This window comes from Leptodactylus fuscus, chromosome 6 (assembly GCF_031893055.1).
Source record: "Leptodactylus fuscus isolate aLepFus1 chromosome 6, aLepFus1.hap2, whole genome shotgun sequence".
NCBI classification, from domain to species: Eukaryota; Metazoa; Chordata; class Amphibia; order Anura; family Leptodactylidae; genus Leptodactylus; species Leptodactylus fuscus.
Genome location: NC_134270.1, coordinates 147,560,704 through 147,849,061, shown reverse-complemented (window position 1 = coordinate 147,849,061; position 288,358 = coordinate 147,560,704).

The window sequence follows — 288,358 nt, the reverse complement described above, 5'->3', positions numbered from 1 at the left end:
CCTAATCACTATGTGACCGGACACCTTGCTCGACCTATAGAGTATTAATTTAACCCCTTCCTTATAGTTATTATGCACAGATACATGCACAGTCAACAATTTTTCATTCCTTGACAAGTTCTTCCAAACATGTAACTCAGTGCCTATGACTTGCACCAGTACTGACACTTCTATGATATTTTCCAGATAAAACTGGATAGATGAGATGAAATTTGCCTGTTTCTAAGCAAATAATACCGGTTATTAAGAGCAAGTTACTAAATATATCCATTGTCAGTAACACGTGTGCAAGCCAATAGTGTCTGACACACATCACACACTCTGTCCCTTATTCTGGCTTATTCTGGTTTCAGAGCATGGCCTCCGCACAGAGGGATCCAGATGTTTTGTAATAAGGACGTCACATAGTCACGCTGCTCGCTGTGTCCACCACAAAACCAGCCGGTCAGCAGTTATTTCCTCCTTTGCTGCCGACCCACCCTCCAGCCTGTGCATATTGGCCCGTTGCCCTGATTCACTCTTTATCTGCCTGTCCACATTCCACATAGGAAACACTTGCAATAATCTTGTAATAAACTGAGATTATTGGGTTGTACTGCTGGGGGAGACAGGATTTCCAGCTGCAAAGGTTGTAAGACTGGTTCCTTCCCAGGGCTACCTCTCCTTTAATGCACAGCGAGTCATTTCACGTCTTTTTTTTTAACCCATTGGAGGAAGAAAGGAGGAGAAGCGGTTGTCAGTTTTGTTTTTAGTCCTTTTGGTAATAGATTTTTCTCTTCTTGATGTTCTCCTTATTCATAGAAAATTTAACACCAAAGTTCCCGGTTTAGCGCTATACAAGTTAAATATAACATGTGATATGCTTTGACTTTAGACCTATGGAGCATAAAGCGGTAATCTTGACTGACCCCTTGACCTTGTCACATAGTTAATGGGTTAAAAGGTTGAATTAAGAAGCGGATCCATTCAGTTTTTTTTTTTTTTAATGTAGATCGTGAGCCCCACAATGTACATTTTTCCCTATCAGTATGTCTTTTTTGGAGTATGGGATGGAAATCCATGCAAACACGGGGAGAACATATAAACTCCTTGCAGATGGTTTTTTGCCCCTGGCGGGATTTGAACACCGGGGCTCCAGCGCTGCAGTGCTAACCACTGAGCCACCGTGTGGCCCCATATGGAGCCATGTAGTTGAACCTATTTCCCTACAGCGTTGATCCAGAAGAAGCCAAAAAGTCCTATAGGTTGATGCCAGTTACACCACATTGGGAGAGAAAAATACCTTAAAAATTATTCTAATATATTATTACAATAAATCCATGGATCAACCTTTTAAACATGTTCTATAATTTATTGTTACCTTCAGTTTTATTTTTTATTAGATAACCAACTTGACCTGACCATCTACAGTAATGTGTATGGGGTCACCCCAACTCTTTTCCATTGGCAAATATTGGAGGTGAGAAGGATTGTGCCATCAAAGGTGTCTGGCATTAGTTTCCTGTGCTATTCCTATACAGAACACTTGGTTCAGCTGAACCGAGCCGAGTGTGTATCTGTATGGATGGTTGGAAGGGGTAGCTGTCTGACGAACAAGTGTTTGACCAACAGCTATCCAAAGTGTATGGTCAGTCTAAAAGAGAACAAGATATCTGCTTGTTATATTTGATAATGTCCATGTTTTATATAGATAATATAACATATCGGATGTTGTAGTTTGCCCACAGGAGAAGAACCTCATGGAGGAGACCACTGCCCTATAGAAAAAAAGATACAGATGTTACCTCCGTTGACTCAAAAAAATACCTTGACCATACAGCAGGTGTGCTGACAACGGTACCAAGCCTGCCTAGGTTAGCTCTTCTTATTGGTTACATATAATTTGTGGTCTGATGATATCTGATTCCAGCCTTGTGTCCAGAGGCTCATTGTGAAGCTCCCGGGCCCCAATGCAACATGTATACCAGACCCACCAACTATAATGTATCATTTATAGTACTTATTTTCTCATATTACAGGGGAAACCTTATGGGTTTCCTAAGGCTCCTTGGGCTGGATGTTACTGTAGTCTCTGCAGTCCATCAAGTCAGGCTCCTGTTTGTGCTCTCGGTTGACTCTTTGGTCCATCCGTTACCGTTCTTGGCTCTTCGTGATCATCTCTATACTGTATTTCTTGGCTGTTCTTGTTCATGGATATGACCTCAAATAGACTAGGTTTTTTCCTTGTCTCTGAACATTCATGTTTTGCAGTGGACAGTATCCAGAAGGACCATTGACATAGAAGAAGAGTCTGGGGACTGTGAGGTAGTCATACCCCACAGTAAAGTGCAAACTTTCTGTAATCTCAAGGGTAAATACCAAATCCTCCATATACTTAACCAACTTTACAACTGTGTTTTTGGACTGTGCCAATTATATTTCTAAAGGAATTGGTAGAGGAACAATTTCCCAGTAGCTGCTGTTGAACTCTGAGGGGAGGGGCACAACAAGACAGTGAGCCCTAAGCTGAACCCCCTGTCCCTTCCTACTTGCCTGAACTGTCCTACATGACAGACGACAACTTGGCAGCAATCCCTTCTTATATAGGTGATGACACAGAACGCTGACAAGACAAACAACAACAAAGGGAGGTCAGCTAGCCAAGGGGTCGGTAACAGTCGAGCAATGCAGTACTGAATCGAAATCCAAGAGAATAGTCAAAGGGTATGCCAGAGGTCAGGAATAAGAATACAGGTAAGAAAACAGCAAGAGTAATAGTCAGCACTCACAAGGCAATAACAAGCACCAATGTGAATTTGAGCAAACAATAAATAAGAAGGAAGAACCTGCCACAGACCTGATAGGGGCATAGGCTGTCAAACACACAGGCAAGTGAATATTAACTATTAGAGGGACAGAGGGAAACCAAGGTGTAGTGGAAAATCAATTACAAAGGTGAGGAAATAGGACAGTGTTCAGACAGAGCAACAAGAACCCTAATCAAGGATTCAATATTGAAGACGCTTCCTGCGTCTCAGCGTGGTTCGACGTAACAGTATTATGGTACAGAGGATTTCCTTCAGGATCTCATTCAGCCTTTGGTTTTTAGTAGTGTGCAATCCAGACTACGATGTCGTCCTTTACTGGGTTATCAGAATTTTGCAATTATCAGTTGATGGGTAAAAGCGGTGATACAAAGGAGGATCATGGGATGGTAGCCATGATGAATCACAGAAAATCTATAATTAATTCTAATTAGTTATAATTAAATGTGAACTCCAAAGCTAAGACGCCAGTACTCACATAAACTCAGGTAGAGTCGTCGGCCAGATCCTCCAAAATTAGGTCTTGAAGTTGTGACACAAGGACCCTGCTCACAATAAGAAAAATGGCAATGATTACACAAAAACTCCTGAATAATGAATGGAGAAGATGGGAATGTTATAAGACCTCCATTCTTGACAAACAAAACTCCCTTGCCTACTTCCTACTCTGTTCCCCACTAGAGCAAATCCATCTCCAAGACTGATTCTTCTTCTTGACCTTACCACCTTCTCTATCCCAAGTTTTCATTTTTATCAAATTCATGTTTTTACATTCTAGTACACAATTCCTTATGACCTCCCAGTTAGGATACATTCGGCAGTAGTGACATTCAGCTCCATCTAGTCTTGTGGTTTCCATAGACATTAGTTGTACCAGAGGGGTAACTTGAAGCTTCTGAGCAATAGGACCCCTACCTACCTTGTCCCATTTAGGATAGTAGTATATTTCATGCAGTATATGACGTTTGGGGCCAACTCATTGTTCAGGGCTCCTGCCCCTGAATTGTGCCATGGACCCCCACCCTTTTTGGCAGCCACATAGTTCCCACTCCCACATTTAAAGTTTAAACCAAAGCCGACCTGCCCACGGTGCCCATGTTCTAGCATTACTGTGTTTCTTTAAGGCTTCTACCTGGAATAATACACATCCTCCCATCCCACATTAAAACGGATTACTCAGTTGCATTGGCACAACTACCTGGTACCTACAACATTACGTTATGGGTGACGCCCCAATTACTTTCTGTCTTAATTAAGCTGCTTATTCTTCCTCCTTACAATTAACTCTGATACAGTGTTCTCTAAGGCTTTGTTTCTAAGCTTTTCTCTTGATTTTTAGATCCTATCACTGGGCTACAAGTCTTGTGTAAGGTCTCTGCCCATAAGTGAAACTTTCCTTCCATGTCTCTGCTATCTGTCTCATTTCGCTTTAGATCAATTGTGGTCAGATTATGGGAACCTGGCTTGAGTCCAGATGGAGGACATGTGGTTTAGTCATGGATGAGACGAAAGGTGGGTGATTGAAGGTCATTCTATTCTTTAACCTGACCCTTGTGCTATGTTAAAAGCAGTCTATCATCGTAACCTAGCACATCAACCCAGCTCCACAGATAGACAAGGGTAGTGTCACCAGACCCCAGTATATCAACCCAACCCTACAGATAGATAGGTTATGGTCACCAGAACCAGCATATCACCTAGCACTGCAGATACATAGGTCAGGGTCAGCAGAACCAGCATATTACCTAGCACTGCAGATAGATAGGTTAGTATCACCAGAACCAGTATATCACCCCAGCCCTGCAGATAGATAGGTTAGGGTCACCAGACTCCAGCATATCACCCCAGCCCAGCAGATAGATAGGTTAGGGTCACCAGAACCCAGTATATCAACCTATCCCTGCGGATAGATAGGTTAGGGTCACCAGAACCAGCATATCACCCCAGCCCTGCAGATAGGTTAGTGTCATAAGAACCCAGTATATCAACCTAGCCCTGAAGATAGATGGGTTAAGGACACCAAAACCAGTATATCAAGCCCGCAGATAGACAGGTTAGGGTCACTTGAATCAAATACTGTTTTGCCCTTGTGAATCGCTGCTTCAGTTGTTGAAATATCATTGTTATTGTAATATGCAAATGAGCTCTTTTGACAAATGAGGTAAACGACCATGCTCCCATTGCCCTAAAGAGTGCTTTTTACTCTTGATAAAAAAAATTTTCGGCAACTGAAGCACTGAGTTATAAGGGACTCTGGGACTCCTTTTAACATGGAGAAGCAGGGTCATGTTAAAGTATTGAATACTCTTTGCATTTGGGGAGAATATGAGGCAGAAGTATAGCTCAAACCCCTCTCCGTGTTCTATTGTATATACCTAGCCTAAGCCACCGTGAAGACAAGTAAGATAATATTGTTGCAGTTCATTGTATTTATTGAATACAGCATAAATTTACAAGGCAGTCCTAAAACCAGGGTTGGGGATCTCAAACCTAGTAGTTTTCATCATGTCAGGCTGTGCCAAATAGACCAAAGCCTACAAAGCTTGTTCCTACTGTGTAGCGATGGGTCTCTGAAAGGTTACCCTGTATTCCCATTACACTACTCACCTCTCATCCACCATCAGAGTAATCTCCCTGGTCCTCCGTTCATTATGTTGGCAGCTACACCACTTCTTCTGATGGATCCTAACGTCTATTAACTGCTCAAGATAAGAATAACAGCCCCAGTCCAAGTTCTAGCAAATGAGGATGTCCATTCTGCTGCTCAACCATAAAAAAGCCATCGTGGCCTACCTGCCCATCTCATGTAAACTAAATCGGGCATCGTGGCAAGTCTCTATGACATTGCAGTCCATTTTGTTACCTCCTCCTCTATGGTTCTCCCATGGCAGCTCTTCATCAGTGCCACAGTGCTGCCCTGCATCAGTGCCACAATACTGCCCTGCATCAGTGTCGGTCTCTCGGTCTCTGCCTTCCCCAGCCAGAAGCCAGCAAACCCTATTGTTGGCAATCAGCAACGCCATGTGTTTGGCGGTTACCCTATTTACTTCAGTCCGCCAAACGGAGAACAATAGAGGGGAAACAGGCCAACACAAGGAGGGGTAGACAGAATCAAACACAAGTACTACCCCCTTACAGCTGCGCTATTGTTTTGTGCCTCTTTTTTGTGTAACTAAGCATCAACTTTTTTTTAGCATCAGGGTTAAAATCTCTGACCTGTTTAATGGCCGAGGCTTCCTTAATATCACCTAGGAAGGCTAAAGATAATGCGCTAATGTCCTTGCCTGCCCACTCCTCATCCACTTGTTATATGCAACAGCTAAGTGTGAAAGTCCTCACTTCTTCCAGCAGCCAAACCCTAATGTACTCCAGAAGCCTGGCAGCTGTGTATTGTGTTACTGACTCACAGCCTGTTTATGGCCTGTGAGGTTATCTGATCTGCCTGAATCAGGCTACTTAGCAAATGGGCTCTGGAAAGATACAGCTCACTAATACCTGTTGTATATTCCTCCGGCTGCCTGTGTTAACCCCTCCTTATATGGCAAATTTGTTACCGATCTCTCCAGCTTTTTCACTCTATTGCAAGAACTAACCCTTTGCCGTGCAACAATATGTAAAGAATTGCTCAACAGGGGATTGCAATGACCCCTAATCACCCTAAACTGGAGGAAATAGTAGGAATATGTGCCAAATACGGCCCCCTGCTACCTAAATAAGATGCATTATAGAAACTATAGCAAGTCCAAAAATATACTGATAGAGAATTTAGATTGGGACAGAGAGTGACAATGTCTCCAGAGCGCTGTGGAATATGTTGGAGCTATATAAGTAAGTAAATTAAATAATACTTACACTAAGTTCACATTAGCGTTGGTTGTCCGTTGTTCTAATAGACAGGCAGAACTTTGAGGATTAAGGCCCCACGTAGCCTTAAGTAGTACCCCACTTTCTCCTTCAATTATATAGATAGAATTGACATGCTGCGGTTTTCAAAACCGTGAATTGTAGCATGTTGCGCAGATTTTTCCGCAGTGTGTGGATGGGATTTGCTAGACTCTAATGCAATAGTGGACGTAGCCTCAGGGAATGTTGCACATTACACTCATCCCAGTGGCGTAACTAGGAATGGCGGGGCCCCAAGGCAAACATTTGACATGGCACCCCCTGACCCCAACCTCCCCCCATTCCCAAAGACCCCGACCAACCGACCTCACCCCCCGCATTCCTGTACACAGTATTGTGAACCATAGTGGCCCCTGCACACAGTATTATGCCCCATTGTGGACAACGATGAACAATTTTTATACTCTGGGGTCTTTTCAGTCCTCAGAGTATAAAGATCAGAGACCCAGGGGTGAATACAAACATAAAAACCACTGTTACTTACCTCTCCTGAGCTCTGGCGCACTCTCTGATGATGTCGGCCATCTTCAATGATGTAGGGTACGTCATGTGAGCCGGGGTAGTGTCATACGGACGCTACCAAGTAGACCCAAATCCTTCTGGAGCCCAGGAGAGGTAAGTAACAGTGTTTTTAATGTTCCCTCACCTCTCCTAGCCCTCTGATCATTATACTTGGGGGCCTCACTTATCAATCCTTTCTCCTGATCACAGCGACCTCAGCAGAAGGGGAAGTGAAGGCGGCCGTGAGCAGGAGCAAGGATCGATAAGTAATTAGGGCCCATTACCTGCTAGAGTTACTCACAGGCCCCCTAATTTCCCAGGCCCTGTGGCAATCGCTAGCTCTGCTTCCACGGTAGTCACGCCTTTGACTCCTTCATCATTGGATGAGAGCAACGGACATAAACAGCGAGTGACGAACACAGACAGAGCCCCCTCCACCTGTGTCCGTCCCCCTATGTACATTATGCTTGCTTACTTTTGTAACTAAATAAAAGTGAAAAAACATGATGGAAGAAAGATTCTGTGATGTTTCTTTAACATAAAAGTGAATGCAGACGGAGACCAGATGGAATGGGCTCCATCTGCATTTTATGGTTCATGTGACAGATGAGAGCAACGGACATTAAGGGGCACATTTATTAAGCTACTTCCACCTTTTTGCTGTAAATTGAGTCTTTTCCAAAACTATTTATTTATAAAGCATTTGCGCCTTTTTGCAAGATGTTATGCTGCCCTCACCTTTTTTGCTTTTGTCGGAGGAAGGGTGCATGGCTTAAATAGAGCTCCTTTTTACACCGAATTCATGACTTGCCCCTTTTTAAAAAGGGGTAAAAAAAGACACAAGTGCCCTCCAGGCTATGGGCAGTGCAAAGGAGCCCATTAGATTAGAAAGCATTAGAAAGGGGAGATTGCACCTTGTTTTTTAGCAAATGGATATGAGTGCATATAGATTATAAAGGTGCATCTAAACTAACACATGCACAATATTTAGTAAGCAGATGCGCCTACATCATAGAAAGGGGCAGATGATAAATAACCCCCAGTGATTCCCTGGATCCAGGTGTATATGTTTGTGTCCCCCATCCTGCAAATTACCCAATGTGGATCTTGTAGTCCCAGGTAGAGCGGGTATCTGGCCATAATAAAAAGTGTTCAAATCCTCAATAGTTGTCAGCCATAGACATCGATCCGGATAGATTCATAGATTCGCCAGATTTATTAAGAGGTTCTTGTACATTGCTTGCGCCTGTCGGGCCCTTTATTAAGACTGGCATACAAAACGCCAGTCTTTATAATCCTGTCTTTATACCATGTTTTTTATATAGCTGTATATTATATATAGATCCATATATTGAACAAAAAGTACCCAAAAATGGATTTTAACCCTTACAAGCAAATATTTACTTCCATGATGGATTGCGCAGCCCCCAAACCTGTATTAAAAAGCACAGCTAGCAGCGCTGAGGCTCCCGTGGAGAGGCGCGCACAGCTGGATCCCCGGAATAGACCCAGCAGATGTTACCAGCCACTCAATGGTAAGCGGCAGAGTCCCTGGTAGGTTTGTCAAGCACAGGCCGTGCTATCAGAAGAGTACTTTCTATTGCCTGGGGATCAGAGGGTGGAGGAGGTGTAGAATAGGTACAGGGTGTGAGGGGAGCATGCTCGCCCATTTTTGTAGCTTGTAACTCCTTCGCTGTATCTGTAGTAGAGAACAAAGCAGTACAGATATGAGATTACACATAGCGGGTTAACACAGGGCTTAAGGCTGCCATGCATGTTCTTTCGGTTTTATCTCGCCATGCAATGCACAGTGGGGTGTGTTTTAAGCTGCACAAATTTCTTTTCCCTGCCTTAAACAGAAACTGGGTCACAATCTTGTAGTGACACATTGCAGAATTCTTCTACCAAGATAACACCATGTTCTGCAAAGCTGGCACTTTAGCTTCGAGGTGGCCCTAGTGAACTTACAAAGCATGAGATCTTACGATGAGCTGATGACTACACTTATCGTCTGTCTTCACGTATGGCGTTCCGTGCCGGCCTTAATAATGTCCTTTGTCACTGTCCATATATCTCAGATGTTACAATTCACTGCCACATCACAATGGGATTGCAATTCAACAAAATCTATGCTTTCCAAAATATGGCGCTATTCCTGCTCATTCTTATATTTCCAGACCACAGTGTGAAATCTGTAGCACCATACCTTCACCAAGTGCCGCTTACTGAGGTCTTGTAATATGGTCGGGGGTCTTGACACCCCCTGACATACACAGGCACTCGTCCTTTGAAAAGGCAATGTAAAAAAATTCTGCGTTGGTCATACTTGCCAACAATTTTTAAAGACGGCCTCTGGAAGACCTGATCCACTCCGTCACCATGCGCCTTCTCGGGAGAGCCCCGTTTTCCTTTTTGTTGCATTCCAAACCCCTTATTCTCGATGTGGACACTAAGTGTCTTGGTCATGCTCCGTTTTGTCTCTGTCTTTTTTTGGACTGGCACATAAAGTATCTAAGGGCCCTTTCACACAGCGTAAGCGCTCGGCTCATTCCGAGCCGTACACGCGAGTGCTTCTAAGAACTTCCCATTCACTTCAATGGGAGCGCGCGTAAAGCTGGCTTTACGAGAGCTCCCATTGAAGTGAATGGGAAGTGTTTAGAAGCGCTCGCGTGTACGGCTCGGAATGAGCCGAGCGCTTACGCTGTGTGAAAGGGCCCTTAGATACTTTATGTGCCAGTGTATACATATAATATAACAGAGACTGGACGTGGAGATCTGCCAACTATCCAGAATGTCGGTATGTCTCCTCTCAAACATTTCAGGACAGTTGTCAAGTATGGTGTAGATATAAGGCTTGAGTTGAGGGTCTCTCTGCTGGTTTCAATATAAGGGTAAGTTCAGACAAGGTTTTTTGGACCGGATTTTGATACGGAGGCCATCTCAGAATCTGGTCCAAAAAACGGCTAGCCACGACTGTATGCTGGTGCACCTCCATCCAGTTGCGGCATTCCACTTCGGATTAGGCCTACATGAATGGGCCTAGTCGTGAGGGAGGTGTCACGCTGAGGATTGAAGTCAATGGGAGGCGTTTTTTGGAGATGGATTTTAAGTCGGATATCGCGTCAAAATCCGGTCCAAAAAAACCCATGTGAATTTATCTTAAAATTGGCAGAAAACAGGCGTAATCCTGATGGACCTCATTATAGTCTATGCCATTTGACCGATGCACTTGATGTCAATGTCTGAGAAGAGGAAATGAGTTCTTTCTGTAAGGAAGGAGCCATGTTTTCTGATCCTGGATAACCCCTTTAATGACATACTATATCCATTAGACAATGTGGTAATGGCGGTAGACAGAGCTTACTATACAAATAAATAGTGTCTTTATATGACATCATCATACAATGAGGCATGATGGTATTTGTGGTTAGGAAGTTGTCCAAGGTATAGCTTTCACAGGAAAGTTTCAGACTAGGCCTTTGATGAAGACAAACCCGTAAAGGCCAATTTCAGATGAGGGTAATACAGGTGCATGCGTCCTGGCTCCATGACCCCAATAACATTAGATGGATCTATGATATTATCAGTCTGGGAAATTATTGTTATGGTTGATCCAGGGGTGTAACTAGAAGCTCATGGGCTTCAATGCAAAATCTATAATAGGGGCCAAAATTACCATATGCTATGTATAATACTGATTCTAAAGAGGTCTCCCTCTGCCTCCAAGGTCTAGTAGCGACTGTTACCTCTATACCTCTGGGTTAAGCTGCGACTTGCGCTCAATTGCGTCCATATTATGTTCAACTGAACCTAGCATTTTAGGCAAAACTTTGTTCATGGACCCTTTCTTGGAGCAGTGTCATCTGCACTGTTAGGGAGTCTTCACACAATGTAACGCTGCGCTCATTCTGATCGTAAAAAGACGTTCAGAATGAGCGCGTAAAAAGCAGCTCCCATTGACTTGAATGGGAGCCGGCATACGTGCGCTCCCCATTGAAATCAATGGGAGGCTTTTTTCCCTATGCTTTCTACGAGATCCATGCTCAAACCATTTCCTCCATAGACATACACTCGCTACGACACTTGCTGCCCAATTTTACACCCCAACGAATTGCACACCAAACTTTTCTAAAGAAACCCAAAAGTACTCGATTTCTTTAAACTCGGGCCGACTATCAAAAGCTCAGAATGTGGTTCCCCTCTCCGCGCTCCGAACGCCTTGTTTGCTGCTGAGCAGTTTTTTTTCTCCGTCTCCCTTTGATTCTCACTTATCAAGTTTTGCAAGTTGTCTGCATTTTTTTTTTTTTTAGTGATATTGGGTATGTGTTTTTATGAAGAATTTTCCCAAAAGGCCCAATTCCAAGCACTCAAATCTTTTCAAAGTACACTTTAATTAATAGATTTATCTTTTGATATAGCCACGGGCAATTAGTTCCAACAAGAAAATGGATATATTGACATACCTTGTAGGCTCTAAACGTCTATGCACATGAATATTGATAGGCCTCTCATTAATTAGGCAGGACTTAGAAAAAAAATGAAGCCTTCTGATGTAATAAGTGCTTCAGAAGCTCGCGATCACCTGAGACTCTCTCAGTGCCTGGAGCAGAGATTCAAAGTTAACACCTTGGCTGCGGGAGGGGTTAGCAGTCAGTCAAGAAACCAGAATGACTAGCTGTGGGACAACGGCCTTGGCTTTGATCATGAATTAAGCTCTGAACTTGCAAGCCGCGCTGGCCCGCTCTCCGCACACTTAGCAGTCAACCTCTCCAGTGAATGGCGTCTGCCTTCCCATAAATCACCACTGCGGAGATGTATCTATTGATGCAAGTACTTGGGCTCAACTCTGCAAGAAACCGATTTACAAGCCATGGTTTCTTCTTCCACATTAAGGACGGGTGACATGGCTATAGTTAACTTGGTCATTTCCTTCTCGTCTGGGTCCTCCAGCTTTCCCAAGAAGTCCAAAGTTTTAGACTGAGACCCCGTGACCGCGTGAAATGTAGAAAATATCACTTTTTTTCCCGCAACGCTTTTCATTGCATTCTTCTGTGGAATTTCTGCCCCTATTATATCTATACAGAAAACCCCAACGTTTCTGTAGGAGACCCCAGAGTATAATGATTTCACTTTCGGTTCTATCTGAACATGGTCAACCCGAAACTAATTTTGGGAGGTTCTCCCATCTCTACTCAAAACCCTTTCTATTAGAAAGGATGAAATTATCAGCGATTCTGCACAGAATGCATGCAAATTTTGGCAATTTTCTTTCAAAAATTTTTGCTCACACAATACATAGTAATGGGTTCTCCTCTATTAGTAATAATAAGTTCTCCTCCTATTTCTTGGTTCCTGGAACTTTTCTCAGTCTTCTTCCAAATTGTAGAAATATACTGGTAGGTTAATAGGTTGTTGGATGTTTGTTGTAGACATTTCTACAAGACTGAAGTGTCTGCTCATGAAGTGACATTAAGCAGTAATGTGTCAGTTAAGAAGACTGAACGATGCGGTTAAATATGCATGTAACTTACGTGTGACGGCCAACATGGACACAACCAATAATAAAAGTATACATAGAAAAATATATACACAGTACAGACCAAAGTTTGGACACACCTTCAAAGAGTTTTCTGTATTTTCATGACTATGACAATTGTAGATTCACACTGAAGGCATCAGAACTATGAATTATCACATGTGGAATTATATACTTAACAAAAAGTGTGACACAATTGAAACTATGTCTTATATTCTCTATTCTTCAAAGTAGCCACCTTTTGCTTTGATTACTGCTTTGCACACTCTTGGCATTCTCTTGATGAGCTTCAAGAGGTAGTCACCGGAAATGGTCTTCCAACAGTCTTGAAGGAGTTCCCAGAGATGCTTAGCACTTGTTGGCCCTTTTGGCCGGGTTCACACGGAGTTACGTGCCGCGAGATTTGGCACGTAGACGCCGCGTGACCCTTTGCGTGCCGTACACGCTCCCATTCATTTCAATGGGAGCGGGGAGCGTATGCGCCGCGCTAGTTTGCGGCCGTAACTCCGTGTGAACCCGGCCTTTGCCTTCACTCTGCGGTTCAGCTCACCCCAAACCATCTCGATTGTGTTCAGGTCTGGTGACTGTGGTGGCTACTTTGAAGAACCTAGAATATACGACATATTTTCAGTTGTTTCACACTTTTTGTTATGTATATAATTCCACATGTGTTAATTCATCGTTTTGATGCCTTCAGTGTGAATCTACAATTTTCATAGTCTTGAAAATACAGAAAACTCATTGAAGGTGTGTCCAAACTTTTGGTCTGTACTGTATACATACAGTATATATATATATATATATATATATATATATATATATATATATAGCCTTATTGTAATATCTATTCTTAATCACGCATGTTTTTTCTCATATCAAACATTTACTTTCCCTGCACATGTATGATAGTACATTGTAAGCTTAGATAATATATTAAATATATTAAGCACACAATGTCCTGGCATATAGAGATCTATCTATATATAATACATTATGTAGGACAGAACAATACTATTGCAGTTGTGGATAGGTCATCAGCATCTAACTTTGCTAGGTCCTGGAAACCCTGACATTTTGCAACCTATTATGCAATAGATCTATGTGTCTCCATGGCAACAGACAGCAAACAAACCCCTTGTAGTCTGGCCCTGCACTTATGTATTTAGATGACTATGTTACATGTGCCAATGTCGTGGTGTTACCTCTGATGCAACAGAAGATGTCAGGGAAAGAAGGATAGAGCGTGTTAATACCCTTTGTTCTCCCCGGAGATAAGCTGCAGCAGAGGGGTCCTGCAGGGGCTCATTACATCCTCCCTATTGGGAACACAAGTATTGTAAGCTGTACCCAGTATAGGGGATTAGAAGCAGGGGTCTAACGTGAGATGACGCAGAGTGTGCAGTCATCTCTGGGGCGAGGAGTTTTAGGGGATGCATAAGATGTCACTTCCCAATATAAGGAGATTGGTACTATAAACAACACATTAGAGTTAGCGGGCCTACTAAAGGTTTTGTATTGAGGTACAGGAGCTTCATGTTACATTAGGGTTGAGCAATCGGGATCGGAAAAGATCGGATCCCGATCGGCGATCGAGCAAATTTCACGATCGGGATCAGCTGGAAAATGATCGGAAATTGGATTTTGAAATCTCAAGATCGGCTCAACCCTAAAAGTGACTTTTCCCATAGAGAAGTATTGACTAGGGATTAACGATCGGGATCGGAGAAGATCAGATTCCGATTGGCGATCGAGCAAATTTCACGATCGGGATCGGCTGGAAAATGATCGGAAATCGGATTTTAAAATCAATCCTGAAATCTCAAAATCGGCTCAACCCTATCTTACAACTTTGGTTGGAAAGAATACCCATCATCCAATATTTGTATGGGTTTCCTTCGATACTACAAAGACACACTGATAGGAAATTTGGATTATACATGGGACAGTTTTGGCTATATCTGTTAAGCTCTGCGAAATATGATGGCGCTATATAAGTAAGTTTGCAGACTGACTTGGGGCAGCCTCTAGTTGTGTAGGTAGACAAACTATTCATTAGTCTAGTAGTGTCCCCTGCCATCACTTCTACTCTTTGGGTAGAAGACACCTCCATAACTGGAACGTCTTTTAAATTGTTGGATATTTTCGAAACATAGAAACAGCATAAAAGGTTAAGTTGGTTCATTTAAGAAGCCATTGTCAATGATGTTTCACGTCGCGAGCGCATTTCATGCCTATACGCCCTGCATCCTCCACGGTCATTGAAAGGTCTCTTAGACATTGTTTGTCATATCGGCCTCATGGGAATCCTCACGAACAATGATCCAGCGTGTGTGTAAACTTGACATCACTTTTACTCATAGTCTGTGATTTATACAGCGTACACCCAGCCGTCTTATCTTCAGGTATGTACATTGCACAATTACTATTCCATCATCCCGGCTCCTGAGACATGTGTAACAAGAGTTGCTGTTTGTGTCTCTGCCAAAACCACCTGTAAGTGAGATATTTATCTCAAGGATTTGCCGGTAAAACACCCGGAATCAATTAAACTTGTGTTTTTACTTTCTACTGCCATCAATTTTGTTGTTTTTTCTTTGACAAAGATATATTATTCCAGGATTACGCATTTCTTGGCTTTCCATTTATCTATGAAAGTTGGACGACAAGTAAAATGACGGTCACCAGTCGCACAGTTACGGCTGTATTTTATCACTCGTAGACTCCTGTGTATGGGAATGGCGGTCAGATTCAGGAACCGATGGGTGGAAGGTGACAGACTCGTAACTTGGTTTTGCCCAGTGTGACGTTTTTGGAAGTCCTCTTATAAATCATGGAGGTGTTATGTCAGTCCTACTCAGCTTTCCTAGAAAGAGATAGAGTGGATCAGATTTACTAAGAATTAGTGTAAACTGAGGATAGGTTCACACTAGCGTTTGGGTGATTCCAAGATTCCGTTTAAATCAGCAGAGAGAAAAGACCTGAAAGCTGATTCAGTATAAAATCGGCAGAAACCGGGCGAACCCCATTATAGTCTATGGGGTCCCTGGGTTTTCATGTGTAACCACTTTTTTTTAGGCGGACAGGGTTGCTTTCCTTTGGGTCCCCATGTCAAACAACAAACTGTTATACTCATCTTTCCTCACCTCTCCTGGGCATACTTGCGGCATCTGATGAGCCCCCAGGATCCTCTTCCGGGCTCTACCTGACACCAGGATCCTCTTCCGGCCTCTGTGATTGGCAGTTGGTTGGCTTTTAGCAATAGGGTAAAATAAATGCATCAATATACAAAGAAATCCTTGGGGGAAACCTGCTACTGTCTGCAAGGGAACTGTGACTTGGGAGAAAATGTATTGGGCTTGGCCATATTTGTCAGCCCCATAGGCATTTAATGTAGTGTCATGGTGCCCATGTGACCAATGTTCCATTCAAACTGCTCCTTCTAGTCTTAATGGAGTGACAAGGAACTAGGGGCATGGGATCCCGGTTTTAGTCATTAATAGGGGTCTCAGCAGTATGGCCTCCATAACCTACCCTTTGGACTGGTGATATATGTATGTCCTTTGTGGGTCAACCCCTTTGTCTTGTCGTAGTCTACATACAATACTAAGGGTCTGACCACTAGGGGTCTGACCACTTTGTAGTCTACAATACAATACTAAAATATCCAGTGATGATAGTGAGTGTGGTGCAGAATTAGTTTTTCTAAATTAGTATTGTTTAGATGTTTTTTAGGATAGCAGAAAACCCCAGGGGTGGCTGGGGGAGAAGTAAGAAACACCAATACCAATGATGTCATCGGTACCACAAGTGTGACCACTGAGACCAGCGATCACGTCAGCTTCAGCACCTCTGGTAGCAGGGGGAATGGGAGATATGCCGTCAACGGGAATGGGAGATATGCCGACAGAGAAATGGGGGGTGGGGTGGGTGGGTGAGAGAGTATTACTTATCTTTTAATTTTCTCCACTTCTAGGAATTCTGGAAAACCCATTTAACAGTGAAATAGAAAACATGGGCAGCAATGGCCATATCCAGTCACAACTGGGCAGCCTTCCACCCAGGTCTGTTCAAAGATTAACAACTGTGCACATGAGCTGGGGATGATACTATGTACCATAACGTCTTCCAGGGAAGGAACAAGGGGCAATGATGCACATTTACATGGATAACAGATAGTAATGATCTTATCGGTAATCTATTCCTATTAACGTTTAACCTGTTTACTTGTTCTGTCCGTGCTTTCAGCTTCCAGTTCGTAGCAAAGTTTCCTCTAGAAACACTTATGTTAGGTAATATTATTCTAAGAAATTTCCTTGTGTAATGGGGGAATTCATCAATCCCTCTATAGCGGTTTTCTGGCGTAGAGGGATGATATTGCGGTGCACATTTGGCGCGAGGCTGTTTCTTGTGCCATATGTTGACCACAAGCTCCAATTTGTGCCTACATTGTACAAGTGTAGGAAGACAGGTCCAGGAACAGGGGACACCTTGGTGCAACAGGTCGGAAATGTACACTGCTACTCCATTCATTTTAATGGGAACCACCAGAGAGCCGAACCTCTATCTTGGTCATCATGTTTGGTTCCCATTACAATTCATGGAGTGGCCACATGCATTTCCAACCTGTTCATCTATTCAGATAGGTCAGATAGGCCCTGATGGTCAACAAGTTTCCCACTATCCTTAGGATGGATGTAACCTCTTGTACTCAGATACCCCTTTAAGTTCATTGGTAAGAAATGGCATCTGTTATGTGATAGGGTGGTTCAGCAATGAACAAAGGGAGCAGATCAGCACCGGAAGCTACTACAGTGTGTGGAGAATGGAAGCAGCTCTACTCCTATTCAAGTCATGTCCACTATATAACAGAGGTTGGGGATTATCCATATTACTGTGGTATCCATGCTGAATAATCTTATCTTATCTTAATGTGCTCTCTGTCCACTGCAGCAGCTTCCAATGCCTAGAGGCTGCCTGAACAACTCATCTGTGTGGATCCGAGTGTCGATCAGATATGGATGACCTATCCTGTGGGAGGGTTACTAGTATGAAACATGTATTTAGGGCCAGAAAATCCCTTTAATACTAAGAAATGTGTATAAAGTGTTCTTTTAGAGCTCAGCTATTTTCCTTCTCACTATCCTATGTCTGACTGTAAGACAACTGGCTGCAGCAGGAGCCTCCCCCCTTGCCCTATCTACAGTTGAACAAAATGAGTTCAACAATTAAGTCCCGCCCCCTCAACTATTCCACAGCCGAAAAAAGGAACAGATCAGCAGGGGACTGACCACTTTGTCCTCTACAGACTGCCAGGATCATGCAGTATATACTGCCGGCTATCAAACAGAGAGGACAGCTGTACTTTTAGGAGTGTTCCTTTAAGGGTGATTTGATGGCTGTCTATGCTTTTGTACATGAATACATGAACATAAGTAAGGAGCCTGCCTCCCTCTGCCTTAATGACAGTGTAGCTGTAGCCTCAGATCAGCTGAGGACAGGAGTGGTTGCGGAAACCTCCTCTCTGCATCTCACGCAGCCTCTGTCGGCATACTTGAGTTATTTCTCATCAGCTTGTGGTTAGTACTGGAAAAAATGCTCTCCAGACTTTAATCGTCCACATTTATACTTCTAATGACAGACACCAAAATCTTCTGCTCCAGCAACGTGAAATTATAGATGTTACAAGACATTACATTTCTCTTCCAAAATATTAGAGCGACGAGCCGTGGATTCCTAGAAGGGCGGGAGGCTTGGTGGCTGTCTGTTTGCCAGGGCTGTTCGACTGGTTTTTCTTTGCTTTGGATAATGGGGGGGATTACACAGATGACATGACCAGAGCTGTCACGACCAGATCTGAAGAAAGTTTAAAAGACCTTTTAGGATTGTGATCTCAACAGAGTCATTGAACTGTGCACATGGCTTAAAGGGGCAGTGGCTTTGTATAGCTTCATGCTGAGTGAAAGTAACTTGCAGAGATTATATTAAAGGGGTTTTCCAATGAACATTACCATGTCTACAATTATAGACAAAAGTTATACAAAGTTTGCAAATATAAATAATTCAAAATTTTGCAGAGTTTTAAAGATTTTCTCTGACTATCTCAGTGGTGACATCTGTTGTCTTGATCCAATGGACATGACCATGAATGCAGGGACTTTCACTGAACTGGGACTTGTCAGAAACCGAGCCATGATGTCCTTTTTGTGTCCAGGTTATCTTCTCATACATGTAGTGTCCTCCTGATAACCAGCCATGATGTCCTTATTGTGGTGGGATTATCTTCTCATACATGTAGTGTCCTCCTGATAACCAGCCATGATGTCCTTATTGTGGTGGGGTTATCTTCTCATACATGTAGTGTCCTTCTGATAACCAGCCATGATGTCCTTTTTGTGTCCAGGTTATCTTCTCATACATGTAGTGTCCTCTTGATAACCAGCCATGATGTCCTTATTGTGGTGGGGTTATCTTCTCATACATGTAGTGTCCTTCTGATAACCAGCCATGATGTCCTTTTTGTGTCCAGGTTATCTTCTCATACATGTAGTGTCCTCCTGATATCCAGCCATAATGTCCTTATTGTGTCCAGGTTATCTTCTCATACATGTAGTGTCCTCCTGATAACCAGCCATGATGTCCTTATTGTGGCTGGGTTATCTTCTCATACATGTAGTGTCCTCCTGATATCCAGCCATAATGTCCTTATTGTGTCCAGGTTATCTTCTCATACATGTAGTGTCCTCCTGATAACCAGCCATGATGTCCTTATTGTGTCCGGGTTATCTTCTCATACATGTAGTGTCCTCCTGATAACCAGCCATGATGTCCTTATTGTGGCTGGGTTATCTTCTCATACATGTAGTGTCCTCCTGATAACCAGCCATGATGTCCTTATTGTGTCCAGGTTATCTTCTCATACATGTAGTGTCCTCCTGATAACCAGCCATGATGTCCTTATTGTGTCCGGGTTATCTTCTCATACATGTAGTGTCCTCCTGATATCCAGCCATAATGTCCTTATTGTGTCCAGGTTATCTTCTCATACATGCAGTGTCCTCCTGATAACCAGCCATGATGTCCTTATTGTGTCCAGGTTATCTTCTCATACATGTAGTGTCCTCCTGATAACCAGCCATGATGTCCTTATTGTGTCCGGGTTATCTTCTCATACATGTAGTGTCCTCCTGATAACCAGCCATGATGTCCTTATTGTGTCCGGGTTATCTTCTCATACATGTAGTGTCCCTGCTTGATAACCAACAATAAGAACATCATGGCTGGGTTTCTGAAAAGTTGCAGACCATAGAAGTTCTTGCATTCATGGTAATATCCATTGGATCAAGACAACAGATGTCACCACTGAGATGGGTAGAGAAAATCTATAAAACTCTACAAAATTTTAAATCATTTGCACAAACGTTTACAAACTTACATGGGGTTATGTTTGTGGGCAACCCATTTAACCCCTTCCTGCCTCCCGCCATACTATTATGTTGCACTGAGCCTATAGTTAACACTCAGCACCGTCATAGTATGGCGCTCTACTGCTGTAATACACAAACGAGACTCGGGACTAGCCAGTCGCTTAACTCCTCGGATTAACCCTGATCAATAGCAATGAGATCCCAGGGTACTAGGGGTTGCCATGGAAGACTGACTGTTTTCCATAATACTCACAGGGAGTCTATGTGTGATCAGAGATCCCAGGTTCAAATCCACTTATGGGATAGGAAAAAATAGCAAAAAAATGATTGAAAAATTATACATATCAAACATTGGTACCAATAAAAAGTACAACTTATAAAGAACCCTGACATATCTGAGCAGTAAAAAAGTTATAGATGTCAGAATACGGAGACCCCTGGAAAATTGTTCATTTTTGATAAATTACATTTTACTAGAATATGCAGTAAAACATAATAAAACCAATATAAATCCGTTTATAAAAACATAGCAAAACGTTAGTAAATTGGTAATCAAAACATTATATATACCCCAAGATCATACCAAATGTAAGTACAACTCATCGCGTAAAGAATAAGCACTCACTTGGTTATGTCGACAGAAAAATAAAAAAAGTTATGAATTTTGGAAGTCGGGGATGGAAAATATGAAAAGTTGCCAAGCATTAACGTACAAACTACTCTGTGACCTTACAGGGTTAAGAAGGGGCCACTTATGGAGATATATCTCCCAGCAGAACTAAAGGACAATCATATTGAAATCCAACATGTCCGACCTTATGTCTTGCAGAATTTCTATCCCCAATTGGATCCACCAATATTGTCTAATGTGTATGAGCTCCCTTTGAGTCTTGGTGTATGAATTTTCTTGTAATATCCTTACTTTAATAAAAGTTCTGTAAGGCAATGATTCCCAACCGTATAACTGCAGGAGAATCCCTTTGCTCGCAGGGAAACCCCTACCCCCCATTCCATCCAAGAAGTTCGGTGTAGGGGGCGGGTAAAACATTCCAAAATTTTTGCCAACTCTGTAATACATTCAGGCTGAGATGTGTTGACTATTTTGTCATCTGCAAGCAGGTTAAAATCAATTTGCCATCCCTGACCAAGTTCCAGGGAACGCCGGTTGGGAAACCATACTGCAAGACATCATGTACATGTGTTTTATGGATTAAAACACATACGGGACCAATAGAAAGCTGTGGTTTATACTGTACGCCTTTCATTTAATACTGCCACGCCGTATTAGGTAGGTATTATTCCTGGAAACTTTGGTAACACAGAAGTGTATGTCCTACGATACGGGGTCTATGAATCCAACAATGTGACGTTGTCATATGCTTGTGGAATCACATAGCGTTTCTGCACATGCTGTGTTTCTCAAAAACACAAACATTTTTGAAGATTCAGCGTTTCCGCAGTGTTTTTCTCCCCAATGTATGGAAAATCTAATTAGTTTTTCTAGGGCTGAAAATGTATCGCAAAAAATGCTTTGTTTTACATTTCGCTAATCTCATCCACACATTGCAGAAAAAAAATCTTCAGCGCGACATGTTAATTATTCTTACGGAAACGCTGGTGTTTTTCTTATAGATATAGTAAGGGTATAAAGTCCGCAGAGGAAAACTCAGCAAAATCACAATGAAAAAGAAAAAAACAAGAGTATTTCTGCCGTGTTTTTTCTGCAACATCTTTTTTTTTTTTTGCTGTACTTCGCTATGTGACATAGTTCCAAGGCCGCAATTGCTTGCATGCGCAGTTGGCTCTACTAGTGTCTCACTGGCAGAGCCAACTGTGCAGGCGTTGGAGGTGACGCCGAAGAAAGACGACGAAAGAAGGGGAAGATCCATCCAAAGATAGAGGTGTCGCTGGAGCCCGTTCTCGAGCAGCAGTGGGGACGCCCCCATCGCATTTCCAGCGCTGGGGCCCGTCCCCATTGCTATGAGAGAACTAATTTGCATACCGGTAAAAAACAGTATTTCTAAGGAACAATGTGGCGGAGATCCCATCTAAAGGTAAGAGACGAATAGCCTTTCTAAAGGCTATTCCAACGTCTTATCCATAAAAAAAGGGTTTTAATGGTAGAATCCCTTTAAGGCTAAGACAGGGATGTGTTCATGTTATAGTACATGGTACTGTTATATTTATATGTAATGTGTATATAATATATTAGCATCAGCCATTGCATCTGTGCCAGCACTGGTAAGGTTAATGCACAACACCTCACACCACATGTGCCCAACACTTAGCCCTCATTGGACAAGGGGGTGGAGACACAGGGGTGTAGTTTAGGCACACTGGAGAAGTCTGGTTAGTTTGGCAGTAGTTAGATGGAGTGTAGTCTGAGGAAGGATGATAGTTGCCACGCTGTTGACCACTGCTGGACAAACAGGACCCTAACACAGAGTTCAGAGTGGAGTACCACAAGTCTCAGGAGTCCAGGTATAGTATGTTAAGGACTGAATGGACTTCCACACCCTTTAAAATTCTTGGTGACTTACATGTAGTTATGATTAAACCCCTTATATCACCATTTTATTAATAATAATGACAGAGACCTAAATGTGGATAAATGTGGGGTTGGCCACAGTTTATTGACCAACATAATTTAACAATTAACCAAAAACCATGAATCACCAAAACATAAATAACCAAAAACACACAAGGCCATGCCCAAATCTCTTCCCTGTAGATGTTCTTCCTCCTGCCAGAAAGCCCCACTGTGGGTCAGCAGGCATGAAGGACCTCGATTTCCTCCATCTTTGGGCATGGACTCCTGCCAACTGGGAAGGAACCTGAAAAAACAAAAGAAAAAAACGAGAAAAACGAAAAAACACCAGGGGAGATAAGACCTATAACAGGGCAGGGTGGGCGGGTGTTCCTCACATAGATGCTGAGGGTAAAGCACTGGCCTACGGCCCCTCACAGTATTTTATACTCCTCCTCCCCCTCCCTATTTTTTGTTTATAAAACGTCACCAATTTCAAATTAAAACTGCAACTCCCACGCCATTCAGTCCATGGCCCTTTCCTTAGGCAGTGCAGGGCCTTGCAGGAGCAGGAGGATTTAGACTGCTACAGAGCACAAGGCCACACTCCGGCCTACATAAGGAGGAATACCTATTGTTACTCCAAGATACGACATGCTCCTATATATGAGGAGATCTCTTATATCCTTCCCTACCTTACTGTGCACCTCCATATTGAGAGTTATCTGCTTGAACTGTGAACCTACTGCAGCTGTCTGGAAGCTATTTGCACTAAGTAGAGTCTGGCTAATACTTTCACCATCCGTCTGTGTGTGTGTGTCTGAAGCTAACATGCACAAACCACCATCTTGGGTACATCCTGTGCCAGTCCACACTACTACACCCATCATTCACCAGAGGGAGTACCCCAGGGAACCTGTCCAGTACAACAACCACCTTGATGTGTCCCCCCACCACTGTGCTGTACCCGAGGGAGCCTGGAGACATCTGCACCGTGACTGCAACTCCCAACGTCCACCACTCAGACATTGTTTACCCCTTGCAATCCGCTTTGGGGCACCACAAAAATGCAGCTTTTTTTTTTTGTTGCAGATTTTGCTGGGGTTCTTTGAGCCAAAGCCAGGAGTGGATTAAAGGGATTCAATCCTTAAATTTTTTTTTTTTTCTCCCTAACATGGGCAGACCCAGTGTCATGTCTCTTGGTGTGCCCACGTGACTGCTGGTGGCCGATCACAGGCCCCAGTGGTAAAAAACAAACACATTTCACCTTCTTTTTTATATATGGTCCTTTTCACCCAGAATATACACTTGGCTATGTATTAGTAGATGCCATAATAAACCTACAGTATAACCAATATACTTCCACCTGTATTTATTGCAGACTTATTGGAACATTTCAATTCAAGTGTGATGGCCATTTTTGAAATAAGATCAGCCATATTGGTTCTTCACTTTTGTGTCACTTTTTATTGAATGAACATGTTATTGAGAGTCTGGCCACCAACATGGCTGCCCATCCTGTCACAATATGGCCACCGCACCTAAATAGAGGAGTACACGTGGCACATTCGCCATACTTCGGTGGTCATTCTCACTTCTGATGATATAATATACGCTCAGATTAATTTTTTTGGCCGTATTTTTCTCGCATTGGAGCAAATTTATCCGATGATTTCATTTCTGACTGTAAGAAGACTATTACATAACCGCGCGGCTCCCACAACGGGGCTTTATGTTTATGTCTCTTTACGATGTACATTCTTCCAGTACTAAGCTCTTAATATATGTGCGAAAAGTTTGGCTCCCATCCCCCTTCACTGGGAATACGGTGTAAGCAGGCGTCGTAATACCGAGTGCATTGTGTCACACGTATACCGCACTCGTGTGCATGCTCCACAATAGTCTCGGCCTCCTGACTCTTTGTAAAATGAAATAAAGACTTGCACGGAGCCGAAAGCCAGAACCTCCTCATTGTGCCGCAGGGGGAACCCTGTCACTTCTCCGACTCCTCAGTAACTTGCAGGTGTTACAGCCGGCCCCGCTGAAAGGCATCCTGACACAGATAATTGATGGCAGAAGATTTTTTTTTTATTATTATTATTGTTATTATGCCCTTGGGTTTTTCTCTAGTTTTTTTTTTTTTTGTTCGGAACGACAAGTTTAAAGGTGAACTCTCCGCAGCCTGTTTAACCCCTTCCTTCCTTCCTAGACGTTGGTAAAGTCAGCTTAGTGTTACGTCTTCTCCTTTCCAATCTAGTCTACTAGTCAGTCTAGTCTTATGTATCCTGTGCATCCTGGGTATTCTCTGTATAATGTATTATAGTCTTTAGTAATATAGTATATATATATATGGTATATAGCCTGGTTACCAGGGGCAGAGTTATAGGGGGTGTAAAGGAGTAGTTACACTTGGGCTCCGATGCCTAATGGAGGCCAAATGTAGTAGTATATATAGCACATGATACGTGGCCCTATTACAGATTTTGCAGTAGGCCCGGGAACCACAATTATGACTTTGGCCTATATGCCACTATATACAAAGTCATTTCTTGGGAAGGAGGGGGGGACATGTAGTGTGTTGGCAGAGATTGGGTCGCCATTCAACTCAATCCCAATACCCAATAGCGTTGTATTGTCTTTGTTCCTAATGTGAAGCTCTGTCATTTGTAAATGCAAAGCAAACAAACCCAGGAGCTCCTTGTAGGGCCTCAAAGAGTCCAATCCTGAGACGTGGCTATAGGTGGTACAGCAGTGTCAGGCCCCAGACCCTGTGAGGGTTTTCAATGGTCCCATTGCCACATAGTATTCTAAAGGTATAGGCACAAGGTAGGTAGGGGCCCCATTACAGATTGTGCATTTGGTCCCAGGATCTTCAAGTTACACCTCTGGTCCAATCTGCGTATTTCAGCCTACATTACATAAGAAGTAGGTGGTGGGAATCTGTAGAAGGATCCTCTCTGCCAGGCCTGAAAACTAGTGTGAGGAACCAATGCAAAGGAGATGCAGCTAACAAGCACTTAGTTCTCATCTTGTAGGTTATTAGAGGTATGGTAGGATACGTCCCAAGTATTTGCAAATAGTTTTGGGGACACTTAAAGGGTTGTCCACTCTCAGACTATATTGAGAGAAGAATATTATTGTTTGTATAATAAAAAGTTGTCCAATCTTCCAATATACTTTCTGTATCGATTCCTCAGTTTTCTAGATCTCTGCTTGCTGTCGTTCATTCTGTTTCTTCTAGTGGATAAAATTCTGACCATGGTCATGTGATATATAGTCCATGGTCATGTGATATACAGTCCATGGTCATGTGATATACAGTCCATGGTCATGTGATATAGAGCCCATGGTCATCTGCTGAACACACTACTGCACATATTACTACAATATTGATGGCTTATCTTTAAGATTAGGCTATCAATATATCAGATAGGTGCTGTGTACTGATGGTGAACAGGTAAATGGACCAATGCAAACAATGCAGAGGTTGTGGCCCCACTACTAAAATTATTTGAAAGGATAGGTATGAATCGCAGAGAATGGCTATGGCTTTTCGTGAAAACCTGAATGTGTTATATGTGCCAGAATGCACAAGGATATATATATATATATATATATATATATATATATATATATATATATAGCGCCGCACCTATGCCAGGGCCTCAGGGAGGGCAGCATTTTTGGTTACCTAAGCCAGTCCAGGACAAGCTGTCCTGGACTGGCTTAGCACCGAGCGGTGGTTTGGGGAGGCCACTGGAGCAGCGCTGCTCCAGCAGCCTCCTCTCACACTCAGGCAGAGAGCAGGTCATCTCCGTGCCTGCTCTCTGCCGGCAAACGGCGCTAAGCCCCACCCCCTGCACTTTGCTCCGCCACGCCCCCTCCGCTCCGCCCCCTCCTCCCGGCGGGGGGGGGTGGGGGCGGCTTTCTGTAGTTCGCCTCGGGCGGCGAAAGGGGCAAGTTCGCCCATATATATATACATATATATATATATATATATATATATATATATATATATACAATTTTTTGCTCGAAGTAAGTCAACCAATAGGTGGTATAAACATAGACTAAACCGTGTAAAGTCCACCATACAGGAAACTCCAGCCAGTGATTGATTCCTATGAAAGTAAATATGTAACTAACAATTCATCTAAATGATACAATAATAATAATAATTATATAACAGAAATTAAAATAATGAATCATTTTATTTTCCAGCCTTATTCAGTAACTTTTTCTAACTCTCGATGGCGCCTACTCCGACTCCACAGACCCGGTTTCAGACATCTCTATAAAGACTGGCGTATTTTATACTGCTGATATGTTCTCGTAGGTTCCCCATAGGTAAATCTAGACGTTCAGTGCCCTCTGGAGCCATCTGATATACTGTATGTTGGGCACATGTTGTGGCTTCCTCTCTTGGCACCGTGTGGTGTGTCGGTGATGTCTCCTATAATGTACTGTGACAGCACTTACTGTAAGAGGAGCGATACTTCCCCCAGGTGTGTATTTAGTCAGAGGAGTTCAGTGAGGTGGAAAAGACCTGAACTTGTACCTCGCCTGGAGCAGACTTTCTTTTATTTCTCTCCTCCTCCAGCTAATAGGGAACTATTTGTAGCGGCCTAGATGTTGCCTACAGCACAGCAAGGGTTACTTCAGTAGCGCGTCAAGAAAGCCGGTCTGACAAGTTCTACGACAGCGAACAGACGAGAGTGCTGAATGATGAGATGGAGATGGGCCCCAACCTGTCAGACATAGCCTAGCTTGCCTAGGGCACAAAGTACTTTAGAGGCAGGACGCGTACCTAACCAGTTCAGTGCTGGAGACAGGAGCTCCTACCATGTGTGCTGCAATGCTCTGCAGAACCTGCCCTGAGATTAGCCAGAAAAAATAACCAAAATGACAGCGGTTTAACACATTCAGCGCCGGCATGCACAAATACTGTCGGTGCCTGAGCAAAAAATTAAACTGAAGTTGCTCTGAAATTGAATATGTCTTTGAAATTTTGCATATAGTATTGCATAAACTGAGTTCATTTTTCACTACCACTTTTTCAATTATAGGCGGCGCTAGAGAGACAATTTTTTTTCCCTTCTGGATGAGAACTAATTTGCATTTTCAATGGCATCTGCATGAGCCAATGCCAAGGTACGTAAATCCTTGTATGGTCTGAAGCAACTGGCCCTGTACTGACAAGGGGCAAGAACCCTAAGCTGGGTTCTATGGACCGCCTCAGAATCTGGTCCAAGAAATGGCTAACCATGACTGGATGCCGATGCAGAGCATACAGTGCACCGGCATCCAGTCGCAGCATTCCGCTCTGGATTAGGCTCAAATAAATGGGCCTAGTTGGGAGGGAGTGTCGTGAGGCGGACGTCCGTGTAGAATCAACTGCGGAATCCGCCTGTAGAAAGGGCATGACGTATGAACCCATTAAATACAATGGGAGGCGGTTTCTTGAGCTGGATTTTGACGTGGAGTCAAAATCCGGCCCAAAAAACCCTGTTTGAACCAGGCTTAAAGGATTGGTCATACACTGGAATTTGCCCCTGAATTTGAGGTTGATTCAATGGGAGACAGACGCTGATTTTTTCCTCTAGTTCATGCCTGATCTTCAGGCTAAGGCCCCATGTTTGTGGAAACCCAGAGTTTTTCCTGCTTCGGAAAAATGTGTTTTACAGTACTGGCAATGTGAATGAGATTCTGGCTAATCCCATCCACACGTTGTGGAAAAAAAAATGCTATGGAAAAGCTGTGTTTTAAAAAAAAACAACTCACGTTTTTGAAAAACGCAACATGTCAATCATACCTTTGGAACCCTTACAAAATTAGCAAGGGTCAGTCTATTGTTAGGCTTGGCGGCCAGAGTTAAAATTGCAGGATGTGGTAATTCTTTTTTAAATATAGATAGTGACATGGAAAATGAAAACTAAAATCATCAAACATTCTTAAAAAATAAAATAAATAAATAAAAATAGGTCATTTTCTGGTGACACATTTCCTTTAAACAGGCTATATCCTTAGTCATGTTTTAAGTTTTTTTTTTTTTTTTAAATTATACTTTAACTTACAGGATAAGATGGTTACCTATAGTTGGCTTGAACAGAGCACAAGGTAATGGTCTGCAATGTTGCATATGAACTTGGTGCAGAATGCTAAACAGAGCTGTTGTTTGTCCCGATGACATCCAAAGGTGAGTCCTCCAAAGTGCCGAGCACGAGACGTGATGGGCCGGGCCCTATTAATTGTAAGCTATTTCTCAGGCTGGCTAATTGCTGTGTGTGAAAGCCTTGTCTGAACCTTTGCTGATTCACTGTCTGTCTCACTATGTCACCCACACCTGTCTGGTGCAGGTACAGAGCTGTAGGGTGCGAGGGTTGGACTTGTGGTTCAACACAAATTGATTACCTACCAGTCTATCCCATATTTAACAACAGATAGGGGGGCCCTAACATGTAGCAACCTACTATACCCTTGGGCAACACTTGTTTTTACTCCAGTATATTGGTGTGCAATAAATCATACGTGACAAATATATAGTCAACTCCATAAATTACATAGCCGCCATCTTTATTGACATAAATAACAAAACTATGTAGGAAAACAGACGTCACCCCATGTGATGTCCCAATCACCATTATATACACAGTGAATAACATGTGGTATACATGACCTGAACATTATCAGAAATCACTGTGCAGTGGAGAGGAGGTCCTCAAGGGAAAGAACTGGTCCTCCATCTGCCCCATAGCCATCGTCCTTTTACCTTTATCTGATATGGTGTAAAGCACCAAATTATTGGTTTTGTCACTACCAAAAACCTCTCACCACCAACTGGCAAAACGGTTGGCTGGCTGCGGGGTCCCGGCCTTAACCAATAATTCGGGAGTCCAGGACCTTATCAAACTCCAAACTATTATATTTTGAAACCAATTTTAAGGACCTCCCCTTGGTCACAAGCTGCCATTATAAGTCTCAAAAACTCCACCCTATTGGGCAAAAACATCCAATTCTTGTAACCACTGCTAAGCCAAGCAAAAGAGAGGGGGTGGGTTTTGGGGATTGTGTCCTGTTTACTCCCGTAGACAAAATGGCCGTTTCTCCTCCCCAGACATAAACTCTTATGTTTCAAATCCCCTCCCATACCTAGCTCGGCCTCTCTCTTAAAGGAATCCTTGCACCTTTCCAGCTCCCCCAAACTTCATCATGAGGGTCTCTTCTTGGACTTTACCCTAAGTTTGGCCTTACCTGATGTTGGAGACCTCGGTATATCCTGAAAACTCTACTTTTGTAAATAAACTTATAAATACCTTGTGAATAATACTTCTGATAGTAAAAGCCATGGACAGGTCATCTCCAGCTTCATAGTGGGTGCAAGAATTGGCCGCCATGTTGTAGCTAGATTTACTCTAACCGGGGCAAAGATTACCTTGTATCTAAATACTCTGGCCAAGGCAGTCACTCATTCCCAATGTATGTGCCCACTAGACCTCCCCATTGCTATGTACCTGGGTTTAGGATACCATACACACAGCTTATCTTGAGGATGAGAAGCCTTGTTGTTATGCTAACGCTCTACTGATTTAGACCAGTTTCAGACAAACGTGAGACAGTTGCATTTTTGTAGAACTGTAGTGATTTATGTCCTCGTATTATCTGAAACCGGCTTGACAAAGCATGGACCAATATATCTTGTTTTAATAGCTCAGGTGTAGCAGGGAAATTCTAGAAGAAAGCAATGGTCTCACGTTGGTCCACCTGAACCACAGGAGGTCTAGGTCTGGACTTTGGACGTTAAAATGTGGCCTTACTATGGCCACGTGAACTGAATCTAAGGAATTGTCTAAAAATAGACAACCCATCTAAAGGATTAAAAGCGTATGGTGGTGGCCATACATATTCAATGCAAACTATTTCCCCATACACATAAAATCTTGGATTAGCTGAGCATGTATATATTCTGAATGGGAAGAGGAGACTAAGCCACCACCAGACACCTCTAGTAGATGGCGTATCCCCCTTGAAATTTATGACTCTTTTTTTTCATTCTCTGGCTATTACCACCAACATTGATGGGTTTAGTTAAATCTTGATCTAATGTGTATGGCCACCTTAATTTGGGCAGCAGTTCAGAAACATTGGGGGAAGGGGGATTTATTAAGAATGACAATTTCTACACCAGTCTTAATCTTAGGTGCACCTGATCTTAAGTAGAGATGAGCGAACAGTAAAATGTTCGAGGTTCGATATGCGTTTCGAGTAGCCCCTCAATATTCGACTACTCGAATCGAATATCGAACACTATTATAGTCTATGGGGGGAAAATGCTCGCTTCAGGGGTAGGCAACGTTCGATCAAATTATACTTACCAAGTCCACGAGTGAGGGTCGGGCTGGATCCTCTAAGAAGTCTTCTCCTTGCAGCGTCCCCACGGCATCTTCCGGCTCTTCATACACTCTGCCAGGCATCGGGCCTGCACAGAGCTGACTGCACATGCCTGCACTACAAGCAGACATGCGCAGTCGGCTCTGCCCAGGCCCAATGCCTGGCAGTGAATGAAGAGCCGGAAGACGCCGCGGGGAAGCTGCACGGAGAAGACTTCTAAAGGTAGGAGAAGAACCAGCGTTGATTGGCTGACTGTATAGCATTCGGCCAATCAATGCTGGTTCTGCATCGAACTTTTACATTCGAATAGCGAGTGGTACTCGATCGAGTACTAGTATTTCGAATACCGTAGTATTCGATCGAATACCTACTCGATCGAGTACTACTCGCTCATCTCTAATCTTAAGTAATTCTTGGGCATGTAGATGCTCCTTATCTTAAATAATTCTTGGGCATGTAGGTGCTCCGGATCCTACGTAATTCTTGGGCATGTAGGTACCCCCGATCTTAAGTAATTCTTGGGCATGTAGGTACCCCCGATCTTAAGTAATTCTTGGGCATGTAGGTGCTCCTTATCTTAAGTAATTCTTGGGCATGTAGGTGTTCCTGATCTTAAATAATTCTTGGGCATATAGGTACCCCGGATCTTAAGTAATTCTTGGGTATGTAGGTGTTCCTAATTCTTGGACATGTAGTTGTTCTAGATCTATAGTAATTCTTGAGCAGGTAGGTGCTCCTGATCTTAACAACCCCCCCCTTCCCAAATTCCGGGCCTTCTTAACCCACAGTCTAAAAAAGAGGCGATAGTAGCTAAAATGTGGTAAGGTGTACCAAAAATGCACCAAGCTGGCTGAAGGTAATTTTAGTCCATTTTCTTGGCACATCTCACGTTGCACGTCTAGGCCTCCTTTTCCCATCTTATCAGTACAAAACCATTTCCTTTACGGCAAAACTGAAAACCGAGTGAAAAGCCAAAAAGCAAGGAGGCTGCAAATTTTGTTGGTGGCTGTTGCCTCATTGTGGATGGTAGCACCGAAGCAATGAGGATATCATAAGTCAACCCTGACGTAGTGTTAATTATTCCATACTAATTATCATGGGCGTAGTTCCCCTTTAATGTGTTTTTTTTTATTTTATCAGCCCTTTCATCTCATGTTTCATCTGCCTGGAAAGTGAAAGGAAAATGAGAAGATTGCTTTAAATAAATTAATGTAAATCTCATTTTAATAAATCTCCGTATCGCCCTTCCTCAGAGCCTATTTGTACAGCTCCGCAATAAATAGAACATAACTTAGAAAAAAACCTTCTTCTTCTTCTTCTGTGCCAGCGAGCGAGCCAGTCAGTTAATTATGGCATTTGTTGCAGTAATGCTATCCCGGCATTAGGCTTTTTTAGCTCGGTAATGGAGTGTGATAAATATGCTTTATTACTTCTGTTTTGTTTCTTGTTTCAAACAGTTGTTTTTGGCAGACGGAAAAAAAAAAAAGCAACGTATTTCATCTTGTACAGTTCGGCGTGCCAGTATGTTTCTATCCAATAACAGCACGCTTCCCACACACTGCAAATACATTAATTCAATAAGGTACAGGTGGAGAGAACATTTGTAACTCCGGGGTCAGCTATGAATACTTGCGTGCTTTCATGTAGGATTTCTGTATAGGGATGATGGGACGGGGACTTAGTAGAGGAACGTCTACTCTAGAAAGATGGTAGCTGGATGCAGCGCCGCACCTCCCATCAGGCGACCTGAAGCGACTGCTTCAGGCGGCGCTATGCCAGCGCCCCGGGGAGGGCGGCATTTTTGCTTACCTAAGCCAGTCCAGGACAAGCTGTCCTGGACTGGCTTAGTGTCACCGTCACCGAGCGGTGGATTGGGGAGGCCCCGTGGATGCAGCGCTGCTCCAGCGGCCTCTCCTCACGCTCAGGCAGAGAGCAGGTCCTCTCCCTGCCTGCTCTCTGCCTGCTAACGCCGCTCCGCCACGCCCCCTTTGCTCTGCCCTGCCCCCCTTTGCTCCACTCCCTCCTCCCGGGGGGGGGGGCGGCTTTCTGTCGTCCGCCTCGGGCGGCAGAAAAGGTCGGTTCACCCCTGGCTGGATGGACCAGAACTGGGTAACAAGATTGGACACTTCATAAATGAGGCACTGTTTGCATCGTAGACATTATGGGGGGATCAGTGATGGAAGTCCCCAATGCTGCGAGAGAACTCTCTCCAGCGTTGCCTCCATCTTCATCAGCATCGTCCTCTTCAGCCTCTTCTTCTGGCGGTGGCTTGTAACTTCTAGGCACCGGGTCTTGGGCAGAGCAGACTGCGAATGCCCACAGGCCATGAGATAATGGCCGCTTGCACAGTATTGTAAGCGGCCATTTTCTCGTGGCCTGTGGGCATGCGCAGTCTGCTCTGCCCGAGGCCTAGAAGTTACAAGCCACCGCCGGAAGAAAAGGCTGAAGAGGACGCTGCTGACGAAGATGGAGGCGGCGCTGGAGAGAGTTCTCTCGCAGCATTGGGTGGAGCAGGACCCCATTCCAAGTCTTATGGTGTTCCAAAATTACTTGCTACAATCATACTTATGATACATAGTTACATAGTAGATGAGGTTGGATGAAAACATCGGTCCATCAAGTCCAACCTATAACACTTCAATCCCCTACAAGGTTGATCTAAGGAAGGCAAAAAAGCCCATGAGGCTCATGCCAATTGCCCCATTTTAGGGGAAAAAATGATAATACTTCAATAAACTATTATTGACTTGTCCCACAAACATTGGCCACCTAGAAGGTCTTGAATATCAAGCATGACTCAAATCTTTTTAAGAACATCGTAGAGTCTCGAGGCAGGTTGTTCGAAAAAGGAGACTAAGTGTGTCATAGATTTGAAGAATGTGGTCTAGGTCAACATTGCTTATGGCATTTTGTGTTTATATACATAGTTATAGAACAAACCTTTTATAGTATAACCAGGGAAGGGGAGGTTATAGGTGTCCATACACATTGGATTAATGGTGGTTGGACCTCTTGACTGGCACACCAATGTGTATGAGGGTGTCCTGACTGTCCCCGACACATGATATGGGAGAAAGAAGGATTTCATTATGCCCAATCGTTTGTTCTAAAGGGGTAGATATTACCACCAGATGTGTCTACCACTGGCTTACTTCCATCTCCACATTCAGAACTCATGTACACTTGGCCGAAACGCTACACTTTTGGAATGTTGATGTAGATGGGACTGGTCTGCAGCCTAATGTGTATGGGGTTATCCAGACTCTCCATGAAAAATTATATCGGGCATAGAAGGATTTCATTATGCCTGGCCTTTTGTTCTCAAGAGAAAGAAGCCACCACCAGATGTGTCTACTGCGGGCTTACTGCCATCTGCCAATTCAGAACTCATGCAAACTCGATTGAGAATAAGCATTTGGAACAGTTGTTGGCTAGAAGGGTTTGGCTGACAACTTGTGAAAGTGTACATGCCTTATCATATAGGGCGATATAGTGGCCAACACTCGCACAAGCTGTCATTCCCGATTGGCCTGTGCCGCATGTTTGCGTGTTTATTGGGTGATCGGCTGATTTTAAAAGGGCAAATAATAGTTGTCCATTAGTAGCACATCAGACAATGAATGTTTATGACTGGAGATCGATCGCATCAGCAATCCTCTTGAATGTCCTCTGCATTGGCAGGTTTTGTAAAAAATCTCTTCACCCTAAGTCTACCTACCTTAAGCGAGCTCTTATTCTATCCTTCAAATCCTCATGGTAGTAAGATCTTGATGCAGGATACTCCCTAGATTGAGGCGAGATAGCCTAAGAGTAGTGTCACCTACACTATTGACACAAGTGACCAAATGCGAGGTCAGTGCAAAGGCAGAGGTCAACACTAGACAACCTGAAGGTCAGAAGGTTTGGTTCTCTAAAGTAGCCAAGTTCAAGACTAGACGTTTTGTAGGTAAGCAAATGTCCACGAGCCACGAACCAGGTTCAACCCGAATTGTTTGATGTATAACGAAATCGAAATTTCGGGATTCGTCTTAGATGAACTAAAATGTGCATCTGTAACATAAATTGGCTTAAATTAATATACGCTAAGGGTCTCTTCAGACATCAGAGTATTGGGCTCTAGTGGACACTTGAGCCTAGTGAGTGCATGGCATCGCTGAGGAGAGCACCAGATGCTATTAGGAGCCCAAAAGAGGTGAGGGAAGGAGAGTATAAATGTTTTTTAGTTTTTACACCTCCCCTGGACCTCCACCTATTATACTCTGGGATCTGAAGAGTCTCCATGGTGTAATAACTTCACTTCCAGCTCTATCTGAACTTGTCTGATTCAAAATGAATCAAGGACCTGAACCACATGAACCCTGGGAGCTTCACCTATCTCTAGTAAGAACATAAAAATCAGTCCAATGGGATGAAACATAAATTGGTAGACAAGTCTAGAAATATACTTATTATGCCACCTTAGCCCAGAACATTAAGTTTTGATACTGTCGTCTAGCAAATACCAGAATAGCCACATTACCAGGACATGGCTTGGTTGGTATTTTCTGAAGGACGGCGTAGAAGTAGAGTATAGATGGTGACGTGAGGTCATCACAAGGGTCACACAGTAGCACTAGATGAAACAGTCTCTATGGAAAGGTGTAGAAGTGGCTGTCAGGAGATAACTTCAGAAGATTTACAAGACCAGGGGACAATCACTGAGATGTGAAAGCCAGCAAGTGGACGGAGATTAGCAGAACACGCCACCTCCTGTAGACTGCAGACACAAACATTTTGGTCCACTATCTATCAATGCTTTCTTTGATGGCCTTCGCCTATCAGCAGTGATAAGGAACCCTTGTTGGGTGTATTCAGAGATTGAAGACTACCCAAGACTTTTGGCTAGGAGTCTGAAGTTTTATCCAGTAGGCACATATGATATGGCAGCAGATGGTCATCACTGTCTGTATATACCTTCCTTTATATACTGGAGTCGGCCATCACTGCCATTCGGGAGAGATTAAAGCCACTTTGTATTACAGCAGGGAGATACAGAACTTCATGCGTAATCTAACTAACCCTGTGATGTCCAAGTGCCCTGCCTACCAATTATACTTGTGGCTGCTCTTCTATGCAATGAGAAATGCCAATGACCAGCCAAGACAAAACCTCTATATAAAACATTTATCTGCATATTGTCTTTATCAGTCATGTTCGGAGCGTGCAGATACTGAACATATACAGTCCTATGAAAAAGTTTGGGCACCCCTATTAATCTTAATCATTTTTTGTTCTAAATATTTTGGTATTTGCAACAGCCATTTCAGTTTGATATATCTAATAACTGATGGACACAGTAATATTTCAGGATTGAAATGAGGTTTATTGTACTAACAGAAAATGCGCAATATGCATTAAACCAAAATTTGACCGGTGCAAAAGTATGGGCACCTCAACAGAAAAGTGACATTAATATTTAGTAGATCCTCCTTTTGCAAAGATAACAGCCTCTAGTCGCTTCCTGTAGCTTTTAATCAGTTCCTGGATCCTGGATAAAGGTATTTTGGACAAACAATTCAAGTTCAGTTAAGTTAGATGGTCGCCGAGCATGGACAGCCCGCTTCAAATCATCCCACAGATGTTCAATGATATTCAGGTCTGGGGACTGGGATGGCCATTCCAGAACATTGTAATTGTTCCTCTGCATGAATGCCTGAGGATTTGGAGCGGTGTTTTGGATCATTGTCTTGCTGAAATATCCATCCCCGGCGTAACTTCAACTTCGTCACTGATTCTTGAACATTATTCTCAAGAATCTGCTGATACTGAGTGGAATCCATGCGACCCTCAACTTTACCAAGATTCCCGATGCCGGCATTGGCCACACAGCCCCAAAGCATGATGGAACCTCCACCAAATTTTACAGTGGGTAGCATGTGTTTTTCTTGGAATGCTGTTTCTTTTTGGACGCCATGCATAACGCCTTTTTTTTATAACCAAACAACTCAATTTTTGTTTCCAAAACGAAGCTGCCTTGTCCACATGTGCTTTTTCATACCTCAGGCAACTCTATTTGTGGCGTACGTGCAGAAATGGCTTCTTTCTCATCACTCTCCCATACAGCTTCTATTTGTGCAAAGTGCGCTGTATAGTTGACCGATGCACAGTGACACCATCTGCAGCAAGATGATGCTGCAGCTCTTTGGAGGTGGTCTGTGGATTGTCCTTGACTGTTCTCACCATTCTTCTTCTCTGCCTTTCTGATATTTTTCTTGGCCTGCCACTTCTGGGCTTAACAAGAACTGTCCCTGTGGTCTTCCATTTCCTTACTATGTTCCTCACAGTGGAAACTGACAGGTTAAATCTCTGAGACAACTTTTTGTATCCTTCCGCTGAACAACTATGTTGAACAATCTTTGTTTTCAGATCATTTGAGAGTTGTTTTGAGTAGCCCATGATGCCACTCTTCAGAGGAGATTCAAATAGTAGAACAACTTGCAATTGGCCACCTTAAATACCTTTTCTCATGATTGGATACACCTGGCTATGAAGTTCAAAGCTCACTGAGGTTACAAAACCAATTTTGTGCTTCAGTAAGTCAGTAAAAAGTAGTTAGGAGTATTCAAATCAATAAAATGATAAGGGTGCCCATACTTTTGCACCGGTCAAATTTTGGTTTAATGCATATTGCACATTTTCTGTTAGTACAATAAACCTCATTTCAATCCTGAAATATTACTGTGTCCATCAGTTATTAGATATATCAAACTGAAATGGCTGTTGCAAACACCAAAATATTTAGAACTAAAAATGATTAAGATTAATAGGGGTGCCCAAACTTTTTCATAGGACTGTACGCTTCGTTATATTGCCATACATGTAGGCGGTAGTTTTAATGGTGCCCATACACATTAGCCTAAAGCTCATGAAAATGCATGATTTCTATTATAGCACATGTTTATTGAGAAAAGTTTAAGGCTGAGGCCCCACGTTGCAGATTTTGCTGTATTTTTGAGCCAAAGTCAGGAGTGGATTAAGTAGACGGGAGAAGTATAAGTGTTCCCTTTATTTTTACAATTCCTTTTATATCCACTCCTGGGTTTGGCTCAAACAAACTCAACAAAATCTGCAGCAAAAAAGCTGCCCCAGCCTAAGCCTAAAGCCCCACGTTGCAGAAACGCAGCTTTTTTTTTTTATTGCAGATTTTGTTGCAGTTTTTTGAGCCAAAGTCAAGAATGGCTACAAAAGGAATGGGAAATATAGAGGAAGTTCTTATATTTTTCCTTTCTGCTCAATCCATTCCTGGATTTTCTTCAAAAAAGTGCAACAAAATCTGCAACAAAAAAAGCTGCGTTTTCACAATGTGGAACCCCAGCCTATGGCGATATACAGTACTTGCGAATCCCATCCCCACTTGGCAGAAAAAAATCGCAGTGCGGACATGCTGTGAATTCCAAAACTGTTGCAGTTTTGAAAATTGCAGCATGTCAATTATATCTACGGAAATACCAGCGGCTTTCCCGTAGATATAATGGTAAGAGAAGCGCTGCGTTTCCGGCCCGTGTAGCCTTAGCCTAAAGGAGTTTTTGGGACTTTTTAATTCATATCCTTAGGACAGGTGGTCAAATGAAGATCCAGGACCCTCACGGATCAGCTGTTTGAAGTGGCAGGAGCACTCCTGAGAGAGATTTGTACTCAGGTCTTGTTAATCGGTCAATTCCAATGAATGGGCTGAGATGCAATACCAAGCACAACCACTGTACAAATGTACAACGCTGTGCTTGGTAAGTTCTGAACACTCGAACATTGTAGCTTTTTCTAACAGCTGATCGGCCAGGGAACCATGCGTCAGACTCCTGACGATCTTTAATTGATGACCTAAGGATAGGTCATCAATTATGTAGCCTAGAGACCCCCTTTAACATGAATGATTTACCTCCGGACTAGGCTCACTCATTGGGCACGACTGGATGCCGATGCTCTGGCTTTCAGTCGCGGCTACCCGGTTTTTGGTCCAGAACTTGAGGCGGCCTCTGCCTCAGGTTCTGGACCAAAAAAAACCATCTGAACTTACCCTTAATCTTCTATTGGCTTCTTTGACTACCAAAATAATTTTTATTGGTTGGAAGAAATGTTTTTTTCACCATGGATACTCTATAAATGAATGAGCTGTTGCCTGATCTTAAAAAAGATCAGGCAACAGCCACATAGGGAGAAATCCAGCCAATGCCTGTGACCACCTCTATAACAAAAAGTTATGTTCTGTATACTTTTATCATATTTTTGGTCACCGTTACTTGGAAAGAATGTTTTATGTTTTAGAAACGCATTGAAAAAAGGGGGTGAAATTTTGGAGAAGGGCCGAGGCACTGAAGTGTCTTTCCCTTCTGTACAGTGAGCAGAACATGGCCAGGATGTAACGCTTGAACATAAGGCTTTATTATTCCGCGCAGAGAATCCCATTTGTTAATGTATTTTTCACCGTACAATCCAAGTTTTCTCATCAGAACCCCGTTCCAATTTATTTTTAACCCAAACCTGAAGGGATTTTGGTTCTAGGCTTTATGCTTAAGATATGTCACTTATAGGATTACCGGGAGATCTCCAGATAAGAGTTGACATAAACTTGGCAAATTTGTAAAGTGTTCCTAACACTGAGGGCTCAATTATCTCATTTTTAAAACATTACATTTTTTGATCTTTGCCAAATGGTTTTCCAAAATAGGTGCATAGAGCGGAGATCCTGGAACAGCTGGAAGACTGGATTTTCCCTAAGTATTATTTATATATTTCCCTGGCAGCTGCGCTATGGATAGATTATTTATGCATTTTGTTATTGCGGACGCTGGAAGCTACTTTCTGGAGCTATTGATGCTAGTTCACACACAGAAAACCTAAATGCTGAGGATTTGGTTCCATATGGAATTTTTAATGAGCTTAAAGGGAATGTGTTCCAAAAATTGACCGATTTTTTAAACCAGGGTTTTGGATGATACAAAGAATTTTTTAAGAATTTATTTTTAAGTTTAATTTGTAACAATTTTATTTTACATTTTATTATTATTATTTTTTTTAATATGAACATATATATATATATATATATATATATATATATATATATATATATAATATTTATAATAACTAATTATAATAGTTATTAACTTACAATAATAATTATTATAATAAATATATATATATATATATATATTTTTTTTTAATTTATTTATTTATTTTTTTTAAGTACCAAGCCCTGCAATTTTTACTCAACCACTAAGCCTAAAAATAGACTGACACTTGCCAATTCTGTCGGCCCCAGTCTATTGCTGCCTATAGTCATGCTATGCTGTAAAGCATATCACTAAATGTTGTTAACAGAGCAGAGGAGAAGTTCAGGCAAGATGGCCACCCCCATAATCTTGTACAGAAAATAGAATTAAAAAAATCTACAATCTGAAAATAAAAACATATTACAGTTATTCCTCTAGACCTCTTTAGAAACAGGCATGCTCAGCCTGGCCAAGCGTGTATGCGCCCTCAATAAGGGGGAGGTATTGGGTATATCTCTGCCAGACATCTCTTAAGGGGGCTTATCTTCCCTGAGAACACAAGGAATCAGCATGTTCTGGGTGATCTCAAAATGCCTTCTACATGTGACTCCACTGTCTTGACCTCTAATGTCCTCAAAGTCCCCTCGTGCTTCTCTTGTGTTTCTCTATCCGTGCCTAAATCTTTTGCACTATATATATATATATATATATATATATATATATATATATATACATACAGTCCTATGAAAAAGTTTGGGCACCCCTATTAATCTTAATCATTTTTAGTTGTAAATATTTTGGTGTTTGCAGCAGCCATTTCAGTTTGATATATCTAATAACTGATGGACACAGTAATATTTCAGGACTGAAATGAGGTTTATTGTACTAACAGAAAATGTGCAATATGCATTAAACCAAAATTTGACCGGTGCAAAAGTATGGGCACCTCAACAGAAAAGTGACATTAATATTTAGTAGATCCTCCTTTTGCCTCTAATCGCTTCCTGTAGCTTTTAATCAGTTCCTGGATCCTGGATGAAGGGATTTTGGACCATTCCTCTTTACAAAACAATTCAAGTTCGGTTAAGTTTGATATATATATATATTTTATATGTAACCCCACATGGAAATAGCAGCATCTTGTACAAGAACACGCCAAGTGAGACTCCAGAGTCTTGTCTCACCTGCAGAGATTCTACAAGACTCTCTCTGGATATTTCAATTCCTTCTATTGTCATCTCTTCACGAGGTCCTTCAATTAAATCAGCAGGTAATTGCTTGTCAAACTGACTGGCATTTAGGAGAGATGTCTCCTGCGTCTCCTCCGTGAAAATATTAACTTCCAAAAGAAAAGGACTTTTTGATTTGAAACTTTTGTTCCTTTTCATTAGACTTTCAGGTACATAAATACACTTGTTTAAAATGATTGGCGTTGTACAGAGAGCGAAAAAAACCACTCCTTCGATTTTTTTTCTCCATAAAATATAATAATGAACTAAAAGAACCAGAACAACAAAGGTGTCTTAAGGCACCATCAAGGAGAAGTGTCGTGATATATCCTTCACCCTGTATATGTATGAGAGCTGGTGACCTAGTCCTCAAAGCAGGACTATTCTTGCCGTACATCCTCTATTACACTTCTATATCCCATAAGACATAGTAAAAGAAATATTCCACTAAGACCTCCTTGGTAGAAAAAGAGAACTTGCTGTAGGACCACCTTTTGGAAAACCAGGCATTGATCCATAGGGAGCAACCTTCTAAAGGGTGGCGATAGAGCATGTTTTCCTTTCCCACCAAGGAAGACTTGGATTTGTATATTTCTTTCCCAGAATCCTTAGCAGGGCGTGTATGGTCTAATAAGTCCATACACACTTCATGGTGGCCTCTTAGAGGCAATGTCTCCTTAAAGGGGTTGTCTAGGAATTTCAGATACATACTCACCTGACCCCTGTCACTGTCCGGAAGCCCCTGGGGGCTTGTTTCGGCGAAGGCTTCTGCTCAAACCATGCCCCCGGGACCTGGAGTGTGTGTGTGTGTATATATATATATATATATATATATATATATATATATATATATATTTTAATTTTTCACCTTCCCTGGCCTCCTGCCACAGGTGTATAATTCCTGGACAACCCCTTTATTAAAACACCCTTCTGACCCATGGCAAAAGAAAAACTCATTGGAACAGTGTGCAGCCAACAGTCCGGGTTTAGGCAATATCAAGGTTAGGAAAATTTTAATGTATTGGTCTGAACAATTATAACCCATTTCCAGGGATAAAAAACCTATTTTCTGGATAAAAAAGACACAAAAGGGTACTTTTTGATTTTTTTTTTTTGTGTAAGTTTGTATGGAATGACATACATGAGGGGTCCCTATAGGCCTTTGATAATTGGCAGGAAATGTTTATTCTTGCCAACACCGTATCCTCTCCTGTGTAGCCAAGTGTGCATGTGTTCTCAATATGGGGACAGCAGTAAGTCACCATTGAATACTTTAGGCAGTGACTTATCTCCTGTTAATATAAGGGATTGGACATGTTGAAATCCAACAATACCTGATCATTTTTTTCATTTGACATATGATGTTAGGCGAGAGTTAGGGAAGATGATTGACCGGTTGTGCTGAAATTGGAAGGTACTTGTGATGGTCATCTTCTGTGTGTGGCCAATGTACCTATCTATCTATCTATCTATCTATCTATCTATCTATCTCCTATCTATCTATCTATCTATCTATCTATCTATCTATCTATCATCTATCTATCATCTATCTATCTATCTATCTATCTATCTATCTATCTATCTCCTATCTATCTATCTATCTATCTATCTATCTATCTATCTATCATCTATCTATCTATCTATCTATCTATCTATCTATCTATTATCTATCTATCTCTCTCTACCTATCATCTATCTATCTATCTATCTATCTATCTATCTATCTATCTATCTATCTATCTCCTATCTATCTATCTATCTATCTATCTATCTATCTCCTATCTATCTATCTCTTATCTATCTGTCTATCTATCTATCTATCTATCTATCTATCTATCTATCTATCTATCTATCTATCTTGGGCCTCTTTCCCAAGTTATGTTCCTGCAATGTGTAAGTGAAAATATCAAATGCCATAAAGCAACACAAAATTACAGCACCTGAACGGCAGAAGTTGTAGAAAGAGTTGGTTTATAGAAGATAACCTTTCACCACCTCTTTGTATTCTTTAATAGTTTCTGCTCCACTGTTTTCGATGTAGTTGGAATTTTTTCTCCAGCCCCCACCGTTCCTGAGCAATCATTTTTGTTCCTTTCTATCCAATGATGTTCTCTACTTTCAAGTGGGCAGTCCTTGTTTGTTTGTTCCCGCCTGGCACCACCCACCTGACAGTAGAGAACATAATTTTGCGGAAACTAACAACACCGATTGCTCCAGAATGGTGGGGTTAGAGAAAAAATTCCAACTGCATCAGAATCAGTAGAGCGGCGACTATTGAATGATGCAGAGAACTCTCCGGAAGTTGGTGGAGGAATTGAAAGGTCCTCTTTAATCGTCACATTGTGTACAACATTTTTTGTGCAATTTGGTGCATTTTGGGTGAATTTAGTTGGGTGAATTTAGTGAGTGTGGCTCCATGTGAAAGGGGCACAAATTGCACCAAGTGAAATTGTGGCCAAAACCAAATCAACCAATAGGTGGCGTAAACTTAGATGTACAGTGTTGGCCAAAAGTATTGGCACCCCTGCAATTCTGTCAAATAATACTCATTGTCTTCCAGAAAATGACTGCAAGCACAAACTCTTTGGTAATATCTTCATTTATTTTGCTTGCAATGAAAAAACACAAAAGAGAATGAAAAAAAAGTCAAATCATTGATCATTTTACACAAAACTCCAAAAATGGGCCAGAAAAAAGTATTGGCACCCTCCACCTAATGGTAGCACAACCTTTAGACACAATAACTGTGAACAACCGCTTCCGGTAACCAGCAATGAGTTTCTTACAATGCTCTGCTGGAATTTTAGACCATTCTTCTTTGGCAAACTGCTCCAGGTCCCTGAGATGTGAAGGGGGCCTTCTCCAAACTGCCATCAAGAGATCTCTCCACAGGTGTTCTATGGGATTCAGGTTAACTGGCTACAAGTGTGATTTAGTTATTGCCACCACCTGTTAGGTGCCTCAGGTAAGTAACAGGTGCTGTTAATTACACAAATTAGAGAAGCATCACATGATTTTTCAAACAGTGCCAATACTTTTGTCAACACTGTAATCTAAAGATACACCAGATTTATCTTCTGTTCTCTACCACTGCGATAAATCTGATTTATTTTTAGACTTAGCTAATAAGGTTACATGCCCACGTCCATACTGGTTTTTACTGTGCTCAAATACTGATCCGTAAACTACTTGCCACATTACATCAATCATAAATCCGCAAAAAGACTCATACGATCCCTTACACTTGTATCTGTAAGTCTGTGCCGCAGATATGGACAAGAATAGGACCTGCTCCATAATTTGTGGATGGTTTGTACGGCCCAGATATACGTGTGTACGAGGCTACAGAAATGAATGGGATCATTACTATTCAGATTTACAATGGCGGTAAATGTGGGCCAATATATGTGATCTGAATTAACTTTTTCATACAATTTCTATGTATTGCCTATATAATGTTGCACAAAGACGAATATAGGTGCATTAGTCCAGACCCCAGATCACAGTATAGTATTCTACTGGATACCAATGCACTGTCATATATAATAATTAACAATCTAATATTCATTTCCCCATTGAGTAAAAATGTGTCGGATGATCTCAGTAGTCACCGGTAAAAGACTCATCTTGCAGTGGTACAACAGAAAGCCAAGGTTCAAGATTCCTAGGTTAAAAGGATAAGGCTAAGTTGCAATTTGCGATATTCGGGTCAAATCTGGCTTGGTATGAGTTGGATCGCCCATCTCTACCCCTTCCACATGTCATGATTCACCCGAGGGAGAGAGGAAAGTAAGCTACTGCCAAACCCCTCTGGATTGGGCATAGTAAATGTCAACAGGTCTGATCCTATTTACCGCTGATATCTGTAGGGGCCTCTTCAGTTGAAATCCCTGGGCTTTGCTAACGTTGCTGTTATGTGTATGGCAGTGGTGTAACTAACGTCTTGTGGCCCCCGATGCAATCTTTTGTCCGGGGCCCCCTACCTCATCCCTGATAGTGATGGTTACGGTGCTAAGGATTAATTTAGTGTGGTTAGCGGGCTAGGGGTCTCCTTGGTTTATGGGCCAGATAGAAGCTGCAATCTCAATACAGATGCCACTGTTTATGGGCCCCCCCTAAGGCTTCTGGCTTGGTGCGACTTTGCCCCCTCAAATTACACGTCTGGTGATTGGGCACCTATAGATCCTTGTCTATTGCTACTATGGGGTGACCACTGATTTTTGGGGCTGTTTAATACTTCACCAATCCAAAAAGCAATTATGAAAAATCCATCTTATTCATATATTTTGATAATTTTATATGCTTTTAATACACGTATTGGATTTCATGATTTGCCATTTCTTGCTGCATAAATATACATACATCTCAGTTAAACCTTGCCCGGAATCACTTACATTTCTTTTTATATCTTATTGCTTGTGCTGGCGAGAGGATTGCAAACATGAATTTTACAAGACGAATGAATACATTTATATGAGGATTAAATGGATGAAACAATTTAGGAAACGAGAAAGGAATTTGGTAGGAATTAAGCTGAGGAACAATGGAGAAAGGAGGGCATCCGACGGACGTCCCAGCTGTATACAATAAGAAGAAGGGAAGATGGTGGAAATAGGCTCTAGAGATTACATCTTACAGCTGGCGAAGAGGCCAGAGCCCATGACCCTGGGATGAAGCTAATGCATTGACCAGCAGACCACAGGCCAGTCCGGTTTATCTCTCCTCTGCACATGTGCTTCTAAGTCTTTACTCATTCATCACCAGGACGTCTTGCAGGAAGCACTGGGGCTATGTCTTGCTTCTTACAGTTCAAAGGTGACTTACAAGAACCCTAGGACAAGTCAGGAAGCCAACTGCTCAGTGGCAGGATCGCTTTGGCAGGCCGATACCTCTGGAAGGGCAGAGGAAAGTGTGTTTATGTGAAAGCTTTGGCCTTGGAGAGAATTGTCTATGTTTATGTGTCTATGGCTCTATGGGGCTTCCTGTAGCTCGGCAATATATGGAGAGATGCACACGACAAGTCTTGAATGATCACAATCTGGAAACATCTGGAATTTTACATGTTTCGGTCTCCAGGGAGATTTCTTTTGTTTATCGACCTTGCCAATAAATCCAGTCCATCTTGGTGATATGTAGCGGGAGCAGGAAACATATCACAGAGGTTAAGTGTTCCCTTCATCCCAGCCCCCGATTATGAGCTGCCAGAAAGAAAACGAGAAACTAACAAACTCCAACCTTCTCTACGGCTTCTCCCGCAGTGCAAATCTCACTTTTATAGTAACCCGAGCGCTGCCAACCTTAATGTACAGCAGATCATCGGATATCAAAAACTCATTGTTCTTTCAAGCATAGAAATTGGGCAAAATTCCGGCCTTTTGTCAGAAGATTGCTATTCCTTCTTAGTTGATCCTTCTGCTAGATGAGGCATGATAATAAGCTCCATGGAGACAATGGTAGATCCAAAAATGAAAAATGGTAGATCAAAGTGACCAGTTGCTTGAGGATAATGGGATAGATGTAACTCAAGATTTTTTGGCGATACCAACCTTCCTACTGGATGGAGAGGACATGACCAGGATTGACATGGCCAGAATTCAAAGAAAAGGCCATCGGTAGGCACAAAGTTAGACTGGCCACTTCAGACTGTTTGGTCAACAAATATTCCTCCCTAGAGATGAGCGAACTGAATATTCAAAATTATTTGGTTTTTTTATGAAACCAAATATATGAAGATTCATCTCGGGCAAACTAAAATAGCTTCAGACTAGAACCAGGGGAGGTGAAAAAAATAAAAAAAAAACATTCATACTCACCTTCCTTTACCTCTTTTGGGCCTCCAGCGCTTTTCTGGTGACGTCATGCCCCCCATACTTGTGATTGGGCCTCATTGGTCACATGGACACACTGTGCATCATGGTGTCATGGAACGGAGCTACCCAACCCTGAGCGGTTTGTCCATCTCTATTCCTCCCAAACCTCTCATAGACATACACACGTGTGCATGTGTTCCTATTAGGAATGGGGTAAGTTGATGCCAAACACAACAGGAGATGGCTTTTTTCTTTAAAAATAAATAAAATAAAATGGAATCCAACACCCAGATACTTGTTTTCCACAACATTTGTCTTTGGGGTAAAGTCGAGACACTCCCTTGTAAAACAGATGGTTTGCCGATCCTGCCTAAAGTAGAGAGTTCAGCTTGTATTAATCTAATGTGTATGGCCAACTTATGGTACTACTGGCTAATATGAGGACATAAGAAGTTTGATGGTCAAGTGATGGGATCGGGCATGATGAGGTACCAATATTCGGGTCAAACCCAGCACTGTGGGAGTCCATTTGCCCATCTCTAATAGGTATTATGATGTCCCATTATGGTGTTCCCTTCCATCACCTATAGTTATCACTTGTTGCACCCTAGATTTCAGTGGAAATCGGCTACCTTAGTTGTTGTGCCCCATAGCAGTTGCTATGTCTGTTACCCTGGCATCTATGCCCATGCTCTTAAACTTCGACATCAGGACTGTCCATCTAGCAGCATGTGGGCCTATACAATCCACCGCCCATGTTTAGCATCTCCTGAGTTTTCTGAAGTCATTAAAGACTGTGTTGTTCTATTTTAGAAATCCTTAGAAAGCACTGATTGATATGCATGCATAAATCAATGGAATCCAGGCTAGTGCTGGCACTTGTAATAAGAGAGCCTCATTGTCCTCGTCCTCGCACATTAATTAGGCCACAAATGAGGCTTCAGCCTTCTATGGTCTATGAGAAAAAAAACTACTACTTCTACTAAAGCAGACTTGATGTTTGGGCAGGAATACTTCAATGATTTATTAGGAAATGTGATTTATTGCAACCCCCACCCCCCAAAAAAAACTAATAATGACCTTATGTCAAAAACAGGAGATCCAATGTCCATGAGTTCTTCTTGGTTTTTCTGAAGAAATGGTGCTCCAGAAGAAGTGTAACTGAAGGAATATGGTGACACATATACTGTATACCTCTGTGTGGGACTTGGTATGGCGCCGTACAATGGTGTCATGTATCATAGATATGAAGATTATCTGCACCAGAAGAATGTCTTCTAGAGGAGAACATCTCCATACATACAATGTAAATATATGAGATTATTGATGGATTTTTTTGCATTTACCTTCCTGTTTCAGCAAACTTTCTCTGGGGCTACTGACCAGACTTGCACTTCTTTGGTGAACAAAGGGGGTGAATTATTCTCTCTAAATATTGGCAAAGAGAGAACATAGATCCCCAACCCTTGCACATCGGCATAGGAATAGCCATTGGGGCCCTTCTATCTTTGGAGCTGGCTTTCGATAGACCACATTTTGTCTACTATTTTATTTCAGTTTGTGTGTTGGCTGGATTTACATTGTACAAGGACATGGCCGCCTAGCATTAAAGTTATCTATGATGTTAATAGCCGGTGCCTTCCTGTGACATACTGTCCTATACTGTAATCACTATGGGACAGTATTTAGCAGAGAAGCAAGGACTCCTAACATCAAAGATGACTATAATGATAGGAGTCCATCTCCCTGGACAGTGCTCAGACTGGTAAATCGGACACACACATGGACCCAGTTTCACCAAGACTTGGTCATGTGAAAAAATCCATATACCTGAATGTAATTGATATTAATGTCCTTTCCACAAGATAGGTCATCAGTATCAGATTGGTCGGGGTCCCACCCCTGGATCATATCCCGATCAGGTATCTTGGCTGCTAGAAGCCATATAACAGGTAATAGGTTTTCAAGGGAATGGAATTGGGGCTTCAGTTCTAGGCGGTACTGCTACGATTTACGAAACGGAAGCTGTAGAGAGTGTAGGGATGTATATACACTGTAGTGGCGATGCATGGATCTGCAACCTTGAATCGGAGCAGGGCTGCTTCTAATCGTAAACATATGGCGTTCGGCAGTCGGAACACTTCATTGGGACAATCTGATACTGATGACTAGAGATGAGCGAGTACTGTTCGGATCAGCCGATCCGAACAGCACGCTCCATAGAAATGAATGGATGCACCTGGTACTTCCACTTTGACGGCGGCCGGCCGCTTAACCCCCCGCATGCCGGCTACGTCGATTCATTTCTATGCGAGCGTGCTGTTCGGATCGGCTGATCCGAACAGTACTCGCTCATCTCTACTGATGACCTATTCTTTGGATAGCAATATCATTTATTTTCTGGTCCTGGACAATCCCTTTAAAGCAACCGCTCCTGGGTCCCCAAAGTTTATACTAAGCTGAATAGGGTTAAATATGATATAGTGATGTGTTTGCTTAGCCAGGGCTTCGGGAGCAGTTGCATGTCGCAGCGCCATCATTCATAATCCTTTCCTCACTCCCAGGAAAAGAAACAAGCAGACAATTAGTAGGGTCATAACAATGTCCCATAAAACCTAAACAGCAGCCTCTGCTGCCACTCTCCGACACTCTCCAGCTGGGCCCTGTCTAGGTGGAGCTGTCACAAAGTTGCTGCACCTCCACCGCTCGCTGCCAGAGTCATTAGTTAACAAGTCCTGTCGAAGACTCAATTCAGGAAGAAGGCTTACATCTGTTCCATGCTAAAGTAGTGGGAGGCTCGCAACGTTCATTAGTAATTATTTACACCAGCGGCTGAGAAATGAGCTGGAATGAATTCACCTGCCCACAGCGACACGTAGGAGAATGATACTGCCTGCTCCATTAAGATGTATAACTATATACAAAAGGCAGTTGTGGTTCTTTCCAAAATTGCAGCATTTTTGACACTGTCTTGGAAATTTAGGGTTAAACCATGACATGACCAGAAAGTGTGAACATGCGTAAACTAAAGGATTAGAATGATGGTGATCTAAAACCTTCTCAGTGACAGAGGCGCCATGGGATATCATGTTCATGACATGATCTCTATGCAGCTCAGTCCCTTTCATGCGAAGGGGTCTGAGCTGCAATACCAAGCACTGCCACTATACAATGTGCTTGGTCAGTAGTGCAGAGGCTGAACTCTGCGGTCTCTTCATATTCACACATCTGTATTATACGCACCATTTTAACCACGTCTTGGCCCCAAGTCTTATGACTAGAACTAGAACCATCAGAGGTCGGGACTGGATTTGCATTTGTAAAACGGTCCGTATAAGCCAGTATTGATAATAGTACAGGACAGTACATTGCTAGACTGCAGTAGATAACAGTATTGCTAGTAGTCCCTCTTCCGGCTGAAACTTGGTCATGTGAATGCGGCCTTAGTCAGGTTATTTGCTACAATGATGTCTGAAAGCGTCTCCCACTTGTAAGGTACCAGCATACCTAGATGTATACTTCAATATTACTAATCTAAAATGAATGTGTTAGACAGACAGATAGTTGGCCATTGTCTTACGTAGACGAGATGTTCCATAGAGGTAGCTGAAGATGGTCTCATTACTGGTAATCTTGGTGCAGGTATCCATTAGTGTAGAAAACAACAACAAAGTCTAGACAAGAGAAAGCCGAGATCACAGAAGAAGAAGAGTCCAGACACTGACAACATAATGAAGTAGTATTATCACATGGAAATCTTCCATTGTTTTATGAAAAATGTGGCCCTATCATGCTAGGAACGCTGACCGTATTATGGAGAGATGAGGGTAGCTGTCACTTTTTGGATGATGGTTACCTCTGTCTTAGTTCACACTGGTACAGAATAAGGCTCCTATAATATTGGTTAATCCTGGCCAGAATGAGCACCGATCAACAAGAATCTCGTGATGGGCGCTTCTTAGCATCAGACTATTATCTGCGCAAAGCTAATGGAAGACGATGACGGCCATGACCATTCCTCCTCCATTGGGTGGTATTATCAGCAATACATCCCCGATTTCACAGGGATAGTCTCCATCTTTTATCCTACATAAAAGACACAATCAGCAGGCCTACGACAGAGAAAACCCTTTGGCCTCCATATAAAATCGGAATAGTATGGAGGTCCAATGCAGGATCTCGGTGAAAACTCTGTTATGGCTCAACAGAAAAAGAGTGCATGAGGCCTAAAGATAGGACTGAGTGATATGATGTGACTCTTACCTTTAGTATTAGCTACGACTAAGGGGGTGTTCACACTTGTGCCCGGTGTCCACCCTGTGCCATTCCACTAGATTTCCGTCCTCAGCCCCGAGAACGTTGCTGAACAACATATGCCACCAGAACTCTGCTTTCTTGTGATGTGGGCATGAAATGCGTTGGTGTCACCCCATTTGGATGTGACCGTCACATAAAGTGCCCAAGTCACACATGAAATGCCAGGGGTGGGAGATTTGACACAGGCAGCTGAGGGTACCTATGGACTCTTTGTTTTCTAATGATAACCAGTCATTGATCTCTAAGGAGCTACCTTTCAAAAGGTGGCGCTAGAGCAAGTTGTCCTTTTCCAGCTAGGAGGACTTATTTGCATATTCCTATTGCTGATGAGCGATGAGTTCTGTAGTCATAGCCTCTTATTTATTGCACCCGTAGGCAACCCGAAATATTCAGGTATTGGACGAAGAGGGCATTTTTAACAAGCAGTTGTATCTATTTTTTGTTTTAATATTAATTATTACAGAGGGCAAAGTTCAGTGTTCCATAAAATGTTTTGCTACTTGACAGGTTGTTAAAGTGGCCCCCGGTATCATTGACCATAGAGATCCTTGTAACAGCGTACAACTCCTCCTATTGGCTGTCTGGTGGGACTATCTTCTCTCTGTATGACTGTCTTCCATGTAGCGTGTCCTTGTGATTGATTGTAGCCCGAAGCAAAGACAGGAATGTAAGCTGATACTATGTTGTAGGCTCAAGCGTCATATTCAAGGTCAACGTAATCGAACCAGGACACAACTTGTAAGTATTCTAAATGAGCCCAAGGGTAATGTGCAGCTAAATATTATGCATGTTTCTTTAAAGGCGACGCAGCTCCCTTAAAGCTCAAGTTCACATCGATTCAACACGTTAAGCCTTTGTTTTTGTGTTTTCTACAGTGAAAACTTTTTGGGACGCTTACCTAAAATTGCATTACAAAGTGTGGTATCGGAGGTGTAGTCTTCTCGAAGAAGATGGTGCCACTGAAAATTTGTCCAGTCTGGACAATTGGTTGTCCTTCTCAAAGCGTTGGTATTTTGGAGAGGTTTGACTCTATCTCTTGATGCAACTTTGATTATTTTTCTTCAAAGGGGTCAATATCAGATCCTGGCTGGGCCGGGATCGGTAAGTGACACCACAGGCCCCACAAAGACTATTATTATACTCGGGGGTCTTTGCAGACCCCCGAGTATAATAATCGGAGGCCCGGGAAACATAAGAAACATAAAAAACCATGTTACTTACCTCTTCAGGCTCCGGGCAGGCTTCGGCCTAGTTGTCTGACGTTTCTGACATTACATGAACCCGGCCTGCGTCCCGTGTCATGTGACGTCTGACGTCATTGAATAAGGACTGCAGTGGAGCCGGGGGACAGGTAAAAGTGGTTTTTTTAATGTTTTTATTCCCTTGGGTCTCCGATTATTATACTCTGGGGTCTGAAAAGACCTAAGAGTATAATAATTGTCTATGGGTGTCCACAGTGGGACATAATACTGTGTGCAGGGGTCACTATGGGGGATAATACTGTGTGCAGGGGTCACTATGGGTGATAATACTGTGTGCAGGGGCCACTATGGGGGATAATACTGTGTGCAGGGGCCACTATGGGGGATAATACTGTGTGCAGGGGCCACTATGGGGGATAATACTGTGTGCAGGGGCCACTATGGGGGATAATACTGTATGCAGAGGCCACTATGGGGGATAATACTGTGTGCAGGGGCCACTATGGGGGATAATACTGTGTGCAGGGGTCACTATGGGACATAATACTGTGTGCAGGGGCCACTATGGGGCATAATACTGTGTGCAGGGGCCACTATGGGGGATAATACTGTGTGCAGGGGCCACTATGGGGGATAATACTGTGTGCAGGGGCCACTATGGGGCATAATACTGTGTGCAGGGGCCACTATGGGGCATAATACTGTGTGCAGGGGCCACTATGGGGGATAATACTGTGTGCAGGGGCCACTATGGGGTACAATACTGTGTGCAGAGGCAACTATGGGGGATAATACTGTGTGCAGGGGCCACTATGGGGGATAATACTGTGTGCAGGGGCCACTATGGGGGATAATACTGTGTGCAGGTGCCACTATGGGGGATAATACTGTGTGCAGGGGCCACTATGGGGGATAATACTGTGTGCAGGGGCCACTATGGGGGATAATACTGTGTGCAGGGGCCACTATGGGGGATAATACTGTGTGCAGGAGCCACTATGGGGGATAATACTGTGTGCAGGGGCCACTATGGGGGATAATACTGTGTGCAGGGGCCACTATGGGGGATAATACTGTGTGCAGGGGCCACTATGGGGGATAATACTGTGTGCAGGGGCCACTAAGGGACATAATAGGAATGCGGAGGAGGGGGTCAGTTAAGGTCTTCAGCGTCGGTCAGGGGGGGGCCCATGTCAAAAGCTCGTCACGGGGCCCCGCCATTCCTAGTTATGCCACTGGTTATAACCATTGTGAACGAGCATAAATAGAACTATTGAATGCAACATCTTACTACCAGCGATATCCTTGTGGGACATTGCACTTTCCTTTGATCCTATTGAATGTGATTAAAAAACATGAATAAAAGTGGAAAATATATAACGAAATCCCAGGACGTTAGTAATATATTGCCTGCTCCTCCTTCTCTGTGCACTGCGGATGACTCTAAGGTGACTGGCTGCAGCATGAGCCTCCCCCCTTTTGGCAAAGCCCCTTAACCAGAGATGGAACAGATCTGCATGAGATTAGCATCTTTGTTCTGTATAGGATTATGCAGAAGGTGTAGCAGGCAAAAAGTAAGGCAAGATTATCTCTTGGCTTTTATTATAAGTTATTTGTTTATTGCAGGATATATGATGTGCATGGCAACCGTCTAAAGCTAATATACTGGAGGAGTCTTGTGTAGTATATTGAAAATATATGGGGGAGGAACCCTCACAAGTACCAGTTGTTCCTTCCCCTTGTAGGGATCTGTGAAAAGGACAAAATTTGGACATATCATATTTTTTGACTGTTAAAACGGACTGTTGAAGAAAATGGACATGTGAAATTGATGGGGTAGATCTATAAAGACTGTCGCATTCAAGCCAGTCCTCATATCCCCTGCACTGGTGGAGGGTGCGCCTCATGGAGGAGGAGAAGGAGCACTACTCTTTATAAATCAGGTCCACCCGCCATAATGCTATACGCTTACACTGAAATCTGGCCTAAATATCAGGGATCACTTGTACCCTGGTAAACTGGCATAAATGATAATATATTTAGTGAAGCTCCCATGCTATGCCCCCTTACATAGAGGGACCCAAAACACAAAAATTTTTGAGCACTTTTTCCAAAATTTTATCATTTTTTCATGCCTTGCCATAAATCTAGAAATCTGTTACACAAGGCATAATAAATCTCCCACAGTATGTTCTACAAAATACTCATTCACTTCAGCGTTCGAGTTTCCGTTCGGGGAGTCCACTTGGGGTCCCCCCTGAACGGAAATCTATATGCATTAAAAAGCAGTTACCTAAGGAAACATGTAGACCCCATAGACTATAATGGGGTTCATGTGGTTTCCGCTCGGTGTCTGCACAAAACATGCAGAGAGAAAAGTGCTGCAAGCGGCACTTTTCTCTCTGCATGTTTTGCGCGGAAACCACACGGACCCCAGTATAAACTACTTATAATCTATGGAGTCCACAGGATTCCTTAGGTAACTGCTTTTTAATGCATATGTAGAACACTTTGCAGGAGATTATTTTGCCTTTTGTACCAGATTTCTGGCACTTATTGCACAAATTGCTCAAAAAATTGCAACTTTTTGTGTTTTGAGTCACTTTTATGGAAGAGGGCATAGCATGGGAGCTTCACTAAATTTAATTTTTAGATGTCAGATACAATATACAGCTCATAAAAATTTGTGTTTGGCCAGGGCCCCACTTAGCACAAACACAGAGATTTGGCCGCAGTGTTTTGCAGTACCTGCAAAGTGGATCGGATTCTGGCTAATCCCATCCACACATTGCAGAAAAATATCTGCAACGGATATGCTGCGATTTCAAAAACTGTTGCGTTCCTGTAATTTGCATCCTGTCAATTATACCTATAGAAACGCTAGCGTTTTCCCTATAGTTGTAATTCTGACAGGTGCAGAATTTGGTCAAGCAAAAAAAAAAAAAAAAATTCAGCTTCAAATTCCCAAAGCTAAATTTTTCAGCTAGGAAAAAAATGCAGCAGTCTGAACAGATCCCAAAACTTTCTAAGATAGAAGGAATCAATAAAATGCACAAAGTGGAAAAAATACTTTCCATGTCACAGTCCTGTATAACCAAGGCCCTATGTGTAAAAGATGGTTAAACATCACATAAAACGTGTTTGTGATCTCTGTCACGAATGTTCACTAAGGGTTTATAGCCCATTTGACATCATCCGATGTATAACATGATCCCTAGTGTTGGCCGCATCACTTATATAGGTACACAGGATAACTCAGGACTTGGCGTAAGGTCTGCGTTCTTCACGACGGTGTCTCGTCCATTGTCTCGCAGATAGAATGTCTATGGGTGTGGTAACATTCGTTTACCCAGAAATATAGGGCTAATTACAGGACTTGGCTGCTCTTTGTAAGTCCACACCCTAAGGTGTGGTAAGGTGTAACACAAACACCACTCCTCTGAATATCACAGCCCAGCGCTCAGCCTAATGCCGGTTACATTGCCATAAGGGAGCCAGCCAAGAAAGACGGATCTCCAGACACTTGCAAGGACATGGAAGCCTGTGATAGGGCAGGGTGACTAAGTGGCATTATTTACATAGGTACTGATACAGAGTAAGTGATGACAGCCTGAACTTACTCTTTACCGCACGCTATTCATTGCAGGTTTACGTTGCCTTGTTTTTATATCATTTACTGTTATATCGTCTCTATTATGTTGTCAGGATCATTCCTGGAACCTTCTGTCCCATAAAACGCAGCGCTCGCTATTGTCTGCATGTCAGTTCCTGCTTACTATTCCCATGTCATAACCCTCAGCGTACCTCAACAAAAAAATTGATAACTCGATAGCTACAGAGATTCAGGCAGAAAGGCCTATTCTAAAAAACATAACAAAAAAAAAAACATGTATGGTCACTGGTTGGGGCAGGTCACTGCAGCGAGTGGGAATTTTTTGGAATTTTCTTAAGACAGGAATGAGTTCGGGGACTTGGTAAGTGTGAGAATGGGACAACCCCTTTAAGGGACACCAGTTTTAACTTGCTTCCCTAGACAAGTCCCAGCTATAGCCTGAACAATAGCTAGGCCATAGTGTGGGCTAAAACCAATATTTTTTGGGGAAACCTTCTCCATCAATTCTGAAACAGATATAATCAGATGATTTTAGTATTTGCTTTATTGTAGCCTTAGTATTGAGGTTATAAAGCAGGTTTGTCTATGGTATCCGCCATAAGCATGACTCTTGAGCCCTACTCCCCTGTAAAAATGACTCCAGTTTATCTATATTTTTTTGCATGGTTACGACCCAAAGCCATGCCATCCAATCTCAATAGCTGGGTCCAGTAGGTTTCTGCATAAGGCTAAGGCCGTGCGTTTTAAGGAAGTTGCATTTCTTTGTTGTAGATTTTGATGTGGTTTCCTTGAGCCAAGGCCAAAAGTGGCTTCAAAGAGAAGCACTTCTACTCAGCCCTTCTGCTAAATCCACTCCTGGCTTTGGTTGAAAAAAATCCAGTTTTTCTAAAACATGTGGCCTCAGCCAACCAGATTTGTTGCTATAGGCGTCACCCCCAAGCCCTAGTACTGCAACCCAGATGGAGGATGGTAGTATTTGTGGCTGTAGCAACTGGATAGGTCGAGTTCCCTCAACTGAACCCCTCCAGCACATCTCCTAGACATGACCCTGACAAGGTGGGCTTGCATGCTACCCGATTGGTGGTGATAGTAGTTCCCCTGTGGCGTTTCCAATTGAAGAGGGGTCCTCTCTTATCCTGAGCCATATGATGGTGTTTGGATGGGCTCTGATGGTGAATGCAGGAATGACTCAGGAGACAGTAATGCAATTGAAAACAAAGTAAACTTTACCGTGACAAACTGTGCAACTATGAACACATGCAACTTCCCAATGGGGTAGTAGTCTCCCAAATGTTGGGTACACCCAGGCTTGGGGATGAGGGATACCCAGACCATAGCAGTCATTAAGTGCCTTGTACTCCACTCCAACAAATCAGCAGCAAGCCTAGCCTCAGCCAGTAGATGGTTCTGAAAGCTGGCTGCAAGGAAGTCTTTTGAGCCCAGATACCTTATTAGATGGGTGTCTAAATACAGTTCCTGGAAGAAAGAACTCCATCTCTCCTCCTGGAACACTTTCTGTACAGAAGACAGGCTGATGTTCCCTGTCTCAGGGCTGTCTCTGGCAGAGCTGGGCAATAATCCTCTCCCTCAGGGGCTGTCTAGGGATAACTAAGGCTCTAATGGTTCTGCAGAGACTTTGTGTCTCCAAAACCCCTCACAATTGCCTGAACCAAGTGAAGGGATGACCAACAGAAGGGTAAAACTCATATAACATAACCAGAGGCACATAAAATAAAAACTGTATAAGCAGTGACACTCTGGGATGCTGCACTGGTAGCTAAGGATTCTCAATGACCCCTCTGAAACATAAGAAGATGTTATTGTTATAAATGCCACATAAAGGTGGTGGCCCAGTTACAAGCTTTGCATTGGGACCTAAACGTTTCAAGTTGGTGGGGCACCATGAATGGAAGACTTCAGTTCTAAGAATAAGACTTACAGAACACATATAACTGGTGATTTTCTTTACTTTCAAATATTTCTATAGTGACAACTTGTCAGGGAACTGTTAAGGCCGTCGTTGGGTACAGTAATAATGGCACAATGGACATAACATCAGAACACATGTTCAAACAAGAGTGGTGGGACACACACAAAACCAACAATGTTGAACCATCTGGATGTATACAGTATGTGGGATCAGTAACACAAGTATATTGTATAACTTTTTTTTCCATCTTCAGCCCATATGCAGAGATTTTGAGACTTTGGAGATCCATTTCCAGTGATTAGATTTGACATACCACAAAAATTAATATTAATTAGCTTAATTGGTCAATATGGAGAAATATAAAGTTTTGAAGGACAAGTGTTAAACTATGAAGATTATTTATGAAGATTACTAGTGAACATATTCCCTTCAAATTCCTAAAAAAACTCCTCAATACACATGGAGTTTAGCCAATTGTGCTTGGGCTTCCAATGGACAGAAGAGAATATCCCTATTTCACATATTCGAAGGTTGCCTTGTATTTAGAAGACCTACATACATATTAGGTGGTCGGCCAGGATTTAAGAGACACAGGGACATAACTTGAGGGGGTGCAGTTGCATCGGGGTCCAGGAGCCTTAGGGGGCCCATAAGCACTGGCATCAACATTGAGATTGCAACTTCCATTTGGCCCATAAACCAAGGAGACCCACAGATCCCCCTAACCACACTAAGGTTGATCAATCTCCTTGGTACGTGTGACCATCCCTATGACGGATTCACTGTAGGGTTGAGGTAGTGAGTCCTGGATAAAAGATTGCACCGGGGCCCACAACACTTTAGTTACACCACTGAGGAGACGTACATACTGGGTGGTTGGCTGGGATTTGAGAGATCTACATAAATATTAGGTGCTTGGTGGGATTTAGAAGACCTACATATTAGACATGCTACATATTAGATGGTCAGCTACAATTTAGAAGACCAATTTACATATTAGGGGCTCACCTGGTATTTTGGAAACCTCCATACATAATATGGCTGAAATTTAGGTGATCTACATGCATACTAGGTGGTCAGCCAGGATTTAGGAGACCTACAGTACATACATATTAGGTGCTTGGTTAGTTGCACCAAAATCTCACCGACATTGATCTAATTTTATGGCACCTTTTGGAAAGCTGGCCAAATGTCACATATGGATATAAGTATCATTTAATCTATTTAGCTGAGTACAGGTGCAAGCATTATGAATCACACTCGTACTACTTGGCGTTAACAGCATGGAAGACGTAGGTTCATGCCCTGGAATCCAAGATATCCAAAACTATGAAACCAGTAAGAGGGTGCTGCCATATAGGGTCCATGAGCAGATGTGCACACATATATCCAGGCTGGGAAGAGTGTCTAATGGATGGACCTAGTACCTCCATGGACGGACTGTGTGTATATCAGCATTGCACCCCCATCCCTTATAAAATCATTACTGCATCTATGAGACATCAGATCCAATGAAGAGCTGGTCTTGAAAATTGGCAGACGTCTTCTTTTATATCGAGAACAGAAAGTTAATCAGAAGTGCAATGAATATATATTTGCCAGTACGTAAAGTTTTTCTCATAAAGATCTGTGTAGAAGATGGCTAACCTCATGCAGACAAAGAAGGGAATTGATATCATATGGATAGAAAATAGTTACTGTATGTAATATATGTTCATTTATGATCTGCACAGAAATCTGCTTAATGTATAGCATGGTATCTGAGTCAGTTAAAGTCATCTTCAATAAATATTATACTGCACAGCGTAAAACACAGACGCATACGGGCCTGCGCTCATACAAAACAAGAACAGACCGCGCTGTGAAAATAAAGATGACCCTAAATAACCAAAAGTGGGTGCCAACGATAGACGGCCATGCATGTGCATGAATGAATTACGGAGCAGCAAAAATCGAAATAATAGATAAAGGGTTAATAATACATCTCCTTTCTCCTTACTCATGTAAGCTTCTGGTGACAGGTGGGACACAGGTCTATTCAAATAAAAAGGCAACCATGAAGTACATGGCCAAGTTGGTCACTTTGTTGTATAGAAGGGGTCTTGCATGATGTCTATGTCTAGCGCATCTAGACATAGACATCATGCAAGACCCCTTCTATACAACAAAGTGACCAACTTGGCCATGTACTTCATGGTTGCCTTTTTATTTGAATAGACCTGTGTCCCACCTGTCACCAGAAGCTTACATGAGTAAAAAAGTAGTGGACCACTACTGACCAATGAAGTCCAAAAAATGTGATGCCACCATCAGTGCCAACAATAAGACAAGGCTATATCTAAATAATGCCCATTCAGTTCTAGCATTCTACTCTCTATTTTATCAAAGGTTTCTCCCCATTTCTGTATACCAACGTTGGCTGATCACACCAAAATTCAAAAATTGGGTTTTTGGCCATTATAAGAGGGTATAAATTCATTGCCCTGGTGCTATAAAATGCATGGCATGGGATGAACACGGTGAAAAGGTCATAGCCCTCACCATGGGTCTTAGTACTCTCTGTGTGGCCTGACCTATTGACTTGGAATCTGGTCTTCCCTTCTACATAGCACTCACCATGGCCCCTTCACATAGTTGATCAGTGAGGGTCCTGGGCGTCAGATCCCCAATGATCTCATATGGATGACCTATCCTTAGGATAAGTCACCAATGAAAAGTACCCCTTTAAAGGAACCACAGCAGTTAAGTGATCACTGATGCAGGTAGAAGGTATTTACATATGGACACGAAGGATTAATACGTTTTTTCAGTGGATGTCTCAGTAGATCATCAGTGAGTGGACACTATCGTTTGAGGTCACCAGAGAGTGGACAATGTACATTATCATGCACATGTGTTTTTAATAGTTGTCGGCCAAGCACTATTTCGCCGGACCCAACGCATAAACTTGTTTGAGTGCTTTCGGCATATCTAGTAGTGGTTTCAAACATAAGCTTCAGAACAGCTGATCTTTCTCTGACTCAACATTTGCCATCATGGAAGAGTTGGGAGGTCCCGTATCGGTGGGTTCTTCCAAGTTGGCTGTAATGCATAAGGGGGTCTAAATAGCCAGTAGAGAGTGGTCATTGGGAAGTAGATGCTTTGCCATAAACCCAAGCTGATTACTAGGAATCACTTTTCCATGGGGTCACTCGGAAGTTCTTGCTATCCAAGTCCATGAGATAGGTAGACCAGACATTGTATCACCAGATCACCATAGAGTAGAAGACTAAAGTTGTGCAGCTACATATAATATGGCATCATTTGGGTATTCTGAAGTTGCATATTAGCCTCTGTAAAATGTGGGACCACTGGGAATTTGTATAAAGAAGATCAAGACAAGTCCTTCAAACCAAGATGCATACTTGACTCTGGCCAAGACGTGAGGACACCAAGTCCCACTTATATCCCTTCTGAGTCATGATATCAACTTAAGCATGAAGTTCATTCAGTAGTAAGTCACGATTTATCTTCACAGCTAAGAAAACCGGGTGCGTTCTATGAATCATAGCTACTATTGATATAACTCAACCAATGAAAGAAACACCATAGAGAAGCGAGCATGTAAGATGCCGCGTGCTATCCACATTTCTACTAGTCGAGCTATGATGATGAGTGGAAGACCCAGATGATGATTTATTTATTACTCTTCAGTCCGGCCCTGTGTTATCTATAATTGGGATACTTCCTCTTACCTAGTTGAAAGACATTGACTCTGGCGCCACATCCATCTATTGTAATAGTTTGTAAGTCAGTTCGGAAATAATATTTTCTAAAAATGAGAAAAATACCGGAGCAAAAAAAAAAAAAAATCTACTATAGAAGTTTAATCTGCTTGTATATGTGCCCAGTTACTTTAATGGAATAGATTTAGACTACTTGGCAAAAATAGCTGCTGAGAGATTTATGATCCACATATGCTGTGAAGAGATGTGATTCAAAAGAAAGTGAATTCACATGGGTACATGCAAGGAAACAGAAGATGGTGAAATAAAATGCACATTATTTCAGGGAAGGAACTGGAAATAACACTATATTATTCACTCATAGACTGCAGATGCTCATGCTGGAAATTTAAAGGGGTCATTCCATAAGCAAAACCTTTAAGTGATTGGTGGGGTCCAAAATGGAGCAGTTTTTGAGCATGTGCTGTGCTCCAGGCAAGTCCAATGGAACTGTTGGAGATAATCTAGGGCCATGCTCTCTTTGGTAGCTCCATAGACTTTTAATGAGAATGTTTGACCAAGCTGAGGTGTGAACAGGACCCACCGTCTGATGGTCAATGTGGTTTGTAGTGACTGGATCCCCATTGATCCAGCACTTATTAATTAGCTTGTGGATAGTTGACAAGTTTTCATTATAGGAGAACTCCTTCTAAAGTGGAGTCTCTCACCAGAACCCAACATATCAACTCAGCCCACAGACAGGTTGGGGTCACCAGGATCAAGTATTGTTCTCCCTTTCTGAATCAGTCCCTATTTTGCCATCACTGCTTTTGTCAAAGAGTATAAGCTTATTGATCCAAAGAGCTCATTTGCATATTGATATATACAAGAATATCTCAGGATGGAATCCAGTGATTCACAGTGGAAAAACAGCTTATGATTCAGGTGATCGTAACTAGAGATGAGCGAGTAGTGTCCGATCGAGTAGGTGTTCGATTGAATACTACGGTATTCGAAATACTCGTACTCGATCGAACACTACTAGCTGTTCGAAGTTTAAGGTTCGATGCAGAACCGGCGTTGATTGGCAGAATGCTATACATTCTGCCAATCAACGCTGGTTCTTCTCTTACCTTTAGAAGTCTTCTCCGTTCAGCGTCCCCGCGGCGTCTTCCGGCTGAAATTCACTCTGCCTAGGCATCCGGCCTAGGCAGAGCCGACCGCGCATGCGCAGTCGGCTCTGCCTAGGCCCTGATGCCTAGGCATAGTGAATTCCAGCCGGAAGACGCCGCGGGGGCGCTGCGCCGGGAGAAGACTTCAAGGGGAATCCAGCCCGACCGTCACTTGTGGACTTGGTAAGTATAATTGTATCAAATTTTGCGTACCCCTGAAACGAGCATTTCCCCCCATAGACTATAATGGGGTTCGAAATCCGTTCGAACAGCCGAACAGTGTGCGGCTGTTCGAATTGGATTTCGAACCTCGGACATTTTAGTGTTCGCTCATCTCTAATCGTAACCTATCTATCTGTGGGGCTGAGTTGATATTCTGGATTTTGGTGACAAAATCCTTACAATCCTTACAACCTTCAATGTCCAGGACCTTCACCACACAGTTTGGTCCCACCAGGTCTCCACTTCCACCAAAGATTAATGGCCAATTGCCATGGGTATGTGGAGCTTGTAAGGAATAGTTGGCAACTGTCCAAATTTTTATAAAAATTTTCTAATATTTATTGTCATAAATTTGGATCTTGGCAGCAGAAAATTCATAATGTTCAGTATCCATTTGCTGGCTGGAACTATTGAGTTGGCACTATCACCAAACAGAAGGGTAGCGATGACTGGAGGATTTCCACTTTTCTGCGCCCTACAAATTCAGCGTCTGTGGACCCAAATTGGTGCAAATTTTTCTTGCCAATCGGATCCATATTTATGACTAATAATAGCTATATTTAGTACAACATCAAGCTCCATAAAAGTAGAGTTTCACTTTAATATCAGATAACCGGCCCCTAAGATGCTTTCAATACGGGCCTGGACCCAACAGCTGGTGTTTCTCAATGCACTTTTGTTTGTTGTTGTTTGTAAGGACATGCCCTGTAACTACACGGTGATTCCATAGTTAGATAATGTGAAAAAATACCAGAAGATTTTATGTCCTTTAAATATTTCCTTATTGCCCAACCCCCGCCCCAGATCCTGATTTTAATGAACCCTGGAGATTGTTTACAGCAGAGTATTTCAGCAGTCCAGGATTAATGAGTCTGTCCTTGCATACTAATAAACATTCTAAAAAATGACATTAACTTCACATAATGTCCTGAAAAAAACTTAAAAAACAACTCGGTCCAACTGGCCGGCACGCAGCTTCCTCGCTAATAATTATCTTTGTTTTCGCCGTTTGTTTTAGTTCAGTCAAAGTGCTTTTCCAGAAGATGTTCTGTAAATGATTACCATATGTGTCCTTAATACAGAAATAGTGAGAGTAATTGGTCGAGAAACTCACAAAAGGCCAAACTGGGCCAGCTACGAAAAAAATGCAGGTTTTCTATATTAGGGAAACAGCTAATTATTTAACTATTTTACTGCCAGAAAGGGTACAAGAGCACGAAGGGGGAACTTGTCACATTGAACATGTTATGGGAGCAGTAGGGGGCATGTTATAGAGCAGGAGGAGCTGAGCAGATTGATATATAGCTTTGTGGGAAAAGATCAAGTAGAACGTGTAATCTGTTTACTAAAGCTCTGGCTCTGGTGGGGAGAATGCTGTCAATCAGTAGGTAGCACCGCCCACTGGACTCCTACATCTATAAAAAGCTGGAATTTGATACATATGTGTGTGTATGTATATATATATATATATATATATATATATATATATATATATACTGTATATATATATATGTATGTATATATATATATATATATATATATATATATATATATATATTTAATGTACTCCTATTTTGTATCATCCCCAAACAGAAATGGGTGAATGGGGTGAATGGCTCTTTAGGTATCGGGTTCTTGCTGAATATTCCATTTTTTTTTTTACAAAACAGATTTGTCTCGGGTTGTCAGGGTCGAATTCGACAGCACGGTTCAATCAGTCAGATCCAAATTAGTGAGAGCATGTGTGTGAACTGCCAGTGTTCTACACTATGTTTTATAGATATGGTTCCTAGGAGCCCTGACAGTGTTCTACACTATGTTTTATAGATAGGATGCTAGGAGTCCTGACAGTGTACTACACTATGTATTATAGATAGGTTCCTAGGAGCCCTGACAGTGTTCTACACTATGTTTTATAGATAGGTTCCCAGGAGCCCTGACAGTGTCGTACACTATGTATTATAGATAGGTTCCTAGGAGCCCTGTCAGTGTTCTACACTATGTATTATAGATAGGTTCCTAGGAGCCCTGTCAGTGTTCTACACTATGTTTTATAGATAGGATCCTAGGAGCCCTGACAGTGTTCTACACTATGTATTATAGATAGGTTCCTAGGAGCCCTGTCAGTGTTCTACACTATGTTTTATAGATAGGATCCTAGGAGCCCTGACAGTGTTCTACACTATGTATTATAGATAGGTTCCTAGGAGCCCTGACAGTGTCCTACACTATGTTTTATAGATAGGTTCCTAGGAGCCCTGTCAGTGTTCTACACTATGTTTTATAGATAGGTTCCTAGGAGCCCTGACAGTGTTCTACACTATGTTTTATAGATAGGAGCCTAGGAGCCCTGACAGTGTTCTGCACTATGTTTTAAGCCAATTTGTGTGGTTGGTACTAAAAGGAACCAGGCACCCAAGCTGTCGAACCCAAACACAAATTGAATCTTGAGAGGTTCACCCATTTCTAATCTCAAAGTTGTGTTGTGTTATTGAGACCAGGGTTGTCATAACATGAGAAAGTGTCCTGCATAGTACCTTCCAGAGTACTGCATACAGTGTACATATGATTATACCAATAATGCCTTTAATACAGTACTTAGTTATAAGTGCAATACAATAGTGTTCCCCAAATCATACAATCAAGCACTGCCATACAGTTGTCTAAATAATAATGCTATAGTGTAATGTCATCGTGATACATCGCTAACATAATATACTGTACCATGCCTCGTAGTAGTGCCACACAACGCACAAGTACATACCACCATGCAGTGATCCAATAATACCAACAGTCATTAAATAAGAGTTTCATATGTTATGTAATCTAATAACAGTGATATCCGATGTCTAAATACGTCCTTTATACAAGTCCTGATTGATTTATTATACATTCTGGATAGAAATCTTTAGTGCTTTTCCTAAGATTATTGTCAATGTCTCCAGGTCTCCTGCCACATCAATGTAGATATGGACTGATACGGACTATGTAACACTATAGAAGATAGCGCTTCCTGCATCTCACATTGTATCCATGTCCAGTTCTCAATCCTCGGTAATGTAACTAACTCCATGTAAACAGCATTTTTGTATATACATTTATTCCCTGTTTATTAGAGGATTAACCAAGGTCATGCTCTAACTAGTAAAGTTTGTGACAATCTCTAAGGAAATATTAAAGACAATGAATTCCCGCTCATAAACCTTCCTTATAAATATATCAATCCTGGTCCAACATTGTCTCTAAAAATCTGAATATTTTTGTTGTAGGAGTCGTGTTGTCTGGCCATAAACTGTGTGATCTATTTCTGCGTAGGCGGCCAGGTCCTGACTTTACGACCACTGTCTATTCATGTAGATTTGGAATGTGTTTCATATGAAAGTGATGAAACGGGGATAACTTTATTTAGGATATACAGAATAATACCCATCATAAGCCCATTTTCTAATGTTTCTAAAGTCTAGCTACCTAATAGGGTAAATACTGTCTGCCTTACACATTTTTCTGTAAACCATTGATAACTGGCTAGTGATGGGCGAACCTCTGAACATTCGTTTCAAATCGGGCTTGGGTGGTTTAGTCCAAAAATTTGCGGTAATAATGGGGGAAAAAGGGTATGGCAGTGACTTGTCTACTAAGAGAACGAAAGGATCGAATGTTGACATCCAATACACCTGATTCTTTTACCCCCCAGACATCATCTTTTGGTGACATGCGAGACACTCCCATTTATACGATAGACACCCCTCCTGCTGAAATCCGTGGGTTCAGGACACTCCGTTCCCATGGAGTAAAGCGCCGCTCTTTCTGCCATGTAAACACGTGTCAGAGTGAGCGCTTCAAAGCAGAATCCATTGATTTCTGGAAAGCCTACCATTGATTTCAATGTGTAGCGCGTCAGACGGCACCCATTGAAGTCAATAAGATTCTGTTTTGAAGCGCTCACTTTGACACGTGTTTATGTGTCAGAATGAGCGGCGCGTTACTCAGTGGGAATGGGGCCTAAAGTGTATGGGCACCTTAAAGTCAGGCAATGTCAAAATTCCTCTCTATAAACCACAGCTGAGAACTTCTAGCAATGTCGGCCTCCATTCCGGCTTATTTAGATGAGTCATAATGAGCAGTAATCGTACATTTCACCTATAGTATCCATATGTGGCTTTGGAGTCTTCCCCTCCCAATAACAGCTGATACTGTATCGCGGAATCAGCTGTTCGGTTTGTTTCTGAGAAAGGGTTGACCATTTGGGAGAAAAAATTTTGGTGGGATCTGCTGTAATGTGATATTTTTGACCTGACATGGACATTTAGATTGCTCAGATCCTGTGATTGGATCTACCACCAAACCTTATTGGCTCTGGCCACTCTCAAGGGAACCATGTATATTTCCACCGTCCCCATACACATTAAAGATTCACGTCATATAAAAAATAAATGGTGCGGCCAGCTTTAGAATATCTATGTAGTTATACAGTAAAAGATACTATAAACTGGTGGCAAGGCGGCTGAAGTTTAGATGTAACAGAAATGTGGTGGGAACCACAATAGTCCACAAATATAGGATTAGGAGACAAACCCGAATAGGAGACAAATTCAAAGGGAAATCAAAAGACAAAATGGGCAACTCGAAAAACTGTCTGGATGCTTGAAGAATATCAGAGATCAGGCATGACAAAAACAACAGGGCACCATACATAATGACAAAATAATTTTACTTCCATTGCTATGAGCAAGCAGACCACTGTTTAGGGGAAATGGTGATGTAGACCTTCACCAACATCCCATTATAGACCTTCACCAACATCCCATTATAGACCTTCACCAACATCCCATTATAGGCCTTCACCGATATCCCATTATAGACCTTCACCAACATCCCACTATAGACCTTCAGCAAAATCCCATTATAGACCTTCACGGAAATCCCATTATAGACCTTCACGGAAATCCCATTATAGACCTTCACCAACATCCCATTATAGGCCTTCAACGATATCCCATTATAGACCTTCACCAACATCCCACTATAGACCTTCAGCAAAATCCCATTATAGAGCTTCACCGAAATCCCATTATAGACCTTCACCAACATCCCATTATAGACCTTCACGGAAATCCCATTATAGACCTTCACGGAAATCCCATTATAGACCTTCACCAACATCCCATTATAGACCTTCACGGAAATCCCATTATAGACCTTCACCAACATCCCATTATAGGCCTTTACCAACATCCCATTATAGACCTTCACCAAAATCCCATTATAGACTTTCAACGATATCCCATTATAGACCTTCACCAAAATCCCATTGTAGGCCTTCACCAAAATCCCATTGTAGGCCTTCACCAACATCCCATTATAGACCTTCACCAAAATCCCATTGTAGGCCTTCACCAACATCCCATTATAGACCTTCACCAAAATCCCATTATAGACTTTCAACGATATCCCATTATAGACCTTCACCAAAATCCCATTGTAGGCCTTCACCAAAATCCCATTGTAGGCCTTCACCAACATCCCATTATAGACCTTCACCAACATCCCTTTACAAATTTCAGGTAGGACCCAGTTTATGTAGACTAGTGGTCTACGAGCCATTGATTCTTAGGACATGATGGATATGACAACAGCTTGTGGATCCCATGTTGGATATTTTATAAAGCAGGTGTTTTGAAGGAAATGACTTTACCTCCATCTATAATATAGGAAGCCACCATGTAAATGGAAGAATGGAGAGTTCCTAACGAAAATGAGGAGTAACCAGGCCATATGCTTATAACTGTTGGCTAAATATGGCATAAATATGGCCCTACCAAGCATGTGTGTGTTCTCAATAGCGGAGAAGGATAAGTCACTTTTGGTATAGGCTTATGTCCCCAAGAACTATCCAAGAACAAATATCTGGCATGTTGAAAATTAGCGGACTGCTCCTTATCTTCTGTAACATCTTCCATAAAGTTGGGAGGTCACTATAGACATTAGATGGTTGTCCAGTTGGGCCATAATGGATCCAATGTGTACGCAAAGCTTTAGTCCTCCGAATATTTTCCATCAGTCATTCCAAGACTTGTATTTGAAGAAAGCGCCATCCTGATGTTTGTGGACCTTGAGCCGTCCTGTTATGATGAGATCTAGAAGAACGACGAGGCAAAATCTCTGGAGAGGATTTTCTGCTACATCTCAGCAGTTTTCTATTTTTCCGTGAAAAACCTTTATTGTTTTGAGTACAAATCATTTTTATTAATATCCCTTCCTGTAATAGTCACATATTGGACTTGAAAGAAAACAGTTGAGCAATTACGAGGAAACACATCATTAATTCAGAATAATAATGTTACGTAGAAGGATTTCGTGTCTTGAACCTGTCTGCCAGACTTAATCTGGGTCAGTAATGAGATTTTCCATGTTTAGTCAACTTTAATTTATTGTTTTATACATGGCTACATGTATCGTTAAAGGATTGCTTTCCTTTCCGGCTCGCAGCTGTGTTTTCCGATTAGGTTACTACAGAACTACTATTAATGTTCTGCATGATAAAATTTTGTATCATGACCAAGGACAGCAAACAGGGGGCTGTCCAATGACAGAAGCAGTGAGTACAATGACAAGAGGTTCATAGATGGCAATGAATGAAAGGAGTTAGAAGGACAAGTCAATGTTCCTGTATCTGCATTAAAGAGAACCTCTCACCACCACCACCACCATCTCCAACTCTTTGCAGCCTTCAGTAGGTTGGTCCACTGATTCTGGCACAGTTGGAATTTCTTCTCTAGTTCCTACCATTCCCACGAACATTGATGTTCTCCACTATCAGGTGGACCGTCGCTGTCTTTCCGCTCCAGCTCAGAACCACCCACTTGAGAGTAGATTGTACAATTGTGTCAAAAGTAACAGCAGTGATGGGTTACAGAAAAAAGCTCAACTCTCCTGGAATCAATGGGGCAGCACCTTTTGAAGGGTGGAAAGAGTTGGAGTTGATGGTGGTGAAAGGTCCTCTTTAAAGGGGTTGTCCTGTCCTATAAAATGGCTTACAATCCTATAAAACATTAATAAGAGTAACACACACTCTACCAACCACCTGCTGCTGCCATGTTGAAGCTTCCTGGGTCAGCTGCCATTTTCTGTACTCCGGCCACTTTTGATGTGTCGATAAGACATGACCATTGCTTCCAGTGGCATAACTAAAGTCTTGTGCAATCTTTTGTCGGGGGCCCCTTACCTCATCCCTATAGAGAATTCTTGACAGTGATGGATACAGGTGCTAAGGACTTTAATTCACCTTAGTGTGGTTAGGGGGATCTGGGGGTCTCTTTGGCTTATGAGGCAGATGGAAGTTGCAATCTCAATACTGATGCCAGTGCTTGTGGCCCCCCCTAAAGCTCCTGGGCCCTGGTGCGACTGCACCCTCTGCACCCCCTCAAGTTACGCCCCTGATTGCTTCCATTCACAATTGACTTCTCTGAGGTCACCCGTGATGGACTGCAGTGGACAATTGTCTTGTTGAAGAGTCTTCACTAGAGCCAGGTGAGTGGAAATTGGCAAGGGGAAGGGGATTAATTTTTTCTTATTAAATGGTATTGCAGTGAAATCATGGGGTTAAAACCCAAAGAGGATAAGGTACAGTACCATAGAAGCAGCTTTGAAGGTGCTATGGGGTCCATGGAAATCTTAGGTTTAACCTACAGTAATGGCGTACATGGAGCTCCAAAACATAGATACTCTTTCAGACCACACTGCTAATAACCTTAGAAGGAGAAGGTCTTGGTGCCTCATCCCATTTTTTGACTCAAGTAAGTTTCCACTTCTTGTCCGTGACAACCACGTGTTTTGCAGGTGTTTACGTGTTTACCACCTGGTAAAATAAGGCCAAAAACAAGCTGAAATCTGCCTCCAGGGTCTTCACAATAAGCACATGGATTGTGGCTTGGGTTGACTCATTCTTGTTTCATCTTGACCATCCTGAATTTGTAGATGACCAACTATCCACACACACAATACAATAGTAGTGAGGGGGGAGAGGAACTGGCTTGAGTCATGAGGGTCATATTTATAATCCTCTAACCTGGAATGGGGTGAAACCAAAGCGGTCTGAGCCGACACCTGTAGGGTACAAAAGATACACGCGTTTCTGATATACTTTATGTAATGCCTCAGAGTTTTTGATGTTTGCTTTAGCCCCTTACGGTTAAGGTAATCCATTTCGAGAGTCTCTTACGATAACTTCTTACACTATCTTTCCATTTACCAATCTGAGGGCTTGTTGTTTGCAAAGTGTGTTATGTTTTTGTAATGGTACCATTGTGTCGTACACAAAGTATTGGAGAACTGTTAGGCAAAGTTCACATCTGCACCAGAGTCTCCGTTCGCAGTGATTTCGTTGGGAGAGTTTTGGTAGAAAATTTAGATATACCCTACAAATAGGTTGGTGCTACAAAGTAAGCAACGTTAAAAAAAATGACTCTATGGTAATTTACAAGCTAACTCTATTCTATGGGTTAGTATGAGTATGGTAATATCAAAGGGGAGGAGCTAATGGAAAAGACATAAAAATAATTGCTGCTGCTACCTTGTGAGTAGCTGTCTCTTAAAGATAAGGCTCTACCACTGCACATGCACAGAATGAGGGAGTAAATCAAACAACAGTCTCCTCCTCCCCCTCCCCTCTCCATAGACTTCTGTATGTGTGCTCGATATAGAAAGTTTCCACAGATTTTTTTGTTGCGGTTTTTTGGCGTTTTTTTGGCTACAATTTTTAAAATTTAGGGCACCTCGGGATAAAAAAAAAATCCCACCTCTGCTGGGAGTCACTAGTCTAATTATTAGTAAATCTGGGCTAGTATATGAAAAATTGACATACTGTTCATCTTATTTGCCATTCTGGTTTTGTAAACTCCACATTTGGTGTTTCCTCTGCCGCTAAAGACACAGCGTTTTCGCAACGTGGGGCCTTAGGCTACGTTCACATCTGCATTGGAGACTAGACTTTTTTTTCGTCAGGCAAATCAGGGAGAAAACAGCAGATACCAATCGAACCACATCAGTGGGGTCCTTCGGGATTTGTAAATGCTCATCATTACAGTAGACAGATACATCTTAAGCGTTACCAAAACGCGTTTTCCTTCACGGCCAAATCGCGGCGTTTACGCTACGTGAAGCCCAGCCTTACTGTTTGGTCTACGATGTAACAGAAGAACAGACTAAAATGATGCAGGTGTGAACTCCGCCTTCGTCCTTCTAAGTTTATGAATTGGACTTTCCAAGAATTGTAGACAACAGGTCTGTTCAGGACGGTATAGACGGCGTACAGTAAGTCCGGACACATTCTCCGCGCACATCTGGCTTGTACTTGCAAATGGATTTATAACTTACTCAGTCAAGTGTGTAGTAAACGGTGTGAAATATACAAGCGCGAGATCAGCCGCTACCCACACGAGCTGTTCTGCATCCCATTCCTAGAATTACATACGTTTCTCCCCAGTGGGATCTGCTGACAGCCAAAAACTCAAACTTAATCTGAAATATTTAAACAGTGTTAAACTGGCGCTGGGGAAATCCTGTACACACTCCCCGCACGGCGATTGATTTACGGGCTGCCAAGTGCCATCCCCTCAGCGAGACTCCTGCAGGGTTAATGAGAGGTCTCCATAACACCACAGTATGGGGGTGTAATTACCAGCAGCCAAGGAGCCTTAATTCTGTTTTAATTAAAGTAAACATGGAGGCAATGACACTACAGGGGTGCAACCAGTCACCCCCCTTTTTCCATTAACCCTTCCGGCGGTTTAGAGGATGGCGAGCCAGGTGAACGTACCATAGTCCCTGTATCTAATTGTTACCTAGGAAGCGCTTATTAAGTAGGACAGGGCACTTGTATATCAGACAGGTGACATCACCGGTGGATTAGAGGGTGCGAAGCGAACAATCATTTTCACCCTCTTGTTAATGTGCACATTGAAAGTGTCAAAATAAAAAGTAAAGGAGGCAGGCGGCGGAATATTACATGTTCTGTAATAGCCTCAGGGCGGGAGCGAAAAACATCAGGTTAATGAACTGTGATCTAATGAAGATGCACAGCCGAGAAAGCAGCTTGTTAGCGGGGGGGGGGGGGGGGGGGGGGTTGGGGCTGGGGATAGGGGTTACGAAAAATTAACCTGTCAGTCCGGTGGAGATTCGTAGTCAAACATGGCGGCATTGTGTTTATATAAAGGGACGCGGTTTCTTGCTCAATTCATGCAACATGTATCAATATTGTACATGATGTAACACCTACTACTGTATACACGTATATCTGTAACATATATCATACAGTGTTACACTGCATTCATATTCTGTTTTATTGGCCCAGAAGAATGGAGAACAATGGACCCCAAAATAGCAGACATGATTGGTACCCCGTTGACTTTAACGGGGTCCTTTGGTTAACAGAAACATCCCAGGACGGACACCCAATGCAAAGCTGAGAGTAGCCTTATACTAAGGAGGTTTTTGGAAGACAAGAGCCCTGTATTCTCACCATGGACAACCCTTATAAATATCTCAATTGCAACATTTTTGTTAAAGAGGTTGGAACACGTTTATAGTTTATCCCTTATCTATTCATCTGTATGAGACTGATAAAGAGAAGCCGAGTACAGCGATGTTTGTAGCATTCCCATACAGCTATTAAAGGAGTGGCAGCGCACCTGCAGGACCATATATACTATATATGCTAAATAAATATATATATATATATATATATATATATATATATATATATATATATATATCCTACTAATATTATAAATGTGAAAGTTTGTGGGTTTTGTGTGTTTGGACATTTGTTACTCTTTCACGCAGAAACAGTTGAATGAATTTGGATGAAATTTGGCCCATTGATAGTTTGTAACCTGGATTAACACATTGGCTACTTTTTATCCCAGTAAATGACATGGCTTCACGACTGTTACGAATTTATATTCACATACTATATTAAGGAGCTCTTGCAGCAGCCAGGTCTGTTATCTCTCTATGTAAACACAGCTAACCCTCAGTCCATTCTGTATGTGCATCTGCATATTATCTGATCTGCACCAGGTAGTGTGCTGGCACACTGGATGGGAAAACACCTTTAATCCAAATTAGCGGTTTGCCATTTTTAAACATTCTGGGAAAAATAAAATCTAATTTGTTGCAAAAGAGCTTTGAAGGTAGCCAAAAGTCAACAGAGATCTCCTCAAGCGGAGCTGAGGGGGATTATTTATGCCAACAATCACAGGCACAGCACAAGGAACAAGTTCAGTGGCAGGCCGGCTTGACAGCTGCCGAAATGCCTGAGCATGCAAACCAACAACGCCAACAACAAACTCATTACATGGCTTCGAAGCGAGCTGCTGAGATGCCGGAACAATCACAGGCATGGCATGAGGAACAAGTTCAGCAGCAGGACAGCTTAAGAGCTGCTGAAACGCCAGAGCAGGCGAACCATCAACACCATCAACTTGCTGAATATAGGCGGATCATCGACGCCAACAACATGCAGACGAAGTCACGGCCAGAGGCAAGTACATATATGTCCGGTGATCTCCTTACTGCAGATTATCAGGACAGGATCAAACAGTGCTGGATATATATATATATATATATATATATATATATATATATGGTTGTAGGTCGTGCTATATTATGACTTGAATAAATCTTTAGATTTCTAGGTAATATGAGTTAGTCCTATATTTCTTTACTAACTCGTTGTCACAAATAAGAGTTGCTGTGAAGTGTCAGAAGATACAGAGGATATTTGAAGGACTCCCTTTTCTCCACATCTCTTTTATTTAGCCGCAGGCAAAACTTGAATGAGCAGAACAGCTCAGATTTCTGAAAAAAGTCGAATTTCCAGTTAATATGGCACTGTCGTGTGTACACATTACCCTTGGAGACTATGACCGCTCCAGGGGATACTGTAGAGGTATTTTTTAATATTAGTGTTATGTTTATTTATGATCAAATGCAGATCGCTCCCAGCCAACACAACTCAAGGGTTAAATAAATAGTTGAAGAGTAGATTTCAGAGGGAAAGGATGTGCCATTCTTAAGAAGAGGGCGCGGAGTGTCACAGCGTGAGACATCCTACACTATTGAGGAGGAAGACGTTTTAATGCATTGATCTTCCTTCCTCTGTTAACAGCTGAGCTCACCATGGCGTTACTGCAGAGATTGTCATATTTATTGATCAGAACGTAATGCAGGGCAGTCCATGTACAGAAGCATCAGACTGCACAATTATCTATCTATCTATCTATCTATCTATCTATCTATCTATCTATCTATCTATCTTATCTATCCATCCATCCATCTCAGTATATGATATATTGATAAACTTCACTTTGGTCCAGATTGTTCCAATAAATAAATTCTATGAACCTCTCCAAGTGGCGGACAGTCAGACTGATTTTCCCAAATGTGAAGTTCAGTAAGAGGAGAGGACAAAACACAAAACCATTGGGCCCCCCGATGACGTTCAACTAACCCTTTGCACTGTGTATTTCACCAAATTTCATAGAAACTATCACAGTGCAAAGAAAGCCCAAACCAGCTGTTATTACTGGGAAGCAGTCCACAGAACCCCTGAGCGAAACCCAGCCCAGCCCATCCTTTAACGTAGAACACAGAACGTCTGAACAGACTTGGAACAAATCTTTCCATTGAGATATCTCTTCTACTTTATGACCGCTTTCGACCAACCCCTTTTTAAATTTATGTTCCACCTGTTTGGTTGCTAATGGGTTAAGGTTCTCTCGAGAGCAATATATCAGATATTGTAAAACTAATGTCTACTTGCCAATGTATTATGTATCTAATAAAAAACTAGGATTGTCAGGAGTGAACATGAGAGGGAAGGGCGGTATTATTTTTGTTAAAAACATTAGGGTGAGTGATGGGCGAACCCCTGAAGATTTGTTTCGCTTCAGGTTCGGCCCAGATTCATGTCTGCATGAACTTATTCAGATAGAAACAGAAGTGAAATTATTATACATGGGGTTTCTTCAGACCCCAGAGTGTAATAGGCAGAGGCCCAGAGGTGACCACAGGCCTGCATGAGGTCACCTCGGTGGCCAGAAGAAGCCAGAAGAGGATCGAGAGGACCGAGAGAGGTTGATGCAAGGAGGTCCAGTAGAGGTGAGGGAAGGGGCGGGGGGCGGGGGGGGGGGGGGGGTATAAATGTCTGTTATTTTTTATGTTTGGCTCAAATCTGGTACAATCTGAATTGGTTTGGTTATCTCTAATCAGGATGTAATGAACAAGTTGGTCAAAAATAAGTAAATATTACTTGCCCTAACTACTGTCACTTACCTATATATGACTTACAATAAATGAAGTACACAATAAGCATCTCTATGTCTATGGTTGATCTCATGAATTAGGGTCATTATGTCAGTGTTAATGGATTTCCTGGCAGGTGCACAAATAGCCAGACTAGCCTCTTAATTTTTCAAAGACACGTGTCTGATTTTAAATTTAAAAGTCAGAGACTGGCGTAGGTTTGTGGTATAATTTGCACCAGTTTTCTGGTGTGGCTTACACTAAATCTGATGGACAGGACCTAAATCCTAGATTCTAGCCCAGTTGGTGCACTGCAGGGACTGCAGCAATAATGCAAAGTTAAGTTGCATTTTTGACCACCGTTTTCGAGGCACATCCACCTTCAGAAATACAGATCTGTGTTTCTTGCCTTGGTGGGCACAAGTCATTCATGCACTACATAGCTGGCCAGTGGCCAGTGCCGGAGAAATATGTCTCAACTTCCTTTGTCAAATCTAGTCCCTGATCGCTATGACACCTTCACTCTAAAAAGGGGTTAACTTCGGAAACAGCCCCTTTATTGTAAGTATGATTTATTTATGTCAATAGTTTCTTATATTCTTACTCTTCCCAAATATCTTGTCCAACATTGCCCCAGTTACGAGGACTGTCATGGTTGGGGGAAAAGCTTTGCACAATTGTTCTCTTGTAGCCTTAAATGTGTCAATCTGTTTCCTCTGTTACAAAACCTCAGTGGAATTATCAGGACAGTAAAAATCCAAAGGCTTGTTTTTCTAAGTCTGAAAGTTGAGGGGAGAAGGAAAGCGAATGTGTTGTATGAACACTGCGTTCCATCTTTTACAGTATGTTCCATATGATTTCCTATACAGAACATTGGACGACGAGCTGTGAACATGATGTACTGAGCAGTGACTTTTTATTGCTGTAGTGCATCGAACATAAAAAATGGTGCAACGTTGCAGTCTAAGTGAAAAATATCCTTCTGTTTTCAGTCGACAGCTTATCTAGACGTGTTCTTCTCCAAGGTTACTGACTACAAGCAGACCCCAGATATATTCCTGCTACTTGTATGTCTAATAGAATTTTGTAACAAACTGCAACATCTGACTACACAGGGTTTGTTTTGTAGTCAGCAATCACGAACATACATTGCTCTGCATAGGAGCTGTATACACAAAGCGCTAGGATATATCTTGTCAAAATAATTTGCCAAATGGTTTCAGTTTTCTATGGTAGATGCATCGGAGCAATATAAAATGTTTGTATGGATGTGAGGTATAAAACTTTGTCAAGGTCTCAAAAAGCAGGCAGTGCAGGAACCTACAATCTACTGCACTCTTTAAAAGGGCTCTATCACTGGATTTTCGCTATTTTAGATAAACATATGTCTGAATAGCCTTTAAAAAGGCTATTCAAGTCCTACTAATCGTTTGTTAAAAGACCCCTCCCCCCCGTTTTAATAAATGACCTTTTAAACATATATGTAAATAAGCCCTTTCGTGCACTGTGGGCGTTCCTGTGCACCCCTCACGTCATACTCTGTTCACGCCCTCCTCTGTGGTTCTTCTATGTAAGTCCCTCCTCCTGCTTTTGATTCACAGCCTCTGTCTCTTCCCTGCTTCTGGAAAAGGACCTGTGATGACATCACTACTGCTCTGTGATTGGCTTGGTGGGGGGGGGGGGGGGGTCTTTTACCAAATGATTAGCAGGACTTGAAGAGCCTTTTTAAAGGCTATTCAGGCATATGTTTACCTAAAATGGCGAAAATCCAGTGACAGAGCCCCTTTAAGAGTAATTTAAGGGATTGTCCAGGATTTAGGGATAAACTCAGTGGTAGCCAGGGTGGGAGTAAAACAAAAACAGACGTATTCACCTATCCCTCCGTTGTTCTGTCTTGGTTTCTTTTCTCTCTCGGTCACAGAGAGACCAGTGATGTCATTGGAGAGAGATTAGTGATGTCACTCACATAGAGAGATCAGCAGTGACTAGAGAGAGACCGGTGATGTCACTGGAGAGAGATCAGTGATGTCACTCACATAGAGAGACCACTGAGGCCACTGATTGGTCTTAGTCGTCACGTGAGTTTCTCTGCTTCCAGCTCAGTGAGTTCCAGCAGAGAAAAGAGTGTTGGTACAAGACGAAGGAACGTTTTTTTTGTTTTATTTTACACCTACCTTAGCTTCCCCTTTGCCTTAAATCTTGGGCAATCCCTTTAAGGTTTCACAGGGGGAGTCCCTTGATGTGCCTTGGCCCCAATGTAAAATATGTAATAGGGTCTCCACTTACTATGTGCTATTCATAATACTGGTATCTTTTTATGTTGAGTCCTTTGGGCCCCCTCTGTCTCCAGGATTGGTACCTATGAACACCCTATAACAACACCTTTGGGCTTCATTAGAGATGAGCGAACAGTGTTCTATCGAACACATGTTCGATCGGATATCAGGGTGTTCGCCATGTTCGAATCGAATCGAACACCGCGTGGTAAAGTGCGCCAAAATTCGATTCCCCTCCCACCTTCCCTGGCGCCTTTTTTGCACCAATAACAGCGCAGGGGAGGTGGGACAGGAACTACGACACCGGGGGCATTGAAAAAAATTGGAAAAAGTCATTGGCTGCCGAAATCAGGTGACCTCCATTTTAGACGAATAGTGAATTTCAAATCCGGGTCATATGAGAATGTGAACTTTGTGACTATGAGACAGGGATAGCTGTACAGGCAGGGATAGCTAGGGATAACCTTTATTTAGGGGGGAATGTTATTAAAAATAACTTTTTGGGGCTCTATCGGGTGTGTAATTGTGATTTTTGTGAGATAAACTTTTTCCCATAGGGATGCATTGGCCAGCGCTGATTGGCCAGAGTACGGAATTCGGCCAATCAGTGCTGGCCAATGCATTCTATTAGCTTGATGAAGCAGAGTGTGCACAAGGGTTCAAGCGCACCCTCGGCTCTGATGTAGCAGAGCCGAGGCTGCACAAGGGTTCAAGCGCACCCTCGGCTCTGATGTAGGAGAGCCGAGGGTGCACTTGAACCCTTGTGCACCCTCGGCTCTGCTACATCAGAGCCGAGGGTGCGCTTGAACCCTTGTGCACACTCTGCTTCATCAAGCTAATAGAATGCATTGGCCAGCACTGATTGGCCAATGCATTCTATTAGCCCGATGAAGTAGAGCTGAATGTGTGTGCTAAGCACACACATTCAGCTCTACTTCATCGGGCTAATAGAATGCATTGGCCAGCGCTGATTGGCCAGAGTACGGGATTCGGCCAATCAGCGCTGGCTCTGCTGGAGGAGGCGGAGTCTAAGATCGCTCCACACCAGTCTCCATTCAGGTCCGACCTTAGACTCCGCCTCCTCCAGCAGAGCCAGCGCTGATTGGTCGAGTTCCGTACTCTGGCCAATCAGCACTGGCCAATGCATTTCTATGGGGAAAAGTTAGCTTGCGAAAATCGCAAACTGACAGGGATTTCCATGAAATAAAGTGACTTTTATGCCCCCAGACATGCTTCCCCTGCTGTCCCAGTGTCATTCCAGAGGTGTTGGTATCATTTCCTGGGGTGTCATAGTGGACTTGGTGACCCTCCAGACACGAATTTGGGTTTCCCCCTTAACGAGTTTATGTTCCCCATAGACTATAATGGGGTTCGAAACCCATTCGAACACTCGAACAGTGAGCGGCTGTTCGAATCGAATTTCGAACCTCGAACATTTTAGTGTTTGTTTTAGTGTTTTCATCTCTAGGCTTCATCTCACATGGTTGGTCAGCACACCATCATTCAAGTCATGGGTACTTAATTTTTTATATTTTTTCAGACATTTCTCATTTACCGTATATACTCGAGTATAAGCCGACCCGAATATAAGCCGAGGCCCCTAATTTTACCACAAAAAACTGGGAAAACTTATTGACTCGAGTATAAGCCGAGGGGGGGAAATGCAGCAGCTACTGGAAAATTTCAAAAATTAAAATGGTTGGAGTTTTTGGGTGCAGTAGTTGCTGGGAAAGGGGAGGGGGTGTTTTGGTTGTCTGTCTGCCCCTTCCCTGAGCTTTTTCCCCCACGTGGAATTCAGCCTGGCTGTATATAGGATATCTGCAGTGCTCCTATTAACCCCTTCCTGACGGAACAGGAGCAGATCCCCTGTATACAGTAGACCGGGCACTGTCAGACACAGGGATACCTAATGTGTATGTGTGTCACAGTCATTTTCTACTTTTATATGTATTCTAGGCAAAGGAGGGAATTAGAACTTTTATTTTTTATTATTTTTTTTTTAAAGCTTCTTTTTTTTTCACTATTTTATGGGAGATTCTATACATTACTATTGCGGCTGGTCATAGACCCCCCCCCCCCCAAAAAAAAACAAAAAAAAAAACTTGCTTGACTCGAGTATAAGCTGAGGGGGGCTTTTTCAGCACAAAAACTGTGCTGAAAAATTCGGCTTATACTCGAATATATATGTAAAAACAACAAAAACTCTATTCTAGCCTTATACTAATGACTATAGTAACTACTAGCACGATTGTTTAACTCCTGCAATCTATTCAGAAACCATCTATACTAAAGTAGGTCTAGTAAGACAAACATATCGTTCTGGCTGCCACTTAAACACTATTTTGTATGAACGCAGAGGTCAAAGAACATGTAAAATGCCCTTTCTCATGGTTTTCTGCAATGGTGAAAGAGGAAATTGGCGGCCAAGAAGAGAACTGAGAAGACGACTTGGAGAAGTTGGATCAACTTATTGGAGACTTTGTGCAGACACGTGACTTGTCCCATGAAGTTTTGTTTCTTTTACCTAGAAAGTTGCATAAGTAACATTCATCCTCCACATATGTAGATAACTAAAAGGTAAGCACAAAGAAGATCTGGACACAATACAGTAGAAACAATCTTCCTGTGATAAAATCCTTATTATTAAAGAAATTCTTTTTAGATTGAGGTCGGCTTGGGGCCAAAAACTCCTTTGTTGGAGGACATGGTGGCCATCCATTCTTGTGCAAGCAATGAGGAATTCAAGATCGGTTAAAATCAATATGGCGCTCCATAATGGGGTTGATTTTTGTCACTAAAGATGGTAGCGACTCACATTGCAGAAAAGCTGGTTTTTCATTGCAGATTTTGCAGCAGTTTTAATAGCCAAAGTATGGAGTGAATTTAGTAGGAGGGAAGAGTATAAGGGTAAGTTCACACGGGATTTTTTTGTCCGGATTTTGACGCGGAATCCGCCTCAGAATCCGGCTCCAAAAAACGCCTCCCATTGACTTCAATGGAAGCCATTCACTTGTTTTTTCTGCTATTGATTTTATGCTGCTCGTGGAAAAAAGAAGTGACCTGCCCTTTCTTGCCGCGGATTCCATGGCGGAATCCACTGCAGCATCCGTGGTGCGACATTGCCTCCCGACTAGCCCATTCATTTGCGCCTAATCGAGAGTGGAATTCCATGACTGGATACCGGTGTACTGCATCGGCATCCAGTTGCAGTTAGCCATTTTTTGGACTGGATTCTAAAATGGCCTCCATGTCAAAATGCAGTCCAAAAAACCCTGTGTGAACTTACCCTAAGAACTTCCTATACATTTCCAATTCCTGTTGTAACCACTCTTTGCTTTGACTCAAAAAACTACAACAAAATCTGCAACAAGAAAAAGCTGTAGGGGCAGCACGGTGGCTCAGTGGTTAGCATTGCAGCGCTGGAGTCCTGGGTTTGAATCCCGCCAGGAACAACATCTACAAGGAGTTTGTATGTTCTCCCTGTGTTTGCGTGGATTTCCTCCCATTCTACAAAGACACACTGATAGGAAAAAAAATGTACGTTGTGATCCCTATATGGGGCTCACAATCTACACTAACCCCCCCCCCCCAAAAAAAAAAAAAACCCAAAAAAAACAACCCCTGTGTTTCTGCAATGTAGGGCCTCAGCCTGAAAGAGTATTTTCCATTGAATTTTTTGCTTCATTTTCCTCAGCAATTTTAATTCCTCTATTACATATATAGGGAACACTCTTGCGTGGATGAGATTAATAAAATCTTATTTATTTTGATGGTGCTGGTACGCAGCCAGAAAACTCTCTGGAGCAGACAGACAGGGCTCACCTACCTGACAGCTAAGTGTATAATTGGGCAGAAACTAACAGAAATGTATGCTCAATAATGGTGAGGACTGAGAGGTACAAAAACTGTATCAGACTCAGGGCTCGTTCACATCTGCGCCGGCACTCTGTACTTGAGGTTTCCGTTTCCTGCCTAAAACAGAGGCAGGAGACGGAAACCTGCAGGATTCTTTCTCACCCATTCATTTGAATGGGTGAGAAAGCTGTCCGGCCGTGAGCGGCGGTGAGCGTTTTAGGCTCTCCGCCGCGAAATCGGGTTTTATAATCCGGACACAGAGTCGGACATGCAGTACTCTGTGTCTGGATAAAAAAAATCCGGTTTCGCGGCGGAGAGCCTAAAACGCTCACCGCCGCGCACGGCCGGACCCGGTCTGTGGTTTCCGTCTTCTGGCATGCAGAAGACGGAAACCATAGAACGGAGACCAGAACGCAAGTGTGAACCTAGCGTCAGTGAATCAGCACCTATTGAAGAGTAGGAGCTGGTGGAAGGTCCTCTTTAACCACTTCTCTATTGGGTTATTTTCCCTGTTTCTTTTTTGACATAGAAGTCAAAAATTGATGAAGCTGCCCGAGATGACTCCTTAAGACCGCTGAGAGACCAGATGTCCAGGACAAATCATACTTGACCTACTAATCTAATGGTAAATACATATGAGTCAAGGCTACAAAATAACACAATACATAAAGCACTATGAGCATTAAAGGGATTCTACTAGAGATGAGCGAACACTGTTCGGATCAGCCGATCCGAACAGCACGCTCCCATAGAAATGAATGGAAGCACCTGTGACACTGACTTTGCCGGCAGCTGGCCGGCGTCACAGGTGCTTCCATTCATTTCTATGGGTGCGTGCTGATCGGATCGGCTAATCCGAACAGTGTTCGCTCATCTCTCGATTCTACCATTAAAATCAAATTTTTTGTTGGTCACACGTAGGAATAGCCTTAAGAAAGGCTATTCTTCTCCTACCTTTAGATGTCTTCTCCGTTCCGTAGAAATCCTGGTTCTCTTTGCTATGCAAATGAGTTATCTCGCAGCAAACAGCACTGGGGGCGTTGCCAATGTTGCGAGAGAACTCTGCAGCGCCGCCTCCATCTTCTTCTGGAATGGTCTCTTCATGCGTCTTCTTTTGGCGTTGGGGGTCAAACTTCTAGGCATACCAAAGAAAACCGGGATTTCTATGGAACGGCGGCACGGAGAAGACATCTAAAGGTAGGAGAATAGCCTTTTTTAAAGGCTATTCCTATGTGTGACCGACAAAAAAAATTGATTTTAATGGTAGAATTCCTTTAAACAGGGATCTGATAGACTTCTAGGAATTGTCTCCAGTAGGTTCTGTAAAATGATCTAAAACTTGTGATTGGAGCTGCTGTGTTAAAGGGGATGTCCAGAAGTAAGAAAGACTATGGTAGTACAAGGCTCCATGCATACACTATTCTCTATCAGTCTGATGGCTCCGGTGTGCCAGAAATGACATCTATGGAAGTCAGGATCTTGTAGATTGTGTGGTGTAGATTTCAACTACTCGTACCAGCTTCCTTGCACAAGTTAAAGTAAATTTACCGGGCTGCCTTGGCCCGCCATGGGCTCAAAGTAAGTAAAAAGTGAAGAGTAGGGTGCAAAAGCAAGAATGTGATGCATTTTAGGATCCACACGACAAAACTGGTGTAGATAGGTTAGTAAATTCCCACCATTGTCCATTCTTGAGAAAGAATTCTGTTTGCCTATTTGTAGCAGATTATTAATGAGGTCGCCTTTCATCTAGTTCATGGTCTCGTTAATCTATCTCTGCATAGATGTTGACCTTTTAGCCATAGCTCTTACTGCTTAGTTATCTTTACTAGAGATGGGCGAAATGCCTCGTCATGAGCTGGGTTCAACCCGAATATTCCAAATTGTCCGTTTTTTAATGACACCAAACAATTGGCGATTCGCCTTGGACAAACTATACTGGCAGCCATGACATGCATTGTGATAAATTATTATACTCTGGGGCTGAAGAGAATTTGGAATATTTGGGTCGAACTTGGCTCATGATGAGATGGTTGGCCCATCTCTAGCAATGATAAATAAGCAGGAAGAGCTATGGCTCTATAACAGGTAGAGGCCAAGGAGAGCTGAAAAAAAAATAAATTATACTCTCCTTCCCTCAACTCTTTCGAGCCTTCTTATGGCATCTGGACCTGTCCTGGTGATATCTTGTGTCTAGGGTGGCCACTGAGACCTGTGATTGGGCCACAGTAGTCTCATGGGCATGTTAACTGTCGTGAAGTCATGACGCTTGGCGTGCCCATGTGACCCTTGAGACCTGTTACCAATGATAAGTCTTGGCAGTGACCCCCAGGCACATGACCAAGAGGTCCAAGAGAGAGTGCCAGATTCGGCGAGGAGGTCCAAAACAGGTGAGGGAAGGTGAGTATAAAAGTTTTCCAAAGTATAATAATTTAATATCCTGTTCTATCTGAACTTGTTCAACCCAAAAGCTACCCGAACCCAAAATGAATCTTGGGGTTCACCCATGTCTAATCATTGCACCTCAGTTTCAGGTTTCTTCTCTCCAGATCCTGTACATGTACAGCTAAGGCTGCAGCTGCACCACAAAATGGTTTGAGGGGAACAATCACAAAGAGGACATTTAATGGGCCTTCTCATCCCATCGTCCTCAGTTTAGCTCCCGGGACATAACATCTGGATTGCAAAGTTTGCGAATTAAAAAAAACAACAACCTTCCATCGACATAAATTATAGATCATGTTCAACAAGAAAACTTGGCAAAGACTGAATTTCACGTTTCATAATCAGTGATCTGAAGATGATGTCTTCTTCTTTCTCTCACTTTCCCTTTGAACTCCTCGGTCTCGCTGCTGTAGTGTCTCTACTTGTCCTCCTCCTAATTTTCTTCTCCTCGACTCCCCGTCACACCTCGCCCCCTTCCATCTCTTGTTTTCTAGTAGCCCTGTGAGCAATTTTGTTTAGCGAGATACGATCTATCTCTTGGCGTATTTATGACCCTGCCTTAGAACTAGACAGATGATTCTGTCATGTTCTAGCTATGAGCTTTTTTGGCATCGGGACAACTGGATCCAAGACGTCTTGGTATAATTATAAGGACATTTAACCAGTTTATATCCACATGCCTTGAGCGTGAAGTTTGGTCAATGTCACCAGGTCATATCGTGTAGTTTGAGTCATGAACTGTATGGGTTTACTTAATAATTCTGTGGCTTTACGAACCCTTTTCCCAGGTTTTGCTTCTTGCTTGGCCAACTCATGGTTTATGGGCTGCTCTTATGAGTAAAGGTGTGGGGCATAATATCAATGTAGGGAAAGAACAGCAGTCACACACAGGAATTTACAGATGAATACAATGACCACATTGTACAAAGAGGCTTTGACAAATGATAAATCATAGCTTGCTTGAAATGAATTGTATGGAAAGACTGGAGACAGGGATTAGACGGTGGACTTCCTTATTTATAGAACATGAAATCAGACAGCCATGAGATGTGGAGGTTGTCAAGTCCATGAAGCAACATTGGCAAGTACGGTAAAAAAGTTTTAGTGGCCTCTGTATCAGTAACTACTACTGTATAGCGTATATCTATTTATTTTATGTAGCACCAGCATATTCCAAAGCGTTGCCCCCAAATTGCTATCTATCTATCTATCTATCTATCTATCTATCTATCTATCTATCTATCTATCTAATATCTACAGTGTTGGCCAAAAGTATTGGCCCCCCCTGCAAGTCTGTCAGATAATACTCGTGTTCTTCCAGAAAATGATTGCAAGCACAAACTCTTTGGTAATATCGTCATTTATTTTGCTTGCAATGAAAAAACACAAAAGAGAATGAAAAAAAAAGTCAAATCATTGATCATTTTACACAAAACTCCAAAAATGGGCCGGACAAAAGTATTGGCCCCCTCAGCCTAATACTTGGTAGCACAACCTTTAGACACAATAACTGCGCACAACCGCTTCCGGTAACCATCAATGAGTTTCTTACAAGGCTCTGCTGGAATTTTAGACCATTCTTCTTTGGCAAACTGCTCCAGGTCCCTGAGATGTGAAGGGGGCCTTCTCCAAACTGCCATCAAGAGATCTCTCCCCCACAGGTGTTCTATGGGATTCAGGTCTGGACTCATTGCTGCCACTTTACAAGTCTCCAGGGCTTTCTCTCACCACCATTTTCTAGTGCTGACCTGAAGTGTGTTTTGGGTCATTGTCCTGCTGGAAGACCCCTGACCTCTGAGGGAGACCCAGCTTTCTCACACTGGGCCCTACATTATGCTGCACAATGTGTTGGTAGTCTTCAGACTTCATAATGCCATGCACACAGTCAAGCAGTCCAGTGCCAGAGGCAGCAAAGCAACCCCAAAACATCAGGGAACCTCCGCCATGTCTGACTGTAGGGACCGTGTTCTTTTCTTTGAAGGCCTCTTTTTTTCCTGTAAACTCTATGTTGAGGCCTTTTCCTACTTTTGTCTCATCTAACCAGAGAACATTCTTCCAAAACGTTTTTGGCTTTCTCAGGTAAGTTTTGGCAAACTCCAGCCTGGCTTTTTTATGTCTCTGGGTAAGAAGTGGGGTCTTCCTGGGTATCCTACCATACAGTCCCTTCTCATTCAGACGCCGTCAGATAGTACGGGGTGACACTGTTGTACCCTCGGACTGCAGGGCAGCTTGAACTTGTTTGGATGTTAGTCGAGGTTCTTTATCCGCCATCCGCACAATCTTGCGTTGAAATCTCTCGTCAATTTTTCTTTTCCATCCACATCTAGGGAGGTTAGCCACAGTTCCATGGGCTTTTCACTTCTTGATGACTCTGCGCATGGTAGACACAGGAACATTCAGGTCTTTGGAGATGGACTTGTAGCCTTGAGATTGCTTATGCTTCCTCACAATTTTGCTTCTCAAGTCCTCAGACAGTTCTTTGGTCTTCTTTCTTTTCTCCATGCTCAATGTGGTACACACAAGGACACAGGACAGAGGTTGAGTCAACTTTAATCTATTTCAAATGGCTGCAAGTGTGATTTAGTTATTGCCACCACCTGTTAGGTGCCTCAGGTAAGTAACAGGTGCTGTTAATTACACAAATTACAGAAGCATCACATGATTTTTCAAACAGTGCCAATACTTTTGTCCACCCCTTTTTTATGTTTGCTGTGGAATTATATCCAATTTGGCTTTTTGACAATTCTTTTTGTGGTTTTCCATTGAAGACAAATTAAATGAAGATAATACAAAAGAATTTGTGATTGCAATCATTTTCTGGAAGAAAGTGAGTATTATGTGACCGAATTGCAGGGGTACCAATACTTTTGGCCAACACTGTATCTATCTGTTTATCTACCTATCTATCTAATATCTATCTATCTATCTATCTATCTATCTATCTATCTATCTATCTATCTATCTACAGAAGCTCCAGTATCTTTCATCTATCTATAGATCTACAAGATTGATCTCTTAGAAATGAAAGTTTCTCCTCTCTCTGATAAGACATAATTTCACTTTAAGAGACCGAAATAAACCTATTTTTACATTCGCTATAGAATCTTCCGGAGAGTTCAGCCTATCCAGGATATAACGCTCCATCACATATTAATGGATAAACATAAGAGAATTTCTCAACCGATAACCAAATATTTTCCCCCTCTCCTGGTTCTCTTACTGTCTTTGCTGCCCAGGGCAGGCAGAGATTAATTCCACATGTTTGCTGCCTGTCACAGACAGATATGTATGGCCGTCTGTGGCTCCCTACAGATGGGATATGTGTCTCTGTTTTTGTTAATCTGTGGCTAGTTTTCAGTCATCTGCGGAGTGACTAATAGCATGACTGGGAGACAGTGCGGGTTCATTAGATCCTTCACCCAATCTTACAAGACGAGAGTCCAGACATAAAATGTGAGGTCATTCCATGTAGTGCGCGGCGATTCCCATCACTACAGGACTATTGTTACATGCTAATAACAAGACGTGATGCAACGTGAAGCGCCATGTTATTGAAGGACTGGCAGCTATTTATGGTCTCGCCTGTTATCAGATTTTCCTTAGGCTGAACACAGATTATGGGCGTCCCACGTCAGGATGTGAGCGGGTCATTCACGTAGAGGGAAATTTTGCTAAGAAAAATTGTTCCCACATGGGCGAAATAAACAATTACAACAATACCGACGGACACGTTGGAATTAGGGTTGAGCCGATCTTGACTTTTCAGGATCGATTTTAAAGTCTGATTTCCGATCATTTTTCATTCGAACCCGATCTCGATCCCAATTCCGATCCCAATGCAAGTCAATGGGATTTTTTTATTAATCGGAGATTGGATTTTAAAAGCAATCCTATTCACTATATAGCATGGAATCTAACAATTGAACGCTTTAATTGTTAGAATCCACGCTGTGTAGTGAATCACTAAGTAACCAGAGGATTTTTTTTTTAATCCTCTGGCTACTTAGTCCCCCCTGGTGTCCACTTACCTCCAGAGATGGCTGCTCCGGTGCCCCGTGTTCTTCGCCTCGCTGCCGCTCCACGCTGCTCTTCTCGCCTTGCTGCCCTCTGCCTTCCAGATTAGGAGAGTGTGGGCGGGTTAGGAGAGTGTGGGTGGTTACTGGGAGGGGAGATGTCACGTCTCCCCGCCCTTTATCCGCACACACTCTCCTAAGCCACAAGCCCTGCCTTCCTAGCACTTTAAACACTAACCTGGGAGGCGGCGGCAGCGAGGCGAGAAGAGCAGCGAGGAGCGGCAGCTAGGTGAAGAAGAAGGAGGGCACCGGAGCAACCATCTCTGGAGGTAAGTAGCTACTAGAGATGTTAGTTTAGTCTCCCATTAGAATGAATGGAGGCGGCCGGCGCGCAGGGGGTTAAGGCTGTGTGCCGGCTGCTTCCATTCATTCCTATGGAACCGCAGCGGAGCCTTCACACTGAGTATACACTCCACTCAGAATGAGCAGAGCATATACTCAGTGTGAAGGCTAAGCAAAGCATTGTGGGAAATAGTACCGATCTCGATCCCACCTAAAAAGATTGTGTTCGGAATTCTGATCGCGATCGTGAAATTTTCTCGATCACCGATCGGAATCCGATCTTTTCCGAACACGATCGCTCAACCCTAGTTGGAATACAAGGAGTATGGCTGTTTAGATCCTTGGAAATAGGGACCATTTAGCTAACAAAAATTGCCATTGCACCCCAGAGGTAAGCGGCAACGTCCTTGTTGCTCCAAAAAGTTCATTTACTGATTGACAAAAACAGCCATGTCTCGGCAATGATGACACCAATTTACAAGGAGAAAGCACTGTCTGACCCGTAACGTAGGGCCTTAACCTTGGCATCAAAATTTGCCCATGTTACCCAATATGTATTACTGGCATCTTGAGACCTGACAAGTCCTTGACTGTGTCAGGAATCCTATTGTATCATTATAAATGTACTTGTGTTTCTTTTCACATTTTTGATACATTAGACGTCTTTTATTTTTGAACAAACAAGGAACTAAAAATATCCCCTGAAGCAGAACGTGTATAAACAATATACAGTCATAGAATATTATTCTATTAAAGTCAATGAGAAAAATGACACCATGAAATGAACACCACCCAGGTTGTCCAGGGCTGAGATATATGGATGTTTTTTTCTAGAACAGCGCAATATCTGTCTGTGGTCATGTCTGGTATTGCAGTTCATCGATATTAAAGAGAATACAGCTGAGCTGCAATACCAGGCACAGTCCATGGACAGAGGTGGTGCTGTTTGTGGGGAAAAATTAGATACTTTGAGGGTAAGTTAACACAGAGTTTTTTGGTCAGGATTTTGAGGCCGTATTCGCCGGCTTGTGTCGGGTCCCGGAAAAAGAAGCGAGGTGCTCATTCTTCAGGCCGTTTCGCCTCGTGATTCGGCCTGAAGACACTGCCTTCTCTGGACTAGGCCCATTCATTGGGCCTAATCCGGAGCGGAGTGCATGGCTGGATGCCGGTGCAGTGCACCGGCTTTCAGTCGTGGCTACCCGGCTTTTGGATTGGAACCTGAGGCGAATATATCACAAGTGGCATGGCAAAGGCTTAGTTCACTATCCTTAGTCTGTATCTAAATACACAAAATTGAAATTTTTGTCATCCCGACCTGATAACCAACACCTGGGGTACTAGCCCCTAGCGACACCCCTGAGTAAGGACCCCACTGACCCATAAAGCACCTCCCTTCTCATTATAAGGTTTTATCTAAGAGACTAAGCTAATTAATTTTATTGGATGTCCTGCCATTTAAAGGGATATTTCCATCTTGGCCAAACATGGTCAAGATGGGAATATGAGCAGAAATGGAGATTATATTGGTGCAACCTGGGACCCAGTAGTTTGGAGTCCTATCACCATAACAGCATCTCCCTTATTAGCGGGTAAATAACTAAGCTTTTGGCCTTCATGGCTAACAATTACTGGTGGATTGTTAGAGAGACATAAGGGGGTGCTCTATGCTGAGATATATGTGGGCGCCCCTGAATACGCCAGTGGCGTAACTAGGAATGGCTGGGGCCCCGTGGCGAACTTTTGGCATGGGGCCCACTCCCGACCGACACCGACGCCGAAGACCTCGACCGACCCCTCCTACGCATTCCTGCGCTCTATTATGCCCCATAGTGGTCCCTTCACACAGTATTATACCCCATAGTGGCCCCTGCACACAGTATTATGTTCCTTAGTGGCCCCTGCACACACTATTATGTCCCTCAGTGGCCCCTGCACATACTATTATCCCCCATAGTTGCCCATCCACACAGTATTTTCCCCCATAGTGGCCCCTGCATACAGTATTGTACCCCATAGTGGCCCCTCCACACAGTATTATATCCCTCAGTGGCCCCTCCACACAGTATTATCCTCCATAGTGGCCCCTCCACACAGTATTATCCCCCCACAGTCTGAAAAGACCCCCGAGTATAATGATAGCAGCAGTAGCGGCTGTCACCGAGCCTCTAATGTCCCGGGCCCTGTGTCAGCTGCCTCTGCTGCTATGGCAGTAGTTACGCGGCGAGTGCTCATTCCTTGTGCTGTGAGGGATCAGAAAATAGAGACCAGCAGGGGATCTGCAACATGTTTGAATGGGAGCAGCAAATATTCAGTAATATGACTATGGCTTATTTATGAGCATTTTAAAAAAATATTAATAGTCAAGACAATCCCTTTAAGGCTGAAGCCCAGTGTAGCATAACTGCCGTGGTTTGGGTGCCACGTTTTACAGTCCATGCAAAATGAATGGGATTCGCTAGAACACATTGCTGAAAAATAACCTCAGTGGAAATGCTGTGATTTCCAAAAACCGTTGCATTTTTCGAAATCGGAGCATGTCAGTTATACCTTCAGAAACGTCAGCAACATCCGTATAGGTATAATTAAAGCAGAAAGTCCGTAGAGGAAAACGCTGCAGGAAAAACCGCAATGCATTTCCGCCACGGTTTTTCCTGCAACGATTCTATGGCTGCATCCTGCGACATGTTCCCTCTATTATCTGTTTATACCTCAGTACGAATGGGAAAAATTCTTTATTAGATCTATTAAAAACATGAGTATCGATAGGTCTCATCCTGCAGACGTGTCTTGTGTATTTTCCCGGCTGCTTACTTCAAGGGTTAATGGCACAGGTTACAAAAAACCGAAGGAGACGGTAACAACAAGTCAATGACGTGTGTTTGTGTTCCTCAACATGTTTTGACTTTGCCAAGCTCTCAGAAAAGCGTCATCAGGGTAAACAGAGACTAGATGAGTTTTGGAGAGTGACCGCAGCTCACCCTGCCTGCTGGGATGTGTTTATCTCCCAGAACCCTCCACAAGTGGCGGTCGCCCCTCGCTCAGCCCTCGCTCCCTCCACTAATTAAAAAATAACAAACTACCCACTTGGCTCTCATAAGGGGTTTTGTTTTATTCCCAAAATCTCATTTACTTTTTTCATTTTTTTTCCGGTAGAAAGTTACTAGAGATAACATACGAGCGGCCCCTTATGTTGTGGGATCTGACATTGTTGTCTATGCCATTAACTGGTCAAAGGTGAGCCCTCATTATATCGGTGTGTTGGGGTTTGCATTTTTTTTTTTTTTTTTTAGGTCAGTTTTGTGTAATCGTCAAATGTTCAACTTAGACTAAACAAGGTTTGGCTCAGTAACACGGTGGGATTCTTCAATACTTCGTATGGCGAAAGAAACGTAGAAAAGTTTGGTCTATACAAAAACATTCACTATGTAGCTGGCACTTAAAGGGGACCTGTCACATGGATAAGGCTGTTCAATCTGTAGGCAGTATGTTATAGAGCAGGAGGAGCGGAGCGGATTGATATATAGGATTGCGGGAAAAGATTCAGTATAGTTGAAGTCTGTCCTCTTTCTATGTGAAGAAGTCTAGGAGGCGGAACTACCAGTGATTGACAGCTATCTCTGTATATACAGCCAAAAGGGGCTATCAGTCATGGCTGAACTCTGGTTGTATGAATGCAGATTTAGGCCTGGTTCACATCTGTGTTTGATATTTTGTTCGGGAAGTCTGCTTGGGGACCGAACATATTGACAAGTGGTGAGCACTGAAAGCACATGGACCCCATAGACTATAATGGGGTCTGTGTGTTTTCATGTGGTCTCCGCACGAGTCATGCAGAGAGGAAAGTAGTTCATGAAGTACTTTTCTCTCCTTATGTGTACGCTGCGTGGAAAACACGCGGACCCCATTATAGTCTTTAGGGTCCATGTACTTTCATAAGCTCACTGCTTGTCAATGCGTTTGGTATTCTGTTTGGGGGGGTCCCTGAACAGAATACCAAATGCAGATGTGAACCAGGCCTTAGTTAGCCAAATGCCCAGATCTTAGAAAGCTATACTGGACAGAGATGATGGACCGTGGTAAGGCCGGGGCCCCACGTGGCATAAACGCCATGGCAAAATCTTCACCATTTTACCATCACTGCAAAGTGGATGGGATTCTAGTGAATCCCATCCACACGTAGCAGGAAAATATGGGCAGTTTTGGAAATCGCAGCATGTCAATTATATCTATGGAAATGCTGGCGGTTTCCCGAGAGTTATAATGGAAATCCATGACGTTGTTGATGCATTTTTTCTCGCAGTGCTTTTTTGCTGCGGCGCCTTATCCTAAAGGGTAGAGATGAGCGAGTACTGTTGGGATCAGCCGATCCGAACAGCACGCTCGCATAGAAATGAATGGACGTAGCCGGCACGCGGGGGGTTAAGCGGCCGGCCGCCGTCAAAGCGGAAGTACCAGGTTCATATATTCATTTCTATGGAGCATGCTGTTCGGATTGGCTGATCCAAACAGTACTCGCTCATCTCTACTAAAGGGGATTTGAGCCCACAAAGACAAAATCCCTGAACTCCCTGGTATGTTTCATGTAGATGCCCACTTGCCCAACATACATCAGCTATGCTCCTTCCTTCCTTCCTAAACGTGTTTAACCCTTCAAGAGACCAAAGGGTTAAACCTATCCATCTGTTGCCCCTACGAATGACACGTTCACAGAGCTCGGTGAAGTTTATTACATAAATGAGTATCATACAGTGACATACAGCGCACACGCACCAACCCTGCAATTCATTACAGCTCAATTATAAACAGGGAGTGTCCTCAGAGATGACATGGAGGAGCCAAGTAGTAACACGTGTGAGCCGGTGAGGTGACTATCTATATTGTTCTATGGGATTAACCCTTAAGAGGTAAAAGATATGAGGAGCATATATACATACACTCACATACAAAATACACAATACTATAGGGAAGAGACAGATAGATAGGATAGGGTTCCATATAGAACAAACCAGTTTTTCGGAAACAATGGGTTAAGTTCCATCATTTCAATAGACCCGGAGAGGCAATTAAAGAGTTATAAGTCCCAGTCCATGAGTACATAGGGTAAGAAGAGGACAGGAGTGGGATTGTTTATGTGGCACATATTGTTTGTACCACAAACATGTCTGACGGGTCTTTGAAAATCCCGAAAATGCGAAACTTTCATCTCGTCCTGTCATGATGAGCATTGGAAACTGATACCATGTGTGCAGAAAGTCGTATGGAAACCAAGCTGGGCCTGCGCACTGCAGTCTAATGCTTCAAACGTGGCAGATGTCTCGGCCTGACCGTACGGGGCTGAGCTCAGTCTTCTGAGAATTCACTTGATCAATTAGGTGTCTGAGAGCGATGAAGACTTTTCACGGAGTGATCTAGTCTGACGTAGGGGGTTTAATACCACCCAGAGAAACACAACAGACTAAAACATACGATCACTGTCTCCTAGTACTGTAGACATGGCAGACAAGAACATATTAAAGAAATGGCAGAACATAATGCACATTATAGAGAGAATGTTGCAAAAGTTTTTGGTACACATGGAAACATGTTGCAGAGTAAGGGCGGGTTCACATCTGTGTCTGGTCTCCGATTTAACCAATCCGGCGGGTTTCCGTTTTCTGTCCCGATAAACTGGATAGGGGGCGGAAACCCTGCGGTCAGTTTTCAAACCCATTCACTTGAATGGGATTGGAAAGTGACCGCCCATATGCGTCTTCTGCCTCTCTGTGGTGAAACCGTTTTTTTTAGCTGGGCACAAAGTCAGACATGCAGGACTGTGTTTCTGATGAAAAAAAAGTGGTTTCGCCACGGACAGGCAGAAGAGGCACCCAATCAAGTGAATGGGTTTGAAAACTGACTGCCGGGTTTCCATCTTCTACCCCAAGAAACTGGACCGAGGATGGAAACCCGACAGTCACTTGAATGGGTGCGGCTTCTGCTTGTCTGCGGCGAAACCATTTTTTTTTTTAATCAGACACACAGTCCTGCATGTCCGACTTTTGGCTTTTGGATTGGCTAAACCGGACACTGGCGCAGATGTGAACCCGCCCTAAGAATCCTTTCAGACATAGATGGATTGTTTATTTTTGTCAATTACCATAATAAAGTGAAAGGAGAAAAGAGAAATGTAAATCCCATCAATATTTGGTGTGACCTTTGCCCTTTGTCATCCATCAGAACTCGGTTCCATCCAGAACTCGGCAGGGAGGTTGTTTCCGCCATCTTGGAGAACTAAGCACAGATCTTCTGTGGATGTAGGCTTGCTCCAATATTTCTGTCTGTACATGTCACCACATGGACGATGATGAGATCAGGGCTATATCAGGTGAAAGTTATATAATAGAACATATATCAGAAGGTGAAAGTTAAATATTTTTCCATTTTATTTGAAAAAATGAAATCCTTGTATGTGAACATAGTTTACTATGCAATCCACAAATAGAAGTTAAAGCTGTATTATTCAAAAACTAAGTCAGATATCAACACAATTCAGAAATGTTGCTGTCTTTTCTGGGACAAAACTCATTTGAAATGGATTGAGGCAAAATGGAAAACAGTGCTGTGGATAGATGTATCAAAATATAACGTTCATTATGGAAACCATGGATGCCATGTCTGATGGACTCCAACTTATCAGTACAAAAGCTGGCATTTCTGATGGTATGGGGATTGTATTAATGCCTATAGTATGGACAGCTTACACATCTTGGAAGGTACTATCAATGCTGAACATGTGCTCCCATGCAGATAATGTCTCTTTCAGAGAAGACCTTGTATAATTCAGCATTGCTAAACCACATAGCCTCCATTACAACAGCATGGCTCCAAAGAAGAAGAGTATGTCCTAGTGAGACCAAGTCATGCAAGGAAATGCGGACCTGCTAAGGTAACATACAGGACCTACAGAGGAGTACAGGTACAATGATGTAAAGATGTCTGGTTTGGTCTCTTCTAAAAACAGCAGTATGGTTATTTGCATTGGTACATAAAAGGGTGTGATGCAACCTTCGGGTTATATGTGTGCTGGCTTACGTATCCTTGTAAGATCACGCCATACAAGCCATACAATCTACAACTCTTGTGCCAACATTTTTCAATTGTTACCATAAAACTGTTCTATCTCCTGATTCTGATGGGAGCGATTTCTTTCATCTAATAAAAATGTCCACCCCAATACTCCTATGGGACTTCATTTCTTAGTACAATAAATATATCCGACCCCCAAACTCCTACGCAACTAGGTTTGGCTACATCATAAAAATGTTCATCTGTAGAATTCCAGCGGGGCTGTCCTCATCATAAATGCCATTAAAACGTCAACCCCGACACCTCTACGGTATTGGGTTCTTATGGATCATAAAAATGTTTACTTTTACAATAAGTGGGCCTGTGTCAGTGAAGTGCAATGGGGGGATTTACTATTCTATCTAGGCCAGAAAACCTTCATAGATAGAAATAGTTGTGGTGCGATGTAAGCTTAGGCGGAGTCTTTCCTGAGAGTAATTTTTATTCCACTTTTTGCCTAGTATTTTTGTTTTTCTGGCATCATTTGCCACTTAACTGGGGCAAATGGAGGAGGACATTAAACCGTGGGGGGTAGCTGGAGGGGGACATGTTTGCCTCTAGTTGCCACCAGTTTAATGCCTCCCTCCAACTGCCCCCCCCCACTGTTTAATGTCCCCCTCCAACTTCCCCAGTTTAATGTCCCCCTCCAACTGCCCCATAGTTTAATGTCCCCCTCCAGCTGACCCATAGTTTAATGTCCCCCTTCAACTTCCCCATAGTTTAATGTCCCCCTCCAGCTGCCCCATAGTTTAATGTCCCCCTCCAGCTGCCCCATAGTTTAATGTCCCCCTCCAGCTGTCCCATAGTTTAATGTCCCCCTCCAGCTGCCCCATAGTTTAATGTCCCCCTCCAGCTGCCCTAGTTTAATGTCCTCCTTCAACTGCCCCATAGTTTAATGTCCCCCTCCAGCTGTCCCATAGTTTAATGTCCCCCTCCAGCTGTCCCATAGTTTAATGTCCCCCTCCAACTGCCCCATAGTTTAATGTCCCCCTTCAACTGCCCCATAGTTTAATGGCCCCCTCCAGCTGCCCCAGTTTAATGTCCCACTCTAGTTTCTCCAAGTTTAAACTGGGGCACGAGGAGAGAGACTTAATACTGTGGGACAACTGGAGGGGAACATTATAAAATGGGGAATATAATGTTAGGGTTAGCATTATACTGTGTGGGGGCACATGGAAAAATGGATGAGAATGGGCGGAGTCAACGTAGAAGTGGGTGGAGCTAAATGTGATACATTTTGTCCCTGTTTCTGTCCTTTCTGTGCTGGGAGGTATGCCGATCAACGGTTAGAAAAGGCTGCAGTGTTCAGATGAACCCAAGGGGTCACCCAGGGGGCCACCCCTGTTTAGGATGCTTATTTCCTAACCTGAGTGAAGAATGAGTATAAAGAGCATCTTTCACACTGGAGGACTCATTCTGTTCAGGATACACAGACAACCTCTAATTTGAATGGACACCATGTAATGCTTAACTTCCCCTTTAGGGGTGCTGCAGGCAAATTGAATCCTTCTTGCCAGATTTCTATTTCAGATTCAGATCAGATTTTAGGTGTTGGAGGTCACTTTATAATGATCCTATTACCAGCGGACCCTTCTTATGTATACTGTAATAATTGTCCAAAGTAGAGAACTCCTTTAATTTTTGTTTAGGATTACAAGTATCATGTGTAATACTGTATGTGCAGTTTGTATGTATTTATTAATTTACAAGACTATTGTCCAACCTATGATAACTGGAATCTGCACCAGAATTTGCAAGTCTAGGCATAGAAATCAGCATGGATAATCTGTACTAAGCGACTTGGATTTTCCACATTGGAATCTGCACGGAGGATCTGCACATCTTCCTGATCATGTGATGTATCCTATGCGTGACACAGAATAAATAGTCTGGTACTCCCTTACATATAATACAGCAATAGATGCAAATGGGCACCATGAATATGAAGCTGTATAAGTAACAGAAACTTTCCTTCTTCCTTGAAGTTATTAATAGTCTCTTCTCAGAGAAATCTTAAGAGATGTTTAACCATCTTCCTGTTTTTGTGTTTTCTTTTTTAAGGAAGAAGCACAGATTCTTACCAACACTTCCCTTTTTATGGTTTAAGGAGGGGTAGATATATAATATATATATATAGTACTAAGACTGGAGATACAAAACCATCTTTAAGTATGCCCCATCACTGCAATCTATCATAGCGCCCTATATGGCATCCTATAGGTAGATTACTATTATATGACTTAGCTCTCCTCCAGAAGGAACAGAACTGTCTTCCTAATGACATTAGTGTCTCTTCCTTTTAGAGGAGTCTCTAGTCATGGTTGGAGGCTCTGTAATGGTTTGGATATTAATTTACAATGGGTGGGCTAAAAATATCAATGAGATATCATCAATATGAAATCAGAGAATCCAACACCCAATACTTCCATCATTTCTCAGCAGCTAATACACAGAGAATGGAGCAGGAAGCAGACAGCGCTGTTCTCTCTGTAGTGGTCAGACTGGGTATTACAGATCAGTTCACATTCACTTGAATCAAAGCTAAACGGCAATGACTCAGTTCAGCCACTACACAAAGAACAGCGCTGTCTGCTTCCTGCTCTATTCTCTGTGTATTCGCAGCTGAGGACAGATGATCGGTCAATATCAGATCATTACCTATTGATGGGATAAAAAACCTCTGGTGAGACAGGGCCAACTGTGTATTAAGTGCGTTCTCCTTTGATGTCTCCCAACAAATTGTTCCAATAAGTAGATAGAAACATTACAAATGATATATATAAAATATACATAATACACAATAGCCAAGGTGATAGCATATAGCATTGGCATATTGTACTCCAGTCTTGGTCAGTGCACCATGGGTTCATGATTCAAGACCTTGGGTTCATGATTCAAGAACTACTGTACCCCTATCATGACATATGTTGTCCTTGGCAGGATTTGAACCCAGGATTCCAGCGCTACAAGACTTCAGCGCTAACCACTGAGCCACCGTGTTGCCCCCATGTTTTCTGTATGGCACTGTAATAGAAGAAACATTAGTGGCAGACAAAGACCACGTGGTCCATCTATTCTCCCCTTATATCATTATTTTCACATTGTATAAATTGCCATTCAACACTTTATGGTGATATTATTTAGGCATTAGAGGGGCAGTATTATGGCGATTTCCAATTCTTCCATTCCAAGGGCTTCTGATACATCAGCATCACTAATAACTACATGACCAGGTATATAAAATCAAGTATATAGCCATATAATCTCCACACGAGTGCCCAGTAGACTGGTTCCAGTGGATTCCACCATGGCACTGTCAGTTGATATCACCTTTCAAGCAAGTAGTCAAGCAAAACTTTTTTCCTTTGGACCTTTGACTACCTGGCTATGGAAACACTGTCAGCACATGAATGGTTTAATGGTTTGTTACACGCTTCGTGGATTGGGTTTCCCAAGCTGCGCCACAGATCGCCATGTCCAATGCCAAATGTCAGCTAGAGTTGTCTATGACACACGGTTGGACTATAGAGTAATGGAAATCTGGCAGTCTAATGGAGGATTCAGAATTTGGAAAATGCCACAAGAATGTTGTTACTGCTATTTTTCATGGCTTTGGATGGACTTGTAAGGAAATGATGGAGCATACGTTGATATTCAAGAGAACTCCGTCCTTCCAACTTTGCGGCAAAAATTTTGGGTGAACTTTTCCTGGGTCAGCTTGACAAGGTTCACAAAATATGGTTTGACAGGTGGGTGTGGACGAACGTGACTGGCCTTTACAAAGCCTTGAACTGAATATTTCTGAAATAAATTAAAACCTCAAGTACTGCCCAATTTATGGGATTATTGATGATCTATCCTAATAGTAGCTCAGGAACATCAGATTGGTGGGAGTCTGACACCTGGCAACCTTACTGATCAGCTATTCTTGATAGCTAATACACAGAGAATGAAGCAGGAAGCAGACAGCACTGTTCTCCGTGTAGTGGTGGAACTGAGTTACTGCAGTAGTTCCCATTCAAATAAATGGCAATTGATATGTAATTGTCAAGATTCTCAATTTAACTGCTTTACTGGGAAACGCCTGCATTTTCAGAACTTTCCTGGGTTGGTACAATTAGCAGCTGAAGAGGCCTATATAAGACCCCTCCCTCCTGACACAAGGGCCGCCTAATTGTCTTACTTCCTAGTATGGCTCTGTATCTTGTTTGTATTCAGGATTGCTTCATTCTGACCATTAGCTTGCTTTTTGCATGCTCTTTGTCTGCTGATTTTGCCTTTGACATGCCAGCTCGGATTTGGCCCTTGTCCTACTTCTGGTTATTGCTTCTGTATTCTGATTTTACCCCTGGCGTCCTCTCCTAGTTCTGACCCGTACCAGTACGACTGTTTACCTGTTCCACTTTGTAAATTAATAGTGAGTTTTGCTTTGATTTCAGTTTGCAGTGCATTTATTATTTGGTGACAATTCAGACTTTCAGATTGAGCAAAGTTCAACTGGTGTTGGGTGAAGGCATCTGGGGGTCTGTATTGGCTCCCAGTACTGTGTTGATTTTAAATAGATATCTCTACTGCTCGCTGTTATCAGCCAACTTCTGGTGTTGATCTTATGAGACCTTGCATATAGCAATATCCTGGACTGGCCACTATAGAGAGAACAGCGCTGTCTGCTTCCAGCTCCGTTCTCTGTGTATCAGCTGCTGAGGACAGTTCAGCAGTGTGAGTGCCAGCTGTCGGACAGTCCTTAGGATAGGTCATCAATCTTTTTAGCCTATAAAACCCCTCTAAGTATGACACCCCCTTTGGGTGAATAGGTGTGAATGCCATATGGAGGGGACAGGTATAGCAATAAAACGAAGGTCAAATCCATTATCTGTTATATTAATACCCATCTTTGGAATAAAATTCTCAACAAGCACATATATGTTTAAATATGTTCCGGTGTCTGCATATATTTAGCCATGTAGTGTCTATGGCAGTGTATGATATTAGAACCCAAGACGAGAAAAATGGATAAATTCAAGACCGTTTGGAAACACAAGAGTATGGCTTACTTTAATATCTTTATCCTGACAACATCAGGACATTTGTCCAAGCCGAGCATTCATGTGCATGAGGGAGTAGCTGTCATTTGGCAGTTGAAGGTATATGGGCACCTTATTGCTTAAGAAGACAATTTCTGTCTCAAATGGAGCTATTCAATGGCCCCATGTGGTGCCCGTGATTTTTGTAACTTTCCATAGCCAAGTTCTGGATGATCCCTGTGAGCCAGATGAATGTCTATTCAGATGAAAAAGTTTTAGCGTAGATTACAAATCTTTAAAAGATTAAGACGATTAAATCATGAACATTTATTATGTATTGTGATGTGCCCATAAACGTCAATCACTTTTACAGTCATTTACCCCATCCCATAGCGCTGCCTTTGGTGCGGGATATATGTAGCTGTTGGGTTTAGACTATTTGCACTACAAGCCAGGAAACACTCAAGCGTCTTCAGTAATAAATCTCAGTTATGTAGTCAGTTCTGTAATTCTGATCAAAGATTTTCTAGTTGGGCATGTATTATCTTGGCTGTGGATTAAAATCCGATTGCACAATTCTCTGATTTTTATGGGATGACGTGCAAATATGGAAGGCTGCAAGGTTTTCAGTGGCTTGTGGGAGAGTTCTTAGAAAGACTTTGGCTACGGTTATTGATATTGTGCACAGCAATATAACAATGGACAATACAGGGGTCCCTTCTAAAAAAGGATTGTCCAAAGCCGACAAGCCATTTAAAGGGGCTGCATTGACAATTTTTTTATTTGATTAAAACCATATTGTGAAGTATATAATTTCTTTTGAACCTGTTTTTATTTTCTGATTGTAGATTTTTTTATTCTATTTTCTGTACATTATTATGGGGGCGGCCATCTTGCCTATACTTGGATCTCCTACTAACCTCCAGCAAGAAATTATAAGACTTCAAGTATTTTTTTCCTTGGAAGTTACTGAAACCAACCATCCAGTTTCACTACCCACCTGGGGAGGTTTAAGGTAAATATCTAGAAAGTTACTTCTACTTTCACATGACTAATGGTGTTCGAAGGCTGACTAATAAAATAAAAATCACCCCGACCACCAAAGAGCCTCAACCCAGTGGCTTGGATAACCGTACAGTATCGGATAGGACAGAACCGGTAGTGTAGATCCTTTGATCTCTGGTGTATTCAGTACATGGTCCCTGGTGGTCCAAAATATTGGGTTTTTGTTAGTTTTGATATGCAATGTAATTTTTTCAGAGTTATGACCAATAGTGTTGACAAGTGATATTTAGGGTTGAGCGATCGGGATCGGCTGGAAAATGATCGGAAATCGGATTTTAAAAATGATCCTGAAATCTCAAGATCGGCTCAACCCTACTCCATAAACATAAAGTAACTAGGGTTGAGCAATCGGGATCAGGAAAGATCGGATCCCGATCGGCGATCGAGCAAATTTCACGATCGGGATTGACTGGAAAAGGATCGCAAATTGGATTTTAAAAATGATCCTGAAATCTCAAGATCGGCTCAACTCTAGTCATACTCCTCTCCATTTTGCAGCATGGGCACAGCATGGGCAGCAAACAGATATCTTCTATGTGCCATCTCTTTCCTCAGACCCCGCCTTACACTAGGTTCATACTAGCATCAGAGTGTCTGTTGTTCTTTCCTGTAGGAGGACCAGAACCACTGACTAATGTACTGCTAAAATATCCGAAGCCAATGGAGCCCAGGGAACCCCATTTACTATAATAGGGTCTGATGGGAAAGTGATGGAGAAGTTGCTCTTGAAGCGCTACCATAAGTCCTGTGTCTTGCCAACACTAAAGCGTCCAGAGACCTTTCGTGTATGGAGATGCTTTTCATCCCAGGGAGAGGGCTTACTTACAATTCTGCCTAACCCTGCCATGAATACAGAAAGGTATCGAATCGTTCTCCAAGAACAACTTCAGAATTCTGGAAAAGAATTTCAATACTAAAGTCAAATACCAAAAATTCTACTCAGAGATCCAACGTACAGGGGAGGTGAGGAGTCAGTGACTGACATACATGTACTCATCCCCAACATCCATGGCGTTCAGGGGAATTTTACCGATTAGTATATTTTTGGCATATGGGGAAACTGGAGTACCACACAAACATGGGGAGAATATACAAATATTAAATATGGGAAAGCATTTTGTTAAAGGGTTTTCATGGATTACGATGTTGACCTATCTTTAGTGTCGGCCTACAATATCAGATTGCTCCGACTTCTGGAGCCTCTACCAATAAGCTTTTTATAGAGGGCCACGGGGCTTGGGCAGGTGCTGCAGTCTCCATATTTTGTACATGGTTGTGTATACCTACTTATAATCATATACGATGATGTTTTATTGCTACTACTACTTATGTATTATGATCTACTATTTATATTGTAAGGGATATGAGACCCCAGACAACTGTTAGTATAAAATAGTAATGATGTAACAAGGAGTCTGTCATCAGTTCCCAGCATCCAGATGGATAGATGCCCATTTTTGGCAGATCCATTCCCCCCCCCCCTTCATCTCCATTCTTCATTCTGAGCATAGAAGAGGGAAAAAAAGACACAACCATACCTTGATAATCCATTTGTGTCCGCCTTCCATAGACCTCATTGTTAAAAAAAAAAAGGGTATTGTCACTGTCCATTTTGTATCTTCATTTTTTGGCAAAAGTGCTGAAAGTCTGACTTTTTGTTTCAGTCCAAAAGAGCCAATACATGGCAGAAATGTTCCAAATCCAAACCTGCCGATGGTTTTTAAAAACCCATTGAAATCAATGACCCATTGTAATAATTTTTTATGATCTTTTGTCGAGTCACAGAAACTGGTTAGTTGTGGAGACACTAACACAGGAGTGAACCCAGTCAAAAGGTGTTTTCCCCTTGAAAATCGCAGCCTCTATTGCCAATATATATCCTTTTTGTAAAGCAAATGAGTTCTTTAGAGCAATGAGTGCTTTGTCATTACACCAAAGAGGTAAGTGGCAGCGTCTTCACTGCTTAAAAAACTTTGACTCAAACATTGATGTTTCAGCAACAGTGAGACACAAGGGGAAAATAATAACAGATTCAAGTGACAGTAACCTATCTATCTGCAGGGCTGGGGTGAAATACTAGACTCTGATGATTCTAACATATCTATCTGCAGGGCTGGGTTGATATGCTGGGTTCTGGTGACACTAACCTATCTATCTGCAGGGCTGGGTTGATATGCTGGGGTCTGGTGACCCTAACATATCTATCTGCAGGGCTGGGGTGATATGCTGGTTCTGGTGACCCTAACCTATCTATCTGCAGGGCTGGGTGATATGCTGAGTTCTGGTGACACTAACCTATCTATCTGCAGGGCTGGGTTGATATGCTGGGGTCTGGTGACCCTAACATATCTATCTGCAGGGCTGGGGTGATATGCTGGTTCTGGTGACCCTAACCTATCTATCTGCAGGGCTGGGTGATATGCTGGAGTCTGGTGACACTAACCTATCTATCTGCAGGGCTGGGTTGATATGCTGGGGTCTGGAGACCCTAACCTATCTATCTGCATGGCTGGGGTGATATGCTGTCTCTGGTGACACTAACCTATCTATCTGCAGGGTTGGGGTGATATACTGGGGTCTGGTGACCCTAACCTATCTATCTGCAGGGCTGGGGTGATATGCTGGTTCTGGTGACACTAACCTATGTATCTGCAGGGCTGGGGTGATATCCTGGGTTCTGGTGACCCTAACCTATCTATCTGAATATTTAGGTTGATATCCTGGGTTCTGGTGACCCTAATCTCCCTATCTTCAGAGCAGGCTTTATACGCTGGCTTCTAGTGACTGACTCCCTATTTGGTCACTATATATTCTACTTTGAATATTCTGATCCTCTTTAGTCTGGTCACAAACACATATTACGTAATATCGCTGGTGGTTTGGCTGGTGATAGGCTAACACCTGGCAGCCTAATATTGTATCTGTTTGTACAATTGTACCATTTGTCTTCGTGGATGGTGTGGGAGGACTGACACTTATCCTTTCCTTATCTCTCATAAAACAACATCACTTCTAGTATTCACAAAACAAATAAATCACAGAGACATAAAGCATAATACGATCTTCATTTTACTGCCATGAAAATACTTATAAAAACATTGTGCGTAGGAGGAAATTACACGGGTTCTGTGACAACAGGGTCAGGAGGCGTTTCGACCTATTAGGAGGCCCAAGGTTGTCAAAACTGAAGTCAAGTAGTAGAGGGAAAAGTGTGGTTCTGATTCTGTAAGAAAGCATAGCTTATACTGATACATCACTGACAATCTCCTTGGCCTTCTATTGATGGGTATATACATCTGTCTTTAATGCCTTTATTAATGTGCATAGGGAAAAAGCTGTCAATCAGCGGCAGATAGGTGGGGAGAATCCACAGCTCACGAGGACTCGATATAATAACATTATTTTCTACATCCACACAAGCACCATCCATTCTTGCCCTGGTACATGCCCGACACCTTTGATTAGCAATCATAATGCTAAGAATCAACGTGCCCATGGGCATACAAGTGCCCTACCTGGAATCATTTGATAGACAGGCTCTTTTAACAACTCATTTTGGCCCCCAGAACTTGAGTTTATTACATGTTTTTGCCTTCCACACCATTCTTTGTGGACCCTACAAACAGATTTGTATCCTAGTCCAAGGTGACCATCGATGAGATGTTGAAACCAAACCAAACACTACATTTTTCCATTGGCATGTTGAAGTATCCATTGCTATTGGGTCCTGGTACGTGTTAGCTCCTAATAATCTTCTTTACCACATAAGAAGATACAAATAAATGGCACTTGGTATAGAACTGTCTCTGCCCAAGGGCTTAGCAGAAGGAAACTTTGTGTCAAGGTGCCCATTATGGGTCTTGCCTTTGAAAGCTAGCCACCATGACCTTTGTTTCCACTGGTGTGAACGTGAAACCTGGACTGCTATGGATTGTGTTTAGTGATGTATCCAGGTTCTGGTTGGGATCTGAAGACTGTTGGGCTCAAGTATAGAAGCCTCATAGAGAACATTTCACTCTTTACTGTGGAGCAACACATTACCCCGACTGCTGTTGTGATGATCTGGGGAGCCATCGTATAGGACAGTCACTCCTTGTAGGCATACAAGGGATGCTAACAGCTCAGTGCTATGTGCAGGACATGCTTTGCCACATGTATTTCCTCTCATATTAGGTTAAACAACTGGAATTTTACAGCAGGATATTGCTCTCCCACACATGCAAGAGGTTCCTAGAAATGTCTTCTTCAGGTTCCAATTCTTTCCTGACCAGCCCAGTTGTCAGATTATTGACAATCAAATATTTAGAGGAGTCTAAGTAATCTACATGTACAGGATCTATGTAAAGGTGTCGCAGGATACCATATGGAATCTGTAGGCCACCATACCCAACTACTCTTATATCCAGTCTAGAGGAGGCCAAAAAGTATCCTTTAGGTTGTACAGTTTTCCCCAATAAATTTCTCCTTTTGCTCGAATACTGTCCTCGCTTACATATATCATCATTTCATTCTAACAACTCCTTGTAGGTGCGGTATTTTATCTTTGTGTGCTTGTTACGCCCTCTCGGCATCCAGCGCTTGGGGCACACGTCCCCGTTGCGACCACGCAGCCACGTTCCTGCTTGGTAGGTTGGGGACCCTGTTGCAGATTTTGCACTGGGGCCAAGGGTTTCGCTACGGCTCTGTCTACACTGTAATGGTACTGGAGAGCACTTAGCCTTGGCACAGCTCGCCTTGTATAAACACACCGCGCTCAGCGAGGATAAATGCAAAACAAGTTTGCAAATGAAAAGAAACACATTTTTTTTCCTGCGCTATTTTTAGGGAGAAAAAATGCTGAGATGAAGAGCTGGTGTTTCACCACAACTCCAGCTGTGTTATTCCCCTAGGGTATGCAGGCAAACCCTCCTTCACTACCCAATGCTGACCCGACGACCTCATGTCCTACAGGTCAAATAAGAACATCTACATTTGGGATTTTTTTTCAGCGTTTTCAGCCAGTTGGAAATGGTGACTGTAAAACAGGAAAAAAGTAAATAAAATGAAAAATTTGATGGTCTGTTCTTTTCTTCCTCAACCTCACCCCAAATACCCTCATAAAGAGGAGAGATGAAAGATTTCCATTCGCAAGAGAGATTTCGCAATTCCTATGTGGCTTTTCTTCTGTCTCCTCTTGGATCTTGTTACCTCTAATGACCTAGTTGTGTTTAACAGGCTCCGAATCTTCACTAACCTGTAACCAATCGCCTGCACGACACCAAGAGTTCTGGAAAACTGGGGCAGGGGCAAAACTATAGGGGCACAAAGGTGGTAGTCACAACCAGGTCTAGGTAGCCAAGGGGGTCAAGAGCCACTCTACTACATAAGAAAGTAGGATTGTAAATGGCAAATTTTAATTTTGGGACCAAAAGGGGCTTCTGAAGCTCTTATCCCCAATGCGAAATCTGTATCCGGTCCCCCAGTTATGTTTATAGTACTGAGCTCCTTATATTCAGAATAGGCACCTTATGGCTCATATCTATAATTGCAGATCTGAATTTTTAGCGCATGGAGGACCTGAGTTATTAAGGGCCATGTGTCTCTTAAAGCTTTAAACAAACCTCACTCCACCATAGAGGGGATCAAGACTGGTATATGAAACGTCAGGCTTTATAAATTTAGTCTTAATAAATTTCTTGAGCTCTTTAGAGGAAGTACTGTGCCCTCATTGTACCAACAGGTCACTCACATAGTGACAAAAACAAGATTTCGCAGCATCAGTAGCAGCAATTCGCAAAAGTAAAACACTGTATGATTCAGGTGACCCTAACCTATCTATCTGTAGGGCTGGATTGATATGTTGTGGTCTGATGACCCTAACCTATCTATCTGTAGTTCAGGATTAATATGCTGTGCTTTGGTGACCATACCCTATCTATCTGCAGGGCTGGGGTGATATGCTGGGTCTAGTGACCCTAACCTATCTATCTGCAGGGCTGGGGTGATATGCTGGTTCTGGTGACCCTAATCTATTTATCTGTAGGGCTGAATTGATATACTGGGGTCTGGTGATCCTAACCTATCTATCTGCAGGGCTGGATTGATATGCTGGGGTCTGGTGACCTTAACCTATCTATCTGCAGGGCTGGTTTGATATGTTGGGGTCTGCTGACAGACTCCCTTAGTTTAAGTGTCACCATTGCCATAGTTATGGAATTTCCTAAAATTTCCTGTGATGTAGTAAATGACACAAGAAGGAACCAGAAAGTCGAATCCAACTAGAACCTGGTAGCCACAGAACTAGATCTGATAGGGATTAGTGAAATGAGAATATTGTATTATTATTCTATCCCCCCTGCCCCGCCCCAGCTCCTTCCCAAAAATTTTCACCTTTAACTAAGTTTTTATATACAGACAAGTGTCCTTTATCTTACTTGAACCTGGCCCATTCAGCAGAAGGTTCAAACCAATTTACCCTTGCAAGTAATTCATTCTGTTGATCTGTGAGGTTCTCGGATGTTGGAACCCCCACCGATCAAATTATATACTTCTAAAAATCTTACCTATGCAAACATATTGTACATTACCTTTGCCTATTTTTTGGATATTTCATCAAGACTGACCATACTGGTTGTCACCAAGCTTTCTGTACGAAATAGAAGCGTAACATCAAAAACAATGGGTACCAGGATTTTTCCTCATTTTGGAGGTATTATAGTACAATGTTCATGGTTGTTTTTGGTTATGGTACAGCCAAAAACTCACATAAATGACTTAGTTATCTCCCAGAATGCATTGTGGGACATGTCCCTGGCATGGTAACTTAACACAAGACGTGAGCAAAACGTTGCATGTTTTCCGTGGAAGAAATGAGGCAGACGGAGGCCAACTAATCCCCGCTCCAGTCCTATGACCTGCTTACCTCATCCTACTTTTATTTTATCTGGTCACTTTCCACTGCTGGCACACACAAAAACTGGCCCTTTTATGTGGTCTGGTGGTTTAGAATGGTCCCAATTATTAGGAGAGATCTAAGGCTGAAGGCTCCCATAGTACATCCTGTCTTCTCCTTGAGATGCTTGTTTATTTTCATTTAACCCTCGCACGTTCCAAGGAGCCTGTTACAAAACGAGGGCTCGGATAGGTTGCTGTTGGTTCTCGGCATGCAAGGGTTAACCTGAAAATCTGACGTTTTAGAACAAATGAGCAGATCTACGATGAATACCGATATTAAACCTAAACAGCTATATTTAGAAAAAGGCCACAAATAAATGAGCCCGGGACTTTTCCCGTAAACACGAGACAAATTAAAGAGCGGAACATGTGATTTCACCGCCGCGTTACATTGTTGTTCGGTGTTATTAAGTCGACACGCTTGTGTTTATCATGACAGCGGATCCAATTTGTCATTTTAACTGTGTGTGATTTGGTGTCAGGTTTAACACAGTTCTCAATCTGCTTCGTGGGAAGTGACACGCAGCTGTCACCGGCTGTGACCTCAAGCAAGAAACAAAGATATTAACGGTAATTACAATTGGGTGATAAACTGGAGACGATTTGCCTCGGTTTTAAATAACTTGAAAAATTACTAATATTTTAAAGGGAAAGCGTCACGTTAAAAATGAAGTCCAGTTGGTGGCATGTTATAGAGCAGGAGGAGCTGAGCAGATTGATATATAGGTTTATGGGAAAAATATTGGTATAATCATTTATATTTCAGCTCATTCTGGGCTTAGGAGTCCAGTAGGCGGTCCTAGTAGTGATTGACCAGTCTCATGCGTAGGACTGCCCTCTGGTGGACAATAAATAAATAAATGGTAGGTTATACTGAAACCTTTCCCACTTAATTCAGGTCATACTTCTCTGTAAGATGTTGTCCACAGGTGAAACTGTACCCATCAAAAACATGGCGCCCTTTAGAAATTTGGAAAGGGATTTCCACCTCCTCTCCAAAAACCAGTGCTGTGATACCCGCGATTGAAGGCTGAAGTTGAGTTTTTACTTTGATGGGACTGCTACTGCATGGAGGGCTTTTCTCTCTGCCGATTTCAATGTAAAAATGGCGGACCCCATTGTAGTCTATGTCCATGGGTAACCGCTCCGGCTCTCTGTTGTTTTGGTACCCTGTTGGACCTGAATGACAGAGAGCCCAGTGCAGACGTGAACTTAGCCTAAGTAGCTTCAGTGTTGTAGGAGCACGGTGTTGTGTGGTTATGGCACTATTATTGGGCGAATTGGCTTGTACCATTAAAGGGCACTATGACTGGCACTGATATAGAGCAGTGTTGTTGAGACTGGTAGGTGGCACTGAGACTAGTATTTTTAGGATTGTTAGGCAATTGCATGATGGTCTGTATCGATGCTCCAAAATCCAATCTATATCCTTCAAATTCTTCTCTATGCCCCACATTTACTAAGGCTGATGTGCCTCAAAAGTGGCCAACAATGTGCTTCAACTTGATGCATCTCAGACTCTGTGCTCCACTTACCACTTTTTTGGAGTGTGGTGGGAATCTAGGTTGGTCGGGGCATGGTCTACCAGATTTACTTATTCCAGAAACCTAGTGTGAATTATACCACCAATTTACACCAGTCCCTGAGGTTAAAGAGGACCTTTCACCACCTGGGACACATGCGGTGTTATATACCGTTAGAAAGCGCACTGTCGGCTTTCCCAATCGGTGCTCCGGTGAAGAGCTATCAGTGCCGGTACCGTAGCTCTTCACTGTCAGAAGGGCGTTCCTGACAGTCAGTCAGGAACATCCTTCTTCACAGTAGCGCCTATAGCGCTGTATTGTGAGGACGGTGAGGAACGCCCCCTCCCCTCCTGAAAGTGCTCGTCCTCACCACTCTCACAGTACAGCGCTATAGGTGCTGCTGTGAAGAAGGACGTTCCTGATTGACTGTCAGGAACGCCCTTCTGATGGTAAAGAGCTACGGTACCGGCAACGATAGCTCTTCACCAGGGGCACAGAACGGCAGAGCCGACAGTGTGCTGAATTCAGCGCACTGTTAGCTTTCTAGCGGTATATAAAACCGCATGTGCCCCAGGAGGTGAAAGGTCCTCTTTAAGTAACACTGGTGTAAGTATTGCCAGTCTTATTAAATCCTCCCTATATCTTTATAAGTTGTATTGGGTTCTTTTAAGCCAAGATCTCCAATAATGGACTGGTCTGACTTTCCATTTTATATTGTACAGCAGTTTAGCAAGACTTTGCTCTTCTATTGGTGACCATTGAACACTGAAGATCTTGATGTTTGTCTGAACTATAGGAACCCACTGATGTCTCCTCCTCTGTAGGGCCATGGACTCCATTCACTGTTTCAGAGTCTTCCGCCCCCAAGTACATCCCCCAGGGACCTAACTTAGTCCTTTTCAGAATCTCAGCTGTTTTCTATGTAGATAAGCAGAATACATAGTTCATTGCATACGTGTGACCAATATTGTATATCTGCCACCAGTAGTTCATGGGTTCCTGGGTTAAAGGGATTGTTTTTGTCTATCTTAATCTCTCAGTTCTGTATCAGCCATCATCCTTAACCAAGATGTCATAACACCTCTGAAAACATTCAAGAAACATTTCACAACTTCACTAAGCACTCAGCGAACACGTGTAGGTGTCTGCCACAAAGGGAGGATTTTTCATGTTCACGGACAGAAATTGGCTAATGCCCTCCATCCTGTATTATATGCTTGCGTTGTTTGCTTGCCATGTATTACGCAACCCTGTGCTTATAATAGTTTATATAAGAGCAAAGAACACATTAATGCATCTTAATCGTGAAAACATGCCCACTGGAATATGTCATGTTTCTTGCACATGGCTAGCACATTGACCCATTGTATTCTAATGGCCCCATATACGACGTTCACAGATTATCACGGGTCCGTGTATGAAGCCGTAAGGCCGGGACTAGAGCTAGGATAGATGGAAATTTGTGACTAGTTCCTTTTACTGTCCATTTTTCGACCCCGGGCTTCACAAAGTAAATTAAGGAATCCATGAAGGCATGGGCGACACACAGATATGGGCACCCATGCCATTGAACCATGAACCCGACATATACACATGGTTGTGTGCATGTAGTCTTACTGATCAGGCTGACTCTTCAATGGGAGTCAGAAAATTGCCTTTTGCCTACATCTATGGTGAATATATATTTTTTATAGATGAGCGAACAGTAAAATGTTTGATATTCGATATTCGTCTCGAGTAGCCGCTCAATATTCGACTATTCGATCCAATATCGAACCCCATTATAGTCTATGAGAAAAAATGCTTCGCTACAGGGGATCCCATTATTCGACTCAGGAGGGTCACCAAGTGATCCTATCACACCCCAGGAAATGATGCCAAGTGATCCTATCACACCCCAGGAAATGATGCCAACACCCTGGAAAGCAACTGGGACAGCAGGGGAAGCATGTCTGGGGGCATCAAGTACCTTTATAATGTCGGGATCCCTGTCAGCTTGCGATATGCCGGAGCTGACTTTTTCGCATAGGAATGCATTGACCAGCGTTGATTGACCAGTCTACGGGATTCGGCCAATCAATGCTGGTTCTGCCTGAGGAGGCGGAGTCTAAAATCGATCCACAGCAGTTTCCATTCTGGTCCGATTTTAGACTCCGTCTCCCCCGGCAGAACCAGCGTTGATTGGCCGAATGCTGTAGACTGGCCAATCAACGCTGGTCAATGCATTTCTATAGCGAGATATAGCAGAGCTGGCCGTGCAGTTAGCCCAGCTACTCCGGACAGATGAAAGAGCTCTGCACTACACCCAACCATCCCTCCAGTTACTCCTCCTGTACTAACACGACTAGCTCAGCTTGGCTATTCCTTAGTACTACTAACACGCTCAGCTCGGCTATTCCTTAGTGTAATAGCCCAGCTGAGTGTGTTAGTAGTACTAAGGAATAGCCAAACTGAGTGTGTTAGTACTACAAACCCCAACCCCCCCCCCAAAAAAAAAAAAAAAAACTCAAACAACCCCCCAACCCCAACCCCCCGGTGTCCACTTACCTGCAGTTCCCTGTTCTTGGTTCACTTCGGTCCATGGTCCGGGTTTCAGAGCGCCCTGCCCCCCTCTCCTCGACTAGTATTATAGAGAAGGCGGGGCTTAGGAGAGTGTGGGTGGGGAGTCTCCCCGCCCAGTACCCGCACACACTCTCCTAAGCCCCACCTTCTCTATAATACTAGTTGGGGAGAGGGGGGCAACACAAGATACAGTTCTTGCCCCATTTCTCTTCACACTGTACACTGCTGACTTTAGGCACAACTCATCCCTGTTGATTTTCTGCTGTCTCCTACAATGTTCCTATGCATCCTTGTGGCCTGTTAGTTATTCTGACTCCTTGAGACACTTAGTATACAGGGAGTGGGCCTACATTAGCTACTATATTACCATATTTACTTCTATTAGGCTAATCTCTTCCCTAGCAACATGTTAACCAACTTTCTTTATACTTTCTATTTTATGATGCTGAAGGTTATTGCCCTGCAAGATTGTTGCTATATTATGCATTATCTGTGATGGTTGATGTTGATTGCAGAAATCTCTGTTCTCTACTATTTTGGGAGATTTAACCTATGTAGGATATTTTTTTCATACATACCATTCTACTAACTTATACTTACCCTGCGAGGAGTGTTGTTACATCCGTCTGATGGTATTATCCTCTCTATCACCTTTTAATTGTGTTGTTATCTATGTATGTATTTAATAAATTTGATACTTATATATATATAATTTGAGCATTGTCAATCCATTTCTTTTGTGTACTATTATTCGGTAGGATTTGACTATGTGGTTCCACCTGCCCCATCTTGTACCTCCTCCATCTGCCCCATCTTGTACCTCCTTCATATGCCCCATCTTGTACCTCCTCCATCTGCTCCATCTTGGACCTCCTGCACCTGCCCTATCTTGGACCTCTTCTATCTGCCCCATCTTGGACCTCTTGCACCTGCCCCATCATGGACCTCCTGCATCTGCTCCATCTTGGACCTCCTCCATCTGCCCCATCTTGGACGTCCTCCATCTGCCCCATCTTGGACATCCTCCACCTTCTCCATCTTGGACGTCCTCCATCTACCCCATCTTGGACCTCCTGCATCTGCTCCATCTTGGACCTCCTCCATCTGCCCCATCTTGGACCTCCTCCATCTGCCCCATCTTGGACCTCCTCCATCTGCCCCATCTTGGACCTCCTCCATCTGCCCCATCTTGGAAATCCTCCACCTTCTCCATCTTGGACCTCCTCCATCTGCCCCATCTTGGACCTCCTTCACCTTCCCCATCTTGGACCTCTTCCACCTGCCCCATCTTGGATCTCCTCCATCTGCCCCATCTTGGACCTCCTCCATCTACCCCATCTTGGACCTCCTGCATCTGCTCCATCTTGGACCTCCTCCATCTGCCCCATCTTAGACCTCCTCCATCTGCCCCATCTTGGACCTCCTCCATCTGCCCCATCTTGGACCTCCTCCATCTGCCCCATCTTGGACATCCTCCACCTTCTCCATCTTGGACCTCCTCCATCTGCCCCATCTTGGACCTCCTTCACCTTCCCCATCTTGGACCTCTTCCACCTGCCCCATCTTGTACCTCCTCCATCTGCCCCATCTTGTACCTCCTCCATCTGCCCCATCTTGGACCTCCTCCATCTGCCCCATCTTGGACCTCCTCCACCTCCTTTCCCATCTCCACTCTACTTGTCCTATGTGTTGCATATCTGTATACCTAAGGCAATTCTCTGGCAAGGAATGTCCTTACACCTTCTTAACTCTCACTATTGCAAACTCATAAGTGTCAGAGTTTACAAAATCTGAGCCCAGATCGTTCTCATTATGACACCCTACTACACGTTCTGGCACCCGTAGTAGAAAGCAGCTAGAGTCTTTTACCTAGAATACAAACTGGCCATGCGGGGTGACTACGACTTCCATTTATTTCATTGCACATCACGATTTCCCGCTTTGGGCTTCACCTGTTAGCTTTGCCCTCCAAACTTCCTTTACATCCATCAACATTAATAAAAAATCCCAAAGTGCATTAATGTGCAGCCTGCGCCCCTCTCCCTGCCCAGGACTATACACAAACACAGGGCTGGAATGACACACTCGCAGCACGAAATCCTAACCCAGACCATATGCCGCTAATGTAAACAAGACAAGTAGGCCTGGCTGACTAAACTGCGCTCCGTCCATGTAATATTAGATATCGCCAGCAAGACGTATCATTAAAACCGTAGTAGGTGAAGAGACAGGAGCTAATAGTAACCACGTAGTGTAAAATCAGACTCTGGATATTCCGCAAGTATATATATTTCCATGCTGTTACTGCCATTACTTCATAGATAGCAATCGTATTACTAACATTCTTGTGGTTTATAACATACAGTAGTATATAATTTACACTCCACTCTTTTATATACTAGACATGTAGTCTAATTTTCCACTGGAGGAATAAAATGTATATATTTGGCAAATGTAAAGACTTAGTCATAGTAAACGTTCAAGCCATTATTTGTTTCATTATTTAGAGATTAAAGTTTATTTCCGGCCAACTGTTCAGGGTAGGGGTCTCACAAAAAGTGCGATTTCTATAGACACTGATATAGGAGGAGAAGTTAGCTACTTCCTCCGGATTATGCCCTTAGGTTTCTGTGAAGACCAGGTATTAATCTATAGGGAGCTCTCTTCCAATAGGTGGCGCTAGGAGCCAATTCCTCTTTGTCTTCAATAAGGTCTTATTTGCATATTCCTTACCCAGAATTCTTAGCGTGGCATACATGGTTTAATAGGTCCCAGTACCAGTCTCTTCCTAATAACAGGTATTACTCCTTCTGACCCACATCTAGACCTCTCACACAGTCAGCCAGGACCCTGTTCTGAACTGATGAGAGGCAATAACCACGGGGACATCTTCCTCTTCCTTCTGGAGGAGGTATATCGGCTTGGCTATTATTCCTGGATTATGCCATTTGGTTTCATTGAAAACCAAGTATTATATAGGGAGCTGCCAGGGGCGTAACTACTGGGGTAGCAGTGGTAGCAGCTGTCACTGAGCTCGGGACATTAGGGGCCCAGTGTCAGCCGCCACTGCTGCAGGTAACAGGCCCTATTTACTTGCTGATCCCGGCTCCTGCTCACGGCCGCCGGTGCTTCCCCTTCTGTGAGCAGGAGCCGGGATTGGCCGCGGGCCCACGATCCCCACAAACACTATCATTATACTCGGGGGTGTCTTTACAGACCCCTGAGTATAATGATCGGAGGCCCAGGAGAGGTGAGGGTACATAAATAACACTGTTACTTACCTCTCCTGGCTCTGGAAGGGTTTCAGGCCTACTTGGTGATGTCCCAGATGTAACATGAGCAGGAACTTGCATCATGCCCATGTCAAAAATTCACCACAGGGCCACGCCATTCTTAGTTACGCCACTGGGAGCTACTATCCAATAGATGTCGCTAGGAGCACTTTATTATTTTATTTAGCTTACTTATATAGCGCCATCATATTCCACAGCGCATTACAAACATTGCGGTCACTGTTCTATTAACAAATTCCTCTTTTTCACCAAAGTAATCATCGTCGATAAGTCTAAAATTCTGGTTCACAGTCATTGACTTTAAAGGGGTTGTCCAGCCTTTTGATATTGGTGACCTACTCCTAGTGTACCAATATCAGTGGGGGACTGACACTTAGCACCCTCATGATCAGAAGTTTGCAGCAGCTGCCAATGTTAAACTACAACATGGACGGAGCAGGAAGCAGATGGCTCTGTCCACTGTGTAGTAAGGTAGTGTATTGGGATGCTACAGTTCAGCTCACTTGTATAAGTCATGATCATAAATATCAAAAGCAACCCCTTTAACTACAGAGGTTACAGGAGAGCGGGAGGGAGGACTTTTTGGGTTACAATATGGCAGAGTAAGGGTAAGTTCATACGATGTAACGTGCCGCGTGATGTGCACGGCGTTATTTTGTGGCCGTGATTTTGCAGCCACAAAATAACGCGGCGCATACGATCTTAACTCCCATTGAAATCAATGGGAGCGTATACGGCGTGCAAAGTCTCACACACCGTATACGTGCCACATCACGCGGCACGTTACCTCATGTGAACGCACCCTACGAAGTCTCATGGAGGTTTCAGTGGCCGACTATAACCTGGAATGAATATGTATATAAACCATAGTGACTATGGCGTACAAGTCTTGTCCCCATCCATCATTATGGCACCTAGTCAGTATTATATATTACATGACGTTATCTTTACTGGTGTGGTCATCCATGGTGACTTATTTTAGTGTGAGGCAATGGTTTCAAAGCCATACAACTTATGGTAAAATGTATGGCTTACAACGATCTCAGATTTGGATGACAAACAATAGCCGTATATCATGGTAATATGGTGGCTGATTTAGCAATAGGTTACATTGGGTTAAAAATACTGAAAAAATTGCGACAATTTATCAAATTCTTAATCTTACGATGAGTTCACATCTGCTCTAGGTGTCTGTTCTTCTGGTCTGTCAAGTGTCCATGAATTTTCTGAATTTTATGTAACCTTTGACAAAGGGCAGGGGCGTCTCGGCCCATCATATTTACTATATACTATACTCATACGATAAACCCGTTGCCAGTCATACCTGAAATTTTTGCCAGTTGTTCACTGGTGTGGATTTCCGATCTGGTGCTTGCGTCTATACGCTCTAACACGGTATACAGACAATGGATGTCTTCATTTCAGAACTTTGTATTACTCTGAAAATACATGAAACTCTCCGAGCTTGCGTTTCCTCTTCCAGCGCTTCTATTCTAATCGTTCGCTTGTGAACTCGCTGATGAAGCCAAATGCAAATAATAGCTACGAGTGTACTGAATTAATTCAATAAAATTAAGCGGACAAATCGGATTAAGTGAGCAACGGCCATAAATAATATCCCTATCCGTCCACCTACATCAGTTATTATATACATTATATTAATCATTCTGGGATAGCAGAGTCCACTCATGCGTAGCTCGGTCTGAACAATGTTACATCCAAGAGCGCCGCTGCGAGCGCTTAGTACTACGGGCAAAATGCCTGACGCGTCATCACGTAGGGAGGAAACAGAAGAAGAACTTTATGTTTATCTGCTGTCAATTGTGAGAATGTTTCCTATTGTTATAATACAGAGAAGACAATAAAGGCAAAAATGAGGCTATCAATGTGGTTGGAAGTAAATAAGTGCCCCCCAACCCTCGGTTTACATAGCTCACCATCATGCCGCCCAATTGTTTATCCCCCTACAATCCACGTGCTTAAATACGAGATTACGAGTGACTTCAGCATCTGGAAAGGACGTGTTGTATTGTCTAAAGCAATAATTTCCCTTGGAAGTGGAAAATTAGAGTCTCTGGTTGTGACAGCCAACAGAGTGCAAACATGTCGCTGACAATGAAATGCGACACAGCTCCTGGCAGAATATGGAACAGCTGGGTCTCCATCTCTTATTATAGTACATGACCCACCTATATAACTGGGCTTATCACAAGTAGCCCAGCGGTGGCCGCTAATAGTCACGATAAACTAAACTGGGGAGAGCTTCACACCCGGCAGGTTCTTTGCAGAAATTTCTGCCTCTGAAAATCATTTCCATGCATTGAAACAGGGCTACGCAAATTTTCACAAACTTCATTCAGATAAGCAGGACAGTAGCTGAAGTGTCTGCAAAAACGGACATGTGAACATACTGCCAAGGTGCAGGTACTACATGTATTGTGCTGTATCAATGGGGGACACTAGGAGAGACTCACACAAGTGTTGGCTCTCCTTTGTTCAGATGGGGGACCCACACAACTGAGAGGAGGCCCGCCAAAACAGCAGCTACACACATAGACCAATGGACCCCAATGACTATAATGAGGTCCATCAGGTGTCCATTGGTTTTAAGCTGAAAGCTGCAGAGGAAAAAGTCCTGTGCAGATTTTCGGTGGGCTCTGCGACGGACTGTGAGCCTAACTTAACTATGGGAAATAGACCGGAGTCCTGGCTCAAATCGAACTACAAAGACTGGCATACATAACAGGTGTCCGATTCATTATGTATTGTAGGCACCTCAACTTAGATTTAAGACAGTTGAAGGGGAAATTTTTATACTCTTGGGGGCCACAATGAGGGGTCATTATTTATACTGTGTGGCCATATTGAGGAGGACATTATACTGTTGGGTGGGGGCACAGAGCGGGGAATTATAGTGTGAAGGCCACAATGAGAGGGCATTATACTGTATGGGCTACAAGGGGACATTATAAGGTATGGGGAACATTGGGACAATCTCTGTTTGTGGCGCTAAAGGGGCATCATACTGTGTGCGGGCACAGAGACATGATTATGAATGGGTGGGGCCAAAGAGGACAATGATGACGATAAGGGTGTGGCTTATGAAGTTGTTCCTATTTTGGTGCTTTGAAAGTTAGGAGGTGCGTAGAGTCCCATACTGTACTTTGCTCAGATAAATAGTATTTACTATGCCCAATGGCCAAGTATCCCCCATTACATCGCTAGTCATCAATTACTGACCCCTTGTTGACGTGCCAAGAAGGAACTCTCTCCACATTATGCAGGAGAGTTATACTGTCCTCTCCTGACCGCAACTGGTAAAACAAACCGGGACTCTCTTACTGACAGCAGATTTACTATAGAAACTGGTTGCAGCTGTCAGGACCTTCAGGACTGGAGTGGAGGGTCACGGTCAGGGCAGAATCTGGAAAATGAGACGGCCATGCTGGATCCCATACACCTGCTTGTAGGAGATCTGAAAAGAGCAGTCGTGTCAGTGCCAGGAGGTCACAGCATTGCAATAACTTAAGACGATCTTGACAGCCACTTGGCATGATATGGGCGCCCCTCTTAGCTCATGTACCATGCGTTTGTCATACATGCACACAAAACCAAGTTTTGCACTGTATTTGCAAATGGAAGATGATCATTGCACTTGCATTTTAGTCTTTAATAGTAACATTGTGTGTACAAAAGCAACTCATTATTTAGCAACGCGCCCCTTTTTATGGCATAAACTGTGCCTGTATTCTTTGGCTTTCTTTACTACACTTTATTATTTTTTATTTATTTTATTTATTTATTTTATATATATATAATTTATTTATTATTATTATAAATGGATTTTTTGTCTTTTTTCCCCAGATTTTTTGCTCTCCTTGCCACTTTTGATTTTTGTTGCGGGTTACCAGAGCGGAGATTCTTTTATTGCTGTAAATAATATTTTAAAAATTCCCTATTATTCCCTATAGCCTTTTTATACGTAGTGTAAGGCAATGATACGTCTTTATGATGAGAGACACGACTTATAGATTCCACAGTAAGTGAATATTTAGAACAGATGTCAATGAGAATCTTTACCAAATGTATTTCTAATTACTATTGTGTGTCTTATTAGGAGCTTTGTACAGTCTCCTCCATTCACAGAACTATCCGCTGTTCTGATGGCTGCAGCTCTTGGATACCGAAAGAAGTTGCAGTCCCACCCCGGCAGACAGTGTGTCCGGCGATATGGTGTCTTTATGTGTACTTTGGGAAGTGAGAGAATATTAGGAAGTTAGAGGGGTGCTAGGGTTTCGTTTATTTGGCCATATTTCCTAAATCCCATATAGGGCTTTAAATTATGGGGATTACGGGGGGACTGGGGGGTTGGATTATTATAGAGCAAGAGGAGCTCCGCATAATGGTATGTATAGTTGGGTAGGAAAAAATTTGGTTTAACTTGTATTTAACCATCCAACTTATCACTGCAGTCTGTCATAATGTATAAGTGTATATAATTGGAATACTGTATGACTTAGCTCTCCTCCAGAAGGAAGAAAACTGCCTCCCTAATGACATCAGTGTGTCTTCCTTTTGGAGGAGTCTGGTTTGGTTGATATTCTAAATTCTTGTTTACAGGGTAAATGTTATCATTTACAGGGTACCAGGTAAACAGAGAGCCCTATGAATAGCAAAAAAAATTCTGTTTAAATGTACAGAAGATGTCATGATTTACATCAGACACGTTTTTAAAGGGAATTTGTCACCAGAATCTAGCATATCAAATCCTCAGATAGATAGGTTAGTGTCAGCAGAACCAGCATATCACCCCAGCCCTGCAGATAGATAGGTTAGGCTTACCAGAACCCCAGCATATCACCCCAGCCCTGCAGATAGATAGGTTAGGCTTACCAGAACCCCAGCATATCACCTCAGCCCTACAGATAGATAGGTTATGGTCACCAGACCCCAGTATATCAACAGAGCTGGGGTGATATGCTGGTTCTGGTGACCCTAACCTATCTATCTGCTGGGCTGGGGTGATATGCTGGTTCTGGTGACACTAACCTATCTATCTGCAGGGCTGGGTTGATATGCTGGTTCTGGTGACCCTAACCTATCTATCTGCAGGGCTGGTTGATACTGACTTGTGGTGACAGACCACCTTAGTACTCTAAGATGCCCAACTTTGCTATACTTTGGCTATCTGTGGCACTCTCATTGAAATGAAGGGTGAAATCATACAGGGCCTGTGTTATTTGCCTAGAAATATTGCATCTATTGCCCATGAGTCTTGTCTGCTGTTACAGCTAAGTGCTATTCAACTGAATTGGGTTAAACTGCAATACCAGACACAACTTGTGGACAAGTGTGGTGCTGTTTCTTAAATAAAAAAAAAAAATAAAAAAAAAATGTAATACAGTGACTTTAAGACTTCACTTGACTCATGCACACAATGTACACATTGTTCTGCAGTAACCCCTTGGTATTTGAGAAGCAATGAGGGGATAAACCATGTTCTCCTTTTGCTTCCTTCTTTTGGTTTGGGCTTGTACTGACAAACAAGTAGCCATGCATTGAGTAGATGCATTGAAGCTATGTTGTGCAAGAGAACAGAGGAGGATGGGCGATTGTGCTAAATAGAAACCTACCCAGACCACTGTTCCGACCTCACAGTTTAGTTTTCCTGTAAGAAAGAAGCAAGAAATATGATTTCTTTCAATGAGATATAGTTGTGCAAAGTTTCAAGGCCGCTTTGCCTTCATCCACCTCATTCTGGGGCTAGGGCTAGCAGATACCACCATTTTCCTTGTCTAGGTTTCACCTATGTAGCTCACTGATGCCAATGAGGTCTATAAAACATGGAATAAATTCTTCCGGCCATGCCTGACAGTATAGTCAGAGGGTTGGAGTCCAAGGGTCATTGTAGTTTTTGCATTTATCTTTCACTTTTTTCATGGGTGTTCTTTCTCCCTTTTTCAGGAAGGAACATGAGAGACATTTCGTGACTAGTCCTGAAGGCACCACCAGTCTACGTGATATTGGTTACAACCTCGTTGCGTAATGTTCTGTCAATCTGAAAGTGTGACTGATGTGTTACATAACAATTTGGTACATTGGACGTGGACATGTGTGTTCCGTCTTACATAAAAAGGAACTGCTCTAACCCCAACATTTAGTTATATTTGAAACAGAACCTCCACCCAACATCACATATCCAGTACGGTATATCCCACCACTCAATATATTATCCCTGTTTTTGCTAAAGGTAGCCGATGAGGACAAAAATCAGTAACAGTGCCTTTATTAGGGTCATAAAGGGATGCAGCGTTGCAGAGATAAAGGTGTTTATGTGTATATGCAAATTTGATAGCAAGTGCAACAGGGGCAGGCCAGAGTTGGCAAGTGCTGTCTGGTTTGCCCCGGGTCCCCTGGTGCACTTTGCTGGCTAATTTGCATATTCAAATAAAATTTATGAACAAAAATGGTTTAAAATGTAAAAACCCACCTCAACCAACTACATTGGTATAAAAATATAAAGTAACGACTTTTTGAATTTTGGTAAGAAAATAAACAAAAAAAAATTGCTCCAGTAGATCCAAGGACCTCCATCCAAGACTTCAGCTGCAGGCTGAGGCCCCACGTTGTGGAAGTGCAGTTTTTTAGTTGTTGCAGAATTTGCTGCGGTTTTTTTGAGCCAAAGCCAAGAATGGCTACAAAAGGAATGGAAACTGTATAGGAAGTTCTTATACTTCTACCTTCTGCTCATTCAACTCCTGGATTTGGCTCGAAAAACACTACATGAAAAATTGCAAAGCACTTAAAGGGTCATCAGACCTCCTAGTCAGTGAGTATAAGACTAGATCGCTTCAACAGTGTTGGTGAGCATATATTAAATAATAATATTTTTTTCAGATAAGCACAGGCTAGACTGTTGGGTGAACACTCAAAAAAAAAAAAATAAAATAAAAAATAAAATGCTGAAATAAGGACAATTCTGAAAAATGTAGTACTCATGCCAAGGCCCCCACAACTACTGTTACGCTACTGTGTGTGATGTATATTTAGAATTATATATGTGCACTTGCACATTCAACAAATTGCTTAAAACATTTTAAGATTAACAACAATGTTCCTTTCCACCATCTATAGGTCAAACCAAACACCAAACCAGAGTGGAACAACACCATGAAATTGCTAATTTTTTTTTGTCAGGAACACCCTTCTGACAGTGAAGAACTATGGTACCAGCACCGATAGCTCTTCACCCGGGGCACAGAATGTGATAGCCGATAGTGCGCTGAATTCAGTGCACTGTCAGCTTTACAGTGGTATATAAAACCGCATGTGCCCCAATTCATGAAAGGTCCTCTTTAAAGAACGTGTATAGAAATGAAATTGCTCTATTGTCAGACAATATAGATTATTGCCTGGTAATAAAAGGGCTAACAGTCTGCAGTAACGCAGATTCCAGGCCGAAGTCACTTACTAAACCTGTCCTATCTGTCTGTCTATTCAATTCTGTTCTAGGACTACTAATGCCTACCAGTGTATACTGTAATTATTGTTTGATTCTCTAAGTACTCCTATAACTATCGTTCAGTTTTCTGATTTTTCCTGCCTATAGCCATTAGATGCAGTGAGATAGAACCTAGATGTGTTTGCATGTCCACCATGTATACCAAACGAGGCTGATCACGAGCGCACAACCTTATATAGTCCATATGACATCAGTATTGTAAGGTCCACCTACCACTGTCTATTGGCTGAGAGGCTGTCAGATGATGTGTGAGTCACTGCACACATGACATCGTCTGCTCTCGTAGCGTGGTCATTTCTATTCGTCGGAAGTGAATCGCCATTTGTATGGTTTTGTTAAAAATCAAACAATTTTGAATATTCGGGAGAAATCGATTTAGGCAATGTGTAGGTGCCACAGCTTTGGGCAAATGACAATCTCAAGTAATATTTTGGACCTAAGGTTAGTGCTCTATTCTAGTTTTGGTTTCATCTTTGACATGGATACAACAAGCAACAATAATTTGCATAATTCCAATGAATTTTTCGCAGTCACTTATCTCTCACAGTTGTCACATTGCATCAGAACATTTCATTGCCCAAAAGCCTTCTCCACCTAACATGAATCCTGACACTGACCTCCTGACACCAAGAAGGGGGAGCATTGGATACCAGTAAAAAGATGACTCTGATTTAAAAAAACAACTAAATCGATTGCGACATTTTCCATTTGCAGAAGACATTGTCACTATCATCGGAGCAGTTTCTCTTTCCCTGTAAGCGGTATACATCATCTTCCCTAAAATACGGCACATAGCTTGTCCTCTTGTATACATTAAAACTATGGGAACTATATCGTTCACACGGTAATCCCCTTCCCTTCCTGATTCATTATTCTGTATGTGGTGAACGAAACCAATACATAGTGATAAGGACTAGCCCGGTGGATCTGGCAGCCATTCATCCATTCCACCCGCCTGACTCATACAGATTGTCCACCGATGATTGAAGAAGCTCAGGGAGGGAAATGGTTCTCCTTGAGGAGACCCAGCAGGCTTGTGGAGACTCATTTTCAGAGAATGATTCATGGGAAAAGGTATACAAATTAACTCAAATCTCAGAAATTTCTCCAAGAGGAAGAACAACCATGTAGAGAAGTCTCTTGTTTGGTTGACCAAAGGTAATTGGCCAACGGTTGAGGTCTTCTGGAGCTTCTCCATTGATAATAACTAAGGGGTTTCTATGCCTCTAGGTCTAACACTATCCATAGGACCCATTTCTTTTTCATCTCTTGAGATATAGCAGATAAGCCTTGAAGCACTGGAGTCCTGGGTTCCAATCCTGCCAAGGACAACATCTGCAAGGGGTTTGTATGTTCTCCCCATGTTTGTGTACATTTCCTACAAGTACTCCAAAGACATATTGATAGGGAATGTAGATTGTGAGCCCTATATGGGAAAGTGAATGACTATGTCTGCAAAGCGCTGAGAAATATGATGGCGCTATACAAGTAAGAACATTTTCAGAAACAGAAGAGTTAATAGTTCAATTTTTGTCAGTTCACAAAATGAAGTGAATGAGGAAAAGTAAAATAAATGGAAATCCCATCAATATTTGGTGTGACCTTTGCCCTTTGCCAGCGGAGTCCTGGAAGTGATGATACAGCCCCCACAGATATAGCCCTGATCTCATCATCCTCCAGTCTGTCTGGGATGACATGAAGAGACAGAAGGATTGGGGCAAGCCTACATCCACAGAAGATCTGGGCTTAGTTCTCCAAGATGGCGGGAACAACCTCCCTGCAGAGTTCCTTCAAAAACACAGAAGAAGTTACATAGTTACATAGTAGATGAGGTTGGATAAAGACATCACTCCATCAAGTCCAACCTATAACCCTACAATCCCCTACAGTGTTGATCCAGGGGAAGGCAAAAACCCCCATGAGGCTCATGCCAATTGCGCCATTTCATGGGAAGTGATGGAAGGCAAAGGGCAAAGGTCACACCAATCATTTTACTTTTCTTCATTCATTTGATTTTGTCAATTGACAAACATGAACTATTAACCCTTCTGTTTCTAAAAATGTTCTGACTTTGCCACATTTTTACAACCGCCTGAAACTTTTGCACAGGATTGTATTATTAGGATATGTAATCAATATGTGATCTTTGACAGTCCAACAACCAGGACCGCCCTTTGCAGAGACCACAACGCTCACAGCCTCTAGAGCAGAGGTTCCCAAACTTTTTTTTCTCGTAGACCACTTTCAAAATTTTACTGGTATGGGTGGACCCGCTGCTGCTACATTTCTGCCTTATTCCCAAAACTCGTCAAAAAATGTGAAGATTAGATCTAACGATGGCAATTTGCGTCATGGCTGAGACCCCTGGGGGTCCACCTAGACCACTTTGGGAATCACTGCTCTAGAGAGCTACAGCCTCTTTCTATACTGATGGTGTCATGTTTATCGGTCACATGGTACAGCATCAGCTCAGTCCCATTCAACTGAAAAGGGCTAAGCTGCAATACCAAGCTCAGCCCCTATACAATGTATTTGGTATTCTGTGAAGAGGCCACAGCGCAGACCCCTTCAACCAGCTGATCTGTTTAAGTCAATGTCAGACCCCCATCCTAAGTACAGGTCATCAATATGCAAGTCCTGGAAAACACTCATCTGACAATACCAAGTTCTGGGGATAATATCACTCCCTAAGGAGAGATCACCTTCTCAGGAGTATGGAGTCTTACAAAAAGCCTTCTTAACTCCACTGGGGGGATTATGGGAAAAAATATGCAATACCAGTAATGGCCACCGGGTGCAGCATCTGTGACAGTGTGGTTAATAGACCTTCATGCACTGCCTACAAACAGTATCCTACAGCTCTGCATACAGATATATAGAGGGAAGACGTCAGCATGCAGCATTATGTCAATGAAAACTTTAATCAAACCCCCATAACTAGCAGCCCCCCCCGAGAACTGGAGCGCTGTGAAGCAGCGGGCGAGGAGCAGACGTTCCATGAACTGTTTTATTTCATGGCCTTACAAACCACTAAATGGTTACTGCGCCCTGTCACATACAATCATAGCCGCGCGTAAACTAGATGGGAAGGCAGCTCTCTGAGGCTTTTAAAGTTAAAAGCTTGGATAAGATTGAATTTGTGAACCGATAATGCACACTCCCTCCTTCCTCCTCCTCGCCATGTCCAGAAATCTTCCACTACATTGGACTTTTTTTTTTATTACTTTTTTTTTTGTGCTGCCAAGAGCTTACAATGTGAGTAAATACAGCGTGTTACTATTGCCAGACGTCGCTTCGATGTGCTTGGGGACCCAAATATCCCATCCAAAAAGTTTTGTAAAGGGGTATAGATACCCAATTGTCCTGTATATACTATTACAGTCAATAGGTTAGAGTATATTCCCCATCTTTCACTCTACAGGATCTGTCCTCAATGATTTGAATGGCCACTATGTAATTCCCAATTTTACCTCTGGGGGCGCTGAAGTGCAGCCCACTTACTGATGATTTCCTTACAGATTATAGCTGATTGCTTGCAGACATACATTACTAAAGAAAAGTGCCTGCGTCTTTGACTATTACTTCTGATCTTAGTGATTTTAGTCTGTACTCAAGCAGATCAGTGTACAATGAAGTCTATGGAGAGGGGAGAGGGAGGAGAGCAAGAAAAACAGAGATAAGAGGCAGTCTGGAGAAGAAGTCTAGATAATAATTCCTGATAACCCAGCTGTGTTATGAAAGAGAACTGTTTCTCTATAGTGCAGACGTCTCTCTGCTTTGAGGAGCCTAACTCTTCCTCCCTCTTCCCCTCTCCATAGACTTCTTTGTACACTGATCTGTTTGAGTACAGACTAAAATCACTAAAATCAGAAGTAATAGTTAAAGCTTAGTTTAGATTGTACAGATTTGATCAGTGGCAGAAGGAGGCAAATAAGTACAGGAACTTTTCTTAAATGAAGGATATCTTAAAGTTTGTTTGCTTTACGTGCCCTATGAATTTATGAAAAAAGAGCGAATCCTCAGAATCAATTCTTCAGGTGAACCCAAGGAACTTATAAGAGGTCATTAATTCAGCTTCATGTAGGGATCCTGACATTTTATATGGGGGGGGGGGATCAGACCTAAAACGGTCATTTCAGAATTTTTAATACTGAGTATGGGATCTGTTGGGGTCCAACATCTGGACCTTGCACAGATCAGCTGTTGCATCATGCATTGACTGCTGGAAGCTGCTGTAAAGGACAGGGACAGCGTGTAGGTTGCTCATATTCAAGTGCTAGGAGCGGAACAGCAGCTTTGTCCACTGTATAGCAGCTACATGGGGCCCCGGCCTAAAGGAGTTTTGTGATCACAAATCAATTTTTCATCAGTATGTGATTTATAAGATCCGACACCCGAGCCCCGCACAGATCAGCTGTTGCAACAGTGTTCAGGTGCTAGTAGAACGGCACTGCATACAGTGCAGCAACTATTCCAGTAATAGAAGCGGCACTGCAACATCCTGGGACCGCCGCTATACAGTGGACAGGGCTGCTGCTCTGATCCTATTACATGAATATGAGCGACCCGCACGCTCTCACTAGTTTGCATTGCTGTTATCAAGGTTGTGCTATGACTACTGGTGTCATGTATATTCCTCTAGCACGAGCAGCAGATAAAAGTAAAAACTCCCACACCATTTATGATAATCCAATATTCAACTCGATCATTCCAGTTATTGCAGCAAGTGTTTCACCCGCCACAGTCCTTAGTGTCAGCATTGTCATTGCATAACTGCAGATAAGCGTGACTTGACCAGTTTGGGACAGTCCTTTACAATAGGGCTTTTTGAGTCATGTTGTGGTTTCTGTAAGCTTTTAGTCAGCAGAGTTGGATGTCTGCACCAGGAGATTCAGTATGGGGTCTATATAGGACGCTCAAAAACAAGAATGAGTCAACTGTTTTCTATCAGGTTCACATTGTATTGCTAGACTCTGTGAGGGAAAGGTTTAGGTCAGAAGCCAAGTAGACAATTCCCTATTAGGAGCACAGCTTATTTATAAAGATCTGTATCCAGGGCTGACCGAGCTTCTGCCCTCCGCAGGGTGTAATGTCAGCGGTGACTGTTCTATAAGGATTCTTATGTTAGCATTGTATATGGCCATTATATATACACATTCTGGGTATTGGAGTTATTTTTGGGGCATTGTTGACATTATGGTATAATAAAATGTAAGTGAATAAGCGATTCAGAAGAATGTGCCAAGCCCTTTATGGCAGACCTACTTCAAAGCATAGTCACCAAAAACGGCTCCATTCAAAGGACACCCTTAATCTGGCCCTGGTCATAAGGTTGGTATTGTCATCAGAATGATGACATCACAGGGATGGTGACATCATAAAGTATAAAGTCAGTTACATTGTCTGAAATGTTCCCTTTCATATCCCAGTATGGTTGATGATGTCACAGATGATGATGTCACAGACTAAGGTGTATCAAGAATTGATCTCGCAAGGGTTGCTGGTCTTATAAATAAAGCACTGTGTCCCACAACTACCAAGCAGTCGTGGTGGGAACAACTAGAAACAGAGGTTGGCCCATCCAGTTCACATCTACGTTTGGGCCATTCCGTTCCTCTCTCCGCATTTTTCTGCAAAAACAGTGGAAACCACACGGACCCCATTATAATCAATGGAGACCATGGGTTTCCTTAGGTAACTGCTTTTTTATGCAGATTGGGTTTCCATTCGGGGGTCCCCAAGCAGAAATCCATGCACAGATGTGAACCCAGCCTAAGTGTTGTTCTGTCATTGCATTGATAAGATCTCTAATGTAGATGACATTAGGAGGGTGCCAGGAACACCTTTTGAAACCATTGAACTGGGACCACCAATATAAAATGTCCTTGGTTGACCCTCTGTAGAGCACCAGTGTAGATGATGGTGACATCATATTAATGATGATGTCACAAGAGGTATAAAGTCCTAATGGGTGGTTTAGATGATATGTGCCGTGCCCCTACTATGTGGTACTTGTCTTGGGTTCCTTAATGGACACCAGTCCAAGTCATGACATCATATGATTGAGGTGGTAAATTTTATTAGTAGAAAAGATGAAAAAATCCAGCTCACCGTATATCCTAAATACAAAGTCCTCTGAAGAGCTCGGCAAACAGGTGGACTCGTCCTGTCAGTAATAGTAGACTCCAAAATATAAAATAGGCCAGCTGCATCCAGAAAGGCTTCAATTATTGCGGTACTCCAATATGTAAAATATAACTTTTATTCCAATTCCATTAAAAAGTTACATAGTAACTACACGCATGTTCACAGAAGATGGCGACGCGTTTCGGGTGTGTCACCCTTCTTCTCAGCTGAGAAGAAGGGTGACACACCTGAAACGCGTCGCCATCTTCTGTGAACATGCGTGTAGTTACTATGTAACTTTTTAATGGAATTGGAATAAAAGTTATATTTTACATATTGGAGTACCGCAATAATTGAAGCCTTTCTGGATGCAGCTGGCCTATTTTATATTTTGGAGTAAATTTTATTACCTGCCATCCAGGGTTTTTATACTGACTGCCAGATTTGGAGTCGGGAAGGATTTTTTTCCCCTGAAATAGGGCAATTGGCATGAGCCTCATGGGGTTTTTTGCCTTCCCCTGGATCAACACTGTAGGAATTGTAGGGTTATAGGTTGGACTTGATGGACTGATGTCTTTATCCAACCTCATCAACTATGTAACTATGTCCCATTTTGTAGTAAAATCTACTACTTTCTAATATACTAAAAAACAAAAGAAAATCATAAATTTTGGCATTTATCTCATAGAAAGAAAATATCATCATCTGAGGGTGGTAGACCTAAATGAAGGGAGAGAAGTACTTGGTATATGGTCTTCTGGACTAGTTTGGCCAATGTGTCCTACAGGTAAGAACATTCCTTCAGGCTCCTAAGACTGTAATAAATCCTTGGATCTATCCCATCCATAAATAAGATCACACATTATTAACTTGAGATGACATTTTTAATGGTTTACATGGAATTTCAGGTATTTCTAAACAACTTTATTATGGGATTCTGTGCTAAACAGATATTGTCGGAAAAGACATCTAATCTATGCCAGATCCCCAGGTGGTGCCTAACATTATCTCCTGAGGGTTCGGGCTGAGATTAGACTACTTTGTACTGTTATCTCCTAACTAAACTGTAATAAAGGGCTTGCTACTATGTCAGGATATCTGTACCTCCAGAAATCTATTTCCATGTACTACATATATAAAGGGTAAGGCCGGACAAAATATCTTATTAGGTTTTCCACAGCAAATGAGAATTACAATAATATCATAAAAATTGGGTATAAAGTCATAAAAAGTTATCCAATAGTATAGGCAACATAGGTAATACACAAGACCAGGTCAGGGTCTCCAGTTGGCTAAATGGTAGTAAATATAGACATAAGAATTTTGAGAAACCCATACACTTTAGAAAGCTTAGAAATGGGCGACTCTCCCAAGATTTGTTTAGTTTTGGTTTCGACAGCTCAGGTCCCTGATTCGGTTTAGGTGGAATAACTTTGGATAGAACTGGAAGTGACATTATTATACTCTATGGTCTCTTCAGACCCCAGAGTATTATAGGAGGAGGCCCAGGGGAGGTGTAAAAAAATCTAAAACATTTATGTTCACCTTCCGTCATCTCTTTTGGGCCTCATCACAACATATGGCGGTCTCTCTCATGACTCTTGAGAATGGATACTATGGAAACATCGTCTTTTCAGGCCAACTTATAGTGTGTAGAGTCTAGACAACTATGCATGGGAAAGTAATATGCAAATTAGCCGACTTTGATGGAAAAAAAATAAAACTCACTCTAGCACCATCTTTTGTAACCCCTAATGTCAATGATTTTCTATGAAACCTAAAGACATAGTCTGGGAATAAGGCCAAACCAGAACATCTCACCCATCCAAACTGGTACCCATTTCACACTGATGAGGGCAATGACCTGAAACGCTGTCTGCGGATGGGTTTCTTTTGGAAGAGATGTTCTGGTTTGGCTTTATTCCCAGATATTGGGGAAGATGTATTAAGACTGGTGTACTGTATGCCAGTCTTAATAAAGGCCCCCTACAGGAGCAGGAGATGAGTGATTTATGAAGGGGTTCTGGCCTTAGGAACTGGTGTAAATCACACCAGAAAACTGGCTCCCTGCCCTGTACCCCCTACATTTGCAACGAAGTCCAGAACGGGGAATGTGGGCACATCGACATAAGAAAGGGTCTTGCAGCAAATATATATCATCCCTCTATGCCAGATAAATCTCCCCCCATTGTCTCTAGCTTTTATAGAGAACCAAACAGATCTTTTTGAGTTATCTTCCAAAAAGTAGCGCTAGAGTTTTCCTTGTAAGGTGTACAGTAATATATCAGGTAGAGCTTGTTTGCGTTTTCCTTTCTCTTCTGGGCATGTTGAAATCCAACAGGTCGATTCTACTTTTCTTCACATCTGCCATAGTGGAAAAGTCAGTACACATTAGTTGGTTGGCCAGTCCAGCCAAAATTGGTGGGTTCAGCCAACATTAATCTAATGTGGATCTCCAGTTTAGCCAACTCTGGCTGGCGTTTTTGAAATATTTAGAGGCTCTGGCTTCCTAATAAACCAGGTGCATCCCTGTGTACCAAATCTGACATCTACACAAGCCGGAAACTGATGTAAAATTCAAGTATAACTTGCACTAGTTTTCTGGCTTGAGTTGTAATAAATTTGTCTGACTCCGGCGCCCCCACCCCAAGGTGTCTAATGATTGAGGTGCATTTTTGGTGTAGTCTATGCCCCAAAGATGTGCCACATGTGGTCTTCATGTATTTCTGTAGCCTTTTGGACACGGCTCTGACTTGTTCATGAGACAGTATAAGGCTTCGTAAGGCCTCAGCCCCATGTAGTGTAAAAGGCCCAATATTACAGTACCTGCAAAGTGGATGGGATTCCAGCTAATCCCATCCGCACATTTCAGAAAAAAATCTTAGACTAAATTTGAAGTGTGGCTATAGATATTAATGGCCACAGGCCCCTATGCTACTCAAAGGACACCAATAGTCAAAATGGTACATGAGGTGGGTGAAGGGTCAGGGGGCTATTACAGATTTTGTATTGGAGCTCTGGAAGTTCAAGCTATACCTCTGACTGGCTATTACCTTTCTTTCCAACCACGTGGCTCTGAAGGGGTTAACCATCAGGTAGAGCGTGGCTGTCTGAGTGGACACTCTAGCTGCCTCCAGCAGATAATGGAAGGCAAGGCTCCTCGGCTTTAGATCAATACCATTAAAGTCCTCAACTTCCAAAAATAGTTATAAAATATCAATTACATACATTTTCATTAGCTAAATGTAATTATTAGGGATGATTCATTGATTGTGTTCGTCTCTCAGTTCCTTGGCGGCTTAGAACTGGCGTGGAGCCAGGCCAGGCGAATTGATATATGATAGGATGGACAGTGAAGCCAAGAATTTACAATAGTGACTGCTACTGACCTCACCACGTGTGATCTGCAGGGTGTTGGGCTTGAGCTGCCAGAATTGTTCTCTATGTATTCAAAAATATATCAAAAACTCAAAAAACTAAAATTTAATCTGGTGAGTTTATATTTTATAGGTGGTTCCTAGGTACCATGGATAAACTAAAGGTAGTCCCACTCAAGGAAGCACTCCAGGAAAAAAAAAAAGTTCTCATTTGAATATGAGCCTATGTGTAATGTAATATTATTATATAACTTATTGACTGCTTTCTTGTGAAGTTATGTGCTCCCTTCCAGAGTACTGACCTGATTCCACTGCACTGATGCACTTAGATAAAGATATTGGAACTGGTGTAGATTTCTTGTATATGTGTCAGGCCGAGGTGTCCCTAAACTGGCCCAGCTTTCGCAAAAAATGGCGAGTGAGGTGCAGAATGGATGATGTGGTGCCTCCTGGTGCAAAATGGTGCCGTTTGCTAAAGACACACCACAAATATACCCATCTGCAACAGAAAACTGGCATAGAAGAGTTAACAAATTCCCCCTACTGTGTGTATCTGAGAAACAGAGAGGAGTTCAGTGCTCCAGAGGAGAGCACATAATGACCTTACATTACACACAGAGTCATTTTCAAAACTAGGGGTCATATATGTTCTCCTATAATGATGTCTTCAGGATGTCGACAGATGTTTCTGTACTATACAACTTTAATAGCATACTTGCTTGACTGTTTTTACTCCTCATTCCCCCATACATTAGAAGCCTATAGAGATGTGTAAATCGGTTAGTTCTGAGCAGGGTATACAAATAATCAAAAAATTTTAACAAAAGCAAATAGTTGGCAAGTCATCTTGGATGAACTAAATTGTCCGCCGTGATATATATTGCAGTCTCCTCAGACCCCAGAGTATAATAGGTGGAAGCCCAAGGGGATATAAAAACAATAGAAAACATTTATACTCACCTTCCCTTACCTCTTTTGGACCACCAGGGTCAACACTGAGGCCCGTGATTAGTCCATAGCAGTCACATGGGCTGAGCATCATGATGTTGATTGGGCCTCAGTGGTGACACTGGGCACATGATGTCAATAAGAAGACCAAGAAAGAGAGCTGAATCCCAGAAGGAGACCCAAAAGAGGTAAGGGGAGGTGAGTATATATGTTTGTTTGGGGTTTTTTTTTTTACACTTTCCTGGGCCTCCAACTATTATATATTGGGGCCTGAATAGACTCCAGAGTATAATAATTTCACTTCTGGTTTTATCCAAAATTGTTCAATCCACGCGATCCTGAAAATCTTGAGAGGTTCGCCCATCTCTAGTAGCCTCTGTTTGTCCAAGTATGCATGTCTTTTTAATGGGGAGAGGGGAATAATTATCTGCTAGATATTTTCTGTAAAGGATTGGGCATTATAATATTCAACATGCCCAATCCTTCCTACGGGGTACAGTTGGCACTCCCATGTATACATACAATAGTCCAAAAGTCCCTTCAAAATTGGTAGTTTGGGCTTCTCTTACAGTGTTGGCCAAAAGTATTGGCACCCCTGCAATTCTGTCAGATAATACTCATGTTCTTCCAGAAAATGATTGCAAGCCCAAACTCTTTGGTATTAAAATCTTCATTTATTTTGCTTGCATTGAAAAAACACAAAAGAGAATGAAAAAAAGTCAAATTATTGATCATTTTACACAAAACTACAAAAATGGGCCGGACAAAAGTATTGGCCCCCTCAGCCTAATACTTGGTAGCACAACCTTTAGACACAATAACTGCGAACAACCGCACACAGTAGACACAGGAACATTCAGCTCTTTGGAGATGGACTTGTAGCCTTGAGATTGCTCATGCTTCCTCACAATTTTGCTTCTCAAGTCCTCAGACAGTTCTTAGGTCTTCTTTCTTTTCTCCATGCTCAATGTGGTACACACAAGGGCACAGGACAGAGGTTGAGTCAACTTTAATCCATTTCAACTGGCTGCAAGTGTGATTTAGTTATTACCACCACCTGTTAGGTGCCTCAGGTAAGTAACAGGTGCTGTTAATTACACAAATTAGAAAAGCATTACATGATTTTTCAAACAGTGCCAATACTTTTGTCCACCCCCTTTTTTATGTTTGGTGTGGAATTATATCCAATTTGGCTTTTTGACAATTCTTTTTGTAGTTTTCCATTGAAGACAAATGAAATGAAGATAATAATACCAAAGAATTTGTGATTGCAATCATTTTCTGGAAGAAACTGAGTATTATCTGACAGAATTGCAGGGGGCCCAATACTTTTGGCCAACACTGTAAGTGTATGTTCTTCTCTCTGTTATTGGTTAAATAATAAACCACATGTAAGACCTTTTCTTGCAGGCTGTCAAAGAACCAAAAACGACCTCATTGTAATGGATACCTCAGCAAAGTTTCTCCCTGGCCACGGTCCAGTTAAAGTTTAATTTACGCTGTTGTATTGGATCCTTCGTCAGGTTTTCCTGAAGATGTTCTGCCCTGGTCTGCTGTCAGCAGGACTATCTTTGGCACTATCTGTAGTCCTAATCACATTAAGATCTGGCTCCTGTACCTCCAGGAGTCTGGACAGAGCTTGTGACCACCCGAAACACACAGCAAGAAGAACACGCACCAAGAATGGTCGTCTGACCTCCACTTACACATCCTGACAGATGTCACCAGGAGCCAACAAATGACCGTCTCCTGATAACCTGCCACCAGATAACAGCCCAAGACCTGTGACTAGCCGAAAAGGCTACTGTTGACCTGTAACTGCTAGTCTATGGATGTATACTCCATGAAGAGTTAAATTAAAGTGACATAGGACTTTGCTATGTCCTTTGAGCAGGTCTGGGCCAGTTAGTGTAAGGCAGCAGTGACACTTATAGTTCTTAATGCAGTTTTTTGAGATGAAGCAAGGAGCGGATTCTAAAGGAGTGGGAACTATACCTTGTGTAGTGAATATAGTACAGGACACTATGTCGCTAGTAGTCATCATTAGAGATGAGCGAACACTGTTCGGATCAGCCGTTCCGACAGCACGCTCCCATAGAAATGAATGGAAGCACCTGGCACGTACACTTTGCCAGCGGCCGGTCGCCTTGCCAGGTGCTTCCATTCATTTCTATGGGAGCGTGCTGTCGGAACGGCTGATCCGAACAGTGTTCGCTCATCTCTAGTCATCATAGATACGTATACTGCTAGGAGTTCCTCTCCCGCATGATCTGGCCAGCACACAGACTGAGTTTTACGGGTGAATGTAAGGTTTTAACTACATTGACACAACAGTAATAATTGGTTTTTAACATTGACACAGGTGCCATTCCTCTGTTATTCCTCCTAGAAGTGGGAGAGTTGCCAATTGAGTATCACTAGTAGGGGTTGTGTCCCGGTTTTGGAAATTGCAGCATGTCCGCAGTGAATATTTACCCGTACTGTGAAGATGGGCTTCGCTAGAATCCCATCTACTACACAGTAACTGCAAAATACCATATTTTTTTTCCCCATTGCGTTGCCGTGTGATGCCCCGGCGTAAAAGTTCACACAACACTACACTCAAACAGTGGATCCCATTACAAGTTTTTGTGTGTCATCACTAGGCTCCACGTTGCGGGAACTTTTTTTTATTGCAGATTTTGCTGCGTTTCTTTGAGACAAAGCCAAGAAGGAATGGGAAATACATAGGCAGTTCTTATACGTCTCCCTTCTGTTCAATCCATTTTTGGCTTTGGGTCAAAAAACCGCAGCAAAATCTGCAATTAAAAAAACTGTGTTTGGGCAACGTGGTAAAAAAAAAACGCATTGCCTTTTTTCGCCAAGGTACATGGGATTGTCGAGGCGGTCACTGGTGTAGCCCTGGAATACAACCCTGCCCCCCTCCTCCTCTCCATTTTCCCCCATAAATTTAACAGCTTATTGACTTTCTGCTCATTGCGACCAGGTCCGTCATCCCGAGGCTGTGGAAATCTACCGCTCCCCTGATCATCCTGGATTGGCTCCAGGAATTTCTACACATCAGGTCCACCTTTTTCCAACCCCCTTCCCTGCACCCGGTCCTCGTTGCACATGCACGTTGGATATGTTTTTGTTCTACCTTATGTTGAAAACTTATTCTCCTTGTTTTATGCTCCATAAAATTATATTATGTGTTTATGCTTCATGTCCATTCACACGGAGGAAGTTGTCGCCGATTCTGGCGTGGAACCCGCATCAGAATCAGCGCTGAAAATAAAGCCTTCCATTGAGTTCAATGGGTTCTGCATGGAAAACGGAACCCATTGAAGTCAATGGGAGTCCCTTTTTTCAGCGCTGATTCTGACGCGGGTTCAGCCATGTGTTTCTGTCACATTTCTCTCAGTGATTTTTGGATGCGGCTTGCTACATGAGGCCTTAACCTTAAAGAGCCTTTTCAAGGGAAAACGGAGCTCAGCAAAAATAATTTTGTTACCTTTGCACATAATGTAATGGTTAACCCCTAATGGGCTGTATGTTTTGTTACCATAGATATCAGTAACATGGCGGCACCCATTACATGCGCCCTGGTTCTTTTGACCCACACCTTGGGCCTTGGCGTCTGTGATCAGTGTCTATCACGTGGTGTTCCAAGTATCTTCCATGTCTACCAACACCCCTGCCAGAGGCCATTTATTCTGTCCCTGCAAATCACCGGCATATTACTCATTAAGATTCTACTGGAATCCATTGGTTCATCTGCATAGTGTGATGTGTGACGTGCAAAATGGATGTAAATTGTGATTATTGTCATGGGTTACTTAAGGGTTACATCGGCCACACTGACCCTGCACCCTCTGTCCCCAGCAATGAGTTGTGTAAGTAAATGGACATGTGGCTGGATATATATATATATATATATAGGTATTAGAGATGAGCGAACACTAAAATGTTCGAGGTTCGAAATTCGATTCGAACAGCCGCTCACTGTTCGAGTGTTCGAATGGGTTTCGAACCCCATTATAGTCTATGGGGAACATAAACTCGTTAAGGGGGAAACCCAAATTCGTGTCTGGAGGGTCACCAAGTCCACTATGACACCCCAGGAAATGATACCAACACCCTGGAATGACACTGGGACAGCAGGGGAAGCATGTCTGGGGGCATAAAAGTCACTTTATTTCATGGAAATCCCTGTCAGTTTGCGATTTTCGCAAGCTAACTTTTCCCCATAGAAATGCATTGGCCAGTGCTGATTGGCCAGAGTACGGAACTCGACCAATCAGCGCTGGCTCTGCTGGAGGAGGCGGAGTCTAAGATAGCTCCACACCAGTCTCCATTCAGGTCCGACCTTAGACTCCGCCTCCTCCGGCAGAGCCAGCGCTGATTGGCCGAAGGCTGGCCAATGCATTCCTATGCGAATGCAGACTTAGCAGTGCTGAGTCAGTTTTGCTCAACTACACATCTGATGCACACTCGGCACTGCTACATCAGATGTAGCAATCTGATGTAGCAGAGCCGAGGGTGCACTAGAACCCCTGTGCAAACTCAGTTCACGCTAATAGAATGCATTGGCCAGCGCTGATTGGCCAATGCATTCTATTAGCCCGATGAAGTAGAGCTGAATGTGTGTGCTAAGCACACACATTCAGCACTGCTTCATCACGCCAATACAATGCATTAGCCAGTGCTGATTGGCCAGAGTACGGAATTCGGCCAATCAGCGCTGGCTCTGCTGGAGGAGGCGGAGTCTAAGGTCGGACCTGAATGGAGACTGGTGTGGAGCGATCTTAGACTCCGCCTCCTCCAGCAGAGCCAGCGCTGATTGGCCGAATTCCGTACTCTGGCCAATCAGCACTGGCTAATGCATTGTATTGGCGTGATGAAGCAGTGCTGAATGTGTGTGCTTAGCACACACATTCAGCTCTACTTCATCGGGCTAATAGAATGCATTGGCCAGCGCTGATTGGCCGAATTCCGTACTCTGGCCAATCAGTGCTGGCCAATGCATTCTATTAGCTTGATGAAGCAGAGTGTGCACAAGGGTTCAAGCGCATCCTCGGCTCTGATGTAGCAGAGCCGAGGCTGCACAAGGGTTCAAGCGCACCCTCGGCTCTGATGTAGGAGAGCCGAGGGTGCACTTGAACCCTTGTGCAGCCTCGGCTCTGCTACATCAGAGCCGAGGGTGCGCTTGAACCCTTGTGCACACTCTGCTTCATCAAGCTAATAGAATGCATTGGCCAGCGCTGATTGGCCAATGTATTCTATTAGCCTGATGAAGTAGAGCTGAATGTGTGTGCTAAGCACACACATTCAGCTCTACTTCATCGGGCTAATAGAATGCATTGGCCAGCGCTGATTGGCCAGAGTACGGAACTCGACCAATCAGCGCTGGCTCTGCTGGAGGAGGCGGAGTCTAAGATCGCTCCACACCAGTCTCCATTCAGGTCCGACCTTAGACTCCGCCTCCTCCAGCAGAGCCAGCGCTGATTGGCCGAATTCCGTACTCTGGCCAATCAGCACTGGCTAATGCATTGTATTGGCGTGATGAAGCAGTGCTGAATGTGTGTGCTTAGCACACACATTCAGCTCTACTTCATCGGGCTAATAGAATGCATTGGCCAATCAGCGCTGGCCAATGCATTCTATTAGCGTGAACTGAGTTTGCACAGGGGTTCTAGTGCACCCTCGGCTCTGCTACATCAGATTGCTACATCTGATGTAGCAGTGCCGAGTGTGCATCAGATGTGTAGTTGAGCAAAACTGACTCAGCACTGCTAAGTCTCTGCATTCGCATAGGAATGCATTGGCCAGCCTTCGGCCAATCAGCGCTGGCTCTGCCGGAGGAGGCGGAGTGCAAGGTCGGACCTGAATGGAGACTGGTGTGGAGCGATCTTAGACTCCGCCTCCTCCAGCAGAGCCAGCGCTGATTGGTCGAGTTCCGTACTCTGGCCAATCAGCGCTGGCCAATGCATTCTATTAGCCCGATGAAGTAGAGCTGAATGTGTGTGCTTAGCACACACATTCAGCTCTACTTCATCAGGCTAATAGAATACATTGGCCAATCAGCGCTGGCCAATGCATTCTATTAGCTTGATGAAGCAGAGTGTGCACAAGGGTTCAAGCGCACCCTCGGCTCTGATGTAGCAGAGCTGAGGGTGCACAAGGGTTCAAGTGCACCCTCGGCTCTCCTACATCAGAGCCGAGGGTGCGCTTGAACCCTTGTGCAGCCTCGGCTCTGCTACATCAGAGCCGAGGGTGCGCTTGAACCCTTGTGCACACTCTGCTTCATCAAGCTAATAGAATGCATTGGCCAGCACTGATTGGCCAGAGTACGGAATTCGGCCAATCAGCGCTGGCCAATGCATCCCTATGGGAAAAAGTTTATCTCACAAAAATCACAATTACACACCCGATAGAGCCCCAAAAAGTTATTTTTAATAACATTCCCCCCTAAATAAAGGTTATCCCTAGCTATCCCTGCCTGTACAGCTATCCCTGTCTCATAGTCACAAAGTTCACATTCTCATATGACCCGGATTTGAAATCCACTATTCGTCTAAAATGGAGGTCACCTGATTTCGGCAGCCAATGACTTTTTCCAATTTTTTTCAATGCCCCCAGTGTCGTAGTTCCTGTCCCACCTCCCCTGCGCTGTTATTGGTGCAAAAAAGGCGCCAGGGAAGGTGGGAGGGGAATCGAATTTTGGCGCACTTTACCACGTGGTGTTCGATTCGATTCGAACATGGCGAACACCCTGATATCCGATCGAACATGTGTTCGATAGAACACTGTTCGCTCATCTCTAATAGGTATCAACTGCAGTAAGTCACATACAGTGCTGTGAAAAAGTATTTGCCCTCTTGCAAATTTGTCACACTTACATTTTCACACTTATATATCTCAAACCTGGCCCTATGTGAAGAAATAATTGCATTGTGGGGCTTTTGCTTATTGCTAAGTTCACATGCTTTCCAACTCTTCCATTCACTTCAATGGGGGTCAAGCAAAACTTTTCTGCCTCGAAACCTGCCTGCAAAAAATTCTGTGTGGACTTGCCGTAAAGAGCACAGCTTTCTCTTCAGCAGAATTAAGAGTAACTCTCTAGTGCCACCTATATACAATAAGGAGACATTCTACTTCATTCTCAGGCCTAGGCCCTACATGGCGGAAACTCTACTTATTATACTCTGAGATCTGAGCAGGCCCCAAGTGTTTAGTGGGTGGTGAACCTGAAACGTTTTGGGTATGGGATGAACCTGAAGCTTTTGGAAAATTTGGATCACATCTGGTTGTATCCGAATCAGTTTGCTGATCCCTACTAGGGTATCCTTGAGTGATAGAATGGTCATGCATCAGACCAACCCCAGGAGGTTTGTTTCATCCTGTGTTTGGCGAATCCCTGGTTAGGTCCAAAATTGTTTGGATAGAACCGAAAGGGAAATTATACTCCGGTGACTCTTCAGACCCTGGAGTATAATAGGTGGAGACCCAGGGGAGGTGAAGAACATTTATACTCACCTTCTGTTACCTCTTTTGGGCATCCAGTGATCTGTGTCTGCTTCTGACTTCACAGAAGAGTGGCAGAATTGGCGTCTGATGCCCTTTAGTGATGTCATGATGCTTGGCATGCCCAGGGGTAAACCTACCCCTTTCACCGCCCGAGGCGAACGACAGAAAGCCGCCCCCCCGGGTGGAGGGGGTGGAGCGTAGGGGGCATGGCGGCACAAAGGGGGTGGGGCAAAGCAAATGGGGCTGGGCTTAGCGGTGTTCGCTGGCAGAGAGCAGGCACGGAGAGGACCTGCTCTCTGCCTGAGTGTGAGGGGAGTCCGCTGGAGCAGCACTACTTCAGCGGCCTCCCCAATCCACTGCTTGGTGCTAAGCCAGTCCAGGACAGCTTGTCCTGGACTGACTTAGGTAAGCAAAAATGCCGCCCTCCCTGGGGCCCTGACATAGCGCCGCCTGAAGCAGTCGCTTCAGGTCGCCTCATGGGAGGTGCGGCACTGGGCATGCCCATGTCACCACTAAGTCTCAGTCACAGGCCTCCGCATCAATATGGGCACTCCAAGTGTCATAATGCTGGCTCTGGCGCTCTTCTGTGATGTCATCCATCTGGAGGAGAAACTATACAGAAAAGGACCTATCCAACCAACTTCTACAGAAGTATCAAATGGATAAAAGGATCCGCGCTTACCAACCGTAGTTCTTGTTGCATTCGTTTATTAAAGCCTCACACACAATGCGTTTCGAAACCGGAAGCTGGTTTCTTCTTCAGGTGCACAAAGGACAACTTGTCCTTTGTGCACCTGAAGAAGAAACCAGCTTCCGGTTTCGAAACGCGTTGTGTGTGAGGCTTTAATAAACGAATGCAACAAGAACTACGGTTGGTAAGCGCGGATCCTTTTATCCATTTGATACTTCTGTAGAAGTTGGTTGGATAGGTCCTTTTCTGTATAGTACCATGCATACGTGTTTTCACGGTTAAGATCTGCCAGCTACTAGCCATTTTGTCTATGAAGTGATATTTGAGTGCTGTGATCACTTCACAGCGCTTAAAGGTGATTATATGTTGAATAATACTTTGTGGAATCACTTTAAAAGGGTAATGCACAAGGTGCCGCGCGGTGCTCTCTCTTCTGTTATCTGGAGGAGAAAGACACGGATTGCTGTATGAGGCCTAGAAGATGTAACGGAAGGTGAGTATTAATGTTATCCACCAAGGTATAATCATGTACTGGAGACATTTTAATTAATCTAAGACCAATTCCAAATTGTTCGGTTTCAGTAAGAAGAATTTTGGAATATTTGGATCAATCCCAGCTCAGTACAAGTCTATTCACACATCTCTATCTGGTGCACCTACCATCTGTATCAGTGGTGTAACAAAAGTCTTGTGGGCCCCGGTGCAGTATTTTGTCTGGGGGCCCCCTACCTCATACCTACAACAAATTCTTGATAGTGATGGTTACGGGTGCTAAGGAGTTTAATCCACCTTAGTGTGGTTAGGGGGATCTGGGGGTCTCCTTGGATTATGGGCCAGATGGAAGTTGCAATCTCTATACTGCTACCAGTGCTTATGGGCCCCCTAAGGCTTCTGGGCCCTGATGCGACTGCACCCTCTGCACCCCCTCAAGTTACACCCCTGATCTGTATACTTCCCTCTGCTGCACCCACCATCTTTTTACAGATTTACCGTCTCTCTGTAAGAGGAGTCCTATTTATTATTGACGCCTAGAGGACAACATTGGCTCTATAATGACTGCACCATTTACATAGTCTGAATAAACTCCCAACCCTGATGTCTATCGATAGGTCCATATTATATATATTCTTTTCATTACTACTATTAGTGTCGCAAACTGTATAAAAGAGGTTTCCAAACACGATGGCCCCTTAATCTTCCCAACATCAATAAAGCGCCATTGATTTTTACTTTCAGACAAATACAGTTATCATTGGACACAAACTAGCCATGAACTATTTATGATCTCAGCGTTATTTCTGCAGAATTGCTTCTGGAAAGGCACCTATTGATTTTCTATTTGGGAAGAATTTTGCAAAATTAGGTTACTCTCTCTCTTTCTGAAAGGCTCTTCATTTTTATTATAAGGGGAGGGCTGGAGGGAAACAAAGTTTCAGGTTTGATTTTGCAGTTAAAATTAATGAAGAGACGCCCAAGGGCCAAGTGTTCATAAAGGGCTGGTGGACCTATTATTGATATAGGCACGCAGCGCTGTGGCTCCCCTGTTGGCTATAAGTGACTTTCTCCTATCATTCTGCGATATTGTCCCTTAATACAGGTGACATAAGCGTATTGCGAGGATTCACGGCGAATCACAGGTCTCTGCGGTGACCTCCGCCACATGATGTCACCAACATTGGTTGTGGAAAAATGCTGCAAAGTAAGAATGCTTTCAGAAATAAAAGGGTTAATAGTTTATTTTTGGCACAAAATGAAGTGAATGAAGAAAAATGTAAATCCCATCAATATTTGGTGTAATCTTTGCCCTTTGGAGGACGAGTCCTAGAAGTGATAATATGGCCCCCACAAGAGACAGAAGGATTGGAGCAAGCCTACATCCACAGAAGATCTGTGCTTAGTTCTCCAAGATGGAGGGAACAACCTCCAGTGTACCGAGAAAACTGATGTGGCTGTGAAGACAATGGATGATCACACCAAGTATTAATGTGATATAGGTCCTAGGTCCCCAATTTATTGCCCAGTTCCCCAACTGTCTTCTTTACTCACCAGAGAGAGCAGAGCATATATTCATCTGTAAATGTCTTATGACACTATCGTAGGCTATTTTTGGATAAAAACGTTCTTAAAACACCTTCTGAAATACGTATATAGTTCTTATAACAATTATGTGTGGTAAATCTTTTACATAAAGTTGAGGCCTAAAAACTGTAAATGGTTACTCTTTGGTGCAGATTAGAAATTGTTCTTTGGTTTCTTTGCCTCACCTAATAAACATGAGGAAACCCCTCGAAACCTACATATGAAATGGTCAGTAATGTTTAGACAGCCACATCACATTTAATAGAGCAAGTGGTTTAAAAATGTGTCTGCTTTCTGCCTGAAAAACATTTGATAGTGCTTTCTACTAAGTGTTTCTCCTCTTTGCTGTTCACTCCCTGTTACTAGGGAAAGTCTGTCTTTAGAAACCAGAAGGCTCAAGACTGGAACATAGAAAGTGGAGGGAAGGAGGACACATTTCTCTTCACCGTCTCTGCACGTCTACATACAGCTTTACCTTCCAGCACACCACACAGATAAGTATCTGCAGCTTCTCACAGCTTACAATGAGTGTCTGGAGAATCTAATTGCTTCTATCTACTTCTGACTAGCTACTGGTGTTATTACATTTGGGATGTTGGACAGTAAGTAGTTTCCTTATTGTGCTTAGATTTCTTTTTCTCTGTGTCAAGGGTCTTTTTAGCTGCATTATAACCTATATTTGCAGCCCAGTTTCCCTGGATCTCCTATATTATGATCACTTCTCAGCTATTTGTTTGCTATTTTACAGTTACTCCTGGCAGAAGTACATATAAAGAAATCACCAGTAGTGGTAATAAAGGATACGGAAGGAGTGGGGGGGGGGGGCAGACTGCTCTGTACTGTTCATACACTTGCCTCATGAAGAAATGCAAAATGTGCTGCAGCTATAATGGCTCTATTAGTAGCATCACGACATGTGGCTTAGAATTGTGCAACACCTTTATGAAGCATATGGGAAAACTATGATTCGGGCTGATGTCAATCCTAAAGACTTTACATTGTGTTGTAGCAGCCCTTATAGCCATAAATGTGTTGCGTACATATACAGTACATTTGATGTACGGTGACACATACAAAAAAACATCTTCACTTCCCCAAACACTGACAAACACAATCCACATTGAATAACTGAATTAGAATTAGAGCCATGCACAATACTTTCTTTTTTGTACATGGGTTGTCTCGAGAACCGTCCCGCAAGACAAGACCGTATCACAGTATTACCTTGTCTAGAAGCCAGGTGCCGCCATATAATTCATTATTACACAGTGCCCAAATAACAATGTGACGCAAAGTCATGTAAGGTCAACTAAAGCAAAAGGGTACGGTCACATCTGTATCAGTTTGTCAATTTTTTGTCTGTTGTAGGCCCATAAGAACATTAAACAATAAAACAGACCCATCCAATGATCAATAACAACAGATCCATAAAGTATTGGCTGGGTTCACGCCTGCGGATTCTGTTCCCCATTCCACTTGATAAATGCCCTCTTTCGGTTGGAAACTGCGGACCCCATTATAGTTTAAGGGGTCTGTGGGTTTGCAAAGGTAACCACATTTTTAGGCAGTTTAGGTTCCATTCAAGAGTCCCCAAATGGACCCCTTGAACGGAAACCCGAATTCAGATGATAATTGCATAAAAATTAGGGATTGCAGTACTTTTTCATTCATGATTTCAGCACGGTGCAGGATGGACTCCGGCACAGCCATATCTGCTCTACACTTCAGTTAATAAAGGGGGGCCCCTATAAGAATCCCTGTGCATTACATAGCACAATTAGAGATATAGTGAAGTATACTATAGCATAGTTCTGCTAGCTCGAGAGGAAACATTCACAGATGGACGGATTCATCATCAGCCAACAGAACAGAATAGAATAGTGTGATTTGCATGAGAAGATCGAAGCAAGAAGTTGTATAGAAGGGATTCACTGAAGTTTAGAATCCAGAATTAATGGGGGCAAGAGATGATCAAATGAAACTGCATGCAGAAGTTCCTCCGCAAACTGGAGGTCAAGTACCAGCCATCTGCGAGATGTTTGGCAATGTGCGCTGATATATTCACACTATAGAATTCCCCACTTTTCATCACTTGCATTTAAGAGAAAAGAGAAGTCCGCACTTGATTTGCATAGTGTGGCTGCAGGGAATCTGCTGGAGTGTGAACTAATCTCGGCACAAGACATCCATTTCAATAGTGTTTTGTCATACTGTATATACCAAGGGGGCACGCGGAGAAATAAAGATGGATTCTGCACAGATATACTGTATATGTACCAATTAAACTGAGTGTATGCGTCCCTTGTAGTGGGGCTAGGCTGCAAAACGAAAAGAATAGCAGAGATAGGAGAAACGGGAAGGCGGCTTTCTATATGTCTCACTGTGCTGTGTCTTAAAGGAACCAAGAAATGTATGCAAAAAAAGTAAAATAATATAGTTGCCCTTTCTGGCCCTTTTTTGAGCAAAATTTTAGCCCGAACTAGATGCACCAAGAAGCCATAACCAAAATAGTAAAACAGGCTTTGTTTTATCTGCAGCCTTTTCTGAAGAATCCTGATATAGTCTTGTAGGAATCTTGCAGGGAACAAAGTTATTAATCTCCTACTAATCTGCTTCATATTCATTTGGAGGCCATGTAAAGGGGTTGGACTTGGCCAAAGGGGCAAGTTCATGATGTTTTTGTCCTACACTTGGCAGAGTCCACTTAGAGACCCCCTGACCGGAAACCTATACATATTAAAAAGCGGTTCTCTTAGGAAACCACATGGACCCCATAGACTGTAATGGGGTCGGTGTGATTTCCAAGTGGTTTCTGCACGAATCATGCAGAGAGAAAAGTGCAGCTTGCAGGACTTACTCATTCTCATTATTGTAGGATTGGTTGTAAGACAACTGGCTGCAGAAGGAGAAAACCCCTTTAACACTGCAGATAGGATGGAGTGGGGGAGGCTCCTGCTGCAGCCAGTTATTTTACAACTAATAGACAATAGCCAGGAGGAGAAGAGGGGACTTGGCAAAAATGTCTCTATATATTTCTGTTTAACGTTCTGACCGCGAAAGCAAAATCAACTAAGCCCTTAAGAAATGATAATAATGTTATATTTCAGTGCAATTTCTAGATATTTCACAACTGGTTTTAGTATGACTATCCTTCCAGAGCAAGAATGACCAAGGTCCATCACGTGCACTTATGACCGCAACTCATTGTCCAGTCACCTCTTATAACTAATAACCTTCCGTAAAATTCTGCCGAATGTGTAACTTCTGGTCATGGCACTGTGACGCCTCCCGTATTGCACAACACAATGTAAGCTGATTATTTTCAGAACGTGACTGAACCACAAAAAGGATTCACAGATAAGTTCACATATCTAATACGGCTTCTGCTATGAGGAAATCTTCAGGAGGGTCTTGCTTACTCATCCAGCCCTACAACTCTGTCTCCAGCTACGTTTTTACCTTTTTTAGAAAAAGAACAGAAGCTCAAGAAAGACTAATGTTCCTTATTATCACCATTGATGTCCCAGCCATTACCATGACATACCATATAACATCACTATGATCAGCTAAAACCTTGCATTTATCAATGGTCTTGCTTTATAAAAGTAGAATTTTCAGCACCATCCTGCAACTTTGACCATTTTAGGATAGGGCTAGCGCTACGCAGTATCAGTCTCCATGCTATGGCAATAGGAAACATAAAACACAATATTAAGAATTTGTGTACTGAACAAGAATCAACATAGAAAGAGACACAACTAATGGTAGGTTCATACTAGCCTTTGGATTTCTGCTCTTGGGGACCTTAAAAATGGAAACCCCATCCACTTAAAAAGCAGTTACCTGCCAGAGGGTCCACCAGGTGTCCATCTGTTTGTAGGACTTTTTCTCTGCCTATTTTAAGGGTTATGGAGTCCCCAAACGCTAGTGTGAACTTAGTGTAATGCATTTGTGGGCTCGTTGCAAAGGTTTGATAAGTGGTCACCCCCCATTACCACCACTTAAGACCTACTTCCCAACTTTCACAGCTGCAAAGTATGGCAATTTTGTTGTGACAAACCATGCCCCTTACCCTGTCCCATGTCCACCTTTGACTCCATATATTCTTGTTGAGTGCCTAAACAGTAACACGTCGGAATAGCCTTAAGAAAGGCTATTCTTCTCCTACCTTTCGTTTTCTTTTCCGCACCGCCATTCCGTAGGAATCCCGGTTCTTGTCGGTATGCAAATGAGTTCTCTCGCAGCACTGGGAGCGGGCCCCAGCGCTCAGACAGCACTGGAGGCGTCCCAAATGCTGCGAGAGAACTCTCTCCAGAGCCGCCTCCATCTTCGTCAGCAGTGTCTTCTTCATCCTCTTCTTCTGGTGCAGGTTTCTGACTTCTAGGCCTCGGGTCTTGGGCAGAGCAGACTGCACATGCCCACAGGCCACGAGAAATTGGCTGCTTGCACAGTATTGTAAGCGCCCATTTTCTCGTGGCTTGTGGGCATGCGCAGTCTGCTCTGCCCAAGGCCTGAGGCCTAGAAGTTGGAAACCTGCACCGGAAGAAGAGGATGAAGAAGACGCTGCTGACGAAAATGGAGGCGTCACTGGAGAGTTCTCTGGCAGCATTGGGGACGCCTCCAGTGCTGTTTGAGCGCTGGGGCCCGCCCCCAGTGCTGCGAGAGAACTCATTTGCATATCGACAAGAACCAGGATTCCTACAGAATGCGGCGCGGAGAAGACAACAAAAGGTAGTAGAAGAATAGCCTTTCTTAAGGCTATTCCGACATGTTACTCAGAAAAAAAAGGCTTTTTATGTTAGGATCCCTTTAAGTGTATAGCACATAGTGATGATGCCTCCATAGTTCCAACCACACTTTATAATGTCCCCTAAGTAGCAACTGATTATATAATGTCCCCTAAGTTGCCCACTGCAATCTTGTAGTGCTGTAGTCCTGGGTTTGAATCCTTCCAAGAACAACATCTGCAAGGAGTTGGTATGTTCTCCCTGTGTTTGCATGGGTTTCCTCTCACTCTCCAAAGACCTAAAGATAGGGAAAAATGTAGATTGTGAGCTCTATATGGGACAGTAACTGTCAATGTCTGTAAAGCACTACGGAATATGATGGTGCTATACAAGTAAGCATAATAAATATGTAAAATAAGCACCCACATTATATAATATCCCCTTGGTGGCCCTTCACACTCTATTAGGTCACCTCCGTGACATATGGTCACCTCCATGACATCATTATGCCTGGCGCATCCCATGTAGCCATTAAGACCCAATCACAGGTATTGACTCCAGGCACATAACGTCCCCCAGGAGGCCAGAAGATTATTTCACACTTCACATCCACGCAAGTGCAACTTGAACCAAATATTAGGACAAACCGGCTGAACCAGGAGCAAAATGAATCATCAGAGTTTTGGCCATGTCTACGGCTGATAGCTCCATGTTCCACCATTATATCCATCTGCATCTACTTCCTAATAATATAGATAGAGTCTAAGTCAGGTAGTGGGACAGCACCTGAAATACAGGACTGTCCCACTGTCCAAGTTTACTTCTTTTTATAACAGAATGTGATTTTGAGCATCAGTGAACATAAGCTCGGGGATCCGTGAGCTAAAGAATACAACCTGGGGGCACATACTTTATTTTTAAGTGAGTCTACTCTAGACTCTTCCCATTCCATCGAACACGTCTCAGACCTGCATTACTATCCCTGAATCTATTTTCCCAAACAGTAGACAGAACCACAAAGACAGCTGTGACTACAATGTGGGCGTCTCTTCAAGTCTTAATAATGTACTGCCATAAACACTGCAGTCTTTCAATATCGCTGTGTACAAGGATTTGCTGCGTCTTGCCAACACCACCGAGGCCAGAACACTCCTCCTCTTGATTTGTCAATAACCCAATTCCAGCGCTTGCCAGCGATCTCTGTACTTGTGACTCCCCGAGCGTTGCGTCTCGCATCCCTAAGAGGTTTATTTATTGGGGGAGAAAGTGTTTTGCAAAACGCTGCCATGTGTTTATAATTCCCAACACCGGGATGCTTTATACGATGAGCCATCTTCCCACTTCACAGCGGGTCTTTTGGCGCGGCTCCTTGAACCGTTTAGCCCTTCGCTGACTGCCAGGTTAACCCCTGTGCTACAGATAGGATTTTAGCAATAAAGGCTAATAAAAGGGTATTAAGAAATGCCAATACACATGGTTCCCATAAATCTTGTGACAAATTAAGCCAGATCTCTGTAACATGCCTACTGTTTGTTACCAGAGTTCTGATAGAATACCCGCCAAATATTTATTGAAAGCAGATAGTTTATTACGCAGCCATTCAGCAACTTTTTTATTAGGGGATTTTAAAGGCTTGGTTGTTTTTAATGTGGTTTTATTGTGAGCCAAGCAATATCCCCCTCCTCTTCTCCCATCTCTGGCTTGGTGCATTCTTTATTTCAATACAACTGGAGTGGGAATGCAGAGTTTGGTTCGTATTAAATCTGATTTACAGGCCATGTGGAAGAGACACGGTTCACCAGCAATGTGAACTAGAGTCAGGAAAAAGTCTCAAAAACACCAGATAGGACTTGAGGGTTCGGGAGTCGGGGTGGAGTAGGGAGCCGCACCGCAAGTACGCGGCAATAATAGGAAGCCAAAGAGCATCCGAACTATAACACTGTCTTATAGGCAGGGAAATAAGTCCCCATATAGTTTTATAGCTCCGACTCATCTAAAATAAAAAGAAATAACAAAGAAATAATATTTATTAATGAAAATCCTCAACCATGTTGTGTCTACAGTTCCCATGCAGACGTATACATCTCCATGGTTACAGACTACAAAGAAATGCTGCTTTGTAGTCTGACTTATAGGCAGTGCTTAAATTGGGCCGGAACATGTCTAAACTCAGTTTGTGGTATAAAGAACCCCACAAACACCACTATCGTTATACCCAGGGGTCCTTTCAGACCCCGAGTATAATGATTGGAGGGCTAGGACATGTGAGGGAACATAAAAAACATTGTTACTTACCTGTCCCGGCTCTGGAAGACTTCGGCCTATTTGGTGACATCACAGACGTCACCTGGGCCGGGCTTGCATCGCAAAGCATAAGGACGCAAGCCCGGCCCATGTGACGTCAAGTGACGTCTCTTCCATCATTGAAGATGGCCGACATCAGCTGGGAGTGCACTATAGCCCAGGAGAGGTAAGTAACAGTGTTTTTTATGTTTGTATCCTCCCCTGGGTCTTCAATATACTTTGGGGTCTGAAAAGGCCCCATAGTATAATAATTGTTCATGGGTGGTCCACAATGGGGCATAATACTGTGTGCAGGGGCCACTATGGGGCATAATACTGTGTACAGGGGCCACTATGGGGTATAATACTGTGTGCAGCGACCACTATGGGTCACAATACTGTGTATAGGGGCCACTATGGGGCATAATACTTTGAGTAGGGGCCACTATGGGGCATCATACTGTATGTGCAGGGGCCGCTATGAAGCGTAATACTGTGTGCAGGGGCCACTATTGGGGATAATACTGTGTGCAGGGGCCACTATGGGGCATAATACTGTGAGCAGGGACCACTATGGGGAATAATACTGTGTGCAGGGGACACTATAGGGGATAATACTGTGCTCAGGGTCCACTATGGAGGATAATACTGTGTGCAGGGGCCACTATGGGGCATAATACTGTGTGCAGGGGAAAAAAATTGGTTGGTCGGGGTCTTCGGGGGAAAGGGGGGGAGTGTTGGTTGGGGGGCTAATTATTCCAGAGTTCCCCCTAAAAAAATTTCCCAATTTAAGCACTGCTCTTAGGGGCACATTTATTATGCTCCTTGCACCGCTCTCTCCCCTGTGCTTCATATATGAAGGACTTGCACCTTTTTTTTCCAGATGCTACCCTCGCTAATTTTGCTTTTTGGCGAGAAAAGGGGATGTGGCCTAATTGGTGACCCTTTTCATGCTATATTTATAATTTTAAGAGGGGCAAAAAAGGCACAAATGCGCTCCAGTACATGGGGAGTGTAAAAGAGCCTATCAGGTCAGACTGCATTAAAAAAAGGGCAATTGCTCAATTTTTTTTTTTTTTTTACAAAAATGGGGCAAATGCACCTTTATGAACAAAATAGGGAAAAGTACACATAGCTTAAATCCGGGGCCACACTTGGCAAAAGCGCCGCAGCGTTTTACAGTGCCTGCATTCTAGTGAATCTCATCCACACATTGCTGAAATATACGCACAGTCAACACACAGCAATTTCCAAAACCATTGCAGTATGGAAACTGCAGCACATCAATTATACCTATGGAAACGCCGGCAATTTTCCTGTAGGTATAATTGAAACAGAACGTTCGCAGAGGAAACTGCTGCGGACTTTCTGTGAAAAGTGCTGGGGAAAAATTGCAACGTTTTTTCGCACATCGCTTTTTTTGCTGCGGCATAAAGGCGCATCCAAACTAACACGTGCACAACGTATAGCAAGTTGGTACGCCTATATCATAAATAGACACCACCGTAAGAATAGTCTAAAAAAAGGTGCGCCTACGAAAAATATGGCCAAAAAGGGACAGCTGATAAATAACCACCGTACTCTCTGCTATATATCTCTGTTCCTTAAAAAAATACATTTGATATCGGATAAATGAACGGTAGTGTAGTTGGTGATCCAAATTGGACAGCACTTGTTTGTAGTCTATTACTCTGGAGTGAGGCCTGGTTCACATCTACGTTAGGTATTCTGTTCGGCAAATCCACTTGGGTTCTCCCTGAGCGGAATACCGAACGCACTGAGCTGTGAGCTTATGAAAGCACCCAGACCCCACAGACTATGAGTCTGTGTGTTTTCCACGCGGTGTCTGCACAGAACTTGCAGAGAGAAAAGTACTTCATGAACTACTTTCCTTTCCGCATGACTCATGTGGACAGCGTGTGAAAAACACACGGACCCCATCAGTGGCGTAACTAGGAATGGCGGGGCCCCATGGCAAACTTTTGCCATGGGCCCCCCACCCAACCAACACCGATGCCGACCGACCCCCTCCTCCGCATTCCTGCACACAGTATTATCCCCCATAGTGGCCCCTGCACACAGTATTATGTCCAATAGTGACCCCTGCACACATTATTATGTCCCATAGAGGCCCCTGCACACAGTATTATCTCCCATAGTGTCCCCTGCACACAGTATTATGCCCCTTAGTGGCCCCTTCACACAGTATTATCCAAGATAGCGGCCCCTGCACACAGTATTATCCCTGATAGTGGCCCCTGCACACAGTATTATCCCCCATAGTGGCCCCTGCACACAGTATTATGTCCCTTAGTGGCCCCTGCACACAGTATTATGCCCCATAGTGACCCCTGCACACAGTATTATCCCCCATAGTGGCCCCTTCACACAGTATTATCCAAGATAGCGGCCCCTGCACACAGTATTATCCCTGATAGTGGCCCCTGCACACAGTATTATGCCCCATAGTGACCCCTGCACACAGTATTATGCCCCTTAGTGGCCCCTTCACACAGTATTATCCAAGATAGCGGCCCCTGCACACAGTATTATCCCTGATAGTGGCCCCTGCACACAGTATTATCCCCCATAGTGGCCCCTGCACACAGTATTATGTCCCTTAGTGGTCCCTGCACACAGTATTATGTCCCATAGTGACCCCTGCACACAGTATTATCCCCCATAGTGGCCCCTGCACACAGTATTATGTCTCATAGCCGCCCCTGCACACACTATTATGTGGCAGCTGCCTCAGCTGCTATGGTGTTAGTTACGCCACTGGACCCCATTATAGTCTATGGTGTCCCTGTGCTTTCATAAGCTCACCGCTTTTCAATACGTTTGGTATTCTGTCCCCATGAGGACTCCACAAATGGAATACCGAACACAGATGTGAACCAGACCTAAGAAACGTAGAAACTATTGGCAACAATTTACTCAAATTTTTATTATTATTATTATTATTATTATTATTGCATCAACAAAAACATGGTCGCCTGGTTAATTTATTCTCTTAATAAATAATTTTTCTGCAAAAAATAAAGGAAACAAATCATTAAATATATAATGTATAGAGGTGAGTTAACCATTTCAAGACAAACTTGATTCGTTACGAATTCTCCAAAAATTCCCAATCTTGCTAATACTATACCTCTGTGGTCAAAAAATCCTGTGAAATAAAATGCGTCGTGTCAGGTGTTTCCACAATACGGAGAGAAATCATTATGGTATTAAGAAAATTGAAGTTTGTGTGTACTAGTTTGTGTGACTGTTCTAGGTGCGGTAAAAGTCACCAAGGACGTGTGTTGTTGTAGTCTTTAAAATAAAGACATCAAGTTAAATTATGTAAGACCAAGACACTTGTGAAGCCCCAGGGTGACTCCAGTGAAGTGTGAGAGCCATTATCAGCATTAACAGCCATTCACCTGATTGTCTTGTAGAGATCAATATTAGTTTCTCCGGGATGCAAGTGAGATGTTCTATTGAGCTGTCATCACAAAATACAGGAAAGGACCAGAGAAGCCCTGACCCAAGGGACTGAATATTGTAATACACAACTCCGAACATCCCCTAGTCATCCCCTAGTCATCTCTCCTAGAGGACCCGGCAGTGCATAGACAGGACATTGATTTTGATGCTCAAAGAGAACCCATAGTATAAAAAATGCAGACTGATTCAAGAGGAGCATGTTATAGAGCAATAGGAGCTGAGAGTTTTGGGGGAAAGAATCTGTAAAACTAGTAATGCATTCATTTGCTCCCCTACCCATTTTAGGCTTAGGAGTCCAGTGGGCGGTCCTACTCAGCTTTCCATATATGAGTGTGCGGCCGTCAATCACAGGATCACCCACTGGACTATTAAATCCAAAATGAAAACTGGTTTTGATTCTAAGGGCTTTTTCACACAGGTTAAGAGGGAGCGGATTCTGAAGCCAAATCCACCTCAGAATCCATCCCCTCACAATAGAGGTCTATGTAGATCACTAGCTTCCTTTATTCTGTGAGTGGTATGTAAAAAAAAAGCGAGCTGCCCCTTCTTCAGGCAGATTCCGTGGCTGAGTCAGCCCCGGCGTCTACATTGCGACAGCACCCTCCGGACTAGGCCCATTTATTTGGGCCTACTCCGGAGTAGGAAGCCGCCACTGTCGGAAGTCGCGGCAGGTGCATTTTGGTCCTAATCTGACGTGGCTTCTCGCATCAAAATCAGGACCAAAATATGCGGTCCCGTGCCCCGTGTGAACTAACCCTTATTCCAATTCCACAACTGACTTCATTCTTTATTTTTCTCATGGTCACTTCTCACTCCTCTGACTATGACTTAAAAGTGTACTTATCAGGGACTTTTCAGAAAAATCTACTGTGTGTGTACAAAGATTTACACTATTTCTGGTCATTATATTATTCATATTTTGTATTGTTTAGCTGTTTTTCCCCATGTGGGCTCTATCTGTAGTTTTCATTTCTCTCTGAGATGGTGGGGGGAGACTAGTTGTCATACAGTGCAAAACAGTAAGTACAGGAGAATCTGCTCTATACTCAGAAACAGCCCATGCAGGGGATATATAGAGAAGCACTGGCCTGTACTCATGTGAATAAAGCACTTTAGTTGTGATAGAAAGCTTCTATTCAGATCCAGCATAAACTCTTATCTATATTATCTATTCAACTTCCTGCTCATTCCTCTCCCTCCCCTCTTCATAGACTTCTATAGATCTGATGCCTGTGATCTGCAGTCCGTATCAAAATAAATATAACAGTGATTTTCACAGTGAAAGTTGTTTCAGTAGAGAGAGGGGTAGCAAAGAAACAGCCTAATAAGAGGCATTTCTCTCTGATAAGATACATTACAAAGTTTCTCAATATCACTTGTACTATTCATTTATGCAACAAAATGACCATTTTCAGATTAAAAAAAAATTGTAAGGACAAATGATAATGAAGATGGCTTCTGACCACTTCCTTGTATGGTAAACAAAAATAATGAATGTACATGTCAATATTTCTACAGTTCTGTTTACATCTGCATCAGAGCAGGGGTGTAACTTGAGGAGGTGCAGAGAGTGCAGTAGCATCCGGGCCCAGGAGCCTTAGGGGGGGCCCATAAGCAGTGGCATCAGTATGGAGATTGCAGCTTCCATCTGGCCTACAAACCAAGGAGACCCCCAGATTACCCTAACCACACTAAGGTGGATTACACTCTACAAGTATACCCCATTATAGTTGCAGTCATTGGGTGCATTGCAGTCTGTTGGGTGTTCTTGATGACTATCATATAATGGATCCAACATATACCCAAAATGACTGGACAACACAGACAACACGGTGGCTCAGTGGTTAGCACTACAGCCTTGCAGCGCTGGAGTCCTGGGCTCGAATCCTGCCAGGAACAACATCTGCAAGGAGTTTGTATGTTCTCCCCGTGATTGCGTGGATTTCTTCCATTCTACGAAGACATACTGATAGGAAAAAACAAAAGTACATTGTGATCCCAATATGGAGCTCACAATCTACATTTATGGGGTTCACAATCTACATGGCTGGACTGTGTACTGCCCATATTGAGCCCAGACCACAAAACAGACAGCTATAGGACCTCTCCAGAGTTTAGTCCTGAGCTCACTGGGCCCATGCTAATACATTGACATGTGCGTAGAGTCTTGTTCTGATTTTAGTCATGAATAACACATATTGTAGGCACAAAAGAGGATTTTTACTATGTAGTTTGTTAAACTCAATATATGTTAAACATATGGAATTTGCATCAGGAACTGAGCTGTCATAGAGAACATAAAGTTTTGTGATAGATGATCAGAAAATATATGATCTAATCTTACTTGCCCAGAGAAAGATGTTCACCAAATATGAATTCTTAAATTTATGAAACCACAACTTTCTGGGTAAATTATTAAATACATTGGCAATTTTGATTAAATTGGGGAATCAAACTGCATCTCTTATGACATCACCATGAGCAAAAGTCTGTACAAGTGGTCATTCCCGGATCCTTAAGGAAATCCTCCCTTAAAGGGGTTGTCCCATCACAAGAATCCTATCTATACTGCTTGTTAATGTGGATGTAAGACTTTTCCTAAATACACTGCTTCAGCAAAACTGCTTTGTTTGTCCACTATCTTACTTTATTCAATTCATTGTTGACACAGCCCTGACTTATCTGCTCAAAATTCAAGTGATGTATCTGCTGCTCTCAGGGGGGAGGGAGGAGGGGATAAGTGCAGGGGAGCGAGCCTGTGTTTCTAGCTATTCCTGTGTCTACACCACGTGACCTAGCTTCCTGTTAGCAGATAGGGGAGAGGAGCTGCTTTCATTTCTTCTGTTCTCCCAGTTATCAGGCTAGCTAAATCAATTGTGTTCATTATGGCAGAGACAGGCAGTCTCTGTATGTAACACAGAATGGAGTTGCTGCTGCCTGTACTTCATAGTCCAATATGGGTGGGCGGAGCGACACACTAATTTGGGGGCGGAGCTAAATGGCAGGTTGCACGTGAAACCCCACCCACCAAATGATGCAAGAAACCAGGAAGAAAGAAGATTTTACAGCAGTGAAGACTAGTGAGTATGCGACATGGGAATACCCCTTTAAGTATCACTCATAGACTGATAGATGCAAGAACATGAAGACTGCTGGGCAAAGGAAGTCAGGAGACCAATGGGTGGGTTTCTGGAGTAGGGCTCCTGGACTGTCTACTTAAGTATGAAGACCATCAGGCTGAATATGGCAGGACAGAACACAGCTGCTTCTGAGGGGCACAAGACACCGAGGTTCCATAATAAGGACAAGTAGAATGGGTCTGGAGAATTGGAGAATGAAGCCAAGTCAAGAATGACCAAGAGGAGGATACAAAATGCTAGAGACCCTAGAGGTTGTAAGGACTCAACATGCACTAAAGTTAAGGAAGATGGCTGACATCAACCACTAACATACCTTGGATAAAATTTCCCAAATGATTATTTTACTAGACTGGACAAGAAGTTGGCCATGTTGGAAATATTTCCTATAATAGCAAGACTACAGATCATACTTTCATGAAAGATCTATCATCTCAGAAAAGTCCTCCATCCTTCACCAGGTGTCATCGAACATGTCTGATCAGTCTGAATGACTATAATGGTCAATATGGGCTTTATTGTGTGTGCAAAGTGATCGTTCAGCCGACTTTAGTCTAATGGTCACCTCTAGCATTGTCCTTCAATCTGAGGACTTCTATGATCTTCCATGAACTGGTACAAGAACATATACTTACTCACCATCATAATGAGCACAGAGAAGGTGATGGATCCCCAAGATTGTCTTGTGGATAGGTCATATGGATAAAAAATGCAATTTGGGGTCAGAAAACCTCTTCAATCTGCTGATTTAAACCTGCAGCATGTCAATGGTTAATGAAGTTCTTGCCTTTGCAATGTAAAGGTTCAAAGTCACAAGGAGCCCACAGAGGTGAACTGTAGCAAGAATGACCTTATTTTAGATGGTTTTTGCTGCAGTGGCTTCCAGGAGGACACACCTTTTCCCGGCAAGAAATTTTGTAAACTGCAGCAGGATAAAAAGTGCACATACATTGAAAAATGCGTGCCATAGTCTTAATCGCATTATCACATAACGCAAGCGCAGTCCACTACAATTTCTACATATTACACATATGGAATGGTATGCTATTAAATAGCAGCAATCTACTATAACTCACTGGGATATATGACATGCATATAAAAAAAAGCAAGATATGCTATGTACAACTGATCAATACACTGCAAGAATTAATATAGTATCCAGAATACTGCAGCAGTTAAAGGGGTTATCTGGTTTCTACAATTGACAGTCTAGAATCTAAAGATAGGCCATCAATATTAAATTTATGGGGACCCCACAGATCACTGGTACCAAGGCACCGGGGGACTTCAATGAGGTGGCCCTGCAGTATCTACACTCACTATGGTGAGTAAGCAGCTGCCTAGGTATTGGTGATATACCTGTGAATAGGACATTAACCCTAAAAATTGGATAACCCATTTTAAGGGGTTGTCCAGGATTAAGAATTTTATGGATTTAGACCATAAATATCTGAACATGAGGGGCCAACAGCCAACCATCAATACCATGAAGTGTACAGGGCCACTTCCAATACTATACACAACACAGGGCTGGAAGGAGATAGCTCTAGTCCCTGCATTGTGGCCAGAGGTTGGCACTGACTTCAATGGCAGCTGAGCTGCAGTACTGCCGCCTTGCCACTATGCAGAACATGGAGCCAACTGCTTCCCACCCTGTATTATGTATAATATATAATAAGTGTTGAATCGGGGTTGGAGGCTGGCTGTTGGCCTTCCATGATCAGATATTTACTGTGTAGAGCATTTAATACGGTGTGGAGGGGGATGGTTAATGTGGAGCATTTAATACTGTGTGGGACAGGGGCTACTGTGGAGCATTTAATATTGTGTGTGGGTCGGGGGTTAGTGTGGAGCATTTAATACAGTGTGTGGGTCAGGGGCTACTGTGGAGCATTTAATACAGTGTGTGGGTTGGGGCTACTGTGGAGCATTTAATACTGTGGGTGGGTCGGGGGCTAGTGTGGAGCATTTAATACAGTGTGTGGGTCAGGGGCTACTGTGGAGCATTTAATACTGTATGGGGAGGGGGGCTACTGTGGAGCATTTAATACTGTGTGTGGGTCGGGGGCTAGTGTGGAGCATTTAATACAGTGTGTGGGTCAGGGGCTACTGTGGAGCATTTAATACTGTATGGGGAGGGGGGCTACTGTGGAGCATTTAATACTGTGTGGGGAGGGGACTACTGTGGAGCATTTAATACTGTGTGTGGGTCGGGGGCTAGTGTGGAGCATTTAATACAGTGTGGGGAGGGGGCTACTGTGGAGCATTTAATACTGTATGGGGAGGGGGCTACTGTGGAGCATTTAATACTGTGTGGGAAGGAATTTGTTCATAGTTTTTTTTAAAAAACTATATTTCCACCCTCCAATGGTTTGAGGGACAGTGAACTGGCCCCCTGTTTAAAAAGTTTGAGGATCCCTGATCTGTAACCATTCACTATAGAAAACTAATGTAAGAGGTTAAATAGTAATGTGCTGCAAGATGTACTACACAACATCACATGAAATGTTTATACATGGGTGCCTAGATCCTGCGGACGGACTCCTCGCCGAAGGGAGTACCTTTGTTGTAATTACCAGGATCACACGTAAACCCTCGGCAATCTGAGAGCGCTCCCCTTTGATATAAAAAAAACAAACTATTTTCCAGTAGAAAACACACTTCTGAGTGTTTTCCCTACATGCTTCATCAAGTAAAGTTAGTTTTTGATGAAAGATTCCCTTTTAAGCACTATTGACAGCATTTTTAATGGGCCCTATTTAATAATCTAGCTGCTTATGTTTGCCTGATGAGTATATTAATGTAGGCCATGGTGGGTGGTCACATTGTCGTGCACGGAGGAATGCTCTGCGGTCACTGGTGAGGTGATGAAAGGACAATTAGTTGTGAAAATGAGAAGCAGCTCTGAGAGTTCAGGGAGGATACAGAGAACTGCCGGCTCTGCTGCTGCTGCTGCTACTGCTGCTTGGCACTGTCAGGAAGCAGTCTGTTTTCCAAAATCCAACTACTAGTCACTGCAGCCCAAGAAGTTGAGCCAGAAACGGCAAGGGGAGGGCGTCAGTGGAACATCATGACAAGATGAGCTTTAAGGCGTTGATGGGAGGAGAAGTGGCACTGGTACAAGCTGGGGAGATTCGAGTTGGCAGGAGGGAAAAGATCAAAGGGGAGAGGAGAAAGGGAAAACTGGGCAGCGAATCCTGAAGACGAATCCAACGACACCTTCTCAGTGCACTGCAGGATACTCCAGGCTGAAGACAGAATGTACTTGACTACTGAGATATATAGAGTGAAAGACTAAAATAAAATACCGCCGGCTTTAACTGCTATTAAATCTCAATGTCGCTGCTTAATGTATTCATTATATTCATTTACTGAAAGAACATTCTGTAAAAATCAGCTCCTTCTATGTAACATGTCTTCCACCCATCTGAAGCGCCTTCTTCAGGATCCGAATGCTTCCCATGATCCTGGTCTGCTCACACTCATCTGCTCCTTGGGGTTTTAATGTTTTTATGATAGGTTGTTGGAGATGCCAAGAAGACTATGAAATATACGGGAGAAAGTTAGATAGGTTATCTGGGATTAGTCCTTCAAGAGATATTTCCAATATAAACCATAACATCGTGATTATGGAACATCTCCTATTTGGGATCTTCCCTGATCCCGAGAACAAAGAGGCAGGAACCATTCCAGCATTATCGATGGAGACAAATGATTAAATAGATTTCTTTTCATATATCTAAATTTTATTTTTATTGAAATTGTTACACCTCAGGAAAATACAATTGGGCAAAGCTAAGAAACATAGAAAATTGGGGTGGGGAAACAAAAAACTACAAATCAAATCCCGAACACTACAAGGCTGCATTCACACGGAGTAAACACTGGCGTTTTTTGTGTGTTTTTTGCACATAGCGCCGCGTTTACGCCGCGTAGCGCCGCGTTAACGCCGCGTATACGCTGCATTAACGCCGGGCAACGCCACCGCTAAATAGCGCGGCGTTAACGCGGCGTATACGCGGCGTTAACGCGACGCTACGCGGCGTAAACGCGGCGCTATGTGCAAAAACCACACAAAAAACGCCAGCGTTTACTCCGTGTGAATGCAGCCCAATTCTGGCTCATGACTGCCTCAATGTAACCTAAGACTGGCCACATACATGATATACCTGTTGTCTGAATGCTCACTTGTCATTTTTCCTGATCTCCCCCCCAATCACAGACATGCTCATTTTGGACAAGTGGGCACTGATCACGAGTATTAGAGGGCATTCACATGGAGTAAAATGGCGCTGATACTGCTACGATAACTCGAGCCGATTGAAAGCTCCCAGGAATGTCTCTGCATTTCTTCTATTAGTGGCTGCTCTATGCAGTTTGTAATAGAAGCCCCGGTATTCTGCAGTGCATTGCAGTGCATTTGCATTGCAATGCATTGCATTAATGATCAGACCCCAATATATATATATATATATATATATATATATATATATATATATATATATATGTAAAAAATAAAAAGAATTGAAAAATGTAATCCCTCCCTTTTCCTTAGAACACATATAAAAGTAAAAAAAAAAAAAAAAAACCTTAGCACACACACTTTAGGTATCCCTTTGTCTGAAAATTTTTCAATATGGTGAACACTGGTGAATGAAAAAAGTCAAAAGAGCCTCTGATAAAAATTTGAATAAAAAGTGATCAAAGCAATAGCAATTCCCCAAAATGATGTAACTAGAAACTACACCTGGCCCTGCAAAAATAGACGCCCTATGCATTCCCATAAAAGTTACGGATGTCAGAATATGGCGACTTTTTTTTTTTTGCAAAGTTTTGGAAGTTTTGGATCATACTGACCCATACTATACAAGTGATGTCATTATAGCTGCACAGTGAATGCCATAAAAACTAAACCCATAAGTTTTTCTCCGATTCCACCTCATTCTGATTTTTTTTCCAGCTTCCCAGTACATTGTATGTGATATTTAATGGTACCATTATGAAAAATTATTGGTCCTGCAAACTTTATCTGAGTATACAAAGAAGTGGCCTTGCATCCACATCACCTTTTCATTCACATGACGGAATTCAAGGACCCCATTTTTATAATTGCTGGAGGTCCTAGAGGTTGGAATTGCAGCCATCAGACAATGGGAAACCTACTGAGCTCCCTGCTATACAATACAATGTCAGTACAATTATTCACATAACACGGGCACCTACAAAGTCATACCAAGACCATGTTTCAAGCGATATAATTGCCAGCTCTTCCCGTGTGCCAGTGTATGATTAAGCGACAAGCAGTGTCTTGTCCTTTTATGATCACATACTGTACCTTGCCTACGTGCAAGCTCTAGGTATCCTACAGACAAGTAACCTGTGCCTGGATTTCACAGCTTTCTAGGGCATTTCAAGGAAAGTAAAAGTCAGGTTTGTGATACAGTAGATGGATGGATGCAAGTTTTACATGTGGGAATTTGATGTCAAGCGCAGGGGTGTAACTTGAGAGGGTGCAGACGTATCGGGCTCAGGAGCCTTATGGGATCCATAAGCACTGGCATCAGTATTGAGATTGCAGCTTCCATCTGACCCATAAACCAAGGAGACCCCAAGATCCGCCTATACACACTTAGGGGGAATTAAACTTCTTAGGACCCGTAACCGTTCACTGTAGGGATGAGGTAGGGGGCCCCGGACAAAAGATTGCACCGGAGCCCACAAGACTTTAGTTATGCCACTGGTCAAGCATCTCCATTGGCACGCTTACTCTTGGAAGTTCATTTTTTATTATTAGAGGGGTTTTCAAGCCTTAATAATGGAATACATATCCTTGGTAGACTAATACTAATTTGCACTTGTGGGTTCTTCCCATGTACAAGGCTGGCACAACATTTTGGTTAAATTTAAACTTTATGTTGGTGCTATCTGCTATTTTGCTAACATTTTATAGATCCTTTGCTGGGTATTTGTCTGGTTAAATGTGTTTTCTATGACTATGGTACTGGTTCTTCTAGCCTCGTCATTACTTATCAAGCACAGCGCTATCCATTGTATAGTGGCTATGGTTGGTATTGCAGCTCAAGTCTATTTATTTGAATGGGACTGAGCTGGAGCATGGTCATGTCACCTACAAACTAAATGGGAAGTGGAGCTCGATATTATAGTCCTAGAGTTGAGTGATCGGGTTTGGAAAAGATTGGATCCCAATTGGCGATTGAGCAAACTTCACGATCGGGATCGGCTGGAAAATGATCGGAAATCGGATTTTAAAATCGATCCTGAAATCTCAAGATCGACTCAACCCTGGTCCTGGCATATCAACCCAGCTCTGCAGATAGATAGGTTAGGGTCACCCCAATCATATATCCCCTTCCCCCCCTTCCTCCCAAATAAATAGAGATATTCTGGTAATGGAGTACATAACAAGGGCAAAACACATTTTATTCAAGTGCCCCTAATTTATGTATTTGCAATACTGTGTTGATATGCTGGGGTCTGGTGATTGTAACCTATCTATCTGCAGGGCTGGGTGATATGTTGGGGTCTGTTGACTGTAACCTATCTATCTGCAGGGCTGGGTGATATGCTGGGGTCTCTAACCTATCTATCTGCAGGGCTGGGTGATATGCTGGGTCTGGTGACTATAACCTATCTATCTGCAGGGCTGGGTGATATGCTGGGGTCTCTAACCTATCTATCTGCAGGGCTGGGTGATATGCTGGGTCTGGTGACTATAACCTATCTATCTGCAGGGCTGGGGTGATATGCTGAGTTCTGATGACCCTAACCTATCTATCTGCAAGGTTGGATTAATATGCTGGGTTGTTGTGACTCTAATCTATCTATTTGCAGGGTTGGGTTGATATTCTGAGTTCTGCTGGCACACTCCCTTTAAATTCCTTGTTCAGGAAACAGTATTATATATATATGCATAGATTTATACTAAACATTGCAGTGCAATGACCTGATCTTACCACTAGGGCTGTATCCCAAGCATAATTATACTGTACTAGCAAGTACCCAAATACACTGCCTAGGTCCCTGTTATACAGACCACCTGAGTAACTAATATGTATTATATAAAAAATGGGAACATCCAGCCAAAAACAATATGTCGGAAGGAACATACAATATTAGAGAAGTGAGATACATTGATACTTTTATTGATGTAAATTTCCTAGGGTCTGCCTATTACATTGTGCAAGCAACAGGGTTAAAACATGCTTTGTGATTTATGTCCTACAAAAAAACTTGATCCTTAAGGGACGGCTGTCACCAGCTCACGTGGTGTGAGAAAAGCTGAGTGATGGAAAGATTGTCCCGAGCCCAGTCACTTCAATGATAGATTGTTCATCTCCTTCACAGCTTGTAAAACCACCCCGGCTGACACAGGCGTCAGGGGCTGAAGAGGCGAGAGGCCAGGGATGAATTTTCTGTCCGTCTTCTTGTAGAATTTTAATAAAGGACTGAATTATGGCGCATTTCAGGAATGTAATTAGCACAGTGCCCTACAGAGTTAATAAAAAGGGTCTGCGGCCCACTGGAAATCCAAGAGGACATACCAAGGAGACCCCCAATGTGATATCTGAAATACCCCCAGCTCACATCCCACGCCACTATTCTCCCTCTGGGAAGTCAATAATGTAAACAAAAAAAAAATCCCATATCGTTCATATACCCTTCGGAAATATTATATATATATATATGTGTGTGTGTGTGTGTGTGTGTGTGTGTGTGTGTATATATATATATATATATATATATATATAATAAAGATAGGATCAGTGTAACGTAATATTATTGTTTTTATACATTTACATGCATATTATATACATATACACAGAGTTTATATGCATTTTCCTTTGATAAATGCAAATAGTTTTTTTTTTGTGTAGGGGTCTGACACCCAGCTCCCATACAGATCAGCTGTTCTCCAGAAGCTGCTGCAGTGAATGGGGAACATGTGCAGTCTGCTCCTATTCTAGTAATAGGAGTGCAGTTGCAGCCCCAAATCCGAGAACTGCAGCTCCACTCCTGTTACCCTCCATTCACATCTGCGTTGGTATTCTGTCTGGGGGAGTCTGCATAAGGATCCCCCGAACGGAATACCAAACTCAAGAGCCCATAGACTATAAATGGGTCCTTGTGTTGGAATCATGCAGACAGGAAAGTAGATTGTGAAGTACTTTCCTGTCCGCATGTTCTGTGCGGAGATCTGGCAGCAAGCACACGGACCCCCTTTTAGATTCTAAAGGGATCCGTGTGCTTTTACTGTACAGCACTTCCAATTGTGTTTGGTATTGCGTTCAGAGGGGTCCTCATGTGGACGGAATATCAACGCAGATGTGAACCAACCCTTACTTAATAGGAGCAGACTACATGCACTGGCACCCGGAAGCCACTGAAACAGCTGATCTGTGCAGGGCTTGGTTGTCAAACCCCCACAGATCAGATACTGATGACATATCCTTCGAATACTACATCAATATTAAACATGTATTAGAGTCCAGAAAACCCCTTTAAGTATTGCCCCAGACAGGGCAGCTGCTGCTCCGTTCACTTCAATGAATGGGCAACCAGAGCTCGAGCTCCACTTTCTATATTCTATAGCTGATGAGGAATAGACACCATACAGTCTACGAAGAAACTAATACATGAAATAATGTGTCACAGGAAAGCCACCAAGGTTGATAGAGTTTATGTGATGATGTTCCTGGGTGTGCCAGGATAAAGCCGCTGGGTGTGAGTTGGGTGCTACCAATTGGCACAAGCGAGGCCGACTATGGGCTCCGTATAACCAGTAACAAAACAGGGAGGAGGAATGAGTCAGCTTCAAAGGCAGAAGACGGCTCTCTAAGGACTGGAGACATTTCAGGATAATCTGTTACTTCAGGATATGGGTCACAGTGAACAGGAACTAGAGGAGCTCATTCTCCGCACACCCTTCTGATGGACTATTAATCCAAACAAAGGACTCGGCGTTCCTTGTAACACCCATCAGAAATTATTACTTGTATAATCAGATGCGATCAGGAGAGTCTCGCAGACTGTAAAGTCACTGGCAGCCACACAATGCTGCCTGCCGCCACCGACAGCTCTGACCTGAATGTAGGAGCTGGGATTTTAGGCTGTAATGTTCTTCTCCTCCTGGGTACCCCACCCCACCCCACGGAGTGACACCACACCTGGCTAAAGGGACTCCACTTATGAGAAACCCACCAAGCATGTGCCAGACCATTAAACAAATGAGCAGTCCAATTTACGGGAGTGTCCACCATGATGACTCCCCCACCTACCAAATCCAACCAACTCTAAGGACCCCCACCCTCCTTGGCTACCATGATGCCTATCTATACCCAACTATTGAACAGGAAGAAGAAGAAAATAAAAAGAGGGAGGGAAGGTGGGACCACTTTATTCTCTGTCACTGTCCCATCACCCACCCGCCATAAGTTTGGCCTAGGTACTGCTCCCTAACTTGTGACCCTGCAATGCCCTGGGTCTGCACTCCCTGACACCAGTCATTACCTTCATAATACTGGTCCCGGCATCAGCAGGCACATGGGATGATGGCTGGTGATTTCTCTATATCTTCCATGATGCCCACTGTCAGGTGACAAGCACATGAATGGCATGGATGGCACATGGATGATATCTGTGTACTGTTCCTGACCTCTATGGATCCATTCATTCCCTTAATGAGTCCAGGCTGCAAAACAGACAGGAATAGGAGCTGCCTTGAGTTTTGCTGCTGGGCTCACGGCCCCCTCCATGGGCGTGTGTATGGGTATTACTGAACACGGGAGAGGAGGAAAGTGTTGGAGAGACAGAGGAGCCGGTGCTGGTTCTGATCACGTTTCCCAGGTCTGGGACCAGCCCCAAGTAAGGCTCAGTTCACATCTGTGCTAGGGTTTCGATTTGGGGAGTTTGCTTTGGGACCCCCCGAACGGAAACCTAATCCAAATAAAATAGCAGTTATCTAAGGAAACCCGAAGACCCCATAGACTATAATGGGGTCCATGTGGTTTCTGCACATGTGGAGAGGGGAAGGGAATGAACCGAACATAGATGTGAACCGAGCCTTAGTCTTAAAACAAGACTCCTTGGGATAAGTCAACTCTATTTGTTATTCCTCTTAAAGAGCGCCAACATGTTCCACAAAGCTGTGCAACAATTTTCACCATTCACATAAAAAAAAACTTTAACCCTCGAGAGGGTCATCAAAGAAGTGGCACCAGTGTCCATACCAAGGTTGGGTTCACACTACCATTATTTAATGTCCGTTGCTCTTATCCATCACAAGACATTAAACAACAGATGCAGATGGAGCCCCCTCCGTGGAGAGTATGTCTGCCTAAAAAATATGATAGTAAAAAGTTTCTGTGACGGATAAGAGCAACGGACATGGATGCAGGAACGTTCTATGGTCTTCTATGATTTTCTCATATTGGATTGTCAGACATCAGATCCTCTCTATGCTGTACAACTCTATGACATATCAGGGGTCACTGTGCTAATGACGTATTGATAAACCTGCCCCAATATTCCCAATGATGATCATATAGTATATAGTAATTCTCTGGTATACTCATACGCTACCAAGAAGCCCAGAGCTTTGTTCCTGACTTCAGTACATGTTGCTTCTAGTTACTTTCCGGAGGAATAAAGCAGTGCGTGTTAATATGTTCCAGTGATCTGATCTGGGTGGTGCAAGGGCCCGTACAGAATAGTGACACAATGGGTTAACTACTTCCCGCTGCACCTGCACTTTCCTGTTGCGTGTCTGGGTCTCGCATTGTAACAGAGCCCAGTGCAGGCTGCACTTCCAGGAAATCCTAAACTAGGGAGTATCTTTCATCGGGTGGCGTGTAATAATCCAAAAGCCACAGCCAAGTGTCATAACCCTTCCCTTACTGGAGGCAAAGGCTACACAGACAGATGTAGCAGAAGCGAGTTTGTCATCTTATATCATGTTACCTGACCTACTGCACCAGCACAATACATGACAGATATTAAATTCTAGTACATGAGGGTGATGAGAATAAAATGTCCTATGAGCTCCAGTATATTCAATATAACTGACCGAGAGACAAGGTTGTGCAACCTTAAAGGGAACTTGCCACATTGGTATATGGTAAGAAAAAAAAAAGAAATGTTGCAGGGTAGCTTTATTCGTTTCTTTATTTACAGCTCTGCTCATTCTGGGCTTAGGAGTCCAGTGGGCGGTCCTACAAGTGGTTGACAACCATTGCAGTCATTGATAAAACCACCCACTGGACTCTTAAGACCAGGATGAGTAGAGCAATGCCAAAGAGGCGCCCGAAGCAGCAGCCTTCAAAATTGGGGACTTATCTCAGGTTCTATAGACCGAGCAGAAATCTCATGGGGTGATGGTCAAACAATCACCTGCTTTACTCTCCCACAAGGGATCTAATGGGCTCCATGGTTGCCCCATCTGAAGTTGAAAGCAGTTAGAGGGAATATGTCATTTTTACATTTTTATGTTAAACCCTTTGTTAGAAATTTTTTAAATAAAAGTAAACCCTGCAATTTTCATTATGACCACTAAGCCTAGTAATAGACAGACAAATGCCAATTCTTTTATTTGCAGCAGTCACCTCATTTATATCACAGACAGGATTACAATAGAAGATAACACCTCTATAGATAACACCACTGACCCATCATTACATCCACTATTGACAATAGATGAAGTCATAGCTGATCAACTCCCCCTCCCTGCACAGAGCATGTCTAGAACATTCCCCTAGACCTCAATCTCAATGAGTTGGCTCTAGTCTATATATATATATATATATATATATATATATATATATTTATACATTCTTAGGATGACTCTGTTTTATTTCCTCCATACATCACCGTATTACCTTGCAGTCTCTTGAGCCTTCCCCTCACTCTCCCACTTCCTCCCCCATTCAGTAACAGTCTCGCATCCAGCAGTCTCCATTTAACACATCTTTACAACCTTACACGTTTTTCCGCTTGGGATGTCTCCTGAATTTGGACCATTTCCTTCTCACCTTCACCTGTAGGACATGAGATCCCTTCTGTGTTCATACTCAAATATCAGGCGAAGCAAGGAGCCAAAATGATGTCAAGTGGCCCACAGCTAACCTCACTCTTATTTTTTATTGCCTTGGAGAAAGGGATTGAGAAAATATTTATAGGCCCTGGAAGACGAGTAAAAGTTTGCAAGCATTTAGGGATTTCAGTCCATAAACCTTTTGTGTGCCCTTCATGCACCCATTAAACCATAAAGCAGGAATCATACGCTGACAGCCAGTCAAAAATCCACGCCGTCCCTCTTCCCGGCCAAATTACAGCACCCGGTAGGTGACCCCCGTGGTTTGTACCCATCTACTATTTTGCTGACCCAGTGCAAATCTGGGTGACATATCATGATATATTGCGATAATTTGTTGTACAGACTAATCTATGCACTAGGACGTCTCCAGCGCTGTGTGGGAATTGGCGATACGTGAATATTCCAGCAAGTGAAGAGTCACAGCTCCAGACATTTGGGCTTTGTCCCATAATATATTCTCTCTGTTTCTTTACAAGCCTTGAAAGAATTGACATCATAAGCTGATAGATGATTATAAAGCAGCGGGCAATGGTATGGTCCAAGAGCTGGGTCATACCAACAGCTGAGGATACTGGAATATATGAAATACTTACACCTTGTGAAAGGAATGTGGGAGATTGGGATTCATTTGTTTCTTGAAGAGAGTCTGAAAGGTCAATGTCAGTCTCTTTGGGGATTCTTTCACGTGAATAAAGGCTATAAATGGATATTACACATCCTAATGTATTTCCGCTTAGAGGCAGCGCTAGGTGCGCCTGCGCGAGACTTCAGGTGGAGCGGAGGGGGGTCTGATGTAAGAAAAGATATCAATGACTTATTGTGGTGATAACCACCCGACTCGTGACTAAGTAAGATGGAAGACTAGTAAGATAAAATAAGACTAGTAAGATGATGCCAGACTAGTAACTAGTAAGATGACGTAAGACTAGTAAGATAAGGTAAAGTAAGACTAGTAAGATGAAGTCAATACAAGTAAAGATGAAGTAAGACTAGTAAGATGATGCCAGACTAGTAAGATAAAGTACGACTAGTAAGATGAAGTAAGACTAGTAAGATAAAGTAAGACTAGTAAGATAAAGTAAGATTAGTAAGATGAAGTAAGACTAGTAAGATGATGCCAGACTAGTAAGACTAGTAAGATGATGTAAGACTAGTAAGATAAAGTACGACTAGTAAGATGAAGTAAGACTAGTAAGATAAAGTAAGACTAGTAAGATAAAGTAAGATTAGTAAGATGAAGTAAGACTAGTAAGATGATGCCAGACTAGTAAGACTAGTAAGATGATGTAAGACTAGTAAGATAAAGTACGACTAGTAAGATGAAGTAAGACTAGTAAGATAAAGTAAGACTAGTAAGATAAAGTAAGACTAGTAAGATAAAGTAAGATTAGTAAGATGAAGTAAGACTAGTAAGATAAAGTAAATACAAGTAAGATGAAGTAAGACTAGTAAGATAAAGTAAGATTAGTAAGATGAAGTAAGACTAGTAAGATAAAGTAAATACAAGTAAGATGAAGTAAGACTAGTAAAATTACATAAGACTAGTAGTCTAGAAAGATTACATTAGACTAGTAAGATGAAATAAAACTAGTAAGACTAGTAAGATGATGCCATACTAGTAAGATGAAGTAAGACTGGTAAGACTAGTAAGATGATGTCATACTAGTAAGATTAGTAAGATGAAGTAAGATTAGTAAGACTAGTAAGATGATGCCATACTAGTAAGATGAAGTAAGATTAGTAAGACTAGTAAGATGATGCCATACTAGTAAGATGAAGTAAGATTAGTAAGACTAGTAAGATGAAGTTCCCGCCCAATGTGACTACATCAGATAAATTTTAGCTTTATAAACCTTTTTGGGATCATGGACCTACTTTATTGCCCGATTCAAATATGTCCATGGGTCTCCATTTCTAGAGTCCGCTTGGAGACCCCTGAACGGAAACTTAATCTTCATAAAAAAGCAGTTACCTCAGGCTAAAAATATTACGATAAATGTGGAGAGAAAAGCGTTGCTTGCAGGACTTTTCTCTGCATTTTACAGAAAGGACTGGAATGGCCTGAACGCAGATGTGAATCGGGAACCCCAGAAACACTGCCACTCTTCTGTATAGGCTGTAAGTGGTATTGCAGTTCATCATTATTCACATAATGGAGCTAAACTGCAGATCCAGACACAGCCACATAATCAGGAATGGTGCTGTTTCTGGGAAAAAACAATATAGACTACTTTTTGTTTCATAAAACTTGCTAAAAATATTGTGCTCTTGTCTGATATTGATATCCTTAAAATCCACATCCTGGTCATGCCCAGCCCTGTGCCAGGTTACACCTCATGACACATATCTGAAGCTGCTTTTAGTCATCCGTTTGGCTTATTTTTTTTATTTATTTCATGCAGCAGTAAATTATTATGGAGGATTGGAACAAGATTTACATCAGTCTGTGTCCCTGGTGCAGCTCAGACTACTAGCTTATGGACATGGCAGGAAGAAACCTCCGAAGTGTGATGGGCATCAGGACACCGATACCAAAGGATTCTTGACTCTCTTGCCTATATATATATATATATATATGTGTGTGAATGTACAGTGTATTTTTCCCAAATTTACCATTGACACAAGAAGAACGGAGCTCCCACTTCTTCAGACCTAATATCACACAAGAGTACCTAAATTTCTGAAAAAAAACGCTATACCAGATGAAACTTCACTGCCTAGTTTATTGATCCGGCCGTACTATATGGTACGGTATAGTAACTGTATCAGCATATTGTTTGAACACAATGCTGTACACAACAGTATACAGGCAGTGTATGTAGATGAAACATGTCCGCATGCATTGGTGTAACTAAAGTCTTGTAGCCCTGGTGCAATCTTTTGTCCGGGGCCGCCTACATCATCCCTATAGCAAAGTCTTGATAGTAATGGTTACGGGTGCTAAGGAGTTTAATCCACCTTAGTGTGGTTAGGCTAATCGGTGGGTATTCTTGGCTGCAATCTCAATACTGATGCCAGTGCTTATGGGTCCCCTAAGGCTCCTGGGCCCTGTTGCGACTGCACCCCCTAAAGTTACACCCCTGTGCGTATATCATCCACAAACACAGACCTGCAAAAAACTTGTATGATCCCCTACATTTTCTTAATAAATATAGGACATGTTTCATAATTTATGGTTCTTGGATACGTCACAGATATGTGGCGTCTGGTTCCATAGAAATGCATGCATCTGTGATTGCAGCCTTAGTCCAAGGCAAGTCCCGTTCTCCTTTTGCCAATAAGCCTCCAATATTTTGTACGCCACGTACCTACCTAATATGCAGACTAGGTTTAGACTTGCTATTGAATAGGATATTTTTGTAAAAGCTTTCTGTCTTCTCCAGAAACCAAAAGTAGAGCTTTGGCCATCCCTAATAGAATCACGTAGTATAACAGCATGTGCAATTGCTATTGATTTCTTCAGGCTTTGGCTGCCAGTGCATTTAGAAGCATTTATGATGTTGTGAAAATTGTATGTTTGTTATCTAATCCAATAAGGAAAGCTTATAAATTCATAAGACGCTCCATGCCTATCAATATAGTAGAATATTATATTACATACATATACGATACGATAGAAGCAGACTGTCTTCTGGGATGGTACATAGGGTAACCTTGTATAGTCTACAGGGACAAAATATTAAAGAGCATTTCTATCTAAGACAAGAGATCACATTGTAATAGAAGTCCCTTAGTTATAGCAACTAGAGATGAGCGAGTACTGTTCAGATCAGCCGATCCGAACAGCACGCACGCATTGAAATGAATGGACGTAGCCGGCACGTGGGGGGTTAAGCGGCCGGCGTCAAAGCAGAAGTACCAGGTGCTTCCATTCATTTCAATGCGTGCGTGCTGTTCGGATCGGCTGATCCGAACAGTACTCGCTCATCTCTAATAGCAACCTCAGACTAGCTGCTTGTAACATGGCTGCCACCCAGCTCTGCAGAACTCAGGTTCACATCTGCACCCGATTCCAGGGTGGACCCTAGCGACGAAGAGTCTGACTTTTTAAAACAGAGGTTACCCGCGGACCCCATAGACTATAATGGGGTGTTCTGAGTGTCCTCCACTGATTTCTATTGGTTTCTGCAGTGGTGAGTGTGAAGAGGAGCCTTTTTGCAACCTGATGCATTTACTATAATTTGCAACAGAAAATTTGTGTAAATTTTAACTGAAATGTGCACAAAGGTCCCAGCTGGTGCAGCGCTGTGCTGCTTAATAAGGCCTGTTTCACATCTGTGTCCGGTATTCCGCTTGGGGACCTCCCGAGCGGAATACTGAACGCATTGACAAGTGGTGAGCAATGAAAGAACACAGACCGCATAGACTATAATGGAGTCCGTGCATTTGCCGTGCAGTGTCTGCACCAGTCATGCAGAGAGGAAAGTAGTTCATGCAGTACTTTTCTCTCCGCATGTTCCATGCAAACACCGCGCGAACAGCACATGGACTCCATTATAGTCTATGGGGTCCATGTGCTTTTATAAGCTCACCACTTTTCAATGTGTTTGGTATTCCGTTCGGGGGTCCCCAACCAGATTAACAAATGCAGATGTGAACCAGACCTTATTGTGGTGTATCTAACTATGAATGGTGATTTTAATAAATCACCCCATGAAACTTTGAGGAACAATATTCCATATTTTTCTAGGTATTTAATATGTAAACTACAATGCTAATTATCTCTTACAGAAGTTTCAATAAGTAGCTACATAAAGTAACAGCAGGCAATGATAATAATAATAATAATAATAATAATAATAATAATAATAATAATAAAAAAAGATAATTTATAAAGATAATAATAAAGATAGTAATCATAATATCGATAATAATAAAGATAATAAAATAATAATAATAATAATAAAAACTGCAAAATAATAATAATAATAATAATAATAATAAAAACTGCAATATAATAATAATAATAATAATAATAAAAAAGATAATCATAATATTATCAATAATAAAGATATCATATTAAATACAGTCCTATGAAAAAGTTTGGGCACCCCTATTAATCTTAATCATTTTTAGTTCTAAATATTTTGGTGTTTGCAACAGCCATTTCAGTTTGATATATCTAATAACTGATGGACACAGTAATATTTCAGGATTGAAATGAGGTTTATTGTACTAACAGAAAATGTGCAATATGCATTAAACCAAAATTTGACCGGTGCAAAAGTATGGGCACCTCATCAGAAAAGTGACATTAATATTTAGTAGGTCCTCCTTTTGCAAAGATAACAGCCTCTAGTCGCTTCCTGTAGCTTTTAATCAGTTCCTGGATCCTGGATGAAGGTATTTTGGACCATTTCTTTCTACAAAACAATTCAAGTTCAGTTAAGTTTGATGGTCGCCGAACATGGACAGCCCGCTCTCAAATGATCTGAAAACAAAGATTGTTCAACATAGTTGTTCAGGGGAAGGATACAAAACGTTGTCTCAGAGATTTAACCTGTCAGTTTCCACTGTGAGGAACATAGTAAGGAAATGGAAGACCACAGGGACAGTTCTTGTTAAGCCCAGAAGTGGCAGGCCAAGAAAAATATCAGAAAGGCAGAGAAGAAGAATGGTGAGAAGAGTCAAGGACAATCCACAGACCACCTCCAAAGAGCTGCAGCATCATCTTGCTGCAGATGGTGTCACTGTGCATCGGTAACAATACAGCGCACTTTGCACAAGGAGAAGCTGTATGGGAGAGTGATGAGAAAGAAGCCGTTTCTGCACGTACGCCACAAATAGAGTTGCCTGAGGTATGCAAAACCACATTTGGAGAAGCCAACTTCATTTTGGAAACAAAGATTGAGTTGTTTGGTTATAAAAAAAAAGGCGTTATGCATAGCGTCCAAAAAGAAACAGCATTCCAAGAAAAACACATGCTACCCACTGTAAAATTTGGTGGAGGTTCCATCATGCTTTGGGGCTGTGTGGCCAATGCCGGCATCGGGAATCTTGTTAAAGTTGAGAGTCGCATGGATTCCACTCAGTATCAGCAGATTCTTGAGAATAATGTTCAAGAATCAGTGACGAAGTTGAAGTTACGCCGGGGATGGATATTTCAGCAAGACAATGATCCAAAACACCGCTCCAAATCGACTCAGGCATTCATGCAGAGGAACAATTACAATGTTCTGGAATGGCCATCCCAGTCCCCAGACCTGAATATCATTGAACATCTGTGGGATGATTTGAAGCGGGCTGTCCATGCTCGGCGACCATCTAACTTAACTGAACTTGAATTGTTTGTCCAAAATACCTTCATCCAGGATCCAGGAACTGATTAAAAGCTACAGGAAGCGACTAGAGGCTGTTATCTTTGCAAAAGGAGGATGTACTAAATATTAATGTCACTTTTCTGTTGAGGTGCCCATACTTTTGCACCGGTCAAATTTTGGTTTAATGCATATTGCACATTTTCTGTTAGTACAATAAACCTCATTTCAATCCTGAAATATTACTGTGTCCATCAGTTATTAGATATATCAAACTGAAATGGCTGCTGCAAATACCAAAATATTTAGAACTAAAAATGATTAAGATTAATAGGGGTGCCCAAACTTTTTCATAGGACTGTATATCATTAAACAATATAACAATAATATTATAATAAAAATACTTATTATTTTATTTTTATTATTATTGCTGTGATAATAATAATAATAATATAATAACAATAATATAATAACAATAATATAATAATAATGATAATAATAAAATAATAACAATAATAAAGATAATAAAGATAATCATAATATTATCAATAATAAAGATATAATATTAAATATATAATTAAACATCATAACAATAATAATATAATAAAAATACTTATTTTATTATTATTGCTGTAATAATAATAATAATAATAATAATAATAATAATAATTTCTAATAATGTTTATAATGGGTTAATACTGGGTAAGGCAGGAACACGACATCTTGCACTAAAGACACAATCTCAGAGTTCTTGAAGACCTTATACACTGAGTAATAGCATTAATGTCAGTAGACGCAGTGTATAAGAAGTGCAGCTTATAGAAGTAATCTTCCTTACTGCATAACAGCCTGAAATAACTCGGCATTATCTGGCGGTATGTGTAGCGGCCGCTGCCCTTCCTCCATGGATGTCTCATGACCCCGTCTTATCTTCTGCACAATTAAAACAATCTCTATTAACCCGCACCTCCAAAGCTATAAGATGTGACTCCTTATCTGTACAAACACTGGAGGGTCTTGGGGGCTTGCAATCTCGCATCCCTCTATTCATCTGCTCTTTCCTTTTCCTGATACATATTTCCAATTTCAGCCCCCTTTCAAAGCCATTCTTCCCTTAGCCCCTGAGAATAAGATACAAGGTCGGCCCTACACCATGCAATAAATGCAGAGACATTGCTGGCATGTGAGAACCAATTGAGTGTGGAGGATGTGCATAATAGCCAGGGATAATCCGGGAATGTATTACACAGATACCCCAGTGAAGATGGGATATTGTAGGAATTAGAGGATCCGACACTGAAGTTATTATTCCCTGCCGTCATCTCATCACCTCTGAGTAAGACCAGTCGCTGGATGACACAGACCCTCGGCTGCCATCACCTTGACTCATCTAAGCTCAGCTTAGCGTCCTAATGAAGAACATATAGATTTTAGCACTATGGCCGGGCATTGAGAAATTCTATTAGTTTCTTGGGGGTCTCGAGTCAGTTCTATATTCTATGAGAACAAAAGATATCGTACATGGCTATAGATAACAAATGACTTATCGTAGTCAGACTGACCTTTAGCTATATGTTGTAAACCTTACTTAATCCGCAACCCCTGGCCGTATTCATGTTCACAGTATACCGATACCAGCGACGCCCGGGGACTCGCATTGCGCTTGTACGTGAAGGTAATTACGTTTTCTTGCTTCCATACAATGTTTTTTTTCTCCTATTTTTAATCGCTGGATTTGGCTGATTTTTACTTTAATGCAGACCCAGTTCTGAAGTGACCCCAGAGTATGATTTGTTTAGACCGAGATGGTTTGTCATAATGAACTTCCGCGTAACCCCCCGACCCCAACGCTCAATTAATTTAATGCCGGAAAAAGTTGCTGAGCAACTGACCCCATTGTGAAGGGGGGATGAGGGAGGGGAGATATATGCAGGTGTATACAGATGTCACTTCCTTAAATATATCTGGTGCTGACAATTCAAGACCCCATGTGGCTTTGCCAAGGCCGGCTTTGAAAGCTGGACGAAACAATGAGTGGGATGTGGACACCAAGCAATATCATAGTCATTTATAAGGTGTAAGCCGATGGCTGGTCAGGTAATGGAGGGGGTGTACATCTCACCCGGACTACTCAGGTGGGTGAGATGAGAAAACTCCAGGAATGTTTGTTCTCAGCAGACAACTTTCATCTGCTGAGCATTTTGGTAAATCCTCAGTACTGGGCTGGATTTTTGGGAATGACAGGTAGGTTGGTAGTGGGACCTGTCATTCCACCCCCCTCCAGTCCACACTTTGAGGATGTTCCTGCAGCGACTCAGCTGTTGAGAGTCTCCTCGTCAAGGAGGCTTAAGAAGTTTCTCCAGCAGCAGACCTTGGGTAGAGCTTGGCTGGAGAGCAAACAGAGAGGTCATATATTTGGAGCTGTGTCCTGAATGATTCTACTTGCTTTTGGATTTCTGTTATTCTAGGTGAGGTAACCTATTCTATGTTCAGTTACAGCCTAGCCGGGCAGGGATTTATTTTTGTATTGTTTCCTTTTGTTGCCGCACTATATTTTTGAGTGAAAATAAACTCTACCGTTGTTTTTGGACTAAAGAAACTGGACTTGTGTGTCTATGCCACCCCACCTAGCACCCCCAGACCCTGACAGAGGCTAGGAGTTTCTACCTCGCCAGTAGACTACTGTCAAATACTGGACACATGCAATGGTGTAGCTTGAAATGGCGGAGACCCAAGGTGAACATTTGAAATGGGGCCCCTCAGCCCCTTGACCTCTGCGGCCCCCCATCCCGCACAAACTGCATTCCTGCACACACTATTTTTTTTTTGAACTGTAATTTTTATTGAAAGGATTTTTATAAAGTACAATATAACAAAAGAGTTGAAAACATAAAAACCATAAACGTGAAGTAATGTACATACCATCAAGTAGACTGGGAGTGTATACACATCACAAAAAACCTGAGAGTGGAAATGAGGGGGTGGGGGAGGAAGGGAAGGCGAAGGAGTCAGAGACCATTCAAAATACAGTATGTGTCCCAAGATGACCATACAGCCTGGAACGCCTCAACTGTATGGTTAAGTGTGGCCGTCAAGTTCTCCATGCTACGGACATCCTTAACTCGGGCTACAAGATCAGAGCAAGAGGGAGGAGAGACACTCTTCCATCGGAGAGCAATGAGCGTTTTGGCTGTGGTACACAGATATAGGAACGATTTAGAGGTCTATTTACCCAGATGAGCGGGGGGGGGGGTAATTGAGGAGATAGAGGAGGGGGTCTAAAGGGACACCTTGGATAAATAGAGTGTTTGTAAGGGACTTGACCTCCAGCCAGAAAGGGTGGATCCCTGGACAGTCCCAAAAAATGTGATACAGAGTACCCACTCCTGTCCGACAACGCCAACACAGGGAAGAGATGTTAGGGTTAAGGGAGTGGAGCAAGGCTGGGGTATGGTACCAGTGCATAAGTAGCTTGTACTGGGTCTCCCGGAACGTAAAACTGCACACACTATTACACCTGCATCCCCCATAGTGGCCCCTGCACACATTATTATACCCCATAGTGGCCCCTGCACACATTATTATGCCCCATAGTGGCCCCTTCACACAGTATTATGTCCCATTGCGGACAACTCATGAACAATTATTATACTCTGGGGTCTTTTCAGATGATCGGAGACCTAGGGGAGGATACAAACATAAAAAACAATATTACTTACCTTTCCCTGGCTCCGGCACACTCCCCGCTGATTTCGGCTATCTTCAGTGTTGGACCCAGGATGGCATCACGATGTATAATGATGCTGGCCTTGTTCACATGACTTGACATCTGTGACATCACCAAACAAGCCTGAAGCCTGCAGGAGCGCAGAAGAGGTAAGTAACAGTGTTTTTTATCTTGTCTCACCTCCCCTGACCCCAGAGTATAATTATAGCAGAGTTTGTGGGGTTCGCGGGCCTGCAGCCTCACTTACCTATCCTCGCTCCTGCTCACAGCCGCCTCAGCAAAAGTTACTCCAGCAGGTAGCGGCTTATTGAAAAAAAACAAAAAAACACACACACATCAGGGTCCTGCCGTGCTCCTAGTGTCCCGGGCCCTGTGGCAGCCGCTACCACTGCTACCCTGGTAGTTACGCCCTTGGACACATGGTTATAGAAAGATACTCTTAGCTTGAGATGGACAAACCAGTTCATAACAAACTGGATTTGGCCTGTATTTCTCAAAAGTTTTGGTTTCACACAAAGCCAAAACTATGGAGGTTTGTTTCAGGCAGACTAGCTCCATGTGGTTTCCTACATCTCCCTGAGATCTTAAAGAGGTTGTCCAGGCAAAATTGGACTTTAAATTTATTGTTTAAGTAGGCCGGGGGAGGTGAAAAAAAGTGTTCACATGTGGCAGAAGGGCGTGCGATGTCACTACCTGTGACATGACCGCCTGCTGTTGAAGGGATTCGCCACATCACATTTTTTCCATGCGGTTTAGGCCACGTGGGTGCCCATCCTTACTGTGACCTGAAGAGCTATGCTCCAACACAAAACTTCTAAGCCCTGGAGGAAACAGTCAGCATTAAGATGTTTCAGGACAGTATGCAGCCATTGGCTCCTTTGCAACAGACTCTCAGAACAGTGTCTCATCTCTCTCACAATCTCCTGGTGACCTCTCTGAGGAATCTCACTCTTCCATATGGTAGTAACCAAGGATTTACTCCACCCCAGGTTTTACTTATTCTCCATCAATTCGGTGCATGGACAACCCATGGACAACGACCAAGTGTCGTTTTTTCTTGTGGGGTTTCATCGAGGAATGTTGCTCCAGGTGTCATCACCTAGCACAGTATGGCAACACCATGAAGTCGATGGTGTACCAGCTTCTACAATATGTTCCAGCATGTCAGACGCATGGGTACATGTGTTACATTGTGTAGTCATGACTTGGGGGCATTGCCAATAACAACAAGCACTCAATGTAGACAACACCAGAAATTGTCCTGATGACAGAAGATGGCTTCAGGGCTTGCACAATGCCTGTTGCTTCACATGCTCAAACGATAGAATGGACTAAGAACACAATCTTCAACAAAAGAGTATGAAAGAACTAACTTGTAGTGGAAGACGGCGTGTAAGGTACGAAGACTAGTCTCAGGTACGCAGGGAAGACTAGGACTCAGTCCCAAGAAAACCATATACATAATGGTTCTGCCTCAAACACTCTTAGAGTCAGAGGCATAACGTGAAGTTCCTGGGCCCCAATGCAAATTTGTAGGTGGCAGAGGGACCTTTAGGACCCCCTCAGGGTCAGGACCCAGTAACAACCTCTATGCCTGCACTACCTATAGCTACACCCTTTATTGGAGAGGAAATGCCCACAACAAACGTGCATAACTTTCAGACTCCATAATACTACACTTGACTCTCCACAGTACCCTGTTAGGGGTTGTTCACATAGGGGAAAGTCGAGAGGAATTCAAGGTGGTCTTCTGCTTTCGACTCCTCTCCATTCTGCTGTAGAAAGCCCAAACAGAGCTCCAAAAACAATGGGAGACTAACTGGGATTTGCCTTAAAATCAGCTCTAAATTTCTCAGTGTGAACATAGCCTTAGGGCTCCTGAGTTAACAAAGTTAAGTGTCTTTTCTCCACCACATTACACAATCTAATACAGTGTTAACCATATAACATCATTGCACACAGTAGGCATATCTACATACGCTATGGAACAGTACCATACAAAAGACAACAGTGGGCAAGGGAGCAAGTGTAGACCCATTGCGATTTACCCCATACCCCATATAAGTACATTGTTCCTTCCCATGTTCCTTCCCATATAAGTACCCATGTTGTTCACTAAAATTTCCATCCCATAGTCCTGTTCCTCCGATGCATTGACTATATCATGGTGCTCTTACATAGATGGGCCACGGGTTCTTCCAATCTCAGTGTCAGCAGCATGGATGCCATAGTGGCAGCAGCATATACACATCTCTATATTGTCTATGGTATCATCTCGCCTCCATCTATAGAAGTATCACCCCCTTGTATTTTCCTGCTATTCTTCTCTATAATACCTGATCTACGTGCTCTCTGCACTTTCTTTAATTCTGCCAAATTCCCCTCTGCACCCCTCTTTGCCCCAGCCAATTCCCTGCAGGCTACAGCCCCTTCCACAGCAGGATTAGAAAGTCAGTCTTCTACATTAGTGCTGCTCTGAAGGATAAACTCGGCTCTTTTCACTGCCAGACGGCTCTTTAATCCCAAAATCACACGTCAGTTCCAATTAAGACTATTATTCTCTCGTTCCCCTTGGGCCGATGTTTTACCCAAGTGAATCTTGCCAGAGAATCGTATCAGATATGGTGAGTGTCAGAAAAGAGACGGAATAGTCTGCAGAGGGCTGGCTGAGGGGGACGTCGGTGTCCCAGACTGAACTCCAGCAATTAAAGAGTCTCCTAATATCTCATTAGTACAATGTTTCAGCCATGATGCTATTAATGGGTAATATTACAACTTGCTGAACATGCAGCATCACAAAGTTTTCTTCTGGGATAAGACCTTTAATGGAAAGTTTGAGTAGGAGTTTTTGTCTGACTAATACAGAACTATTTGTTTCGAACCGACTCTCAGTAAATGGAGGAGACTTTTGTCAAGACCTAGAAAGGAAATGACATAATTCCAATATGTGCAGATCTGTGATACGTATTTAGACCTCCAAAAACTCTTAAAGGTCTACCTTGAACCTGCCTGCTGATCATTCATGGTAGGAAAGTCAGAAGCCCCAATGATCAAGTTGTTTCCGACTCCCCTGTCGCTCCCTACTAGTAGTTATATTGTATATACTGTAGATATGTTGCATTGGCGTTGGGTAGCAATGTATTGTGGCACCACCATGACTGGACGTGGGAATGATGGGCTTTTTGGCTACTGTGGTTATGGAGAGTAGGCCCTGATGGAGTCAGGTCATGATGGGGAGATGTGTGTAGTGATGGGAGGTACTGGCTATAATGTAGCTATAACTTGTACTGACAAGATGGCGGAAGCCAAATAACAAACCCAGACCTTGTGATAGAAGAATGTTCTAACTAAGGCTAGGTACACATCGGCACAAGTGGATCTGAATGATGGAGAACTTGACCTCTAAAACAGCAGTTACCCTATAATGCTGTCCACCAGATGTCCGCCATTTTCATATTGAAAGCAGAGGAAAATCTTCCACAAAGGACTTTTCTCTGATGGTTTCGGTGGCAGAGTCTCCAACGTAGACTCCAATGCAGATGTGAACTTAGCCTTAGTCCTTAGGTGTACAGGGCTTGTATAGAAACTGGTTCTTCAGAATAGACAGAAACAGAGTCACTCAGTTAACGTCATGCAATCCTCGCTCTATGGAGTAGTAGAAGGAGGAGGTTGTGGCCATCATGGTGGGCTGATCTCTGGACTTTTACTTCTGTAGACTCATGGTGTAAGGCAGGAGAAGTCACTTCAGTACACGCACAGTTCTGATAACCTGGAGTTACACTCACACTGGACTTTGGCCCTATATCTGGCTGCTTTCTCCACTTCTGACATGCAGACAATCTCACAGATCCCATTGACTATAATGGAGTCTGTTGGGTGTCCATTGTTTTAGAATGAAATTGACGAAAAAGTTGGACTTTACATCCAGCAATTTTCAGTGGTCACTGCAATGGAAACTCCGGTGTAGTTGTGAACCCTGAGAACCCTACGGATCATCTGCACATCGCAGGTCATGTGATGTCTTGTTCATTGGTTCCATTTAAGAGAATAAGGGCCAATCTGCAATACCAAGCTCGGTCCTACAGGCTTGCCCAAACAGTTTAGTCTCTTCAAACGGTCGATCCCAGATGGCCATGACTACGCTAAGAAGACCCTTTTAAGATGGGGACAAATAGCAGTGTCTATAGTATACTGAGATGCATGTTGGTGGGTGATGGGACATTAGGCATTACTGTGCAGGTTGCTGTGGTTAGTATATGGGTTAGGCGACTATATGGATAATGGCGCCAACGGATACCATTGTGAATGTATTACATGACTTGATTGACAAGAAGGAACTTTCTTAGTCTTGCAACACTTTTCTCACAACCCTAAAAGGTCGCTTCCCTTTTTCCACAACCAGTACCCAAGTATCACCCTCTGAAGGGCTCTCGCAGGTTGATGTCTTTGTACCTTCGAGAATTGCAGTGTGGTGGACTAGAGACCAAGAACTGTATTGTGGGCCTAGAGGAGATCTTGCAGACAGTCACCATTGGGGTGAACCTATAAAAGGTAGAAGTTCAGCTGCTTTACACTATGTTCACACTAGCGTTCGCTTGTCTCCCCTACAAGGAGGACTTTTCTCTCTGCTGAATTCAGTATAAAATAGGTGGAAATCGGGTTGACCCCATTATAGTCTAAGGGCTCTGTAGGTTTCTGCATGTCACCGCTTTTTAAGCAGATAGGGCTTCTATCTGTCAGCATAGCAGCAGAGGCAGCTGTCACAGGGCCCGGGACATTAGAGGCCTGGTGACAGCCGCTACCGCTGCTATCATTATACTCGGGTTTTTTTTCGGACCCCCCAAGTATAATGATTGGCGGACCGGGAAAGGTAAGAAACATAAAAAACACTGTTACTTACCTCTCCACGATCCTGCCAGGCCTCCTTCCTTGTTGTCTGACATCTCGGACGTCACATGAACCCGGCCTGCGTCCCGGGTCATGTGACGTCCGACGACATTGAAGAAGGACGGCAGCGGAAGCCGACAGCGTAGGAGCCGGGGGACAGGTAAGAAACAGTAATTTTTTATGTTTTTATTCCCCCGGGTCTCCGATTATTATACTGTGGGGTCTGAAAAGACCCCAGAGTATAATGATTGTTTATGGGTGTCCACAGTGGGGCATAATACTGTGTGCAGGGGCGACTATGGGGGATAATACTGTGTGTAGGGGCCACTATGGGGCATAATACTGTGTGCAGGGGTCACTATGGGGACATAATACTGTGTGCAGGGGCCACTATGGGGCATAATACTGTGTGCGGGGGCCACTATGGGGCATAATACTGTGTGCAGGGGACACTATGGGGCATAATACTGTGTGCAGGGGCCACTATGGGGCATAATACTGTGTTCAGGGGCCACTATGGGGGATAATACTGTGTGCAGGGGCCACTATGGGGGATAATACTGTGTTCAGGGGCCACTATGGGGGATAATACTGTGTGCAGGGGCCACTATGGGACATAATAGAATGCGCAGGAATGCGTAGGAGGGGGGCAGTCGAGGTCTTCGGTGTCAGTCGGGGGGGGGGGGGGGGGCATGTCAAAAGTTCACCACGGGGCCCCGCCATTCCTAGTTACGCCACTGTCTGTCGGGTACACATGTGGACCCCAAAGACGGAAACTCAATTGCTAGTGTGAACCTAGCGATACTGATCATGGCCTAGAAACCCAACCCTACATGTTCCTTGTGATATTCTCTATAGCAAGATGTGATGGTTGATGCTGCACGTTCCAGTTTTCTTGTACCTTTAGGGGGCATTCACACGGAGTAACGCCGGGCGAGTATCACAGCCGTACACGCTGGCGTTACGGCAGACTGCCGAACACTTCCCATTCACTTCAATGGGAGCGCTCGTAACAGCGGCATTTACGAGCGCTCCCATTGAAGTGAATGGGAAGTGTTTGGCAGTCTGCCGTAACGCAGGCGTGTACGGCTGTGATACACGCCCGGCGTTACTCCGTGTGAATGCCCCCTTATGGTTAGGATGAGCAATTTATCATCACTTTTTTTTTTTTGTATGACCTCAAAAGTTTCCCAGGTCTTCTTGAGGCACAACATGCATGGTGAGAGATCCATGGTGAGAGTTGGAGGATCTTAAAGCTCTACCTTTTCCCCGTTGTCTTCCCATAGAAATGAACAGCGCTCATCTTATTAGTGCAGAACGGCAAACATTTCACAAGCTGCTAATAGTGCACATGAGGAGGATAAGCGTGTTAATCGTGAAATTGGCCGAGCCCTGCAGACACAGCCTTGAGCACCTTCTCAGTCCCGTCAAAGCAAAAATGGAGGCGTGGGGATTCCTCTGAGAAGCAGTTTCCAGCAGAGGATCTATTCAGTGATACAATAAGGAAAGAGAAAGCTTCTTGTGACATGGGGATTAATATAATGAGATAGCGGATTACTCAGGGGCTGAGGTTGTGCAGCCGGTATACAAGAGTGGATATGACTATTGAGAAACGGGAATTTACATATTGGACAGATGCCAAACATGCTTATTGCAGCATTATTGGCCTCGATGATACAGCAATATAGAATATAGCTCAGGTCCAATCGGCAAACACCATGCAGGGGCTAGATAGCAAAGGATTGTCTGAAACTGTATACGGTGTATTTGTCAGACAGTATTAAACTATGTGGTTCAACCATGAGAATGTTTTTCAATCACCAAAAAATATATCACCAATTTATCGCTTTTTTTCTAATTTTATTTTCTTATTGTAGATTTTTTATTCTATTTTCTGTACATGATTATGGGAGAATTTTCTAGAAATAGTCCAGACAGAAGAGTAAATAAGTTGTAATATCATCTATTTTCAGTAGGGTATCTGATGAAGCGTCACTATGGGTGTTATCTGTAGAAGTGAGAGCTTCTATTGTAATCCTGCTCGTCTTGTTTGTGATGTAAATGAGGTGACTGTTGGAATTAAAATTCCTGCAGAATTGGCAAGTGTCAGTCTATTATTAGGCTTAGTGGCAAGAGTGAAAGTTGCAGGATATGTTTGTTTTTTTGTTTTGTAAAATCAGCAAAAATTCTTTAAAAATATGTTTAACATAAAATCTTTAAAAAAAATAGGCCATTTTTGGTGACACATTCCATCTCAATATAGGACACCAAAGGAGGAAGAGTCCTGAAGAACCACACTGGTGACCATCAGTGGGGTAGGTGGCCGTATATGGCAACTTGGACGGGTCCTCAACCGTCTTTAAAAGTCTGTCAGACTCTTGGACTATGCACAGGATTTATGGCAGAAGCCTTCTTATTTCTGAATATCTGATAAATTAGAATATTAGATAATATCCTATGTGTCAGGTTCTGCTGGATTCTATATGGTACAGCCAAGTCTTCGATAGCACACATGTTTTCAGCCCTGTTCATACTGTAAAAGCAGACATCTAGTGTTTTGTAATGTTGGGAACAGTTTTGTTTCCTTGACTGTGGTTTATGTTACTGCGCAATGACAAAGGACTTGTGCGTGACTACACTGATGTCTAGAATTGTGTCTGGGCATAAACCAAATATAACCTGCAACTTTCATGGCTTGAGACACTAAGAGCAAGGCTGCACATACCCCCAATGTATCAAGGCATTGTGGTCATTTTTTTGAGGGAGGTCGAATGTATGTGCTCCTGTGCAGTCAGCAGAAGCAAATGCCACTTCCTAATACTGCTACTGGATCAATGACTAATATCAGATGCTCAGAAGTTGGTGATACTTTAGAGAGGACCTTTCACCACCTCCGCCAGCTCCTAATCTTTGCATCCTTCATTCTCCGCTGATTTCAACACAGTTGGAATTTTTTCTCTAGCCCTCACCATTGCTGAGCAATCCTTGCTGATACATTCAGCGATCAATATGCTAATTAGGCTCTCTACTGTCAAGTGGGTGGTCCAATGCTGTCTGCTCCATCCTAGCCCCACCTACCTGATAGTAGAGAGCCTACTGAGCATATTGGTGCTGAAACTAACAGAAATTATTGGTCAAAGAAAAAAAAAATCCAACTGTGCCAGGATCAGCAAAGCAACACCTACCGAAGGATGCAAAGAGTTGGCATTGGTGAAGTTTATGTCACTTGAGACATAATTGACACTATAGGAAACTATGGGGTCAGTTTTATAGTAAAGTATATGCAAAATGAGATTCAACCATGTTCACACCACAGGAGCTTAGAATAGGTATATAGTACTTTCTGCTTGATTATGGGCATTTGGCTTGGTATTGACCATGACCATTGCATTGAGTACACATCCTCTTTTCAGGCTGCCGCCTATAGACTGAATCACTTTGTTATTGCAGGTCCAGCTGGTGAAACCGGTTGATATCTGTGCAAATACAATTGCTCAACTGCATTACACGGTACAGATTAAAATCAGTGGGTGACTATAAAACATGGCGGTGTCATGTGGGCGCATCTCTTTATAGTACCTGTTTACTGTAGGTTGTTCCATCTACATGAAAGGTATATACTGTAGTACTGGGACAGTCCTAAAACAGTCCCTATGATTTGAATACTATGTCCAGGGATAGTCTTAAATATCACATTCCACTGCAGTCTGGAAAATCTTGGTTGATGAACGAACTCTCTAATGCTACTTACCCACAAAAACCCTGGGTGTCAATGTCCAAAAGAACAGGCACACATCTGTAGGGGGCAAGTTCTGTGTTCTTGCCTAAAACTAGTTGACTAGCTTTTGCTGCAGCTCTAGAGAATCTTGGTTCCCATTGAGTTGAGCTATGGAGTTGTGCAAGGAAAAGGCTGGGGACAAAATGGGTTCTCCCTAAGAACAAAGGGAGTCCATAGATACCCAAACCTTGGAGTGCCTTTTGGCTTATGGGGTATAAATCTACATCCATAAGCAATTTTTTTGTAGTAGTATTTGGGTGAAAAAGAATCTGTCTACAGATGGGTGAGTGGTTTTGGTAGAGTAACTACCTACAGGTATAGAGATATATTTCAGAGCTGACTTACTGTATACTGTTTCTCATGGAAAATTGTTACAAATCTTCATTAGTTGCATTTCCTCAATGAAACCCAAAAATTTGACATTTAGCTACAGCCGCTTGTCTATTCCTCCATCTGCCTGTGTTCTTTCCATCCCTCTCACTTGAATCCTCCTCCGCTCCCTTCTCCATAGACTTCTACAGTGAGCCACCCTGTATGTCTATGGGGACACTATTATCTATGGGGTCAGCCGACTGTACATAGGGGCAGAGCCACTATGTATGTCTATGGTGGAACCATTTTCTGTGGGGTCAGAAGACTGTAGATAGGGGCAGAGTCACTATATATGGCTGTGGGGGCACTATAATTCTACATGGGCAGCAGATATAGTATTATTATTATAGTAGTATGTTATGTAGTATTATTCTAGTACATTATTGTATCACATTTGCAATTAATGCAGCCCCATCAACTTCACATTCTGTCTTTGTACGGCCCATTTACCCAGTCAAATTAGAGACCATTGATCCAAGACAGATTCAGCAGAGATTTCAGAGTCTAAGTCAGTTTAGGAGACATGAAAAGAACCTGATAAGTGGAATTTTTCTATTACTAAGTTAGTGACTATTTACAATTCAGAATTAGAGATGAGCGAGTAGTATTCGATCGAGTAGGTATTCAATCGAATACTACGGTATTCGAAATATTCGTACTCAATGTTATACTACTCACTATTCGAATGGAAAAATTTGATTCAGAACCAGCGTTGATTGGCCGAATGCTATACAGTCGGCCAATCAACGCTGGTTCTTCTCCTACCTTTAGAAGTCTTCTCCGTGCAGCTTCCCCGCGGCATCTTCCAGCTCTGAATTCACTCTGTCAGGCATCGGGCCTGGGCAGAGCCGACTGCGCAAGAAAAATGGCCACTTTGACTGTAAGCGGCCATTTTCTTGTAGTGCGGGCATGCGCAGTCGGCTCTGCCCAGGCCCGATGCCTGGCAGAGTGAATTCAGAGCCGGAAGACGCCACGGGGACGCTGCACGGAGAAGACTTCTCGGAGGATCCAACCCGACCCTCACTCGTGGACTTGGTAAGTTCAATTTGATTGAATGTTGCCTACCCCTGAAACGAGCATTTTTCCCCCATAGAGTATAATAGGGTTCAATATTCGATTCAAGTAGTCGAATATTGAGGGGCTACTCGAAACAAATATCGAATATCGAGTATTTAACTACTCGCTCATCTCTAGTCAGAATATCACTGGGGCTCCAAATATAATACTGACCATAAAATGTAGAAAAATGACTATTATATATCCTTTTATTGATATTGTAGTTATATATTGTAAGGTCAAGTAAGATCATACAAATATCTTTACTCCAGATCAGGTCAACCTTAGATGACTGTGTCCTCAGTTTCACTGGATGCTATCGATTATGTAAGCGTGTGAATGACGAGTGCTGATGGCCGGGGTTCTCTTCTTGTGTATTTGTGTCACATAGATACCAAACCTCTCGTACCCTTTTACACCCTCACTTGTATCTCTCTTCCCACTTTCTGTTCTCCAGTGCTAAAACCTCAGGATATTGCACAAGAGTTGGATTTGTCATATTGCACAGATGCCGGGGGATGGTATGGATGCCAGTGTCGCACAAAGCAAAAAAAAAGCCTTGTATTTCTCTCCATTTATTACGTTAACTGCTTTGTGGTTGGGTGCAGTAACAAGCCATTAGCAGATAGAGTGTGAACAATATGAAGCTGCATAAATCAGATGCTCAAGTTAACGGATATAGTCGCTTCCTCGCCGCGATTAATCAGGAAGTAATTTTAATGTCATCATTTTAAAATATACGTGTGGTCGACAAAATATAGCACCGGGTGTGTATAAATGCCTGGTGATCATAGGCCAGAAAATAATATACATGAATACATTATTTCCACCTCGCCGCTTAATACATTAGCACTAGATAAATAAAGACTAAGATTACTGCCTGCAATCTATAGGGCTGGGAGGCACCCCGCGGTGAATTCTGCATTATTCAGTGTATTAGAGAAAATAAATAATTAATTGATCAATGATATTGAAATCAAAAACATACAAAAAGGGGGAAACAAATAGAAAAGTCTAACTTGATGCTACTGGTCCTCTGTAATGCGCAGGAATCGGACAGCCAACTATGGTTAACAGAGACCAGTTGAATCCGCAAGATAGGTGGCAAGACCAAGCAGGGTGTCCTTTTTTTTCAGTACCCTGCAGTGGTGTAACTACCGCCACAGCAGCAGAGGCAGCTGCCACAGGGCCCGGGACATTAGGGGCCCAGCAACAGCCGCTACCGCTGCTATCATTATACTCGGGGGTCTTTTCGGACCCCTGAGTATAATGATTGGTGGACCGGGAGAGGTAAGAAACATAAAAAACACTGTTACTTACCTCTCCACGATCCGGGCAGGCTTCGGCCTAGTCGACTGATGTCTCATGACCCCGGCCTGCGTCCCAGGTCATGTGACGTCTGACGTCATTGAAGATCGTAGGAGATGGGAGATAGGTGAGTAACAGAGTATTTTTTATTATGTTTTTTTTTTATGTTTTTCTCCCCCTGGGTCTCTGATTATTATACTCTGGGGTCTGAAAAGACCCCAGAGTATAATAATTGTTTATGGGTGTCCACAGTGGGACATAATACTGTGTGCAGGGGCCACTATGGGGGATAATACTGTGTGCAGGGGCCACTATGGGGGATAATACTGTGTGCAGGGGCCACTATGGGGAATAATACTGTGTGCAGGGGCCACTATGGGACATAATACTATGTGCAGGGGCCACCATGGGGTACAATACTGTGTGCAGGGGCCACTAAGGGACATAATACTGTGTGCAGGGGCCACTATGGGGCATAATACTGTGTGCAGGGGCCACTATGGGGGATAATTCTGTGTGTAGGGGCCACTGAGGGACATAATACTGTGTGGAGGGGCCACTGAGGGACATAATACTGTGTGCAGGGGCCACTATGGGGTATAATACTGTGTGCAGGGCCACTATGGGGAATAAAACTGTGTGCAGGGGCCACTATGGGACATAATACTATGTGCAGGGGCCACCATGGGGTACAATACTGTGTGGAGGGGCCACTATGGGGGATAATACTGTGCGCAGGGGTCACTGAGGGACATAATACTGTGTGGATGGGCAGCTGAGGGACATAATATTGTGTGCAGGGGCCACTAAGGGACATAATATTGTGTGCAGGGGCCACTATGGGGGATAATACTGTGTGCAGGGGCCACTGAGGGACATAATACTGTGTGGAGGGGCCACTGAGGGACATAATACTATGTGCAGGGGCCACTATGGGGTATAACACTGTGTGCAGGGGCCACTATGGGGCATAATAGAGCGCGCAGGAATACATAGGAAGGGGCCGGTCTAGGTCTTCAGCGTTGGTGTCCATCGGGTGGGGGGGGCATGTCAAAAGTTCGCCATGGGGCCCCACCATTCCTATGCCACTGGTACCCTGCTTCAGTCTCTGCTTCCCATTGGATGCAATTTGACACTGATCTTGATGCAAAATCCACCTTTGTGAACCTAGCCTTACAGTAAACAGCTGAAGTATAGGAACAAGTGAAGAAATTGGCAAACACACAACAATGTAGAATATAATAGTCCAGTCTCCTCTGCGCTACTCCTATTCTCTGCAGAATATAATAGTCCAGTCTCCTCTGCGCTCCTCCTATTCTCTGCAGAATATAATAGTCCAATCTCCTCTGCGCTCCTCCTATTCTCTGCAGAATATAATAGTCCAGTCTCCTCTGCGCCCCTCCTATTCTCTGCAGAATATAATAGTCCAGTCTCCTCTGCGCTCCTCCTATTCTCTGCAGAATGTAATAGTCCAGTCTCCTCTGCGCTCCTCTTATTCTCTGCAGAATATAATAGTCCAGTCTCCTCTGTGCTCCTCCTATTCTCTGCAGAATATAATAGTCCAGTCTCCTCTGCGCTCCTCTTATTCTCTGCAGAATATAATAGTCCAGTCTCCTCTGCGCTCCTCCTATTCTCTGCAGAATATAATAGTCCAGTCTCCTCTGCGCTCCTCCTATTCTCTGCAGAATGTAATAGTCCAGTCTCCTTTGCACTCCTTCTATTCTCTGCAGAATATAATAGTCCAATCTCCTCTGCGCTCCTCCTATTCTCTGCAGAATATAATAGTCCAGTCTCCTCTGCGCCCCTCCTATTCTCTGCAGAATATAATAGTCCAGTCTCCTCTGCGCCCCTCCTATTCTCCACAAACTTCTCTGCCGTCTTCTTCGCTGCCTGCTCACCAACTCTCGCACTCTGCCAACTGTGTTAACATTGACTTTGAGCGCCTTCTCCTACAAATGTGACACTATCTAACAGGCTGACGGCTAGCTACACCAAATTACAAAATCTGTAACTGTGCTATTTATAATACGGGTGTCTCCATATGTGGTAGAGGGATCTTTGTCCCCCTCTAACTTAGGCATCAGATCCCCCTTCTACATTCCTTATGGTTTGCACCTTCTTAGGCCACGTTCACATTTGCACTGGGATCTCCATCATTTGGGTCTGTCAAGGGGAGCTGAAAAACAGAGAGCCGGGTTGCTGAAACAGTGGACCTGCAGACATTATAGTCTATGAAGTCCGCCATGTTGCTGTTACTTTCAGTCCTCTGTGCAAGACCTTTTTCTCTGCCGATTTTTGGCAGTTTCTAAGGCGCAGTCTCCAATAGAGACTCCGGAGCAGATGCGAACTTAGACTTAGTGAGGGTCATGTATAAATTACACAGCAAGATGTTTCGGGATTAACCTTATAAGTAGAAAGTTTTTGACATTCCTGCCATACACCATACTTGCAAACAGGCCCTGAATTTGCAGAAGGTTGTCCGAAATTTTCAGTTGTAGTCTATCGGGAAGCAGCACGTTACTCATGGCCGATGTACATCTGAAGGCAATACCTTTTCAAGGATCTATCATATCTATTGAGGGATCCGTAAAAGCATCCGGGCATGGGGGTGAATAAGCTCCTAATGAGATGGAGACGGATGACATCATCACACCCCAATGACTATGATGAGATGGCGCCAAAAATTTAGTACTTGCTAAAATTTCTTATTTTTCCTTTGTGTTAGGAAAATAATTCCTACATACATGATCTACAAAATGGAAAAGCAGGACCCCTCACGGATTTTACGGCTTAGTTTTACACATGACCCATGAACACTTATATGAACGTTCGGGTCCTTTGTAATAATTTTTAATAAAACTTTTCAATACGATTACAGTTCCAGCGCTTTCCCCCATCAGACAGGGAAATGGTTAAATCTTATGAGCACAGTTCCCTTTAGAAAGTCTATAACTCTCTGCTTTCATGTCACCGGCATCATTCCAAACCAGCAGATAAAGTAATCGCCGCCGTTACAAGCCTTTCTGGTGCCACTGCATGTTGCAGGACCCTTATTAAGTTGGAATTACCAGACGTTGTCATGGCTACCAACTCTTAATTAATAAATACGTCTCCTCGGGAAAATGGCTTACAGAGGGTGGGTGTAGGTCAGGGGGGGCCAAGGTGCAGGGACCGGTGTGTACATCATGCACTAAACCTCTTAACACACACTCCCCCGCGTCTCTCTGTCTTGTGGTTACCCCGAAATAGGGAGGTATGAAAGGAATCTGGAGGCCCCGTCAATCTAGTACCAAAGACTACAGGAATTATGCTAAAAAGATGTTCATAAATGAGGTAAAGGGATTATACCTCCACTATTATGTAGCTACTATCTATCTATCTATCTATCTATCTATCTATCTATCTATCTTTATTTTTTTATCACCCATCTATTTTTTTATTATCATCTATGTTTCTAGTTCTCCCTTAAGAAATGTTCACATACAAACTGAAACATTGCCTTGGATTAAAGATTCACCTTGAATTTTCTTCGGTTGGAATCTTTCTTTCTTTCTTTCTTTCTTTCTTTCTTTCTTTCTTTCTTTCTATCTTTCTATCTTTCTTTCTTGGAACTTATCTATAAAACATAGTGTAGAATACTGTCAGGGCTCCTAGGAACCTATCTATAATACATAGTGTAGAACACTGTCAGGGCTCCTAGGAACCTATCTATAATACATAGTGTAGAACACTGTCAGGACTCCTAGGAACCTATCTATAATACATAGTGTGGAACACTGTAAGGGCTCCTAGGAACCTATCTATAAAACATAGTGTAGAACACTGTCAGGACTCCTAGGAACCTATCTATAAAACATAGTGTAGAACACTGTCAGGGCTCCTAGGAACCTATCTATAAAACATAGTGTAGGACACTGTCAGGACTCCTAGGAACCTATCTATAAAACATAGTGTAGAACACTGTCAGGGCTCCTAGGAACCTATCTATAAAACATAGTGTAGAACACTGTCAGGACTCCTATGAACCTATCTATAAAACATAGTGTATAACACTGTCAGGGCTCTTAGGAACCTATCTATAAAACATAGTGTAGAACACTGTCAGGACTCCTAGGAACCTATCTATAAAACATAGTGTAGGACACTGTCAGGGCTCCTAGGAACCTATCTATAAAACATAGTGTAGAATACTGTCAGGGCTCCTAGGAACCTATCTATAAAACATAGTGTAGAACACTGTCAGGGCTCTTAGGAACCTATCTATAAAACATAGTGTAGAACACTGTCAGGACTCCTAGGAACCTATCTATAAAACATAGTGTAGAACACTCTCAGGGCTCCTAGGAACCTATCTATAAAACATAGTGTAGAACACTGTCAGGGTTCCTAGGTACCTATGTATAAAACATAGTGTAGAACACTGTCAGGGCTCCTAGGAACCTATCTATAAAAAATAGTGTAGAACACTGTCAGGGCTCCTAGGAACCTATCTATAAAACATAGTGTAGAACACTGTCAGGACTCCTAGGAACCTATCTAAAATACATAGTGTAGAACACTGTCAGGACTCCTAGGAACCTATCTATAAAACATACTGTATAACACTGTCAGGGCTCTTAGGAACCTATCTATAAAACATAGTGTAGAACACTGTCAGGACTCCTAGGAACCTATCTATAAAACATAGTGTATAACACTCTCAGGGCTCCTAGGAACCTACCTATAAAACATAGTGTAGAACACTGTCAGGGTTCCTAGGTACCTATCTATAAAACATAGTGTAGAACACTGTCAGGGCTCCTAGGAACCTATCTATAAAAAATAGTGTAGAACACTGTCAGGGCTCCTAGGAACCTATCTATAAAACATAGTGTAGAACACTGTCAGGACTCCTAACGACCTATCTATAAAACATACTGTATAACACTGTCAGGGCTCTTAGGAACCTATCTATAAAACATAGTGTAGAACACTGTCAGGACTCCTAGGAACCTATCTATAAAACATACTGTATAACACTGTCAGGGCTCTTAGGAACCTATCTATAAAACATAGTGTAGAACACTGTCAGGACTCCTAGGAACCTATCTATAAAACATAGTGTATAACACTCTCAGGGCTCCTAGGAACCTACCTATAAAACATAGTGTAGAACACTTTCAGGGTTCCTAGGTACCTATCTATAAAACGTAGTGTAGAACACTGTCAGGGCTCCTAGGAACCTATCTATAAAACATAGTGTAGAACACTGTCAGGGCTCCTAGGAACATCTATAATACATAGTGTAGAACACTGTCAGGGCTCGTAGGAACCTATCTATAAAACATGGTGTAGAATACTGTCAGGGCTCCTAGGAACCTATCTGTAAAACATAGTGTAGAACACTGTCAGGACTCCTAGGAACCTATCTATAATACATAGTGTAGAACACTGTCAGGGCTCCTAGGAACCTATCTATAAAACATAGTGTAGAACACTGTCAGGACTCCTAGGAACCTATCTATAAAACATAGTGTAGAACACTGTCAGGGCTCCTAGGAACCTATCTATAAAACATAGTGTAGAACACTGTCAGGTCTCCTAGGAACCTATCTATAAAACATAGTGTAGAACACTGTCAGGGCTCCTAGGAACCTATCTATAAAACATAGTGAAGAGCACTGTCAGGGCTCCTAGGAACCTATCTATAAAACATAGTGTAGAAGCTATATCAAAATAAAAGTGTCATTATTATACTCTCGGATGTCTTCAGATCCCAGAGTATAATAGGTGGAGGCCCAGAGAAGGTGTAAGTAAAAAAAAAAATCAATATTTGTACGTACCTTCCCTCTCCTTTTTTGGGCCTACTTGCATCATCCGTCACTCTCTCTCACCCTCCTTGGTGAAGTCATGTGCCTGGTGTCACCCCTGAGGTCTGAGATTGGGCCTCAGTGAGCATGCTGAGCTTCATGACATCATGATGTGACCACTATTGGCCGAGTTACCGTGCTCACTAGTGATTCAAGATGGTTAACAGATCAGAGGAGAAGCTCGGACAAGATGGTCACTCCCATCATCATGTACATCATTGTAGAAATTGCTACAATCAGAAAGTAAAACAGAAAAAAGTGGCAAAATTCACTAACTGGTTTCAATAAATAAAAAAATTGCCCCAGGCCCTGACAATAATAGTGATTCACATTGCATTACTCTTACTGTCAAACATGTCAGAAAATTTGTTGAGAGCCCAGGCAGAAGATATGGAACAATTGCAAGGCAAGTGTGAACAAAGCCTTACTGTACATTGTAAAAAAACATTGCACCGTCAGCCATGATAATGCTGCTATAAGTGTTTCTGGCTTTATATTATGGCTTATGTGATTTTTTTAATGTTACTAGACAGTAAAATTCAGCAGATAAAGGCAAATACAACAAGAAAGGCTCCTGGCCTAAAAATCTATAACTAAGTTACACCAAACACCTATTAGACGGGTTACAAAGAGCAGAGTCAGCCATCTTGCGAGCGGACTTAATTATTCATTGAACAGAAGCTGACCAGTCTCCTGAGAAGCAATATCTCACCGACATAAGTCAGTCAGAGCCTAAGCGCTGTCACAGGCTTCAACAAAATTTATAGGCCGCACACTAGTTCTGTTCACTAGATAGCTCTAATAAGTGTAATAAAAGTATACCGTAAAGAACAACTCCGGCCATACTGGGTATTAACGTAATGATATGTAGAAATAGATATTAATGAAATGGCGAGGAAACTGATAAACGTAATACAATGTAAACTCAAGTGGAGAGAGGTTCACTCTAAAGCCCAAATGGGTTGTATTGGCTCTACCTTTGGGGCTATTATTGTCTCAATGACTGAACCCATAAGAGAACTCATTCGTAGTACGGTGGGCTAAGCCTGCCTATGGCAAGGCGCTCTCTAAGATTCTTTGTGCAAGACTAGAAATTGGCGAACCACTTCAGTAGGAGCCGGATTCAACCCAAATTGTTCCATCTTTAACTAAACGGAACAATTTGGGATTTGTCTTGAATGAACTAAAATTGCTGCTGCAACAGGTATTGCGGTAATTTGTCATACACTAGAGACTTTCCTCAAGATTGAGGAAAGAGTATCTGGTGGGAATAAAAAGCACATGTAGACTGGGTGTTCATTGGTGGACCTGATTTTGATCAGCTAAAACCACCGACCATAATATGTCTTGTGGGGTGTAAACAGTTACAGTTTCCAAATATATTTTGTTATTGAGGTTGGGGGACTCTGTAGGAACATTTTGTCCCGTTTATCGTATGGTATACGGGTAAAATTACTCAGTTTATTTTCAAAATTTGTGATGGATCCTAAAACCTCTTATTGAGCAATCGGGAGGACAGGGGAACCCTGGATGTAGGAGAAACTGATGATGTCATCAGCCCACTGCTTCATAGACATGGTTCGTGTTTTGGAATGTTTCATATCGGTTAAGAAGAGGTCGTCATTGACAAAACCTTCATATTCACTTCTATGGGATGGGACTGTAATTACATCACATGACCACTTTGAAACGGGAGGCCTTTGATGTAAACAGTGTTAAGGTCTAGTGCTCATTTGAACCTATGTCCCCTTTCAAAAGCTGATCAGCAGGGGTCCTAGGTGTTGGACAATCTGGATAACTGGACAATCCCTTTAAAGGGGTTAATACATAGTAATGGTACATTGAAGAGTTCTAAGAAAACATGCTCCAGGTTTGTTCTTACATGGAGATTGCAGCCATTTCTGGAGAGGTGACAGTTCCTCCCTTTTTTCTCACCGTTATCTTTGTAGGCAATTAAAAGTAAAACTTTTTTGCAATTATGGGGAATTAAAATTTTTCAGAGAATAACATTAGGTTCACACCTGCGTTTGGGTTTCCGTTTGCGAAATCCGCTTCAGGAACCCCTGAATGGAAACCTAATCCGCTTAACAAAGCAGTTACCCGCGGAAACCTGTGAACCCCATAGACTATTATGGGGTTCACCTGGTTTCTGCCCCAAAAGGGTGAAATATGCAGAGAGAAAAGCGCTGTTTGCAGAACTTTTCTCTCCGCGTTTTTAATGTGGAAAGGGGAAAGGAGTCCAGAGGCGGAGACCGGGCACAGGTGTGAACCTAGTGTTAGAGAATTGCTAGGACAGCAATTCCCCAGTAGCTGCTGGAAACCCTAGGAAGGGACATAAGAGACAGTGAGCCCTAAGCTGAAGCCCCCCACTGTCCCTTCCTGCTTGCCTGGTCCTATCATACGCAATAGGCGGCAACTTGGAGACGATCCCTTCCTATATATGTAACATGCAAAACGCAGACAAGACAAACAACAACAAATGGAGGTCAGCTAGCCAGGGGTGAGTAACAGTCGAGCAACGCAGTTCCAAATCGGAGTCCAAAAGAATAGTGAATAGGGAAAGCCAAGGTCAGGATTAAGAATACAAGTAACTAAACAGCAAGAGAAACTCCAGCAAGCACGAGGCAATAGCAAGCACCAATGTGAATGTGAGCCAAGAATAAATAGAGAGGAAGAACCTAACCTGGACCTGATAGGAAGGCCAGCTGTCAATCACAGGGCAAGGCTAAACTTAACCATTAGAGGAGCAGAGGGAAATGAAGGTGAAGGCAGACGGGTGTGGTGGAAAATCAGTTACCAAACTGAAGCCGTGTTCACACAATGCAACCATAAACTCTAAGCAAAGAATCAAACTGCACAAGCCTCCTGCACCACACCATGTGAGCAGAGGGCGGCGCAGTGACCCCAGCAGGCAGAGATGTTACACCTAGCCTTAAAGATTTTCTCTAGGCATCTTAGTGGTGACATCTCTTGTTTTATTTGGTTACCAAGAGATACGACCATGAATGCAGGAACTTTCTATGATCTGGGACTTGTCAAAAACCCAGCCATGATGTCCTCATTGTGGACACGTTATCAGGAGGGACACTGCATGTATGAGAAGATAACCTGGACACAATAAGGACATCATGGCTGGTTATCAGGAGGACACTACATGTATGAGAAGATAACCTGGACACAATAAGGACATCATGGCTGGTTATCAGGAGGACACTACATGAATGAGAAGATAACCCGACCACAATAAGGACATCATGGCTGGTTATCAGGAAGACACTACATGTATGAGAAGATAACCTGGACACAACAAGGACATCATGGCTGGTTATCAGGAGGACACTACATGTATGAGAAGATAACCTGACCACAATAAGGACATCATGGCTGGTTATCAGAAGGACACTACATGAATGAGAAGATAACCCGACCACAATAAGGACATCATGGCTGGTTATCAGGAGGACACTACATGTATGAGAAGATAACCCGGACACAATAAGGACATCATGGCTGGTTATCAGGAGGACACTACATGTATGAGAAGATATCCCGGACACAATAAGGACATCATGGCTGGTTATCAGGAGGACACTACATGTATGAGAAGATATTCCGGACACAATAAGGACATCATGGCTGGTTATCAGGAGGACACTACATGTATGAGAAGATAACCCAGACACTATAAGGACATCATGGCTGGTTATCAGGAGGACACTACATGTATGAGAAGATATCCCGGACACAATAAGGACATCATGGCTGGTTATCAGGAGGACACTACATGTATGAGAAGATATCCCGGACACAATAAGGACATCATGGCTGGTTATCAGGAGGACACTACATGTATGAGAAGATATTCTGGACACAATAAGGACATCATGGTTGGTTATCAGGAGGACACTACATGTATGAGAAGATATTCCGGACACAATAAGGACATCATGGCTGGTTATCAGGAGGACACTACATGTATGAGAAGATAACCTGGACACAGTAAGGACATCATGGCTGGTTATCAGGAGCACACTACATGTATGAGAAGATACCCCGACCACAATAAGGACATCATGGCTGGTTATCAGGAGGACACTACATGTATGAGAAGATAACCCAGACACTATAAGGACATCATGACTGGTTATCAGGAGGACACTACATGTATGAGAAGATATCCCGGACACAATAAGGACATCATGGCTGGTTATCAGGAGGACACTACATGTATGAGAAGATATCCCGGACACAATAAGGACATCATGGCTGGTTATCAGGAGGACACTACATGTATGAGAAGATATTCTGGACACAATAAGGACATCATGGTTGGTTATCAGGAGGACACTACATGTATGAGAAGATATTCCGGACACAATAAGGACATCATGGCTGGTTATCAGGAGGACACTACATGTATGAGAAGATATTCCGGACACAATAAGGACATCATGGTTGGTTATCAGGAGGACACTACATGTATGAGAAGATATCCCGGACACAATAAGGACATCATGGCTGGTTATCAGGAGGACACTACATGTATGAGAAGATAACCCAGACACTATAAGGACATCATGGCTGGGACCGTAGAAAGTTCCTGCATTCATGGTCATACCCATTGGCAACTGATCAAGATGTTTAGAGAAAATCTATAAAATTCTGCAAAATTTTTAATTATTTATATTTGCAAAAATGTTTAACTTTTAATTGTCTACAAATATAAAATCCCTTTAAGTCTCCTTGGTCGTAGCACTTTAACTCCTTAATGTAGTTTTTAGCGATGAGGAATCTTCTGTTCTGATTCTGCAATTTCAGAATACGACAACCCTAGACGGCCGATTCTGCCATCTTGATTATTTAATTATAGAATGGGAGGTAAGAGTTAATGTTCTGCTTTCTGTCAGACAGCGGGAGACCTTGCACAATGCCAGCACTGGGTGACTAGGGGGGAGGGGTGCGCCTGTCCTGACCTGCTCATACCTAGTGCCCTGGCTGCTAAGTGTGCAGATCTGTGTCAGACACTGCTCATGTCTCAGTCTAGTTGGGCACAGCACCCAAACACCAATTACGCAGTATACATTTACTGAATTATTACTTAACGCTCGAGCCGTGAGCATTAATTTTACCAAATATATCTCTAAATTACACACCGTATAACGCTTTATATGGTACATAAACAGTATACTGTAAATGCACGAACGCCGCTCATTTTACTGGAAATTGGGTTTAACTATTACGGAAGGTTAATACTTGCAGACAGTTCTGTATAGAAGAATATAACACACAAACCAATTATTTTGTAACGTAATACACAACATTTTTGTTGTATATTTTTGACTAAAGACCCAACGCGTGTACAAAAGTGACCGGCGGGAATGAAAGCCTTGACATCTACCAACAGAAGTCATGTAAAACCTTATTGGACCAGCTAGTCTTTAATACAATTACTCAAGTCACATCACATTAGAATTCCTATGATGGAGAAGACACGCAGATTTGGATGGCGAGCGGATAGGTTTGGATTTTTGTTGACCGTCATGTCTTCCTAGTCTAAGGCTATCACCTCTATAGACATCTACATCCTATGGCACAACCTCATACAAATCCTCCAGGTTACCATGCCATAGTGGCTACAGTATACAGGCTGACAGTATATAATGATATATTTAGCCGGGTGGACATTCACGTCATATTTTTTGCATCCCGATACTAAAAACATGAAGTAAATCGCCCCTGATATCGGGGGAAGGATACCTGGAGAGGGCATGTTAGGTCTTTACTCTAATACACCCATTCTGCAAGGAGATAAATTGTTTTCAATGAGATAAATTGTTTTCTCAATGAGTCATCCTTATTTTACTTTAATTTTTTTCTTAACATTCCAGATTTGGTGATCAAGACAGAAAAGATCACGTCCCAGATTTGTCTATAAGCACAACCTTAAAAGACCTCCTCTACCAAGATCATGAGAGTTCATACTGAACTGTCACGTGTCATGTTTGTCCTAGGGTCAATTTCAGAAGGCCATAACCTGTTCACATTTTAGAGTCAGCTGTAATATTTGGCGTTGGACCTTGTTCTAACGTTTGGAATACAGATTGGTACAGAACATTATGGTCAAAAGTCTTGACTTGACTTGAAAGAATGGACTAGTACAGGTACAAAAAGAACCTTATGTCTGAATTCAAGCTGGGCAAGGAACCAAGAGCCAAATTATTTCAATTACAATGAAGACTTTTTGAGATGACCACTCTTTGCACCCTTCTAGAAGGGTGATCTTCTCGAAGACGATAGCAAGTATGTATAATATGTGAAGGAACAAAAATCTGGCCAAGAATATCTCAGCTGGATAAAATGGTGGTGTTCTCAAAGGCAAAGTCTTCTGGATAGGCTCCATGGTATATGCAACTTGAAGCTCCTGGATTACAAAACAAAATTTGTAATGGAACCCCTAACTTAAAATATTGGCAGTAGAAGTGTTGAGACCCTCTTACCTACACTCCCTAGACTCCCTATATCTACAAGACTGAACGATCTCATGGATGATGATGTGACTTAGACATATAAAAGTCTTTGTATGATATTTTGTGTCCATGATGAGATATTTCTTCAAGTAAATGGCACAGAGCAGTTTACTTGTTCCATAACTCCTACAGTGAAGAAGTCTAAGCCTCCTGACCCGAGTCAATGACCTGAACTGCTCTGAACTGCCCAGAAACCATGAAGCCAGTTGTGTACCCAGAGGGAATCACTCATCTCTCTCCAACCTGCTGTCTGGACTACAGATGTTCTGCTGTAAGGTCTCCTATCAACAGCTGTGTCCTTGAGAGTCAGATCTACAGGGGTCGTTCTCCCAGGCAAAGCTGGCTTTCATCTTGGGTACCTCTAAACAAATGCAAAGATCAAGTGCCCAAAGGCAACCAAACTAGCAGTAGTCTAGTCATGGCCTCACAGGAGGGAGCCTCAGCTCATGGCTAGACCCTGAAGTGCTGGGATAACCAACTAAGGCTGGTTTCTCCAGAACATAAGGTGGCTGCCATACACTTTAGGAAAATCTGTTTCCTCTATTCCACCATATGGCTTTTCCGTGTAACCCTTTCAATGCAATCTCTTTCTCAATCACTATGGCAGAAAATTATTAAATGACAAACTCTTGTCATATGAGTATTTATGGTTACGTAAAAATTAAGACATTTTGATTTTTGTTTCCCATGATGAATAATTGGTTTCTAGTAGAGATGAGCGAATACTGTTCGATCGAATATCAGGCTGTTTGAGGTATTCGATTCCAATCGAATACCACGAGGCAAACACACTAAAATTTCGTATCCCCTCCCACCTTCCCATGTGCTTTTTTTGCACCAATAACTGCGCAGGGGAGGTGGGACAGGAACTACGACAACGAAGGCATCAAAAAAATCCAGAAAAAGTAATTGGCTGGCTAAATCAGGTGACCTCCAATTTATACGAATGGTGGATTTAACATTCGGTTAATTTGAGAATGTGAACTATGTGACTGTGAGACAGGGATAGATGCCAATCAACGCTGGTTCTGCCGGAGGCTCGTCTGTGAGGAGGCGGAGTCTAATATCAGACCAGAATGGAGACTGTTGTGGACCGATTTTAGACTCCGCCTCCTCTGGCAGAACCAGCGTTGATTGGCCGAATGCTGCACTCTGTATAGCATTCGGCCAATCAACATTGATCAATGCATTTCTATGCCGAGATGTAGCAGAGCTGGCCGTGCGCTCAGCTCGGCTACACTGAAGATGCAGCCGAGCTGAGCGCACGGCCAGCACTGCTACACCAGAGATGAAGCAGAGCATACCGGGTACTCAGCTCAACTACACCGGAGATCGAGCTCAGCGCACGGCCAGCTCTGCTACACTGGAGATGTAGCAGATCTGAGTGTGCGCTGAACCCTGCTGCATACTCAGCAGGGTTCAGCACACACTCAGCTCTGCTACATCTGAGATGCAGCAGAACTGAGTGTGCAGCAGGGTTCAGCGTACACTCAGCCCTGCTACATCTCCAGTGTAGCAGAGCTCAGCACACAGCCAACTCTGCTTCATCTCCGTTGTAGCAGTGCTGGCCGTGCACTGAGCTCGGCTGCATCTCCGGTGTACAGAGTACAGCATTCGGCCAATCAACGTTGGTTCTGCCGGAGGAGGCGGAGTCTAAGGTTGGTCCACAGCAATCTCCATTCTGGTCTGCAGGGCCGCCGATAGGCCAGTACTACTGCTACTGGCGTCAGGGGCCCGGCCAAATTTTAAAATGGGGGGGGCCCGGGCCCCCTGGCACCGGCAGCAGTCATTGTATGTCCTGTTTCAACTCAGATCTGCATCCAGAGGACGCAGATCTGAGTTGAGCACATACACGGCTGAAGCGAGGAGTTGACACAGGTCAGCTCCTCGCTTCGCTGCTGCCGCCTGTCTCGCTGACACATATGCGGCTGAAGCGAGGAGCTGACCTGTGTCAGCTCCTCACTTTGCTGCTGCCGCCTCTCTCGGTGACACATATGCGGCTGAGCCGGAACCCGGCTCAGCCGCATATGTGTCAGCGAGAGAGCCGGCAGCGGCGAAGCAAGGAGCTGACACAGGTCAGCTCCTCACTTCAGCCGCATATGTGTCAGCGAGAGAGACACCCAGCGGCGAAGCGTGGAGCTGACCTGTGTCAGCTCCTTCCTTCAGCCGCATGTGTCAGCGAGAGAGACGCGCAGAGAGCGGCGAGGGAGCGGAGGAGAAGGTAAGTTTAATGTGGAGGTGGAACGTGAATCTGGGGGCAGATGAAAGAGAGGACGGAATGACACTGGGGCAGATGAAGGAGGGGACGGCATGACACTGTGGGGACATGAATCTGGGGGCAGATGAAAGAGAGGACGGAATGACACTGGGGCAGATGAAGGAGGGGACGGCATGACACTGTGGAGACATGAATCTGGGGGCAGATGAAAGAGAGGACGGAATGACACTGGGGCAGATGAAGGAGGGGACTGCATGACACTGTGGGGGCAGAGATGGAGGGACATGAATCTGGGGGCAGAGATGGGGGACATGAATCTGGGGGCAGAGATGGAGGGGGGACATGAATCTGGGGGGACATGAATCTGGGGGCAGAGATGGAGGGGACATGAAACGGGGCAGAGATGTGGGGACATGAATCTAGGGGCAGAGATGGAAGGGGGACATGAAACTGGGGGCAGATGAAGGGTGTATATGAAACTGGGGGAGAGATAGAGGGGGGACATATAATTTACGGGTGACTGTAGGAGGATTATACTGTGTGCGGGCACATGAAAAATTAACAAGTGGGCGGAGTCAACACAAAAGTGGGCGGGGCTAAATTTGCTGCGGCGCGCTAAGCGCGCCACACATTTTGTCCCTCTTTTAGTTCTTCAAAAGTTGGGAGGTATGGAGATGGGGGACATGAATCTGTGGGCAGAAATGTGGGGACATGAATCTGGGGGCAGAGATGGAGGGGACATGAATCTGGGGGCAGATGAAAGGTGTATATGAAGCTAGGGGAGAGACGGAGGGGGACATATAATTTACGGGTGACTGTAGGAGGATTATACAGTGTGCGGGCAAATGGAAAATTAATGAGTGGGCGGAGTCAACATAACAGTGGGTGGGGCTAAATTTCCCGCGGCGCGCAAAGCAAAAATGGCAGGGGGGGGGCCCAGACACTTAGGCTGTATGGGGCCTCAAAATTCCTGATGGCAGCCCTGCTGGTCTGACTCACAGACGAGCCTCAGGCAGAACCAGCGTTGATTGGCAGAATGCTGTACTCTGTTTGGCATTCGGCCAATGAACGCTGGTCAATGCATTCCTATGGGAAAAAGTAATCTCCCGTATATCACAAACTGACAGGGTTCCCGACGTAATACAGTGACTTGGGCTTGTTAGATGCCCCCAGGCATGCTTCCCCTGCTGTCCCAGTTGCATTCCAGGGTGTTGGCATCATTTCCTGGGGTGTCATAGTGAACTTGATGACTCTCCTGAGTCGAAGATTGGGATCCCCTGAAACGAGCATTTTTTCTCCATAGACTATAATGGGGTTTGATATTCGTTCGAATAGTCGAATATTGAGGGGCTATTCGAAATGAATATCGAATATTTTACTGTTCGCTCATCTCTAGTTTCTAGAATTTGGGTGAAGATTCCCCATTTTTGGCTATACTATTAGTCATTCTTTTACTTTTCTTGTGGTTGCAGAAATGAGCACTTGTCCATTTTGTACATTTACAAAATAATAAAAAGTTGAATATATCATAAAGAAAATAATAGTAAACTTATTAATAATAATAATAAAATATAATAATAATAAAATAGCTGATGTCTAAATGGGTGGTACACTTAAAGGGGTGTTCTGGCACTATTAGTTTGATAACTTATCTTTAGCTTTAGTCATCAATTGAGGATCTGTGGAGGTCTGACACCTGACACCTGGTTAATGCAGCGGCAGTGATCCTAAAGTGCCAGTTCCGCTTCAAAAGCCATGTGACGTCACACTCATTGGTCATATGACCTGATTGCAGCTCAGTCCCATTCAAGTAATGAGCTGAATTGTGATACCAGAAAATGCTGCAGCCTCTTCAAACATCTGATCATTAATTGATGACCTCAAAAACTCCGGGGTCCCCACGTGGCATTTTACAGTCTCTGCAAAGTGGACGGGATTCTAGTCAATCCTATCCATACATTGCAAAAAAATATGCGCAACGGCAATCCTGTGATTTCCAAAATCGTCATGTTTTTGGAAATCGCAGCATGTCACCTATATCTATGGAAATTCCAGCGGTTTTCCTATAGGCATAAGGAAAACTCTGTGGACTTTCTGTGAAACCGCTGTGAGAAAAAACGCAATGGGTTTACGTTGCAGTTATTCTCGCCACGGCCCGCTATGTAGGGCTTTAGCCTTAAACAGAATTCTGCTCTGAATTGGCAGTATTAGGGGATGTTCACATGTAAGAATTCGACGATGAATTTGATGCGGAATCTGCCTCAAATTCATTTCAATGGGAGGCAGTAGCTGTTCTTTTTCTGCATGTTCTTTGGGCAGATTCTGTCTGAGGATTCCCATTGAAATGAATGAAATGTGGAAAATACACCTTTTCTTTTGGCATGGAATTGAACATTGGATTCGACACAGAATTTGTCAAAATCCACTCTCGGAATTTGGATTTTAACTCTGCCCAATGAAGGCAAAACGGGCAAAATACAGTGGCACTCTTCTCCAAATTCAGCATCAAAATCAGCTTCAAATTCAGCATCAAAATTCTCGTCTGTTTTTGACAAGCATAAAAAAATTGCTTCAAATTTCTTCTTGACAAATTCAGCGTTAAATTCTAGTAAATTGAGGATTGATCATGAAGACTAATGGCTACAGTTGAGCCTTGATTTTTGCATATAATTTATGCAGTTGCTTCTCTTTTTATGAAAATGGCAAACATCTGTACGCTTTTCTGTCATATAGGTGCTCATCCCCAACACCCACAAGGGTCAGTTGTTTTACGGGAAGCCGATTTACCTATCAGCAAATTTTTGGCACATGGGAGGGAACTGGAGTATCCAGAGGAAACCCACACAAGCACTGGGAGAACATACAAACTCCTTGCAGATGTTGCCCTTGGTTGGATTTGAGCCCAGGATCCCAACAACAGTAAGTTCTACAATATTTCCAGGCAGTCATGAATTATTGACATTCATATTGAACCTAGACCATGTTAAAGGTCCTATGGTGCTCCATCCCCTATGAATTCCAATTTTTGCTGTGTAGGTTAATCTTGTATATGTTATTTCGGACTGTTACACTAAGGTGCCCTGTCTGCAGTGATACCTTGCAGCAAATGTTAGTTGTGAATATGGGCACTTTTTTGAGTACAAATGTGCAAAACCATCTGAAGCTTCTAACATATATGCCTTGTATTGTATTGAATGCAAGTACAACATAACCTTCTGTAAGGAAATAGCACTGTGCCAGATGTGCGCGTGGTAGATGGAGAAGTCCCATAAATAGTAAAAAAAAAAGAGAACACAACAATTTGTTTTTTACAAAAATAGATATTCCTTCATTTAGGCCAAGCTGTATAAGTCTCTAACCGGCCAATACATGATGACCATAGTCAACAAAAGCAAATCAAATGTGACCACCACTGCAGTTATACAGCACTGCAACCATGGAGTTCTGGCAGCCATTCTACGAACTCCTTGGTATTTGGCTATAGCCTTGTAGGTACCACATCATTGCCACAAAGACCCATGTCACGTAGACAGATTAAAGTGCTCTCTCTCCGTGAAACCTCATACTATAAGCTGAAAAATGTGTTCCTACAAAGGTTCCTGCTAAATTTAAAAAAAAGTCAAAAATATCTATAGAGATCATAAAGGAGAGTCACTCACCTTGGACCTCCCCCATTAACCAGGAGAGGACATAGTCTAAGTTTCAGTGGCTCAAGCTGTGATGGGACCAAACCATCCATATGTGGATAGCACTTATCTACATAGCTACCATATTGGGCCCCTTCACAAGCAGGCCGTGGCTCCCATGCCAATCGGCGAGCTTTTTTAAGACTGGCTTTTTTTAAGGCATTGAAGGTCTATGGGCACCTTAACTTGAAATGGTTAATCAACAGGCTTAGGGTCCATCCATTTCACTTTTTTGACGTCCATTCATCTGATCCATTTGCATCCATCCTACAATGTCTCTAATGTAAAAAAAACAAAGAATCTGTTTTTTTTCTGAAGGACACAACAGTGTGATAGCACATACTTTTCTATCCATCACAATAAGCCGACGGAGAAGCACAGCCTCTAAAATGGATGCAAAATCGATCATCGTTTCATGCAAAGCTTCATACTGTAGATAGACAATGCAAAAAGTTGCATATTACAAACGTTTATGTGTAATGGTCCCCTTGGGAAAAGACAGTGAGTCATAACAGTCTGTAATCCGATGATGTCTCCTCTACAGATACAGAATTCAGAACCATTCCCATGAAGACTTGGAGAAAACATGACATGCTCCATTGGATCCTCGCTGTATTGGATGGTCATAGGGTCCTGATGCCTTATAAGATTAAAGCTACAGTTCTGGTACAGGTAAAGGTCAAGTCCACCTGGAGTCTCAAGGCAGGAGATGATTAAAACCAGTCTCTTAGTCTAGGAAATCTGAGTCCCTACAACATGACGCTTCTGGGTCCGATCCAAAAACCTTAACACAGGCCTCCACCTATAATGCGTCATTTTAATATTGAAATAATTGGAAACGTATTTTTGAAAAAAAAAAATATCCACCATGAAAAGACCCCAGAGTATAATAATTGTTCATGGGTGTTCATTAAGGGGCATAATGGTGTGTGCAGGGGCCACTATGGGGCATAATAGTGTGTGCAGGGGCCACTATGGGAGATAATACTATGTGCAGGGGCCACTATGGGGGATAATACTGTGTGCAGGGGCCACTATGGGGCATAATAGTGTGTGCAGGGGCCACTATGGGAGATAATACTATGTGCAGGGGCCACTATGGGGAATAATACTGTGTGCAGGGGCCACTATGGGGCATAATACTGTGTGCAGGGGCCACTATGGGGCATAATACTGTGTGCAGGGTCCACTATGGGGCATAATACTGTGTGTGCAGGGGACACTATTGGGGATAATACTGTGTGGAGGGGACACTATGGGCATAATACTGTGTGCAGGGGCCACTATGGGGGATAATACTGTGTGCAGGGGCCACTATGGGGCATAATACTGTGTGCAGGGGCCACTATGGGGAATAATACTGTGTGCAGGGGCCACTATGGGGCATTATAGTATGTGCAGGCGCCACTATGGGGCATAATACTGTGTGCAGGGGGCACTATGGGGGATAATACTGTGTGCAGGGGCCACTATGGGGCATAATACTGTGTGCAGGGGCCACTATGGGGCATAATACTGTGTGCAGGGGGCACTATGGGGGATAATACTGTGTGCAGGGGCCACTATGGGGCATAATACTGTGTGTAGGGGCCACTATGGGGGATAATACTGTGTGCAGGGGCCACTATGGGGCATAATAGTGTGTGCAGGGGCCACTATGGGGCATAATACTGTGTGCAGAGGCCACTATGGGTCATAATGAAGCATGCAGGAATGCGGCGGAGGTCGGTCGGTCGAGGTCTTTGATGTCAGTCACCATTCCTAGTTACGCCACTGGCTCCCCAGGACATCCCACAGCAATAAAGCGAAACAGAAAGTTTGCGGAGTTTTCCTCCGCGAACTGTCTGTTACGATTATATCTATGGGGAAACCGTCAGCGTTTCTGTAGTTATAATTGACATGCTGCAATTTACAAAACGCGTCGGTTTTGGAAATCATGGCGTGTCCACACTGGTTTTACTGCAAAGTGGGCATGGAATTCACATGACCTTGGCCTAATAAGCAGCTGACCATTCACATTAGATTCATTTCAGCTGCTCATACAATATGCATAGGAGCCTCTTATCTCTTTCTTGAAGACAGACATTGGGAAGAAGTTAGACTCACGGAGTAGATAAACCATCCCCTGTGTTCTCTCCATTCGGAACACATGTAGACTCTGCAGAGCCGAGCATGTATGTGTATGAATAGTGTCAGGAGGAATCGCTGTTGGTGTAAACTAGCCTTATACTGGTAGCAGCTCTTTCATTCTAGCATGGCTGTCCATGGTGGGACAATAGCACCCTAAGTAAGTCATGGAAAATTCTACATTTCTGCTGCAATAAGAGTGTTGTTTCCAACACTACCAGCGTGCCCCGTCAAATTTGCAAGATATTTTTGGTCCAAAAATGCCATTGCAGCAATGCAATCTTCAAGAAAGGGAAGGAAGAAAGTGATTAAATGTGGATCAGGAGGCAGCTACTTCCAGTCGCAGAGCAGCACAATTACTATTGATCTTGCGAGAGAATTATCTCCACTGGCAGGCCTAGGAGATGTGACGCCCAGCCAAATTAACATAATGTTAGCACAGATACGGGCATTTAGCTTCACACAGGCACATATGAAATAAACTGTGTTCGTGCAGATTAATCCTCCCATATTCATAGCTGCAAAATGAAAAGAGCAATTTCCTTCTTACTACAGATCAATGGTTCCCCCATTCAATTATGCTTGTGTAATAATTGCATTACACTCAATACTTCTTAATGGCTTCTTTGTGCATATGTGTCTGTAGCTTTTATAGAGAAGAGACGGGAAGGCTCGGAGCGGCGCACAACAGTTTAATCACTGAAGTGGCTCTCCATCCTCCGGCCATTCCTTGCATTCAGTAATTATCACTTAGAAATCCACACAGTGGTTAAAATTAATGAATCGGCTGTCAAGGAGCGGGCAATTTCTGGCGGTAAAGAAGAGGTAAGACGACGGCCAATTTACAGATTGCTTGTAAGGTTTTAGGTAGCTGCCAGTGTATTCTTTATAGCTAAAATAATAATAATAATTAGAAAAATAATAATAATAATAATAATAATAATAATAATAATAATAATAATAATGCTAAATTCCATATTGCTTTAAACCCTTCTCGCCGGTGACATTTTCTGATTTTTGTTTCACTTTTTTATTTTTCCATATGAAGTTTAATGTTGCTTCATGATACTACCGTTTATTATTCTGTACAATGTACCGGGTAGCTGGAAAAAAATCAGAATGGGGTGGAATTGGGGAAAAAGTTAATTTGTGCGACTTTCTGACAGGCTTCGTTTTTATGGCGGTTACTGTGCAGTCAAAATGATAAGTTATCTGTAGTCTATGTTTCGTCTGATCATACAATATGTTATATACCAAATGTGTATAATTTTATTTACATTTGAACAAAAATCAAAAGTTTTCAAAAAATTTTTGGGAAATATTCTGACACCCATTACTTTTTTTATTATTATTATTATTATTATTATTATTACTATTCTTTGCATGTACAGGGATGCATAGGACATCTTTTTTTGCAGGGTTAGGTATACTTTTTAGTGACACTATTTTGGGGAATGTCTATTGATTTACATAGTTACATGGTAGATGAGGTTGGATGAAGACATCAATCCATCACATCCAACCTATAACCCTACAATCTCTACAGTGTTGATCCAAGGGAATGCAAGCAACCCCATGAGGTTCATGCCAATTGCCCCATTTCAGGGAAAAAATTCCTTGCCAACTCCAATTGACGATTTTTTATTCCAATTTTTATTAGAGGAGAAACCGACTAAAAAAACGGTGGTTCGGAAATCATAGCCTTCAGTAGGCTCCCGGCTGTCACGGCAAAGGATCACCGGCCCCAGATCTCGTTCTAGGCGCCAGCGATCCTATCCAAAATGGTGGGGGCCAGGGAAAATGGCATTAGCACTGGGTCTCTGCTGTATAATACAGCAGAGACCCAGCGGTTATAGCAGGTGCTCAGCTCCTGAACGGTTGTGATATTTAAATACCCAACATCTGCCGTACTATTACGGTGGATGTAGGGAAGGGGATAAAGGCAGCCTAACGTCTCCCCAAAGTATATTCACTCATCACCACCACATTACAGAACATATTACATTGGAGAATAATTGTGTAGATTTGGAGAAAAACAACTATGAAATCTTTGAGATGAGACAATTGGTACACTGGGGGTGGACCATCAGCCATAGGAGCACTGCTCTTGCCATTCAGATCCCATACCATCTTCCGCCTGCACCACACCATGCAGTGATCATGCCCCTGCTATGACTTCCCATCCTAAGGCAGTGCTCCCTGGCCTGAAGTCCCGCCCACAATGCACTAACTGCCTCATTTGCATAAGACTTCAAAATTGTTGTTTTTCCAAATCTACAAAAGTGACCTACATAGCAAAGGTATGCTATGCAATGTGCTCTGTATTGGGGTGGTGACAGGTGAATATGGTGGTTGACTCTCTTTAAGTACCTGACGAGTTTCTTATCTCTTGTTCTATAGAAACTTCTCATGTAGATTTCTTTATCTGTAACAAACTACCAGATATGGAGTAAGAACATACGAACTATAGAGACAGGCAATATGGCTGCCATGGGGTTCAGCGAGGGGCACAGCCTTGTTGCTGATAAGAAACTGTAGACTTTATTCTTCATTGCTAGTAAGTAAGGGGATGGGAAATGGCTCAGGGGTCAAACAAATACAAGACCCTTCTGTACGGGGCAAAACCTGACACCAGAATAGGGCCCATTTTCATCTTTGGCGTAGGGCCCCCTCTGTTCTATATATCCCACCATGATGTGCAAAGTTTAATGGTGTATACTCATTTTCACACTCTTATCCTAATTTTTCTTTATTCCGAATTTTACATACGTACCTCTGCGGCCTTGTAGAAACGACCATGTTTGCCCAGATCTGTCCATATTGTTTGGCAGATGTCTAGCTGGATTATTGGGAGTTTCTCTCAGCATCAGCAATGCTCACATTCCCAGGATATGCAGAAAATGTCTCATAGAGACGGGGCGAGCATTGACCTTTAGGATTGGTGGTGTCCAACCCCTTATCTTGAGGCTGTAGTGAGGTGACAGCACATGTCCTGCTCCCGCCATTCACTCTGTAAGGTCTAGCTATTCTTGGAAGTCTTAAGTGAATGGAAAATGCTATATATCCATGTTGTACTCCCCACTCACTGGAGCCGCAGTGTCGGGACCCACTATGATGGGACATTTATGACATATACTGTGGATATCCCATAAATGTCCCCAATGGGAATATCCCTTTAACCTAAAAATTCCATACAATATGTGGGAAACTAGTCTAACTCTGAACAAGGACTTATCTCCAAAACCGATCCTATAAATATTATAATACTGCAATAAGAACATTTCTCAATATTAACATGTATATTTTTAATAAAAAATTAGAGATGGGGGTTAAAAAAGGAAGGGCAGGGGGGACATAATATCTTGTGATGGCCTAGGTTCTCAACCTGAACTACATGTACTACAGGGGGCACCTCTAGGGCAGGGTTAGGGAACCTACAACTGTGAAACTACAACTCCCAACATGCTCCATTCACTTCCATGGGAGTTCCAAGAACTGCAGAGTAAGTATGCATGCTGGGAGTTGTAGTTTTGCAACAGCTAGAAAGCCGTACATTCCCTACCCCTGGTCTAGGGGGTATTCTCTTCAAGCTTGGGTTTAAATAGATGCCACACAGTATATATTCATAAAATTGGGGTACTTTGAAGTAATTTATTTGAGTAGGGGGATGGCTTAGGAACTTTGTTGGAACACTGTTTTTTCTTATACTGTTGAACAGACCCAACCCTTTATAGTCATACTTGCCAAATCCCCCAACACATGAGGGCCTGACAAAAAACTACGACTCTCTAGAGTCCCATAAGAGTGCCCAAGTCTCCCAGGACCAGCAGAAGGTTCTGTCACCAGCCACACTTTGTGTGCCAGTCACATCCTAAGAAGGGGCCTGACTGGCCCATTTCATGTCCACGTCACAAAAAAATAGTGTGATAGACAACAAAGAAAGGATCGTCTTGTCTCAATGGGAGTTGGCGGTAGTAGAAGGGAGCAAAGCATTATTGCTGAAACTCATACTGTTCATGAGATCATGCGCCTTGTATGAATGGAGTAAATCCTACCGGGGATAAACAGAGTATAGTGGTCGCCTATCTCCAGAGATCCTATACAGCTTAATGCACAATCTGCTACCCCAGTCATGTAGGGCACACGAGACTCCTATACTCATGATTGGTGTGGGTATTAGATATTACCTCTACTGTGGATAGGGGATAACTTGTAACTACTTCAAATTCCCTTTAAGACAGCCAGTACCCAGCATATCAACCCAGTCCCACAGATAGATAGGTTAATGTCACCAGAACCAAGCCCTCCAGATAAATAGGTTGGTATCACCAGAACCAGTATATCACCCCAGCCCTGCAGATAGATAGGTTAGTCTCACCAGAACCAGTATATCACCCCAGCCCTGCAGATAGATAGGTTAGTCTCACCAGAACCAGTATATCACCCCAGCCCTGCAGATAGATAGGTTAGTCTCACCAGACCCAAGCATATCAACCCAACTCTGCAGATAGATAGGTGTGATCCTTGTGAATTTCTGCCTATATTGCAGAGATATTGCTGTTTTGTCAATATGCAAATTCACTCTTTGGAACAGCAGAGTATTGCTATTGTAGTAAAGACAAAAACAGAGATATCTCAGGAACGGAGGCAGGAACTAACAAGGAGAAACCCTTTGATTCAGGTGACCTTAACCTATCTGCCGGAGCTGGTTGGATATGTTGGATTCTAGTGACAGACTCCCTTTAATAATGACTCTAACCACATATTCCTCCATGGGATATACACGCACACATATCTATTACATAAAATTAGATATATTAGATAAACCAATGACATGTCAAACCATCCAAGTACTAGAAGTACATATTATTACATAGTGTATAATCACCTACCATGGTGAATGTAATACTATTTTATTATAACTAACACAAACTGTAAGTAAATACTTGGAAATCCTCTTAATCCAGCAATACTTTTGGCTAGTAGGAGACATTGCTGGCCTCCTATCCATGTGTTGACACACTAGAGTGCACCCTAATAGTCGTGGCTCTTCTTTTCCTATGTAGATGATCGTCCTTATTCCTTGTCCTGAGAGCCTTCTAGTCTTACCCAGTGTCTGTACTCTTAGAGTGACCTATGCTGAATGCATCGGGGAGACTGTGATTTAATCTGATTGATGTCGGCTGAGAAGTTCTCTGACTCGATAGGTCTCCAGAGCAGTATTAGGGCCACTCAAGCACAGATGACATGGTAGTGACAGCCCCTCTTGCAGTTGTGAAGTTAAGGTCATGCCACATTGACTTCTGCAAACAATTCTCAGCCCAGCGGCTGGCATCCATCACCCACTAACATCAATGACTAAAGTGGTTTAAGTCAAATGGCACATAATTCTCCTCCGCTGCGGCATTAACCACAGCACAGTAATGCAGAAGAGGAAGGGATATTAATCCTACATGCAATGCCTTCAATGGAGGGGGTTCAAGTATGTAATGACCCTAAAATAGATGGAGAGGTCACCTTCCTAGCATGGGGTTATTTGCTAACAACAGAAGATGTGTACGGGGCAGCGACATGCAATGTACAGTCAGTAATCGCCCATATTTAACCTACTACATTGGAATACATAATACGCATATCTATGGGAAGTCTATAGTTTACATCTTATATACAAAGTCATAATGATCATCATATACAGTATTGAAGAAAGCGGCCATACATTACTAAAAAATAATACTGCTATAAGCTGATAAAGTATATCACTACAAAATGTACAAAATTACTTCCATATATCACTTACATAATGACGTCACACTGTACTAAGATAATAAAGCCGTATGGTACTAAAACAATAATAATACAACTGGAATACATTGTTCAAATAGTGACATCATAAAGTGTTAAAAACACTGCGTGCTATGCGTCAAAATTCCTCATCTAATGCCACCATTAAATATGTAAAAGTCCTGCCATACATTTCTCAAACAATGCCGTCACATTGTGCTACAGTCATAATTACCCAAAAGTGACACGCATTGTTATTAATATTCATGGGGTCCATGGGTTTCTGTGGCTAACCGCATTTTAAGCAGATTAGGTTTCTGTTCTTCGGGTCCCAAGTGGATCCGAAGAACGGAAACCCGGATGCAGTTGTGAACCTATTGTAATACAGTCATACTGTGCTTAAAATAATAATTCTATATATTACACATAGTGTTCAACTAGTACCAACATAGAATGTTTGAATATTATACAAATCATACCACCATAAAATACTTTGAAGTACTGTCATATATGCTCAAATAATACTGCCACACGATGCTAAATTAATAATGCCACGCAGTGTTCAAATAAGAGTGACAAACACTATTCAGGTAGAAGCACTACAGAGTATTACACCGCTTAAATAATACTGTCACATTGTGCTACAATAATAATTCCAAACTATGTTCAACTATTACCTCTATAGAGTGTTAAATAATACTGCCTGTTCATATATAATCACTGTTATGAAATCCTTAAAACTACTGTCATATATTGCTCAAATAATACTGCCACATTGTGGTAAAATAAAATGCCATGTTGTACTCAAAAGTGACATGCATTATTCAATCAGTACTACAAGAGAGTATTAAAAATACTGCCATATATTTCTAAAAACAGTGTAATGCATTGATAATGCAATAATACCGTCACACTGTGCTAAAATTGTATACAGTACTCAAATAAAAGTGACAGGCATTGTTCAAGTAGTACCAACATAGATTATTGAAATACATTGCTAAAAAAATATTCCTATTATACCACCATAAAATAATTAAAAGTACTGCTATATGTGCTCAAATAATACTGCCACACTGTGCTACAATAATAATGCCATGGAATGTTCTAATAAATGTGATACATATTGTTCAAGTAATACCATTATAGAGTAGTAAAAAGCCTTCTATACAAAGCTCAGATGTTTAAATAACACCTCCATCCTATTCCTATATATTACCGCTGTATATACCATACTCCAGTTATACCGCTGTAGCGTACAAACATTTGCAAATAGAAGAAGATCGTGGTGTTTGGTCGAGAAAAGGGGTGTCGGTGTATAAAAGGTAGGAAGGTGACGGTTTTTCCTGGAGTCTGGGGTATAAATAGGACACTTCGCCTGAAGGTCAAAGAAGGAGATGCTGAACATTGTGCTCAGCTACAGCAAATATGTAACTTGGCATCACCTATACTGACCTAATAGTTTAATAATACTTGTAAAACAGGTTCAGTGGCTCCCTGTCACAGGATCCTGGGGGCAGAAATAGGGTCCCAACCCTCTAGTATAGAGGGGTAAGAAGATGAAATGTGCACTAAAAGGAAAACCTGGATATAAAAATGGCACTGGTTGTATATGGAATTTCCTTAATAAGCATATTTTTCATCTGCAATCTAATAATACTGCCATATATTCCATTACATTGAAAAAAAATTAAAATAATACCGTAATACTGTGCTAACATAGCACTGCCATGCAGAGCGCCAATAAAACTGCTATACATAGAGCATATAGTGCATTTATTTTTTAAACCATGCCAATATTCTGTTATCACAATGCACAATCACACCATGATATGTATATATACCTGAATGAATATATATATATATATACACTCACCGGCCACTTTATTAGGTACACCATGCTAGTAACTAGAGATGAGCGAACACTAAAATGTTCGAGGTTCGAAATTCGATTCGAACAGCCGCTCAATGTTCGTGTGTTCGAACGGGTTTTGAACCCCATTATAGTCTATGGGGAACAGATACTCGTTAAGGGGGAAACCCAAATCCGTGTCTGGAGGGTCACCAAGTCCACTATGACACCCCAGGAAATGATACCAACACCTCTGGAATGACACTGGGACAGCAGGGGAAGCATGTCTGGGGGCATCTAACACACCAAAGACCCTCTATTACCCCAACATCACAGCCTAACAACTACACACTTTCCACATTCAAAAAAACCTCAATCAAAGTGGGAAAATACCTGGAAACCTTCTTTACTCCCCAAATGGATGGACACAAACCCCAATTTAAGCTCAACAAACAGTAACAACCACCCCTTTAAATCACGTTCCCCATGACAACCACAAATGGAATAGGCAATGGGAATTCCAAAAGCCCTCACCCTTAACTGTCATTTTGAGTGTGTGTGTGTGTGTGTGTGTGTGTGTGTGTGTGATGTGGTAAGACCTTCCAAAATTCACTTTTCTAGCCCTTAACATGAGCCCTTCCAAACAAAGTTACATGACCTTAAGCTGAGCTACCAGCAGAGATTGAGGCCCTTGGCATGAGTAGAGCCTTGCACCAGCAGTGTTTTTGGCACTTAGGGTGAGTTGAGCCTTGTACCAGCGTGTGTCCCTTAACATCAGGCGGGCCCTAAGTTCTGCGCTTTGCACAAAAGTTCCACATTAACTAGGCTGAATGGTACAAAGATTAGTAGGCCCGAGAACCAGGAACAGGTCTTGCAATGGCTGTCGGATAACGCTTAAAGCACATTGTCCACCAGCCAGTCAGCTTCTACCTCCTCTTACCCAACAGTCTTGTCCTCCTTCCACCCAAAATTCCCAATCTTCCCAGAACAATAACCCCAACTGTCCCTGCTCACCAGAGCTGTTCTCCCTTCCTTTGACTGTACCGCAACCTGCCCCTCCATTTCGCGATTCCACGGACCTAACAGACGAGTATCTGTGTCCAGATGCTCAAACACTAGAGTCTCCTCCATTCCATCTCCGGTCGATTTGGTGGCGGATGACCAGCAACCCACCCTCATCGACGACGATGAGACGCAGTTGCTGTCAGGGCAGCCAGTTGACATGCGCATTGTGCAGGAGGAGGAGGCGAGACAGGAGTTGGAAGAGGAGGTGGTGGACGACGAGGACACTGACCCCACCTGGACAAGGCGGATGTCAAGCTGGGAAAGTAGTGTGGATGTTGAGGCAGGTGCAGCACCAAAAAGGGTAGCTAGAGGCAGAGACATGTCCAGAGGCAGAGGTCAGCTGCTTTGCCGAAGCCAGGCCAGACCCGGAATGTCCGAAGATGTTCCCTTTTGTACCCAGCCCAGAAAAACTCCCCCATCGAGGGCACGTTTCTTGAAGGTGTAGAGTTTTTTCAAGGAATGCGCCGAGGACAGATATAGTGTCGTCTACACAATTTGCCTCTCGAAATCGAGTAGGGGCCCTGAGAAGAGCAACCTGTCCACCACTTCAATGCACCGTCATTTGGAATCCAAGCAATGGAATCAGTGGCAGGCAGCAACGGCAGGACAAACGTCGCCCGCCGTTCATGCCACTGCCTCTGCTCACAGTGCTGGCGATGCACTCCAGAGGACGAGCCAGGACATCACTTCATCTGCCTCTGCCACTTTGTTGACTTCTCCCTCATCCTCCCCTGTTTCTGTCTTATCTCCTTCTCCTGCACCATCAAAGGCACCATCAGGCGCTTCTTTACAACAACCCACCATCTCTCAGACATTGGAGCGCCGGCAGAAATACACCGCTAACCACCCACCCACGCAAGCCTAGAACGCCAACATCGCTAAACTGCTGGCCCAGGAGAGGTTGGCGTTCCGGCTTGTTGAAACTCCCGCCTTCCCGGACCTGATGGCAACTGTGGCACCTCACTATGCCGTCCCTAGCTGTCTCAACTTCTCCCGGTGTGGCGTCCCCGCCTTGCACCAGCACGTGTAACTCAACATCAGGTGGGCCCTTAGTTCCGCGCTTTGCTGCAAGGTCCACTTGACCACCGACACTTGGACAAGCGCCTGTGGTCAGGGATGCTGCAGTGCTTATCTTTAATGACAGGCAGGGTGAATGTGGTGGAGTCTGTTCCCCGGGTGCAAACTGGGGTGGCCTATCTCCTCTCCCAGGCCAAAATTCATGGCAGGAGTAGACTGAAACCCTACGACGCTGCAACCTCCACCACAGCTACTAGCGGCAAACGCTAAAACACTGGTGTGGGGAGACGTCAGCAGGCGGTGCTGAAGCTCATCAGCTTGGGGGACAGACAGCACAGTGCCTCCGAGGTCAGGGATGCCATCCTGGCTGAGATGGCATTTTTTTTTCCCTGCTACACCTGGGGCCTGGCATTTTTACGCCTGTGATAATGGCTGGAACCTGGTAGCGGCTCTGGAGCTTGCCAGCCTCCAACAAGTTCCATGTTTGGCCCACGTCTAACCTAGTGGTGCAAAGTTTTTTAAAAACATACCCAAATGTACCGAAGCTACTGTTGAAAATGCGGCGCTTGTGCGCCCACTTTTGCAAGTGCACAGGAGTCGCTGCTAGCCTAAAAACACTCTAGCAAGGCCTACATCTGTCCAAACACAGGCTGTTGTCCGTCATTCACACACGCTGAAACCCTACAATACCATATCTTGAGCAGGGTGTGTGAGCTGCACAGACCTTTGATGGAGTTCCATCTACAAAACCCAAGGGTTCCTCAAAGTCAGCTCCCAAAGTTTCTGCACCATGAGTTTCCAGGGGTGGCAGAGTTATGGCTAGGGGCAGAGGCATGGATAGGGATGATGTCTAGGGGCAAAAGCAGTGTGGATGTGGAGGCAAGCTAAGCAGGAAAAACTGGGGGTACAAGCTAAGGCATGGACTGGGGTGATGTCTAGGGGCAAAAGCAGTGTGGATGTGGAGGCAAGCTAAGCAGGAAAAACTGGGGGTACAAGCTAAGGCATGGACTGGGGTGATGTCTAGGGGCAAAAGCAGTGTGGATGTGGAGGCAAGCTAAGCAGGAAAAACTGGGGGTACAAGCTAAGGCATGGACTGGGGTGATGTCTAGGGGCAAAAGCAGTGTGGATGTGGAGGCAAGCTAAGCAGGAAAAACTGGGGGTACAAGCTAAGGCATGGACTGGGGTGATGTCTAGGGGCAAAAGCAGTGTGGATGTGGAGGCAAGCTAAGCAGGAAAAACTGGGGGTACAAGCTAAGGCATGGACTGGGGTGATGTCTAGGGGCAAAAGCAGTGTGGATGTGGAGGCAAGTTAAGCAGGAAAAACTGGGGGTACAAGCTAAGGCATGGACTGGGGTGATGTCTAGGGGCAAAAGCAGTGTGGATGTGGAGGCAAGCAAAGCAGGGAAAATGGTGGCTAGAGGCAAAGGGATGTCCATAGGCAGCAAGGGCAAAGATGCAAAACTCTCCCGTTTCAAGAATTTTCCTGACTTGTCTCCCCACAAAACATTCCTGGGAGGAGGGCTGAAACACCACCCTCCTCCTCCTCCGCTGTTAGATTGACCCCAGCTACGAGCTGAAAACGCTGCAACACTGGTGTGGGGAGACGTCAGCAGGCTGGGCTGAAGCTCATCAGCTTGGGAGACGGACAGCACACTGCCTCTGAGGTCAGGGATGCCATCCTGGATGAGATGGCAATTTGTTTATCCCCGCTGCCCCTGGGGCCAGGCTTTTTTGTCTTGTTGGAGGGCTCTGGAGCTTGCCAGCCTCCAACACGTTCCATGCCTGGCCCACGTGTTCAATGTAATGGTGCAATGATTTTTAAAAACATACCCCAAATTAGCTGAGCTAAGGGTGAAAGTGCGGCACTTGGACACCCACTTTCCCAAGTCTACAGTACCTGGAGCTAGCCGCAATACACTCCAGCAAGGCCTACATCTGCCTGAAGCACCTACTGTTGTGCGAGGTCACCACACGCTCTAACCCTAGATACCGTATGTTCAGCAGGGTGTGTGAGCAGCAGAGACCTTTGATGGAGTACCAGCTACAAAACCCAAGGGTATTCCTCAGAGTCAGCTCCCTCACTTTCTGCACCATGAGTTTCCATGGGTGGCAGACTTATGGCTAGAGGCACAGGCATGGATAGGGGTGATGTGTAGGGGCAAAAGCAGTGTGGATGTGGAGGCAAGCTAAGCAGCAAAAACTGGGGGTACAAGCAGCCGGTGACATCATCACTGACAAGCACAGCTGTCTGTCAGCTGACAGGCTGACTTTCACCAAAATGAACAGACAATGGATAGACTCATCATATACATGTCAGTTACATGACAAATTTAGTGCAATTTGCAAGTCCAAGATGGTTTGGAGATCTGCGGAGAGGAATCTCACCACCTCTTGCAGGTGCCATCATTTGGAAGGCAAGCCCTGGGCTCAGTGGGTGAGAGCAAGCGCAGGATAATCGTCGTTTGGCCTGGCGGCCACTGCCTCTTCCACTGTTGACAGGGCTGGCGCTGCAGTCCAGACCAGGAGCCAGGACACCTCCACATCTGCCTCTGACACTTTGGGGAGTTCACCCTTATCCTCACCTTTTCCTGCCATTTCTCCTTTTGCCCGCGCCATCATGCGCCTCTTCCCAGCAACTCCCCATCTCCCAAGCCTTTCATTTCATGCTAAAGTACAGCGCAAACCACCCACATGCCCAAGGCTTCAACGGCCTCATCTCAAGAAATCTGGCCCAGGAGATGTTGGAATCCCGGCTGGGGGACACTCTGCCCTTTTTGGGCAGAGTGTCTACTGCGCCACCGCACTGTGCCGTCCACACCAGCACTTTCCCCCAAACATGAGGCGGTCCCTAAATTCAGCGCTTAGCCCTAAAGTTCCATGTGACCAGTTACGAATGGACAAGTGCATGCGGACAGGGACGCTACCTTTCAATTTGGGCACAGTGGTTGAATGTAGTTGAGGCGTGGACCGGGTCGCAAAATGTGGTGGCCTGACTTGTCTCCCCACACAACATTCCTGGGAGGAGGGCTGAAACACCACCCTCCTCCGCTGTTAAATTGACCCCAGCTACGAGCTGGAAACGCTGCAACACTGGTGTGGGGAGACGTCAGCGGGCCGTGCTGAAGCTCATCAGCTTGGTGGCCAGACAGCACACTGCCTACAAAGTGAGTCATGCCATCCTCGATGAGACGGCAATGTGGTTTTTGCCACTGCACCTGGGCCCAGGCATGTTGTCATGTGTGATAATGGCCGTAACCTGGGATTGGCTCTGTAGCTTGGCAGCCTGCAACATATTCCATGCCTGGGCCACGTTTTTAACTCATTGCTGCTAATCTTTTGAAAAAGGTACCCCAATGTTCCTGAGCTACTGGTGAAAGTGTGGCGCTTGTGCGGATAGTTTTTAAAGTCTATAGTTGCCGCTGCTAGCCTCTATGCACTCCTACAACGCCTGTACCTGCTGGAACAACGGCTGTTGTGCGACGTCTCCACACTGCTGGCACTAAACATATCATGTGTTGAGCAGAGTGTGTGAGCAGCACAGACCTTTGATGTAGTTCCAACTCCAAAACCCTCGGGTTCGTCAAAGTCAACTCCCTCAGTTGCTCAACCATGAGTGGCCATGGGTGGCAGACTTATGTGAAATCCCATCCCATCCATTGCACTGGACACAAAACATTAGCATGCGCTCAGCACAACTTCGGATATGGCAGCTGCGTTAAGCAGGGTGCAGGGTACAACACAGACCAGGCCCGAGCACCAGGAACAGGTGTTAGAAATACTGCAGCATCTGCCATTTCCTTCCAATTTTGGGGTTTTGGACCCGCCACCGACTTGTCTGGACCTAAGTGGGGATCATGAGACACAGTTGCCATCAAGGCAAGCTGTGGTCATATGCGGTTTGCAGTAAGGGGGCAGTGCGCAATTGGAAGAGGAGTTGGTGGATGACGAGGCCACCGACCCCACATGGACAGGGGTGATGTCTAGGGGCTAAAGCAGTGTAGATGTAGAGGGAAGCTAAATCAACAAAAAACCTGGGTAGAAGCAAAGGCATAAACTGGGGTGATGTTTAGGGGCTAAAGCAGTGTAGATGTGGAGGGAAGCTAATTCAACAAAAAAAAAAAAAGGGTAGAAGCAAAGGCATAAACTGGGGTGATGTTTAGGGGCTAAAGCAGTGTAGATGTGGAGGGAAGCTAATTCAACAAAAAAAACAGGGTAGAAACAAAGGCATAAACTGGGGTGATGTTTAGGGGTGAAAGCAGTGTAGATGTGGAGGGAAGCTAAGCAGCAAAAACAGTGGGTAGAAGCAAAGGCATGCAAAACTCTACCCTGTTGGAAGACTTATTCCTAGGTCTGGAACACGTTAATGGCCCCCCTGGACAAATTACTGCCACTCAGGGGCCTAGTGTCACCAGGAGGGACAAGTATAGGCGCATGTTGTGGGAATACCTGGCCGACACCAGCTCTGTCCTCTCCGATCCCTCTGTGCTCTACAGCCTACACTTATTTTCTCATCTTTTTTTCTGAACTGCACATCTCTTGCCTGCTTCCTTTGGGATCTTAGAAATGGTGGTCCACTTCCACAGATGGTAACTTCAATAGACAGTGTAACGGGAGTAGCTGAGGGATCGCTGTCTTAACCACTTTTTGGCACAAAATTAACTTCCAAAGCCAAATATGGTGCAAGTATATGATGCAAGGACACCTACACACCTATCTCTGACACATTGGGGAGTTCACCCTCATGCGCCCTTTTGGCCTGCACCATCATGCGCCTCTTCCCAGCCACTCCACATTTCCCAAGCTTTTCATTGCAGGCAGAAGTACAACACAACCCACCCCCATGCCCAAGCCTTTAACAGCCTCATCGATAAACTGCTGGCCCTGGAGATGTTGGTGTTTGTTTATGCTTCTGGAGACCCAGGCCTTCCGTCAGCAGATGGCAGCTGGGGCACCTCCCTATGCTGGGCCTAGCCGTTACTACTTCTGTTGGTGTGCTGTCCCTGCCTTGCGCCTGCATGTGTCCCATAACATCAGTCGGGCCCAGAGCTCTGCGCTTTGCTGCAAGGTCCACTTGACCACCGACACATGGACAAGCGCCTGTGGTCAGGGATGCTGCAGTGCTTATCTTTAATGACAGGCAGGGTGAATGTGGTGGAGTCTGTTCCCCGGGTGCAAACTGGGGTGGCCTATCTCCTCTCCCAGGCCATGGCAGGAGTAGACTGAAACCCTACGACGCTGCAACCTCCACCACAGCTACTAGCGGCAAACGCTAAAACACTGGCGTGGGGAGACGTCAGCAGGCGGTGCTGAAGCTCATCAGCTTGGGGGACAGACAGCACAGTGCCTCCGAGGTCAGGGATGCCATCCTGGCTGAGATGGCATTTTTTTTTCCCTGCTACACCTGGGGCCTGGCATTTTTGCGCCTGTGATAATGGCTGGAACCTGGTAGCAGATCTGGAGCTTGCCAGACTCAAACACGGTCCACGCATGGCCCACGTTTTCCAACTTGTTGGTGCCATGTTTCTTTGAAACCTACACCATTGTGCCTGATATACAGGTCAAAGTGGGGCCATTTTCGTAAGTGAGAACTAGCCTCTGCTAGGCAGAAAACATTCAGAGCACACTCCTCTCATCTTCGCACCGTTGGCTGGCGGAGGAAGACGAGGGGGTTGGAGTGGCATCTGATGTCCCTATCCCACACGAGGCTAGAGGGTGCACTTCAGTGCATCCCATTGCTTCACCACAAATGGTGTGAAGGGGAGTGGAAAATGGAGGAAATGGAGAGTGACCCTTACAGTTGGGGCCAGCAAAGGCATGCCAAGTAACACACTGGCACACATGGCTGACTTCATCTTGGGTTGCTTTTCAACACATATTTCACATCATGAAGAACAAATAATACTGGATTTTTACAAGCCTCGAACCCCGGTCTAGGTCTAATGTCTGTTCCTTTCTTATATTAGGGGAGAGGGAAAAAAAATTACTTCAGTGATACGTTTAGCGTACATAGACTGACTATTAATGTGTATCCCACTTAGTGTTGTTAGGGTTACACACCGTCACAACCTGGCTAAAGCTTCTATAGCTGTTAATAAAGTCAACATAACTTTACGGTATCCAAAAAGACAGCTGGTACCGACAGAGAGCAAGACAAATGTCAACCAAAGCTGTGAGCTCTGAACACCCACAGTGACTTTGGCGTCATCATCATTATAAGGGAGCGGGTGGTAATAAATAACTTGGCAGTGCCTAAAACCCAAAAAGCTTATACAACTATATTTACATTAAGATACACAAATGACACTTTTCAGTAGCATGTCATGAGACAAGCTGATAAGCTCTTCCTTTGTGCAGTGCTATTTGAAAGTTAAATGCTGCCTTTATTTTAATTCTGGAGAAGGTGCAGACATTAGATTTAGAACATGTTGTCTTCATTGTCCAAATCCTCTATATAGGTAACGTGTTTTTTGGGCCGAGCTGTCTGGGAACGAGCTGGTGCAGCACTGACAACCTGGGTGAATATGGCAAGAGCCTGAGATGTAGGGTGAATGAATCCCCAAATTATTTGTGGAATTCCCAGTGAGACAAAGGCACTATCTACCAGTAGCAAAAATTGTGGGTGCACGTAACCCCCATATATTCTTTGAATTCCCAGTCAGACAATGGCACTATATACCAGTAGCAAAAATTGTGGGTGCACGTAACCCCCATATATTCTTTGAATTCCCAGTGAGACAATGGCACTGTATAGCAGTAGCAAAAATTGTGGGTGCACGTAACCCCCATATATTCTTTGAATTCCCAGTCAGACAATGGCACTATATACCAGTAGTAAAAATTGTGGGTGCACATAACCCCAATATATTCTTTGAATTCCCAGTGAGACAATGGCACTGTATAGCAGTAGCAAAAATTGTGGGTGCACGTAACCCCCATATATTCTTTGAATTCCCAGTCAGACAATGGCACTATATACCAGTAGTAAAAATTGTGGGTGCACATAACCCCAATATAATCTTTGAATTCCCAGTGAGACAATGGCACTGTATAGCAGTAGCAAAAATTGTGGGTGCACGTAACCCCCATATATTCTTTGAATTCCCAGTCAGACAATGGCACTGTATACCAGTATTAAAAATTGTGGGTGCACATAACCCCAATATATTCTTTGAATTCCCAGTCAGACAATGGCACTATATACCAGTAGTAAAAATTGTGGGTGCACATAACCCCAATATATTCTTTGAATTCCCAGTGAGACAATGGCACTGTATAGCAGTAGCAAAAATTGTGGGTGCACGTAACCCCCATATATTCTTTGAATTCCCAGTCAGACAATGGCACTATATACCAGTAGTAAAAATTGTGGGTGCACATAACCCCAATATATTCTTTGAATTCCCAGTGAGACAATGGCACTGTATAGCAGTAGCAAAAATTGTGGGTGCACGTAACCCCCATATATTCTTTGAATTCCCAGTGAGACAATGGCACTGTATAGCAGTAGCAAAAATTGTGGGTGCACGTAACCCCCATATATTCTTTGAATTCCCAGTCAGACAATGGCACTATATACCAGTAGTAAAAATTGTGGGTGCACATAACTCCAATATATTCTTTGAATTCCCAGTGAGACAATGGCACTGTATAGCAGTAGCAAAAATTGTGGGTGCACGTAACCCCCATATACTCTTTGAATTCCCAGTGAGACAATGGCACTATATACCAGTAGTAAAAATTGTGGGTGCACATAACCCCAATATAATCTTTGAATTCCCAGTGAGACAATGGCACTGTATAGCAGTAGCAAAAATTGTGGGTGCACGTAACCCCCATATATTCTTTGAATTCCCAGTCAGACAATGGCACTATATACCAGTAGTAAAAATTGTGGGTGCACATAACCCCAATATAATCTTTGAATTCCCAGTGAGACAATGGCACTGTATAGCAGTAGCAAAAATTGTGGGTGCACGTAACCCCCATATATTCTTTGAATTCCCAGTCAGACAATGACACTGTATAGCAGTAGCAAAAATTGTGGGTGCACGTAACCCCCATATATTCTTTGAATTCCCAGTCAGACAATGGCACTATATACCAGTAGTAAAAATTGTGGGTGCACATAACCCCAATATATTCTTTGAATTCCCAGTGAGACAATGGCACTGTATAGCAGTAGCAAAAATTGTGGGTCTACGTAACCCCCATATATTCTTTGAATTCCCAGTCAGACAATGGCACTGTATACCAGTAGTAAAAATTGTGGGTGCACATAACCCCAATATATTCTTTGAATTCCCAGTGAGACAATGGCACTATATGGCAGTAGCAAAAATTGTGGGTGCACGTAACCCCCATATATTCTTTGAATTCCCAGTCAGACAATGGCACTATATACCAGTAGTAAAAATTGTGGGTGCACATTACCCCAATATATTCTTTGAATTCCCAGTTAGACAATGGCACTGTATACCAGTAGTAAAAATTGTGGGTGCACATAACCCCAATATATTCTTTGAATTCCCAGTGAGACAATGGCACTGTATAGCAGTAGCAAAAATTGTGGGTCTACGTAACCCCCATATATTCTTTGAATTCCCAGTCAGACAATGGCACTGTATACCAGTAGTAAAAATTGTGGGTGCACATAACCCCAATATATTCTTTGAATTCCCAGTGAGACAATGGCACTGTATAGCAGTAGCAAAAATTGTGGGTGCACGTAACCCCCATATATTCTTTGAATTCCCAGTCAGACAATGGCACTGTATAGCAGTAGCAAAAATTGTGGGTGCACGTAACCCCCATATATTCTTTGAATTCCCAGTCAGACAATGGCACTATATACCAGTAGTAAAAATTGTGGGTGCACATAACCCCAATATATTCTTTGAATTCTCAGTCAGACAATGGCACTGTATAGCAGTAGCAAAAATTGTGGGTCTACGTAACCCCCATATATTCTTTGAATTCCCAGTCAGACAATGGCACTGTATACCAGTAGTAAAAATTGTGGGTGCACATAACCCCAATATATTCTTTGAATTCCCAGTGAGACAATGGCACTGTATAGCAGTAGCAAAAATTGTGGGTCTACGTAACCCCAATATAATCTTTGAATTCCCAGTGAGACAACGGCACTGTATAGCAGTAGCAAAAATTGTGGGTGCACGTAACCCCCATATATTCTTTGAATTCCCAGTGAGACAATGGCACTGTATAGCAGTAGCAAAAATTGTGGGTGCACGTAACCCCCATATATTCTTTGAATTCCCAGTCAGACAATGGCACTGTATAGCAGTAGCAAAAATTGTGGGTGCACGTAACCCCCATATATTCTTTGAATTCCCAGTCAGACAATGGCACTATATACCAGTAGTAAAAATTGTGGGTGCACATAACCCCAATATATTCTTTGAATTCCCAGTGAGACAATGGCACTGTATAGCAGTAGCAAAAATTGTGGGTGCACGTAACCCCCATATATTCTTTGAATTCCCAGTGAGACAATGGCACTGTATAGCAGTAGCAAAAATTGTGGGTGCACGTAACCCCCATATATTCTTTGAATTCCCAGTCAGACAATGGCACTATATACCAGTAGTAAAAATTGTGGGTGCACGTAACCCCCATATATTCTTTGAATTCCCAGTCAGACAATGGCACTGTATACCAGTAGCAAAAATAGTGGGTGTATATAGCCCCAATTCTATTGCTAGGGGACTTGCAGGGTATTTCTGAGGTGAAGGTGGGGGGGCACACCGTTGGAACGGGGATTTGGGGTGTATATATGGGGTATACGGGAATACACTGTCAGTGTGTTCCATTCAGGATCCTGGGAAAGCTGGGTTGCGGCAATTGAGCCCGTCAGTGCCACGTTACACTGACAAGCTTCTCCCTGGAATTGAAGTTATATGTAAGCCCAATATATTCTTTGAATTCCCAGTGAGACAATGGCACTATATGGCAGTAGCAAAAATAGTGGGTGTATATAGCCCCAATTCTATTGCTAGGGGACTTGCAGGGTATTTCTGGGGTGAAGGTGGGGGGGCACACCGTTGGAACGGGTATCGGGGGTATATATCGGGTATACGGGAATACACTGTCAGTGTATTCCATTCAGGATCCACGGAAAGCTGGGTTGCGGCGATTGAGCCCGTCAGTGCCACGTTACACTGACAAGCTTCTCCCTGGAATTTAGCTCTTACAAGAGCTGTTGTGGTTGTCTTCTCCTTCCTATCCTAGCCTGTCCCTGCCTACCCAGAATCTAACCCCTAGCTAGCTGGACGGAAACCTCCGTCCCCGGTGAATTGCAAGCTCAGAATGACGCGAAGCTGGGCGTCGCTGTTCTTTTAAATTAGAGGTCACATGTTTTCGGCAGCCAATGGGTTTTGCCTACTTTTTTCAACGTCACCGGTGTCGTAGTTCCTGTCCCACCTACCCTGCGCTGTTATTGGAGCAAAATAGGCGCCAGGGAAGGTGGGAGGGGAATCGAGTAATGGCGCACTTTACCACGCGGTGTTCGATTCGATTCGAACATGCCGAACAGCCTAATATCCGATCGAACATGAGTTCGATAGAACACTGTTCGCTCATCTCTACTAGTAACGGGTTGGACCCCCTTTTGCCTTCAGAACTGCCTCAATTCTTCGTGGCATAGATTCCACAAGGTGCTGGAAGCATTCCTCAGAGATTTTGGTCCATATTGACATGATGGCATCACACAGTTGCCACAGATTTGTCGGCTGCACATCCATGATGCGAATCTCCCGTTCCACCACATCCCAAAGATGCTCTATTGGATTGAGATCTGGTGACTGTGGAGGCCATTGGAGTACAGTGAACTCATTGTCATGTTCAAGAAACCAGTCTGAGATGATTCCAGCTTTATGACATGGCGCATTATCCTGCTGAAAGTAGCCATCAGATGTTGGGTACATTGTGGTCATAAAGGGATGGACATGGTCAGCAACAATACTCAGGTAGGCTTTGGCGTTGCAACGATGCTCAATTGGTACCAAGGGGCCCAAAGAATGCCAAGAAAATATTCCCCACACCATGACACCACCACCACCAGCCTGAACCGTTGATACAAGGCAGGATGGATCCATGCTTTCATGTTGTTGACGCCAAATTCTGACCCTACCATCCGAATGTCGCAGCAGAAATCGAGACTCATCAGACCAGGCAACGTTTTTCCAATCTTCAATTGTCCAATTTCGATGAGCTTGTGCAAATTGTAGCCTCAGTTTCCTGTTCTTAGCTGAAAGGAGTGGCACCCGGTGTGGTCTTCTGCTGCAGTAGCCCATCTGCCTCAAAGTTCGACGTACTGTGCGTTCAGAGATGCTCTTCTGGCTACCTTGGTTGTAACGGGTGGCTATTTGAGTCACTGTTGCCTTTCTATCAGCTCGAACCAGCCTGGCCATTCTCCTCTGACCTCTGGCATCAACAACGCATTTCCGCCCACAGAACTGCCGCTCACTGGATGTTTTTTCTTTTTCGGACCATTCTCTGTAAACCCTAGAGATGGTTGTGCGTGAAAATCCCAGTAGATCAGCAGTTTCTGAAATACTCAGACCAGCCCTTCTGGCACCAACAACCATGCCACGTTCAAAGGCACTCAAATCACCTTTCTTCCCCATACTGATGCTCGGTTTGAACTGCAGGAGATTGTCTTGACCATGTCTACATGCCTAAATGCACTGAGTTGCCGCCATGTGATTGGCTGATTAGAAATTAAGTGTTAACGAGCAGTTGGACAGGTGTACCTAATAAAGTGGCCGGTGAGTGTATATATATATATATATATATATATATATATATATATATATATATATATATATATATTGTATATATATATATATATATATATATATATATATATATATATATGTTAGCAGGAGGACCCAGCTCCGCACGGGTATATTTCATTTTTTGTTGGTGTAGTGGCCCTATAAGAATTGCCCAGTTTTGCACTCGTATATTTTGTATGTTGTTTGTGTGTGTGTCTCTGCCCGTGACTTCATCTGTGTGTTGTTGGAGTCAATGATCAGCCTATATTCAGCAAATTGCTGCCGTCGATGGTTTGCCTGCTCCAGCATTTCAGCAGCTCTTAAGCTGTCCTGCTGCTGAACTTGTTCCTCGTACCATGCCTGTGATTGTTCCGGCATCTCAGCAGCTCGCTGGGACGCCATATAACTAACGTGTTGTTGGCATTGATGATCCGCCTGCTCCGGCGTTTCGGCAGCTGTTAAACTGGCCTGCCACTGAACTCATTCCTCACGCTGTGCCCGTGATTGTCCCGGCATCTCAGCAGCTCACTGGGACGCCATATAATGAGCGTGTTGTTGGCGTCGATGATCTCCCTTCAGCTCTGCTTGAGGAGAACTCTGTTGACTTCTGGCTCCCTTCATAGCTCTCGTTGTTTTAGAATTTTGCAACAAAACAGATTTTCTTTTTCCCGGCATGTTTAAAAGTAGCAAACTGCCAATTTGGATTAAAGGTGTTTTCCCATCCAGTGTGTCAGCACTGCCTGGAGCAGATCAGATAATATGCAAATGCAGTACAGAATCCCTGAGGGTTAGCTGAGTGTTTACACAGAGAGATAACAGACCTGGGACCTGAAATAAGGCTGCTTCAAAAGCAGTGTATTATAGTATGTGAACATAAATTCATAACAGTCGTGAAACCATGTCATTTACCGGGATAAAAAGTAGCCTATGTGTTAATTGAGGTTACAAACTATCTAAGTGCTGAATTTCATTCAAATTTGTTCAGCTATTTTTGCATGATAGAGTAACAAACATGCAAACACACAAACTTGCGCACAAATTGTTATGGGCCCCCTTGTTTTCCAATAGTTCAACAAAGAAAACCCCTATACGACTCCTGAATCCACCCGTAATCATTGGGCATGAAGTTCATTACCTGCAGTCTAATAGCCAGTAGAAAGTTGTTGTTAAGGTAATAAGGCCCCCCCCCCCAATCTACTGGGCCCCTAGGCCGTTGCACCAATGTTATGTCCGCCCCCGCACCTTCATATGCATACAGCAGTGTCAACAGAAGCAATGTAGCTGATATATACAAACATACACACTATACTAATATTTAGGGACAGGTTTCCTCTGTGGACTTTCTGCTTCCATTATACCTATGGGGAAACCGCTGGCATTTCCGTAGGTATAATTGACATACTGTGATTTCCAAATCTGTGCCAGTTTTGGAAATCGTTGCGTTCCGCATTGCCTTTTATACTGCAAAGTGGGCATAGGATTCGCTAGAATCCCATCCACTTTGCTCCAACTGTAAAACGCCATCACTTTGTCCAGCATGGGCAAATTGCAGCACTTATGCCATGTGGGGTCTCGGCCTTAGTTACAGAACAAAATCTGCCATGGAAGAAGACACGAACATTAGGTATAGACCTGGCATGGGAGAGAGGAATAACCTGCGGCACTTTCTAGAACGCCCGCTCTGTATAAAACCAAATACATTTCTGAAAAGCAAAGAACTTGCTGAAAGATCTGCTGAAATTTCTTGGCAGCGAATGGGTTACCAGCCTAGATCATTCCCCAGGTTTTCATCGATTCCCAGAAATTTCAGGAATGGGATTTAATCACCAGCTAAGAGCACAGCTGTACAATGGGATCCTTGTCAGCACTAATGTGTTTCCCAAATGGAGTGGAGAGACTGAGATGGGAACAGGATGTGTGGGGCGCAGCCGAAATATCCACTGCAATGTACACTGTAAGGGAATGCTGACAATATATACAATAGAGCCAACCTGGATGGTGGCGAGAAGGAGGGCACGTCGTATACCCACCTGAGAGCGAAAGGTCATGTACTACTTGGCACTACTAGACACCAAGCATACCGTATGCATTCATATACCATAGGTCACATTGATCAATGATGTCACAGGTGCAGGTTTTGGAAAAATTCCATAGGGGAAATTTATCATGTTGAGAATATTAGGCGCCAGATTTTATGCTAACTCTTTCACTGTGCTGTAAGATGTTTAATAAATTTTGGTATGGGGGTCTGAAACTTGGCCCCATCATTTACCGGATGCAGAGAATGGAGCAAAACGGAGACAGCGCTGTTGTCTGTTTAGTGGATCAAATTAGTCACTGCAGCTTTGATCCCATTCAAATAAATGAGAGCTGACATGCAGAGAATGGAGTAGGATGGAGATAGCGCTGTTCTCTGTGTAGTGGTGGGAATGAGTCACTGCAGCTTTGATCCCATTCAAATAAATGGGAGCTGACCTGCAAAGAATGGCGCAGGATGGAGACAGCGCTGTTCTCTGTGTAGTGGTGGGAATGAGTCACTGCAGTTTTGTTCCTATTCAAATAAATGGGAGCTGATCTGTTGTACCTGGCCTGGCCACTACATGGAAAACAGTGCTGTCTGCTTCCTGCTCCATTCTCTGTGCATCGGCTACTGAGAAGAGCTGATTGGTGGGGGTGCCGGGTGTCAGACACCCACTAGCCTGATACTGATGACCTATGCGTAGGAAAACCCCTTTAACAATTGTGGTGCAGATCATGCAGTCCTGTAGGTGACACCTACACAAGCCAGGTCCTGACATGGACTTCATTAAAAATTTGCATTTGTTCAGGTTTGTTTTTTAGTTGGGGCTCGGAAACAAAGTCAAATTTTTCTGCATGCACCAAATATATGTCTTTTTTTGCATTCAATATCCGGTATTATACCCTGTTATTTTTTAATTGTCATTTATATAGCACCGTACAACGAACCACATCGGTCCTTGTCCCCATTGGGGCTCACAATGTAATTTTCTTAGCTCAGACCACACACACTAGTCAATTAATCCATCGCTATGTTTTTCGTTTGTGGGGGGGATATTGGAGAAAACCCAGCCAAGCACGGTGAGGATATACACGCTCCATGGGGTTGTTGTCCTTGGTCGAGGACTGTAACACGATAGGCGTAACCACTGAGCCAGCTTGCTGTTTGTGTTCTATAAGTAAGCCGAAACATACAAATGTATAAGTACGAAAACACCAGACTGATGATATAGTAATATACTGTATCCAGAACATGGAGGGCGAGCGAGAAGGTCCCTCTCCACCCTGGCACAGTGAGCTGTGAAAGGAACATCCAGTGACAGAGTGAAGCTGACAGAGACAGATGGTCTCCCACTGAAGCAGACACGCAGCTCTCACACCTCATTTCTGGGCAGAGACCGTGACCAAGGGCAGTGCTGGATTAGCCGAGGGTCACAGAGCAAGGGCTGAGCTGGAACAATCCCACAGACTACAGGGACCAGGAACACGACTTCACTTAAGAGGGATCTATTGTATGAAACGTTGTAATAAAATACAGTATTACGGAGATTACACCCAGATTAGACACACCAGGCTTCCCCGGGGCCGAGACCTCTTTATTTGTCCTATTATACAAGTCTGACAAGGTCGTGTTCTTCTATCCTCCATCTAGACCGACGAGACCTTACAAAACGTGGGCATTTACCCCCTGACCCTGTAACCACTGAGCCACTCAACTCTAATAATGTATGTATGGGATACATTATCTACAGACATAATATTTACTATTCATTAACCCCCAAACTGTCTATTTGGCTTAGGGGTGGGGTGAAAAGATGTCTTTCACAGGGAATACAAGGATTTACTAAAGTAGACATGTCAGGAGGGGTGAGATGTCCTTTTTAAAGACAAAGCCTACCATCAGCATTTACTTCTATAATATGCACAAACTAGAGAGATTATATTATACAATGTGAAAGAGATATTCTCAGTGCAATAGCTTCGGTGCAATGTTTGTGGTCACCTTAGATAGCCCCTATCCATAGATGAAGGTATAGCATGCAGATTGGTAAAGGTATGACTGAATGTAGCAGGGATCAGGCAGAGCGTGCACCACTCCATTCATTTCAATGATAGCAGAGCAGTTTATGTCATGTATCTTGGGTCCTCCCATTGAAATGAATGGAGTGGTGCTCATGCTGCCAAACCATCAGAAGTGACAAAACACCCCTATTCTCCTGATCAATGGGGGCCTCAGAAGTCAGACACCTACCAATATGCAAGTTACCCCCTATCCTATGGATAGAGGATAACTTACTCAGATCGGAATACCCCTTTAACCCTTCAGGAACATGCTGTATTTAAGCCTTAGGACTGTTTGAAAAGAAAAAAAGATTTGCCCTTCACCTTAAGGAGGACCTTTCACCACTTCCACCAATTCTAGTTCTTAAAATGTGTTAATAGTCGCTGCTCCACTGATTCCAGCACAGTTGGAATTTTTTCTCTAGCCCCCACCATTCCCAAGCAACAAGTGCAGTTAGTTTTGGTGCCTGATGTGCTAGATAAGCTCTGTAATGTCAGGTGGGCGGTGTCAGTCAGGGGATGTGACTCAGAGCTCCAATCAGAGGCAGCCAGTGTCAGAGCTCAGAGTCACACCCCTTGTCTGCTCCTGCCTGACGCCGCCCTCCTGACAGTACAGAGACTAAATAGCAAAACTAACAGCATTGATGCTCATGAATGGTGGGGGGTAGAGTAAAAATTGCAACCGTGCCAGAATCAATCGAGCAGTGAGTATTAAATGGTGTAAAGAGCTAGACTTGTTGGAGGTGGTGAAAAGTTCTTCATTAAATATTCACTAACTTTGCATAAAGTAGATCAATACTACAAGAAAATATATTAAAAAAACTATGTCTTATCAGAAAAAAAATGTTTCTTTCTTCATTTCTCAACCTTTTCCCATCTACCTGACCTCCTCCTTTTCTCCTATGACCTTCACTCACTCTGTAATCTCTGCTCAGTCCGTTTTAGTCCACCAAGATGGACTGTCAGCTCACAGAGCTATCAAGTTACAGCTGCCCATAGAAGTATATAGAGAGAGGAAGGTGGACCATGTAAGCAGAGACTCTTACAGACATGGTGTTCTAAAAGTTGACTATGGCAGGTAGAAGAGGAGTTTGATCGTAACACTAATCAAGTTAACTTTAGAGACCAGAGTTTACTTTGATCTTGAGAGTTGCGGCCGATGTTTGGCTGTGTGTTACAGTAGTGATGGCGGATGTCAATGGGCTATGGAAGGTGGAAGTCAATGGCTATGGAAGGTGGATGTCAATAGGCTATGGAAGGTGGAAGTCAATGGCTATGGAAGGTGAATGTCAATGGGCTATGGAAGGTGGATGTCAATGGCCTATGGAAGGTGAATGTCAATGAGCTATGGAAGGTGGATGCCAGTGGGTTATGGAAGGTGGATGTCAATGGGCTATGGAAGGTGAATGTCAATGAGTTATGGACGGTGAATGTCAATGGCCTATGGAAGGTGGATGTCAATGGGTTACGGAAGGTGAATGTCAATGGGATATGGAACAATCACTTTTAACATTCAATTATTAGACAATCCCTAAAAAGACTCATATTTTGGTCGGCTCCAGCTACATAAATGATGCAGGACATCCATCCATATTGCTTGACCCACCATAAAGTATCATATTTTTTGCAGACTTCACATACATGGTTGTGTGCAGTTTTTGTGTGGTTGTTATGTCCCCATCATTGACTGATCCGGTGCTCGCTTTGCAGACCTTTTCTTCAGCCCGTGAGTGACCTCTTATAAGTCTGAGCGAGAAGAGAAGCAGAATACAGGAGCAGACTAGGTTTCCACAAATGGTTTACTTTGGCCATTCGGTGCTGTTCCATTTTTCCTTCGAGGTGTGAACCAGGATAGTAGCTGGGAATCCTGCTGTGGGTTTCACTGGCTGTTCCATCTGTGTAAACTTCAGGCTGCCAGTGTAGGGGAAAGCAGGTCTTGCCAGGAAAATGCATTAATACTTATTAACCTCTTAAAAACCCAAAATTGGTTGACGCGTGTCACATTTACAAAGTGGTATGTACTTATGTGTAATGACGGAGAAAACAGCTCCTCCAGTTCCCAGTCACGGTTCTCCAAACACCAAATATTGGATATAAACAGGACTTTTCATACAAGAGAAATACTATAAATTAGGTAAAACCAGAGGCGTAACCTAAAACTCATGGCTGGGTCACAATCGAAAACATGACCCCCACCTACTATGTACTAACCGATTTTGGCCTCCGCATGTTCCAATATGATTGTTATCTCTACATCTCTGGATAAGATCAAAATTTTTGTCGTATGCGTTTCTAGGAAAACTTAAGATGGTGTATGGTGGTGTCCCAAGTCTCCCCATGCTAGATGAGAGGGAAAGTAGGGTCAGTCGTGTTAATTTCAACATGCCCATTGCTTTGATCTCAACCACCACTATAAGTGCCTGGCATCAACTCTGGATCTTGATAACACATCATATATGTATGGATGTCTGCCTGGCCACCATGAGATCGGCAAGCTCATGAGTCAGCTATTTCAAAAGTCTATAAGCCACAAATTATTGTACGTCCATGGGCACCTTTCTCGCCCAGTTATGGTTTGTCTATGATGTGGGATTTCTATGGACATCTTTCTTGCCCAGTTGCAGGATGTCTATGATATGGTACTGTATGTCACCATTTTTGTGCAGTTATGTTACGTCTATGGGCACCTTTTCTGCCTAGCCATGGTATGTGTATGGGCACCATTCTTGCCCACTTATGGTATATGTATGGGCACCATTTTACCCAGTTATAGTATGTCTATGATACGGTAGTATATGTTTTTGGTATGATACTGCATGTCTATGAGCACCTTTCTTGGCCAGTAATGGTATGTCTATGGGTAACTTTCTTGCCTAGTTAAGGTATATCTATGGGCACCCTTCTTGCTCATTTATTATATGTCTATGATATGGTAATGTACCATTATGATACGGTACTGTATATCCATTGACATCTTTCTTGGGTAGTCATAGTATGTCTATTTGCACCTTTCTTGCGCAGTTATTATATGCCTATGATATGGTACTGTATTTTTATTGACACCTTTCTTGCTCATTCATGTATGTCTATGGGCACCTATCTTGCTCATTCATGTATGTCTATGGGCACCTATCTTGCTCATTCATGGTATGTTTATGGACACCTTTGTTGCCCACTCATGGTATGTCTTTGGGCACTCTTTCTTGCCCAGTTATAGTAGATCTATGGGTACATTTCTTGCCCAGTTATAATATATCTATGGGCACCTTTCTAGCCCAGTTATAGCATGTCTATGGCATCACATGTCTATGGGCTTCCTTCTTGCCCAGTGATCCACCAGGATATCTTAAGAAATTGCACATTGCTTCTAGGGCACAGGTAAAGATTGAAAAGGATAGCTATGGCACATCCAACACTTGGACTACTCGTCTTATCATGTCCTGTACCATCTTTCCCTCTCTTATACATATATGAGTCTCTCGAGACCCTAATAATCTTTGACATGATAAGAGGTAAATAATCTGATTCTGTCTATTTAGAAGATATCAGATGCATCACCATATTGTATGAATCAGATGAGCTGTCCTGATATATGTACAAATATCAAAAGTTTGGAAGAAGAATGCGCCTTGACAGATGTGTGATGTTCTTTGGACAGGGAAGTGGGTGTCCATGATGCTCATGGTGTGAGTAATGAGAGGAGAGGCATAGGACATGCACCCTCTTCCTTCCCTTTATTTCCAGCTGCAATTGCTGAGGAAGTTAGAGAGGAAGAGGTGAGGTTGGGCTGTTTCATGACGCTCAAGGAGATTCCCTCCCTCATCTGTTTCCTCCTCGCTGCAGAGAGTAGCTGCACAATCTTACTGCACTTTATTCCAAAGAGGATTTATACAATATGTCATGTGTGAGCTGCAGTGTAAAACGTGTCACCATGCTGCAGCGCTAGAATCGGCAATACATTGGTTTGACACCATAATTTCCTAAATTCTTTCAATCAGTGACCTACTGTATACTATACTTTGTCTATAGGTTCCATAGCAAATGTTCCTGTTCTCAGTGCAGCTTGTTGACCTATTAAAGGGGTTTTCCAGCCCCAGGTTGATTTTTCATACTCATGGCCTATATACGGGATCAGTCATCAGTATGTGATCGGTCAGGGTCTGACACCTGGACCTCGCACGGATCAGCTCTGGCAGTTTGGAAACCCCTGAAGATTTTTTTTTTTTTTAATTTAGATTGTGAGCCCCATATGGGGATCATAATGTACACTATATGATCAAAAGTATCCGGACACCTGGCTGAAAATGACTTACAAGTTGGTGGCGCCCTCCATCGGTAATGTTGGAATTCAATATGGTGTTGGCCCACCCTTAGCCTTGATGACAGCTTCCACTCTCGCAGGCGTACGTTCAATCAGGTGCTGGAAGGTTTCTTGGGGAATGGCAGCCCATTCTTCACGGAGTGCTGCACTGAGGAGAGGTATCGATGTAGGTCGGTGAGGCCTGGCATGAAGTCGGCGTTCCAAAACATCCCAAAGGTGTTCTATAGGATTCAAGTCGGGACTCTGTGCAGGCCAGTCCATTACATACATGTTATTGTCGTGTAACCACTCTGCCACAGGCCGCGCAGTATGAACAGGTGCTCCATCGTGTTGAAAGATGCAATCGCCATCCCCGAATTGTTCTTCAACAATGGGAAGCAAGAAGGTATTTAAAACATCAATGTAGGCCAGCGCTGTGATAGTGCCACGCAAAACAACAAGGGGTGCAAGCCCCCTCCATGAAAAACATGACCACACCATAACACCACCGCCTCCGAATTTTACTGTTGGCTCTACACACGCTGGCAGATGACGTTCACCGGGCATTCGCCATACCCACACCCTGCCATCGGATCGCCACATTGTGTATTGTGATTCGTCACTCCATACAACGTTTTTCCCCTGTTCAATCGTCCAATGTTTACGCTCCTTACACCAAGCAAGGCGGTGTTTGGCATTGACCTGCGTGATGTGTGGCACCCAATCACCTGACCACGTTCGAAGTCCATGAGTTCCGCGGAGCGCCCCATTCTGCTCTCTCACAATGTCTAATGTCTACTGAGGTCGCTGATCTGGAGTACCTGGCAGTAGGTGGCAGCACAATGCACCTAATATGAAAAACGTATGTTTTTGGGGGTGTCTGGATACTTTTGATCACATAGTGTATATATTTTTTTCCTAACACTATGTCTTTGTAGAATGGGAGCAAATCCACGCAAACACGGGGAGAAGATACAAACTAATTGCAGATGTTGTTCTTGGTGGGATACGAACCCAGGACTCCAGCACTGCAGTGCTAACCACTGAGCCACCTTGTTGCCTGAAACCTGTGAAGATTTGGACAAAGCGATCCTCTGGTTTGTTTCAGGCATCAGCAGTGACATGGGCATACTGAGCGTCATGATATCAGCGTGCTCATGTCATCACTGTGTCCCAATCACTGACCCCAGGTACATGATGTCACAGTAGGGCATCAGAAGTCATCAAGGATGCAGAGACGAAGCGGAAGCTTAATTGGGTCTGAAGTGACCCCCATAATTTACTCCAATTCATGCCGCGGCAGCCCTTTTAGTTCATCTGAGAAGCTTGCTAAAAACAGAACAATTTGGGATATTTGGGTTAAATTTGACTCGTGCCGAAGAAGTTTGGCCTAATGTAGAGAATCTCGAGCAATCCTCCTGATGGTGGTCAGCCATTCCAGCATACAATGTGTTACACCACTATAATGTAAGTGTTTGTTTCCCTAGGAATGTCAAAGTTTTCATGATGACAGATGGCCCCAGTAGGAACCCCAATACAAACAGGAAATGCTCCATTAAGGAAGCTGCAGATCCTATCACTTCCTGTACATCCTCTGTCACCCACAGCCGTCCAGGAAGCACTCGTGATTGGTGGCATTTCCAATAAGGCACACAGGGGTCAGGGCTGACACTGCCTCGTCTATATCATTGTATCTGCAAAGTGATCGGATACTTTAGCTGAGCCAGAGAACACTTCATGCTCAATAAGCTTCTCAATGATTACATGTCACCGGCCTCCAATTTATAAGCTGTGCCCGTGAGGTTCGGAGCACGAGGGGGCCATACATAGAAGCGTTTATTGCCCATTACATTCACTGTTTCCTTGATGAAGCACCTGCAATTAAAAGATCTTTAATTAGCTGTGTAATTCTATGGAATTTGGGAAGTACAGCCATACCGCGCATTGTATCGCTTGTCAATGACCCGGGGCTGAGTTTTTACCATGGAACCCATTTATCAAAGCAATTTTTACCCAATGCATATTGAATAGGAAAGAAATGGATACAAAATAACAAAACCATCTACTCATGTTTATTCGATAGTCTTATGAAATGGACAGGCCTTGAGTACCCCAAGCACATGGGGACTACATGACTCCCATCGTGCAACCATAGACTGCGCCGTGTCACCCAAGGGTCTCCAACAATCGAGTGACGTCAGGAGCCACGTTAACTTAAAACATGGAGGAGAGACAATGTGGACACACATAAGGAAAATGAGAACATTTGCGGAAATATTTGTGTGAAATTTCACATACTGATATTATACAGTCAATGGCGCTGTCCAAGGGTTAGGACATGTCTGTTAGAATTCCAGTTTGATGTCATATTGTAACCGCGGCACATGGCCAGAGCTGAGGGCTCCTAAGGTGAGGTAACAAGCCACTAGAGATGAGCGAACAGTGTTCTATCGAACTCATGTTCGATCGGATATTAGGCTGTTCGGCATGTTCGAATCGAATCGAACACCGCGTGGTAAAGTGCGCCATTACTCGATTCCCCTCCCACCTTCCCTGGCGCCTTTTTTGCTCCAATAACAGCGCAGGGTAGGTGGGACAGGAACTACGACACCGGTGACGTTGAAAAAAGTAGGCAAAACCCATTGGCTGCCGAAAACATGTGACCTCTAATTTAAAAGAACAGCGCCGCCCAGCTTCGCGTCATTCTGAGCTTGCAATTCACCGAGGACGGAGGTTTCCGTCCAGCTAGCTAGGGCTTAGATTCTGGGTAGGCAGGGACAGGCTAGGATAGGAAGGAGAAGACAACCAACAGCTCTTGTAAGAGCTAAATTCCAGGGAGAAGCTTGTCAGTGTAACGTGGCACTGACGGGCTCAATCGCCGCAACCCAGCTTTCCCAGGATCCTGAATGGAATACACTGTCAGTGTATTCCCGTATACCCGATATATACCCCGATACCCGTTCCAACGGTGTGCCCCCCCACCTTCACCCCAGAAATACCCTGCAAGTCCCCTAGCAATAGAATTGGGGCTATATACACCCACAATTTTTACTACTGGTATACAGTGCCATTGTCTGACTGGGAATTCAAAGAATATATTGGGAATACAAATACCCTCATTTCTTGCTACTGCCATATAGTGCCAGTTTCTGACTGGTAATTCAAAGAATATATTGGGGTTACGTGCACCCACAATTTTTACTACTGGTATACAGTGCCATTGTCTGACTGGGAATTCAAAGAGTATATTGGGAATACAAATACCCTCATTTCTTGCTACTGCCATATAGTGCCAGTTTCTGACTGGGAATTCAAAGAATATATTGGGGTTACGTGCACCCACAATTTTTACTACTGGTATACAGTGCCATTGTCTGACTGGGAATTCAAAGAATATATTGGGGTTATAAATACCCTCATTTCTTGCTACTGCCATATAGTGCCAGTTTCTGACTGGTAATTCAAAGAATATATTGGGGTTACGTGCACCCACAATTTTTACTACTGGTATACAGTGCCATTGTCTGACTGGGAATTCAAAGAATATATTGGGAATACAAATACCCTCATTTCTTGCTACTGCCATATAGTGCCAGTTTCTGACTGGGAATTCAAAGAATATATTGGGGTTACGTGCACCCACAATTTTTACTACTGGTATACAGTGCCATTGTCTGACTGGGAATTCAAAGAATATATTGGGGTTATAAATACCCTCATTTCTTGCTACTGCCATATAGTGCCAGTTTCTGACTGGTAATTCAAAGAATATATTGGGGTTACGTGCACCCACAATTTTTACTACTGGTATACAGTGCCATTGTCTGACTGGGAATTCAAAGAGTATATTGGGAATACAAATACCCTCATTTCTTGCTACTGCCATATAGTGCCAGTTTCTGACTGGGAATTCAAAGAATATATTGGGGTTACGTGCACCCACAATTTTTACTACTGGTATACAGTGCCATTGTCTGACTGGGAATTCAAAGAATATATTGGGGTTATAAATACCCTCATTTCTTGCTACTGCCATATAGTGCCAGTTTCTGACTGGTAATTCAAAGAATATATTGGGGTTACGTGCACCCACAATTTTTACTACTGGTATACAGTGCCATTGTCTGACTGGGAATTCAAAGAGTATATTGGGAATACAAATACCCTCATTTCTTGCTACTGCCATATAGTGCCAGTTTCTGACTGGTAATTCAAAGAATATATTGGGGTTACGTGCACCCACAATTTTTACTACTGGTATACAGTGCCATTGTCTGACTGGGAATTCAAAGAATATATTGGGGTTATAAATACCCTCATTTCTTGCTACTGCCATATAGTGCCAGTTTCTGACTGGTAATTCAAAGAATATATTGGGGTTACGTGCACCCACAATTTTTACTACTGGTATACAGTGCCATTGTCTGACTGGGAATTCAAAGAGTATATTGGGAATACAAATACCCTCATTTCTTGCTACTGCCATATAGTGCCAGTGTCTGACTGGGAATTCAAAGAATATATTGGGGTTACGTGCACCCACAATTTTTACTACTGGTATACAGTGCCATTGTCTGACTGGGAATTCAAAGAATATATTGGGGTTATAAATACCCTCATTTCTTGCTACTGCCATATAGTGCCAGTTTCTGACTGGTAATTCAAAGAATATATTGGGGTTACGTGCACCCACAATTTTTACTACTGGTATACAGTGCCATTGTCTGACTGGGAATTCAAAGAGTATATTGGGAATACAAATACCCTCATTTCTTGCTACTGCCATATAGTGCCAGTTTCTGACTGGGAATTCAAAGAATATATTGGGGTTACGTGCACCCACAATTTTTACTACTGGTATACAGTGCCATTGTCTGACTGGGAATTCAAAGAATATATTGGGGTTATAAATACCCTCATTTCTTGCTACTGCCATATAGTGCCAGTTTCTGACTGGGAATTCAAAGAATATATTGGGGTTACGTGCACCCACAATTTTTACTACTGGTATACAGTGCCATTGTCTGACTGGGAATTCAAAGAATATATTGGGGTTATAAATACCCTCATTTCTTGCTACTGCCATATAGTGCCAGTTTCTGACTGGTAATTCAAAGAATATATTGGGGTTACGTGCACCCACAATTTTTACTACTGGTATACAGTGCCATTGTCTGACTGGGAATTCAAAGAGTATATTGGGAATACAAATACCCTCATTTCTTGCTACTGCCATATAGTGCCAGTTTCTGACTGGGAATTCAAAGAATATATTGGGGTTACGTGCACCCACAATTTTTACTACTGGTATACAGTGCCATTGTCTGACTGGGAATTCAAAGAATATATTGGGGTTATAAATACCCTCATTTCTTGCTACTGCCATATAGTGCCAGTTTCTGACTGGTAATTCAAAGAATATATTGGGGTTACGTGCACCCACAATTTTTACTACTGGTATACAGTGCCATTGTCTGACTGGGAATTCAAAGAGTATATTGGGAATACAAATACCCTCATTTCTTGCTACTGCCATATAGTGCCAGTGTCTGACTGGGAATTCAAAGAATATATTGGGGTTACGTGCACCCACAATTTTTACTACTGGTATACAGTGCCATTGTCTGACTGGGAATTCAAAGAGTATATTGGGAATACAAATACCCTCATTTCTTGCTACTGCCATATAGTGCCAGTGTCTGACTGGGAATTCAAAGAATATATTGGGGTTACGTGCACCCACAATTTTTACTACTGGTATACAGTGCCAATTTCTAACTAGGAATTCAAAATGCGCAAGGCTCCCGGAAAGGGACGTGGATGAGGCCGTGGGCGAGGTCGGGGGAATGGTTCTGGGGAGCAAGGTAGCAGTGAAGCCACAGGGCGTCCCGTGCCTACTCCTGTGGGGCAGCAAGCATTGCGCCACTCCACAGTGCCAGGGTTGCTTGCCACATTAACTAAACTGCAGGGTACAAACCTTAGTAGGCCCGAGAACCAGGAACAGGTCTTGCAATGGCTGTCAGAGAACGCTTACAGCACATTGTCCAGCAGCCAGTCAGACTCTGCCTCCTCTCCTCCTATTACCCAACAGTCTTGTCTTCCTTCCTCCCAAAATTCCGAAGCTTTACAGAACAATAACCCAAACTGTCCCTGCTCCCCAGAGCTGTTCTCCGCTCCTTTCATTGTCCCTCAACCTGCCTCTCCACGTCACGATTCCACGAACCTAACAGAGGAGCATCTGTGTCCAGATGCTCAAACACTAGAGTCTCCTCCATCTCCGTTCGATTTGGTGGTGGATGACCAGCAACCCACCCTCATCGACGATGATGTGACGCAGTTGCCGTCAGGGCATCCAGTTGACTGGCGCATTGTGCGGGAGGAGGAGATGAGACAGGAGTTGGAAGAGGAAGTGGTGGATGATGAGGACACTGACCCGACCTGGACAGGGGGGATGTCAAGCGGGGAAAGTAGTGTGGATGTTGAGGCAGGTGCAGCACCAAAAAGGGTAGCTAGAGGCAGAGGCAGAGGTCAGCAGCTTAGGCGAAGCCAGGCCACACCCGGAATCTCCCAAGATGTTCCAGTTCGTACCCAGCCCCGAAAAACTCCCACCTCGAGGGCACGTTTCTCGAAGGTGTGGAGTTTTTTCAAGGAATGCGCCGAGGACAGATATAGTGTTGTCTGCACAATTTGCCTCTCGAAATTGATTAGGGGCTCTGAGAAGAGCAACCTGTCCACCACTTCAATGCGCCGTCATTTGGAATCCAAGCACTGGAATCAGTGGCAGGCAGCAACGGCAGGACAAAGGCCGCCTGCCGTTCACGCCACTGCCACTGCCTCTGCCTCTGCCTCTGCCACTGCCACTGCTGACTGTGCTGGCGATGCACTCCAGAGGACGAGCCAGGACACCACTTCATCTGCCTCCGCCACTTTGTTGACTTCTACCTCATCCTCCCCTGGTCCTGTCTTATCTCCTTCTCCTGCACCATCAAAGGCACCATCAGGCGTTTCTTTACAACAACCCACCATCTCTCAGACATTGGAGCGGCGGCAGAAATACACTGCTAACCACCCACACGCGCAAGCCTTGAACGCCAACATCGCTAAACTGCTGGCCCAGGAGATGTTGGCGTTCCGGCTTGTTGAAACTCCCGCCTTCCTGGACCTGATGGCAACTGCGGCACCTCGCTATGCCGTCCCTAGCCGTCACTACTTCTCCCAGTGTGCCGTCCCCGCCTTGCACCAGCACGTGTCACTCAACATCAGGCGGGCCCTTAGTTCCGCGCTTTGCACAAAGGTCCACTTGACCACCGACGCGTGGACAAGTGCATGCGGACAGGGACGCTACATTTCACTGACGGCACACTGGGTAAATGTAGTTGAGGCTGGGACTGCTTCCCAAACTGGCCCGGTGTACCTCGTCTCCCCGCCTAACATTCCTGGCAGGGACACGAGAAGAACACCCCCCTCCTCCTCCTCCTCTACCGCCTCCTCCTCCGCCTCCTCCTCCGCCACCGCCTCCTCCTCCGCTGTTAGATTGACCCCAGCTACGAGTTGGAAACGTTGCAGCACTGGCGTTGGTAGACGTCAGCAGGCTGTGCTGAAGCTGATCAGCTTGGGGGACAGACAGCACACTGCCTCCGAGGTGAGGGATGCCCTCCTCGATGAGACGGCAATATGGTTTGAGCCGCTGCACCTGGGCCCAGGCATGGTCGTTTGTGATAACGGCCGGAACCTGGTAGCAGCTCTGGAGCTTGCCGGACTCCAACATGTTCCATGCCTGGCCCACGTCTTCAACCTAGTGGTGCAACGTTTCCTAAAGAGCTACCCCAATGTTCCAGAGCTACTGGTGAAAGTGCGGCGCATGTGCGCCCACTTTCGCAAGTCGACAGTAGCCGCTGCTAGCTTAAAATCTCTCCAGCAACGCCTGCATGTGCCACAACACCGGCTTTTGTGCGACGTCCCCACACGCTGGAACTCAACGTTTCAGATGTTGAATAGAGTGGTTGAGCAGCAGAGACCTTTGATGGAATACCAGCTACAAAACCCTAGGGTGCCACAAAGTCAGCTGCCTCAGTTTCACATCCATGAGTGGCCATGGATGAGAGACCTTTGTGACATCCTACGGGTCTTTGAGGAGTCCACAAGGAGGGTGAGCTCTGAGGATGCGATGGTGAGCCTTACAATCCCGCTCTTGTGTGTTCTGAGAGAATCCCTGATTGACATCAGGGATAACTCAGATCACACAGAGGAGTTAGGGATAGCATCCGATCCGTCACAGCTGGAGAGTAGGTCCACACATCTGTCCGCTTCACTGCGTTTAATGGAGGAGGAGGAGGAGGAGGAGGAGGAGGAAGAAGAGTTGTCCGATGATGTGATGGTGATACAGGAGGCTTCCGGGCAACTTCGAATCGTCCCATTGTTGCAGCGCGGATGGGTAGACATGGAGGATGAGGAGGAAATGGAGATTGAACTTTCCGGTGGGGCCAGAGGAGTCATGCCAACTAACACTGTGGCAGACATGGCTGAGTTCATGTTGGGGTGCTTTACAACCGACAAGCGTATTGTCAAAATCATGGAGGACAACCAGTACTGGATCTTTGCTATCCTTGACCCCCGGTATAAAAACAACATCTCGTCTTTTATTCCGGTAGAGGGGAGGGCCAATCGCATCAATGCTTGCCACAGGCAATTGGTGCATAATATGATGGAGATGTTTCCAGCATGTGACAGTGGCGGCAGGGAGGGCAGTTCCTCCAGTAGGCAACCAAGTTCTCACCGGTCCACACAAACGAGGGGCACACTGTCTAAGGTCTGGGACACCTTGATGGCACCCCCTCGCCAAAGTGCCGCCACGGAGGGTCCTAGTGTCACCAGGCGTGAGAAGTATAGGCGCATGTTGCGGGAATACCTTTCCGACCACAGCCCTGTCCTCTCCGACCCCTCTGCGCCCTACACGTATTGGGTGTCGAAGTTGGACCTGTGGCTTGAACTTGCCCTATATGCCTTGGAGGTGCTGTCCTGTCCTGCCGCCAGCGTCCTATCTGAGAGGGTGTTCAGTGCAGCCGGTGGCATCATCACTGACAAGCGCACCCGTCTGTCAGCTGAGAGTGCCGACCGGCTCACTTTGATAAAAATGAACCACCACTGGATAGAGCCTTCATTTTTGTGCCCACCTGTGTAAAGCACCCCAACATGAAACTCCATGTCTGTACTCAACCTCTCCAATTCCTCCGCATCCTCATACTCATCCACCATAAGCGTTGCACAATTCTGCTAATACTAGGCTCCCTCCAACATGATTTCCCCCAACTCTGCTGGTTAGAGGCTCCCTCCACCCTGATTTCCACCAACTCTGCTGGTTAGAGGCTCCCTCCACCCTGCTTTCCCACAACTCTGCTGGTTAGAGGCTCCCTCCACCATGAATTTGCCCAAACTGGGCTGTTTAGAGGCTCCCTCCACCATGAATTGGTCCAAACTGGGCTGGTTAGAGGCTCCCTCCACCATTAATTGGTCCAAACTGGGCTGGTTAGAGGCTCCCTCCACCATGAATTTGCCCAAACTGGGCTGTTTAGAGGCTCCCTCCACCATGAATTTGCCCAAACTGGGCTGTTTAGAGGCTCCCTCCACCATGAATTGGTCCAAACTGGGTTTTTTAGAGGCTCCCTCCACCATGAATTGGTCCAAACTGGGGTGGTTAGAGGCTCCCTCCACCATTAATTGGTCCAAACTGGGCTGGTTAGAGGCTCCCTCCACCATGAATTGGTCCAAACTGGGCTGGTTAGAGGCTCCCTCCACCATGAATTGGTCCAAACTGGGGTGGTTAGAGGCTCCCTCCACCATTAATTGGTCCAAACTGGGCTGGTTAGAGGCTCCCTCCACCATTAATTGGTCCAAACTGGGCTGGTTAGAGGCTCCCTCCACCATGAATTTGCCCAAACTGGGCTGTTTAGAGGCTCCCTCCACCATTAATTGGTCCAAACTGGGCTGGTTAGAGGCTCCCTCCACAATTAATTGGTCCAAACTGGGCTAATTAGAGGCTCCCTCCACCATGAATTGGTCCAAACTGGGTTTTTTAGAGGCTCCCTCCACCATGAATTTGCCCAAACTGGGCTGTTTAGAGGCTCCCTCCACCATGAATTGGTCCAAACTGGGCTGGTTAGAGGCTCCCTCCACCATGAATTTCCCAAAACTTGGCTGTTTAGAGGCTCCCTCCACCATTAATTGGTCCAAACTGGGCTGGTTAGAGGCTCCCTCCACCATGAATTGGTCCAAACTGGGGTTTTTAGAGGCTCCCTCCACCATGAATTGGTCCAAACTTGGCTGTTTAGAGGCTCCCTCCACCATGAATTGGTCCAAACTGGGGTGGTTAGAGGCTCCCTCCACCATTAATTGGTCCAAACTGGGCTGGTTAGAGGCTCCCTCCACCATTAATTGGTCCAAACTGGGCTGGTTAGAGGCTCCCTCCACCATGAATTTGCCCAAACTGGGCTGTTTAGAGGCTCCCTCCACCATGAATTTGCCCAAACTGGGCTGGTTAGAGGCTCCCTCCACCATGAATTGGTCCAAACGGGTTTTTAGAGGCTCCCTTCACCATGAATTGGTCCAAACTTGGCTGTTTAGAGGCTCCCTCCACCATGAATTGGTCCAAACTGGGGTGGTTAGAGGCTCCCTCCACCATTAATTGGTCCAAACTGGGCTAATTAGAGGCTCCCTCCACCATGAATTGGTCCAAACTGGGTTTTTTAGAGGCTCCCTCCACCATGAATTTGCCCAAACTGGGCTGTTTAGAGGCTCCCTCCACCATGAATTGGTCCAAACTGGGCTGGTTAGAGGCTCCCTCCACCATGAATTGGTCCAAACTGGGTTTTTTAGAGGCTCCCTCCACCATGAATTGGTCCAAACTGGGCTGGTTAGAGGCTCCCTCCACCATGAATTTCCTAAAACTTGGCTGTTTAGAGGCTCCCTCCACCATTAATTGGTCCAAACTGGGCTGGTTAGAGGCTCCCTCCACCATGAATTGGTCCAAACTGGGGTTTTTAGAGGCTCCCTCCACCATGAATTGGTCCAAACTGGGGTGGTTAGAGGCTCCCTCCACCATTAATTGGTCCAAACTGGGCTGGTTAGAGGCTCCCTCCACCATTAATTGGTCCAAACTGGGCTGGTTAGAGGCTCCCTCCACCATGAATTTGCCCAAACTGGGCTGTTTAGAGGCTCCCTCCACCATGAATTTGCCCAAACTGGGCTGGTTAGAGGCTCCCTCCACCATGAATTGGTCCAAACGGGTTTTTAGAGGCTCCCTTCACCATGAATTGGTCCAAACTTGGCTGTTTAGAGGCTCCCTCCACCATGAATTGGTCCAAACTGGGCTGGTTAGAGGCTCCCTCCACCATTAATTGGTCCAAACTGGGCTGGTTAGAGGCTCCCTCCACCATGAATTGGTCCAAACTGGGGTTTTTAGAGGCTCCCTCCACCATGAATTGGTCCAAACTTGGCTGTTTAGAGGCTCCCTCCACCATTAATTGGTCCAAACTGGGCTGGTTAGAGGCTCCCTCCACCATGAATTGGTCCAAACTGGGTTTTTTAGAGGCTCCCTCCACCATGAATTTGCCCAAACTGGGCTGTTTAGAGGCTCCCTCCACCATGAATTGGTCCAAACTGGGTTTTTTAGAGGCTCCCTCCACCATGAATTGGTCCAAACTGGGCTGGTTAGAGGCTCCCTCCACCATGAATTGGTCCAAACTGGGGTGGTTAGAGGCTCCCTCCACCATTAATTGGTCCAAACTGGGCTGGTTAGAGGCTCCCTCCACCATTAATTGGTCCAAACTGGGCTGGTTAGAGGCTCCCTCCACCATGAATTTGCCCAAACTGGGCTGTTTAGAGGCTCCCTCCACCATTAATTGGTCCAAACTGGGCTGGTTAGAGGCTCCCTCCACAATTAATTGGTCCAAACTGGGCTAATTAGAGGCTCCCTCCACCATGAATTGGTCCAAACTGGGTTTTTTAGAGGCTCCCTCCACCATGAATTTGCCCAAACTGGGCTGTTTAGAGGCTCCCTCCACCATGAATTGGTCCAAACTGGGCTGGTTAGAGGCTCCCTCCACCATGAATTTCCCAAAACTTGGCTGTTTAGAGGCTCCCTCCACCATTAATTGGTCCAAACTGGGCTGGTTAGAGGCTCCCTCCACCATGAATTGGTCCAAACTGGGCTGGTTAGAGGCTCCCTCCACCATTAATTGGTCCAAACTGGGCTGGTTAGAGGCTCCCTCCACCATGAATTTGCCCAAACTGGGCTGGTTAGAGGCTCCCTCCACCATGAATTGGTCCAAACTGGGTTTTTTAGAGGCTCCCTCCACCATGAATTGGTCCAAACTGGGCTGGTTAGAGGCTCCCTCCACCATGAATTTCCCAAAACTTGGCTGTTTAGAGGCTCCCTCCACCATGAATTGGTCCAAACTGGGCTGGTTAGAGGCTCCCTCCACCATTAATTGGTCCAAACTGGGCTGGTTAGAGGCTCCCTCCACCATGAATTGGTCCAAACTGGGTTTTTTAGAGGCTCCCTCCACCATGAATTTGCCCAAACTGGGCTGTTTAGAGGCTCCCTCCACCATGAATTGGTTCAAACTGGGCTGGTTAGAGGCTCCCTCCACCATTAATTGGTCCAAACTGGGCTGGTTAGAGGCTCCCTCCACCATTAATTGGTCCAAACTGGGCTGGTTAGAGGCTCCCTCCACCATGAATTTGCCCAAACTGGGCTGGTTAGAGGCTCCCTCCACCATGAATTGGTCCAAACTGGGTTTTTTAGAGGCTCCCTCCACCATGAATTTGCCCAAACTGGGCTGGTTAGAGGCTCCCTCCACCATGAATTGGTCCAAACTGGGGTTTTTAGAGGCTCCCTCCACCATGAATTTGCCCAAACTGGGGTGTTTAGAGGCTCCCTCCACCATGAATTTGCCCAAACTCTGCTGGTTAGAGGCTCAATCCACCCTGATTTTCAAAACAAATGTTGGTGCCAACCTCAACTTACTACAAGGGCCAAATTCACTGCTGGTGACAAGCTCTCCTCACTGCAAGTGCCAAATACACATGTTTCAAGGTGTTTTCCTACTGTCAGAGAGGTGGTATTGAGTGTGTAAAGTGTGTAGTTGTTAGGCTGTGATGTTGGGGTAATAGAGGGTCTTTGGTGTGTTAGATGCCCCCAGACATGCTTCCCCTGCTGTCCCAGTGTCATTCCAGAGGTGTTGGCATCATTTCCTGGGGTGTCATAGTGGACTTGGTGACCCTCCAGACACGGATTTGGGTTTCCCCCTTAACGAGTATCTGTTCCCCATAGACTATAATGGGGTTCGAAACCCGTTCGAACACACGAACATTGAGCGGCTGTTCGAATCGAATTTCGAACCTCGAACATTTTAGTGTTCGCTCATCTCTACAAGCCACAGGTTGGGGGTCGCTACCTTACGGTGGTAATAGAAAGAGGATCTAATTGTAATATGTACTCAATTACTAATATAGGTTGGATAAGAATATTAATAAGAAGTCTATTTTATTCAGATTTTTAGATTTAGATAGAAAGGGCTCACACATTTAGCTGGCAACAATTCCCTATTACATATGAATTCCCCATATATATGTCACCCTGCAGCAGCATCAAATGGTAACTTATTGGGGGAAATTTATCATTCCCGGCAACTGATGTAGAGGGATGATATTGAGACGCAAACTTCAAGCTCCGGCCACGATTCTCCCGCCACATTCACACTGTCTGCATAACACTTTTTCCCAAAAGGGGGTTGAGCTGGGCAGAGACTGTTTCAGGCCATGCCTCTTCTAGCTAAGTCCCGCCCCCTAGTAGACCAAGTGATATAAATATGATGCACAGAATGTTGGCCAGTTCTTTAGAGCACATTGGGGCAGATTTATTAATATTAAGGGGGTTGTCCAGGATAAACTAAAAATGAACCCCTAAACTAAACCCGCTTCCCCCGCCTAACTTCTAATTTACTTTGATTTTTGAAAAAAATCTATAATTAATGGACACTTTCTGATAATCCGGTGACATTCCGTTTCACCACTTCTGAAATGGAACGTCACCATTACTCTTCCCCTTCCCCATCAATATTTACCAAGCTTTCCTGTGTCTGGGAACAGTTCCTCCCCTCCTCCTGTCTTCTAGTAGTGAGCAGAATAGGTTAGCTAGGTAGATGAGGGGGAGGAGATAGTAATGTGCGGGATCGGTAGGCTAGAGAGAGACAGAGGAGGGCGGGCGGGACTAGTAATGGATGGGATCGCTAGGCTAGAGAGATATGGGGTGGGAGGGGCTAGTAATGGGCGGGATCATTAGAATTAGAGAGACAGGGAGAGGGAGTGTAACAGAGTGAGAGAGAAGGTGCGGTTGAGTGAGAGGAAACTAATGTAGAAGCTACACAGGAAGCTGCACAGCAGGAAGCTAGCACCGAGTAAACAAAGGCAGAGAATGCCAACAGCAACCAGAGACACCCAGAAATCACTCCAAACACTGCTAAAGGTATATGGGTGTATATATTAACCAATTACTAGCACTAACACACCTTTATAAAGAAAAAATAATAATTCTGACTTGTAAACCCCTTTAAGGCCTAAGGCTGAGGCCCCAAACTGCGAAAAAGAAACTTTTTTTTTGCAGATTTTTGAGCCAAAGTCAGGAGTGGATTAAGCAGAAGGGAGAAGTACAAGAACTTCCTAGATATTTCCTATTCCCTTTGCAGCCATTCTTGGATTTGGTCCTAGGTTAGACAGTGTAAACTTAGTCTAAACAGTCTTATAATGCATCAAATTTATCTAAGTATCTAATGCTGTCCCGCTATTAGTTTAACTTTCCATTTTCTATTAGTAGGCTTAGTTTATGTCAGAGAAATGCAGATTTTTGGTGCAAGGTGTTACAACTTATGTCTAATTTCAATAAAGCCGCCACCTTTCCCCGCCAAATCACATAAATCTTCCCCATTATGACTAAATTCTGGTGCGTTTTGCTTATTCAATCCCCCAATATACAGGATAATATTCGCCAGACCTTACTACGGTTCCATTGTCCCTGTTGGGTAATTTCCAGGACAGCTAACATCCCATACATAACGTGACTATGGGATCTGCTAATTTCTGGTATCAACAAATAAAAAATCTAAATCAAAACCTCTCATTCCTCCCCTTTCATGTCTACCTCTATAGGTATATTACGGCCGTATTTAATGATTTATGAAGCACGGCGCGGCACGCGGTACAGGGTAACATTACATTTAATTCCGCAGCAGCGTTGTTTACTAATGTAATAAGTGGCAGAGGTCAATTGTATTTAATTTTCCACAATATAATTAAAGTCATATTCAGATAACACCGGAGCTATAAAGGGATGTTTTCCTGCCTGTTTATTGATCTGGAGTCGCTATTAATGCTGAGCGTCTGCGTCTCTTCACAGCAGGCAGCCATACAGTAATATCTCCGGCTGTAGTCATTCATGTGTCTGCCACAGATTGACTGAGAGACAGATAGCGCTATCAGATGGAGAGGCTCCATGCTTACCACGGGTGGACTGCTCGCAAGTGACAGGATATGGGGTCTCCAGGGAGAAAACGGAATATTCACATTCTGCTCTCATGTCATATAACGTATACATTGTATAGACCGAGCCTTGTTCACACTAGCATTTACATAAGTGCATCAAAAATAGCACAACAAAAACTCTCATTTTTGCATTTTAAAATGAATTTTTTTGCCTCGATTTGCTTTTCATTTAAAATTGAGCTTAATTTTTCTTTATTTTTATTATGACATTTCTTTTAAATTAGCAAATTCGTTTTTTACTGATTAAATTTTTGGATTTTTTTTTTTTTTTGGTGGGGGGGGGGGGGGAGGGGTTGTTTCCAAGGGGGAAGTTTACTTTTAATAAGCAGTTTTTGTATCAGGTTAGGGCTTCATAGCAACTTGTATTGTGAAACATAAGATAGCAAAGAGGGATGAGCGAAGATGACAAAGTTGTAGGTGGGTGCAGCACCCTTAAGTCACAGTGCAACCCCATTCACTTACATTACTGAAGGAGTTGCAATGCAACATGCTGATCTTTGGTCAGGCTACAGGAGTCGCTGGTGGCGCTAGCCTTATGTAAGCCTAGAAACTTCCTATTCTATATTTAATTTTGGTAAATTCTGCAGAAATAATGAAATCTTAAAATAAATCAAACCTACAACTACGTCCCAACCATCCATCCAGGCCTATTACACAGTTCATGAGTAATGGAGTCATGACATTTCCTATTGTATTTTGGATCTAGTTCACTTCAAGTTCAAGTGATGCACCATTGAATCGGAGGATTTTAGTGAAGCTTCTAACATAGATGTAAGATCAGTGTAACCGTAAGTAGTTCTGCAAACATGCTCAGTGGTGAAAGTGATTTGTTCAAGGGGTTATCCATTGAGGAATAAATGTTACCCGTGCTTTCCCTGCACTGGATAAGTCTCATTACCGTCCCTCCCAACCGTTCACGCTTTTAGTGTCCTATCCCGCAGTCCCAGTCGGTGGGAGGTATGTCCCGGTTTCAACTCAGATCTGCGTCAGATGAAACTGTGGGCAGAGATGGGGGGACATGAAACTGGGGGCAGAGATGGGGGGACATGAAACTGGGGGCAGAGATGGGGGGACATGAAATTGGGGGCAGAGATGGGGGGACATAAAATTGGGGGAAGAGATAAGGGGACATGAAATTGGGGGCAGAGATGGAGGGAGGACATTAAAATGGGGACAGAGATGGAAGGAGGACATGAAACTGGGGACAGAGATGGATGGAGGACATGAAACTGGGGGCAGAGATGGAGGGGGACATTAAAATGGGGGCAGAAATGGAGGGAGGACATGAAACTGGGGGCAGAGATGGAGGGGGGACTTTAAAATGGAGGCAGAAATGGAAAGAGAACATGAAACTGGGGACAGAGATGTAGGGGGACTTTAAAATGGGGGAAGAAATGGAGGGAGGACATGAAACTGGGGGCAGAGATGGAGGGAGGACATTAAAATGGGGGCAGAGATGGAGGGGGGACATGAAACTGGGGGCAGAGATGGAGGGGGACTTTAAAATGGGGGCAGATGAAGGGAGTATATGAAACTGAGGGAGAGATGGAGGGGGAACATATAATTTAGGCTTGACTTCTGCCGGCTCTGTGTGATGTCACCGACTTCAGTCTACTTCGACTGCAGGTCCATTGAGTAGAGCAGAGTCCGTCAAGTGACAATGGTACAAGACACCAGGCCTACCAAGCTGGGTTCTGCAATGGTGATCATTGGAGCGCCAAAGGACCTGGATATATATACATATACATATATATACCTGTTTTCACCCAACACAACCTCCTGAAGGTCTAAATAAAAAATAAATTTTATATATATATATATATAATATATATATATATATATATACATATATACATAATATCTATATGCACACACCATATGTATAGTGAATTATGTATGAGTTAATGCCCCCTAGTGTACAACATAAGAATAGTACAACCTACTTCTTACATTTACAGTAATTAAACACTACAATAGAGACGCTCTCACCTCCAGTATAATGTATGACCTATTATTATATTAGTATTTGTCTTTCTTCTCATCATATTACATTTGCTGGTATAAGCCGATGTGAAACAACAAGACTAATGCCTAAGTGGTGACATAACTACAGATCATCTCTTGGTGATGTCATGCCTCAACTATGATGGATCAATTAATCAATTATCACCTCTAAATGCCTTTTATCATTTTATTATCAGAGGCGGAGAAACTTATAATTAGATCTGTATAAACAATCCAGCGTTCCTACAGATATTTCAGTCAGAGACGGATTATTATAGTGCGCTATTGTAGAGCTTCTAATAAAATACAGGCTGTATGGATTGCAGGTCAGTGACTTTTACTTCAATGGAGATGAACTGCAATACTAAAGGCAGCCTAGAGTCAAGAGGTGGCGCCAGAGGGATAACATGAAGCTCTTGGGCCCCAATGCAAAATCTGCACTGTTATGTATCTTTTATAGTACCAGTCCCTTCATATTGGGAAGAGACATCTTACAGGCCTCCTAAGGTTCCTGCACCCTCTGCAACTCCTCAAGTTCTGCCCCTGGGTGGCGCTGCTTCTGTTAGGAAAAACAAAACAAAACCTTTAATTGATGACCCATCCTAATGATACATCATCAATTACAACCCCTTTAAAATACAGGGAACATTTCTTCAGAAAATGACCTATTGCTTGAAAGACGTTTGTATGTTGACAATATTTTATAAGGATTTTTGCTCGATTTTTTTAAAAAAATTGTAAAGTGCTGCACAATATGTTGGCGCTATATAAATAACAATGTGTTGTTATTGTTATTATATATTATCAATATAAAAAAATATTAAGACCCTGTAGTTTTCACTTTGGCCACTAAGCCTAATAATAGTCTGACACTTCCTATTTTTTGGAGTAGTAACTTCTGTTGAATTTGCTGTAGTCGTCTCATTATTGTCACAGGCAGTATTACAATAGGAAAGGTAGCATCTCTATTATAGGATCCAGCCCTTACAATAGGCGATGGTCTCGCCTTCCTCACAATGACCTCTGCACAGGCCATAGTGTTTGGCAGTGGCCATCAACAACTCGTGCAAACTTAACTTAGCCAAGTATACATGTGCCTATAAATATACATATATATATAGGATATTGTGTGTGTGGGGGGGGGGGGGTGAAAGCCATTTTAAAGGGAATGCGTAAGCTATTTTAAAGGGAATGCGTCACAATAAAATTGCCCATTTTCTCAACCCAGTTTTTTCATGTTGTCATATTTTAAGATTTTTGATTTTCTTCAAATTTTTCATGTCACTATATTAAAAAATAAGTAAATAAATAAATAAAGTAGTATTATATCCTGCAAGTTTCACTCAGGCCACTAAACCTAACAATAGATCAACACTTGCCAATTTTGTAGAGTCTTTTTTTGCAGCAGTCACCTCATTTACTTCTTCATATAGAAGATAATACCTCTATAGATAACACCACTGAGACATCATTACATCCACTTTTGGGAATAAATGATATCATAGCTTATTTCCTCCCTTTGGCTAAAGCCCCATGGCCTATGGCCATGAGACTGCCGTAAAGCGTATCACTAAATGCTGTTCAATAAGCAAAGATGGCCGCCCCATAATCAAGTACAGAAAATAGGAAATCAGGAAATAAAATCAGTTATATATAAATGAATACATATTTATTTATTATTTTATTTATGATATAATTAATTATATAAATTAATTTAAAAAAAATAAAAAATTGCCAACAAATGTCTATTACGTTCATGGTCACATTTATTGTTCTGTCACATTTCGTACCGATCCCAAGTATTAGAGTAGGATGGAAAAGAAAACAAATGGCCTCCGTCTTTCTCTGTGTCATCCTATAGCAATGCGAGTACCTCTGTTTTATTGGAAAGGCGCATAGATAACGGTTACAAGTCCTGGCCACAGCGACCACAATGACCATATCAGTATATACAATGTACGCCCTCGGTTACACTAATGCACACTAATGTATAGTCTCTGCCTGGAAGCAGAGGAGAGTTCGGAGAGCTGGAACTGTCCCTCCTCCCGCTACTGATCGCCCCCATATAGACGCTGAGGGTTTCAGCAGGAATGTGTGTGGGTGAGAAATGGTCTGACTGCCAGTCCGTGCACTAAAAACACCATTTCTCACAAATTGTGGATTTGATTTGAAATAAAACTAGAATTATTGAATCGCGTCTCTTCTTCCACTGTCCTGGAAAAATCTGATGGAACCAAAAATTGTGCGTTGTAGAAATTTTAATGATGGATGTGCTGAAAAAACATGTTAGGTGGGATGGAAAGTTATCTAAATCCTTGCATTCTGCATGTTGGACCACAGAAGATCTAGCACTGTTCCAGGTAGTAGAGGACTACAGGTTGTCCAGCGCTAGTCTAAGAAGTGGATTATCAAAGGAGGTTCTCCATTACTCTAGGTAGTATAGGACCTCAGGAGGTCTAGAACTACTCTAAATGTTGTAGGACCCACAGGAGGTCTACTACAGAAACAAAGGAGGTACACTACTACTGTAGGTTGTATAGGACCACCGGAGATCCAGGCCACTGGAGGTAAAAGGATGTTGGAAGATCTAGCACTACTTTAGGTAATAAAGTATCATAGAAAGCCTAGCACTATTCTTGGCAGTAGAGGGTTACAAGTTGCCCAGCATTAGTCTAGGAAGTAGATAATCTTAAGTACTGTAGGTCCAGGACTAGGCTAGGTATTCCAGCACTGCTGTAGACAGTGTAAGAACATAGGTGGTCCACCATTACCGTATATAGGACTATAGGAGGTCCAGCCAACTTTAGGTAACGCAGGATCATGGGAGATCTAGCACTACTTTAGTTAATAGGGAACTATAGGTTGTCCAGCATTGAAGTGGCCGATTAAATTACTTTAAGTCCAGCGCTACTCTAGGTAGCATAGGACATAAGAGGTCTAGTAATACTCTAGATAGTAAAAGTACAAAAGATGTTCAATACTATTCTAAACAGTAAAGTAACAGTAGTATAGGTGTTAGGTGGTATGCAAAGTTATCTAAATCCTTGCATTCTGTATGTTGGACCACTGCAGATCTAGAAACTATTCCAGGTAGTAGAGGACTACAGGTTGCCCAGCATTAGTCTAAGAAGTAGATTATGTATTCCGTAGTATAGGACCATACGAGGCTCATACAACTTTAAAAATATTAGGACCACAGGACGTCTAGCACTACTCTATATAGTGTAGGACCACAGGGGATCTATAAATTCTCTAGGTAGTATAGGACTACAGTAGGCCTAGCACTACTTTAGATAGTGTAGGACCACAGGTGATCTAGACCTACTCTACGCAGTATAGGAATACAGGAGGCCTAGCAATACTCTAGATAGCGAGGACCACATGGGATCTAGACCTTCTCTAGGCATTATAAGAATATAGAAGGTCTGGCATTACTCTATATAGTGTAGGACCACAGGGGATCTATACATTCTCTAAGCAGTATATGAATATATGAGGTCTAACATTACTCTAGATAGAGTTGGAGCACATGGGATCTAGACCTTCCTTAGACTGTATAGGAATACATTAGGTCTAGCACAACTCTAGATAGTGTAGGATCATATGGGATCTAGACCTTCTCTAGACTGTAAAGAAATACAGGACGTCTAGTACAACTCTAGATAGTGTAGGACCACATGGGATCTATACATTCTCTAAGCAGTAAATGAATACAGGAGGTCTAGCATTACTCTAGATAGAGTAGGACCACAGGGAATCTAGAGCTTCTCTAGGCAGTATAGGAACACAGGAGGTCTAGCACTACTCTAGGTCGAGAATGTTCTCTGTTGATTTTAATGGGTGGCCTGACCTATTTTTCTTCCTGTAGGGGTTCCTTAAGAAAACAATGAGGTTGGAACAGTTGACAGAGTCTTGCAGTAGTAAGTCCCTTGTGTGAATTTATTGCAGGAAAACCCACAACTATCCATATTGGACAGCCTAGCCTTTACCCTGCTGTACATTAACCCTTTCCAAGTAATACACAGCACATTGAATTCTTCCATTCTCTTCCATTATCACCATTTTCCCCGTATTGTCATATGTGGCGTCTACGTTATTAACCGAACGTCTGCCAAGATGTATTCCAGAATTTCTGGGCACCAGCCAGAGTCGGTGCGTTAGAGGAACTGAATCTAGAAAGCCCTGAACCAGCTTCTCCCAGCTTATCTACAAGACGACTACTCCGGGGCAGATCTGCTCGCTCAGCAGTGGCTCGCTCTCGTCTGTGGCTCCGAAAGACAAGGGTTGTGACACATAAAGTAAAACTGACTACATGATAACCACAAACAGATGACAACAATGTGTAAATCAGATCAGCGGAGCGGCCATGATCGCCAGGGGAGGGTGAACACACAAAAACAAACTTTAAAGTCTTCAAACAACTTTAATGAAGGTTCAAGTAAGGTAAAATCTGCGCGCTCGCAGGCCACATGTTGCTCCCATTATTATTCCAATTTTTTCCTACTCTCCTCATCCACTCCGCCAAAGTTTACTATTGGGATTTCTGGGTTTTTTTTCTTCCTCCTCCTATTTATAATTGCTCTCTATCTTTTCCCATGTTTTTTTTTGTCTACAGAAGTACCAGCCCCTTGTACGCTATTATTATTACATAGCAATTGGGGCCAGCGTAAACATAAATCATATACCGTGACTTCTGGACCGAGGCGCTGGTTTATTTTTACATTCAATTTAAACCCCGGTATCCCATTCCCTCACTAATTCACATTCACAGGGGTCCTGGAAGCTTAGATATGGGGTGTTGTTTGCCAGGGTCCTCACCAGAGAGAGCCCCCTATAGGTCACTATTCTGTACTGTGAGAATATGACCGAGAGGAGGGGGTAGGAGGGTTAAAAGCAATCGTGTCTGATTTCCGATACTTTGTATGAAGATGTTTTATGCTAATTATGTTTAACCCCTTAGCAATCTTTGGGGTAAGTTCACACCGTGGACAATAGAGATTAATTTGCCTCAGGTTCCTCTTCTTTTACTGTGCCATCCCGACCCCCATCACTCGAAGCAGAGCACTGGCTTTGGAGAAAGGGGTTGTCCTAATGGCCCATCCACCGATCTCATATCGATGACCAATCCTACTGACATATCCCAGAAAAATTTTTGCTAAAATTTTACATTGCTATATAATGGTAAACTGATAAAAATCTTTCCCATCCCCTCTGCTTTTCTGGGTCTCTGTATCCTGACCACCAGCGATCACCGTTTTATATGGACATGTGACTGCTCCAGCCAATCACTGCAGTGCACAGGATGCACAATGAATAATAGTGGTTAGTTAGTTGGGTACCACTAAGGTTGCAAACAGATATGTTATACATAAACGGTCTACTTAAAGCAACACTCCAACTTTATTTCTAAGTTATGAATGGTGGTCGTTGAAGTAAACTGATGTTGTCACCCATATGTAGTACATTTACCCATGTCTAGTATCTGTCATTTTAAAATGGACCTTCCAGGACCTTAGACTGTGAGGATAATGTGACCAAAGGTCCTTGTAAAACTGGACCAAATGCTACTAATAACAGAGGGGAAGGTAATGGAGCGGGACAGTATGCGAGAGGGGGCTGTATGGGAAAGATTGTGTCAGAAGCAGGGGAGGAGCAGGGAGGCATTTTGACCAAAAACTTACAAGTACAAAGGGCAGGACTTTGAAGGCAGCAGATAGAGGCCTCCTGTTTATACAGCAACCCCTGCTAGAAAAAACAGGTCACATTGTGATTATGAAGCTTATTGAAGAAGATGAAAGCTGGATATGGAGAGACATAACTATTGCTATTGTGGTGATGGTCTTAGACAAAATAATAATAATAATAATAATAATAATAATAATAATAATTAAAACACTGGGGGCCCCTTTAAATGTTGTACATATGTAAATCCGATTTTAATTTATATTCCAGAATATTCTGCTAATCTGTAAACTACATGAGACACTGAGCAATGTCAGGATGAAAGGTCTGGGGTAGAGATGAGCGAACACTATTCGAAACAGACGTTTCAAATAGCACACTCCCATAGAAATGAATGGACGAAGCCGGCATGCGGGGGGTTAAGCGGCCGGCTACCGGCAAAGTGTGCATGCCGGCCATTTCCATTCATTTCTATGGGAGCGTGCTATTCGAAACGTCTGTTTCGAATAGTGTTCACTCATCTCTAGTCCGCGGCATTCACCGATAAGCCAAAAGCTCTTCACTAGAGATGAGCGAACAGTGTTCTATCGAACACATGTTCGATCGGATATCAGGGTGTTCGCCATGTTCGAATCGAATCGAACACCACGTGGTAAAGTGCGCCAAAATTCGATTCCCCTCCCACCTTCCCTGGCGCCTTTTTTGCACCAATAACAGCGCAGGGGAGGTGGGACAGGAACTACGACACCGGGGGCATTGAAAAAAAATGGAAAAAGTCATTGGCTGCCGAAATCAGGTGACCTCCATTTTAGACGAATAGTGGATTTCAAATCCGGGTCATATGAGAATGTGAACTTTGTGACTATGAGACAGGGATAGCTGTACAGGCAGGGATAGCTAGGGATAACCTTTATTTAGGGGGGAATGTTATTAAAAATAACTTTTTGGGGCTCTATCGGGTGTGTAATTGTGATTTTTGTGAGATAAACTTTTTCCCATAGGGATGCATTGGCCAGCGCTGATTGGCCGAATTCCGTACTCTGGCCAATCAGTACTGGCCAATGCATTCTATTAGCTTGATGAAGCAGAGTGTGCACAAGGGTTCAAGCGCACCCTCGGCTCTGATGTAGCAGAGCCGAGGCTGCACAAGGGTTCAAGCGCACCCTCGGCTCTGATGTAGGAGAGCCGAGGGTGCACTTGAACCCTTGTGCACCCTCAGCTCTGCTACATCAGAGCCGAGGGTGCGCTTGAACCCTTGTGCACACTCTGCTTCATCAAGCTAATAGAATGCATTGGCCAGCGCTGATTGGCCAATGTATTCTATTAGCCTGATGAAGTAGAGCTGAATGTGTGTGCTAAGCACACACATTCAGCTCTACTTCATCGGGCTAATAGAATGCATTGGCCAGCGCTGATTGGCCAGAGTACGGAACTCGACCAATCAGCGCTGGCTCTGCTGGAGGAGGCGAAGTCTAAGATCGCTCCACACCAGTCTCCATTCAGGTCCGACCTTAGACTCCGCCTCCTCCGGCAGAGCCAGCGCTGATTGGCCGAAGGCTGGCCAATGCATTCCTATGCGAATGCAGAGACTTAGCAGTGCTGAGTCAGTTTTGCTCAACTACACATCTGATGCACACTCGGCACTGCTACATCAGATGTAGCAATCTGATGTAGCAGAGCCGAGGGTGCACTAGAACCCCTGTGCAAACTCAGTTCACGCTAATAGAATGCATTGGCCAGCGCTGATTGGCCAATGCATTCTATTAGCCCGATGAAGTAGAGCTGAATGTGTGTGCTAAGCACACACATTCAGCACTGCTTCATCACGCCAATACAATGCATTAGCCAGTGCTGATTGGCCAGAGTACGGAATTCGGCCAATCAGCGCTGGCTCTGCTGGAGGAGGCGGAGTCTAAGGTCGGACCTGAATGGAGACTGGTGTGGAGCGATCTTAGACTCCGCCTCCTCCAGCAGAGCCAGCGCTGATTGGTCGAGTTCCGTACTCTGGCCAATCAGCGCTGGCCAATGCATTCTATTAGCTTGATGAAGCAGAGTGTGCACAAGGGTTCAAGCGCACCCTCGGCTCTGATGTAGCAGAGCTGAGGGTGCACAAGGGTTCAAGTGCACCCTCGGCTCTCCTACATCAGAGCCGAGGGTGCGCTTGAACCCTTGTGCACACTCTGCTTCATCAAGCTAATAGAATGCATTGGCCAGCACTGATTGGCCAGAGTACGGAATTCGGCCAATCAGCGCTGGCTCTGCTGGAGGAGGCGGAGTCTAAGATCGCTCCACACCAGTCTCCATTCAGGTCCGACCTTAGACTCCGCCTCCTCCAGCAGAGCCAGCGCTGATTGGCCGAATTCCGTACTCTGGCCAATCAGCACTGGCTAATGCATTGTATTGGCGTGATGAAGCAGTGCTGAATGTGTGTGCTTAGCACACACATTCAGCTCTACTTCATCGGGCTAATAGAATGCATTGGCCAATCAGCGCTGGCCAATGCATTCTATTAGCGTGAACTGAGTTTGCACAGGGGTTCTAGTGCACCCTCGGCTCTGCTACATCAGATTGCTACATCTGATGTAGCAGTGCCGAGTGTGCATCAGATGTGTAGTTGAGCAAAACTGACTCAGCACTGCTAAGTCTGCATTCGCATAGGAATGCATTGGCCAGCCTTCGGCCAATCAGCGCTGGCTCTGCCGGAGGAGGCGGAGTCTAAGGTCGGACCTGAATGGAGACTGGTGTGGAGCGATCTTAGACTCCGCCTCCTCCAGCAGAGCCAGCGCTGATTGGTCGAGTTCCGTACTCTGGCCAATCAGCACTGGCCAATGCATTTCTATGGGGAAAAGTTAGCTTGCGAAAATCGCAAACTGACAGGGATTTCCATGAAATAAAGTGACTTTTATGCCCCCAGACATGCTTCCCCTGCTGTCCCAGTGTCATTCCAGGGTGTTGGTATCATTTCCTGGGGTGTCATAGTGGACTTGGTGACCCTCCAGACACGGATTTGGGTTTCCCCCTTAACGAGTATATGTTCCCCATAGACTATAATGGGGTTCGAAACCCATTCGAACACTCGAACAGTGAGCGGCTGTTCGAATCGAATTTCGAACCTCGAACATTTTAGTGTTCGCTCATCTCTACTCTTCACTCTTTGGATTTCAGCAGTAGGAGATGACTTCTCACATTGCCTGGCCGTGTCCACCCAGGTAGACTATTATTCTGCTTGCACGTGATCTATTACAGTATTGCCTGACCACTTGACCAATAATTACATATGGTATTTTTTTGGCACTGGTATACTTTATGTATCCAGAATTTTCTAGAGAGAGCTTTCCTCTGCCAAGTGCATTACTAAACTCCTTCTACCACTGGGCAGTTGCCCACACTCATTCCATACCACATCTTCTGCTATTCTACGACGTTCCAATGCAGGACAACAGCGGCACTTGTAGGAGATCAGCACCACCGATCTACTGCACTAGGACTTGGAGGGCGGCAAAGAGGAACAGGGATGAAACTGTACCACCGCCGCACTCTCCTGATCATGATGATTGTTGACATCATTTAGGAGAGCCATGTCTGGGGTCAGCAAGGGGCATTTTAACCATAAAACCACCCCTTGTGTATGTCCTCCGTCCCACCATACCAACGTATCACCAATACACCGGATACGCTATAAGTGTGTAAATGCTTAATACTAAGTGACCCCATATTATACCACAAAATAAGTTTTAGTAACTTTAGTGGAGTCTATGGACTATATTTACCACCCCGGCTGGGTAGCAGTGCCATGAAATAGGGGCAGTTAATTATTAATCACAAAGTGATCATCATGGCAGGTCTAGGCCCTTCAGGCAGGATGCACAGTATGAGAAGAGGGAAGCGGAGCATTGTGCGAGATTTCTATACAACTCCTCTCTGTTGGTTGCATGTTACTGGCACATTCAGCTGTGCTGCAAGTACTCTCATGAAACATCTTGCTCCATTTATCTGCTGCCAAGAAAAGTTAAGAGTTGAAGTTTACAGAAAGGATAATTAATTACTTGATTTTTCTTTTGGGTTAATTCTCATATTTCATTCTACTACCAAAGTCAAGCTGAAGCCTTCTCTACAGCTAATGATCCGTCACCCCCCCCCCCCCCCCCGACCAACACCACGGATGAACTCTATCTATGGGGCTACTGCTTTGTACATTTATAGGAGTGAGCCCAGTTAAAGGAACTGTCCACACATAAGCTTCAGACCAATCTATAGCTCGGTACCTATAGGGGATGCTTGCCTGCTATCAATTTTCCCTTAACTTACCCCTTAGCTACTTTTTCCTTTAAGACAGAGCTGAGATTTGTGACTATGACTTGGCTACGGGAGCCTCTGGTAGTCTGAGACACACCCACTGTCTCATCATTGGTTCAAGCTGCTGCTCTCTCCCTCCCCCTGCAGTTCTGCCTCCTCTGATTGGCTGGTGCGTATAATCACAAGTCTATCATGGGACCACTAGGAAGTCAGTGCATGGAGAGAGGTTTCCTATTACAATAGGGACAAGGTGATAAAATACAGTCTAATAAACCTCTAGTAAGCTATAGGCGCTGCTGGGAAGATGGACGTTCCTGACAGACTGTCGAAAAGGCCCTTCTGACGATGAAGAGCTACGGTACAGGGACCACTAGCTCTTCACCTGGGGCACAGATCGGGAAAGCCGACAGTGCGCTGAATTCAGTGCACTGTCGGCTTTCCAGCGGTATATAACACCGCATGTGCCCAAATCCATGAAGGTCCTCTTTAAATAATGGTTATTCCCATTCAGGACTCATCTATAGTGAAGATCACATAGAGTGTCTTAAACTCCAGAGGATCCAACATGTCTATGCATTACACAGACAGTCCGCTGATTCCTATGATAACTGTGTATTGCTTAAAGGGATTGTCTAGAAATGTAATTTTCCTGGCCATAAATATCTGATTGGTGCGGGGCCAGTGCACAATGTAAGGTGTGCAGCCAGAAGTAGTTGGAAGCAGTACCATTACTCTGTTATTCCTCCTAGAAATTCATGAATAAATTGAAAGGGGAGTGTATACAGTGGGGGTGAGTCTATATACAAAGTGACTCAGACTGTATAGGAATCAGTGCATCAGACTGTATAGGAACACCCCCTATTGACAGGAAGTGTAACTCACACAGTGTTTTCTTGTGAATTGATGTCTCCATTGCCGAGATATAACTTTTTTTTTGTCAATATGCATATTAGGTATTTGGACCAATGAGAGTGTTGTCACCTCTCTCATTGGAGTAATGGCAACAACCTTGTTGCTCCAAGAGCTCAGTTGCATAGTGAGAAAAATGTTGATATGTTGATTCAATCAGGTGACACTAACCTATCTATCTGCAGGACTGGGTTGATATGAAAGGGTCTGGTGACACTAACCTATCTATCTGCAGGGCTGGGGTGATATACTGGGGTCTGGTGACACTAACCTATCTATCTGCACTGCTGGGGTGATATACTGGGGTCTGGTGACACTAACCTATCTATCTGCAGGGCTGGGGTGATATACTGGGGTCTGGTGACACTAACCTATCTATCTGCAGGGCTGGGGTGATATACTGGGGTCTGGTGACACTAACCTATCTATCTGCAGGGCTGGGATGAAATGTTGGGATTTAGTAACAGACTCTATATAATACTCTTGCTTTTGAAACATCATATCTCCCTACATTGCCTATGAGAATTAGCTGAGTTGTTTGCCTGGAAAAACAATTACGTTTATTAATAGACCACATACTGTATGACTATAAGAACATCCAGCGGCTGCTTATACATTACAAACGTACAGTATGACAAAAAGAGAAAAGAGAAGAGCACAACAGATAGTCCATATGTGCGGAAGACCACCGCTTATAGTCTAATTTGACCCCTTTGGCATTGCAGGGGTTATCAGCATCAGCTGCTTGTCTCTTACCATGCTGATGGATAGAGGGGGATCTAAGCCAAGTTCAACGATGAACCCACCGCAGGAGTCGCTCTGTCTCCTGTGACTGTGTCTGGGGCTGTGGGGGGAAGGGTTAACATCTGGAAACCATCAGCTCACTGATAAATTCAAATCTATAGCGGGCAAGTTTTCCCATATATATATATATATATATATATATATATATATATATATATATGTGTGTGTGTGTGTGTGTGTGTGTGTGTGTGTGTGTGTGTGTGTGTGTGTTTATAGTATAGGATATATATATATATAGAGAGAGAGAGAGAGAGATACTGTTTGAATGAACATCTTTGCATTATGCCGCAGATATTAATTGGAACATGATATATACATCTCTCCCATATATGTGGACTTCAAGTTAAACGACTCTGATAATAATAAGGGGGATCTCTAACTTCACACCTCCTGTCCCATTTCACCATCCATGGAGCATAAGCGCAGTTCTTAGAGGATTCAGACACCGCTTCCACTAGATCACATTACCTCTGCTGACCGACCATGACATAATAACCACTGCGAGGAGTCAGTGTTTTCTTTCTTGGAGCTTCACCCATCTTGGATGGTAAGTGATAAAATCCCCTGCAGAGGAAATTGTGACATGTGAATCACTAACTTCAGGAGACCGTACCCATGAAAACCACAGTACCCTGACATGAAGAGGCCAATGTAGTAATGGAAAGTAAATAGGCAGTATTAGATTAGTGCACAGATTTCTTAAAGGGATTGTCCAGTCAAAAAAAAAGTGTTGATGAGAGCTCAGAATGGGTTAATAAAAAATGGCTACAAGAGAAATGGGAAACATATAGAAAGTTCTTATATTTCTACCTCCTGCTAAATCCATTCTTGGCTTTGGCTCAAAAAACCGGAACAAAATCTGCAACGGTAAAAGCTGCGTTTCGGCAACCTGAGGCCTCCACCTAAATAAGTACCATTTTATGTTGGATACATCCCAACATGATGATGCGTCATCTATTATGATGTCACAACATAGGATTGGTGTAGCCATTGCCTGTTATGGGGTCATCCTAGACCCATTTGCTTGTGTAATAAATTGAGATCTACGTTTCATAACCACATGTTCTATACGGAACACTTAATATGATACATCAAAAATAAAATTACATATCCTATATATTAAAATGCAAAAAATTCAGCCCGAAAAAGCCCTTTGAGAATGGCGTGAGAGCAGCGACTGGTGAGACCTCCACTTTTCCAATCTCAGCTTCTGGCGCCGACTCTTTGGCTTTGTATCTTCCATGGAAATGTACAGCAAATCACACACATTTAGCAGTAGCTGAGGGTTGTAAAAGGAGGACTCAACACATCTCAGACCACCACTGAAGATCTAGTCCCTGCAAATGATCGTCATGTTGTTATTGGACATTCCCATCTGGAATCTTCCAATACTTCTTTACTTCTCTGGATCTGGTTTTGGACACCTCTGAAAGCTACCTTTTCCATCATTTCAGACCACTTCCTAATGGAGGTCTTATCTGCTAGGGAATATCTGATTCTGGGCAATTTGAAGGCCTGTGTACTTTTGCCCAGATGTGGTGGGCACGGTGTCGTTGGCACAACCCCATATACGGCTTTGGCACCCGATACTATTATTCCGAGAACCTGAGACGGTGTATAAACTGTAGCTGGTTCACAGAACTTGGAAAGTTAAGCATTGCCAAAAAAAGCATAGGGTCAAAGGGAGACGCATTGAAAATATACAGTATATATCCTATCTATACATATAGATACAATTTCATTGGCGTGTTCAAAGGACATCATGACTATCAACCGGAGTCCTACGGAAAGTGGCCTGGGCTCCTAGGCAGAAGGGTCATAGACCTCTTAGGGTAAGTTCACATGGAGGAATTTGGCACTGATTTTGATGCGGGTTCAACGAGAGGCAGTGGCCGAAGTAAGACGCTGAAAAAATAAGATCTTGCCAAAGATTCTGCTGTGGAACTCGCAACGTGAGACACTACGAGGACTCGGCCCATTAATCTGAGGCTAGTCAGTGAGTAAAAGCTGTGGCAGAAAGATGGAGGACTATTATGTAGTATTATCAGTGGTGTAACAAAATGGCTGGGGCCCCAGACCACCATGACAGTGATGTTAATGGAAAGGGGCCTGACCGGGCTCCTTTCCATTAAATATCATCCCGGGGGGTGTATAAAAATAAAAAACTTATACTCACCTGTCCTGGGCTGAGCATCCGCTCCTAGTGGGCTAAAGGACCTTTGATAATGTCATGTGCGGGTGGAGCGATTCTGGATTGTACAGGACAGTGCAGTGTTACACTGTAAGAGAAATCTGCTTGGATTTTAGGCTGGTGGAAGGTAAGGAGGAGAGAAGAGAACATGTGTGAGCAAGTGGGTTACATGGGGGTGTAGGATGTGTGTGAGCAAGAGAGAGTTCAGGCTCTGGGAGGGGCACTGTGGAGCACATAATACTGATTGGGAGCCACTGTGGAGCACTTATTACTGTTTGGGGGCCACTATGGAGCATGTAATACTATTTGGGGGCCACTATGGAGCATGTAATACTGTTGGGGACCACTATGGAGCACTTAATACTGTTTGGAGCCACTGTGGAGCACAAAATACTTTGTGGGGTCCACTGTGGAGCACGTACTACTTTGTGGGGTCCACTAACGAGCATGTAATACTATCCAAGTATAGTTTGCATGCCAGGTGCTGCTCACTCACTGTATTCTCAATAAATGCAGTTGTGGGTACTAAAGCTGTACCCCTTTCAAGTATCTGAGATACCGATTCAGTGCCCGTAACCACCACTGTCAAGAATTCGCTTAAGGAAGGGGGTAGGGGTCTCCGGACAAAAGTTTGCACCTAGGCCCACAAGACTTCAGTTACGCCATTGAGTATTTTGTAGCTGTATATGGTGGTATAATTTAGAAATGTAGCTTTCATTTTATGTAACAATTACAGACGTATCCACTCTTGCCTTAGCTTCAATTTATTTAATGGGCCCAAACTGAATGTTCATATTGTTGACCTATTTACATGGTAGGTCATCGGTATGGGATCTGTTAGGATCTCACCTGAAGCTGTTAGTAGATGAGCAGCGTTTGCAGCACTTCTCAGTTAAGGGGATGTTTACACGTAGGAATTTAATGGAGAATTTGAGGCGGAATCCGCTTCAAATTCCTCCTGAAATGGGAGGTAGCAGCTGATTTTTACAGCTAGTGAAAAAAATAAGTGTCCTGCTTGATCTTCAGGGCCCATTCACACAGAGGAAAATGGTGAGGAATTTGATGTGGAATTTCAAAAGAAAAAAAAGCCCCCCATTGACTTCAATAAGTTCCTCTTTCTGGGAACCCATTGAAGTCAATGGGAGGCTTTTTTTCAGTACTGAAATTCCACACCAAATTCCTCACCATTTTCCTCTGTGGGCCCTAAGGTGGATTCAGCCTGAGAACTCCCATTGAAAGGGGGGAAATACACCTTCTCTGCTGATGTGGAATTTGTTGCGGATTTGGGTGCGGAATTTGTCAAAATCCACTCTCAGAATTTGGAATCTGGTACTGCCCAACAAAGGAAAAATAGTCAAAATACTGTCGCACGCTTCTCCAAAGCCAGTGTCAAAATCTGCATTGGTTTTCGTCAAGAAGAAAAAAACTGCTTCAAGTTCTTGAAGCAGAAATTTTTGCTTGACAAATTCAGTGTCAAATTCCTATGTGTAAATACTCTCTAATAGGAGCGGTGACACTACTATGCAGTGGATGGGCAGCAGCATCGCTCCTATTACTTGAATATTGCACGTGCTCTCTGTCCTCTAGCAGCTTATGAAACCCGGAAACTTCTAGAGAAGATGAAGGGTTTGGGTGTCGGACCCCAAAAGATCACATAACATTCGATTTGGGGCTGGAAAACACGATATCACAATTCGTTTTCATTGCATTTTTTTCTGCATCGATTTTTAGCTCCACTTCGCTACGTGGAGCTTTAGCCCCATTTTTTAAAAATCAGATGGTTGAGTGTAATCTACATACAACCACTAGGTGGCCACACATAGACGAATATAGCATAACATCTCGTGACAGAGTATTGCAAAATCAAGATTTTTTTTAAAAAGCTAATTATCTTGTGCCGCTCATCTCAGGGTGTGTTGAGCTACAAGCAAAGTTAAGTAAGGACACATCTGTTCATAGGAATATTATCTGGGCTCTTTAAATGGAGTCTGTCATCAGAATCCAGCATATTAATCTAGCCCTGCAGATAGATTGGTTAGAGTTACTGGATTAAAATAGTATTTTCCCTTTGTGATTTATTGTCTCTGTTGCCCCATATTTTTCCGATATGCAAATAAGCTCTTTGGAGCAATGAGGGTGTGGCCATTGCTTCAAAGAGGTCCATAGCTGGGGGTTCTACATATATTACATATTATTTTATTAGATTATACCACTATATGGTGGTATTATGTGAGCGGCATATAGCAGTATTATTTTGGAACTATATATTATAGTATAGTATTATAATATATATATATATATATATATATATATATATATATATATATATACACTCATTGGCCACTTTATTAGGTACACCTGTCCAACTGCTCATTAACACTTAATTTCTAATCAGCCAATCACATGGCGGCAACTCAGTGCATTTAGGCATGTAGACATGGTCAAGACAATCTCCTGCAGTTCAAACCGAGCATCAGTATGGGGAAGAAAGGTGATTTGAGTGCCTTTGAACGTGGCATGGTTGTTGGTGCCAGAAGGGCTGGTCTGAGTATTTCAGAAACTGCTGATCTACTGGGATTTTCACGCACAACCATCTCTAGGGTTTACAGAGAATGGTCCGAAAAAGAAAAAACATCCAGTGAGCGGCAGTTCTGTGGGTGGAAATGCGTTGTTGATGCCAGAGGTCAGAGGAGAATGGCCAGACTGGTTCGAGCTGATAGAAAGGCAACAGTGACTCAAATAGCCACCCGTTACAACCAAGGTAGCCAGAAGAGCATCTCTGAACGCACAGTACATCGAACTTTGAGGCAGATGGGCTACAGCAGCAGAAGACCACACCGGGTGCCACTCCTTTCAGCTAAGAACAAGAAACTGAGGCTACAATTTGCACAAGCTCATCGAAATTGGACAATTGAAGATTGGAAAAACGTTGCCTGGTCTGATGAGTCTCGATTTCTGCTGCGACATTCGGATGGTAGGGTCAGAATTTGGCGTCAACAACATGAAAGCATGGATCCATCCTGCCTTGTATCAACGGTTCAGGCTGGTGGTGGTGGTGTCATGGTGTGGGGAATATTTTCTTGGCACTCTTTGGGCCCCTTGGTACCAATTGAGCATCGTTGCAACGCCAAAGCCTACCTGAGTATTGTTGCTGACCATGTCCATCCCTTTATGACCACAATGTACCCAACATCTGATGGCTACTTTCAGCAGGATAATGCGCCATGTCATAAAGCTGGAATCATCTCAGACTGGTTTCTTGAACATGACAATGAGTTCACTGTACTCCAATGGCCTCCACAGTCACCAGATCTCAATCCAATAGAGCATCTTTGGGATGTGGTGGAACGGGAGATTCGCATCATGGATGTGCAGCCGACAAATCTGCGGCAACTGTGTGATGCCATCATGTCAATATGGACCAAAATCTCTGAGGAATGCTTCCAGCACCTTGTTGAATCTATGCCACGAAGAATTGAGGCAGTTCTGAAGGCAAAAGGGGGCCCAACCCGTTACTAGCATGGTGTACCTAATAAAGTGGCCGGTGAGTGTAGATATATATATATATATATATATATATATATATATATATATATATATATATATAGTATATACCCTGTTTCCCCGAAAATAAGACAGTGTCTTATATTAAATTCTCTTCCGAAATATATGACCTGTCTTATTTTCGGGGGATGTCTTATGGAGCGGCTGGAGCGGGGGACAATCGGCAGCCATGCCGGCGCTTCCTTAACGGAGTGCCGGCATGACTGCCGGTTGTAGGTGGTGCAAGAGGTGGTGGTGGGGGAGGAGGTATGCTAGTTACCTTCCCCATTACTTTTGGGGGATGTCTTATTTTCGGGGAAACAGGGTAGAATTATATATTAAAATAGTAGATGAGGTTGGATGAAGACAAAGGTCCATCTATAACCCTACAGTGTTGATCCAGAGGAAGGCAAAAAACCTAACAAGGCTGATGCCAATTGCCCCATGTCAGGGGTAAAAAATTCCTTCCCCACTCCAAATCCGGTGATCAGTATAAACCCTAGATCAACTTGTCTATACCGAAATCTAGAACCCATAACCCGTAATACTTCTCCAGGCCCTCTTTGAACTTGTATGATATATCCATCATATCACTATACACTATATGGCGGTATGTATTATAGTGCATGGGCTAAAATTAGGGTTGAGCGATTGAGATCGGAAAAGATCGGATCCCGATCGGCGATTGAACAAATTTCACGATCGCGATCGGCTGGAAAATGATCAGAAATCGGATTTTAAAATCGATCCTGAAATCTCAAGATCGACTCAACCCCAACTAAAATTCATTACAATGGCAACTTTTTTGTTGCCCATTTTCTATAAAAAAAAAAATGAGATCCAGAATGGTAATGACCGAAGGATCAAACTTCCCTCCTGAAGAAAGTCTTTGCGTGTCGGTAGGAAGCTGCACGTTTGCACTCGGCTTTCCCACTGTCTTATTAAATAATCTTGCATGAGCCTGTCGACTGGCTGGGAATAGCTGTGCTGTGGAAGCGGCTCCTTGTTACATTTCTGTGTTCAGCACAAGACAGACAGGCCTTTCAACTCAAATAAAATCTTTGCGTATCTGCCATTCAGCTGACAGGTCTTCCCCAATGAGCCTGAGCGAGAGTCATCTGCTAATCTGTCATCCCCCCACTTTGACTCCAGTGTAATAGTGTCCTCTGCACTGCCGCTTGAAAGCTCTCTGCTTGTACAAACTGCGGGCAATTAGATTAGGACGGCAGGGACAGCCGGGGGCGATCGCTGTAACAGAGTGAGTACTAGGTGGAGGACTGTGTGCGCAAGGAGATAGTCTGTCATTCCTGCCGACTTCTTTCGCTCTGCTCATTTTATTAGAGAGGTTCTGTCACAGGCAGTTTCCTAGAACTAGCGCGCCGTTCTATAGCAATTCAAGACGTGATTGATGCAGGCGAGATACTACATGTATCTAATCCTAGTGTAATAGTGGAGGGGCCACCACGTGGAGGACAAGGCAGCCTGTACATTATCTATTGACCTTTAATAATATAAACATGTTTCTATATGTAGCGCTAGTCATGAATACAATTCCAGAACTGCAGTGAACACTGACACAAGGATAGACGCATGGGGCAATGTAACTCTTCATATCACAGATATTTGCAGTGAACCCAGTTCATGTTCAAAAGACAAGGTATGGACGTAACCAACAGGGTGGTAGCCATAGCTCTTAGTATGGTAGCCATAGCTCTTAGCTAGCAAATCTCTACAGAAAGGTAAGGACTAATAAGGAGCATTTAGTGATGGCTGTGGGTGATGGAAAGGGGAAGGATGGAGAACTGAATACAATCCCATGAGATGTTCTACTGAAGTGTCCAATAGTTACCCTGCTTTGTACATTATCCCTGCAACATTTTTAGTGCATTAGTCCTCATACATCATATGCACATAATACCAACACGTCATATCAGTTATTTTTTCCTGTCCTGTACTGTGATGTTATGGTGTATGTATCCTTGTACTGTGGCTTTATTGTGTACGTTATTGTGTACTGTGACATTACTATTATCCTTGTACTGTGACATCACTGTGTGTATTATCCCTGTACTGTGACATTACTATTATCCTTGTACTGTGACATCACTGTGTGTATTATCCCTGTACTGTGACATCACTGTGTGTATTATCCTTGTACTGTGACATCACTGTGTGTATTATCCCTGTACTGTGACATTACTATTATCCTTGTACTGTGACATCACTGTGTGTATTATCCCTGTACTGTGACATCACTGTGTGTATTATCCCTGTACTGTGACATCACTGTGTGTATTATCCCTGTACTGTGACATCACTGTGTGTATTATCCCTGTACTGTGACATCACTGTGTGTATTATCCCTGTACTGTGACATCACTGTGTGTATTATCCCTGTACTGTGACATCACTGTGTATATTATCCCTGTACTGTGACATCACTGTGTGTATTATCCCTGTACTGTGACATCACTGTGTGTATTATCCCTGTACTGTGACATCACTGTGTATATTATCCCTGTACTGTGACATCACTGTGTGTATTATCCCTGTACTGTGACATCACTGTGTGTATTATCCTGTATTGTGACATCACTGTGTGTATTATCCCTGTACTGTAACATCACTGTGTGTATTATCCCTGTACTGTGACATCACTGTGTGTATTATCCCTGTACTGTGACATCACTGTGTGTATTATCTCTGTGCTGTGACATCACTGTGTGTATTATCTCTGTACTGTGACATCACTGTGTGTATATTATCCCTGTACTGTGACATCACTGTGTGTATTATCCCTGTACTGTGACATCACTGTGTGTATTATCCCTGTACTGTGACATCACTGTGTATATTATCCCTGTACTGTGACATCACTGTGTGCATTATCTTGACTCTAGATGTGGGTCCTAGAGGTGAGACCGGCACCTATCTGGTGTTTTTGGCATAAGCTATGGATATAGCTATAAATACTGAGATGGGAATACGTCTTTAAAGTGGTCAATGTTCAGGCCCCATTTCAAGTTTTGCTAGGGGTGCCCCAAAGTTACCCCCTGGGACAAGGAAGTATACCCAGCAATATAAAATTGAATATACTTCATAACTATAAAGATTTTCGCTTCTGGATTCTTGGAGTAGCCCAGTGACCAGTACAGCGGGAAGCGTTACCCAGCTTTCTTCTAAACAGATACAGCTAAGAAAACGCTGCGCAGGAACCGGACAGAAGATTTATTAGTATTTGTGTTTTATCTGATGTTATGGAACAGTAAAATAATTATTACATTCCCTTATAGGACGGTTCCAGGGGGAATTCATTCCTATGGCCGTCTATAGAGGAAAGCTGCTCACTAGTGACAGAGGGATTGCACTTAGACAGCAGCAGAATGACAAGCTCTGTTCAATGCAGCATGCCCGTGTTTGTACAAGGCTGACATTCCCAGGCCATTCTCACGCTGAAGTGTTTTCACCCGATTGCACAGACACCCCGTCCCTCCCCATAACTGCATGGCAGAATTATCAGTCTCCCATCCTTGGCAGAAAACAGACAATATACTGGGACAGATTTACTAAATATACTTAGATAGTCCAAAGCTAGACTAGACAGTCTTAAAATGCATGAGATTCCTTAGTGTCTGATGCGGGATGGTAAATCTGCTGCTCACTTCTTGGTTGAATTTGTTAAGACTGGAGTTCTGTATGCCAGTCTTCTTGAGGTCCCCAAGTGGTGCTAAGTGGACCTGAATGGTCTCCGGCAAACCAGTCTACACCAGTCTGGACTGGAATAGATTTCCTGTATAACTTAGGCTAGATTTCTGGATGTCTTAAATCAAAGTCGGGAAAGGAAGGTTAGCAAAGATGGAATCAGGAACAAATTTTTTTTCCCCTAAAATGGGGCAAGTGGCCTTCCCATGGAGCAACGCTATACTTTACTGTAGGGTTATAGGTTGGACTTGATGGACTGGTTTCTTCATCTAACCTCATCTACTATGTAACTATGTAAAGTTATCCACCTTGGTTTGGGCCCTGCTCTGCCCACTTTCATAAATCGAGATGGGTGAGGCAAAAAAAAACCTGCACCAAAGATGGTCCACAACTTTTCCCAGCTAGAAGGAAAAGTAAGTTCTCATTGATGGTATAAGATAGGCCATTAATGTCTTGTCAGTGGGAGTCCAGCCCCCAGGACCACACCTGATCAGCAGAGTGAAGGCCAGAGTGCTCCAGTAGTAAATAGGACTGAGCTGCAGTACCACTCCAATCCACCTGAGTTGCTGTGGTGACTCTGTAAACAATAATGAGGTGGTCAGACCCCCACAAATTATTTTATTAAAATTAATCTATAAACAATTCTTACTATACAGGTCATTCAGGGTTTCCAAGTGACAGACAGAGGACACCTTGGAAGAATAAACTTGTTCAGATAATACAAAAGACAATATCTATTTCCATCTTTCATGTGCCGTCGTCTGTCCTCCATCCATGGCGGCATCTTTGTGTTCATTTGTAAAGAGCAGCGTGTGATGATGGAGGGGCTGTAATGACCGTATACTAGTAGTATTCATGCTGATATATGGCTGACTTTACTGTTGTTCTCCTTCCATTCTCTGAAGTGCTGCTGCAGATCAATACCAACATTTATCCAGCACCTTCCTTTATGCTGTGGAGAAAGCTGCCGAGACTTGGTGGATTGCCTGACACTATGCAAAGAGTATATGAGAGGATGGCGAACACGGGTGAACGTTCTGAGAAGCTTTACGAGGGTGTATATATATTTATGTAAATGCTTCATAGCTGGGGAATAAATAAGAACATAAGAACACATATTATATTACATTACATTACAATGTATTATATTACATTACATTATATTATATTACATTATATTATATTACATTGTATTATATTACATTGTATTATACTGTATTTATGGCTTCTGTTTCAGTTTTTTTTGGTGACAAATGATAAATAGCCATTCTGTATTTAGACAGAGCCTTTACCAGAATCACTACTGGTTGTACGTAGAGGTGAACAAACCCCTCAAGTTTCGTTTGCTTCTGGTTTGGGTGGCTCAGATCCCTGATTTGTTTTGGGTCGAACGAGGTCGGAATGAACCTACGATTTGCAATATGGCACTCATCTGGCCACACCAGTGCACCCACTTTCACAAAGCCCTTCAAGGAGCAGCCACCCAGTTACACCACTCCCTGCCCTCGCTCCCTACCCTCTCTGTAGAGTTCTTTACTGGCTCTATATAAGGAGGGTACAGCAGATAACAATTACCCAAGTAGTTTTCCAGGCACTCGGTGGAAGACATCGTGTTTCCACGGTGAAGGAGATGTCTGGTCCTAAAGTCTGTGTCACCTCTAATGAGGTCTTTGTTGGTGCTGCAGTTCTAGGAGCCAGCTACTAGATCAGGTGTTGCCAACATACTTGAAGCTTTCCGAGCCATTCATCGAACAGGGAGTGCTCCCCTCTCACCTACTGAACGGGCTCCTTCCTACAACCCAGGAACTGGACATTACATAACGCACCCTCTTGTCATGGGTATCCCAGTAACCCTGGAAGTCAATGAGTGGCATCGTAGGAGAGCAACACAAGAGTTCTCCAATGGTGCAACACTACTAAGGAGCCATCTCAAAGTCAGACGTACCGATCAATGTATTACACAATGCAAGTCTTACATCAACACAATACAATGTGCAATACAACCTGATTAACTATGGCTAAAGTAAACCAGGTCATATTATACTGCCATGCCTCAGTCTAACTAAGTATTGTATGAACTAAGGGCCAACGAAGCCGCCTTACATGTATGTAATGTTCAGGTGTATACCCTAAAAAGATGGGTGACAAATTCTCATCAGTGATCCATTCTGTGCATCTGTATTACTGGTGAGATGCAGGATTCCAGAAAAGCTGTGTGACAACCCCAATGTGCTGTTTGTTCTCGAGCTAGCCCAATCTGTCTTTATGAACTTATTATCAATCATACATGAGACAATATATCTATATAGCACAGCCCAGTAATCTAAATAAATACGTAGAGGAGTAACTGCCCCAGCATTTAGGGGTTAATTTGGGAATGTAGAAAAAAAATATTTAATTTGCATGTAAGTAATGATACCAACCCCCCTCAGGTAAGCTCAAGACCCCCAGGTTAACATTTGGTTGTAAAACTCATCAACCTTCTGTGTCCGTCAGACACATTATAGAGTGGGTGAACCCACCTGGAACGGACTCGGGGCAGCACGGATCACCCAAAATGCCCAATTAGCCAAAGGAAGCGCAGAGTCCAGGAGTGGAGTGTCATTAGCAGGGCCACTTGTCACCTCTAACAAGGGACCCGGGCACTGCAAGGTGACATAGCACAGCTAGGTGTGACGAATGAGGTCTGCTCCGACTAGCTGGAGAGCTGTGCACGAAGAATCAGCTTCTAATATACATCTCGACTCATGCTAGGAAGAAATGACTCTAAAAAGGAGGAACTCAATATATTTTCATCCTCTAAAGCCTATTATAGACAACTATGTGGCTGTGAAGCAATACAATGTAACTGTGTCACGTATACTACACCGGGATGAGTGATATGTAAGGTAGATGTTGTTGGACGCCATGACCAAGCGTGTCCTAGCAGGAGATATGGAACAGCTTGGAAACCACTGGGAATGGACGTTTGATGGACTTGACTATAAGGCATTTTATCCCCAGTCGGGGACCTGCATCTATTAGACAAATATGGCATGTCCTGTAGATATTATGGCAATGATGGCGTATGCTCTTATTGCTGTCTATAAGTTGAGGACACAATATTGGTAGAGGTCCAGGCACTGAGGCCTACACTGAACACTAAAACAAGGTGCAGAGCGTTCACCCAAGTGTGCGGCCCCCAACTAGGATTCAATTTGTTGGCAGGTGAAGTCGGGCTCATTGACTTCTATCGATCCATCCATTGGCTGAGGATAGTCAACAAAGGAACACAGAACTTAGGAGGCGCTTCTGACCCCTCATTATAGTGGTTGGTGGGGTGGTGGGCCAGTCCATGTCTGGGTGGGGGTCTCAGTCCATTGTCCCCCTCCCGATCAATATTTTTGACATATCACTATGACATGTGAAAAGTTGTCTGACATAAATTTACTCTTTAATTTAGCTTAGGCTTGTGTAAATGGAAATAAGTATAAGGTGGGTGACTTGGCATGTATGATGTGTGCTGCTATGTGTTATGCAGAGTCTTTGTATTAACTACCAAACATACTGCCTCATACACACACATACCTATACACACATACTGCCTCATACACTCATACAATATACATATTGTCAGAGTCTGGGGTTGCTAGATGGGGTGGCATAGACACCAAAGTCCAGTTTCTTTAGTCCAAAACAAAGGTGAGTTGTTTTTTTTTACTCAAAAAGGTAGTGCAGCAACAAAAGGAAACAATACAAAAATAAATACCTGCCCGGCTAGGCTGTAACTAAACATAAAAATAGGTTACCTCACCTAGAATAACAGCAATCCAAAAGCCAGTAGAATCACTCAGCACACAGCTCCAAAAATATGCCCTCTCTGTTTTCTCTCCAGCCAAGCACTGCTAAAGTGTTGCTGCTGGAGCTGGCTTCTTAAGCCTCCTTGACAAGGAGACTCTCTGCAGCTGAGTCGCTGCCGGAACATCCCCAAAGTGTGGACTGGAGGGGGGTGGAATGACAGGTCCCACTACCAACCTACCTGTCATTCCTAAAAATCCAGCTCAATACTGAGCATTTACCAAAATGCTCAGCAGACGAAAGTTGTCTGCTGAGAACAAACATTCCTTCTGGAGTTTTCTCATCTCACCCACCTGAGTAGTCTGGGTGAGATGTACACCCCTTCCATGACCTGACCAGCCATCGGCTTACAATAGCTATACACACATACTGCCTCATACACACTGTGAGAAGGTGAAAGGCAAAGTCCTGGAGTCCCGCTATATCATGCGTCACATGTGGTCCATATACATACCTATACACACATACTGCCTCATACACACATTACATATGCATACCTGTTCACACATACTGCCTCGTTTACACACATACATATATATACCTATACCATGCTGCCCAACCAACCCGTTTTCCATGGGACACTCACGCTTTCCTGCCCCTGTCCCGCCGTCCCGCGCAGCTCCCTACATGTCGCGCTATGTCCCTTTAATGATTTACTGATCAATCATTCCTCTGATTGCCGCCTGCTCTTATAACAGATAAGAGGCTGTGGTGATCGGAGGAACGCTTTACTATGGTTCAAGGATCTTGTGTGACATCACACGGTCACGTCACTAGGAGGACGTGTCAGTGTCCCGTGCAGTGAAGAGAGAAGAGATCTGTGTAAGGTACTGAGAATGTAGGATGGAGAGAGAGAGAGAGAGAGAGAGAGAGAGAGAGTGTGTCTGTTTGTGTGTATGTCTGTGTGTTTGTCATTATACTGGGGGCAGAGATGGAGGAGGGGACATGAAACTGGGGGCAGATGAAAGGGGATATGAAACTGAGGGAGAAATGGAGGGGGGGGATGAAACCGGGGGCAGAGATGGAGGAGGGGACATGAAATGGAGCAGATAGAGGGGGCACTTAAACTGGGGGACAACTGGAGAGGGCATTAAACCATGGGAGGAGCTGGAGGGGGACCTGTCTGCCTCTAGTTGCCCCCAGTTTAATGTCCCCCTCCAGCTACCCCTACGGTTTAATGTCTGCTTCTAGTTGCCCACCGTTTAATGTCCCACTTCATCTGCCATTTATTTTTTGCCCCCTCCAACTACCCCCATTGCTAATGTCCCCCTTCAGCTGATCCAGTTTCATGTTTAAACTGGGGCACCAGGAGAGGGACTTAATACTGTGGGGCAGTCGGAAGGGGGACATTACAATGTGGGGACATATAATGTGCGGGTGACTGTAGGAAGATTATACTGTGTCAGGGGACATGGAAAATGAAAGAGAATGGGCGGGGTCAACATAAAAGTGGGCAGGGCTAAATTTGTTCAAAACTTGGGAGGTATGCTATACACACATACTGCCTGATACACATACATATACATACCTATACATCCATACTGTGTTATATACTCACACATACTTGTATATACACATACTTCCTCATATACATACACACATATACATACATACTCCCTGACGCACATACATACCTATCAGTGGCGTAACTACCGTGGTAGCAGCAGTAGCAGCTGCCACAGGGCCCGGGCCATTAGGGGGCCCGGTGACAGCCGCTACCGCTGCGGTTTTTTTTCAATAGGCAGTTACGGGCCCTATTCACTTGCCGATCCTGGCTGGGCCGGGATCGGCAAGTGACACCGCGGGCCCCACAAGGGCTATCATTATACTCCGGGGTCTTTGCAGACCCCCGAGTATAATGACCGGCGGACCGGAGAGGTAAGGGAACATAAAAAACTGTTACTTACCTCTCCGCGATCCTGCCAGGCCTCCTTCCTACTTTGTCTGACGTCTCTGATGTCACATGAACCCGGCATGCTTCCCGGGTCATGTGACGTCCGACGTCATTAACGAAGGACGCGAGAGGAGGACAGCACAGCACAGGAGCCGGGGAACAGGTAAGAAGCAACAGTGTTTTTTTTTTGTTTTTTTTTTATGTTTTTATTTCCCGGGTCTCCGATTATTATACTCTGGGGTCTGAAAAGACCCCAGAGTATAATAATTGTTTATGGGTGTCCACAGAGGAACGTAATACTGTGTACAGGGGACACTATTGGGGTTAATACTGTGTGTGCAGGGGACACTATTGGGGTTAATACTGTGTGCAGGGGCAAGTAAGGGGCATAATAGAGTGCGGAGGAGGGGGTCGGTCGAGGTCTTCGGCGTCAGTTGGGATGGGGGGGGGGCCCATGTCAAAAGTTCGCCACGGGGCCCCGCCATTCCTAGTTACGCCACTGATACCTATACTTACGTATACACACATACTACTTTATACACACACATACATACATAAATATAAACAAATAGATATACATACTTCCTGTTACACATACATACCTCTACATACATATACACACATACTGTGTTATACACACTCATGCATATACATACATACACATACATCCTCATATACACATACCTAAACACACATACTGCCTCATACATACACACATATCTATACATATACTGCCTCATTCACACACACCTATACGTATATATACACACATACTGTCTATACTGTCTCCTAAATCTTATACACATACATACCTACACATACTGCCCTATATACTCATACACTCTTATACACACATACTGCCTCATACACACATATACACATACTGTGCCATACTGTCTCATACACATATACACCCTCATACACCCATACAGTCTGATACACACACATCCACCTGTATACCCTCCATGTTCAGGGAATGAGACTATTCTATAGGAGAACATTTCCAGTTCAGCTTTCTAGTCTTGGAAGGCAGCGACCAGGCCAGGCCGGGCCTGCAGGCTCGCAGAGGTAGCAGGCATGGGGCCAGCTGTTTAGCTTGGACACTAGTGCGACTCGTAGGGGGAATCCTTCAACCATGGATTTATTATTTCCTGCTACTAAAAATGTGAATCAATTCCAGTTAG